Here is a 288,358-nt window from a genome sequence, read left to right on the forward strand (position 1 = left end):
TATATATAATATACTATGTATATAACATACATAAAAATGTAAATGTATATGCATATATATATATATATATATGTATATATAATCATGATAATCATGTTGATAAGGCAGTCCACGTGTGGGCAAGATGAAAAGATAAGTAACAAAACTGCAACAAAGTTCATGCTGTATTCACCAACGATTTATTTTTTCACAAGAAATAAACCGTTGGTGAATACAGCATGAACTTTGTTGCAGTTTTGTTACTTAAATATACACTGTATATATATACATATATATATATATATATATATGTATATATATATATATTCTTTATTCCTTATTTTAGACCTGTGCTTTATCCATCGTGAAGTATATACATGTTTTGTCTGATACTTCTGTAGAGCATGCCAAAATGATCCTAATCATTAAATTTGTTTTTCTTTCTCTGATTTTTACCCTTGTGCATCTCTAACCCTCTCTTATTTTGATCACTTTTGAACATTTTCAAGTCCGAGAATTTTTTTTTTTCATGCTTAGAGCTTACTAGCCTATTGTCAATGAAGTGTAAAAATGGGGAAATATTTGTAACCTACTTTAATTTACTTTTTTTTTGGGGGGGGGGGGTTCAGCTGGGCTGTCAAATTGGACAATCGAGTTTATTTGCAACTAAAACAAAAAGAGAAGAAAAAAATATTAGTTGATAACAACTACGAAAATCATTCAGGTAAAGAATATTTCTGAAATGATTTGTGATGCTTAATGTGTACTTGAATATTTACACTCAGCAAAAAACAAACAAAAGAAAGACAGAAATTTAACACTTTTTCGAGTTCATGATTTATTGCTTTTTCTCTCATTTCACTTGAATTTTGAAGTGACAGAAAATTCTTCATTTTCCTCCATCTTTAGCTTTCATTGTTATTTTGGGCTTCAAAGATATTACATTGTAATGAGACCACAGGTATGTCTTTGAAATTGAATTCATGCTTTTTAGTGTGATGAATTTGTCTTTTGTTCTAATATGTTTTATCATTAGAAAGCATTTACGTATGAATAACAACTTGTTCATGTTTATATAATACATTAACATTTAGCCAAAAATTTTATGCTTTTTTTTTCTGAGTGTACTTCCACCTACTTTTGTGATTTTTCAGCTGGGCTGTCACATGGGACAACCTAGTTTGTTTGCAAATAAAATACGAAAACAACATAAAGGAAAATGTACTATAGTAAGTAATAGGAACCAGGAAAGTCACTCAGATGAAAAATAATTTCTGAAAAGATCAAATCAAAACAAACTTACTAGGAAGTTAGGGGGCTGATTTCACTTCTTTCTGGTTGCTTTTGGCACAGTCACTACTACTTTCTTCTTTGCCTTCTGGGACCGGAAATTCCTTAGATTTACCTGTTCTTCATCACTAGACGAAAGGTGTGCCTGTGATGTGGAGATCTGCATGGGGGCCTCGCCTCCCTTCTTGCTCATTTTGCGTTTCATTGGCATGACGCTCGCGGAAAGTGTCGACATTTTCGTGTCTGGATCACAAAATTTCCGCATCGGTTCCGAACACTTGCATATATAGATCCGCATCGGCTCCGCCCTGTCCTAAAACATTCCTGGTGTCTTCCGCTTTCATTCGGGAAGCTTCCCCACACCGCAGGATTCTTTCCGGAGCGTGTGCGGAAGGAGCGGAAGGGTTCCGGACAAGCGGGACATCCTCAGGACATCGTCAGGACAAGTCGCCGAAGGTGTCAGGAAGTTCATTTCCGCGTCCAAATTTTGGTCTCGATCAAAATTTGGACGCGGAAATTTTTCTCTCTCCCGAAGGTGCGGAAACGCCCGGACATGTTTAGGACAGTGAGCGGACACGTTCAGGAACGTGCGGACAGGTTCCCGAAGGAGTGCGGAATACCAAATTTGCATTCCGGGGCTTGTCCGCGTCTTGTCCGCGCCCTAGTGGACGCCTGGTCTTACGTGCAATGCCATAGAGGGGTGTCGGTTTAAATGTCCACGATGTGTCTTACATTATTATAATCCTTGCCTAGAAAGTTATCACACGCTTTTCATTGTGTAAGATAGGCGAAACCTTATGAACTCGTCATAAACCATTAGCTGTCCCACTTTTTAATCTTAATACATTCTTCAAAAGTTCTATGAAATAATTATGTCTATGCAACTTTAATTCTAATTATTCCTTTAAGAATTTTTAAAAAGCACTTCTAGGCAAATTCAATCTCTATACCCCAAATTACAACCGTAAACCAGAATCGGGACAACAAGGATACCAAATTGCTCACATCGAACGTCAACTGGTAAAGACAACTTACGAGCTTTGTTCTTTAGATTAAAGATAAGTTCTGCCGATTTGATTAAACAGCTTTTCATGGCTTTGATAAAAGATCTAGTATACAGTGTCATAATGAAAAGTAATCCCAAGGTAAATGTAACCGCATGTAACTTCCAACAGCTTTTACCCGAATATAAACATTGGGTACTTGTGAACTCGACCTCTAGAAAAAAAAAAATAGAAATGTCGCTATGACGACTGGTATGCCCCCGCCATAATGCATGATTCTCCTAATATGTCTACAGTACATGTTGACAATGTGTGATTACATTTTCACAAAAAATGGCAAAATATTAAAATGACGCGTTTGTCACAATGTGTTGAATGTTCACCTTCCTTGACCTAGGTGTAATTGGATGAATAAGAGCGCATGTGTTTGGGGATTTTAGGACTTTACTTGACTTTGACCCCTTCATAAGTTTATGTATCGAGTCATTTTCAAGGTACGAAGAAAAAGTGCAATTTCTGTAATAAATAGTAAATTGTTACCGTTTTCATCTGGCCTTTGACCCTTGATCCTTGAACCTAAAATTCATAAGAAAATCATTGTCAGGCAGAACGTGCATAAATATGTACTAAGTTTCAAGATAACTTTAGCCACTTTCGAGATATGGGTGAAGAAGTAAAGTTCAGCACTTCATCACTTGATCTTTGACCTTTTTGAAAAAAAAAAAAACTTCCCAGAGAATCTCTATTGGGTTAAAAATGCATACACCAAGTTTTAAAAGAAAATAATCCTGCAGGCATTCCATGAATATGAGGGAAATAGTAAAATTATGAAGTGTTACCCTTGACCTTTCTCGTTGACCTTTGACCCCATGAAACCAAAAATTTCCTAGATAATCACTGCCAGTCAGTACATGCATATAATCTATGTTCCTTGAAGATACCTTCAACCATTTCCAAGATATGGAGAAAAAAAAAAAAGTGAAATTTAAACATTTTTACTTGACCTTGTTCACCAGAGAATCTTAATTGGGTAACATGTATACACTCAGTTTCAACAAAATATCTTTAGACATTGCATATATATGGGGGAAATAGTGAAATTGTGAGCATTTCACCTTTTGACCTTTGACCTTGAGCATGTGCACTCACAAGTTGATAAGCACAACTTCCCACCCTAATACACATACATGCCAAATTCACGAGGATACCTCAAAAGGTTTTTTAGGTACGCTGTCCACAAAATTCATTACGGAAAGACGGACGGAGAAAGGACGGAAGGACGGACGGACGGAAGGACGAACAACCCGAAAACTTAATGCCTCCGGCACCACTTCGTGGCGGAGGCATAAAAACTAACTGTTTTGGTTCTATTTGTATTGACATCGAGTCTGCACATAGGCATATCACAATATTAATGAACAGATGTTAAAGTAGACCGAATTGATCAGCAGTTTCAGCTGATATCACATTATTATCGGCATTTGAGAAAACATACAGCCTTAACAAGACTATGTGAACAGCATCGTCATCACTTATAGGGATTCCTTATCTTGGAAGAGTACATACCTTACCCTTTCTTGTGCCTACTTACAAATTCTCAAAATCATTTAAATTTACTCCCAGTAAAAGTTGAGAAAAGCTGTAACCTTACTGGACACCAATGTTACAAGGACAAATCTGATTTGGGCTTAGTTTAAAACAAAACTGGATTTTATACATATTGTAAACGATATTAATGATCTTGATATCGTTAATACCAATGATATTGACTTTGAACGTAAACTAAATATATCGACAAGATCAAATACTTTCCTATTATAAACGATAAAGGCACAGTAAGTTCTCTTCCTGCAATGAAGGTGTAGACTATTTTTTTATGCAAAGTAAAAAATGATCGACAGAACTATGTCCATATAAACGGAAAAAAAAACCATCCCTGCTCACCACCCAAAGTACATGCACGTTACAGATACTGTGAAAGTGAAGCATTGATACTATTATCAATGAACATTTGTTTTTAACGTCAACATTTGTTTTTAACAAAGAAAAATCTCCTTTGTATCTTGTCGTTCTGTGTTTATCTGTGTGCCCATTCTCTTCATGGCAAGAGAAGGGTGTTACGTTTTTCTACCACTTTGCGTTGAGCGCTGTCTGGCATGCATGGTACGGTGAGGCACACTTTAGGAGTGTTTGAAAACACCCACTGATTTCCTATATTCGTCTTAATTAAAAAAGTATTATTATTATTATTATCATTTATTTTAACTTGTGTGTCTTTTAATCTTTGCTTTTTTTACGTATCGGAATCAACTTGAATATGGCAAAGACTTTTCAAGGAAGACCTAAAAAGTATGAGCCACGTCTATAACATTACCATGCGGTCAGCAGCAGTCCCACTCCAAAGTATCCCTGAATCGAAATAGATCAGAAACAAAATCAACGTTTGTAACGAACGAGTCGATTTACCGTAGCAAGTATGATGTGTATACAAAGATTATTGAAACAAAACAAAGACCTCATTATTATCAACACTTTTCAAACTGTATTTGTGACCGCGCACCTCAAAACGAACATAAAGTCGCACACACTGATTTTGCGTAAGGACTGAAAATAAGTGAAATGGGTCAACCTAGCCGAACTTGACTTTTTCATATTTTCTGAAAGAGCGGGTCTTCCTTTACATTATGCTAAAATTTGGTATCATAAGCGGCAGGAAAGTGAGTTGTTGTTTTTTTTTAGCAGTTATCTCGAACATTTTTGTTATAAGAGTGTGATTAGGTGTGTCTTTAGAATCCCTTTTTCATTTCTGAAAAACCTTGTCCACACTCTTCACTTTCAACTCTAGTAACTTTTGAAAAGATAGTGCTACTGCTTTGAAAGTTATCATTAATTATAGACAGAATGTGTTAATGAGGCATGCTTAATTTCAGTTTAATCTGATAATCCCTTCATTGTTGTTACTCTGGTGGTTTACTTCCTGTTTTTTGTCCCATTCATCGCACAGCCAGCACGGTTTGGTAAAGATTAAGCGCTTGAATAGACGCTGTACTTCAGAGCCTCTTTTCTCAGTTCACACTTTTCCTGAGTTTGTGCTTTCTTTCCAATATTTAGATAGGTTAGGAGAGTCCATTTGATTTGAGTTATACATCATTTTACAGCTTAAAGTCTGCTCTTTCAGAATATGGTCTCAACTAAAAATTCATGTCTAGCGACTTTTTGTTTGTTTTGAGGTGCAGGGTCACATTTGTAAGACGAGTACCGTTTTGCTATTCGTTCATTCAACATGTTCAATTTGAAATGATACAGTCACGTGATAACGTATTTCATTCTGCCCTCGTTCATTCGAATTCATTTTGAGGCATCTAATTTAACATGTACTGCAGTCAATTTAGCCGACATATCTATGCTTGCATTTTTCTTTATTTTCTTTCATCATAATCACTGTTTATAGTAAGTATCATAACATTTCAGATTTTCATATTCATTCTCCATTCTTATCATCTTGGCAATAGTTCTTTCCATGTACTTAATTATTGCGTTTCCCGGTCCGAAGGTATGTGGCCACTATTGAACTGGCCGTTGAACGCTTTTTTTTTTCCGAGCAAGGGGCTACGTTGTAGCTCCATGTTCAGAGTTCGTCGGCAGGTTCTAGGTAGTCAAAGTTATAAGATCCTCAAATGCCTTGTTAATTCCTTCCCTGTCTTCTTGATATACGTGCCTGTATCTGACTTGTGTTGCCATGAATGTAAGAAGATGAAGTGAATTTGTAGTACTGGTACAATGCACGCCTATAATGACATACCATTGTATGAAAGAAAAGGTGCGTTACAGAACAACAAAGTCTAGAGTTTAGGGTCAAAGATATTATTCGTTTATTGCTTAACAGTGTGTGGATAAAACAAAAAGTAACGTGGAAATACACAAGTTTAAAGGCTCTCAACTTTTCAGCGCAGAAATAACATGACGTAAATTTGAATGAGTGTGTTTGGAATTTGGCTGCCCATCAGTGAAATGAAGTGATTAAGATACACTCTACCGTTTTCGGACAGGGGCGAATATGAATCAATTTATATAATATCTGTATATCTCCCTCTACAGCTTTTCTCTCTCTCTCTCTATATATATATATATATATAAATTGATTGACTGATTGATTGAATTTATAGCCACTTCATGGGATGGATTGCCTTGATCAGCAGAGTTGGTTTCAATACGGGTCCACATATAAACATAAAAACCAGTAAAATGCAAAAAAAAAAAATACATACATCTTGAATAAAAACAAATATCATGTATACACAACATTATAGAACGAAAGAAAACATATACAACAAACTTAAATTCAAATGTAAAATACATGTATCACAGCTATAACAACTAATTATGCCAGTTACACCTTAAAATTATTAAAAACAGGTTGATTCTATTACAATCCCTAACATAAATAAATAATACTATATTATGATACACAACACATCATTACATTGATATAGATTTACCAGTACATCAAACAACAATAAGTAAAAGTCACGCAAAGAGTACACTACAACAAAAAACAAACTTTCAGATAGCAAGATACTTGATTAAAGTAAATGAAATGTAAATGAAAATGAAATAAGATAATTATAAACAAAATTTCAGTTTAACAACGGAGCAGTTATAGAATACAAATGCAATAAATCAAACATAGTTATGAAGCAATAAAACATCATTAGACAAAGTATTTACGTATCTCTTAAATGCCTCAAAATACTACAGAGTTACCGATCTTTCAATCTTGTTCCACAGTTTAGTGCCTCAGAGTCTATATGCGAACCTATACGCGTACAATAATTGGTCTGGGGTTTAGAAAGCTTCAGTTGGGAATAGCTAGAAGGTGTATTGTAACTATAGTGTCACGAGGAATAAAGAGTTCACTGATGCACAGGGGAACCAATCTGCCTGACAGCTCTGAAAAGATAATGAGCTAATTGTTTGAACACTTAAACCATCGAGATGAAGAGAGTCATACAAGTCGTTCGTAGGAAATATAGAATCAACCTGCAAGACAATTCTTAGAGAACGGTTTTGGAGAACCTGCAATTTATCACAGGTACGCTTTCCTGTATTCCCCAGACTACATTAAAGTAAGTAAATCAGAGTGTGGCTGTATTATAGACTTATAAAATAACAACCGGACACGGAAATCAATCATATTGCGTACCCTCTTTAGAAGATATTTGGCGACTTTCTTTAAATATGAAGGTAATTAAAATGAGCGTTCCGTTGCAGATTCTCAGCTATCACTATACTCCCAGATATCTACATTTGTTCTCTGAAGTTCATAATTATCAATGAGCGCATTCATAATACTGGCATTTGATTCAATTTTCTTTAGACGTGATGGTGTACCAAGAAGTATAAGTTCACACTTCTTTTTGATCGTTACAAATAGTTTGTTTTCCGATAACCAGTGCGATACCGAAGCAAGATCTTCATTTAACCGTTTAACAATTTAATTGTGCTTCTTTGCAGACCAAAACAAAACAAAACAAAACAAAAACCCTGCAAGTGTCATCTGCGTAAAGTGACAATTCACCATGTTTAACAATAGAAGGCAAATCATTCACATGATTGTAAAGAAAAGAGGACGTGGTCCAATCATGGATCCCTGTGGTACACCACAGTTTATACTTTCTTTATCATTCTGAAACAAAACCATTCACACATGTACATTTCGTTCGTTTCGACGGATAATTTTCAAACCATCTTATAGCATTTTCATCAAAACCGTACATTTTCATTTTTTCAGTGAAGATACAATGGTTACAGTGTCAAAGATCTTTTCCAAATCAACCGTTACTACCCCGACTATGTTACCAGAGTCAATGGCATCAAACCAGTTTTCTGTTACATTTAACATTGCATCTTGGGTGGAATTATGTTTATCTGTGAGAATGCGGTTTTCAATCAGATAAGTCTGAATTTGGTCATAAGCGACTTTCTCAATGATCTTGGCAAAAATTAGGGTAACGGAAATGGGTCTATAATTGCCGGTATCATCTCTACTGCTCCCCTTGTGAACAGGTGTAACACGAGCATCCTTCCATTCATCAGAACAAGGTGTTGTACCCTTTTGTATTAATCGGTTTATTAAAAAAGTTAGCGGGGGAGCTATCAAGGATGCAACACAGTTCAGCAATTTGGCCGATATGTTGTCCGGACCCGTGGCTCTATCAGTGGGTAGTGATTTTCACAGGTCACGCAATTTGTTATCATCAACTGTTTTGTGGGCGAAATTCTACAACCTTCGCTGAAGAAGTACATTTCGTTCGCCGTTTAACAACTGAACTCTCTCTCATTTTTCCCTATGTTAACAAAATAACAATTAAACATATCAGCAAAACATTTACCACTAACAATTTCATCATTTACATTCATTGATTGAAGTCATTTGTGAGTCTGTCTTCTTTCCCGGTAACACATACCTCAAAGATTGCCAAATTTCTTTTGTACAATTTCCGGGTGTTTCAATCTTATTCATAATAAATTGACGTTTAACTTGACGTATTCTGGAAGTCATATTGTTTCTAACCTTCTTATAATTTTCATAATCTCAAGAAAGCTTCGATCATTTTCCCTTTCTTTTTAGATTGTCCCTATCACGAATCATAGCCGAGATGTCACTGAGTCTTGTCATCCATGGAGATTGTCTTTTTGTTTAACGCGCAATTATACGCATTGGTGCATGACGATCGATAACCTCGTTTAGCAATAATGAACCTGTTATACATCGCTCCTACATCGGTTGCTTCATACACAGAATCCCATATGATATCTCCGATTTCTTGTATGGATGTTTCTTCATCAAATTTCTTATAGCTGCGAACAAATGAAGGGTTTGTTTGCAAAAACCGATAAGTCCATTTTTGAAGATTTTGAAGTACGATCTCTGTCAAAAAGTACAAAATAATACCTTTTAAATGATATATTGGTCACTACATATAAAAGTATATTTTTGAAGTTATGGTCAAAAGAAGCAAAAAATTTCTTATTATTCTCTTTATTTTTCTTGAACTTTAATCGCAAATATCTCCATTTGGCAAATATGGACTTATCGGTTTTTGCAAACAAACTCTTCAAATTTACATTTATGTACTTGGAGTTTATCTGAAGTTTTACCTTTCACATGCAGACATAGCATATCAAAAAATGATTAGCCGTCATGGTCATAGCCAGCTCATATACACCGCTGGATACTAATTTAGATGATGCATTGGTTAATATTAAGTCAACTGCAGTTGATGAGGTTTCTGTTACTCTCGTTGGGCGTCATAATTGTTAATATTATTAACAATTTACAATCATATGCCTCCATGATATCAAATAGCATGATTAACACTGATTCAAAACATCCCAATTCAAATCTCCAATTACTAGGTTATGATTCATCCAATTTCTGCATTACACATTCAAAGGCTTTGGAAATTTCCAGTAACGAATTCGGGGGCCTAAACCAACAAGTCACCAACAATGGTTTTGTTTTAACAGTCTTATTTCTATAGCAAGTTAATTCAATCATTACATCTTCTGTTATATCACTTCTTACCACAAAGATACATTATCTTTTATATGAATAACCACGCCGCCTCCAAATCTATTCCTATCTCGTCTCATCAAAATATATCCAGGAACATCATTTCTCTGTCATCAATCTCTGCACAAATATGTGTCTCGCTAAGGGCAAAAATATTCAAGTCCAACCTATGAATTGTTTCTCTAATTTCATCTAGTCGGTATATGTTTCAACAACGACAGACAATTCAAATGGGCGATCTTTAACCCTTTCATTTTAGAAATATCAGGGTTAATCGCTGATGCCGATTGAGGGGAAGAAGTTGGCGTGAAATGCCCAGGCACATGATTAATTACCGTTCTTTACAGTTGCCATTACTGAAAACATCATCTTGTTTACAGTTATTTGGTAGCAGTCTTCAAACACACAAATCACATATCCCATCTTCATCTGATTTGGATTATCACATATATTTGCGCACTTCAGATGACTGCAGTCATTTCTGTACAGTTTACACATAAAATACCACCGTGATTATTTCTGACTGCTTTATTACAATATAAAGAAAGAAAATTACAACGGGGCATATACAAAATAAGAATTAATAACTCTACCAAATGCAGAAGGTATGATGATTAAACCATAAAAACAACACCTGCTGAGCAAATAGCCTCAGATCAAAAACAAAACATTAAAAAAAAAACACACAATTAAGTGTGAAGCAGACGGGGGGGGGGGGGGGGGGTGGAGTCAACTACTACAGGGATTCTAATTCTGCGACGTTCCTGATCACACGATTGATTGTTCTCCCATTCGTCGCGTTGACTATAGCCATGATCGTGCCGTTGCTTGACCAGGCAGTCACAACTTTTTTGCTTCTTAGTGTCTCTCTCAGGAGTTGCTGGTTTTGTTTGGTCAGTAAGTTGTTCCTGTATCACAATGCCGGTTCCTTTAATTTGCGTCGCAAAGAGATAACGGGTTGTCGCAGTCGATAGGAGACGAACTTCACGACAATTGGACGTGGGCGCCTCTTCGGGGAATGGTGGGCGGAAGTGTTGTTACCGGTGTTCTGCTGTGCAGATTCGCTCGTCGGATATTCGGTCCGGTGTGATCTGTCAATATCCGCCTTTGACAGTGTCATTCCAAGCCGGGTATTCGCGATTTCACATATTTATTACAGTGTCGTCAGTGCACTCATCGCGACTCTCGGGGATTCCCAAGATCTGTAGGCAGTTAAGTCGGCTGTATTGTTCCAGGTCGACGATGGAGTTTTGAAGATTTTGAATGGTGTCACATTCAACGTCAACTGTCGTGGCTCGGAGTTGGGCAATTGTTGACGCCTGGTCTTGTTGGGGTGCTTCAAGGTCGTGAATTCGCCCTTGTTGTTTGTCGAGACGGTCGCGTAGCTTCGTAGCTTGCATTGATGGATTTCAGCAGCTCTTTGTTCTCGAGACGAAGCTGTTAGAGAACATTTGAGGAGAGTTTCTGCACAGATTCGTCAGTGTACGGGGACGCCATGTTTGCAAAATCGAAGAGTTCAGAAAATGGATTATCAAACATCAAGGATTTATATCACAAGTAGATATATCACAGGGCCGTTTGGGAGATGCGTGCCAGCTCAGATCCAAGATGGAATCTCATGCGCCTTTTGTTACGTTGTAAGGTTGTATTATGGCGGTGATGTAACAACATCGACGCTTCTGTAACAACAGTACGTATACTATAAAATGTGCTCATTCATATCCATGTCCACGGAAGATAGTATTGATATAATCAAACATGTATCGTTGAGCTAGAAGACGGAAAGTTCGGCAGGGTATTAGTAATAAGTCCGGGAACGGTCCATACACTGATATAATACTATGTAGTGATTTGAAGGTGGGTAACAGAGTCCTGCTAAGAAGTCTCATATACTCAGAAGATGAAAAGCTGACTCCACCAGATTTCAATGTTCTCATAATCTTCGACTGATATAGTTCATGATGAAGATCACTAAAATTAAAAAACGAATGTCTACTCAAAAGGAAGAAATTTACCGATGTATTTTCATGATTAGCGCTGGACAGAAAATCCGTCTGGGGTCACCAATAGCGCCCTCAGTCTATATTTATAATTGTGACAATGAAGATAATTGATACTAGCTAGGTAGGAAGAGCTTTCGACATCACATCTTTTCAGCTCTATTGATTGTCTGTTATTTCATGGGAAAAAAATGAATAGAACATTCTTATGCAAAACAAAGCATATTATGGAGTAACGAGCATAACGAATTGAATGTGATGCCAGCAGTTAAACTTACGACTGCAGGACATATTAGGCAACATATTTGGCAATTACAAGACATGACAATGATAAAGGATAATTTCTGTAAATAATCAAACATAATGGGCATAAATCTTTTGCAGACATACTCACGTAAGGGAAAATGACAAACAGAAACGGAGAAACATGTTATAACAGTGCTTTACAGTAATATACCTGCTTGGTTAAATTATATCATATTTTATTTGAGTCATTGGTTCCTTCGTTTTCATCGTACGTGCAAATGCATGTATATGTACATACATACATTGTTGGTGTCATGCATATACATAAACATAAGTTGTTATTAAACAAAGTAGTGTTTCTTCATTGCCTTTAAAATGTACAGCAAAACGTATCAGCGATACAATGAATAACAGACAGAGGGCTACAGCTTAAGCGTAGCTTGATTTACATGCAGCCCTCGCATATAGGGGGGGGGGGTGTTTTCTAGGCTACCTATTACCTTATAGTGAGAGAGTAATATGCCATAATTATACACATTTAAATACGATTATTTTCCTCACACGCACGAACACACACACTGAGAAGAGAGTGATGCACATTCAGAAATATTTTGTTAATACCTGCAAAGAATTCCATTTGGGCAGCATGATGGATGCCTGGTTCCTTTCACCAAATAGCAAATGTAAACACCAAAAACTGGAAAATGGCGTCACTGTGATCCCTCGCAAAATTGTATGCGTACGTGTCGCTCTATAACCGGTCTGGAGAATATTCAGCGGAAGGGATATTATGCTATATTGAGATGTCCGAACTCAGTCTTTGTCCGGCAATTTTGCCTGCTTCCTGTTATCTTGTTTTATGTATGTCATGACCAGAAGTTATACCTGAAGAGAAATATCACACAATTGCAGTAATCTAGCTGCAGCCATAAAAATCATATTGAAATCGTTTAATGATCCTCCATCCCTCTGTATAATGTACACTAAAACACTACATGTTTGTATACATACATGCATACATACAAATCTGTCTGTGTAGTTTCGTGGTTCCTCATAAAATCAATAATTTCACTTCACTCATGATTTTGTTGTCTCTACGCCGAATAAAAATAGTCCCTTCACATTCATATGACAACCATTCCATGTCTATAGCCACCAAAAGGGCATATTTTGTAGAAGAAATCATCCTTGTAAACCACAGTTGAAAAATTGGGTTTTTAGAATTATAATCCTATCATCCAATTTGTCGAGTACTTTTTGTACGCAAAGTGATGGAATGTGACAAGACTATTCCTGCAGGCGTTAGAGGTGCACTAATTCCCTCCATACCGCAAGGAACTTGTTTGTTTGAAATGCCAATGATATTTTCTTTTCATGAGGTCATCCTGTGAGGGTTGGTGTACACAATCCTTGTGAATATTCTTGAATATTGCTGTTCGTTACTCATTCTTACTCGTTTGTCTGCGGGCTAGGTTTGCTTTACCCGCTGACACTTTTGTCGCTGTGCTGTAAAACACAATATTTTCGAGGCATGACATACTGTTATCAGTATGTCTACACTGCGGTATTAAAATGCACGTGAAAATTCTTTGTTTTACAAAAGTAATGATCCTCTTGTTCACATTTTATTGGAGACTCTTTTTTTGGAGAAAGTAATGGAATCACAAATTTTGAATGCATTATCTTGTTTTCAATCTAGAAAAGAATTATTGTGGAACTTATGTAGGTTCTTCGACATGCGTAGGCCCATTGCAAGTATCTGCAATCGACGTCGACTCGCAAAACAACAGAAGGGCTCTCAGACGCACAGCAATAACGATTTGTGGTGTCATACTATTAAAGCGATTTTAAGAAAACACTAGAGACGTACAATAAATCTTGAATAATTGAGAATGGTGGCGCGCCTAGCAGGTCGACTCCTTCATCTGCTCTCAATATCCCCCTATGTGCTTTGGACATTTCATTTGAAGTTTGTTCAAAATAGTAACACATGGGCGTCACCAGGGGGGGGGGGTGCGTTGGGTGCGAACGCACCCCCCTTCAGATCCTTAAAAAAAATAAATAAATAAAAAAAAAAAAAAATCAGTCTGCGAGCGACCTCAACGCCGGACGCTAAATAATTATTCTTTTCTATTTTTTTTTTTTTTATTTCGCACCAGGTACAAAAAAATAAAAAAATCGTGGGCAAAAACAATTCGCACCCCTGGTTCTGGCAGCACTGATTTTATACATATCTGCTAGTATTCTATACAGTGTATACTATTTATCGACCGTACTGTACATCCGTACGGTACGGAGCACGTACACGTTTGCATGTACGTGTGCTACTTACAAGTATGTAGGGTCTATGTACGTTACTTCTGACCAATCCATATTGCCAGCCCAAGAGCGAGCCTTAGCCTCATTAAAAAAAAAAAATAAAAAAAATGGAGGGGCAAGCATATCATTTTGCCCACCCCCCCCCCCCCTTCATAATTCCAGAGACGAGAAGATTTTCTTACCTTTTTTTTTTTGACAGAAAAAAAAAAGTTGCCCCATAAAAATATTGGAGGGGCAAGCATATTATAATTTTGCCCCCCCCCCCATAATTAATAATTCCCGAAATGAGAAGATTTTCTTGCTTTTGAAAGAAAACAAAAATGTTGCCCCATAAAAATATTGGCAGGCAAGCGCACCATTTGCCCCACCCCACATAATCATAATTCCCGCGATGAAAAGATTTTCTTGCTTTTTTGTTAGGAATCTGTCCAATTATTTCACCCACAAGCAGTAGCGTAACTACGGAGGGGGGGGGGTGCCCCCCCCCCCAATCCGCTGGTAAAAAAAAGAAAAAGAAAAAAAGACTTACCAAAATAGTAATTCAAGGGTTAGTAAACTGCTTTTGAATGAAAGGGTGACCAAGAAATAAGATATTTTTCTATGATTTCTTTTAACCATAATTTCTTTTAACCGCGCGCTTAGCAGGCTGCCGTCTTCTGAATCGCTCTCCTAAAACATTGGCCTTGGAACTATATTTCTGAAGAAAGACTTCATCATTTATGTATCAGTGTGTTTATTGAACCTCTGTGACCCTGCTGGACTTTATTGAGAAACATTCGTCTCCGATTTTTCATGGAACCAGGCATTATCTTCAACTTGGCTTTCCTGTACTTGAACTGAAGTCGGCCATTTACTCGGTTACATACATCCCTATACAAGTAAGTGTGTACCATTGACTTTCATGCTGTGCGAACAAGCTGAATAAGAATCCTTTGATAGAAGAATGAACTTGAGTGGACATAAAAGGAGTGGACAATGACCGTGACGATCGCACACAAACTATGCGATGCTCTGCTCATTTACCTTCTTGTGTGTCTACACTGCGTTGACTGTGGTGTTAAACAATATGGCTGCCCCCATACCCAGGATCAGAGCTTCCATAATATATCTGTGTCTCGCAAGGGATATCTGAAAGTTCCACTGCGATATTATTCAAACTCAGACGCTACTTTTAATCCTCCACTCATTTGTTGCGGTGATGTGCATCCCAACCCTGGTCCCTCCACTGGCGTAGCCAGGGGGGGGGGGCGATGGGGGCGGTCGCCCCCCCCCCCCCCCTAAGATTTGGACCGGGGATTTGGGAGGCGAAAAAAAAAAAATGCGTGTATACTGTATGCATGCACATGAAGCGGGTCTAATTTGCAACCTTTCATCAAATAAGATATTTTTTGGAATATTTCACTCAAAGTGTGCACCAGATCGTTGAATTTCAATTCAAAATATGCAAAATCTCTCGTGCCTCCTCTGTGCCTCTTTCCCTAGCTTAGTACACTTTTTAGATTTACTACAAAAAATATGAATAATTCTGAGTGCACAAGACTTATCACTTATATTCCGAAAACTCAAGGTTCCCTCATGTATAAGGGAATTTCCCCTTTTAATCGACCCTTTCCTCCCTCAGCCCCCCCCCCCCCAATCAGGTTTTTTTTTTTTTTTTTTTTTTTTGATTTCCCAAATGTTGATTGCATCAAATATGCGTATACGAGATATCTCAATTTCAGGCAAAAGCTCCATCGGAAGGGAAGGGTGGAGATAACACTCGCCCACGCCTTCTCCCTGCTCGCCCGCCCCCCCCCCCCCTTCCGCCATGCATAGAAGTAGACTGTGGCTATACCCAGATCGCTTTATTTCAATTCTAAAAACGCAAAAGCTCCGCGAGCGGGAGGGGGAATCCCCCTTCCCTAAGCTCTACCTCACTAGATTTTACATACACACAGATGGTGCACATTCGGAATAAGAGCTAAATTCCGTGATTTTAACACATCGATGAAAAAGTATTGCACCAAAAATTTGCACCAGATCGCTGAATTTCAGATCTGAAAACGCAAAATCACCTTCGTGTGGGAGGGGATATGCCCCTATCTACACCCTCGTGTGCATGCTTTTTTCTGTTTGATTGCTGAACTGCAGACAGCGTTCATGATATTCAGTGTAAGAATACAAGAAGATTGTTTAAATGATATACCATTTTATAGGCAAATTGTTCAATAATAATCTACACTAAAATATACTGCAACCTTAAACAAGTGGGACTGTTTCAACTCGTTAAAACACGCAAAAACATGTATCAAATTGCACCATTTGCAACATCAAAATGCAAAAAGTTCTCACCGTGGGAGGGGGACACTCCCCTCCCACACCCTCCCCTCCCCCTTCGCTCGCTCCGCTCGCTCGGGTTCAGTCGCGTTCATGATGTTCAGTGAAAAGAATTAACACAAGAAGTGTATCTAAATTGTACCATTTTATAGGCAAATTGTTCAATAATAATCTACATCAAAATATACTGCTACCTTAAACAAGTGGAACTGTTTCTCGTCGATAAAACGCGCAAAAACATGCATCAAATTGCACCATTTACAACATAAAAATGCTAAAAGTTCTTACCGTGGGAGGGGGGACACCCCCCTCCCACACCCTCCCCTCCCCTCTCTCGCTCCGCTCGCTCGGGTTCAGTCGCGTTCATGATATTCAGTGAAAAGAATTAACACAAGAAGTGTATTTAAATTGTACCATTTTACAGTCAAATAATTATTGTTCAATAATAATCTACATCAAAATTTACTGCTACCTTAAACAAGTGGGACTGTTTTTCGTCGATAAAACGTGCAAAAACATGCATCAAATTGCACCATTTACAACATCAAAATGCAAAAAGTTCTTACCGTGGGAGGGGGGACACCCCCTCCCACACCCTCCCCTCCCCCCTCGCTCGCTCCGCTCGCTCGGGTTCAGTCGCGTTCATGATATTCAGTGAACAGAATTAATATTGAGAAGTGTGTTTTTTATAGGCAAATTGTTCAATAATAATCTACACTAAAATATACTACTACCTTAAGCAAGTGGGACTGTTTCACGTCGATAAAACGAGCAAAAACATGCATCAAATTGCACCATTTACAACATCAAAATGCAAAAAGTTCTTACCGTGGGAGGGGGGGGGGACACACCCCTCCCACACCCTCCCCTCCCCCCTCGCTCGCTCCGCTCGCTCGGGTTCAGTCGCGTTCATGATATTCAGTGAAAAGAATTAATACAAGAAGTGTATTTTAAATTATACCATTTTATAGGCAAATTGTTCAATAATAATCTACACTAAAATATACTGCTACCTTAAACAAATGGGACTGTTTCACGTCGATAAAACGCGCAAAAACATGCATCAAATTGCACCATTTACAACATCAAAATGCAAAAAGGTCTTACCGTGGGAGGGCGGACACCCCCCTCCCATACCCTCCCCCCCCCCCTCGCTCGCTCCGCTCGCTCGGGCTCGGTCGCTTCGCTCAGTTGCCATTACTGAAAACATCATCTTGTTTACAGTTATTTGGTAGCAGTCTTCAAACACACAAATCACATATCCCATCTTCATCTGATTTGGATTATCAGATATATTTGCGCACTTCAGATGACTGCAGTCATTTCTGTACAGTTTACACATAAAATACCACCGTGATTATTTCTGACTGCTTTATTACAATATAAAGAAAGAAAATTACAACGGGGCATATACAAAATAAGAATTAATAACTCTACCAAATGCAGAAGGTATGATGATTAAACCAGGAAAACAACACCTGCTGAGCAAATAGCCTCAGATCAAAAACAAAACATTAAAAAAACACACAATTAAGTGTGAAGCAGACGGGGGGGGGGGGGGTGGAGTCAACTACTACAGGGATTCTAATTCTGCGACGTTCCTGATCACACGATTGATTGTTCTCCCATTCGTCGCGTTGACTATAGCCATGATCGTGCCGTTGCTTGACCAGGCAGTCACAACTTTTTTGCTTCTTAGTGTCTCTCTCAGGAATTGCTGGTTTTGTTTGGTCAGTAAGTTGTTCCTGTATCACAATGCCGGTTCCTTTAATTTGCGTCGCAAAGAGATAACGGGTTGTCGCAGTCGATAGGAGACGAACTTCACGACAATTGGACGTGGGCGCCTCTTCGGGGAATGGTGAGCGGAAGTGTTGTTTCTGCTGTGCAGAGTCGCTCGTCTGATATCCTGTTCGGAGTGATCTGTCAATATCCGCCTTTGACAGTGTCACTCCAACCCTGGTATTCGCGATTTCACATACAATGTCGTCAGTGCACTCATCGCGACTCACGGGGATTCCCAAGATCTGTAGGCAGTTACGTCGGCTGTATTGTTCCAGGTCGACGATGGAGTTTTGAAGATTTTGAATGGTGTCACATTCAACGTCAACTGTCTTTGGGCAATTGTTGACCCCTGTTTTTGTTGGGGGTGCTTTAAGGTCGTGAATTCGCCCTTGTTGTTTGTCGAGACGGTCGAGTAGCTTCGTAGCTTGCATTGAAGGACTTCAGCAGCTCTTTGTTCTCGAGACGAAGCTGTTGGAGAACATTTGAGGAGAGTTTCTGCACAGATTCGTCAGTGTACGGGGACGCCATGTTTGCAAAATCGAAGAGTTCAGGAAATGGATTATCAAACATCAAGGATTTATATCACAAATAGATATATCACAGGGCCGTTAGGGAGATGCGTGCAAGCTCAGATCCAAGATGGAATCTCATGCGCTTTTTGTTGGTATCACGCTGTAAGGTTGTATTATGGCGGTGACCTAACAACATCGAGGCGTCACAATCTATAACAACAGTACGTATATTATAAAATGTGCTCATTCATATCCATGTCCACGGAAGATAGTATTGATATAATCAAACATGTATTGTTGAGCTGCAAGACGGAAAGTTCGGCAGTATATTAGTCATAAGATTGCGGGCATTATATTGTTACGTAACGAGTTTGTCCGGAAACGGTCCATACACTGATATAATAGTATATTTGTTTGTGTAGTGATTTGTAGGCGGGTAACAGGGTCCATGCTGAGAAGTTTCTTATACTCAGAAGACGAAAAGCTGGCTCCACCAAATTCCAATGTTCTCATACCCTATGATTGATGTCATTCATGATGAAGATCTCCAAAATTAAAAAACGGATGCCCACTCAAAAGGAAGAAATTTACCGATGTATTTTCATGATTAGCGCTGACAGAAAATCCGTCTGGGGTCACCAATAGCACCCTCAATCTATATACAGCGTGTCCCAGAAAAGACGAAACCGAATTTCAATGCAATTCTTTGCGATCATAATCATATATTTGCTATATGAGATGTGCATGAATGGAGAAATACATTTCTCTTATTTTATTTGATGCACAACTTATTGTTCAAAATTCATGCATGACTGAGTTAGAACAGTAGACAGTAGTGCTACTAAATTTTCATTTGCACGAGCAAATGGCAACTTTGCATGAGTTCTTCAGACTTATTCAGCAATCTTTTGCAAAAAATAAAATCTTAGCCTTAATATCCATTCTTTTTCCTTTCATATGATATCCCATGCGTAAAAAAAAAAAAAAAAATGATCAACGCCTGCTCGAGAAACTTCATTTGAAAATATGCTTCCATTTTACCCAGATAGATAGATAGTAAATAAGGAGACAGTTTTTTGCGACACCTGCCCTACGTGGCAGATAACAATGGTCTTCATGCTTCAATGAATTTACACAAACATGAAGGGAGGGGGTAAAGGGATTGTTACAGACGGTTCGGTTGTAAATAGGGTCGTAAATTAGCACGTGATCATGAGCAAAATGAGCTTGCCTGACCGTGCAGCTAACTACAGAGCAAAGGGTGTTCATCAGCGGAATGTTTGGGAAGGTGGGGTGGGAGTAACGGACCGGAAAAAAAAAAACACCTTCCGAGCCCACCCCCCCCCCCCAAAAAAAAAGAAGACGACTTTCTGCTCTGCACTTGTACCTTTGAAATGTTAGAAGCGCAAGTTCAGTGATAAATAAAGTGATGTACCCTCTCTTTCTGCTTCACCTCCCCCTCTAAAAACTTCAAAACCCTGTCAGTGATGAAGGACTAACCGCGCGTGAGGGAAATATAGAGAGGACTGAAAACAGTGAAGTTTGAGGTACACAATCACCAAAATGTGTATCATTGTTGTAATGTTGATTTCCCACAGCCACTGGACTGCGTGCCGCCTGAGAATAATCACGACATCAGTCTTCAACTATTGGTTATGTCTCATAGCTTGTTCTAAATAAAACAATGACAACAAAGGGCTTTCCGTCTTATACAGCATTCTCTGTAAATACCTCCCTACCCCCCCCCCCCCCCGAACAACATTCACTGTAGCACTGCGGTTGTTTTGTGTGAGCTCAATGGTGCAGATGAGCCTATTGTCTAATGCTAAGTCGGGAGAGCTGAATGCTTGTTTCTCGACTATCGGTAGAATCGGTAGAATTGAAGCATGTTTTCATGCAAATTTTTCTCAAGCATGCTGTTCATATTTGACGGGTAAGGTCCCATATAAAAGAAGAAAATATGACCTTTGTTTTCCGAAACTTAACGTTAAAAGTCTGAAAAAAGAAATTTCCCCTCGCCATGTCTTTTGTTAGTCACATTAATATGACAGAAACATGCAAGTTATGCTGAGTCGAGGGGAAGGTACATTCCAATGTCTTTTGTTAAACATTTCAGCACTTTAGCAATGATTGACAGATGATGTCATCTCAAGAATATGAACATTGATTGGTTTGGAAGGATTTTTTTTGTATATGGGTGTTCCCAAGTAATCTGAAGAAAAATAGAAGATAAAATCATTAAAAATATATGGAATGTTTCTAGATATTCGTTTCACCCCAAAAGTGATGTTCAGGGTATCATAAATCAACACAAATCAACATGCATTTGGATTTCAGGGCCCCTTTAAGTTGTACATCAAATGAAAGAAGAAAAGATTGTCTTTCCATTCATGTATATCTCATATAGAAAATGTATGATTTAGATAGGAAAAAGTTGCACGCTGTATATATTTATAATTGTGACAATGAAGACAATTGATACTAGCTGGGTAGTAAGAGCTTTCGACATTACATCTTATCAGCTTTATTGTCTGTTATTTCATGTAAAAAAATGAATATAACATTCTTATGGAAAAACCAAACATATTGTGGAGTAACGAGCATAACAAATTGAATGTGGTGCCAGCATTTAAACTTACGACTGCAGGACATATTAGGCAACATATTTGGCAATTACAAGACACCCACGACAATGATGAAGGATAATTTCTGTAAATAATCAAATATTATGGGCATACATCTTTTGCGAACATAATATGAAAAACAGAAACGGATAAACATGTTATAACAGTGCTGTACAGTGTATTTTCCTGCTTGGTTAAATTAAATTTTTTGATTTGATTCATTGGTTTCTTCATTATCATCGTACATGCACATGCATGTATATGTACATATACATTGTTGGTGTCATGCATTTACATAAACATAAGTTAAAACAAAGTACTTTTTCTTCATTGCCTTTACAATGTACAGCAAAACGTATCAACGATACAATGAATAACAGACAGACAGAGGGCTACATTGAGTTGCATGCAGCCCTCATACATAGTATGGTTGGGGCACCACCTATCGGCAGGGCACCTTCCCATCGGCACCCTGCGTATCATGGCTGTTTGCGTATAGAACGAAAAGGTACGCGCGGGATTAAGTGTCATGAGCTATAAAAACAATAAAAACGAAGAAACGAAAATCAAACTCAAACAAACCAAGCTAAAAATTACACATCCGCTCAGTAACGACGCATGGCTGTGAAATTCACGTGTATTACCTATGCTGTGAAATTCACGTGTAAACCTATGGAGGTTAGGGCGTGCCGATCGCAAGGTTCCCTTTTTAGCTGCACGAAGAAAACGAAACGCACGCGCTAAAATTGCGCTATTTTAAAACGGAGATTAATAATCAACGAGACGGTCATGACATTCAAAACTGCAGTATTTATGGCATATTTGAGGTAAGAATTAGGCGGATTTGTGTTGTATTTTTTAGAATAAACAAGCTACAGATCCTTAGGGTGACGATACGTTGTACCCCCAACCCTACATATCGCAAAAATAGGAGGGATCACTTGCCCGGAGACAGGAAAGAAGGATAGAAGAAAATGATATATACAAATTGTATGTATATTATGTATTTGTATATTATGTATGTATATACTGCATAAACAAGTTGAGAAAGAGAGAGAAAGAGGTAAAGAGAGAGAGAGAGGGGGGGGGAGGGGGTGTTTGTACCTAAAATCTTAGTGAGTAATATGCCATAGCCATACACATTTCAATACGATTATTTTCCTCACACGCACAGAATGCACGCACGAACACACACACTGAGAATAGAGTGATGCACATTGAAAAATATTTTGTTAATACCTGCAAAGAAGACTTGAGCCCCATGATCACTGGCAGTTCCTTCCTCCTTTCACCAAAATAATGTCAACACCACAAAATGGAAAATGGCGTCACTGTGATCCCTTGCAAAATGGTGTATGCATACGTGTCACCCCTATACCGGTCGGGAGAATATTCCAGCGGAGGGATAGGCCTATTATGCGATATAGAGATGTCTGAACTCTTTGTCCGGCAATTTTGCCTTGGGAATCCCCATTGCGCTTCCTGCTATCTTGTTTTATAATGTCATGACCAGAGTAAGTTATACCTGAAGAGAAATATCACACGATTGCAGTAATCTGCAGTCATAAGAATTATATCAAAATCGTTTAATGATCCCCCATCCCTCTGTTAATATATGGAATACGCGCGCGCACACACACACACACATACACTATGTATACATACATACATAAAAATCTGTCTGTGTAATTTCGTGGTTTCCACATAAAATCAATAATTCGTCGGCGTTTTCACGAACCGACGCTATTTCGTTTTTGAGCGAAAATGCAATTCTGAGAAAATCGCGTTTAAAGATCTCACAAGTTTTAGACAACGTTTTCAATGACTTTTCCTGTCTTGTGTGTGAAAATTTTGACAGGGTGATGAGAGTGGAAGTTGTTCTTCCTATCCATAGTGTAATTTTAGTGTGAATCCTAGAAATTTACGATATTTCTGTCTTCAAACTCACTGCGTCGGTTCGTAAATCCATCGTTTCTTGCGCGCACCATAGGTTATGTACTTAAGCGCGGGTCTCGCGAACCGACGTAAGTTGTATTACGCCGGTTCGTGAGACCCGCGCTGTAGGGCCTGCACAATAGGTCACGTGCAATACGCGTGTATTTACGAACCGTCGCTATTTCATTTTCGTATGTGTTTACATATAAATACTATTAGGGCTATACCTGCTTATCAACAATAACCTTACTAATTGAAATTAATTGTCATATAATGATTGTTGTGATGATTACAATACATTTAGTGATAATTAAGATGATAATACAAGCCAGTTTCTCTTAATTGTTCTAAAAAGCGTGTTGTCATTGTTTTCATCTTCATTTAGTATTGTTATTAGAGCTGTCGTTGATCGTTCCAAAGATTTCTTTGCCCCCCTTTTTTGTGGATATATTATTTAACACTTTTGCATGTGGACATCTATCATTTGGTAATACATGTACTCGGTATACTGTGTTTCATACTTTTTACTTTTTACTGTGTTTTTTTATACTTTTTTAACTTACTTTTTTATTTTTTCACATTTTTAATTCAAATTCAGTTCACTTCTTTCATAATAATTATGAATGTTTGTTCTAAGATGAAGGATACCGCTAAAATTGGGGAAAAGACGTGCCAGTCAGTAATAATTACTTGCATTTACTCATCTTTCATACTCATGCACTCTGTTATTTGTGACTTTTACTTTGTCACAATTTTTATCGGTGTCATTATTGTCATTTGGCTCGCATGCGAATTCACTCATAATTCCTCATTTTCCATCTTTCTCTATCCTGCTCAACAGATTCTATGATAGCTGCACTTGATATGAAAACATAAAACTCATCCTGCATGCACTCTTCGAAACTGATAAACTCCTAGAAATACAAAAATATCAACGCTATCAGAATTTCAAGCTTCATTTTAAATATATGATAATGGTCATGTTTTATTATGCCTTTTGCAGCAATATATTGAAGAGGTACATTATGTAATCGAAGAAACATAGGTCCTCCATAAAATATAAAATTTGAATTATTCAGAGACGAGTAATGACAATGGGAAGGATAACAATTGTGGAAGAGCTCCATAAATCAATAAATATCTAATGGCAAATGGAGATGGAATCATGCAAGATTCAAGAATATGTGTAATTCAAGTTCATTATTATATCAGTTCTTGTGTGTTCACAAAAAGAGGAACACAGTTCGAACATGCACACCAAATCTTACATCGTACATTTACATCTATAGAGTGCGGACGGAACATATACAAGAGAAAGAATAACATTCTTAAATTAACATATCAAGCATAACTATGTATATGAACACACAAAGATGTTGCTGCATATGCATGAAGCTTGAGAGTGCTGCAACACCCATATGCTCAGATAAAAACTTGATGTACAGTGTATATCATACAACAGAGAAGATGTACTGCATGTACATGTAGTTACACTATTCACAGGATAGTAGAGAAAAAGCAAGAGAGAAGGAAATGGGTGTCTAAAATAGGTCGATGTAAGGAGTGCCAAGCCAATTAAGTCTCTAATAGAAGTCATACATATACATGTATAAGGAAACAAATTAATCACAACATAAATGATCGTGCTCCTGTTAACCAATAATTAGCATCTAAAAATGTGTGTAGAAAGCCCATAATATCAGCCTTTCGCCCCGTAGGCTTGTTACATATGAGAAAAGAAATTTTGGCCGACCCCCCCCCCCTCCCTGTGAATCCTTAATCCACCAGTACTATAAACACATTCTGAGAATGTGTCTTAGTACATGTACTAGCAAATTCACAAGAGGGGTGGTGAAATTCGGCCAAAATGTGTGTGGCTAAAATAATTAAAAAGAAAGGTCATCAGCAAAACTACGGGGTGGATGCAGACGAATTTTCATGTGATGACTAAAAAAAAATGCAGCTGAAGGAAAAAAAAAAAAAAAGGACGGTGGAGAGTGGCCAAGGTTAATTTGACTCCCCTCCCCCCCCCCCCCACCAAAAAACAAACAAGCAAACAAACACCACTGTTTTACAGCACCTTTAAAGGACTCTTAATTTTTTTGTTTTTTAAAAAGAAACGTCTCGAAGTAAAGAATTCCATATTGTAGGCGAAGTGTAGACCGATACAGTGTATAAAGTGTCCATCCCAAGCTATTAAAGAAAAAAAAAAACAGATTATGAATATCATTTAAAGCAAGAATGTCAGTGTGTTTAATCATCTTTAGTTGAGTAGCAAATGACATGTACATATTTAATAAGAGCAGTAAGCTTCGAAGCGCTGCCAAGCCCTTCTATATTTAATTATTCATGTGTAAAGGTAGTGCCAGGGCACTCCGGTGGTCTAGTGGTTATGACGCTGGTCTAGTAATCCAGAGGTCGTGGGTTCGAATCCCGCTTGGGCTGCCTGTGATTTTTTTTTTTTTTTTCACAGCAGCCTACAAACTGCACACTGCAGTTGTGTGTGTTACTACGGATGGAGACAAATTAATAATCTATTATTTTAATATACAATGTTTGACATCCTTTTTGCAATCACTTTCTTTAATTGTAAATTTAGAGACATAATGAATTATTATCAAAAGAAATCATATTTCTGTATTTTGTTGTGAGTTTGCATGGGAACATACACGTATCATAATTTACAGTTTTAGTTAAATAAAGAACATCTTATAACAGAACTGTCTGGTGATGGTTGAATAATTATGTCAATTTGTTATAAGTCCTATCAGTTACATGGAGTGCATGTTCCCATGTTTATAAGAATCATGCGTGACACATTCAGAGTGGGTTGAAGACAACAAAATAATAAATAAAAGAATAAAGGAGAATAGAAATTAATCTGATTACAGCATAATCTAATATTGCCAATGTGCACTTAGAAATCTATCAAGAATTATCACAAGGTTATGATTACCACACAAAACCTTCAAGATTTATTATCATGAAATACATACCAATGAACACTTTAAAAAAAATCTAACATTCCATATCCACATGAAGCTTTCCTTGATATAAATGTCTCTCTGTAGTGTTATTAAAGTGTAGCAAAATTGTAATTACGACATCACAGAATGGAATGCATTGTTTTCACCTTCAATCTTAGAATCTAGTTTCATGTTTCCACTTTACAATCACATTTCACTGTAGATATACCGTCCTTCTGTTGTCGCCCTTCATCCCAATTTCTCCCTTCTATCCTATCTGTAGATTGTCCTCTTTCCTAAGCCATTGTATTCACATTCCTTGATGATCACCACGATGCTGTACTTTTTTTTTTCTTCTCTGAAACAGTCCAGCTCTTCGCTACTGCATGGCATCAGTCATCTGAAAGAAAAGACAGAAATTAAGAACTTTTGATTAAAATCAAACATCATGATACAAGATACAACTTTCATTTTGAGAAAAAGAAATCAGCCAACTAAACTGTAGTTGTAATCATTTTGCTCTATTTATATTTAACATAAAACAAAATGGTATACAGGATCAAAGAATGTCAAAAAAATACTGCTGTTCGTCTTTGATGCATATTCAAATTGTCTCGCCTTTTACATAATTTTAATGATGCAAGATCTTATGTCTAGCACTTAGTAAGTCTCATGTAGAAATTAAATCATTATTCACATGAATAAATCGTCATGTCCTTGTAAACAAGGCATTGCTTTGAAAAAGCTGAATATTACTAACTGTATTTGGGAAACAGTCTACGACAATCAAACTTGGTTATTATCAGAGACTTTAACATCTTAATTAGACCTAGACTCTACATTACCATTGTATTCACATCCGTTGATGATGTACACGACCTTGTACTTTTCCGTTTCTTTTCTGAGACAGGCAAGTTCTTCGCTACAACATGGCACCAGTCATCTGAAAGAAAAAAAAAAAAGAAGAAATTAAGAACTTTTGATTAAAATCAAACATCATGGTACAAGATACAACTTTAATTTTGAGAAGAAAAAAAAATCAGCCAACAAAACTGAAGTTGAAATTATTTTGCTCTATTTATATTAAACATAAAACAAAATGGTAGGCCTATGCAGGATCAAAGAATGTCAAAAAATGCTGCTGTTCGTCTTTGATGCATATTCAAATTGTCTCGTCATTAACACATTTTACTGATGCAAGATATTATGTTTAGCACTTAGTAAGTCTCATGTAGAAATTGAATTATCATTCACATGAATATAAATCTACATGTACTTGTAAACAAGGCATTGCATTGAAATAGCTGAATATTGCTACATGTACCTGCATTTGGGAAACAGTATGACAATCAAACCTGTTTCTTATCAAAGACTGTAACATCTTAATTAGACCTAGACTCTACATTATCATTCAGCTTTTAAAGGTATTAACCATTCATATATAAAACACTGGCATTGTCATGTGCATCATACTTCTTTGATACTGCACATATTTTCATGAAGTCTGTGCAAGAATGCAAATGAAACACGTCTGCTGTTTGGTATTTATGAAAAAAAAGAAATCACTAACCCGGAAGTCCTTGGCCTTAGGAATAACACGTGGCGAGTTAGTAGGAATTGACGTTAAAATAGAATAATAGATCTACTAAATAGGCCTTTGCCTCATGAATGTCTGGTCCAATTATAGACTAAGTGAAGTCTAGACCTTTCACTTTTAAGTTACACAGAATTTATATTACAGTGCACTCCCGTTATAACGAAATGCTCGGGACCGGCAGTTTTCTTTCGTTATAACGAAATTTCATTATAACCGAACAAATACAATATATAACGAAAACAAGGAACCACGTATATTATGTTTGCTGAATACTCATCATACACTGCAAAGCTATGTGAAATGTGATGGGATAACTGTATTACAATAATAAACGCAAGTTCCACTCTGAAACTGTGTGTGACACAAGGAGCGAACACACAGTGGTGTGAAGCGTTCACCCGTGCAGAGACGCTATAAATGCTTGTTCCGCTACGTATTTTCGAAAGCAATTCGCATTTCGTTATAACGGAGCACATTTCTTTTGTTTTTCTTTGTCTGTAGCGCTCGGAAAAGACTTCGTTATAACGGAAATTTCGTTATAACCGTGTTTGTTATAAGCGAATTTTGTACCATAGACTTTAATGGTGATAATTTTGGTACCAGAAGATTTACTTCGTTATAACGAAATTTCGTTATAACGAAATTTCGTTATAACCGTGTTCGTTGTAACGGGAGTGCACTGTACTTAGATCTAGACTACATCTAGATCTAGACATCTAATACTATTAGATCTTGGCAACTTTTGTCTTTGTGACACGAAATTAACACGTCACGGATGATATTGCGGCGATATCCAACAGAATGACAGTACCACTATTACTGAATCAGTAAGTTGACATAGATAACTAACATCAACTTGTTAACGTACTTAGTACATTAGAGATGGCACCATATACAATAACCGGTGACAATGACACTGACAGATCTAACGACTACGTTTAGACTAACGTTAAAGAGTTAGACTCGCCATCTCAGTAAGTCGGCCAAAGACAAAGTCAATACAGGGCTAAGTCAGTGTTACTGTTATGTTAGGCCTAACAAACGTTAACGGTTACTCGGGTAGGTTAGGTTTACCAGGACTCAAGAGTCCTGGTTAAAGGTATACTATTTTAATCTAGCAATGGCCTTTCCAATGAAAATAAGGGTCATATAGATATCAAAAATGGGAAAGTTCGGTTAAAAATTGTATCCATATTTTTTAGATGAATTTTTCATTTTCCATATTCTGACACTTTACCCGATGCTACGCCCCGCCCCTAAAAATAGGCGATATCGGATTCTCTCGATCATGTGACCTGTGACCTCACAACCAGAAGACCGACGCTTGATCCCAGTCGGTCATCGCGTATGTTACGTATGTTTCGAGTGTTGACACTTTCTGTTTCTTGAGTTGTTTTCGGATATTTAGCGAAAATGCCACAGCGATGTGTTGTTGCAGGATGCAGCAACACCACAAAAAATGGTGTTAGTTTGCATCAATTCCCAAATGACGAAAACGTTCGCCGAATGTGGACTGCAAAAGTTCAATTGATAGAGCAAAGTGGAGTGTGCCATCGATCTGAGAGCAGTGTGATTTGCGTGCCCATTTGATGACTTTCAAGGAAGACGATTTCGTCGAAAGTGGGAAGCATTCCCACCAGTTTGGAATTAAAAAAAAAAAAAGCGAATGCTGAAGTCATCTGCGGTACCAAACATCCAGCTTGGAGCTGGACCTAGATTATCTGAGGAAAAAAACACCCAGGAGAGCAGCTGTGTAAAGCGAGAACGAATACGAATGAGGGTAAGTTAGCCAGGCCAGGCCGTGCCCGTGCAGTGTCGATACCGGAACTACCACTAGTATGTGTATAATCTCTTATTATATGTCACTGATCGCGGAGGCTGAGTGATTTACTACCGGTACGATTGTGATTGTACTGTATACAAATGTATTTGCTATTACTTAGCTCAACTATTCATTTGTGAAAATGACTCTTCATTTAGTTATGTCAGCTTTGTCAAGAACTCCAGCGGTGTTATTGGATAGCCGAACCATACAACCCGAACGCTTCGCGTTCAGGTCGGTGCGGCTATCCTTACCGTATGACTATGAGCAGACTTGACTGGGGATGCATGAAGGCGAGGGACGCGACTGCCGGCGCGGCCCCGCGCGCAGAGCTCTTGCATTCGCTTGCGCTCCTCCGTGCTACTAGCCTCAGCCATGCAACTGAGCCTCGTACAGTAGTCGGCTCAGGGCCTGCTATCTTCCCCTCTCACGTTGAATCCTGCTTTTTGTGTGAAGGTTGCAATTTGAATGTACTATGAATCAAAGCTTGAATTTTGCTCTGGTATTCAATTGTAATAATCTGTTCACCACTTGAATGGTTTAGTAGAGATGTCTGCAGTTACTTGTAATGTTACTATATTTGCCAGAATGTCCAAAATGCGAGGGTGTGGAATAATTTTGCATGCAACCGCACTTTCATAGACCTACTATAGTGCTAATACATGTAGGCCTACTAATATCCCACGTGTACACATTTGTACTGGGAATTATCTGCTTCATTGAAGGAATTCAATGAAGCAGTTCCGCTTCAGGCATCAGCATAAAATGTATCTTGATATTTCGCTTGGTCTAAATTCAGTGACACATGCAGGGGTGAAAGAATAGACAAAAAAAAAAACAAAGAAAAAGAGGGATTTTGCATGTTCTGCTTTGTATGTTTACCTACGTATGCGGTGTGTGTTTGTATGGGTACAGTAACTTTTTCCAAAACTAATGAACCAAAAGTGGTCATAAACATTTCAAGATTTTTAGGACAGTTGCAATAGTCACAGTGTTTACCATATGCCTCTAATACCGCACAAAACTGAACTGAAACCAGTAGGAAAGTGTAGCACTAATAAATTTTGCATTTGCGGTTACAAAGCTAGGTTACTAAGTAAATCCCGCTTCAAAAATGGGCTAAAGCTGGACTACAGTAAAAGGGATATCAGACATTTTGTATGATACTCGTGCACTGAAGTGTGAATGCAATTCAAAGGAAACCTACAGTTGATGAATTCCCAAAATTGATTTCATACCTTAGAGCCCCAAGAATTCATTTGCTGGAGGTAGTACCAACAACCATTTTCTCTTTGATTTGCCTCTCCAATTCATGTTTTGTGCTTGATATCCAGATACGAAAGTCGCTGAAAAGTTGGATGACATCATTTGCAGCACAACTCTTCTCAAAGATATCAAGAAGATGTCATGTGGGCAACAAACTTCCTCTCTGGAATCATTTCACAGTGTGATTGATCAGTTTGCACCCAAGATGAAGTCATGTATACAGATACCATGGCATGCTTTGCAGGCAAGTATATTTTTGTTTGCATTTTAATAGTTAATCTGTGCTCTTACCCTTCCCCTGCCCTTCCAGCACCCCCACCACCACCACAAAGAAGAAAGGAAAGAAATGTACTGACTTGACTTCCCAATCTTTGTTTTACAACAAATATTTGAGTCTTCAGGTGTCTAAACAAGTCTTTCCTTATTTCAAAGACAGTGTTTTAATGCACTTTACTATTTCTAGTGACACATTGTTCCTTCCTACAATGACAATGGCCTTGAGAATGAGATGTAGAATACCTAAATTCACAGGGTAAAATCCAAGTGCCCCTCCCCATCCATTAATATACTTAGCTATGCCATTTTGTCCTTTTATTTGAATGGTTGCTCCAATGTTATGTTACTACTGAACATCATTTTTTCTACATATAACCTTGTGTCCAATGGCTAAATTTCATCACCAAGTTCTTAATATTACTGTTGCAGGCTTCACCTTGCAGCATTGCATCACAACCCTAACAGTGACCGGCAACAAGCCACCACAGGTGAAGGAGAGCATCATTTCATCATCATCAAGCCCAAATACAAGCCTGGATCAGCGACTGCGAAGCCCATCAAAGAACCTCCCACCTACTGTAAGTTAAAGCTTTGATAAGCAAAATAGGATGCTGTCTAGGTTTGTCGTAGTAAGCCTACTTTGTACATAGAAAAATTATACAGTATATCACTTGGTAATGGTAGTTATAACAGTGCTTCCCCACTACAAAAAAGAAATAAAGAAATGCAGAAATAGGGAGAAATGTATCATTCAAAATAAAAGATATACTACATTTTAATGTAAAGAAAAACATCTGTGTGTTAATTTGTTTTATATCTTCCCCCTTTTTTTCTCTTCTATAGCATATGCTGAGGAACTCCTGACTGAAGTTTCAGAGTATGACAGTGAGGCATCTCCACATGCAAGACAGCCATCACCACCTCCATTGTCCAGTGAACACACTTACCCATCAAAAGAAGATGTCATTCAACAGCATCAGACCCAACTCAGTTCAGCCCATGAATGAAGTGAGGTCGAGTGCATAAGAGTTCTTAGGACACAAGGCTACAAAGAAAAAAATGCTGTCCAGTGGTAATTTATCATAGGAACAACCTTTAGAATAAATAAAAGGACAAAGTGGCTTAGATAGGATTTATTGATGGGTAGGGGATGGGGTGCACCATACAATTTTTTTTTTCCATTTTTGTCAGCCCACTGAAGGATAAGAGACTGAGGGATTGAAATGGTTTCTATCATCTACTTGTCTGTCATAACTTGTCTCCACCATGCTCAGTTTTGTCCAAACCTTTTTGGTACATGTACATAGTGCTTAGGGACAGTGGGATTTGGATGGAGTCAAAGGTCACACAGGTCAATGACTTTTAGCCTGCTTTAAATTTTTTTTTTTTTTTGTGCAAGTTTTTCTATGTGCCAGTAACTGGGTGAGACATCCTCATGAAATTTGTCATTATTGGAAGTAAAAATATGTCACTAAAACCAAAAGCCATCAGTACATCAAGTTTTAGAACCAAGGAAAGAGTTGATTGGATACTTGAATTTTGCAGTATATTTTGTAAAACAAATAAGCATTGTGTACATTTATGATGGAGGACTTACATGTATGTCAAAATATGTTTTTATTTATTTCATTGTATTTATTTACTTATCAATTTATTATTTGTTGTATTTTTGTTGTATTTTTCTTTTATGGGGGGAGGGGGGTGTTAAATACAATGTACCTTCAATAAAGTTACCCCATAAAGGGTCTCCAGAAAGACCCATGGGATGTTTTATTGCACCAAGCATTCTTGAAAGAAGAAAAATACAACGTAGGTGTCACAGAAGTATTTTGACAGTCTGGTTGTTAAGTATTGTTAGTAAGTACATGCATCACCACTTTTTGTATGCCTGATGGTATGGCCTGTATTGCCTGTCCATTAGCAAATTGTTGTGAAGATAACGCATTTATTGTTTGGTAAAATTCATGCATTCTTGCATAGATGGATCATATTGAAGTGTAGTTGTGTGTAAAGGTGAGATAACTTAGGTAGGTCAAAGGTCATGGATGTGGTATGCCTGAAAATACACATTTCTCAAGATAACCAAGTATTGTTCAAGATACAATTACAATACAATACAAAATACACAACACTCGTTGAATTAGCAACTGTAAGAGAGAGCTTTTTAGTTTCATCCATGTTTTAGATTTTGAAGTACGATTCAGCTCGTACAGTGGAACCCTGTTATAACAAGTATTGAGGGACTATGAAAATTAGAATTGTACCTTGTTTTATGAATTATCTCATTATAATACCTGGGTAGAAAAATAAATGTAAAAAGTTTGCTCTAATTTCTGTTGATATTTTAGCCATTCAAAAACTCATATTTGAACATTTGGTTAAATGTTCCTCACTAAAACGGTATTTGTATCCAGTATCATAAAACATTTCTACATGTATGTTGGTTGAATGTTGATATGAATCATCTCATAGAAGAATTCAAGCTTACTTCATCCATTGTGAGATGAATAAATGTAGAAGTACTACACAGCATTACATGGAAGGTGTTCTCTTGATAATTTTAGCCAAATTCTACACAAGTTGTTTGTGTATATGTGTGTGTGAGGGTGTGTGTGTGTGTGTGTGTGTTGTGTGTATGTGTGTGTGTGTTCTGAATTAGTAAGAAATTCACTATTTGGGTATTTTCATAATTACGGGGTCTAATTTATAAAATTGGAGTCCGTTACATCTGACAACCGCATGTTTTTGTTGCTTAGAGTACAGATACAGAGAGCTGAGAAAGATTGTAAAAGGATTCTGTAAATGATATTACATCCTCATGTTTAGAATCACTTTGAAATCTCTCTGTACTATTTGCATCTGTACTCGGCACCACAGAAACATGTGGGTGTCAAATGAATCAGGGCAAGAAACATTTCAAGGGAAGGAGATGGGTTGCTATGTAAAACCAAAAAAAAAAAAAAAAGATTTGTCACTCAAGAATACTTGTCACTGCATTGCATCACTTACATTTATTGTTTGATCATATCTAAATGTGTAACATGTGAGAAAGCCATTACATAACTATAAATAATGCTCCACAAATCTACATTTTCATGGTCAGCAACTTTCACCTCATTTTGAAAGAGCAGGGAACATACCGACACGGGGGAAAAAAGTACAATGTACAAGCATTTCATGAGAACACAAAACTTGTCATTTCCCCACTTCAAAATGTCATAGGAAAATAGGAAATGGATATGAATAGAAACAAACTACATAAGTGGCAAAAATATGATTTACAGCTTCATGACCTATCACTCTCATTAGGCATTTCCCTTCTCTATTTACAATTTATGCACGTTCAGTCTACCGGTATATGCTCTGCTTGAGTAGCATAAACATACTAGTATTGAATTATGATTACAACAGATTAGGACAAGATAAATACTATGTACAATAACCACATGCAGGAGATGTAAATCAAAGCTACAAGAAAAGAAACAAATGCGGCACTATATTTGAACACATTAAAATTTGTATCACTGCAATACTCTCAAACTCAATAGTTTGTTCTAAAGATAGATAGTAAGATACTAAGTAAAACAGAATACATGACAAGCATCCAGAGTCTTGTAGAAATGGTTTCTGAACTTGACTTCTGGATTCTACTCAGAGATGTAGCCATGGGTAATACAGTGCAACATACAAGAAAAATAATCCCAATTCCAGTCCCTCAAATGTCACACTTGAAGATCCAAGAAACAAATTTTATATGTCCTCGAATCCCCTGTACACCTCGGATGGATAAGAGTAGGGGATGGTTGTGACGGCACATGAAGGAAGGCGAACACGAACCCTCCTGCCCAGAAAACCCCAACACCACTGAGCCAGCTGGCTGTATGCAATGTGCCTTGATCGCCTGCAAAAAAAAAAAAAAAAAAGAGGAAATACAAGAAAGACAAGGGGGTTAGCAAGCATGTTAATACACTTGCATATTATGTCAATACTTGAATGCATAGGCATAAAATTGTTTTTCCCCCCTTTTGATTTGTTCATGAATACATTATTCTCTTTAAACATCACAGGATTTGATGTCATAGCATTGTACATGTAATTACCGAAAAGGCCTGAGGCTATAACATAGCTAGACAGAGAAGATCCCCCCCCCTCCAAAAAAAAAAGAAAAAAAAAACCAATAATAATAATAATAAAAATGAACAGGTCCTAAGGAGGACCATGGGACCATGAAAATTACTTTGTTATACTATGGTACAAAAACACAAATTTTCATATAAAGAGCTGGGACCTGCAAAATGTTTAGATACAAAACATGTAACACATTGTATTAGCACTTTGTTATTTTTTTTTTTCCAACTAAATGAAGTTCCACTGTACAACCTTATAACATGGTTTATGAATTATACTCTTACTTATCTGCAGTTATTTGCTATGAAAAATGTAACTAAAAGTGTTCATTGTTGTTTCGAACTACTTCCAATTTGGGGACATGTCAATAACATTTTTTATTTTACTGATGATACATAACTTTGTTATAGTGTAAACCATTCTCACAAATTTGATAAACTTCTAAAGTTCAATGGCGTGCATGTAGTAGCACATTTGCACTAGTATAGGTACTCACTCATTCTCAGTTACATCCTTCCGGTGGTGACCCTCATACTGCTGTACATACTGAAAATACGCTGTCTGCAGTACCCACTTGTCTAGACATACTGGCTGGTATCCTGGGTGCTCCGTGATGCAATTCAGGTCCTCCTCACCATCAGTGTAGTCATTCATCTTCCTCACCAGTACAGGAATTCTTTGCAGCATATGGACTCCCTCACTGACTGCATTGGGATACACCCACAACTGCATGAACACCTGTATTATCAAAATAGAAAGCATGAATATAAAGTGATGCTAAAAGAGGTTGTTTATATGTAGTTACTTCTGCAACAGTGAATTGTCTGCACACATTAATACATGAAATAGCCATGCGAGCATGCAGCATACATGTACTATTCACATCCAAAATTGCTGGGCTGCCATCTAGAAGTTGAGATGACCTCCGCAAGATGTTGTGTTATACACGCAAAATATCTACAAAATGAGTCTATCACTATACATATACCAGAGGCGTCTCCCATAAAAACACCCCATTGTTTGTGAACGTTGGCTTGCCACCCCATGGCAATGTTCACCTGCTATATGCACATGTACTGTACTAAGTTTGTGGTAATCATCCACTTTAGTGGAATGTATATTTTTTGGTTGCCTGGCTTATTTCAGTTGAGGGTTTATTCCCTTCAAGTTTACCCAAGAGCTAAGGCTAAATATAGCAACCAAATACAATGTATATCCCACTAAAGTGAATGATTGCCATAATCTCTATGCAGTAAGTAGCAGTTATTGGCACTATCATAAAATATAGAGCTTTGTCACTCCAATGCTGTGTATTTTCTGCTGTAGTGGCAATATTTATACATGATCTAGTGATTTGGAGACTCTACTTCATACTTTTACGAGAAGATAATCATAAAAGTTACTTAGGAAGAAATTACAGCTATAGCTATAGCGTAGCCGTAGGTCTATCACAAGTACATGTACCTGGTAGACCTCTACTAGTAATAGGCCTAGGCAACTGTTCTTCTTTGTGTCACCAGCAGCCCACTTCCGAAGCTTCTTTCACTTTTGTTCTGAATAATATCTCACTTTATACTATAAAGTATAATGTACAAAATAAGACTTTGGTAACTGATGTTAGGCCCTATGTTGTCCTTTTTCAAAACATAATTTCAAACTTTCAAAGTATATGTAACAAACGTTAGACTATGGATCAACAAATGAGCATAATACATTTGAAACTATGACTGGTAATGAGAAGTACAAGTTAACTTTAATTTACCAGTTTATTTCCCAGTCTCACTGTACTGCTCCTGCAGCAGCAGGCGCAGGTGCGTCGCCGTCAAGATCAGCGGCACGAGCTTCAGCATCTTCCCCGAGCCCGCCCGGAGGAGCGTCCACCGACTAGGCCTCAGCCTGACATGGGCCTCCACCTCTGCAAGCGGCTCAAACAAATAGATCTAGGGCCGCTGGCTCGTCTCCACTGTCGTCATCTGATTCCTCCATCTCAGATTCGGGTTCAGACCACCAAATCCGACTCAAGCCTCAGTGGCGCAGATCCATTGTCAAGAAGCAGCGTTTTCTCAAATTTTCAGAGCTACAAATTCAGTCCGAACGCAGACGCTAACACTTCACTGTAACACGTTAGCGAATCCAACAACGCCAGTCGCGCTAGTCAGTCGTATATTGATCAAACTATTGTGTACGCAAGACAATGCTCGTGTTAGCAAGTGCCCGAGTATTAGAGCGGAGAAATAAAACGCCTGTATTGACGTCTACGTATGCAACACATTTTCGCACTAACAGGTTCGGGAAGAATAAAATAACGTTGACTATAAATAAGATAAACTGGGTAAAATATGGGCCCAAATCAAATTACACCGTATTTGTATGTAGAGTAATGTTCAAATTCCTTAAACATGGGCTTTTCCCCTCAGTTTACAATTTCAATACTTCATAATCGTGCTTTCAAAAGAGGGCAAAATTATCGCTCACACGTATTTTTTTAACACGCAGTGCAAGGCTGATATGCGAGCTCCTTCGAAGGCGAGCTGGCTCGTATATTCTGGTTGTGACGTATACACACATCTGTCAATCACCCGCCGCTGAGCCGGATTTTTTTTAGGGGCGTTCCCGATAGACTTGGGTTTTGGCATTTTTTCGTGAAAATGAATCATATTTTTGAAAATCCAATGACGGATTCGAACTCAGACGTACACAATACGTGTAATTAGCCTTTGTTTACATTTTAAAATAGTATACCTTTAAATCAGTCGAGGGACATTTCTTAGCAGTCCTTCGATCCCAAGAATAAAAAGGGTGAAAGAACAAACGGAAAAAAGGAAAGAAGAAAGGACAAAAGATTATGTATGGCTGCTGTGGAAATCTACAGCGCTACTGTATCACTACCAATCACGCGTAAATATGTAAACGCCATTTGGTTGGGCCGCATTCACAAGTTTTAGGGAGAAAAGCCCCACCGCTTTGCTTCAAAGGTACTCCACTCGAACTAACGTTAGACATAATGTCACATATCTACACACAGTACGGTACTAGGGCTGAATTCACAAGTATACTATAACACTGCACTGTACAGGAAAGCCACCTAACCTGTAGAGTACTCGTAGTGTTTAGGTAGTATCACTAGACCACATACTGTCATAGATGACATCTAAACCAACGCTGCACACTGGCACTGCATGGTCCGACGGTCCCTGACCAGGAAAAATCACTGTTGGACACTGACCAGTAACTTTTTCAGGAATGGACCAGTAAAAATTGGGGGGGGGGGGTAATGGGTGGACTCTACCTACTATTACCACTAGTCTAGATGTAGATCTAGAGCTAGACTATATAGACTCTGTGTTAATTTGACTTGGTCTTATTTAGACTTCAGCTGATCTTAGTTTTAGTAACTGGTATTACAAGTAAAGTCATAACTTAGACTTAATAGACTTGAAAGTTAAAGTCTAACATGTCTACCTTTATTCTTTACTCTTCCTTTGAGTTTTACTTTAAGACTTTTTACTTTTTTTTTTTTAGTTTAGTAGGCCTACTTTGTCAATCTCATGATTTCATTTTCAACTCAAGTCAAGGCTTAGCCATGAGTGTCTTCGAGACTTTGACATCTTGCATGTCTTGCACACAGACATTACGACTACAGTACTCAGTAGTCTCAGAAGTAACGACATAAGTTGAAAAGAAACTATAAATAATAATATGATTTGGGATCTAATTTGAAATTGGATGGCGTTTACAGACTAGGCTTCGTAAGCATCACGCGATTGAATACATGGGACTACTCACTTACCGCAATTAATGGTTATGGTAGTCCAACTAAAACTGTTATTTTGAGCATGATTTTAATAGGATTATTTATAGCTTACCATTCACTTCACTTGTGGACAGTGGGCTGGCTTAGGCCGTCATTCATCTTTCAGAAGGTTTGGTTCTCACTCTGAGATCTGGATTAGGGCCAAAACCTAATTCTAGGCCAGTAAGTTGAACAAAGCTCAAAATAATGCAACCGCTACGGTTCGTAAAACCCGCATTGCTCTTTAACTTCACCCTAGCAATTCGGGTTTCACGAACCGGCGTATCTTTCCTGCGTCGGTTCGTGAAACCCCTTTTTCTCAATTTCTCGATATTTCGGGTACCGTCGTTTTTTTCTTTCTTTGATAAAATTAAGATTAAGAATAATTAATTTTGTGATCTAAAATTTGGGGATTTGGTAGAGTTTTGAAAGCACTATCATTTGATACCAATATCTCGATTTTGAAAATTTTGACCAAAATCGAAATAGCGTCGGTTCGTGCGTGATACGTCATGAAAACACCGACGAATTTCACTTCACTCATAATGATTTTGTTGTCTCTACGCCAAGAAAAATAGTCCTTACACATTCATATGACAACCATTCCATGTCTATAGCCACCAAAAGGGCATTATTATTTTTTTTTATAGAAGAAATTATCCTTGTAGACCACAGTTGAAAAATTGGGTATTTAGAATTATAATCCTATCATCTTTGCCGTCAGTTTCTGAAGCTAAAACGATACAACTACTCCAATTTGTTGAGTACTTTTTGTACGCAAAGTGATGGGATGCGACAAGACTATTCCTGCAGGCGTTATAGCTGCACTAATTCCCTCCATACCGTAAGGAACTTGTTTGTTTGAAATCCCAATGATATTTTCTTTTCAAGAGGTAATCCTGTGAGGGTTGGCGTACACAATCCTTGTGAATATTCTTGAATATTGCCGTTTGTTACTCATTCTTACTCGTTTGTCTGCGGGCTAGGTTTGCTTTACCCGCTGACACTTTTGTTGCTGTGCTGTAAAACACAATATTTTCGAGGCATGACATTTTCGGGAATTGCAGCGCCGACGGTCTTTTTCGTGGCAAGAAATTTTAGCGAGTTGCCTCTAACATTCCCAATAAATAATATGCCTAAATAACTGTTATTAGTATGTCTACACTGCGGTATTAAAATGCACGTGAGAATTCCTTGTTTTACAGTAATAATGATCCTCTTGTTCACATTTTATTGAAGACTTTTTTTTTTTATTGAGAAAGTAATGGAATCACAAATTTTGAATGCATTATCTTGTTTTCCAACAAGAAAAGAATTATTGTGGAACTTATGTAGGTTCTTCGACATGCGTAGGCCCGTTGCAAGTATCTGCAATTGACGTCGACTCGCAAAACAACAGAAGGGTTCACAGACGCACAACAATAACGATTTGTGGTGGCATACTATTAAAGCGATTTTAAGAAAACACTAAAAACGTACAATAAATCTTGAATCTTTTATCAACATGTACACATTTGGTTGACCTGTTAGTTATTCTTTAAGGCAAATATCATTTTTCGTGCCTTCTAGAGGATCTAAGTCAAGGATCTTTCAATTTGATGTCCTAGAAAATTTACAATTTGTGATTTTTTTTCCAAATATGTACATTATATTGTTCTACTGTGTTACGTCAGTATGCATATTGTTATAGAATCCAATCAGAGATTCAATAGAATTCAATTAAGTATTTGAAAGATTTTCCTCAAAATATCACTGAATATTTCACTAATCTGTCCGTATCAACTAAACCCACATTTATGTTTGAGCAAACCTCCTTTTAGGAAAATAACAATGAACCAACGGGATAATTTTAGTCGTAGATGAATTTTCATAGATCTGCTTCAGAAGAATATCTAAAGAATGATTTATATAGCCTCCGTTTGCAGGTTTATTGATAAAACAATATTATCTATATTTTTTCCCATTTATTCACCATCGCACTGGGTAATTGAACGAAGACAAAGTCATCTAAAGCTCCTTTATACACTGGCATGAGATTTCGTAGTTAGTATTAACGTTTTTGTAAATGACATAAGGAGTGTTGAGCTGTAAAATCAGATGTAAAATCACAAACCAAAAATAGTTAACCAGAATAATATCTCAGTACAATCCAACACGGCATTTGATGCCATTATCACTAGTAACATTTGCACTGTTGATTGCTCCGTCCAGTATCATTGGTTTGCTAAAATAAACGTAACGGAATCTTGAAATTTCATAGTGAGTCCCAATAAATGTCCAATTTCAATGACACACATTGTAGTCTGCGCAAAGCAGACTTTTTATTACAATAGGGATAAAACTATATAGTGACATTCTAATCTACGAGGACGTACAATTACAATTTTGGTAAGAAAGTTTCTACTGAGTTTTGCTGTTGCCTAAAGTTGTTTTAATTACACTAGCAAGAAAGGCAGCTAAAACGACCCATAAGTTGTGAGATATTTTAAACAATTACTGTTGCTCTGGTAATGGAAGGTCATTGCAATGTGATCGTATCACCGGATGTTTTTTATTTTTTTATTTTTCCGTGGCTCTGAATTCCGTACTCAGGGGATGAAATTTCGGTCATAAATAGTACCAGTTATTCATAAGGTCCTGAAAATTACGAATTTGGCAAAATTATGAAAATTATTTACTCCGATTTTTGGAAAACAGACTTCAAATATACCCCCCCCCCCTCTCTCTCTCTCAAAAAAAAAAAAAAAAAGTTGTCTTTTTGCGCGGTGTAAAATCACACTATAATTCTGGACACGATTTTTGCAATAATAATGATAATAATAATAATAATAATAATAATAATAATAATAATAATAATGATAATACAAATTTGTATAACGTAGCTACTAGGTGGTAGAAGGCTTCACGGTGCACCACGTATTCTTTCTGGAGTATGTGAGTGGCCCTGAAAAGGGCCTACCCAATCCCGACGTTTCGGTAAGCATGTTCTCGCCGTTCTCAAGGGAATGAGCAAGTGTTGTTGTTGTTCTTTTAGATTTGTGGAGCTCTCTGCCCGGTGGTCAATTTGCTCCAAAAAATATATTTACTCAAATATACCCTTAAATTCAATTATAACTAGAAATGTCGCTATGGCGACTGGTATGCCCCCGCCATAATGCATGATTCTCCTAATAGGTCTAGATAGTCCATGTGGACAATGTGTGATTACATTTTCACAAAATTGGCAAAATATTAAAATGACACAAATGTGTTGAATGTTCACCTTCCTTGACCTAGGTTTAATTGGATGAATAGGAGAGCATGTATTTGGGATTTAAAGATAATAAAAAGTTTTGGTACCTCAAAAGTGTCCTTGAATTTCCTTGTCTTAGTTTGTGTTTCAGGTTAAAGTACCTTTCATATAACTAACACTGTGAGACTTACTCGCCCCAAAGTGCTCTCATGTCTTTTAGTAATCATGCAATTAACTGCGACCAGCAGCCCCATGCGCATGTAGCAACCAGCAGTCCCATACGCATAGCGTAATCGGGCTTCACATTGTAGCATTCAGGATCATGACAGATGTAGTATCGCAGGGTAAATGTCAACTTAAAATCCCATAAATTCTTCAATTTGAAGACTTACCAATTAAGTTGAAGTATTGAAAACAGGCTTCGGGCAACGTTTGGTTCTGCCTATAGTCCCTTTCTGTTTGAATTGATGACTGAATGTGACTCGGTCGACAGGACCTTAGGAGAGCTACATACAGTACACTGAATACTACAGCCAGTCATGCGAACACATCACATGCGCACAAATTTCAAATCCATGAACGGATAAGATGTTTGTGTGCGCATGCGCTGGCCATAGTATTCAGTGTATGTAGCTCTCTCAAGGTCCTCTCGACCGAGTCACATTCAGTCATCAATTCGAACAGAAAGCAGGCCCGTAGCCAGGATTTTTCAAGGGGGGGTGCGGTCACTAAAAAAACGGACCTTCGGTACCAATACCAATGATGACACACACACACACACACACACACACACGCTATTTTATATATATATATTTTTTTTTTCTTAGGACGACCGAACTACAAAAGTTGTATAAGAATTTGCGCGCGAAGCGCGCCGCAAATTGTGAATTTTGACTGTTTTAATGACGTTTTAAAGTCTCGAGGAAATTTGTATTTTTGTCTGTTGCATGCAATCGCGTTACGGTATTTCATCTAGGAAATAGGAAAAACTCATTTTGCCAGGAAGTTGCAAAGTTTAATTGTGTTCGAGACTCTGCGCGCGTAGCGCGCCGCAAAATTGAGAATAGTGATTTTCCTGGTGTTGTTTTAACTTTTATTTTTTCTATTGTATACCCGCGTTAGCAGGCCTGAAGCCTGGTATGCGAGTTTGTCAAAAACGAAAATAAATAAGAAAATTTTTAAAACAAAATGAATTGTAAATGTGAACCATTTATATTTTGCCTCCTTGTGGTAGGATATTTCCAGCATTTCCGAACTTTCAAATAATCATTTTAGATTAATAATATTAAAGGTAGTAGATCCGATTCGCAAACATCTCCAATATCAGTCAAATGTCATATTAACCATCATGCTAAGAAGGTTTTCTTTGTGAAATTTGGAGGTCAGTGAAATTCAAAAATTAAACATCCGTTAGCCATTGGAAGAAGTTGAGTGCAAATTCAGACCTAAGGCTTAGTGCTCAGATGTTTTCCTATTTGATTTCATCTGTCTTACTGTGCACACTAAGATACATACTGGAATGGTTATTTCTTATCTATTAAATTATAGTAGGTTATTTGGTTACTAGCTGTCTCTGGGCATTTTCGAATTGGGCTGCAAACAGTGGCGTATTTAGGGAAAACGGCGCCCGGGGCAAGCACGAAAATTGCGCCCCTAATTTCTGAAAAAAAGTGTTCAACCCCTACCCCATCCCGGTAGGGACTTTAAACAAAGTCCGCATGATGCTTTTTCAAGGCACTTAAAAGGGATCTTTTTGAGGGTGATTTAAATGTAATGAATTTTGATAGATTTTGGCGAGTGAGCGCAGCGAGCGAGCCGAAAATTTTTGTATTTCAGCTTACAAAACATGGAATTTTGTCATTTTTTGCTTACCAAATCTTACAATTCTAATCAAGATAAAGTGACAGCCCTATAGATATCGATTTATACCAAAAGAACTGAGGACTTTAAAAAGTACTCTAAATTAGTGCGCGCGAGTGTGCTGAAATTTGTAAATGTCCTCGTCATCATCACGTATTGTTCTTATATTTTTTTTTATATAAATTTTGGCGAGCGAGCGCAGCGAGCGAGCCGAAAATTTTTGTATTTCAGCTTACAAAACATGGAATTCTTGTCATTTTTTGCTTATTGAATCTCGCAATTATAGTGACGACCTTATAGATAACGATTTATACCAACAAACTGAGGACTTGAAAAAATACTCTAAATTAGTACGAGCGAGTGAGCCGAAATTTGTATATTTCTGCGTCATCAATACGTTTTTTTTTCTTATCTTTTTTATTTTTTTTCTTGCGCCCCCCTTCCCCGTATGTTCGAAACCGTTGGCGTCCTCTTTTGATCCAATCGGCGATCGCTTCAGAACGAATGAAATTGCAGTCGCTGCTCCGTGTAACATTTTTCCTGCTAAATATAAAATGACATGAGTGAACACAATAGACATTATCATTTTGTCCGCGTCATCGTCACGTTTTGTTCTTATCTTCTTCTCTTTTTTTAAACAAATTTTGGCGAGCGAGCGCAGCGAGCGAGCAGAAAATTTTTGTATTTCAGCTTACAAATCATGAAACTCTTGTCATTTTTTGCTTATTAAATCTTACAATTCTAATCAAAATATAGTGACGGCCTTATAGATAACGATTTATACCAACAAACTGAGGACTTGAAAAAATACTCTAAATTAGTACGAGCGAGTGAGCCAAAATTTGTATATTTCCGCGTCATCATTACGTTTTGTTCTTATCTTGTTTGATTTGTTATTGTTTTTTTGCGCCCCCCCCCCCGTATGTTCGAAACCGTTGACGCCCTCTTTTGATCCAATGGGCGATCGCTTCAGAAGGAATGAAATTGCAGCCGCTGCTCCGTGAAACATTTTGCCTGCTAAATATAAAATGACATGTGTGAACACAATAGAGACTGCCATTTTGTCATCATCACGTTTTGTTCTTACCTTCTTTTTTATACAAATTTTGGCGAGCGAGCGCAGCGAGCGAGCCGAAAATTTTTGTATTTCAGCTCACAGAACATAGAATGTTTGTGTGAACACAATAAACATTGTCGTTTTGTCCGCGTCATCATCATGTTTTGTTTTTATCTTGTTTGATTTGGTTTTCTGCCCCCCCCCCCCCTTACCATTCTCCCTCCCCCTTCCGGGCGAGTTTTTTTTTTTTCTTCTTCTTCTTCTTTTTCTTTTCTTCTTCTTCTTCGTTTTTTTTCTTCTTCTTCTTCGTTTTTTTTTTCGTTTTTTTTGCGCCCCCAAGGAGTGGCGCCCGGGGCACGTGCCCCCCTTGCCCCCCCCCCCCTAGATACGCCACTGGCTGCAAAGAGATCCACTACCTTTAAGTTAGAAGAGAGATAAGTAAATAATGATAAAATAAACAAACAAAAAAAATGAGTTTCTTTTGTAATACTATCTGACAAACTTTTTACTTTACCATTTTACTTCATAGCTCAGCACTTTCCATTCTCTCTCATACCCTCTTACCCATTACATTTAAATGAAATACAACTAAAATGAGTTTGCGTGCCTGCATGATACTCTTTGGAAATTATAAGTGAAAATTTTTTTAGGTTTTGGCTCACTTTAAAATGAGAACCAGTAGAACTGTCACAACATGAGAAAATGTATAAGTAATAATCAACACTACATTTCCGAATTTGGCCTGCAAAGAAATCCGCTACCTGTAAGTTAGAAAAGAGATTAGTAAATAATGATAAAATAAAAAAGAAAGAAAAGAATGAGTTTCTACCGCTGTATCCAGAACAGAGCCTGAAACGGTGCAGGCTCAAGAAATCGTTTGTACTATAATACGTCTTGAAGTACTGTGTGATACTGTTGACTCAGACTTCTACAAAGCTGTAAGTGAGAATTGTAATCCAATCCGACTCATTTTGTCTCTCCTGATCGTTCGTAAGAAATGCTAATTCATGACCACCTTTTCACAATTTGATTGGAGCATGCATTCATAATGGAAAATAGTTGACATAATAATCTATCCCCAGGCATTATCATGCCAACATGTACTTATATACATGTACTATATCTTTGTGAGACGTAGATATAAAATGTCTCAGGTTTTCGATTATAGTTATAATTTCGAGGAAATTTCTTTAATTCTTATCATAATAAAAACATTATACGTAAACTTGAGGCTATTAGATTTTCATCCACTTACCTCTGTTCCTGTGAAAAAATGCAAGTGTCAACCTCAATGTAATCCACGAATCGCACGTACTCGGGCGGCCAGTGGAAAAAAAAAACACCGGTCACACGCGCCAAGGGCCATGGCATGCAGTGCCAATATAATAATAGCTCGCACAAATTGATACATAACATTTGTGTTTGTGTGCATGGGGACGATCCGATGGTTCATACAACAAAAGGGTTTCGTACAATTATTTTTAACATTGTTAAACGTACTCTTCCACATTTACGTAGCATAATAATGTGTCTTTATATTTATTTGGATTTTATCTTGAGAATTGCTAAAAACCATTATTATGAAAAAGTGGACCTTTCAGAATTTGGGGGGGTGCGTACGCACCCGACGCACCCCCCCTGGCTACGGGCCTGGAAAGGGACTATTGGCAGAACCAAACGTTGTTCGAAGCCTGTTTTCAATACTTCAACTTATTGGTAAGTCTTCAAATCGAAGAAATTTTTGGATTTTAAGTTGACATTTACCCGCGATACTAATTCTCTCATGATCCTGAATGCTACAATGCGAAGCCCCATTACGCTATGCGTATGGGGCTGCTGGTCGCAGTTAGCTATGCGTACAATGGGCTGCACGCTGCTGGTCGCAGTCAGTGGTTTCGTACAATATTTATCGACGCCGTACAGCGACGGCTCTGGTACGAAACCATTATTGCATGATTACTAAGACATGAGAGCACTTTGGGGCGAGTAATTCTCACAGACAACGTACTTTAACCTGAAACACAAACCAAGACAAGGAAATTCAGGGAAGCTTTTGAGGTACCAAAACTTTTTATTATCTTTAAGGACTTTAACTTGACTTTGACCCTGTAGTGGCTCGATTAGCCACTCATTACTTTGTGTGTAGCTACCCTGTGTTTTGGCCTGTTCAATTTTGTCACTGTTTCAGTATTAGTCCGGGAGCCAGCGGGGGTCAGCCTAGCTGAAAAGGTTACCAATTTTTATGTATATAGCAATTTAGTACATATGCCCCTGAGTATGGAAATGCACGTCTGGCTGGTCATCGGTGGTGGGTGTGGCCAGGAGGGCCAAAAAAAGGACCCCTCAAAATTAGGCTAGCCTAGCTGGAAAAGTAACCCCATGAAAACCACTGGAACTTGTTCGTTACACTTACGGGATAAATGAATGACCATTGCCAGACGTTTTAAGTGGTGGGGGGTAGCCGCCAGACGCTCTTAAAGGCCCAACTCCAGCTAGGCTAGCCTAGCTGAAAAAGTAACCTCATGAAAACCACTGGAACTTGTTCGTTACACTTACAGGATAAATGAATGACCATTGCCAGACGTTTTAAGTGGTGGGGGGTAGCCGCCAGACGCCCTTAAAGACCCAAATTTTTCCAGCTAGGCTAGCCTAGCTGAAAAAGTAACCTCATGAAACCCACTGGAACTTGTTCGTTACACTTACAGGATAAATGAATGACCATTGCCAGACGTTTTAAGTGGTGGGGGGTAGCCGCCAGACGCCCTTAAAGACCCAAATTTTTCCAGCTAGGCTAGCCTAGCTGAAAAAGTAACCTAATGTAACCCACTGGAACTTATTTGTTACACTTACAGGATAAATGAATGACCATTGCCAGACGTTTTAAGTGGTGGGGGGTAGCCGCCAGAAGCCCTTAAAGACCAAACTTTTTCCAGCTAGGCTTGCCTTGCTGAACAAGTAACCTTGTGAAACCCACTGGAACTTGTTCTTTATACTTACGGGATATGCATGACCGTTGCCAGACGTTTTAAATGGTGGTTGTGGGGGGGGGGGGGGAGCCGCCAGACGCCCTTAAAGACCCAATTTTTCCAGCTAGACTAAGCTATAGCCTATATATAGCTGGAAAAATAACCTCCTGAAACCCACTGGAACTTGTTCTTGTGATACACTCAAAGGATAATTGAATGATCGTTGCTAGACAATAGCCGCCAGACGCCCCAAAGACCAAACTCTTACCAGCTAGGCTAGCCTAGCTGAAAATTAGGAAAGTAACCCCATGAAACCCACTGGAACTTGTCCTTACACTTACAGAATAAATGCATGACCGTTGCCAGACGCTTTAAGTGGTGGGGCGTAGCCCCCAGACGCTCTCAAAGACACAATTTTACCAGCTATAAGGTTCACATATTTCAGAAATGATAGCAGTGTAATTCCATAACAATACCGCTAGCTTGCGAGTTCACCTGTCTATAATCTATGCATGCCTTATTCTTTTGTTCTGCTTCCTTGAGCCCCAACTCATGCATTCTTATGGTGACTCTCCCATGTCATCATCCTTGTTCATTGCAATTTGCTCTATTTTTTGAAAATATTCTTATTCCTCATCCCAATTATCACAAATTCTGAAACTCTGTCCTCAGTATAACTAATTCATAGTTGTACAAATGTAAACATCTGAGAATCACCCGGAGGTCTCCTTTAATGGGGGAGTTTCTTGAGCGCACATGGAAACATGCTTTGAAATATTAATAGGGCAAGTGTTGAGACAAAATACTGTAGAAATATGAGAATATACAGTGCTGTGGTTTTGGTAGAAGAAATAGGGTATCTGTATTTGTCCTCAGTGATAACCAAAAAACTTATTTGGAAAGAATAATAGACATCAAAAAAGAATTACCCAATCAAACATGTCGGGATTTTTCTCAAACATCAGTGTTCTCATTTTCTTTGCAGTGTAAAAAAAAAAAAAAAAAAAAAAAAAAAAACCAGGGCCGGGTACAGTATCCGGATGGAAATTGGTGGGATGGGCGTAAACCCGCGGGTATTATAACATACTGACGTAAAAAAAAAAAAAACAAGACCAAAAACTACTTTCTTTCTGTGCCCTGGGGAGAAATATTCATCAATTGCATTATGGAAATGTTGAAAATCACAACTTTTGATGAAATTGTGTCCTACAGTATCTCTTCTTATATGAAGGCTTTTTTTTATAATTAAGTTTCTTTCCTCTATGACCATGATAAAACAGACCCCTGATGATTAAAACAAAAGACAATCAAAACTTGGCAAATGAACTCTTTGGACATTAGCAAAAGGGAATACATTAACAGTTTTTGCAAACACTTTATACAATTGTCTAATACTCCATCAAGCTCATAAAAAAAATACAATTCTACTGCAACAAGAAATCCATTCAGTAAGACTCGTCCTCGGTGTACATAGCTTAAAATGCCAACTTTTAAAAAAATAATGCCCCAGCTCTTAAATTTACTTTGAAAAGGGGAAGTAAAGCTCAACACCTTTGGCCTATGACTTTCTAGGTACCATATCACCTTACGGTTGAGGAGATGGGTAAAGAAAAATTATTAACGAAATAAAACTTATAGGAACATGCTTCACATTACCTCACCGTGTTCTTCTCTTAAGAAAGAAACGAAATCTGATAATTGTTCAAGAGTGTTTTTGAACATAGTACACTGCAAAAGCAGAAAAAATCAGTGTTTTTAAGAAAAATAACTCACAACAACAAGGAATTCCTGTCGTGTCTAGTATTGCACGTTTTTGGTTTGGAGGGTTTTGGATGCTAATATTTCAAGACAAGTTTATGCTCCGGCACTTCAATGAGCTTAAATGTAAAGTAATGATCAACCTCTCTTGCCAATAAACTCAACATTTGCTGTTCTTCAGTAAAGCATATGACAGAAACATATGAGAAACATGTCTAAAATTCATATGAATAAGCTCAGTCACAGCAACAACAAAAACATTATGTTTTCTATAAACTAATACTGCATGTACTTTAATAGTTTCGAGGGATTAAGATGCAAAATGTTATGACAAAAGCCCCTACGTGGCTACCAGCAATTAAACATCCTTCAACTTCTTTAGCAAATGAGCTCATGTGTATCATCTTCTTGTTGAGAAGACGAAGATGAGTAATGATAAAATAACCAAACTATCAACTTTCCTTAACATATTTTACATGAAATCATTATTGCCTTCTCGTAACGAAATTGAAAAAAACTGAACATCTGAAATTGTTCAAAATCGCTTCTTGATAACGATGAAAGCAAAAGAAACTTAGTGTTTGTAACCACTATGACACGTGTCTACAGATCTGTCATGCTCATAAGAAACGTAACTCACAGAAATATAATTTTATACAGTAAGTACTTGGTTTGGAGGACATTTAGATGCCAACTTTTCAAGAATAATACACCAGCACTGACATTAACTGATGAAAAAAAAGGAATGCTCAGCTTCTTTATCCAATTAGCTCATATATAGGTAATTCCTTGTAGTTGAAAAAAAACCGAGTAGACATAAAAATATAGACTTCCCGTAACATGTATCACAGGTCATGATCTCCACATTTCCTCCTCTTAACTTAAAAGAAATAAATATATATTTAAATTTGTTTTAAATGACCTTTAAAGAATATGAAAAAAAAATTGTGTCTGCAAAGGCTTGACACGTGTCTAATACTGGGTCACGCTCATATTAAACGTAGCTCACAGGAACAAGGAATTCACGTGTGTATAAAATAATACTGCAGAGAGGGTGCAAAGTTGAACCCTTTATTGAGGGTGCGAAAATGTTCCCTTGGGTACATCTTTCCACCCACACAAAGTGGTGCTAGATTGCACCTCTTCGTGAGGGTGCATCTTTCCACCCACATTAAGTGGTGCTAAGTTGCACCTTTCTTGCACCCTTTACCTTTCGGCGCACCTTTGCACCCCGTGTAGCCTTTACATCTTGGTGCAACTTTACATCCTTTCGTGAGGGTGCAAAGAAACACCCAAAGTTCCAAGATTGTGCCTTGTTTTGAGGGTGCAATCTTGGAACTTTGGATGCTACTTTGTACCCGCAAGAAAGGGTGAAAGTTACACCCTCGGGAGCAACTTTGCCCCCTTGAAAAAGGCGCAACCTCGTACCTTTAGGTGCAACTCTATGCCCGAAGGATGCAAGAATGTACCCTCTCTTGAGGGTGCGACCTTGTGCCTTATTGGTATGATGTTGCACCTATGTGGTGCTTATTTGCTCCATGACTGCTGCAAAATTGCTCCTTCAAAGGAGCAAGTCAGTGTCACTGCCTGCTCCTTTACAGGGGCAATATTGCCCATCATCTCAAGATGCAACTTAGCATCACAAAATCGGGTACGATTTAGTTCCTTAACTACTCTAAACCTTGAATAGTGCGAACTGATGTAAGCCTATTTGCTCAGCATATAACTTATGTTGTTGTTGCACTCTGCAAAGTAAATAGGATTAGTGTAACTTGGATCTTGTGAATCATGAAATGTGTGCGCGTGCAGAATTTGTGAGTTGTGAAAATGTTAATGTAAAAGTTAACTTAGTTGTGTTTGAATAATATACTGAAACCAAAAATGTACCCAATTACCTTTTCAATAAGGTGAGCACTATATCTATCAAACAGTTAACCTTCTCGGCAAGAGTATACATCTGCATGTATAAGGAAGAGGTGAAAATATGATATGCAGTTGTCTGGATACGTTTTATTCAAAACGTTCTTGAATGCGTACTTATTCACATAATCTATAAGAATAACATATGCTTCTTACCAGTACTCAAAGCCTCTAAAACAAGAGCATGCTTCTTACACTTCTAAAGTATACACCATATCTTAAAAACAAAATGTAAGAGGATTTAAGAAGCTGTTTGTATGCATTCAAACGAATCCATATTTCTATCTAAAATCTAAAACGTGTCTTGTAAAAGGGGAATTCGTTTTATAATGACGATGCGAATTGTCTTAAAGTCCTTATCACGACATGTCTTGGAGTTCACGCTTATTGAAAACATGAGATTCTTGGCACGTAGATTACAACAATGGTTTAAAGAGTTAACTGCGAGATACGCATACCGTATACGGGCATTTCGATGAAAACAATTAAATACAACTTCGGTACTGTAAATAATATGAAAATCAAACTTGATACCAGCCCTTATCGACAACCAATACAGACTATGGAGGACTGCAGTTATAATTGTGTTCAGATATTGTTTTGGGTGATACACGCATGCCGACTGATTTAGGATCAATTCAAGTCCCTCGAGCTGAGATTCCGGAACTGCAATGAGCAAATCATCATGATGCATAACAAAGTGACTGAGATAATGCATGCACCAGTTTCTGTTTCGTTGTTCTATACACAGAAAGTTGTTTCGTTTTCCAATCCTGTGCAGGCACACAGAGATTTACAGAATTCAATCATCTTTGGCTATAACGCCATGGTCGCGTGCAAAATGAATGCAGCTTATCTAACTTAACCTGTAGTTACTGAATAGGGGACTACTGTATATTCAATTTATACATTATTAATCGGATGATAGAACCTGTCAAAGAGTAAATTGCGGATATGATATACCATTGTCAAATTCACTTTCTGTTCTATACATAGTATCAATGGAATGTTATGAACCACTTCAGCATTACCAATCATTATCATAATTATTTCCCTGAAACGGCTGCATTTGTATGAGCGGGAAGAGTTTGGCATCATTCATAGCAAGAGTCGTGACTACAAAACTAAATACATGTATTAAAATACAAGGTTTTAGGACACTTTGAATCATCCCCCCCCCCAAAAAAAAAAACAAACAAACAACAACTTAGTGAAATGTTGTACAATGTATGCCCTACTTCCATTAACCTATATGATCTTTGACCTTTGAATACATGGCCCGCATTTTTTCAACGAATAGGCATTTGGATGCAACGTAGGTATTATATAAAAGAAAAAATGTTTTAGGAAAATACATTTAACCACTTCAGAAATAATTATGGAACAAATAGCAAAATATTGACACGTTCACTTCTTCCGTAATGACATGACAGAAAACTTTCCTCACGGAATCGTTCTGCCGTAATTCATGAGCAAGTCATGGATATAATTATACTTAGTTCGATTAAAAGTATACATTGAGTCATTGCAAAAGCATCTAATGAAAAGTATGCTTCAGAACTACATCATTGTCATTTATTCTATAACACTAATAATATAGAGCTATTGGTCCGCCATATTGCCTAACAGGTCGTTGTCCTCCTACCACGTTTGTTTAGCAAATAAGGCACAGAATTTAATTTTGCACTTGTTGCCAAAGACTCTAATCTTCTTTACCGCTATTCTCAGACATGTATGCTGGTGCTGTATGAATTAGAAACGGAAGCTTACAAATTAATTTAATATTCACCATTTAACAAGGCAAAAGCGAAGTGATGTCTCGTCCACATATCGACTTTGTGATTACAGAGATTTTCAAATGGCATAGGCCTAGTTCATTGACTTTTTGACTGTTGACGTAGTCGGACGTCACCAATATTAACACTTGACAGCAATCATTAGATGATCTGAGGAGTGAATTTGGTGATCATATAGCTCAAAAGTGTGGAAAGTTATTGAAAGAACACCGGAATACTATGTCGACAGTGTTTATCAGGTGAGATACAAACATAGAACAAGTTCCAGTGGGTTTCAGGAGGTTACTTTTCCAGCCAGGGTTATAGTCTAGCTGGTAAAATTGGGTCTTTGAGGGCATCTGGCGGCTACACCCCCCCCCCTCCCCCACTTCTTAAAACGTCTGGCAACGGCCATGCATATATCCTGTAAGTGTAAATAACACGTTCCAGTGGGTTTCATTAGGTTATATTTTCAGCTATAGGCTAGCCTATATAGCTGGAAAAAGTTTGATCTTTAAGGGCGTCTGGCGGCTACCCCCCACCACTTAAAACGTCTGGCAATGGTCATGCATTTATCCTGTAAGTGTAACGAACAAGTTCCAGTGGGTTTCATTAGGTTACTTTTTCAGCTAGGCTAGCCTAGCTGGAAAATTTTGGGTCTTTAAGGGCGTCTGGCGGCTACCCCCCACCACTTAAAACGTCTGGCAATGGTCATTCATTTATCCTGTAAGTGTAACGAACAAGTTCCAGTGGGTTTCATGAGGTTACTTTTTCAGCTAGGCTAGCCTAGCTGGAAAAATTTGGGTCTTTAAGGGCGTCTGGCGGCTACCCCCCACCACTTAAAACGTCTGGCAATGGTCATTCATTTATCCTGTAAGTGTAACGAACAAGTTCCAGTGGTTTTCATGAGGTTACTTTTTCAGCTAGGCTAGCCTAGCTGGAGTTGGGCCTTTAAGAGCGTCTGGCGGCTACCCCCCACCACTTAAAACGTCTGGCAATGGTCATTCATTTATCCCGTAAGTGTAACGAACAAGTTCCAGTGGTTTTCATGGGGTTACTTTTCCAGCTAGGCTAGCCTAATTTTGAGGGGTCCTTTTTTTGGCCCTCCTGGCCACACCCACCACCGATGACCAGCCAGACGTGCATTTCCATACTTAGGGGCATATGTACTAAATTGCTATATACATAAAAATTGGTAACCTTTTCAGCTAGGCTGACCCCCGCTGGCTCCCGGACTATATTGAATGTTGGTAAGATTTCCCCAGCCTTATGAATACAGCTAGTGGAAATTTCCATGTACAGTTGCTTGACCTTTGCAATCTGGTTCAGACCGGTTCACTGTCATGTCGTGTCGCAATGATGTAGCACACGTTACGTAGATTTATTATTCATGATGTAGTGTTAATCCAATCACTGTAGATTTTTAGTGCGTATTAAGTGCGTAATTACTATCAAACGCTACTTTGGACCAATCGCGACCGTTATTCGCGCGTCACCTATCGCACGTGCGAGATGTCACGCGACCCTTCGCATCATCGAGACACTCCCGCTTCAACCGCCGTTGAGGAACGACCTCCGGATCTGTCCTGCGGTAGAGTCACCTTCCACCTTTTGTGTTTTATGGGCCCGCTGGCTGTTTAAAGTTTCTACCCGGCCGCTGTCCTCTCTGCGCACTGTACCAGAGATCCGGGGATGGAGCTTCGCAGTTTTGTTGCCTCCGACACAGAACTTTCAATAATTATTCGTCCTCCGACGTTGTCGTCGAGTTACTGCACAACTTTCATTGACATTGTCGTCGAGTGACCGCACACCAGACATCGCTCCCGCCATGGACGACCTACTGTCCGGCTGAGCATACATCTACCATCGTTCCAGGCGACTCACCGTCCTGTCGAACTCTGTTTTCTTCAGCCTCCTGCCGTCGCCCGACTTACCGCGCTGGTAGAGAGCTGACTTCCATCTCAACCTCCGATGGCTCTTCAGCCCCGTACGACGGAGTGTCGCATCAAGTCTCCGAACGATCCCCGCATCGAGCTTTTCATCGCATCGCGTCCGCTCAGCTCCGCAGGATCCCGTTCGTCGAGCCCCTTTTTCTGTAACCGTTCCAGTCTATCATTTTGGTCTCCTGCTACAGCGATTCGCTTACCTTATAGTAGAGCAGATAAGCCCTCAAAATCACGTGAATTGTGCAAAATTTGACTAAAGCATGAAACTTTCACCAGTGTTAGTACATACCATAAGATTTATTTTAAGATCGGGAGGTAAGTCTGATTTGACCTCTGATGACCTCCAGAGGTCAATGTACTTCAGATATCAGAAAATCGATGTTTTTAGACATTTGCGAATGATATATGTGGTTATGTTGCACTAAACATGCATTTATACCACACAGAAATCATTTCCAGATTCAACAGAGCACTGACAGCTTTTTACCTTTGACCTCTGATGACCTCCAGAGGTCAATGAACTTTAAATATCAAAATATCGATGTTTTTAGACATTTGTGAATGATATATGTGGTTATGATTCACTAAACATGTATCTATACTTCAGGGAAACCATTTTCTGATTTCACAGAGCATTGACAGATTTTAACTTTTGACCTCTGATGACCTTTGGAGGTCAATGACCTCAAAATCTGATCTGTGATGTCATTGGTTAATGGTAACCATTGTTAAGATGTACAAAACAAGCATATCTGTCTTACAATGAAATTGTCTTCATATTCTAAAGAGCAGACAGGTTTCTACCTTTGACCTCTGATGACCTTGAGAGGTCAACGACCTCAGAATATCAGAATATTGAAGTATGACATCATTGATGAAAGGTCAAACATGGTAAAGATGTACAAAACAAGCATATCTGTGTACAATGACATCGTCTTCATATTCCAAGGCACACAGACGAGTTTCTGCCTTTGACCTCTGATGATCTCGAGAGGTCAATGACCTCAAAGTATCAGAATAGTTTGGCATCACCAATGGTAAACATGATGATGTTCTAGAGAGCACTCGTAGGCCCTGCTTATTAACGAGCCATTACCGTTCACCTATGAAAATCACACAAGGTCAAATACCTCGAATGAAATATGAGGATGTTAATATTGATATTGCGATAGTTAATAGTTAATAATTGTTTATAATGTAGGGCTTACAAACCATGCATTTCTGTTACCAAAAAAAGTGGCTACTCATTCCGCAGAACTTTTCAGGTAATTATCTAAGTCGGGTTTGTGCACAGAGCAAGGGGTGTCGATCTGTTTTCACGTGGGGGGAACTTGGAAAATATGTAAAAGCATAAGTTCATGGTGCAAAGGAATGAAGCGGAGGGGGAGGGGGAGGATGTGGGTGGGGGATTGGATTTTTGCAGGTTTAGACCTGAAATCAGTGATTCAGTGTAGCTCTTGTTTAATGTGTGCGTCATCACTTATACCGAAGTTGATGGGGTGTGGGCGCATCTCACCTACCCTCCTCCCAAAGACGAAGTTTTTTTTTTTTTTTTTTTTTTTTTTTTTTTTTAAGAATCTGATGCATACGTTTTGGGGAATATTTGGAAAATTATGGATCACCAAGGTGTACCAAGTCTATATGGATGGGAACCCAGCAAGCGCAGTGTTGGCGAGGGTAGAGTATTCCACTCCCATTCGAGAGAGCTCTTGTATTTTGAGAAATGAGATTCAACGACCTGGCACACAGGCACTTTTGAAGGAATACCTCGAAATTTGTATCAAAAAGGTGTAGTAAGTCAGTCATCTATGGAGGGAGACCAATCGACAGAAGGATGTGGGTGGAGGTATCCCCCTCCCACATTATGGAGCTTTTGCATTCTTTTGTTTGCTATTCAATGATCTCGTGCCACTCTTGGTTGAACTACCATTTTGAAAAAAAAAGTCCATACCCAAATGTGTAGCCATAATCAATGCATGGAGGAGAGGTTGATACAGCGAGAGGAGGGTATTAAAAAGGGGCTGTCCCCCAGTCCTTCCCATGCGAGGGAGCCTTTGCAGTAAGAATAAAAATGTAAAAAAAAAAAAAAAAAAAATCTAGTATACACGTTTATGAATATTTGGGAAATTATCAGTAAAAGGAGTGTTCCAATAGAAACCGAGGAGGGATTGTTAATTGAAAGATACACTACCCCCTCCAACAAGAGGGATTTTCTTTAATATGTCGGAACTGAAATTAAAGATCTAGTACATACTTTGTGATGATATAGAACAAAAATGGGACAAAAGCACTGAGCGTATATGGAAGGGGACATAACGAAAGATAGTGTGGGGGAGGGGATATGCAAAGGAGATTCTGCCTTTTAATCTGATGCATACTATAGCTGAAATGTTCAGTGACAATTCATTTTCTGTCAAAAAAGTGAAGAAAAAAAATCTCCAACTCAGGAAATACTTGGAGGCAAAGTTCTATGTCCCCACCATTCCCTCTCCCATATTTTCTCGGGAGGCGGGGCAAATGCCTCTTGCCCTCCAAAATGAACAATCGTGCATATATAGGAAAGCCTTTTCATCTTTGGAATTCAAATTAAAATATCTCTTAAAAACATTTTTCATAGAATAAGGGAAATTATCATTCCCCAAAGTATGTTATATCTGTGGAAGGAACCAAGCAGGGGGAAGGAGTCTATTGAAAGGAGATATCCCCTCTCACAGAAGGGAGATTTTGCATTTCAGAATTAAATTTAACAATCCGATGCACACTTAAAGTGAAAAACTTGGGCAGTTTTCTGTCTAAAAAGCAAAAAGCAAAAAACAACAACAAAAACTAACAACAACAAAACATAGTCCACATCTCAGAATTTAATGGGGTGGGGGTCAACTATCCCTGCCACCACCCCACCCCTCCTCCAAACTGATGCCCCGGTATGTGCATGTGTTTTATTCCACTTGTTGAAAAGAAGAGAGAGTTTTAAGAAACAATATTGTTCAGTGGTCGCTATCCCAGTCAAGTAAATTGTTTATCGATAAGGTGATTTCCTTCACCTGTATACCTTAAGATGATGTAGGCCTGGTATTTGCCTTGCACGTTATTACATCTATTTCTTTTTTAGTATTCTCGTTTATATTTTGATGTGAAAGTTGTTTACTTTGCCACGATTTTATTTGTACATAGAAAAAATAATCCAAGACTGAAAAGGAAACTGATACAATATTTAATGATTGACATTATGCACATGTTGTGTATTTCTATAGCAATAAAAGTGAGCAATTCAAAAGGCGTGTAATCATTTCACATGAACATTAGCGATGATCCTCTTACCTCTGGAGGATATTGAAAGATATGCATCAAAATGTAAGAATATTGATGTCTGGTCTCATTTGTTTGTAAGGCCAGCTGCTTATGAAATAATAATTATATAAAAAGTATGCATTGTGTGTGTGTGTGTGTGTGTGTGTGTGTGTGTCCAAAATTGTATGCAGAGTATTCCACACAAAGTTCAATTTTGACTTCCATCTAGGACAATGAGCGGTTACTTTTTTCTCTACACTGTAATATCAAAATCTATTAAAAAACACGGTGGCGGCTGGGTCTAACACATTATCTTTCCATTTCGTGGAGATCCATGCGGGATGGTCAAAACAAACATAAAAAACAGATATCTCAGACCTAATTGTTATAACAAAGCATCATATCCTCATATACCCAACCCAACCCTCTATGCCCAGACAATGTAAACCACCCCATGGACTTACTTGGAGCTTTAGAATATCCTTTGTCAACAGAGAGAGACATCCAAACCCTTGCAGTGCCGACTAAGATCTGCCATGGAACTGATTGGTATTGGCTCTGCATCATTGACAGCAGATCTCGTTTCCTATGCTCTTTCTTCTTCTTCTTCTTCTTCTTCTTCTTCTTCTTCTTCATTATACTGTGTAGTCTTGTAATCTGCCATGGTGCCTTTTCTTAATTGGTTAAAGAAGGTATCCAAAGAGCTATATGAAGCAAAAAAACAACAGACAAATGCAAAAAACAAAAAGAGAGACATATGTATCTTTAATAACAGAGCTGAATATTGAGTATCTTTCTCCTGAAGTGTTTCAAAGAGATACAAGAGACAGTGGCCTAGAGTAGCGGCCACCTTTTTGGGAGTAGGCCTACTTTGTGTTCTTGCAAGTGATGCCTGACATTTTTGGTCATTGGCCCTTTTTGAAGAATGCAGCAATAGAGCCACAACTTCCTGCGGAGTGGATATTGTGGGGTTCTTGATGCAGAACATCATCGCTGAATTTGCCTGTGCTGTAGTTATACTTTCTTACAGGGATTGCCATTGTATAGTTTTGTTTTGTTTTGCTTTGTTTTGTTTTTCAAGTGTGGCTGTAACACTGCTTGTTTTGCATATGATGGTCATTGCAGCTAAAGAGTGCATATCTTCTCTGGATCGTTCCAAACTTCATGTTGTTTCACCTGGGTGAGTGGATCCCAGATGATGCATGCATATTCCAGGACAGTCCTGAGCGGCATGGAGTAGCAAAGCACCTGAACTTTATGATACTCGTATCTTCGTCTGGAGAGAGTCTTTGGTTGAAGTAAAACCTTTTTAAGCTGCTGTGGCGATTTGATTCCAGCTGAGCCTCCTATTGCAACTCCAAAATATTTTGCACAATCCGCTTTCTCCATGGTTTGCCATGAATGCTTATCTATTCCCTGGGTAGGTCTCGGATGGCAATAGCTAGTTGCAATACACAGGATTGCTTCACGTGGAATGCATGTTGGGCCTCACAGTATGTCGAAGTTTTCAAGATGGTTCATGATGTCGCAGCTGTGGGCTGTATACTCCAGGACCATGAGTCATTCATCGCAGTCATACTGTAACAACCCACAAGCTTTACACTGGCCAATACAAGCCCACCAGCTGGAAACTATGCAAATATTGCCCATGAGCTTGACACTTAGGCAAACCAGTCCCATAATGAGTCCGACAAATGGGGGAAAAGATCTATGAGACTTACACTGAATAGATTAAACACTCTGTATATCAGTCTCGTGGGCCTTGTTTTCCTCGAGTGTCGAGATAATGGCCATATTTGCCTATATTTGCTAGTCTACATAACTAACCCAAACATAACAGTTATATTTGAGGTCACTGCCATCACTCAAGAAACATTTCTGAAGTAATTGACCTCTCACATTTCAGAGACCTGTTAATATAAACCAATGCTCTGTGGAATATACATACATACTTTGATCAAAACGTCAATGCGTGATTTGTACATGATTAAGCATTTACGATTACACCAATGAAGCCAAACATCAATACAGGTAAGCCTACACATGTGACCTCAGTGACCTCTCATTGTCCTGAGAGGTCAAAGTTGGATATAATGCACAGGCTAATGACCAATGTTCCATGGAATGACAAGATTCTTCTATTATAGCATAAATGATTGTACATCGGGTATTACAAAGTTGACCATTGACTATACATAGAATATCAATATTCTGATATTTTGAGGTCATTGACCTGTCACCTTCCTCAGAGGTCAAAGGTAGAGACACGTGAGTAATTTCTCTTGCTCTGTGGAATAGGAAAACAATTCAATTGTAATACAAATGAATATAACATCTAAATCATGTTTGTCATCAACCAATTGCACCAAATATCAATGTTCTGACATTTTGAGGTCATTGGCCTCACCATAGGTCATCTGAGGTCATCAGAGGTCAAAGGTAGAAATCTGACTCGAAAGGCTCAGTGGAACATTGAGGCAATTCCTCTTACAAAAATTAGTTTCTGGTACATAATTATCGTGTTTCAGTTATGAGTGACGCATTAAAATATCAATTTTCTGACATTTTGAGGTCATTGACCTCTGGAGGTCATCAGAGGTCAAAGACAGAAACCTGTCAGGGCTCTGTGGAATATAAAGACAATTTCACTGTGACAAAAATTAAGTTTTAGTACATCATTACTGTGTTTTATCATTAACCAGTGATGCAAAATATCAATTTTCTGACATTTTGAGGTCATTGACCTCTGGAGGTCATCAGAGGTCAAAGGTAGAAACCTGTCAGGGCTCTGTGGAACATAAAGACAATTTCACTGTGACAAAAAATAAATTTTAGTACATCATTACTGTGTTTATCATTAACCAATGACGCAAAATATCAATTTTCTTAGATTTTGAGGTCATTGACCTCTAGAGGTCATCAGAGGTCAATTCAGACTTACCTCCCGATCTTAAAATTAATCTTATAGCATGTACTAACAATGGTGAAAGTTTCATGCTTTAGTCAAATTTTGCACAATTCTTCGGCTTATCTGCTCTACTATTAACCAGTCGGCACGCTTAAATCGCTTAGTTAAATGGACCGTGAACTGTGGACACTTAATCCGCCATACACTTGCCTTATTGCATGGACTTCGCACTGACTTTCATTTAGTTGGTATGTCACTATGTCCTCATTTTTATATTGATTGTACAACTGTACATTGTACTCTGTAGCGCTACATAATGCATTTTACATGTCGTAGATCTAACATTTAACATTCTACATGTGAAGAGTTTGTTTGCAAAAACCGATAAGTCCATATTTGCCAAATGGAGATATTTGCGATTAAAGGTCAAGGAAATTAAAGAGAATAATAAGAAAATTGTTGCTTCTTTTGACCATAACTTTAGAAATATTCCTTTATATGTAGTGATCAATATATCATTTAAAAGGTATTATTTTGTACTTTATGACAGAGATCGTACTTCAAAATCTTCAAAAATGGACTTATCGGTTTTTGCAAACAAACCCTTCATGTGGTATGTGTGAATTCCCACTTTTTGATTTTGAGTGTCTTTCTTACGATGTCAAAAATTACACTCTTCCGTCTTGTGCAATATTTTGAATTGAACCACTACCAGAATTATTTTTGTAATAAAAACAGAAAAGGGAATACTTGACTCATTTCAATCATTTGTGTGAACTGCTCTCCAGGTGGATCATAAAGTTAAAAAAGGGAGATTGATTGAGCACGCCTTTTGTTTGTGTGAATGAAGCTGTAATGTTATGTTAACCTTCTGACCTTCACTACAACACACACACACACACTCCATTACATAAAACCCTCATTTTTATAATCAATTTTTCCCACAACCCATTCATACGTTTATGCATTGAGTAATTTTCAAGGTATGGAGAAAAAGTGCAATTTCTGTATTGAATAGTAAATTGTTACCATTTTAATCTGGTCTTTGACCTTAAAATTCATAAGATAATCACTGTCAGGCAGAACATGCATAGATATGTAGTACGTTTCAAGATAACTTGAGCCACTTCCGAGATATGGAGGAAAAACTTAGTTCAGCACTTTCACTTGATCTTTGACCTTTTGACCTTTGAGGCAAAAACCAAAAAAAAAAAAAAAAAAAAAACTTTCCCGAGAATCTCTATTAGGTTATACATGCATACACCAAGTGTGAAAAAAATAATCATGCTGGCATTGCATAAACATGACGGAAATAGTAAAATTTTGAAGTGTTGCCCTTGACCTTTGACCCCTGACCTTTGACCCCATGAACCCTAAATTCTCTAGATAATCACTGCCACTCAGTACATGTATATATACTATGTTCCATGAAGATACCTTGAACAATTTCCAAGGTACAGAGAAAAAAGGTGAAGTTTTAATATTTTTACTTGACCTTTTGACCTTTGACCTTTGACCTCATGACCCAACCTTTCACCAGAGAATCTTAATTGGGTAATACATGTATACACTAAGTTTCAAGAAAATATCTTCAGGCATTCAATAGATATGGTGGAAATAGTGAAATTTTATGTATTTGACCTTGACCTTTTGACCTTTGACCTTGAGCATGTGCACTTAAAAGTTGATAGGCACAACTTCACCCCCTAATACACATACATGTCAAGTTTCATTAGGATACCTCAAAAGGTTTTGATAGTTACCCTGTCCACAAAATTCATTACAGACGGACGGAAGGATGGACGGACGGAAGGACGGACGGAAGGACGGACGGACGGGCAACCCGAAAACATAATGCCTCCTGCACCAGTGGCGTATCTAGGGAAAACGGCGCCCGGGGCAAGCGCGGAAATCTACGACCCTAATTTCTGAAAAAGTGTTCAACCCCAACCCCATCCCGGTAGGTACTTCATGCTTTTTTATATATGTTTTTTTCAAGCACTTAAAAGGGGTCTTTTGAGAGTGATTTAAATGTAATAAAGTGTGATAAATTTTGGGGAGCGAGCGCAGCGAACGAGCCGAAAAATTTTGTATTTCAGCTTACAAAACATGGAATCCTTGTCATTTTTTTGCTTACTAAATCTTACAATTCTAATCAAGATATAGTGACGGCCTTATAGATAACGATTTATACCAACAAACTAAGATACTCCAACTTAGTACGCGCGAGTGAGCCGAAATTTGTATATTTCCGCGTCATCATCACGTTTTGTTCTTATCTTCTTTTTTTTTCTGTGACAAATTTTGGCGCAGCGAGCCGAAATTTTTTTTGTGTGTATTTCAGCTCACAAAACATGGAATTCTCGTCATTTTTTGCTTATTAAATCTTACAATTCTAATCTATATAGTGACGGCCTAATAGATAACCTAACGATTTATACCAACAAACCGAGGACTTGAAAAAATACTCTAAATTACTACGCGCGAGTGAGTCGAAATTTATATATTTCCGCTTCATCATCACGTTTTGTTCTTATCTTCTTTTCTTTTCTGTTTTTTTTTTTTTTTTTATAAATTTGGGCGAGCGAGCGCAGCGAGCGAGCCGAAAAATTTTTGTATTTCAGCTTACAAAACCTGCAATTCTTGTCATTTTTTGTTTATTAAATCTTACAATTCTAATCAAGATATAGTGACGGTCTTATAGATACGATTTATACGAACAAAGTAAGGACTTGAAAAAATACTCCATCTTAGTACGCGTGAGTGAGCCGAAATTTGTATATTTCCGCGTCATCATCACATTTTGTTCTTATCTTTCTTTCTTTCTTTTTTTTGATAAATTCTGGCGAGCGAGCGCAGCGAGCGAGCCAAAAATTTTGTAATTAGCTTACAAAACATGGAATTCTTGTCGTTGTTTTGCTTATCAAATCTTACAATTATAATCATGATATAGTGACGGCCTTAGTAGATAACGATTTATACCAACAGAGGACTTGAAAAAATACTCTAAATTAGTACGAACGAGTGAGCCGAAATTTGTATATTTGCGCGTCATCATTACGTTTTGTTCTTATCTTGTTTGATATTTTTTCGCGCCCCCCCCCCCCATGTTCGAAACCGTTGGCGCTCTCCTTTGATCCAATCGACAATCGCTTCAGAACGAAAGAAATTGCAGCCGCTGCTCCGTGTAACATTTTGCCTGCTAAATATAAAATGACATGTGTGAACACAATATACATTGTCATTTTGTCCGTATCATCATCATGTTTTGTTTTTATCTTGTTTGATTTGGTTTTCTGCCGGCGAGGGTTTTCTCCTCTTCTCCTTCTTCTTCTTGTTCCTTTTCTTCCCTTTTTTTTTTCTTTGTTCTTCTTCTTCTTCGTTCTTTTTTTTCGTTTTTTTTTTCGTTTTTGGCGCCCCCAACGAGTGGCGCCCGGGGCACGTGCCCCCCTTGCCCCCCCCCCCCCCCCCCCGATATGCCACTGTCCCCCACCACTTCGTGGCGGAGTCATAAACACCTACACTACTTTTAATTGTTTCCAAAAAAAAAAAAACTAATCACATTTATTCTTAATATTTACAAGTGATATATTTACATAGGAAGAAAAGGGGACAGGTTTTTCGGAAAAGATGTCACCTGCCTACTGTTGTTGTTGTTATTGTTTTAGGTTTAATGAGGCCTCCATCCATTTCAAGTTTAATCGCTTATGATGGTGGTCTCCTGCATTCAATTATCTCTGTTGTTTACTGAAAAATACTGTATATTTTATTTCATGTTTCTGTGTATCAACATTGCTCAATGCAATCACCTATGTGAATCTATTTATGTACTGTTATCGATTCATTTCATTGCACTTGTTATTCTTTGTCTTTGTACTTTTTGAAGTTTGCATTCAAATTGCATTTGATTGAATGCAGAAATAAAAGCAAACAAACAAACAAACAAACAATCAGTCATAATATTGACTATTTTTGCCAGACTATATAATATATATATTTCCCTATAGATTAATTATCAATATTTCTTAACAAATTCAAATTCTTTCATAATATCCATATTTGTTTTATTTCCAACCATATTTCTATCTTAATTATAAAAATTTTATTGTTATCCTCGCTCAGTCAAAACGGCCACGTTGCCACCCTCGGTTCTGTCTTACCAACCCGGCGAAGTGCGTTTCGCAGGCTTCTCAGGCGTGCGCCCTAGGTAACTCGAGAAAGATGGTGGCGACCGTCATGCCTGAGCGTGTGGAGAACAATAATCCGATATAATCCAAATCCAAATATATTCATTTAATTTATCTTTTTTTTTTAAATATGTATATAGCGAACATTTGTGGGCAGAATCAAGGGTGCAAATGATGAAGATAGGTGCACTGGTGGTAGGCCTATACCTTCAACATATTCTAATGTATAATAAAACATCTACACTAATCTTCCAAATACTAATATACAGTAATACTTAACATACTGCGGCATATGATATAATATGCATGTGTGTATATGCCTATATACACACACATACCTACTCATGTATACATCTGAGATCATACAAATACACATTCACATGATATCAATAATTCACTGTTTTACAAATTTTACAAAATAAATTTTCTACTTTACACTTCATTATAAAAGTACTACATTATAATCTTTAAGGTTCGTCAAACTTATCCTTGACTCAAACGATTTGTCCTGTACACATATGTGATTATGGAATTTTGAATATTTCGATTTTGAGACGCTAAAAGTTTAATGATATCAGAGTCACGATTTGTGTTGGTTTCTGCCATTAACATGGCTCTTTCTATTGTATATTTCGGGCATTCTATTAGGAAATATTTAACTGTTTCAGGAGTGGGGCAATAGGGGCAGATTCCTGTGGGGTGTTTTGCTATTTTTGCTAAATCATAGTTAAGGCCGAGACAGCCCATTCTCAACCTGTGTATAATCATTTCATGTTGTCTGGAAAGATGACATGTGAATGGCTGAAAATTTACAGATAATTGGATGGTTTATAGAAAGGAGGTTGAGTTATTCCACTTACTTTGCCATTCTGTTTTATACTTGGTTACAAGGACTGACTTTATCTCTGACAAACTAAGGTCATTGTAGATTTCGATAGGTTTCGTCAAGGCTTCTTTAGCTCGGGAATCAGCGGCTTCATTGCCGTGAATTCCACAGTGTGACGGAATCCATTCGAGTGAGATGTCCGTGCCTTTATATTCTAGACGAGTGACAATTGTCCTCATTTCAGTGATGAAGTTGTCGTCGTACGGTTGTGATTTGATGGCTTTAAGTGAGCTCAGCGAATCGCTGAATATGACAGCTCCTGTGTGGAGGTCTAATTGCTCAAGCCAGTTTAGGGCGAGGATGATTGCAGATAGTTCTGCTCGATATGATGATGTGTGATCACGTAATCTTTTGCATTGGGAATAACGAAGTGATGGCACGTAAAAGGCGGCAGCTGAATTGCCTTCATTTGGCAATTTGGATCCATCAGTAAATATGTGAAGTTGATGTTTCCATTTGGAATTGATCAGTTCTAGGCTCCATTGTTTTTGAATTAAGGGGTTGTCGTCTTTGTTGAGCCACTCAGTTAGCTCTAAGGAGATTTTGATTTCGCTTAAGTGCCAGAAGGGAATTTCTGGGGGAGTGAGAGGTTCGAGTTTTGTTGTGATATTTGCGCTTTGAATTCTAAGTCCGAAAGGTTTACGTGATTTTTTTCTCTTTCATATACTCGTATTGCCAGCAGTTTTTTGTGCTTTGTGATACCGGATGGTTTGCGATTCTCGTCAAAGACGCATGGTATTTTGTAGTCAGCATCTTTCTTCTGATGCATAAGGGGAGTTCTCCCATTTCTACTTGAATGGATTCTAGAGATGTGGCGGGAGCTGCACCAGCACATACTCGAAGAGCCTGATATTGGATGGAATCCAGTGGGTTTTTTGAGCTTTCTGAGGCGGACTCATAAGCTTCACATCCATAGTCGAGAAGAGACCTGATCAGTGTTCTGTACACCATAAGAAGGGTTTTAGAAAAGTTACCCCATGTAGTTCCCGCCAGACTCTTTAAAATATTTATTTTGGGTTTACAACGATCAACAACATCATTTATGTGTGTATTCCATGTTAATTTTTGATCAAAAGTGAGACCTAAAAATTTCTGACTTTGTTGATATTTCACTACATTATCATTTATTTTTATCTCCGGTTTTTCAAGTTTAGTAGAATTTGTGAAAATTACTGGGGTTGTCTTTCTGTCGGATAATCTGAAGCCCCATTCGTTGAACCAAGAGTTCAATTTTCCAAGATATTCATTGATTTTTTTTGCCAATGAACTTTACATTTTTCCCTGATTTCCAGAGTACGCAGTCATCAGCGTACATTGACATATTTACAGCGGGATCAGTGGGTATATCATACATCATGAGGTTGAAAAGAAGGGGACTGAGTATACTTCCTTGTGGAAGACCATTACTGATGGTTTGTGGACTAGAATTTGTGTTTTGGATCCGCACTTGAATTGATCGGTTCGTCAGGAAGTTATGTAAAAAGCGAACCACGTTCCCTTTTAATCCTATACGTCTTAGTTTGAATATAAGTCCATCAATCCAAAGAGAATCAAATGCTTTTTCGATGTCGAGGAATACAGCTAATGTATGCTCCTTATTTCCTAGACTTTTTTGAATGCTGTTTTCTAAGTTGACTATGTTGTCTGTAGTACTACGTCCCTTCCTGAAGCCACTTTGGAGCGCTGGAATTAGATTGTGTTTGTCTGAGTACCACTGGAGACGAGATTTTATCATACGTTCCATGATTTTAATAAAGCAGGAAGTTAAGGCAATTGGACGATACGAGGAGACATTTTGGGGGTCTTTGTTTTGTTTTGCTATCGGGGTGAGTAAAGAGTGCTTGCAGGCTTTGGGGACGTGGCCAGTATTCCAGATTTGGTTTATGAGTGAAAGCATGGTTGTTCGTGCTGAAGGGGGCAATTTGCTGTAGACAAGATAGTTGATTTGATCCTGTCCTGGGGCGGATGTTTTTCCACAATCCAGAGATTTCGACATTTCGTTCATGGAGAAATCTTCATTAAGTACTGAAGGATATTTTTCTAGTTCGTCATGTCGGTTTCTCTCTAGAACGGTATCGTAGAGGGCGGTATTTGGTTTCTTTTTTCCGATATTTGCAAAAAATTGCGCGAAAACTTCAGCCTTCTCTTTATCTGTTATTACTTCAGTGTTATTTACAAATAACGCAGGTATATTCCTAGTAAATTAAAAAAAAAAAAAACATTATTCATTGTTTTTATGGTTTTCCATATTTCACTGGTAGGGGTAAAGCGGTTCAGTTTGGCGCAGTAGTTTTCCCAGTACTGACGTTTGGCTTGTCTAATAACTTTTTGAGCTTGTGCCTTCTTTATTTTATAATCATTTAGGTATTGCTGTGACATATATTTTGCTGCTCTGTTTTTTGCTTTATTTCTTTCTCTCACTTTTTCAGAGCATTGCTTGTTCCACCAGGGAACAGCTGGACGGTCTTTTTTTTTTTCTTTTGAGGAACTGATTTTGAGATAATTTTTGTCAAATGTGTAATAAAATTCTCATAAAAAGTTTCCGTGTCCTCGTGCTGAATGTCAGCGGACAACAAGGTTTCAGATAATTCTGCAAAAGTATTCCAATCTGCGTTTTTAAAGTGATAACGACTTAATCGGTCTTCTTGATTTACTTCAACACTGCAAGAGAAATTCTTAATTGTTATAGCTAATGGAAAATGGTCGCTGCTGAAGCGATCGGTAAGGACAGACCAGTTGCTTTTATTTGCTATGTTTGGGCTTGCCATTGTAAGGTCAAGGCATGACAATTTGCCGGAGTATGGATCTAGCCTCGTGCCTGCGCCGTCATTTGGCAGGACCAGGTGTTGGTCGTTGATAAATTCCTCGATGAGGTGACCATTGCGATTTGTGTGCTCGCTTCCCCACAGGGTGTTGTGACTGTTAAAGTCACCAAGAATTATGACATTTTTAGTATCATTTCGATTGCTTCTGATTGACTGCGAAAGTGCCTCAATTGTGTTTTGATCAATCTTTTGACAGGGGTTATAGAAATTTATTACAGTCAAGCGGGAAGAATTTATATGGAGAGTTATCGTTTGGATTTCGAGTTCCGCATGAGAGGTTGGCGAGTTGAAAGGGATAGTGTTATGCACGTAGATGGCACACCCGCCTCGGGGGCCACTCTTCCTATTTCGTGGGAAGCATATATAGTTTGGTATTTGCATAATGTTTTCTTCCGAAAACCAAGTTTCTGCATATGATGTGAAAAGGGTTCTTTTCACGTGACTGTACAAATTTCTTTAGCTCATCTCCGTGGTTCTGGAGGCCTTGTGCATTCCATTGAAGTATAGAAAGGAATGCCATAAGGACGTATATGTTATGTGCGAATATATGCATTGATACGGATGATATCAACTTTAGGGATGTTTAGTATTCGCTCTGCTGCTTCTGCTGTTGTGGCAATCAGTTCAGATATGGACATTTCTTGTCTGAGTGACTGTATCATGCAGATCAGGAATGCTAAAAGCGACTCGGTTGTAGCAGTCAAGACGAAATTTGGGTGGTTAGTCTCTCCGGCGTTATGGTTTCTTTTTGGATTTGGCTTCCCAACTTCCCAACTTCCCAACTCCCTGGTCGGATCAACTTTGCTAGTTTGGGTTGTTTCTGGAGTCGTCGCCATTCTTTCAATGTTTTGAGTTTGTTCTCTATGGCCTATTCTGTTCTTTATTGGGGGGTCTGCGCTTTTGTCTGCGGGAGCGGTCATGGTTTGTTGGGTTTCAGTGATTTTGGTTGGCTCTGCAGTGTTGTCTTTTCTTTCGTTGAAGACTTTTGTGGCCTGTGCATAACTTATTTTGTTTTCAACCCGGATGATTGAAATGCAGGGATACGCCGTTCCCGTCGGCAAGCAGGTAGAGGACCCGCCCGCCGACGCCGGCGAAGTCTTGGCCTTTCCCGTGGGCAGGCGCCTCTAGCAATGAGCAAGTGAGAGGAAAATCCGGCTTAGATACCCTCAGGAAGGATGAAAGGGACTCTGGCTTCCTGGAGGGAAAGTCTTTGGTTGAATGGGTCACAGTAGGTAGGCAGGTCAAGGTTGAGTGCACACAGTCACTTCCTGTGTGTGGGGGATGTCACGGTTGGCTGCACACATTGTGGTGGCTGTCTACTACAGGAAACTGTCATAGACTGTATTCAAAATTCTAAACTGTATTCAAAATTGTAACTGTATTCAAAATTCCATAATCACATTTGTGTACAGGACAAATCTTTTGAGCCAAGTATAAGTTCGATGAACCTAAAAGATTATAATGTAGTATTCATTAAAATGAAGTGTAAAGTAGAAATATTTATTTTGTAAAATTTGTAGTACAGTGAATTATTGATATATGTGAATGTGTATTTGTACGATTTCAGATATACGTATACATGAGTATGGATGTATGTATATATATATATATATATATATATATATATATACATATATATATATATATATATATATATATATAGGCATATACATACATGCATATTATATTATATGCCGCAGTATGTTAAGTATTATTGTATATTTGGAAGATTACTATAGATGTCTTATTATGCATTAGAATTTGTTAAAGGTATAGGCCTACCACCAGTGCACCTATTTTCATCATTTGCACTCTTGATCCTGCCCACAAATGTTCGCTACACACACACACACACACACACAAAGATGAATAAAATGAATATATTTGTATTTGGTTCATATCGGAAAACTATTCTCCACACGCTCGGCATGACGGTCGCCACCATCTTTCTTGAGTTACCTATGGCGCACGCCTGAGAAGCCTGCGAAACGCACTTCGCCGGGTTGGTAAGACAGACTTAAGGGTAGCAACGTGGCCGTTTTGACTGAGTGAGGATAACAATAAATTTGTGTAATTAAAAAAAAATTGTATGGTTGAAAAAAAAAATGTATATTATGATAGAATTTGAAATTGTTAATAAATACTTATAATTAGATTATAGGGAAAAAATAGATATTATATAGTCTGGCAAAAATAGTCAAAATTATGACTGATTGCAATCAAACCCAAAACAACAACAACAACATGTAAGTATCAATTAGGGCCACTATTGTGTGGGGGCTAATGGGTGTTAATTAGCCTGCTTGTCAAGTAGAGTTAGCCAGATATTGCTCAGGTGGAGGCCATTATCCTGTGGACAGTATTATGCACCTCGATTTCCAGAGCTTCTCTGACTCGTCGTTGATACCAGTTGGGGACTTGCGTGATGAGTCTGCTTTCATCCCATAGGATCCTGTGTTCACAGGTGTGGGCATGGTGAATGATAGCAGATTTGCTCTCCCTTGAGAACGGCGAGAACATGCTTGCCGAAACGTCGGGATTGGGTAGGCCCTTTTCAGGGCCACTCACATACTCCAGAAAGAATACGTGGTGCACCGTGAAGCCTTCTACCACCCAATTTTCTACCACCACGGAAGCCTTGAAAGATTTCAGCGTAGCTACTATGTACGAAATATACTCTACTGCGCTTTGATGTAACAGAGCTCCTGACATTAATGTAGACACACAAGAAATAAGTAACAAATTAATCAAAGGCTTCTGAAAAAAGGTAAGTGTTTAACAAAGATTTGAAGACAGCAAGTAATGGGGCCTTCCTCATTTTCTCAGGTAATTCATTCCAAAGTTTTTTTTCTCCCTCTCCCTCTCTTTCTCTTTCATTTTTACTATCTTTAAGATGTATATATGTATAAGTTATGTAAATATGTTTCAGGAGTCTCTATATATGTTATATTCTCAATCACTCTGTACGTAATTCTGAATATTACTCGTTGAATGGTGATCTACAAATTTTACAAGCTATGCTTTTAGTTGGGTCACCCCATTTCCGTTTTGTATAGTAACTCTATATTCTGTTAATTCATGTTGTTATATTACTGTAATATTATGTGTCAACATGTAATCGTCAATGCAATGCAATGTAAATGAAAAATGCAAATGCAATGTAAATGCAATGTAAATGCAATGTAAATGGAAATGGAAATGAAATGAATAAATTCAAATTCAATTCAATTCAAAATCCCCCAAGGTTACTTTTGTTTTTAAGTGAGGTTGCTTTAGAAGCAACTTATCCTGTGTACTTCGTAGATTAAGAGAATATGAATGTGATTTCACTGATATTACTTTTGATAAATAACAAGGTGCTTGACCATGCAGTACTTTATAAATAAGTAGCAAAATCTTAAATTACAATTTTCTGCCTTACTGGCAACCAATGTAACTTCATCAAAACAGGTGTAATATGAGAAAATTTGGACGAACTGGACACAAGTCTTGCACATGCATTCTGAACACGCTGAAGCTTGGTTATCTGTGAATCTGGTAAGCCAAACAATAGCCCATTACAATAATCATGCCTATACTGCTAATGAATGTGTGAACAAGAGTTTCAGCGTCTTCCTGGCTCAAATATCTACGAATGTGACGCAAGTTATGCAACATATAAAAAGCAGACTTGCATGTGGTCGATATATGGTTTTCCATGTTTAAACAAGAATCAAGCCATACACCCAGGTTTTTCACAAAGCTCGATGGTTTTACTTCCAAATCTCCAACTGATATCTTATTAATATCCAGCTTTACTACTTGTCTTGGTGTCCCAACAACAATAAACTCAGTCTTCCCATCATTATGTTTGGACATCCAACAATGCACTGGAATAATCGACCTCTTTTGCACCTTGTCCTTACACCAGAATCACAAATCTTTTAAAAAATCGACAACTTCATCAAAATCTGACGTAAAATGTGAATTTCTTCGCGTTTTTACATTTTTATGTCGCGTTTTTTGCGATTTTGGTCCTTTTAACGTTCTGTGAGGCTAAGGCAAAGTCTCACGCGTGCTGAATGTCATTAGAACGCCAAAATGTGCGTGTCCGGAATTACCATGCTGTCCGGTATAGTAATACCCTTTTAGATTATACAACGATGGCCAGCCTTAAAATAGAGCTACATTTACATATACAGCTCTATGAGCCTTAACCATCAATGGACCCCCAAACTGTCATTTTGCGCAGCGCCCTCTTTCATCTCACTCGCGTGTGCTAAGCAAAATTTTGTCAGCACCAGCTAACTGTTCCTTACCTTTACATTCCTCTCTGACAGGAAGAGCGTTCAACAACCCTTTTATTATTTATTTCATTTACATACTTTATGTACAGATATGTCCCAACAATTTCATTGTCGCGTTGGAATACAGCACGTTAACCATGTATTCCACAGAGAAATATTGGTATGGATTGTGCAGATTGTCATGATAACCTTGTTGATAGGGGTCATCCCATGAGACCGACACCCACGAGTCATACAGCCCACGAGTTCGACATTGAAAACAGGTCCATGAGTCATACAGCTCAAGAGTCATACAGCCCATGAGTTCGACACTAGGCAAGTAAAGCCCACGAGTTAGACACTTGGGCAAAAACAGTCCACGAATTCGACATATACAACACGGAGCTTTTAATATGTCGGCCTCGTGGGCTTTGCTTGTTTAGTGTCGAACTCATTTGCTGTATGACTCGTGAAATGTATAACTTGTGAGCTTTATAACTCATGAGCTGTATGACTCGTGGGATATGTGACTCGTGGGTGTCGGTCTCGTGACGTGTACGCTGTTGATATTGCGTGGTCAGGGAGAGAACATTCAGAATGAGCTGTATCCAAAGGTTTTGAAATTATATTTCTGGAGCCTATTATTAGGAGACAAGGTGGAGGGACATGACTGTTAAATTACTGTTCAGTTCCATTATTCTACTCGTTAAGGGCGCAAAAACATTTCTGGTGCCACTTCCGCGTTTAATAATCAGCTTACAAGCGAAAAAAAAATAGTCAGTGCAATTTTCTGGTGGCACTGCAATCGCCTAACAAAGATGGTTTCTTAAAAATGAATAAATTGATAAAGAGGGGGGGGGGGCGTGCCTCTTTCATCTTTTTTTCCTGTTTTATTTCTTTTATTTTTATCTATTTCTCTTTTTTTTAGTGACGGGCCTGGTACTAATCGGTTCCAAAAGTTGAATGCGTGTCGTATACATAATGGAAGACAAAATTAGCCATGAGAAAAAAAAAATGGTCATTATTATTTTTTTAAAATCCTAGTTCCCAGAAGCGATTTTTCTCATTAGGGCTATTGCACTTTTTTTTTTCTTTACCACTAACGGAGCAGGTTGAGCTTAGAAACAAAGTTAGCAAATAAGTCGAATAAGGAACACACTTCATTTTTTGTTTTTGTTTTTAACCTGTGAGTTTGCTTGTAGGAAAGTGTTTCCTTTTAGGAGGTAAAAGATTATTGTGTGTGTGTGTGTGTGTGTGTGTGTGTGTGTGTATCGCCTTATTTCTCGCTGATTGCCTGCTAATCGTCAGATGATAGACCTCTACCTAGTACTAAACACTGTCCGTATGTCGGTCTATCATCAGGCCAAGGGTCGTCAATCGTAAAGACCAGGCCTCATTATTTATGGAGCGGAGTAACTCCGCACCCTGCTTGCACAAAAAGGTCATAAAAGACATTCTTCAAAGTTATAAGCTTTCACTCTTTGATGTGAAGGATCAATGGCTATAAGCGGGTCAAAAGCCGTGGAAGAAGAGATAGAAAATACACTTATCATTGAGCTACAAGTCAGCAACAAAAACAAATCCAGGCAGATCAGTGACGTCAAACGGGGATTAGCAAACACAATCGGATGACCTGCATGCAGTTGACTTACTAAAAGGAAGCCCACGAACCGAATTCGAGGATAAATCTTGTCCAGCTCTCTTAATACCTGGGGAAAACCACAGGAGAGTACCGACGTCACTTCGCTGAAAGTAGCAACCAAGCAGCTTTAATTGATCTGAAGTTGAAGGACATTGAGCGATCCCACAGGGTCGGTAAAAGAGAGGATCTAGATAGCATCCTAGCAAGACAAATCCAAGTCATAGAGAAATCGAAAAACGCATTTCAAAGTATTGGAAACTGACGGGTCGGAAGATGATTCATTGTAGAAGACCAGTCCTTACTTGAAGAAATATTTCAGCTGAAGTAAAATGTGTTGTGGAACAATGAATGATAATAATATTGATTTGTCGTGTACTTATACATGTTGTACGAGAATATTAATGTTTTAAGATAAGGACGTCTTTGAGCTTTATTGTGTTTAAGAGCTGAAATAGGTGATCATAAAATGCAGGGATACATTTAAAATAATTTATGGAACATGATAGCTCTATACAGTCACTGACAGTGATACTATATACACTGTAAATGTTATTATAAGGAGGACATGCAGCGAGAAATTACACAATAATAGGTAACATGTGTTGGGATGCGACCCTGAAATAATAGGGTGAATAAAATTGATACAAGAATTAACGTACACACACACACACGCACACACAATAAAAACACATTTCCACATGAAACGTGTTTTAACAAGAATTAACGTACACAAGAATTAACGTACACACACTTTTTTTTTTTGTTTTTCAATGATGTTTTATTGATTTCATTCAAATTAATCATAAATCAACCCATTCTGGGTGTAACATGAACATAAGAACGGTACAAATGCCATTCAAAAGACAAATCCATTACCAACTTATACTGCCCATCATCTCCCTTCAAACATAACAACTCGATTATAAATCAAACCTACTGACCATTTCTTCACGAGAAAATATTGACCTGTACAAAAAAAAAAATGTATATATATATATATATATATATATATATATGTATCTTTGACTATGGTATACTTATACTGCCAATCATCTCTCTTCAACATAACAACTCGATTATAAATCGAGTATGTAAGGGTATATATATACAAGGGTATATACATAAAAAAGCAACAAAAATACGTTATACAAACTAGAATGAAATCATTTCATTGAAATCAAATCCCCATCCCCCACCAACCCCGATGCACTCAAACCTATCCCACACCCCCACCACAACCCCAAACACATACATCCACAACCACCACACACATACACCCCAAACACCAACACACATACACACCAACACCAAAAACGCACATACACACATACACCCCACACACAAAACACACCCGAAGCGATACCACCTTCCTTCCTAATAAAAACGACTTCCAAATTCAGAAACATTTTCCCATTTCAGCAAATGTAATCCCAACTTATTTCTTTTTATAGCAATTTCTTTTTCTTCATCCCGAAAACTTATTATTCTTTTACAAATTTCCTCCAAAGTAGGAATTTTTCCCTCCGACCTAGATCTAAAAATAATATATTTCAAAATAAAAATTATTGTATTATAAAATTTTACTTTTGGATCCCTTCCCGTAACACCAAAATGAACGTCTCTCCACTCTATATTTCGAAGATCTGCCATCTCAAACCTATCTATCACTTCCTGCCACAAATTCTTAACATACACACAATCCCAAAATAAATGTTTATATGTTTCTACCGATTGCTCACAAAAAGAACACCGGTTATTTGCAACAAAACCAAACTCAAAAAGATTTTCCTTTGTATAAACAACTCCATGTAATAATTTATACTGAGATTCCCTAAGTTTTGTTAGAAGTGTTGTCATTCTTGGTCTTAAAAATATATGTGTAATTTCCTTTTTCGAAAACAAATAATCATTTTGGCCATCTTTCATTCGTAAAACATACAATTGCTGTAAATTTGTAACAAAGAGTTCATACACCTTTCTAAATGAAACATCTTTCAATAAAATTACGTTCTCAAAAATTTTCAAAGAAATATTATATTCCTCTTTATCAACAGAATAAAAATCATATATATTTCCCTCAAATTTCTGGCTTCTTACAACAACCTCCCCTATTTCCCAAACTTTAACTATATTTTCACTATCTAATCCTAACCTGTGAAAATATACTGCTGATCTCATACGATCTTTTTCCATAATTTGCTTCACTAAATAAATATTCTTCCTATATAAATTTTCACAAAAAAATCATTTTCCCTTTACACAAATAATCCTTATTATTAAAAAAAATTGGATTAATCTTGCCTTCTTGATAATTCCGGTTATTCTCCATTTCTTGCCATGCCCTCAAAATTTCTAAATAAAACAATGGTACATTAAACTTTAGAAATCGTATATCATAATTGCACAAAAATATGAATCTTCCTCCCGCAGTCTTAAAAATATAATCAAAGAAAAGTTTCCATCCCATGAGCTTCTCACCATATAACAATCGCTTCAACCACATAATTCGTTGACTCTTAACAAACAATTCAAAATTTGTCATTCTAAGACCGCCCTCACTATAATCCTGATAACAAATAACCCTTTTAATTCGATCTTTACCATTCCATATAAATTCAAAACAAATTTTATTGATATCTGCCACTACCCACTTTGGAACCTCTATTGATGAAGATACATAATATAATTTAGACAGAGCATATGTTTTGAGCAAAAATATTTTTCCCATTACAGTCAAATCTCTTTGTCTCCACCATCCCAAAAGTCTTTTAATCTTACTCAGTATCTCTTTATAATTCATTTCTTCTCTGACCTTAATATCCAATGCAAAATACACTCCTAAAATCTTTATTTCAGTTACAACATTACCCATGGGTAATCTTTCATGTTCTCCCTTTTTCTTCCCTATACTCATTACCTTTGTTTTATCAATATTAACCTTCAAACCACATAATTCATAAAAATCCTTAAATATTTCCTGTATTCTGATAATTGATGACCTATGTCTAACAAATAAAGTCATATCATCAGCATATAAAACTTGTCGAACCTCAAAATTCTCAAACTGAATACCTCTAATCCCATTATCCCTTCTCACCGCCTGCGCCAGAATTTCCATTACCAATAAAAACAAATATGGTGATAATGGGTCGCCTTGCCTCACCCCTCGCTTTATATCAAAATAACCTGTCGAAACACCTCCGTTCATAACACAACTACTTATTCCATTATACATGATTTTCACCCAAGAACAAAACGACTCACCAAACCCAAATAATTCTAACACCTTAAATAAGAATTTGTGCGAAACTGAATCAAACGCTTTTTCAAAATCAACTGCTATCAAATATGCCTCTTCTTCGCAGTAATTATTACAATAGAAAATCATATCATCTATCAAACGCAAAGCCTCACCAATATACCTGTTTTCTATATAACCAACTTGATCCAGATGAACAATCTCATATAAAACTCCCTTTATTCGCTTTGCCATTATCTTAGAAAGCATCTTATAATCCGTGTTCAACAAAGTAATCGGTCTATAATTCTTTATAAATAATGGATCTTTGCCCTCTTTTTCAATCAATGTTATTACACCTTGTTTTTGAGACGTTGCTAAACAACCTTTCTCAAAAGCTTCATTGAAAACTTCAACCAATAAACTTCCTATTTGTGGCCAAAATGTAAGATAAAATTCAACTGTAAATCCATCATTCCCAGGTGATTTATTTAATTTCATACTTTTTAAACACTCCCAACATTCCTCCTTAGTAATTTTTCCTTCACAAAAATTCTTACTGTCATCACTTAATTGAGGAATGTCTTTACAAAATACACTTTCTCTGAAATCATCACACACTGATTCATCTTCTGAATACAGATTTCTATAAAAATTTCTAATCAATCGCATTATTACATCCTTCTCTTTAATCACATTTCCCTTATCATCGCACATTTCCCGTATAACCGTTTTCTGTTTATTCGACTTGAGCAACTGCTCAAAATACTCTTGATTCTGTTCACCCTCTTCATACCAGACCACTCTTGACCTAACTTTTAATCCATCCGTATACACATTATACAATTTCTTCAATTCCGTTTTTTTACTCTCTATATCCTTTAAAATTCCACCACTATCAGGAGACGACAGAAGATTTTTCTCCAAAATATCTATTTCATATTCCAATTGCTGTATACTTAATCTTCTCTCCTTTGATTTTTTCTTCGAAAATTTCATTGCAAAATTTCTCATTTTCATCTTTAAAAAATCCCAGAAAGAAGATTTAGTATCAAACTCCGTCAACCATTGTAATTCAATACTTTTTATTTCTTCATTCATTCCCTGTACAAATTCCTTATCAAAACACAAACTATTATTAAATTTCCAATAAGACGCACAAGAATTAACGTACACACACACACACACACACACGTACACGCACACACAATACACATAATAAAAACACATTTCCACATGAAACGTATTCTAACAATTCCAATACGGATAGTTTACTTATCAATCACGTGACTAATGCGGCGATGATCAAAATAGTATTACAATTTGAATCATGACATCCCGTCAGATGATCAGTGATGAATAATACAATATGGACTGGCTGTCGACGGGAATAGAATTATACATGATGTGTATTTATAATTATTAACCATGCAATATTGCATATATTGCCTTGAACATTGTTGCAACAATATTTGACAGTCCCTCTGTGTTATAGAGTCCCTTCCAGACGATGAGTTATGATATCTTAGGGAAAATGATTGTCTCATGATCGAGGGAAAGTCAAGTGTTATATTGCACCTATAGAAAAAGCAATTGTCAGCGTTAAAAAGAAAAAAAAGGTCATATAAATAATAATACTGTAAACTAAGATCAACGATAAAAACACACTTTCTTTCATGAATATTTATTCTGGTTTTAGAAGTACACATAAACGGCTGCAAAAGATGAAATATGCGAAACGAAATATTCAAGAAGATTTTATACATACTCACGGAATATGTCTACATTTTTGTTTACAGGAAATTCCCTTTTATTCCTCCTTGTGTTATGACATACTTATCAGTAATAATATTTGAAATCCAGTAAGACACTTTGTTCAAACGATAAAAAAAAAAATATATTTCTTCTGATGAACTCTCCATGTTATCAAGCTATTCAATAAAGTGTTATTATCCTGATTATGGTTTTACGCAGGTAGCGAGTATACGGGTGCACGTCACGAGACCGACAACCGCGAGTCATATTACAGCCCATCAGTCATAGAGCCCATGAGTAATTCATGAGCTCAAGATAATTAATTCGTGAGCTGTATATATATACAGCTCACGAGTCATATACTGAGTAGCCCATGAGTTCAACACTAAGCTAACAAGGCCCACGAAACCGACACATTAAGCCCCTTGTTGTATCTGTCGAAGTCGTGTGAAGCTTTTAGCTAGTGTCGAACTCATGGGCTGTATGACTCGTGAGCTTTGTGACTCATGGACCTGTTTTCAATGTCGAACTCGTGGGCTGTATGACTTGTGAGTGTCGGTCTCATGGGATGACCCCGCGAGTACTAAAGTAGTGTAATTCTTCTGAAAACGACCGGGATGCACTATACTGCTATTCGATGCCATGGTACATCAGTTAGTTGCATTAATGGTCCCAGTGATTATTTTCATATATTATTCATGCGATCTCAAACAAAGTTTCTCTCCCCTTCTCTCCACTTCTTTCTACATAAAAGATTACTATATTTTTCACCACAATGATCTTGTCAGACAACTTTGAAGATAACCTCTAGTAGTGGGAGAGTAAATACTACAATAACTACCCTTAGAGATACACAGACAGATCACTTTTGTGTCAATTTTGTCATGGTATTTGGTAATTGACCCATTATGCTGAAATATTCCCCAGCAACTTGACGGCATCTAAACTTAAAAGCCGATATAATATTTCAACGACTGGGGCTTTTGGCCGGCCTGTTTATACCGTTTATGTTGAAGTAGCATACTTTGATCATGAAGATGCAGAAGCATCACGATAAAAGCTGCATTCAGGCGAATTAGAAAACATTACATCTTGATCAATTGTGAATTTCTTCAACATATTGAGTGATATTCCCAAAATTCCCGTGCTATATTTAAACATTTTATGGAATCTGGAGAAGTGGCCACTCAGAATGTTTGCTTGCTTTTGCATACAGTCAAACCTGCCTTAGCGGCCACCTGTCTATAGCGACCACCTGTCTATAACAGCCACTGAAAAAAGCCCTGTTAAAGACCCTGTGTATAGCGGCCACCTGTCTTACGCGGCCTGCGGCCACAAATTTTGTTTCCCGCGGTAGATTTTAACCTGTCTGTAGCGGCAAAAAACCCAATGGAGCCGTAGCCGAGCCGATAATTCAGTGTGTTTTTCTGCTTTGTAGCCGTGCGGGCAACGTTCAGTGATCGTCACCGCTGCATTCATCCCTCATTAAGTCATAATAATACACTAGAGTTAAGCTTTCTTCACGACAATGCACATACTACAGTGCAACAATTTCATATACACCGGCATGGTTAAATGCATGAAACACACGGTGTGTGAATGTTCATGTAAGGATACAACGATGATACATATACATGTAAGCAATGCACGCAAAGCTGGGTTACCTGTCTATTGCGGTCACCTGTCTATAACGGCCACTATTTCCGTTTCCCTTCGGTGGCCGCTATAGACAGGTTTGACTGGTATTGTACGATGATTTACATGTATCAGTGCAAAGATCAGTGCACGCATGCTTATTTTTGGTTGATCCCATTTAGCCCACGCTTTATTTGTTTGTTTCTTTGATTCATTTTCTATCTGAGAAGATTCCTGGATAGCCCATACTCAACTGCACCTAATATATAGCCGATTTTCATATGGCCAAATTGGATGTGAGACGGCACCACTTCACCGGGTTGTATGTACCCTGCTCTTTGTGATGAATGAATGAAAAGGGAATCTGTTACGTTCATGAGTAGTTGTGACTCTCCCACACACGGGAATGCTATTTTATGTTCCCACATCCCAGGGACGGAGTGTTTTTCCTCTTTACAAGAAGAGACGGGATGATTACACACACAACATTACTCACATAGTCTCGGGTATCGAACCCGGGTCTTTTGGATCTGGAGACTGTACGCACTACATTCCGACTGAGCCAAATTACCGCTTTGTCACCGCTGCTTTCGCTGAGTTGTCTTGGCTGTATCAATATGCTGAATGTAGAATTATTATGCCCTCTGTCGTTCATAATCCTTTTAGGTTACGTATCATTCTTTACAGCATCAACAGCAACAAAGCACCATTTATAAATTTTGTGTGAAACATTCAAATTGTGGCATTTCATAAACATTTATCCAGCCTTTGGCTGCCCATAGTATTTCTTTCTGATGTATTTTCCGCAGATTCCTGCTGAAATCATTGCTTATCTGAACTGAACGAAAGGTACCTAAAGCATGTTCCATGAGAGGTTTCTCCCCAGCAGTTGCTCGAGTTCAAGATTGTATGGCTGATAAAATTCATACAATTTGCGAAGTACATCTTTATGTATGTGAGGGTGTGTTGTTCCTGGTCTGTCGTTCAAACACCACGTCGCAGGCCTGGAGGTACAGTGCGAACCCTTTTTCTTATCAAAATAAATAATTTCCTCGTTAAAATACTCCGGAAGCCCTAAAAATGATTCGATTCGTTGGAGGTGTGGGAGAGGGTTTGTGAAGAACTCGTCCCCGTTGATCACGCAGATCCTCCCAGTGGAGATATGTTTTAGCCATTTACGTAAGGCTTCGACGTAAATGCCTCTGGAAATAAGCAAGTTTTCGATTAAAGCAGTGCCGTCTGGCCTTATGATGCTCTCTTCAAAATTCTGGTTTATAAAATAGCTAGGGTTTTCCTGAGTAACGTTGTCAACGTCCGTTCCATGTTTTTGAAACAACGGTTCGTTGATGATCGAAGCGTTCACCCTAACACTCTCAGGATAAAGCGTGGCGACGTGTGTGTAATCTGAAATGGCGCGTTTCACAGGATCCCTTAGGACCAGTAGGAATTTTGTGTCATTAGCAAGACCATTTGCGATGGCCCCCGGGGCGTGGCGAGCCTCGAAGTACGAGTTGGACCTCTCTATAGTGACTTGCTGCTCCAGCGACATCGGCATCTCTTTCCTGTACCACTCGATACCCAAATGCTGGCGGCTACTCCAGTAGTGAATTTCCTTGGTCAGCGCCGCGGCGACAGACGGGTGGGTGTCCAGAAGAGAGAGCAGGGCGCCCCCACCGCACCTCTTTGCGCCGATAATGATCGCTTTTGGAAGGCGCCGTCTGAAATCTGGAGATGCATTCCGGTCCAGTCGTGGATCGCGTGTCACGTAGGTTATATCCGCCACGTAGCTGTCCTCAGTGTCGACCGACCATGGGATGGAGTAGTCGGTTCGTGGGTGGTGGACCCGTATAACTCTGAATCCTGCCCGATAGAGTTGTGTCGCAATGGTAGCCAGGAATGACAGCAGGAGGATCCAGCGAAACTTTCCTTTGAGGTGCATTCTCCTCTACCTCGTGCCTTAGATAAGAAGAGGATGAAAAACAGAATCCCTCTATTAAGTGGCTAAAAAGACAACGATTTCTGATTTCGTACCTCAAACACACTTCGTCCTAAGTAGACAGACAATGAAAATATGTTACGATCTTATTAAGATCTATTCGGTCACGTAAGAGCAAGGTGCACTAGGCGAGCTCGCCTGGTACCTCCTTAATTCGAGGGATGAAGTAGAATCTATTGGTGATTTACAGTAACGACCCGTAATCCGTATCACCATCGTTTGACCAGTTACACATTAGTATCACTAAGACCTAGTTTAGAACTGCTTTATCCTGAATGATTCATCCACTATAGAAAGAAAAGCCACCACAGATGACACGGAAGGGTGTATAAATGCGATTACAGAGGATGGTGCTTTTGCTATAGCGTATATTCACATAACTATTTTTTTTTTTTATAAGCAGAATTGAATTTGGTGCTTACACAATCGCTCCGTTTTCTGCAACCTCAGCGATACTTTCTGTTCCTTTTGACTTTATTCTACACTCTGTATATGTTCAATGAAATATTCATTGTCCAACTTCTCTATAGAAACACTGCTTTCTGTACAATGTGACAAAACTTTGAGCTACTTTTTCTTAACGAGGAGGAAATATCATGAAGGACAATAATGCCATGTAAGATCACAGTGTCCTTCTTTTGTCCTGTAGAGCAGAACAGATACGTTGCCATCGACAACATATAGAACGCTGTGAAATGAGAGAAAGAATCTATCTTGTTATTATCAAGTCTTCAGGACCTTCCTGAATACGGTATGCTTTATGAAGTTGTTTAAGTTTCCAAGTCATACCTTCTGCATACGATTATTTCTTTATTTGTCAGGAAAAAAAAAAAAAAAGGTTACAATAAAATAAAAAATAGTCGTTGATTTCGTTGATTATCAAATCCAGAACGTTACCTCGCCCACGCCCTCCCCTTCTGTCCTCTTTAATACTCTCTGGTAAATACTACCCATTCGATCACGTAGACATACATCTCTTTTACTTTCTTCGAGTCTCTTCCTAATACCTGCTAGGATTACTGTGTCCTAAGCTCATAATCTACGAGACCTGGATATTTAGTGGAATTATCCATGGTCGCACTGAATGTATAGAAGACTCCCACTTTTAAGTACAAAAAGTGTACTAGAACCACCCACACATACCAGCTAGTTCTAATGATCCACTTCTTTCATACGTCATTGACATGATTGATCTACAGTTATAACCAGATTTCGAATGTCAGGTGGAATAAATATTGCATGATTACCGAACATGATTATCTGAATTGTAAAATAGGGTGCGAGGAAAGGGGAGGGGGGTGAGGGAGGGCGGGAGGAGTTAACTTTCGATGGCAGAATAGCTGCATGCCAACATGCAGATTTGCTCCAGCGACAGTTGTATAAAATACGAGTACAAATTGAGTTATCAGCATCTTTCAATCTTTAATGAAGAATGTTATATTTTTAACTCGGACATTCATAACGATGTCTAACAAGAAGTAATATAAGAAAGATATTATTCAGAGGGGTGAAGATTCAGGTGTGAGTTTCTTCACTTTGTCTCCCTCTACAAATTAAATTTGTTAAGATCGCAACTGCTGATCTGTGAATTAACCAACATGTCGGAAAAGGAATCAGTGGGACTCGAACCTGTCATATACTGCTTTCCGGGCGGCTACACTACCACCAGACTGTCCCTGGTTGCCGGCAGTGACACGATGAACATGGAACAAATACCCAAGCTCCGAAATTCCGACATTGTTTTGCTACATCTGACTCACACCCGAACCTTCACCCCTCTGAATAATATCTTTTTTTTCATTTAATATACCTTGTCCGCCTTGGACTACTCAACAGAACAATGTCGGAATTTCGGAGCTTGGGTATTTGTTCCATGTTCATCGTGTCACTGCTGGCAACCATGCAGGGACAGCCTGGTGGTAGTGCCGCTGCCCGGAAAGCAGTAGATGACAGGTTCGAGTCCCACTGGTTCCTTTTCCGACATGTTTGTTTATTTACAGGTCAGCAGTATGCCTAATCACTGTTGCGATCTTAACAAATTTAATTTGTAGAGGGAGACAAAGTGAAGAAACTCACACCTGAAGAAATAATGTGTATGGAGTATTGTAATTCTGAACATGTCTGAAGCGCGCTATATAAAAATTAGCTTTAATCACCCATTATTATCATCCTTTGAATAATATACAATGTACGACGCTTTGATTCGTCCACAATTTTCTCTTTAGTAATATAACGCCACGCTACTGCACGATCCTCGGTAACCGTGTATCATCAGAGCAGTTTCCACACATTCTGAATCTCAGCATTTTATGTAGCGATAAGCGATTATTATGCAATGTTCTTCTACTCCATACGTAGTGACATTATATCTACGAACATGCTCTACTTGTCCAGAAGTTGACACGAATGGTTTCATTTACAAAGGTTGGATCCGATCCGTCTCATTCTACTCACAATCAACAGCACGGTCTTATTTACCACGTGAAGTCACCCCATTTGACTCATCGAGAATGTCTTCACAGAACACATACCACGCTACTGATAGCTGCCGAATTTTACAAACAGGTTATAAGTGGGAACTCTTGGTTATCATAAAAACAGCTAGTCCAAGATTGTCGATACTGAGGCGGATCAGATTTGGATCTGCTCGCCGAACAGAAATGCCTGGTTGTGGTCAAGGACATAGGCCAAACCATCATAGACTAGTTGTTGAACTCGGAAGCCTCAAGTCTCTCATAGGCCTATTGTCCGACATTAAAATGGTAAATGATTCTTTTCTTTCACGGAACAGCGTTCTTGTTCATGAAAATAATTTACGATTCAGATGTGGAGAATTAAGACAGTGTTTATTTTGATCAAGTTCCCAACTGGCCATGACAAATTTCAACTGAATGTCCCATTTTGAGAAGAAACCTGAAGAACAGATTTAATGAATGGGATGTATAGTACCCTGAATGAATGCCGTTGTTAATTTTCCTTTGTCCCAAACACACAAAAATACACAGTCGCTGTCACACTTGCTATGATATTTTCTACAAGGCTATAGACACTAGCGGTGGCCTCGTGGCCCGGGCCACCAGAAATAATCGATCCACCATTATCTATAAAGAAAAATGACAAATCTTGAGTGTGTACATAAAATGTGATCATTAGCTTGGCTCCATACGAGCTCAGCATTGTGCATCTACATTAGCATAAGCTTACGATACGATCCCGTTACGCTCTATCAAAAACCGACGTTGATTTGAGTGGAAATAAGACAATCCATAAACACCACCACCACCAACACCACCACCACCACCACCAACAACAACAACAACAACAACAACAACAATAACAACAACAACAACAACTAATAAATACAAAAATCACATGGAACCAAAAAGACGCTAACAAGCACATGTAAAAACATTTACATAAGGTATCTTACTGCGAGCTAATTATGTTTCCCAGGCTCTTCATACAGTCTGTGGACGCAAAAGACACATTGGGCACCCGACTCCGACTACGTCTTTAAGAGAAAGTGATTATCCCTATGAAAAAGAGTGGTTCTCTCCGGAACGTTGCCGAAGAGTGTATGAATGACAAGTTATTGTCTACTACCACCCTTACCCTCTTACTCCTCCAGTGGTTTAAAAAGAATAATCGCAACCATGGCGAAAAGCCTACAAGGCGATTTTATTTCCTTAGTCTTTGTGTATCGCTCGCTCTCTTTCTTTCCTTGTATCAGATGGTGGAATAGTGGAGACCCCAGATGTAACTCCTAAATAAGACCTCTCTCTATATGAGAATATGTAACGGTAGATGGATGGACAAACGCGCATTTGAATATGTTTAAATGGCAAAAAGTTTGCAACTCTGCAAGTTCCATATTTGCAATTTGCAAAATAAAGGACCATGAATTTTCGTAAAGATTCAGAACGGGAACGTTCTGGGAAGGATATAAAACTGTAGTGGTATCTGCATGATTGTATGTCCACTACTCTCTCTCCTTACCTCTCCATACTGTGTTTTCGTATCTTGTAAACTATACTTAACGATACACTTAGGCTTGTTTAAGCGCGGATTAAAGTTAAGTAGAAACGAGACTGGGCAATATATTTCATAAAAGAACCACTAACGATCCTTTGCGTAATGTACGTGGTTGCAACAAATAACTGATTGGATCACTGAAACCAGATCCAGCAATGAGATCGATTATCAACATAATTCAAATCACTTCACTTTAAAATTATGCAATGTAAAACAAGTAAATCTAAGAAAAGAGCAAAATATATATATATAGATTAAAAGATGTGTCTCCATGAGAGGTCTAACAACAATATATGTTAAAGGGATAGTTTACATTTGAAGATGAAACAAAAACCCAGCTTTAGTGCTTTAAAATAGTTCTAACATGTGAGGTAGGGATATAAACAACCAATGTAAAAATTTGAATCAGTATAATTAATGTTATTGTTAAGTATGCAAAATGTGAACAATAGTTATAATAAAAATGTATAGACTAAACAGTCTACAGTTATGGTTTATTTAGAAAAAATAGTGGTACACTGTATCTTTATATCTTAGGCTTTATTGCGAATTTTTTACATGGTAGGATGTTTTGTGATACAACTGATCTACACACTATGCATCAAATGTGATATCTCGAGCATTTTTTCAATCACTGCTCCCAATAGTAAACAGTACCTTTATATTGTTTAAGGGATGATACAGTATTGGTGGAGATGAGAATTGGGGTTTTAACTTTTTGCGAGATACCAAGAAAATACTTATGATATAGTACAGAGCATACCATTTTAAGAGGAATTCAAAGTTTATTTGGTTTGATGAAAATCGGGTTTGGAATGACTGAAACATCCAAAAAGAAAGTAAAACAAAGTGATCGTAATGAAGTGTGGGTCCCACACTTTATTAGAATCGCTCTTTTTTTGGATATATCAGCCATTTCAAAACCAATTTTCATCAAACAAACGTTGAATTTCTCATAGAATTGCATGCTCTTTCATATATGTCATAAGAGGTTTCTCATCATCTCACCAAAAAATGTTAGAAACCTGAAATTAGGTCTCAACCAAAACTGTACGATCCCTTTAAGAAGTTGTGAAATAGGAAGGGACCACAAAAGAAGAGCATGTACAGCTGCAGGTTCCAGGCACCTACCAACCTACAGTACAGTTGCCGATTAAGAAACTTCATCGAGTCAAAGGTCGGGAATCTCTGAAATCTAGTCTTGAACCGGACTGCGACAAGTCAGCGACCAGTGGAAATGATAAAGAGGAAAGCTCTGGGTAGGCACCGCATTTTCCTACAGAGAAGCATAAACCTCTAGTCAACGCCAACTGGTGCAAAACTGGTGTTCGCACTATTGACGACCGCCTCTGCCATTAAAGCTCTCCTACCTGCCTACACATACTGTGCACTCATGAAAATTAACGTATAAAGAGATACTGTATAACAAATGATGTTATGATTTTTTTTTTCCTTCTTAGTAATACAATACACGACTCATAGTAAACTCCTTACAAAGTGCAATCACTACTTTACTACATGGAAATGTGTGTGTGTGTGTTTGTTTTTTTTTTCAGGGTATGATAAACAATGAAACATCAAAACAAAATATTTGTATGGTTGGAAATTTGTAGTTATATGGAGCGTTTGTTGAACAAATACACCCTTTGATTAAATCAAAATAATCACCAGCGTTGACTACATAGCATGTACATCCTATGGTTGAGGTACATTATTACAAAACTGTTGTACTTTCAGCGGCCGCCAATATCCACTACAGTATATGGCAAAAGGGTGTGCATCTAGGTTAAATATGGGTTTTGTAAACTTTTCTAGTTGGTGTTGTTGTTGTTGTTGTTGTTTTTGTTTTGGGGTCTGGAATTTCAATTTAGCAGTTTAGCCAACTTTCATATACATGAATGCCAGAGTTTTCGTTTCTTACTACCCCCGCATCGGTTGCGAATGATAAGGGCGTTAAGGTGCCTCGAACACACCAGGCTATAGTGGCAATTTAACGCCCGTATCATCCGTGTCAGTCACAACCGACAACAATGATGGGGATTATTATTGTACTAGAAGTTATCTCAAGTCATTTTCACATTCTGGATAAATTTTGTGGCAAGACGGAGTACACCGTCTCGTACCTCTTATTCAAATTATTACGTTTATTTACGTCGATGTAGAAAAAAAAAAGAAAAAAAAGCAAACCAAGATAGTTGTATTTTCACTGAAAGTCTGAATAGTGCACTCTCGTTAAAACACAATTATAACGACACTTAGGCTACAACGAAGTAAAAATTCAGACTGCAACATTGTCCACTCTCTGCTTTTTGTTTACATGTTCGGTTATAACGAAATTTCGATATAACGAAAGAAAACGGCCGGTCCCAAGCGAGGACTGTAGGCCCTACTTAGTACATGTATACTCCACCATATCAATACTATATTACAGGCGACTGCAGTTATGATGAAGTCCTCGGGAACGGCAGTTTCCTTTCATTATATCGAAATTTTGATACGGCCGAAGTAAATTATGCGCTGTATACTTTAATGAAAATAATTTGGGGTCTTCATTTTTACTTCGTTGTAACGAAATTTTGTCATAACCGTGTTTGTTGTCACGGGGACGCCTTGTAGTTTATTTGTTGGTTTGTTTGTTGACTTCCTCTACAGCTTGCAAACTCTCGCACGCTTCTATCTGTACCCTTCTGCACAACGCTATCGCATTCATAAGATCTTGCTCATGGTAAAACAAACAGGGAGGGGAACCTGAGATAAGACACGCTTGACAGCAGATTGCCGTGTTTGAAAGCATTAAGTCATTTTCAATTCTTTAATCATTTCTAGGGTGAAAGATTGGAGATACACAGATATTCAGCGAGTGGTATATAACGGCCAATGCATGCAGAGTTATAGCCACATGCATTGTACCTTACACTCGCCATTGCATGCTGCATCAATACAGTATAATCATATTCACAATAATTTTTTCGCGTTAGTGCATCTTTGACGAGACAACTTCCAAAATGTTAACACTGAAGGAATATTACTCGTTTATCTTTCCACCAAAATCTGGCTCACACTCACATGGAATGGCAAATGCGAACGAATCTAGAATGATACACCATAGAATAGAGGTATATTTACAATAAATCTTTATGCTCTTAAAGTATAAAAAAATAATGTCGGAGATGAACTTTATGAAAGATGTTACAAATGTATAAATACACAACTATTAAAAATTCTTCCTGCACAAAAATTAACTCTGGCTGCTTTGCGAAAACAACCCCATATAAGCCACAATTCTTCCATCTGCATTCCTGCTGCTAACAACATGTACATTATGTGTAGTGCAATGCCAGTGACAAGGGTGTGCATGACGTCATAATAACAGTGTCCAATTTGACGATGTCAAAGCAGATATGAAAAGTTTATCCCTTTTCTAGTCATAATAATCTCGAAGTAATACCCTTCCATAATGTATACACGTACACACACGCGAGCCTAGCTTGTCTTAAAACATTTGACATTCATTTGCAATTACAAACATGTTAAGAAAGCAAAATATGGTAGTCTTTAACATTCCTGATTATTCGGACTCCCATCTTGAGAAATGAAAACACAACTTTTTCCATCTTGTTTGTCATGCAACAATTTCAAAAATCTGAAACAAAAAATCATGATATATTTTGCAAGAAAATGATGCTAATGTACCATTTATTTCAAGTTATACACAGTCGGGTTTTAAAGCGTGTGGTACATATACTACCAGCTTCGATTCTGTCTTTATTAATTTTTGGCAAGCCAACATACAATCAGGTAAATCATGAGCCGCTAAAATCTCTTGTTAGAAAACAGCAACAAGTGTTTGTGAACGCCAAGTAAAAACAAACAAACAAACAAGGACAACAAACAAGAAAAAAAAAAAAAACTTTCCTTCTAAGTCACATTTTTTCCCCCCATTCCGTGACTCGAAATATACTCAGCAATGACCTGCCAAACTCAGAAGTGATGCTGCATTTATTACGCACACATTGCAGTGGCACAGTACATGTACCTACAATCATGTAAAACCTGCATGATTGCTCTATTGTACGCATCAAACTTCACCTCCAACTCCAACTCTAATTTCCAGATTCTCTTCTCTTCGCTGGCTTGGATTACGCTTTTGTCGATAAAACAAGTCTTTATATTAGTCTAATTACTTGTCCTCTTCGGCGGTGTGACAAGTGCGACGGTCTGGAAAATGGACCAAAATTACACACTGTGTACCAGTGACAGCATAATTTGTGAAGACTCAATTGCACTCTGGCTTTGTTCAAAGATTCAGTTGGTACATGTATTAAGCAGACCTACCGCATGCCTGCATAAGCAATCCAATTGAATTTACTTCTTGTTTTTTCAGCTAGACTCGCATCACTAAACACACACTGCTTTATACTCAAGCTTGATTGTAAAACAGGAAAAACAGCCATTCGAACATATTCAAGTAAGTCCATTGTCAAGAGGAAAATAAAACATTTCCAGTGATAATTTGCTTGTTACAAAGCATGGAATATTCTTGAAGACATAATAAAAAATAACCCACATTTTCTTAGATTCTTCACGGTTTGTTTGCTTGCTTTTTGCATCTCTAATGGCAAATATCTCAAATTAACAAGAATGGAGTTAATTCCTTTTGCCATCATACTTTTGACTTGTACATTGCACGTGTGAATGACCTGTGTCTTCTTCATCATACCATCGAGTACCGTGGCACTACGAGTTTGTTCTTGAACAATCTTTCCACACTTTGATTTATTCTAACGATGTAGTTAAGAAATTTTATTCCAGCCAAAGAAAATTCAACAAAGGAAAGGGAACACATTAATTTTCGCATACCAAATGAAAAGATTGCATAGCAGTTGATATTTATGGCATTTCCACATCCTTGATGACTGTTTGTTCAATGCAAGAACCAGGATTGCCTTGATAGCACTATTGCCCCCAGCACTTCAGAATGGAGGCAATAAACATAACTATGACCTGGCAAATTCTTTGCTTTGATTCCTCTTCATCAAATTTCCATGACTACCAATATCATACAATACCTGATAACTAATAAGATATGCAAACTCAGTTTCCACCCAATTATTTCACTCTTAGAGAGTGGAGGGCGTGGCATGTTGGTGCCATCGTTCCAGATTCTAAATTCTTGACTATACATTTCTCTTGCAAAGTGACCTACGTAAGTCATCAAATTGCATCTACTGCAGCTGCGTGAATGACCCATAGTATCTAGTTGCTTAACTCCTGATTTGCATGTATACAGGAAAACCTGCCAGATTACATCCCGGATGTCTTGCATGAACATACACGTACTGTAGTTACCATATGATATACATGTATCACATGATAAATTACATTTGTTACTTTGTATCGCCAGAACTGTAATACTATGGAGCTCATTGGTGAATGAAAAACGAAGACGCCCCCTTAATTGGACAGGGGTTTTTTGAATGACAAACGGGCAGAAAATACAAGGAATAATTGACTCCCCCGCAATTTCCTTCATTTTGTGATCTGTGTGATCTTTACAGAAATCCTACTGTTAAGAGGATTTCAACATAACAGGAAACCTTGCATGACCCTATCACCAGTGCAAAGTGCACAAGGTACATTGTACCATTACATTTCTTTACTCAATTGGATGAAAAACAAACGTACGGTACATGTATTACATCTTCATCTATTTCTTTACTCTTTGAAACTGCTCTAAGCAATCTTACTGCATATTCATGTCAGGAAATAATCATTGTGTATCCGGATCATTGACATTCAAAAGAACAGAGAAATGCACACACTCTGAGGTATAACAGACACATAAACTAAAATTGTAGTACACGGCGAAAGCTGTTGAAGACAGCAGGGCCAATACTACATAAAATTTTGTAGTGAATCCTATTTTATTCTTATCATTACAATAAGGTGCCGTAAAAACGATCACCACGCTAAAAGATCAATTCATTCTGCCAATGGCATACACTTGCCAATGGAAAACTCCGGATACATACGATGAAACATCTGAAATTTTGCTGAAAAAAAAAAAGATGTAAATTTTCTATCATGCAAAAGTGACATAAAAACAAACAAATGAATTGCGCAAAAGCAAAATCTTTGCAAAGCTTGATTTCAAAATTGCACAAAAATGATGCGGGTACTTGCACTATCAAGCTCCAGTTTGAGCAAAGAGTTCACTATTAAATGTATGTGGTTATGCCATCAAAATGTAATACGACATTGCAATTACATGATTATTCAGTCAGATTCACCACTACTTCTCGTCTAATGCAGCCCGTGGCTACCCAACGGTAACATTTCGGCGGCTTTATGTGGTCATCAGAAACTGCGATTCAAAGTTGTGGACCGCGCACAACAACCGGAACTGCACAGAAATTGCAATCATGTGTATGAACAGCATGCATACAGCACAAGACAGACTAGCAAGTGGTTTCAAGCCAGCATAACGTGAAAAGGGGATAAAGAGTTGCCTAGCCCATCATTGCCCTGGAGTGATCTTGCTACAGAGAATTTATTACCTTCTTATCATCACTAAATTGGCATCTCTTGAGTTAAGGGAGAAAATTTAGCTGGACCTGGTGAAATTCATTCTGTCTGCAGAAAATAACAGATATCTAGAATTAGAAACAATCCTCCGATTTGAGAGATAAAAAGATCTTCTGAAATATGTTGCTAACCTAAGAATCAATGAAATTCACCAATTAAGAAGGCTTTGAAAATTCTGTAACTGAGACAACAGATATCATCCACAAAGGAACAGGGGAGATTTTTTTCTCTATACAATGATTAGCAGATATACTGTATCATAATGAAAAGATTTCTTTTTCAAAACCGATTACGCAACAGAGAGATTAAAAAAAAAAATTTCCTGTGTTGAGTCTTCCATTGTTGGATAGTGGTATACAAAATTGCAAGGAGTGACGCACACATAATATTGATCCACATACTATGTCCAAGTACACTGTAGTTCATGGCCTCAGCATAATATTGTGGTGTACAAATGGGATTACCAAACTAAAAATGGTTTACCATAACTGCGCAAAAGGACCCTCTTTATTTAGAGGGCACTATTACAGTTTGATTTCAGTAGAGACAGATTTTATCCCCCCAGGCATTTCCTCCAATGAATAAATCAGCAATCCTAGAAACACATTGTCCATAATTTCCCATCATATGAATAAATAATGATAACAAATATGGCCTGTTACACAAACTGATGAAATATTGCCATTTGCACCGAAAAGCTCAAGCATGCCAACTTCCAGAAACACAAGCTTACAATAAAACACTGATACTCTAGAAAGGGGGGGGGGGGGGTGGGTACGCAATCCTGAAGCATGATATATCACCTTAGTTTGTTACTGGTATATCCCAAACATCGAATAAAAAATCAAATTCCCCCTCTATCAGCATTAAAACAAAAAACAAACAAACACGCAAACAAACAAACAAACACTGACAAATAAAATTTTTTGCTCATTCTAGATGACCCTGTCATGCAGACACCAGTGTAAGGGCAAGTAAAATTCTATCAATACACACCAGAAAAGAAGAGGATGGATTACTGTACATATAGATGTACACATAGAAAGATAGACATACAAATTGAATGTTTTTAGAAAGACAGGTAGACAGACTGTAAGATTGATAGAATGATGGATTGATAGATAAAGAAAGAGGGAAGGTTTCGTTGGGTACAGGTTTTTAAAGCCACAAATCCATACCACATGTGCATTGAGCTACTGTAAGACTGTACAGTGTACTGACCAGAAACTTTGACCTTTGACCTTTGCTCCACAGAGTTGAATCGTACATTGTAAGAATAAGTTCTATTACATCTTTCTTGTTTGCACGTCTGGCAATAAAATATGTCTCTTACAGAATGTGGATAAAACTTTTGATCATCAGCAAAATATGCACATGTTTTTGTATACACTGAACATCGTTGTGGCATGGTGACATTTCTTATAATGACCAATCCTCAGTTCACATATTTCCTTCTCTTGAAGACCATTCTGAAAGATTGAATATAGCTGTTTCATTCACAGTCCTTTTTACACTTAACATGGATCTATGTACAGTGTAAGTATTGTCATGCATAAAGCACCATCTTATACAAATGCCAGATAAATATACCAATAATTTAAAACAGGAAAAGTGCATATGTATGTTATTCCATTTCCACTTCCATAGAAATGTTAAAAACAATAAAAACATGTGCAAGCATAAGTTCCGTAAAGGAGAATTTCACAACAGTTTAACGCTTGTCTGAAAAGAAAGAGTATAATTTCAGAAGAGATACAGTGAAAATTTCATCAAAATCATATAAATTTGATAGGGAAGTGTTTATATTGTGAAGCTTGGCTAATTTTTGCAAAACAGTTCTGAAACTATTGGTATAGGTATACATTTAAGTGAGCTGAGGATGTCACTACTTCACAATTTTCCACTGATGTGACAAAAAATAGATTTTTTCTGCTATGACAATGTGAAGCATAATGTTATTCCTGGCTGATTGACTATCATATAATAAGCCAGACACACAATTGAGACTGGGACATAATTGTGTTTGGAAAAAAAAAAAGAGTAGAACTGAAAATCACTAGAGTTTGTGGGCACACTACGCTTGTACCATGCAAAGTGTGAGATGCTGACATCATTAACTCACTCATCTGTATATTCATACTGACAGTTTAAGAACTGTTTTGTAAAAATCAGCAAAATTGTATAATCTTTAAGATTGAAATTTCACCATTATGATTACTTTTTCTTTTCAGACTAACTTTTTACTGGTCTGGACTACCCCTGTGAAATTATCACTAGCTCTAGAGCTACCGTGCTGACTGCTCTAACAATATAGAGCTCGCCAACTCCAGATTCCAGTCCAGCGATCTGAGGAGGTTCTCACAGTGTTCCCTGGAGGCACTGCCCAGCTGGAACATTTGTTCCGTCTTGAGATCCCTCACCGCCTTGGTGACGTCCCATTGGTTGCCGATGAGAGCGTTGCGGCACTCCTCCGACGTGACACCGTGCACCTCCTTCTGCACCAGCCGGACCTTCTCCGCAGCGGTGGCCGGCGTCTCCGAGGCCATCAGGTCCAGGTCGGACCCCTTCCTGCTGCAGGACTTGCAGGGACCGGACTTGGGAGTGGGGCGGTGGGGCGAGGAGGATGCAGATGATGGCACCCCAGATGAGTGTGTTGGTGCCGGTGTCATGGCACTGGGCCTTGGGGAGGAGGAACTCTCCGGTAAGATGGGCTTCAGGTTGGACAAATCAAACGTCTGCATGAGATCGCCGTTGCTGGTGCCCGCTTTGGGACCACTCTTGCTGAAGTAGTTGCCCTCCATGCCCCGACTGCTGCCGCCCGGCCCTGTCATGAAATAGTCCGGATTGGCGACTTGCGTGGGATTCCTCACAAATGGCTTCGAGTGGGATGTGTGATTTAACGGAGTGGTCTTACTGGCAGACATGGCGGAATTGGCGAGCAGGTCGGAGGAAGGATGGAGGGGTTGCGTTGCTGGCTTGGCCGGGAGAAGGAAATAATGCGTGTGACTCACTTGGACGCCATCCTTCATTATTGGCAGTATGACTGATCGCCCCGTCGATTGCTGCATAGAGAGTTTAGAGTCTGATGACTGCGAGTCTGGGGGAAGCACATCTTCGCCGAGGGCTTTCCTCGGTGGGAGAGGGGGCACTCCATCCCTCTTACTTCCATCGGAAAAGGGCGAGGTCTTTTTCCCTGCCCCACCCTGTAAACTGCTCATACTATTGCTGCTGCTATTCCCTGCCTTGTCCTTACGGGGAAAGCACATCATGAGGAAGTTGTCCTCCTGACTGGCGTTGGACTCCTGGGAACCCTGACGCTGCAGGTTCCTCCGCTGGCCCTCCAGAAGTCTGGCGGTGTCCCACTCAGAATATTGACTTTGATTGACCGATGACACAGTCTGTATCGCCGCGTACTTATCCCTGCTGCTCCCTTCCACTTTCTGGGCAATTTCCATGGCAACGCTTTTGCTACCATGCAGTCCGTTTGCTGCATTAGGTCTGTTAACAGAGCTTGCAGTCCTTGTGGGTTTCTTTGACTTTGGAGGAGGAATAGTAATGGTCCCATGGGCACCAGAAGGCGGGCTGGTGGGTTTTGCCTTCTCTGTTGCTTTAGGGGGCTCTTGTGGAGACGGCGGTTTTTGTTTCAAGGGGTCAAAACAATCAAGACTTGGTGATGACGAAAGGGGAACTTTGACTGGTTCCACAGGTTTAGCAGTAGGGTAGTTTGGCATGGGTCTTAAGTACATTCCAGAGATTGCACTCGGTAAGGGGCCAGCAGGAGTTGCGTGAGATGGTGCAGAGCTGGCTGGGTGTACAGGTCTGGTGGCGACCCCAGAAGAAGCGACAGCCACAGTTGGCTGCTCCTGCTCGTTTGGAACCTCATCATAAAACCTGCTTGGAAGAGCTTCAATTGCTGAAGGTTTGGCTTTACTCATGGGCATTTCTCTCTTGACCGGAGAATCGTCATGAAAATTGACCCATTTTCCCTTCAAGAGTCCTGCTGCCATAGCGTCATGCTCGGGAGGCTCTAGTTCATTTGGCACAGCATCGTAGAAATTCTTTGGCGGTTGTGGATTTTGAGATGCGGGATCATTTGCTGGCCTGCTGGATGAGGCGAAGGGGTTTGCCCTCGTCCTCGACACTGACGCACTGGTTCCCGACGCTTTCACCTTATTGACCGATGCATACAGATCTGAAGTCTCTAAAGATGAATGCATCATTTGCTGATTTCTTTGATAGCCATCCAAGATAGCTTGTTGGTTAGAATAAAAGGACTTGGCAGGCGGCTGGGGCTGATCAACAAATTGTCCCACTTTGGCTTTGGGCTGAACCGTCAGATCCTCGTAAGGAACGTCGTCATAGCGACTGAGTTCTGGAGCTGCTGCATTCGGCTGCACGTGGTTTGGTGCGATCGGTATGTCAATCAGAGAGGGGGTTTCAACTGAGTCCGAGTCAAAGCTACTGTCTGTGCTGTCCAGCAAATCATCCGAGAGGTCAATCAGGACGCCCGTTTGCGAGCCGGAGTCTTCCGACTTCGTTGATGAGGCTCCCTGAACGTAAAACACAGATTCTCCAGTCCTGATGGAGAAGTCTCCCGTTTCCTCCTCTGCAACAGCTGAACCTTGCTGTGCCGCCTTAGCGCGCAGCTGCCTCTTCAGAGATGAGTTGCGTGAGGAGCTTTCGCTGCTCTCTTTCCTGCTCTGAGAATCCTTGCTGCTTCCTGTCCATGGAGAAAAAAAAAAATACCCAAACATACATGCACGAGTTAAGTTCAACAGTAATGTTTGTCTTCTTCTTTTGAAGCATATATTCCTGTTCATTTTTACAGGAATTTGCATAACTCCATACTTTTTTTTATGCCTTTTGGACAAATTTTCTCAAATTACCAGTTATAGCTCTCTCTAAAATAACCTGGATATCAATGTTTCTCAGATTTCAATCAGAACTCTGCTCCCTCCAATAAGATAAGACCTTTACACAATACAAGTTCATAAAGGTTGGAATGTCATCCCAATAGCAGTTAAACCTACCCATCCTCTACAAAGAAAAAAAGAAAAGAAAAGAAAACCAAAACAAAACAGAAACAGAACTTAGCTACATCAAATTGAGTAGAGTAGCTCTCCTTATCCTGTAAGAGGACCAGCTGATATTGCTACAGCACATATTTCCCACGGCCTGAGTATATTTGAGTACTAGGGACTAGTCTTCCACGAGTTAAAACAACTGAAGCTTCTTGAGCAACTACATTGTAGCATCCACGGGGACAACCAGAATACAAGTCTCACATGGCAGGTCTGAAGTGGCTTGAAAATGATTTCACAACATCAGCATGGCACCTCCACCTTTCAGGTTTTAGAAGTCAAACACTCACAATACCAGCAATTCTGAAATGAATCTATGTCCAAATTGGGAAAGTTACTGGAATGTACTGTATATATCATGAAATAGCGAGTCTAATTTTTTGTGAAGTGGGACTTCCCAATAATTTTATGAGTGGTTAAATTCGTGATTACGAAGTACAATACTCAACAGAGAAATGTATGCGTGCATGTCACATCTATGTCGGGACCAGAGTTAATATTTTTGTGTGCTTTTAACCTTACGAATAGCACCTGAATCGCGAAATTCACAAAAATGAAAACCTCACAAAGTACTTGGCATGTATAGTATTTATCAGAGAGGGGTTATTGCTACTGATCTGCTACCGATCTCAACTGCCACTGCCATCGCAGTAATCCATCAAGATACAGAACCTAGTACATGCCCGATGATCAAGATACCTGCTACCATGAAACTTGATTGATGGTTCACTGCAATAAAAAAAAAAGACTTTAAATACTTGTCATCAAGGATTGAAATATTTTTTCTCTGCAATAATTCATCATTCCCAAACAGAGTTGTAGTACTTGCTGCACAAGTCCTTTTAATCTATACATGTACATCTCTCAGCTAGAAAAGATGGCAGTCTAATCAAATGTATTCTACATTTGATGTGAAGACCTACAAAGCTGATATGCTCCTGATAGATATATCGTCGCTGGGGCGACAAGACCTCGTATCTGAAATTTTGGTGAAAATGACTTTTTTGATTAATGGTCAGATATCAGTTTAATGATGTCCTGTCCAAATCCTAGCTGTCTTATCTCAAAAGTAAAGACACCATGGCATGTGAAAGGAAAGGTTCTCCTATTTGATGCAGTGCTTCGGCTGCCATGTTTTTTTTTTTTTTTTTGCTCTCCTGAACATTTGACATTTTGTAGATACGAGGTCTTGTCGCCCAGCGACGATATGTTAGATTGCAATCACGGGCAGAGTGAGGGAAGGAGATGCGACATCTAACTCACGCTTCATTCGGCTCGAAAGAATCAGCGACGGCTTTGAGCTTATGATGTCGTCTTCGTTGGTCCAAGCATCCTGAGGCTTCATTGGAATTAAGTAAGTCCTAAGCATTGCAAAGAGAGAGGAGAAAGAAGATACAGCATTTTTTTTTTTTCTAAATCTCTTTATTCATATCACTTTTAATGCTATATACATAATGTAAAAAGCCACAGTCTGTGTTCCCTTCCTGGTCACTACACTTTATATTGTGAATTCCTTTTCAAATTTTATAAATAATGATGGACACTTTGCTATCTAACTGCACATATTCAACATATCAGGGTATTCCATGATGAAGCACTGAACTGAGAAAAGAATAATATACTGTTGAAACATGCAAAAAGAGTATTAAAGTCTCGACACGCTTTGTTTCCTCACAAGCATGGTTTCCAATACCAAAGACTTTAATGGGAAAGTGGGAGGGTAGATGGTAATGGTAATGGTCTATTAAGAAAATAATTTGCAGCCATGGAGATGGTTGAATTGCAGAATTTTGTACGTTGTGACTTGACTCCCCAATCAGGAGAACTCTGAGAGGCAAAGATGGGAAAGGGTGTTGCATCTTCACTTTGAATACACAAATATCAAAGTGACACAGGATTGAGGAATTCAAGAAGCATGGAAAAGGTTTGCCCTTTCTTTACTTCAGCAGAAAAGATATACCCCCATTTCAGACGGTAGAAAAATCTCTCTTGTAATCATGATTGTAATTTCTATTTATAGAAGAATCGTGACTGTAATCTAGATGTTTCTTGCGTCTGAGAGCAAATTATTGTAATCCCAATTCTAGAATCGTGGTTTGCCAATCAAGGTCTGGAGGTGTTGTCAAATCTTGTTTTGCTTGATCAGTGGTGTACGCTTCCGGGTCTCAAAGGCCTGCCCTCCAAAACATGATTGAGCAGGAGCTCATAGCTCGAATGAGCTCGACTCTACATTTACTTCGACCCACAGACTGCGCAAAATGTAATGCAATCTGCCTGCACTACACTAGCTAGTATCAGATGTGCTTTGCGATTTTGATTGACATATCAGGAAGCTTGCGCCTCCAATATGCAAATCAAGATTACAATCCCTATTTATAACATGATTACAAGAAAGATTTTTGCCATGTCTCAAAGAGCTTTTTTAGTTTGTACACTGAGCATGTGAATATTCTGTATATACTCAAATCAAGATTAAAATCACGATTAATACAGAGGATTATAAGACAGATATTCACTGAACATGTGAACGTTCTGTAACTCACATCAAAATTGAAATCATGATTCATACTGAGGACATAAAAAAGATGTTTCCATCGTCCGAAAGAGCTCAAACTCTCTATTCCCTTTCCTAATACCCGTTGAGGACGGGCTGATTTTGCTACAACACGCATTTCCCATAGACACTTGCCCGAGCATACTCGGGACTCATCCTCAACGGGTTAATGATGATAAAGGTATGCAAAGAAAATGCTGACTAGGGATTATTATTTTGTTGTTGGTACATTGTACGTGGATATCATGGAACCATTTGTGTTCACTCCACTTTGGAAAATTTCCATTATTTTCTCTTTAATAATCCTCTGCCCTTCCACTCCCCCACCCCCCCCCAAAAAAAAAAAAAAAAAACCATGGCACACCATTTATGTGTCCTATAATGTTGATGATGATAAAAGTGAACCACAACAATTACAATAATAATCATCATCATCAGTATGATGACAAAAATAATAAAAATAGTAATCACTGTAGACATCCCACCCCCCTAAAAAGACGTGAAAAAGTAAAGGAATTTTGATGCACACACACAGCTAAAGCATTTTGGGACATAGTATTCGCACTATTACTACAGCAACCCCGATATAAGAAACTTTAGCCAACTGCTATTTTTAGGAAACCTGGAGCTCTGCCATCTGGCTTTGGCATAAAACTTTGGAAGCCCAAAAAAGACAATGGCTGTCCTGTCTAGTTTATAAATAAATAAATCTTGGGCATTCCATTGTTTATTTTGCATACTGTGACCAATATACTGTAAAAAGATAGCAAACTTCTCGCCTGTGTTTGAGCAATACTTTATATACAACTGAGTCAAAACGGCTCAAGTATTACTCAAGTATCTAAAGAGGGCTTTCTCTGGCATTACTCTAGCCTATAGGTGCCATATCAATGGACGGCAAAGTATTGATACATTGCCTCTGTCTACCAAATGGACAAGTAAACGTGGTAAGAAGGAAGTCAACTACAACTTTCCATATCATTTATTCAATGAGCAAGTCTGGTTTTTTTTTTTTTTTTTTTGTCCTCTGTAAGTGGTCATGATTGCTTAAGCATTATTCAAATATTATCAATGTCTGTGTCAAGAAAAATTTCCATTGTCTAAAAACATGACTGCAACTTGAAGCTTCACAATATTGCTTGCCTGACGTTTAGACAAACCAACTTAATCCTAACCAGGCCGAGCTTTTTAGGCTGTTCTGTAGCCGGAGGAGGGTTGATTCCCCCCCCCCCCCCCCCCCCCCCCCCCGTGATGCATGTATATGCATGCAATCATATACATATTTTGCTCTAAATCAGAAAATATAGCTACTACATAGAATCCTAATTTTTTGGTGATAATATTCTTTGTAGCATTACTAACAATAGACTTTGTTCACAAAATCATGTTTTTGAGCTATTTTTGGTCTGACAAGCATGTACGTGTATAAAAGGTCATGCAGCATTGTAACAGTATGCCTAATTTTTACGATAATGGTGTCATACAAGTAAGATGTGCGAGACTTGAAAGTAAAAAGTCAGAGAGCGGTGCGGTGAAAAAATATCACGCGGCAGAATAGTCATGGAAAATGTTGAAGGGGGTTGATTCAACACCCGGCTGATTTTATGGTTAAAGGAACTTTACCCCTGATAAAGTGTAGTTACCATGTTCCCATGTTCAGTAGAACACATTCAGTTAAGTCTGAGGAAAATCAGACAATCTGCTCATAATTGACAAATGTGTACAGTTTAGGTGCTGCAGTCACTAGATAAGGAGGTTAAAGAACAGTTTATGATGTCCTTGTAGTGAAACGATATAAACAAAACATGGACATTTCCACCATTGTTTTCATTTGTCTAGCATTATGAATGTACACTTGACTCACCTCCTTCAGAAGGCAGGGGATATAATATTACCTTACACATGCATGTACATTGTATGTAAAGGCAGTGTGTACAAACAGTGTACTTTTCATTACAATAAAATGTTGTATAGCTGCTTTTAATTCCTTTATATCGTTCCGTGTATTGTGGCATTAATTGTTGTGATAGCCTTCTTATTCAGTGATAACAGCACATGGATTTATTGAAAACTTTGAAAATTAACTACTTTTGGACAGAATTCCCGAGTGATTTTCCTCAAACTTCAGTGATGTGTGTTATTCTACTCTTTCTGTTTTTACTGAATCCGCATACTATATAGGATGTTTGGGGTTCAATCACAGGAGCACAATGCACCTGTTTGATACCATTTGCTGACCATTGATAGTCACCTGGGGCTAACCACAAGGGTTCAGCATCATTCGACCGTTTCCTCTGCTTGAGGTAATTTCCATCTAATACAAAGAAAGGTCCGCTTTCCATACAATACGCAGTACTGTACATTTCTCACTGCTCTGACAGAGCAACGTCTGTTCAACCTGAAGAATTTTGTAATGTTCAAATATATCATTCGTTGTATTTGACATTTTCATAATCCCTCAATTCAAGATCAGCAAATAACAACAGTAATGGACAAAGTGGCCAATCATATGGCAAAGATAGTTAACCAAAGGATGATATTAATACAGGATTCAGTGCAATACAAGATTTCTATCCTCATCACCACAGCTGCAAGACAAAGGTTTGCATTCTGCATGTCAAATAACTCATAACTTCCTGGTACTCTTTGTATATACTCTCTGTTTCAGAAGTTTCCACCAACGAGGAAGCAAGCGCATTTTTTTTTAAAATAAATAGGAAACAAAACTGATGCTGATCAGTTGAGAGTCATAAGACGATGACATGAGTACGTGGTAAATGGAAACTGCTCAATCACAATTTGGTGTCCTGTCAAAATATTTGACACAAATTTCACTTGTGCATGTCTGGGTTATCTGTATCAACTAAGGTAACACTTGTAATAATACACCAAAAGATGAAAAAAGAAAGTCAATATTGCACAGATCTCCTAGTCATCTGTTGATATAATTGCTACAATCTTTTTAAAGCACTTCTTGAAATGCTTACCGTTGACAAAATTTATTCACTTTGAGTTTCAGAAAATTGCAGGAAATCGATGCTGCGTAAGACTTGCTTTTATATAGGTATGCAAATATTGGTTTGGGCCCGGTATAAAATGTAATTTCACATCTCAGAACAATGTGTTTTGCTGTTGGGATTATGAAATCATTCAGGGATTTTCTTTTTCTTTTCTGTTTTTCCCCACAAAGATAGATTAAACTTTGATGTCCTGAATAGGCAATTAAAGTTTACCGTATGCTAGACGTGTCTTTATGAATACTAGTGTATATCACTCTGTCCACAATGTGGGCATGGTTCATATGCGCTTCAAGCCAATACCTCTGATACATGGCAAAATTCCTACAACATTCATGTTGTTAGCAATGGCTAAAGATGAATCCGACTTCAGAGCACTGTAACTTATGGCGACCATAACTGGGGGCTTCCAAAGAAGAACAAATTAAAGCACTTTCAATGGATAATGCAATGTTCCAGGTGCGTTGCTATGTCAGTTCATAAATTATCTTTTGTTCGGCATGCTTGAAGCCCCCCAGTTAGAAATTACCATAAAAACCAGCACCCAAACCGAATTGGTCTATATGGTCATCGCCCTAACCTTATAGTGTACATGATAGTGTACATGTTAATCTATTTTCCCCGGCTGTATTTAATAAAAACTGACAGAAGGCTGCCAGACCATACTCACTCGTCAATCATGTCGGGCCGGCCCCACGAGTTCCCGCCGACGTCGCCGTGCCCGGTGTGGATGAAGCTGTGCTTGAGGGGCTTGCTGATGTCGTCGCAAGTCAGTCCGCCAGACAGCGGCACCAGCAGCTTGCGCGGAAAGTGACCAATCTTGTGGGTGTGGATGTTCTGTCCCAACCACCAATTATCCTCCGGGCTGCAGCGACAAAGTGACGTCACACAAATTGCATCCAAATTTCTCGATTTTCATTGGCTTAACGCGCATCACATGATGTCAAAATGTTAGGTGGTCATTATAGCATGTTGTATAAACACTCGCTTCCTTGATCGCACGAGTTTGAGATATGACGGTGGAAATTTCAGGAAGGAGTGGGCAAGTTGCATTCCTTTCCTTCAGCAGGATGCTGAGATATTAATCAAAAGAACCTGTCAGCCACTGTCCCTGTCATAGACCATTTCCACCTAACTTAAAGGTCCTATTTACCTTTGGGAGCAGTGATTTAAAAAATGTTCAAGATATCACATTTGATGCATATGTGTAGGTCTGTCATATCACAAAACATCCTACCATATAAAATTTTTGCAATAAAGCTTGAAATATAAGGAGATATCAGTATTTTTCTCAATAAACCATAACTGTAGACAGTTTAGTATGGAAACATTTTTATTATAACTACATGTACTGTTCATATTTTGTGTATTTAACAATACTTAACAACGATTATACAAATTCAAATTTTTACAGTGCTTGTTTCAATCCCTAACTCACATTTTAGAACTATTTTAAAGCACTAATGTTGGGTTTTTGTTTCATCTGCAAATGGTAGATTATGCCTTTAAAAGGAATATTTGGACAGAAAGCCTTTATACATGTGCAGCACAGTCAGGATTAGCACTATATGGTGTGATTAGTGGACAGGGCGCTGCAAGTGGCAGAGAAAGGATGACTATTGAAAATATATACCTCAATTGTGTATTGAATACATGTAGCATAGTACTACGAAAGTCATGACAATAAGCCTGTTTATTGGATGGATAGATTTGTACCATGACATTCTCTTGCCCTGACATGAGGTATAAGTTAAAGGAAAGAGCAGATTGCCTACAATAGTGAAAATAATGCATACGGACAAATAAAAAACAACAACCAACAGAAACATCATGGTGAACGAGAGGTTTATGAAAAGTACGCTATGTAGCATATCTAATGAATGTGAGAGAAATAAGGCAAACTTTATGAGCATTACACTGATTACGCTACATTCTTCTTTTTTTTATATTTTCCCATTCCACTCAGAGCAACAAATGTGATAGACTTGACAGCATTCGTCTTCTCTGCTGATTGAACTCTCCAAAGAACTGCATTAAATGCAACAGGCTTCATGTTGTTGGCCGATTAAATGTCTGCCATTGGGTTTTGTGAACTGTTGAAGTGTTCCAAGATCATGTATCACGCTGTCTCCCAAATGAAGGCCATTGTTGCTGATAATAAAAACCACCAAGAAACTGTGACCTTTGGCACAGAGCTACAGGAAGCAGGCAATATAATGTCAAAATATTTGATCAGCCCTTCATGATTTATTTATTTCCTGTGACAAAATTTGTTGTTGTTCATTTTTTTTTTTTTTTTTTTTTTTTTTTGGGGGGGGGGGGCAAAAAGATTCTACAGGACCTCTGCAAGGCCATTTACAGGTAACTACATGTAATAGGTGGGTAGATCTACTGGTATTTAGAGAGATGGTTCAGCTTGAAGCTTCATTCCACAGTTAAATGGGAACTTTACCCATTGAGGACGGGCTGATTTTGCTACAACAAGCATTTCCCATAGACACCTGCCCGAGTACATGTATACTTGGGACTAGTGTCCGATGGGTTAATATCACTTACTTCCCATTGATGACAGTAATGATATTGCCCTCGTCAAAGTCCAGCTTGTCCGGCTCGTCAAGGTGAAGGCTCTGAATGGCTCTCATCTCTACTGGCTTCATCTGCCAAATCAGAAAATGTTCCAAGGAAATAGGGAAGTTGATTAACCCTTTCCCGACTACAGTATATCACAAAATCTCCATCTGTAGAGTACGCCACAGGAACCACTATGTTTGTGTACGTATTGAAGGGGCTTAGAGAAATAATCTACAATGACTGTATTCACTGTGCATGCACAACTGGAAATTTACTTAGTGGGAAAATGAAAGTTGCGTTTTTAAATAGGAAGGCACAAATGGAAGTTGAGCTTGTGTGTTTACATCACAAGATTGCTAATTTGTGTTTAAGTAATTACAACTTCAGAATATCAGTAATTTCTTTATTTTGATCAGGATTTGCTCAAAATTTCTAGTGTCTTGTTCCTCAATTTTCATCTGCTTTTATTAACACAAACTAATTTTCAGGGTATCCGTTCATGCTTTTACCAAAAGAGACCATATTCAATTAGCATCACTCTGACCGAGCGCTGTGGCATGCGCCTGTAATCCAGCTACTTTGGAGGCAAGGGTGGGGATATGGCTCAGTCGGTAGCGCGTATAACCTCACATTCAAGAGTATTGGGTTCGAGTCCCAAATCTCACTGTGCAATGTTGTGTGTAAGCATTCCGTCCCCTCTAGTAAGAGGCAAAAACACTCTGTCCCTCAGATAGGACATTAAATGGAGGACCTGTGTGTGTGTGTTAGCCACGTCTCACGCACGTTAAAGAACCCACTTCATCTATTCATCGCAAACAGCAGGGTGCTAACCTGTTGAAGTGGTCCCCATACCCACCCACACAAGAAAAGCAGGTGAATGATGCCGACCCCTCATGGTTTGCCCCAGGTGACTAGCAATAGTCAGCTAACGGTATTAACCAGGCACACTGTGCTATACAATTGAATGAAACTCTTAACCTACGACTTTGGTTTATTGAAATGTTTGGATCGGGTAGAAAGACTTACCCTGGTGACCTGTTCCCTAACGACCTCAAACGTTGGCCGCTCCTCGGGCGACGCCTGCCAACAAGACTCCATGATCTGGTAGATGCCTGGTGGGCAGTGGTCTGGACGCTGTAGCCTCTCGCCTACCTTGTCAATCTTTTGCAGGATCTGACAGTAGACATTAAAGCATTCAGAGCAATACTGTCAACACTACAAACATAATGGAACTTCAAAATGAGCACTCATAGTACAGTGGTCACTGCTTTCAGCCAGAATTTGTCCAGATAAAGGAGTTTATGGTTCTGACCAAGTGGTAGAAATAATGTGAAAAACTTTTTATGATCAAGTTTTGTTGCACTTTAAGCGGGGTTCCCGCTAAAGCAGTTCCCGATCAACGGGTGAGCACTGTACCCTAATTTGCACAGCAAAAGGAATCTTCAGAGACACTAAAAGGCATTCAATATGTACCAAGTAGCTCCCTAAGCATCAATACTTCATATATTTATTGGAAATTGTTCAAAAAAAGAACATTAGAGAAACATAGAGTGCACTACTTTACACATATTCATGACAATAGAGTACCAAAGTAATGATGTCACAGTCTTTTATTACGACTTGCGGTTGAAACCAGGTGTGCGCTAAAACAATAGGGCCGGGTGAGGTTATTTAGAACCCAAAAGTAATTCATAAATAGAAGACATAAAGGCTATCATAGAGACATCGTTAAGCCCACCTGTGCCCCATTGTAGCCCAGCCAGGGCTCCTCCCCATAGCTGAAGAGTTCCCAGAGGGTGACTCCAAACATCCAGACATCGCTGGCATGGGAAAACTGCTTGGTCTTCAGGCTCTCGGGAGCACACCTGTCATGGACGATGGGAAAAAGTAGCATGCACAAAAGTGGTAACATTATTCCCGAATGTTGAATTTAAAGACAAACTAAACATGATGGTAACATAAAACTTTACATCTTGGTAAATTTCAGATTGAAGCAGGTCTGCCAACATTCCCACATCCAAATCAGGGAGACCCACATCCAAATCAGGGAGATTCCACACAGCAATCAGGGAGATATCTGTGTGTTACATGCATTTCAATGGGCAATGATAATTCCCAAAACAGGGTGATTTTAATAATTCTCTTATTCAGACATGAACAGATTTTGACATTTTCAGGGAGATTCCTGCAGAATCAGGGAGACTTGGCAGCTCTGTTGAAGAGTGCAAGTAAGGTTCAAGATACATGATTCTAGTATTCAGCTACAATATCCGGCATCATGTTCACTCATCAATTAAGGTTGAGAAAATAAGAATTTTAACATCAAGCCATCACAAGTACTTTGTAGTACTGTATCTGTATGACTTTATAAATTGCTCTTCTTGAAAATCAGTTTTCTCTTGAAAATTCACCAAATACAATGTAGCATTGTGGGCCTTTTTGATTTGCACGCTCTCCCTTGACTCATTTGAAAGTTTGCATCAACCAAATGTATGCACTCAATCCCGCATGCACACAGTGGTAACAACATAGTTCGTATACGCCTACATGTACATAACAAAGTCTACAAATCGTACCTGAAAACAGGTGTTTTTGTTTTCGACACTTTATAATGTGACGTGATGTGATGTGATGAGGTGAATTCCTGTTCTAACATACATTTTTACCACAACTTTCAGGAAGAGTTTGTCTGATAACCTTGTATGATGTCTTACACTACACATACACGTGTACTTTGACAAACATCTGGCTCATTTTTCACATCATATTGAATTGCACTACACCACATGGACTTTGATGTTTCATATTTCTGTTTAGAGATACATACGTACTGGCAATAAATACTTCAAAGGATTGCCTTATCATAATGTCTAAAACAGATATTCTCAGAAATAGTGATCACAGTTGATCGGTGTCACACCACCACAAAAGTGCTATCAAGAACTTCAAGGGATGTATTAAACATGATGTCAGAAATGGGATTTCCCAGAATCTGTGCTTCATGCATTTGGTTGATGTTACACTGATGTACTTATCAGAAAGTAAAAAAGAGCTTCATTGAATGTGCAATGTGCATTGATCATGTTTAATGTCGACAACATATTTTCTCAGAAACAGTGATCAAGTTTAATTGACATGGAAGGAAGTAGGCCCTTATCATCTGGAACCTACAATGTATGCACAATGATCTGAATGCACTACTAGTATGTCGTGGAGCAATGTCACTGACATTTATTTTGCAATTCCACATCAAATTCCAGCCACATAATGACTAGAACATGACTGAACTATCAGAGTGGCGGCGTTTCATTAAAACTGGCTCTAAAATAAGAAAGCTCTAAATTTCACAGGGTCACTTGTGTTTTAATACAAGATGGTGGCATTAGCAGGAAACACAGGTCACAGCAAATTTGATGATATGATGATGTATTAAATGGACTTTCAAATCTCCCATTACAACCATGACTATAGGGCCCTGTTTCACAAAGCTGTTCGTAAAGTTACGAACGACTTATGAGGGACTGGAGATCAGTTCTTGTGCTGAATTATTGAAATTCTGGTAAGTATAACACATCACAATTGATCACCAGTTGCTCGTAAGTTGTTCGTATTAAACTTATGAAACACCCCCAAGGTACATGTAATCATTACTATTCTGTGGAAAAAAAAAAAAACAATGATTACATAGCTACAGTAATGATTGCAATTTAAACTTCTTTACAGTTACATGTACAATGTACATGTACATGTACATGTGGCTAAAACCAATTGCCATGATCTAATATGCTGTATGATCAAACTTTTGAACATTTCATTATGTTTGTTTCATACCAGATTTTGGCAGAACTTCTACTCCTGTTCTCTGTATTTGATTCCACTCTATATTTATTAATTGACTCCACTTTGGCAAAGAACCCAACTGCTCTTTAAAAAAAAATGAATTGTTGTGTGTGTGATAAGCATGAATTCTGTATTACCCAGTATTAAAGAATGCAGACCAATGCATACACATTATGTACCGTGAAAACTCCTGTACTGTATACGGTGCACTCGTTTATAAAGCGCACCCCGACTTTGGGACTTTTGGAAAAAAAAAAAAAGATTAGCGATAGTGATGACAATTTGCTGGAGTACGTACATCACAAGGTTACATGTACAGCCACATAACTACACTTCCTGGAATCCAGTATGAAGTGACACAAGAGTACAACAACAATAGGCAAATGAATGTTATTTCCTCCTATTAAACCCTTGTGGCCACCAAATGACAGAACCTTGATACCCGATTTCACTCCAACTTTTTCTTTAATCCAATCACTACCAATTTGCATGATCCCGGTCCCATCATCACAACTGAAACTGAATGGATGTAATCCCAGTTTCCCTAGGATTGGGATATCTCCTGTGCAAGCACTTTAAAGGGATGGTATAGTATCGCTTGAGATGGGGCTTCAGTTTTTAAACTTATTTTTGTGAGATAATGAGAAACCCCTTTACGAAATATAAAAGTGCGAAAGAGCATGATTCTGAGAATTAAAAATTAATTTGATGGAAATTGGTTTTGAAATGGCTGAGACATCCAAATCAAGCAATCCTAATAAAAGGTGGGACCCATCTTTTATCATGATCGCTTTATTTCAATTTGTTTTTGGATATCTCAGCCGCTATCAAAACCGATCTTCATCAAACAAACTTTGAATTCACCAAAGAATTGTACATGTATGCTCTTTCACTTTATTTCATAAAAAGTGTTTTCTATTATTCTTGCAAAAAATTAAAAACTGAATCCTCATCTCAACCAATACTATACCATCCATTCAATTTCTCAATCATACCAAACCCTGGGACTATTCCTAGCCAAGGCAGGTTGAAATTTAAAAGGGCCAAAGAGGCATGATTCCATGCCTGAAAATTTCACTAAGTTTTGCAGAAATCTTTCAAGAGACATCATCTACAATTAGCAAGCAATTCCACAAGACACTCCCATCTAGTATTGCCACTTTTAATGAAGAGTGTCACCTGTGAACTGAAGCCCGACTGTGTGGTCCATTAAGTCACAACATCGCCTCCCTACAGTAAGGGTAATTAAAGTCTACAGTCCTGTTCACACGAACACCCGTTAATCGCACATGTATACCGGTACACACCCAAACGAAACGAAAGTTTTTGACAATCCATTTTTGCGAAGCAATGCAGAAACCATTTCAATTCTTGCGTGTGAACACACACAAACACAAATAATTGACTTTTGGAATACTCGTCATGATGTGAAAATTGGTCCAGCTTGATATTTTCTGGAACTCTCATGATAATTTAGTTGTGGTGGCGTATGTGAACGGCAAGAGAAGAAACTCATCATCATTTTTTTTTTCCCCGAAATTTCATAATGCAACCTGCCACACTGGGTTCACACACTCGGGTGCCCGGGGTCATGGTTCAGACATTGTTTATGCGCAGTAAGGAGATTCAAAGCAATTCATTTGTTATTTTGCAGCTGAGTAATTTCCTGTGGTTTTTTTTTGCCACATATGTTAACAGTGGTAAATAAGATATATTTTCACATTGCAATGCTAAAACCAATAACTCCTGTGGATGAATGTGGCTTAAAGGGATAGTACAGTATGGGTGGAGATGAGAATTGGGCTTTTAAGTTTTTGCGAGATACCAAGAAAACACTTATGATATAGTACAGAGGATACCATTTTAAGAGGAATTCTAAGTTTATTTGATGAAAATCGGGTTTGGAATGACTAAAACATCCAAAAACAAAGTAAAACAAAGCGATCGTAATAAAGCGTGGGTCCCACACTTTATTAGAATCGCTCTTTTTTGGATATCTCAGCCATTTCAAAACCAATTTTAATCAAATAAATGTTGAATTCCTCAAAGAATTACATGCTGTTTCATATTTCATAAAAGATTTCTCATTATCTCACCAAAAAATGTTAGAAACCTGAAATTTGGTCTCAACTAAAACTATACAATCCCTTTAAAGGTCCAGTTTACCTTTGGGAGCAGTGATTTCAAAAATGTTCAAGATATCACATTTGATGCATATGTGTGGGTCTGTTGTATCATAAAACATCCTACCATATGAAATATTTGCAATAAAACCTAAAATATAAGGAGATATCAGGGTTTTTCTCAGTAAACCGTAACTGTATACGGTTTAGTCTGGAAACATTTTTATTATAACTATTGTTCACATTTGTGTATTTAGCAACACTTAACATCGATTATACGGATTCAAATTTTGACAGTGGTTGTTTCTATCCCTAACTCACATTTTAGCACTATTTTAAAGCACTAAAGCTTTCATCTGCAAATGGTAAATTATGCCTTTAAGCTTGGTTTAAAGTGTTCTGTTAGTTCAATTCTACCCCTGAACAAGAGTCCCATTAAATTGTATAAAATCAAAGACTTCTCAGTCACTCTGTTGTATCCATCCTCCATGTACGTACCCTTCTCAAGCATGAGCTGATATTATCAAAAAACCAAAGATATCGTTGACCAAGCCTTTAGATCTGCCATGCGAATGGTATAAAAGAAGACGCTAATTAGGCCAAAAATGGTGTTCTGCAGATGCGCAACACAGCTGTTTCCATTGTCCAACCAGGGAGGCTGCTTCGTCTTTATAGCGTTCGCGTCACAGATCTAAAGCTTGCTATTGACTCCACTTGCAGAACACACAACACCCCGGCAAGTCATTGCTTTTTGTTTTCTTCTTTTTTGATAGATAATTACAAGGGGGCCATTCCTCTTACCAGATAGCTGCTAAATTTTGCAAGTGGTTTTCAATGGTGTGAGTGGCTATCGACCCTGCATTAACCCGTGGAAGACTAATCCCGAGTATATTAGGGCAGGTGTCTATACATGGGAAATGCGTGTTAAATGTTATGTCCCTAGAAAATCAGCCCAACAAACAAGCCTGTATGCTGATACATGTATCTGAGCGAGAGCACATCACAGTAACAGTATACTGGTGGATGGGATCTTCGGGAAGTCTAATGTTCAAGACATGATACATACATTGTACATACGTAGATAGGGTAAAATGGGTTTTAACCTGTTCCCTACTGAATTCTGAAATCCTCATAGACATAATACACAGGCCACCAGGTTCCCGTAAGGAATGGTTAATGCTTCCTTTGCTCATAAGTTTGCTTTGTTTATTCACAAATGCTCTACTGTAGCAGACAGATTGACACCAATGCAAAACAGGAACATTTATTTGCCTTGTTTGATGATAATATTTCTTTTATATTAAGTAGTTAATTATGCATCATAAACAATGAACATTTTGTACTGTACAAGTGTGCATAACACCTCATAGCCCTGTGTTAAATTTGGGAAAGTCTTTAAAGGACAAGTTCACTTTCACAGACATGTGAGTTGAGTGAATGCAGCAATATTAGTAGAACACATCAGTGAATATTTGGGGAAAATCCGACAATCTGTTCAGAAGTTATGAATTTTTTTAAAGTGTCTGCGCAATCACTGCTGGATGAGAAGACTACTACAGTAGTGTATGATGTCAGATGTGTACAACGATATAAGGAAAATAAAAAGAGAATTTCACAAAACTTCACTTTTTGAATAAAGTGCACATTTCTTCAATTTGTTATTGACATACAACCCTGTATGTCAAGGGACCTAATATTACGTATTCCCTCTGCCTTCTGAAAGAGAGAAGTGGAGTGACCATTTGTTATGCGAGAAAATGGAAAATTGTTGAATTTTCTGTATACTTTCTTTATATTGTTGTACACATGTGATATCACAAGCTATAGTAGTCTTCTCATCCAGCCGTGACTGAGCAGAAACTTTAAAAATTCATAACTTTTGAATGGATTGTCCAATTTTCCTCAAACTCTCACTGATGTGTTCTACTAATATTGCTGCATTCACTCAACCCACATGTCTATGAGGGTGAACTTGTCTTTTAATATCAATGGAGATTTCTTTGTCAATTCTGTATGATTGTAGAATGGATAACTGCAAACATGGATAATTAATGCACACAGGCAACATGTACAGTGTACGATACCTTTACCAACTTGGCACTCCACTGGTGATAATCTGTTATAAAATAATAGCTCTGGGCAAAATGCTCAGAGCAGATTTTTGATTGCCATATAGCATGCTACAAGTGTGCAGTGTATGTCATTGAACATGACACTATCAAATGTCATTTAGAAGGGCCAGCTGTACTGTGCTTTTAATAATCATTTTCCTGAAACAGGCTCATTAAAGAAGAATGCTACACGTACTTGTGCTGACCAATGTACTGTCATTTAAATTTATAATTTTACAAATTTAAACTGCACTCGAAATATAACCACCAGCCACTTTATATGGTCATCTGATACATTATACAAGCTTATTATGCACATAGTACAGTTACACTTTGCATAGATCTACCATTCTGATACTTGAGATTATCCAACTTAAATTCTGAGAATTCCCGAGAAGTGGGCACAATTTGCCGCATGAAGCATGATTCTGCCACCTACACGTAAACATGTGTAATTAATAATTTCTGAGCATTAATTTCACTTCCACTATACAATTTGAACTTCCATTTACTGAACTACAAATCCTGACTTTGCCACTGAAAATCAGGCAAATGAATATCATTGTTAGTTTGTTCTTCTCATGGCAAGCTGTGAGGTGGTGTGAGCCATCATACACAAACAAATTGCACACAAAGTATTTCATTATTTTAAGCTACCATAGTACATTTAACATTTATTATTCTAAATCTGAACCCGCTGAGGACGGGCTGATTTTGCTACAACACGCATTTCCCATCTAGACACCTGCCCGAGTATACTCGAGACTTAACCTCAACAGGTTAAGTATGACATCCATTGGCATAATAGCAGGAGCATGCTGTGGTTATGAAATTAAACGCAGTTCTATAAAATTTCAAAGTTTTGTGTCTTTTCCCACGATCATTTTTTTTTTGCAGTTGTCATTTTTATTTGGGAGGGGGGAGCCAGGTGGTGCTCAAGCCACACAATATGCATACAATGTAGCATGCCTAATATATTGTAGGCAAGAAAAGGACACGGGTGGCTGGCCAAATGGAAGACATCTGTGAAAACCATCAATAGATCCGGCTGAGGAGCGCAGTCTACGCATAATGCGGATGACCCCTCGTAACGCATAATGGAGGCTTAGCACACTTCCTGCACTCTATATGCCGCTATTAAACTTTGAGCATGCCGTAGATTTCAAACAAAAATGGAGATTATTATTAGTACAGCATTGTACATTTTAGTAGGCCTACATTGTGGCTCATGTTCATTTCATCATGTAATAAAGCATGCAAATGACGGCATTGAGCTCTTGATGCATTATGTTTGCTTTAAGGACAAGTTCACCTTCATAGACATGTGGGTTGAGTGAATGCAGCAGTATTAGTAGAACACATCAGTGAGAGTTTGAGCAAAATCGGACAATCCGTTAAAAAGTTATGAATTTTTGAAGTTTCTGCTCCGTCACGGCTGGATGAAAAGACTACTATAGCTTGTGATGTCACATGAGTACAACGATATAAAGAAAGAATAAAGAAAATTCAACATATTTCTATTTTTCTCGCATGCAACGTAACAAAAGAACACTCGACTTCTCTCTTTCAGAAGGCAGGGGGAATAATATTACCCTTAACATACGTCAGTAGCAAGTCGAAGAAATGTGCACTTCATTCAAAAAGTAAAGTTTTATGAAATTCTCTTTTTATTTTCCTTATATACAATAGTTGTACGCATGTGACATCATACACTGTAGTAGTCTTTTCTTCCAGCAGTGACTGGGCAGATACTTAAAATATTCGTAACTTTTGAACAGATTGTCCAATTTTCCTCAAACTTTCACTGATGTGTTCTACTAATATTGCTGCATTGTCTCAATCCTTATGTATATGAAGGTGGATTTGTCCTTTAATGACAAATTTGATGTACAATTTTTTTACACTGAAAAAGTTTGTACACATAATTATGATGATTTCAGTGCTTCTCAAACTGTGGGCTGCGAAGCTCTCTCAGGTGGACAATGTCGGCCAAATATGAGTTAAGAAGATTCACATTTAACTAGGCCTCGAAAAAAAAAATGCAGGAGCCAAAGTGGGCCTCGGGTTAGAAAAGGTTGTGAAACACTGATTTAAAGCATGCTGGCAGTGCTGTTGGAGTAGAATCACATAATAATGTACACTTTCTCTGCATTTCCATATATATTGAAGTTTTCATTTAATGACATAGTGTCCATTTCGTGTGATTAATTTTTCGCATTGAGCAGCTCAAAAACATATTCGCTGGTTCTTGAATTCACGCTGCACGGTTATCAACCAATTCAAAATGTGTGGAGAAAATTGTGAAGATATTTTTGTGTGTTTTAGAATTCATGCTGGCCAAAAATCAATGCATCGCAAACATTTGGCATGTGTGTTTACAGAATATCACGGAGTTCCTTTAATGTTCAAATTGACATGAAATATGATGTATGCAAGCAGATTAAACACCTGATAAATAGAATGGAAGAACATTCATCATGTCCGACATGGTTTGATTAATCATCCACATCACAAGTCAAACTAGAAATGTCGCTACTGGACTGGTTATACCCCCGCCAAACAACATTTCATAAGCTTTGGTCAAAACAACATTTCATAAGCTTTGGTCAAAAAACTGAGGAAGTAGCTAAATCTGCAAGATCTTTCCTTGATCTTCTGCCATTAATATGCCGTTACCATGGCAACGTACTTTCGGGTACTGTCGAAAAATGCGTCTTGCACATCTACAACCAAAGGCACACATCTGTGCCAAGTTTTATGGGAATCGGTTGAAAACTGAGGAAGTAGTTCGCGACGCAAGATTTGCAACGGACCGACCGCCCGCCTGACCACCCGACCGCCCGACCGCCCGACCGTCCGCTGATTCCTATATACCCCCTTCAAACTTCGTTTTGCGGGGGTATAAATATATTGATGAAATTTTGTCTGGTCAACTTTGCGACATGAAAGTGATGAAATGTGCTGGTCACCTTTGCAACATGAAAGTGCTAATGACTAGTCATTATAATTCTTTGGTAATGACCAGTCATAGGCAAAACTATGTGCAATGCAAAATTAATGCCTGGTTACATGTATGTACGCTCTCAAGCAATCATACAACATTGTACGATGTGGACCTTGCCTTCAAACATCATCTCATAGTGTACAAATGTAATCAGGACTTTGCATAAAAACTTCCCTAATTATTAAAGCTGGGTCTGATTTTGATGGAATTTCTAACATTTTGTTCATGAATGTTATCCTTAAAAACCTTAATAACACCCTGAGCATTGAGTAGAGTGGCACTTTAGAATGATGTTTCTTTTCTTTAAATAATGACTTTAGATAAATAATATGTTAATGCCACATGAGCATTGAGCAGAGTGGCACTTAGAATGACATTTCTTTTCTTAATAATGTTCAAAATGATGCTAGCGCTATCCGGGGCATTGAGCGAATCAGCTCTTATAGAATGACGACATTGATGTTTGTGTATTACTGATGTTCACTACTGATCTCTTTGAAATGTACAAAGAGATGCAATCAAAAGAAATGACAAATATTATATGCAACACTATGCTTGCAAACAAATTATGATAATGGAATGAAATCAAGTGTTTCCACCAAATGTTTAATGCTCTTTCCAGTTGACTGCATGCCCCATTTGATACCTCTTGTTTGATCCGCCCTGACACGTGCTGCCCGTTACCACAAAATCAAACTGATCTTTGCTGATTTGTTGTAAAAGCATGGAAACCTCAAGAGGCATGATACAATGACATTCTGATTATAAACAGAGATAACGGCAAAAAGTCATGAAGCATCACATTTTATGAAAAAGCAGCTGCGCACCCAATTTTCCTTTCTTTCTTCCAGAGTCTGGGTCTTACCTTCTTCAGAAATAGTGGGACAATACACACAGAACACACCCCATACAATATGAAGCCATGTAACCATACTGCACACAAGTATCATGTTTTACACCACAAGACTGTATGATGTGATAAACCCATAATACCCTTTATAACAACAACATGCAGCCATATTGGGCGCAAGTTTGCAGCAAATCACAAAATGAAACACTCTGCACTTTGACAGGCATTAAAGGGATCGTACAGTTTTGGTTGAGACATAATTTCAGGTTTCTAATATTTTTTGGTGAGATAATGAGAAACCTCTTATGAAATATGTAAGAAAATGTAATTCTGTTAGGAATTCAACGTTTATTTGATGAAAATTGGTTTTGAAATGGCTGAGATATCCAAAAATGAGCGATTCTAATAAAGTGTGGGACCCACACTATATTACAATCGCTTTGTTTTACTTTGTTTTAGTATGTTTCAGTCATTCCAAACCCGATTTTCATCAAATAAACTTTGAACTCCTCTTAAAATGGTATGCTCTGTACTATTTCATAAGTGATTTCTTGGTTTCTCACAAAAAGTTAAAAGCCCAATTCTCATCTCCACCAATACTGTACCATCCCTTTAGTAATAATTGCATGCTACCTACATCCTGATCACCAGTTTTAATATGAAAACTGGTAGATCTTCCTCTGTTTAAACAGATCAGTCTTATGACAGAAAAGACAGCTTTATCATAGATGAAGAAGTTGAAAATGATAAAAATGTTGAATTATGATAATATCCTTGTCCTTGCTTTTGAAATTTGATGCACTGTGACTTTTTTTTCTAATAAATGTTGGCCTGTAATTGCGTATCATCCATGTTGATTTTATGCATACATTGCACATACAAGTGTACATTGTACAATGTAGTTTACATTGTTGTACAAAGGTGTTGATGGTACAAATGTCTACAAGATATCTTCACATGTTCTATACACCACATAAAAAAAGTGTCCTTTTTTCCACCTTACTAAAGCAAAACATTGTTTTTATCATCATTTGTTATTATGTTTAAATTGTATTTTTTTTTTCACAATTCATTGACGATACACTTAAAGTAGAGTCTTATCTTGAAATATTCAGTGGTTGTACATGCTTTATGAGTGGAAAAAGATGAAAATGCTGTAACTGCGAGAAAAACAAATTTATCAAGTAGTCCATCAAAACTGATGAGCCTTTCTGATTAGAGAAATGACATCATTAAAGTTTAATGAATACATATATCAAAATACTCGCTCACTGAAAGAGAAGGAAAGAGGGAGAGGGAGAGAGAGGGGAGGAGGAGGAGGGGGAGGGGGAGGGGAGGAGGAGGAGGGGGAGGGGGAGGGGAGGGGGAGGGAAGGGGGAGGGAGGGATGGGGAAGAGGGGATGAAAGATATAGCGAGGGAGTTGTTTCTAGGGCTTATTGAAAGATAAAATAACTATGACGAATTTGACAAATTGACATACCATGCATAGGGAACCTGGTTGTGCTCAGTCATGATGTAGTAGCTAGCCGATGATGGAAGGGCTCTCATTAATCCAAAATCTCCAATCTTGACCTATTTTATAGTTAGGGGGGAAAGATGGAATTTTATTAACATTTGAGAACACAAGAAAGCAGACTTCCCTACGAATGCAGGAATTTCAGCCACAGTAATGAGGGATCATGTTACAGTAAGACTGCTCAATAGAATCAGATCCTTTGGTATAAATAGCATTGAACGTGTAACACTTATTAATAGCATTGAAAAGAAATGCAAACATACTGTTATCTGCCACTTGAATGTCCCCCCTCCCCCCTTATTCAAGGCTTCTATAATAGTGCATGCCTGAATAAATTTGTGCTTTATAATTTAAGCTATTTGTTCAATTACACACTTGACCATCTCTTATATCATGCCCATATAATTTGGTATTTAAACCTTGAATCACTGAATATGACATACAAATCACTGTCAGGATATTAAAGATGAAGTAGAGATGACCCATTTTGAAAAATTTGTTCAGACATTGAAATCTGATGATACAAGTCAAAATAAAAGGCAATAAACATGAGCTTGATTCCAACTATCATCACAAAGTTTCACTGAGTTTTCAAAAATCACTTTGACCTACCTTGTACAGTAGTTCCTTGCACCCAAAGGGAGCAATCACAATTAGTTTCATACATTTTTTTTTTCCACACACAAACCTGCAAAATGTTATCTTGCAAAGCTGTGGATACCAAGGAAATGCCTATTCCAAATATCATTCTATAAATAAAAGTGATGACACATTCCAAAGTTCATTAGTTATCAGAATTTGGAGGAATCTGCATTTTGATACTGATGCCGCAAACCATATATTCTATATCCACACTTCACTGTTCAGCCAGAAGTATGACTGAAATGGCTATTTTGAGGTACAGGTATTTGTGTGATGCCAAGTTGTACAATTTCCTGACATCAAACAATTATCTATTAAACATCTAATGGAATTCAGCATGCATCAATTAGTCTAAATTTGCTGTAATGCACCTGGGGTAATCTATTTAAAGAGATGCAACATACCCTTTAAAGGTGTGATTTCACGGAACACGCGAACGATTTGCGAAGGACGCGAATGGCAGGCAAAATCCGGCATTCGTATTTTAGTCTGCAATAGATCGCCAAATGAATGTGAGGGTTCCGGAAGCATCGTCAACTGTTCGTGAATGTCGTTTTTGCTTCGGCCAGAATTTTAAAAAAATTTGAAGTTTTTTGCGAACCTTTTCCGCACACTTGGTCGTGGTTTGCTCGTGATTTGTTCTCGAAAGTGTCTTTAAAGCCTCGTCATATGCGTAAGACCTTCGCAAGACAAGCGCGATGTTCGCAAAATCTTTGTGAAACCCCAAACAGACCCCGAAACTTGTCTCGCATATGTTTCGCGAAATCTGCGAAGTTTTCGCGATCATTTTTACGACGTAACCGCAAACCGTTCACGTACCTTTTGAGACATTCTCATGAACGTTTAGCGCATGTTTGGGGGATGTATGACCTACGTTTTCTCCAAATCAAAATCATAGCATACATCTAAACATCAAGCAATTATTAACAAATATTCAGTAAGACAAAAGAAATTAAAGACTAGCAAAGAGAAAGAAATGTTTGATGTCCAAAAAAAATCGCAGAATACACTTAAAATTAATCTAAAGTATGCCAAAATTACATTTGGAACTAGAGATTATGTGATGGAGAAACTGAAAAAAAAATCAAATGCTTTGTATACTAGTGGAGATAGATCCTAAGAAAAAAACTCTAGGCACACACACAATGGAGAAATGAGAGAAAAAGAAAGGAGAAATACAGGAAAGAAAGAAAAAAAAAACTTCAGCTCAAGACAGCTCCCACCTCTCCTTAGGTTCATTTTCTCCCATGATTAGTGAAAAATTTGCGTTGTTCGTATTTCCGTCGCGCCTTCTTCGTGTACGCAACATGCTGTACTTTAGCAATGATACACACGACATTCGCACATACGTCGTGAGAACTTCGCACAAACTGCGCAAGAATGGTTTTCGGCTTCATTGTCGGAACACAATTCGGAGAAAAACTTTTCCGAATGTTGGATTTTGTCATTCGCGTCCTTCGCACATTGTTCGCGTGCTCCGTGAAATCACATCTTAAAGGACTCTTTATTCTATCCATCAAGTTAACTTGAATGAAGGGGGAAAACAAACAAGCTACCAAACAGAAGACATTGTAAAAGCCTGAATTTAAAAAAAAAAAAAATATGTAACTTGAAAATCAAAATCAAACTACGCAGATTATTGAAACTTCAAAGCTTCACATGCTTCAAGAAAAACTGATATCAGTCACAACATACTACACACAGAAGCACTGTGAGACACTGAGTTTATTCCTTCCACTAATATGCACAATTCATGTGACTGATATTAATGTACATTGTATGAGAAAATATAAAAGATAGAAATTGTAAGTTTCTATTCATAGCTTTCTATTGGTACTCAATACAAGATGAAAACTCAATGAAATTCACTGTTCAGTGTGTACATTTCCACTAGAAATACATGGTATGTAGTAAAAATAACAAGAATAGGGAAGTCATGTGACATGTGACTCACTCATCTCATTACACTTGGGAGGTGTTTGTTTTTAAAAGTAATTTGAGCTTACGAAATGAGGAAACTTTATTAGCTCTGCTACTAAATGTTATCTTCACATAAAATCTTATGCAGAAACAGGAAGACTTGTAACAGGCCTAATGAGTGTAAGGCAACATCCGTCTTTTTTTTTGTCACGTGTGCGTGTTGCGTCATACCACAACCGCCACACGTCATGTGCAGGCATTATACCCCCCTCTCCCCAAGCAACAAAGGCACTGCCGATGACACTGCAGAATGGGAAAAGATGGGGTCAGCGTTGAGGTTAAAGACTCTGAAATCCTTTTAAATCTGGCTGCAAGACCTACTTTCGAGATGTCGGCCTAAAAGGACTGAACTGCATCTGACACTTTGTAATACATCAGTCAATGGACTGGGGTTTCCCCAGTTCCCCCATGAGTCACCCACCTGTTGACTGGTGTCAATGCTAGTGTCAATCCCATCATTCATAGCACCCCACACTACAATGAATGTACACAAGTGTGAACTGCCCCCCTGCCACTTGAGCTATTTTTATGCTTACCTTTCTACCTCTCAATGCTACAGCCATACTCCAGTCACTATATAATCACTGCTTCCTTTTCTTTCTTTCCTACTTTCTTTTTCCCTTCTTTCCTGCCTTTCTTTTCTATTGTTTTTTTTTTTTTCATTTTTACAACAGTCTCACTTTTTGTAATGATCTGTAAAGTCATGTGTATTGAGGGAGGGGTCTAGTGGACATTCATCTTTGAAAAATACAATGTAGACTGCAGTGAATTTCAAACTTCCTCTTTTTACTTTGTGCTGGCCAGCAGGCTTAATTCAAGAAAATGTCAAAACTTTTCTGACTGAGCTGAGTGATGATGGTCAATTGCACTAAAAATTACAGAACTTCTCAAATCTACATGATTATCAAGAGAAACTATATGAAAACGTATTGCCATACTAATGAATAAACTAATATGTAATGATCTATTTTGACACTACAGGGAAACATGTCTCGAGTATGGCAGATCACAGATCTTCACATTTTACAAAGTTTCATAGTGCATGTACATTACATAAACTATAAAGGATTCTGGACCACACAGCTGACATTCATCAAATTGGACACACTGTGTCTTATTATTATTAAAACACATCACAATGGTCAAAATTCAAGGCTTACAATTGTATTCTATGTGTTGCATGCACTGACACTGCATACATGCAGTGTCACAGTCATTACAAACACATTGTGCTGTCATAAGAGGGCTGAAACCTGCTCCTACAAAAAGCAACATTTATTATTTTAAAAAAAAATCCAAACACAGGTCTTTTTTTTTTCAGTTCAATTTCAAATTACTTAAATTGTATTTCTCAATGTTCATATTTTCCCATGTGAACCCCAATGGCAAATCAACTCACAATATTCATAATTCAAATTCAAATGAAGGTCTGGAGGTGTTTTTGGATCACAATTCTGGGAAATTATGGTGAGGTTTCCTTGCGGATATTGGTTGACCTCGGTTAAATGCTTTTCTTGTTGTAGATGGCAGATCTACAATGTACGTACTGTACTGTGACTTTTCATGTACTCCCTCACTCAAACCCCTCACTCTTTAAAATACAGGAAGGCCATTTTGATATCATATGATTGGGATTAGGCAGGTCATGTACATTGTGTCCATATTCACTTACAGTTTGATAGTCCGGGACTTAATTGTACGTGCCAAGAAAGCCACAGGAGCAAATGTGCTGATTGGCAGGTAATGCCTAGCAACGAAGGTTACAAAGTAACCTTGTGCTACATGAGAAAGTTAGGGGAGAATATCATATAACTATTGGGATATATATATCAAAAAAGGGGAAAAAAAGATGTGCAACAAAAATCCTGGCAACAGACCACTGACTCTTTTGGAAACTGCTGCGAATATTATGCAAATTATGGCAGTAAAACCTTTAAGGAGAGAAAGCAGCATTCTTTTATTGCAGAGGAAGTATGCAAACAGGGATACATGTAGTAACCTGCAATGTACAACACCATGGTAAGGAGAAAAAGCAGCATTCTATACAGCGTGGTCCTCATTGCAAATAGGGGCAGTTATCTACCTCATGGACCTACTACACATGGACATTAATCGTATCGTTAATTAATTCATGCACCTACGCGTATACATCTCAAAAGCGCCACAAAGACATTTTTAACATGCTGCACTGCTTTGATCCCTATGATCGTCACCGCCAGTAAGCCGGGAGAAGAACGAGACGGAGATTCGAGAAATCTAAAACTATTATGCGCAGAAGAAAATAACTCACAAAAATCAAGTAAAGTGAATGTGCAGCTGTGGATGTTAGCAAATCATGCCTCAAACAATTTCGCTTGGGAGAAGCAGGCAGTTTTTAAAAGAAAGCTAACATTTTGGCAGAATGATTGTCATTTGTGATCTCAGCCCTTCACTTTTCTCCAGCTTATTCCAGAGCAAAAAGGGACTGTAATGGTAGAGAACAGGTATATCTTGCAACTAGGCAAGGTCTTATGCGTGTGCGAAAATGTGCGAATCAGCAATTATCCATCTTTTGACACAAAATTTGCCATGTTCTCAGGTTTTGCTGCTCCTCATCATCTGTATCTATTCAAAGACAATTTCCATCTGAAAAAGGCACATCAGCGACACACCGCAATGAGGGAAATGGTTCTTTTGTTAATGACAATGCACGATTGCACAATCGCCATTATCCAAGCACCTGAATGTACTCATAATCAGGTGGTGGTGGTGATGATGGGATCAAAGGAAGACCTCCGTTCACAGTCCCTATTATGTAGTAGGTCCATGCCTACCTTCAGGGAGAAAAAGTAACATTCTGTACAATTTGGTATTAGTTTAGTACACACACAAAAACACAAAGCCCTGGACATTCCCAACCAACAATATTCTACCAGCCAACATTCTCTACAGTACAGTACGATTGTGCTTTGGTGTACTGTAAAACATGATATATTATATTCGCGGCATGAAATTTTTGCGAATTGGAGCCGACAGCCTCTTTTGTGGCATGAAATTTTCGCGAATTGCCACTGGTGTGCAACGCATACAGTGTAGATAAGAACTTTCGCATGCATTTTATTTTCGCAAATCTTGGTGCTCGCGAAATTCGCAAAATTAAATATATGCAAACATTCCTCGTTTCACAGTACCCTTTGCATGGAAGCCAGAAGAATGTTCCTCGCGGCCAGGTCGCGGTGGATGAAGCGCTTGAATTCCAGGTAGCTCATGCCCGCTGCGATCTGCACGGCGTAGTCGCTCAGGGTGGAGACGAGGAACTTGCTGGCGTCCTCTCGTAACCTGTCCACGACAGCTCCCAGGGGGGCTAGCTCCGTCACCTGGGAGACGACATGGCAACAGAATGTTTTAATACTCCATCGCATGATACTAACTTGCCAAATAGACATTATTACCATTTGCAGATGAAACAAAAATCCAGCTTTACTGCTTTAAAATAGTTCTACAATGTATGTGAGTTTACAGGGATACAAACAGCCAATGTAAAAATGTTTATCAGAAGAAACAATGTTAAGCACTCTTAAATACAAAATGTAAACAATAGTTTTATCAAATTGTTTCTAGAATAAACCTGTCTACGGTTATGGTTCATTGATAAAAAATAGTGACATTTCCCTTGCATATTCCAGGCTTTTTATTGCACAATTTTTATATTGTAGGATGTTTTGTGATAAAACTGATGTCTGCACATATGCATCAAATGTGATTTGATAACCCGAACATACAATGTATTTTACAGTATACATTTGTATAAATCACTGCTCCCAATGGTGAACAAATTATCTTTAGATGGCAGTATCCATTTTATACTGGTCACGGCCACATTTTCTTTCACGATCCTTACACCTGTAACTAACAGCTCTCGATCAAAACTCTGCAATACAGAGTAGTTTTTTTCTATGTTTTCATGATACTAGTAATCACATATTTTTTGTTATTTTTTCAAAGAACCTGTCAAAGTGACCCAGGTGAACAAATCCTGAGTCTCCTGCAATTTCAATATAGCCAAAGGAAAAAAAAATCCCAGAATTATGCAATGAACTCTACATGTATGCCTGGGTTCTTTTTCTTGTTCTTTTTAACTTGCCATAGTCAGGATATTTGATAGTGGGATGGCAGAAAACCAGAGTTTATAATAGTGGTGAGAAATACCAAAACCCAGTACAATATATGTATAGTTATTTTGGCATTAAATGATTGCTTGAATTCTGAACATCATACTTTAGAATTTTAACACTATAATGATTGTAATAATACCAAACTACCAAGAACTCATCCCCATACTGCTAGTGGAAATGCTTTTTATCGTACTTTATAAATGTAGCAGTCATACCAAGCTGCACAAGTCTTATCACAGAATGTAAAAAGTCTTGTAGTCTACTAATATTCATGATTTATGATGCATAGGTGTACAATGTAGTTCAACAGCTGCCACGGTTCACAGCCTGTCACATTGAATATCAAGATCAGTGTTCTAATACCTTGACCCACAACAGCTATACTTTGTGGGTGCTGATCCAGAAAGGCCGCAGCAGTAATGCAATGAGACCTATTGATGTGGTGCACAAAGTACTCTGTATAGTGATTTCTTTCTTTTCTTGTCTCATTTTGTGTATGGGTACACCTCTCTTTATCCTGATTTAGACTTGGTTCCTTTTGTTACTCAATAATTCATTCCTGCAAACTCTTGTCATTCTCCTATTGTGTCTGATAAAGCTGAACTTTAACATTGTATTTTCCTGAGGTTGAAAGAGAAACTAGACTAGAAATGTCACTATGGCGACTGATGCCTCCGCCATAATGCATGATTCCCCCAATAGGTGTATGGTACAATGTCTTCACAATGTGTTATGACAGTTTCACAAAACTGACAAAATATTGAAATGACAGGTTTGTCAGAAATATCTTGAATGTTCACTTTCCTTGAACTAGGTTTGCTATAATTGTCTAAGAATGCAGGTACCTGTATTTGGGGAATTGAGAACTTTTACTTGACTTCTGACCTACCCTTTTATAAGTTTATGCATTGAGTAATTTTCAAGGTATGAAGAAAGAGTGTAATTACAGTATAAAATATATACATATTTGCATTTAAACCTGACCTTTGACCCTTAACCTTTGACCTTCTGGCTGGAAATTTCTCAGAGAATCTCCATTAGGGAATACATGTATATATCAAGTTTTAGTTTTAAAAATAATAATGTAAGCATTGCATATACTAGTATATGAGGGAAATAGTAACATTTTGAGGAGTTGACCTTGACCTTTGACCCCCTGACTAGTGACCCATGACCCCTACATTCCCTAGAAAATCCCTGCCAGTCAGTACATGTGTATGTACCAAGTTCCATGAAGATACATTGAACCATTTGCAAGAAAAGTGAAATTGTAACATATTTATCTAACCTTTGACCTTTTGACCTTTGACCTTATGACATGAAACTCTCTCTGGAGAATCTTTATGCAGTAGTACATGTCTACAATAAGTTTCAAGATAATACCTTCGGGCATTGCATGGATATGGGGAAATAGCAATGTTTTTAGCATTTGACCTTGACCTTATGACCTTTGACCTCTTGCCAATGTCACTAAAATCTACTCAACTAATTGCCCCATCATACATCATCCTTGGACCAAGTTTGGTGAAAGCTGCTTCATCCAGTTTAGAGTTATCACGTAAACAGATAAATTTTAGGATTTGACGTTGATCTTTGACCTTTGACCTCTGTCCAATTTCACTCAAAACCTAATCAAGTAATTGTCCCATCATACATCATCCTCAGACAAATTTTGGTGAAATTTGCTGAATCCAGTCTTGAGTTATCGCGTAAACAGATACAATTTAATGATTTGACCTTGACCTTTGACCTTTGGCCGATTCCACCCAAAATCTAATCAATTAATTGCCCCATCATACTTTATACTTGGACCAAGTTTGGTAAAATTCCAGTCAATATTACTCAAGTTATCGCGTAAACGAATGCGGACGGACGTACGGACGGACGGACAACCCGAAAACATAATGCCTCCGGCACCACTTCGTGGCGGAGGCATAAAAAAAAAGGATTACAGGCTGGAACCAAACAGATTTTTTTTTTTTTTTCTGTGCCTTCTCTTGGGTCGGAAATACTTTTCCCCAAGAAGATTTCACATGAAACACCCACATGAAATACAGATATTTACATATTGTAAAAGCAAAGTAGCAATAATCTGCAGAGGAGATACATACGTAACCATAAGCAATGATAACTATGCCAATCTTATAAAATTGTTCTCCATTAACAGAAAATCCTTAACCAGTATCAAAGACATGTTCACAACCAAGGAAGACTATTTTATGACATCAGCTTGGAACACATATTTTTTTTTTTTTTTTTTTTATTCAGAATGTTTGTTCTGGATACTCCCACACAATCCTTGTGTATGCTCACATGAAGTAATCTGAAACTTCCAGAATTGTTGAACCTGTATGTGATTGACTAATAAAAATACAGTGTTATGTACCAACCAATATAGGGACAATTAACAGTCTGGAAGAGGGGATATGACCTATACTAAAACTCAGTGTCCTGATTCACTTGGACTCTCTTTCTTTCCCCTTTGTAGATTGTTATTCTACGCCATGCAAAGAAAAGAATTAGCTGTGATATTTCAGTCAAACAGAATGGTCTATTTTATCAAAATCAGACATAAAAGAAGAAATCATTATTGGTATATATTGTATGGAATTTAAAGTTTTCTGTATTTTGCATGAATCAGCTATGCACAGCAGAACAAGAATGAAAATACACAGCAAATTTTGCAACACTTCATTTTTCTAGCTCATAATGAAAGAGTATTAAAAGTGACCTGCCCGTACAGTTCGTACCTCTTGCAGAAAGAAATGCTTCTATCCTTGACATACATTGTATGTCAGCAACAAGTCAAAGAAATGTATACTTTTCATTCATTTTTAATGAATCTTTGAAAATTCTCCTTTTATATTGTTGTTTAGCGGTGATGTCACAAACCATTGCAGTCTTCTCATGCAGCTATGCTGGCACCGGAATCTTAAAAATTCAAAACTTCTAAATATAGAAGCTGTATTGTTCGAATTTCTTCAAACTTTTCTGATGTGTTCTCAAATATTGCTGCATTCACTCAATCCACATGTTGAATACATTCTTGGGGAAATTTCCCCTTTATTCAGGGATGGTATAGTATTGGTGGAGATGAGGATTGGGCTTATAACTTTTTGCGAGATACCAAGGAAACCACTTATAAAATAGCATGGAACATACCAATCTCACTAAGAGGACTTCACAGTTTATTTGATGGAAATGGGTTTTGGAATGGCTGAAACATCCAAAAACAAAGTAAAACAAAGCGATCATAATAAGAGGTGGGTCCCATCTTTTATTTAGATTGCCCTTTTTGGATAGCTTAGTCATTTCAAAACCGATCTTCATCAAATAAACATTTAATTCCTCTTGAAATTACATGTTTCATCTTTTACAAGGGGTTTCTCATCATCTAACAAAAAAAAAACAAAAAAACAAAAACAAAAAAAAACAGAAACCTGAAATTAGGTCTCAACCAAAACTGTACGATCCCTTTAAAGGGTGTGTACAGTTCTGGTTGAGGTGAGGATTTGTAGCTTTTAATGTTTTGCGAGATATTCAGAAACCACTCTATGAGATGTCAAAGAGCATGCAATTCTAAGGGGTATCAAAAGTTTATTTGATGAAAATCGGTTTTGAAGTGGCCGAGATATCCAAAAACAAGGTGATACAAAGAGATCCTAATAAAAGCGTGGCCTGTCGCCTTTTATTATTATCATCATTTTTTGGGGATATCTCAGCCATTTAAAAACCAATTTTTATCAAATAAACGTTGAATCCTTCTTAAAATTACATGCTCCTTCACTAAAGAGGTTTCTCATTATCTCACTTAGATAGGAATGTTTAAAACATGAATCCCCACCTCAACCAGTACTGTACAGCCCCTTTAAGGTAAAGAAAAAAAAAGCATTGACTCTATATGACTTCCTGAGGTGAAACACACTCCTTCCTTCTGCCGGATCCAACAGTCAAGTGGACAGGGAGGAAACCACAAACTTCCTACAACTAGGCTACCCAGCCCTATCCCCCGTACCAGCTCCAGCCCTATCCCCCGTACCAGCTCCAGCCCTTGACGATATTCTGTTTCACTTTTGGCATTTGTGAATGCCAGCCAGCACGCACATCAAAAGTCATGCTCTCTTTGTCTACACGTATCTTATCTTTTACTCCATAAACCAGGCAAACACATGATTCATTAACAGTAGCTGGATGGATCATGGCAATTACACACTCAACATATTATGCTCTCTGTCTCGCTGCGGTTTTACCCTGTTTACACAATCACACGTTCCTCTTTGCATTGTAAATGTTGACAATAACTGCATCTAAATGTACTTGTAGAGTGTCTTTAAATATATTAGTAAAGAGAGGAGTATCTATTGAAGTAGCAGAAGTCTGTTTTGATAGAAATAACACGGAAAGAGGAAACGACGGTGACAAATGTGATCCGTGTGTGTCTGTGAAAGTGGAAATGCCATGTGGGCGGGAAGCTGAACACTGAAACAAATGTGCATTATATTCAAACCATTTCCAAGACATGCTTGATTTGTATTTGATTGACACTACTTTAATAAACACTGCACTCACTGGTTCAGGTCAATAAACTATATGAATGAAGTGCATGTGTGCTGAATTACTGTACATGGCATATTTCAATCTTTTCTTTTGTTTATTTGCTTTTAAAGAGAAACTTGATGTCATAATTCCAGACATCAAACATGATGCAAATACTGTAGACAAGAAGTTTTGTGAGCATTTTAATTTTGCCATTCTTGGCTCTCGCGAAATACACGACACAAATACACGACACAAAATGCATGCAAATATTCCTTGTTTAACAGTATAATACCTGATGTGACATCACTGCTTGCAATATCATAACTTCCAGCCTTACTACATAAGTCATGTGACTGCTTTATGACCAATCAGGGACCAACATTAATGTAGACCACTTAAAATAATATTGCATACAGTGGTGACACAACATTTGCTGCTGCAATAATTGCTCCAGTTTTAGTTTCTCCAAGGACTAAGGGTTAGGGTTATGGTTGTATTGGGTTTAAGGTTTAGTTTGATGTGAGGATTATGATTAGGGCTTGGGTTATGTTTGTGGTTAGAAATGATGTTTGGCTTCTAGTGCACAGCTATTTCATGGCAGCAATTGTCACAGGAGCAAATGTCATGTAACTATATACAGTTACTTACTTTGAACAGGTGAGTAATGGTTATATTAAAGGACAAGTTATTGCTCAGTCACTGCTGGATGAGAAGACTACTGAAGCTTGTGATGTCACATGTGTACAACGATACAAAAAAAAAAAATGTCACATACGTGTAATAAAAGAACAGTTGGCTTGCCTCTTTCAGAAGGCAGGGGGAATAATATTATCCTTAACATACACCAGTGACAAGTTGAGGAAATATGTACTTTTCTCATAAAGTGAAATTTTGTGGAATTCACTTTACTCATTTATTTTCCCTTATATTGTCCTACACGTGTGACAGCATACACTTTAGTTGTCTTCTCATCCAGCAGTGACCGCGCAGTTAATTTAAAAATTCATAACTTTTGAATGGATTGTCCAATTTTCCCCAAACTCTTTACTGATGTGTCCTACTACAAAAATAGTACTGTTGCATTCACTCAATCCACATGTATACATGAAGGTAAACTTGTCCTTTAAAGCAGAGACTCACCATCATGAGAGGGGTGGAGAGGACCACCCCAAAGAGGCGGACAAGGTGAGGGTGGTCCAGGAGGTGCATGGCATTCACCTCATTGACAAAGTCCTCAAAGAATCCCGGCTGGTTCACCATGTCGCTGCGCAGGCATTTTACCGCGACCTCCACCTGTAGTGTGCCATGAAGAGACACGAGGGAGAAATGAGACGCCATGATGCAGATGTCTTTAATACAATTCCCATTTCATGTGATAAACATGCTTGAGTCAAGAGACACTGAGGCATGATTAAAGGGACTGTACAGTTCTGGTTGAGGTGAGGATTTAGCTTTTAACGTTTTGCGAGATATTCAGAAACCACTCTAAGGCCCGAATTCACGATGGTGGTACAAATGGAACCATGGTTTAAACCATGGACAAAAACCATGGAGCGCCAAGTGTCGCATTGAATATTTCATTACGAAATTGGTCATTTCGTCGACAAAATGACGGTTTCATTAATGAAATTATCATTTCGTGGAAGAAATGTTCATTTAGTTACAAAATGTTGTCATTTCGTTACAAAATAATCATTTAATCGACGAAATGACTGATTTCGTAACGAAATGTTCCCTGCGACACTTGGCGCTCCATGGTTTTTGTCCACGGTTTAAACCATGGTTTCATTTGTACCACCTTCGTGAATTCGGGCCTATGAGATGTCAAAGAGCATGCAATTCTAAGGAGTATCAAAAGTTTATTTGATGAAAATCGGTTTTGAAATGGCTGAGTTATCCAAAAACAAGGTGAAACAAAGAGATCCTAATACAATGTAAGAGTTGTTGTTCTTTTGGATTGTGGAGCTCTCTGCTGGGTGGGCAATTTGCTCCAAAAAATATAATTTATTCAGATATGCCTTAAATTAATTATAAAAACCTAGAATACTTTAGATTATTTACAAAAAAACCTAATTACATTTATTTTTATATTTACAATGATGTATATACATCGGAAGGAAAGGGGACAGGGTTCCGGAAATGATGTCATCTGCCTACTCCTGCATCGAGAGAAATGCAGGGTAAGAGGCGTGGCCTGTTGCCTTTTATTGTTATCACTTTTTTGGATATCTCGGCCATTTGAAAACCAATTTTCCTCAAATAAACGTTAAATCCTTCTTAAAATTACATGCTCTTTTCATATTTCATAAGAGGTTTCTCATTATCTCACTTAGGAATGTTAAAAACCTGAATCCCCACCTCAACCAGTACTGTACAGTCCCTTTTAATAATGCAGGCCTACTTGTATTCAGGCAAACAGAAAATGCATCAAGTATGCAGAAATACATGTACTTGTATACGTAATACTGTCTCAAAGAAGACAAAGTCATAGAAATAGAAACAAAAAATGTTAACAAATTAAAAGGTGAAACAGAAATCTGACTCTGGCTCTTTTTATTGATTCCTGATATAAAGACAAAGGTTTCAAAATCCATCTCTTTATGTTGAAGTAGAAGAAAATGCATCGTAACCGAAATATAGACAGGTAATGACACACTTTCACTGCCATCTTTTACTGTTTTTCTACATGGTTCAGAATAAGACTTGTGACACATGATTCTGCGGCTGTATCGACACTTGATGAACTTTGCAGAATGGGCGACTAGGAAATCTTACCTTCGTGCCGCGCGGCGTTTTCCAATCGCCTTTCCTGACGACGCCAAACGAGCCGTCGCCGAGCTTCTCGTGGAGGGTGAGTTCCGCCTCGCTGATCAGACATGTCAGCGACTGCACCGTCTGTTTTGTCCCCTTGGCAGCGACACCACTGCCGCTGCTGGCCGTGCCCCCCAGCTCACCCTGGGACGCTACTGAATTCATGCTTCTGCCACGATTCAGCGTTCCATCTGCCTTCCCACGATTAAGAACCTGCAGCAGAAGATGAAATTTGAAGAAGAAAAAAATCTCATGAGCATCAATTGTATTTAGATAGCATAATTATATTGTTTACACATGAATGCAAGTTTGGTAATATGGGGGGGGGGGGGTGGTGGACAGACACACATCATATGTACAGAATAGGTAATCACATACACAGGTTTCCACAAAAAAGATAATTTCTTCCTGGAATACTAACTGTACATCGTATCATTTCTTTCACAGCTCTACCGTCAGCTAGGAAAAGCTGTACCAATGAACGATGCCAATATGACGCAAAGCAAATTTTCTTGGGACTTGCAAGGATAATGTACTACAAACATGTCTTGACTGAATCAACATTGTATAGGGTCTATCAGCACTCAATGACAACAAAGTTGGACTGTTATTCTGGACACAACAATAAATCAAAAGATTGTCTATATGCATGGGGAACAACTGGGAGAATATGAAAAACAACAACAACAACAACAACAAACAATTGTAATGTACATGTGGCTGGTGGTCTGGCTACCTGCCTTTGCACCTCCCCCCTCTCCCCTCCCCCCCCCCCCCAAAAAAAAAAAAATAAATAAAAATGAACATTGCAACTGCAAAACGAAGTTGATGCAAATGAACTTTTATGACATGATCATACCTCCTTGCATTGCTTAATAGATATAAAAACAGCATCAATAGAATAATTTGGGAAAAATGGGAAACCATTTAATACCAGTTCATCAACCTGTTGACTGAACATATTCATTTATTCCATTTGAGGGTGAATAACTGCACTCAGAGGCTAAAAAATACATGTAGATTTGGGGAATAAAGGGAGAACAATCACACACACATACACACACACACACACACACACACAAAGATGTTGAAAGGGAAAATAATGTACTTTATCCATACCCCTTAATATAACTGAGTACAGTGGCTGAGTGCAAATGTGTAATGCATGTTATGAACTACAAGATCTGGGCCCTGTTTTATCAAAAGATAAAATCGATTTTAAATTTCCTTACCACACAGTCTGCCAGTTGAAATCAACTTTACAATCAATATTAAGTCTTCATAAAAACAGGGCCCTATTATATGCATCAAAAGCACAATAACATCATGACATATATTTTGTACTTAAATGTATTCTGCATTCTATTTACCAATCATCACTAAGGATCTCTGAACATTCGAGCGTCAACCTGGGTATCACACCATAGTTACCTTTACATTTCAATACTTTATTTACAATTTGTAAAAAACGAAACCAAAACCAAAACACTAGCCAAACTAGAATAAATCACAGAAGACAGTAGGCCATTGTTAAAAGTTCACTGACTGATCTTTACAAAGCAGACTTTGGACTATGTCAGTGAACTACATGGGATACCACAAAGCACATTCAATCAATAGATTGCATTATTGGCAGGTGCCTCATTCTAATCATGTCTAGATGACATCTAGATAGTTTCACAAAACTGAAAGCAAAATTACTTCCTAGATGGTGGAAAAACCCTCCAACAGTATACAAAGCAGTTGCCGACATTTGTAGCAAATGTACTGCATGGAATATTCCAATTGATGCATCTGAACACTAGATAATAATAACAGTAATAATAATAATAATAATGATAACAGTGATAATAATAATAACAATAATAATAGTAGTAGTAGTAATAATAATAATAATAATAATAATAGTAACGATAATAATAACGTTAGATTTCAAGATCCCTGGGTATATACCATAGTATCTGATAAGATGCTGCAAAAAATATGAGGGAAAAAAAACACACCAAAAAACACTTGAATCAGAATAGTCCATGCTGTATACTGTATTGTTACTTACACGATTTGCTGTACATAAACTTTAAGACACCAAAGGTTGCTAATTATCACATTACGGTCCAGTCAAGCTCCTTGCTTATTAATATTCGCACAATTCCCTTCTTGATGATCAATGCACTCCAAGGTTTCATGGACTGTATCCAGGTAGAGTAATATTGTAATTTCAGATGACGGCCTAACATCTGGTCCTACATCAAACACACACAAAAGTGCCCCGACATCTCACTGCACACCTCCATATGTCGAGGACTGGGGCAAGATGGAAAAAGTGACTGTTTGGTTTCCGACTCAAGATGGGGTGCAAGCACTCCACTCCATACTTTCAACCTTAGTGACTGGACATCGGCCAAGACATGTTATGCAACGATGTACATAGGAGAGAAAATTGCAGTGTGTGTACAACTATATCTCATCGCTATATGTATTATCTGCAACTGGTGGAAGTCTCATTCCAGTGGTGACCTGTCTTCATTTGACAAATGAAATCAAAGAAGCATGGTAAATACAAAACACCCTACTGTGGATTTCATTCATTTGAATACGAATGCAATTTTAACCCGCTGAGGACGAGTCCTCGGTATACATACTCGGGCAGGTGTCTATGGGAAATATGTGTTATAGCAAAAATCAGTCCGTCCTCAATGTGTTAAGGAAAAAAAAAATCGAAAAAATGTGATAACGAAACCACAGTATGCTACACAGCATACCTTCCACTGCCCACATCAATACCACCCCTACTGCCAACACAACCACAAGCTCCAAGAGTGGGTGCATTCTTTTCTCTTCCTTCCTCCCTTTCCAATAAACCACAACAAAAATTAAAAGGAGCGAATGAATGAAATCAGTCCAGTTCATTGATTTTGTTGGCATTATACACTGGTCTTGTATAACACACATAATCTGTTCATTCAACATAAGTTGGTAAATGGCAAATCTGTCACAGCAGCCCTTGCCAGGTGATTGTAGGATACAAAGTGTATTGCATTATGCAATACATCAAAAAACAAACAAAAAGTCACCAGACATGGATTTCTAGTTTAGGGTAGATTTAAAAGAGCAGACTCTAAGCTTTAAAATGATGTATGACTCAATTTGAATGGACTCTCCTACAAAACCTACAAAATCTAAATATTGGAAAGAAATCACATACTATTGAAAAGTGTGAACTGGGAAAAGAGGCTCTGAAGAACAGGGTCTATTCAAGCACTTTTAACTTTTACCAAGCCGTGCTACCTGTGCGATCAGTGCCTTAAGTTATAGGACAAAAAACAGGATGTAAACCACCATAGCAACAACAATGAAGGGATTATTAGATTAAGCTGAAATTTAGCATGCTCTATCAACACATTCTGTCCATGATTAATGTCAACTTTCAAAGCAGTAGCATTACCGTTTCAAAAGTTAAAGAGTTGAAAGTGAAGAGTGTACGAAGGATTTTCAAGAAATACAAGGAAAAGTAGAAATTACGAGGTGCGTAATATATGTCCCCGCCGGAAGTAGCATTTTGTAGCAAAATGTGCAATATAGGTAAAAAATCAAGGTCATAGGTCAAAGAAGTCAAAGGTCAAAATTCTGTGTAAAAGTTTTGAAGCCCTCACCTAGTGCCATCACATAAAGCAAACGGAATCGAAATCGGGTTAGAAATGGCGAAGGAGTAGCATTTTGTAGCCAATGTACAATACAGGTCAAAAATCAAGGTCAAAGGTCAAAGAAGGCAAAGGTCAAAATTCTGTGTAAAGTTTTGAAGCCCTCACCTAGTGCCATCACATAAAGCAAACGGAATCGAAATCGGGTTAGAAATGGCGAAGGAGTAGCATTTTGTAGCCAATGTACAATACAGGTCAAAAATCAAGGTCAAAGGTCAAAGAAGGCAAAGGTCAAAATTCTGTATAAAAGTTTTGAAGCCCTCACCTAGTGCCATCACATAAAGCAAACGGAATCGAAATCGGGTTAGAAATGGCGAAGGAGTAGCATTTTGTAGCAAAATGTACAATATAGGTAAAAAATCAAGGACAAAGGTCAAAGAAGTCAAAGGTCAAAATTCTGTGTAGAAGCTTTGAAGCCCTCACCTAGTGCCATCACATAAAGCAAACAGAATCGAAATCGGGTTAGAAATGGCGAAGGAGTAGCATTTTGTAGCAAAATGTACAATATAGGTCAAAGGTCAAGGTCAAAGGTCACAACTGAAATTCTGTGTAGAAGTTTCAAAGGTCCCATGTAGTGCTATCATATAAAGCAAACAGAATCAAAATTGGCTCATAAATGACAGAGAAGTAGTAAATTTAACATTTTGATCACACACGGACGCACACACGGACGGACGCACGGACGGACGCACGGACGGAAGACCTCACGGTGATATGCTTGTGTGTCTACCCCTTTGTTCTCCCTTTTGTTATAATAGACACACAAGCAAAAATTTTAGCCACACAAGCCTGACGGAATAAAGGCCATCTATTGTGCACTATTGTTCTCCTAGCCACACAAGCATACTCTCGTTAGCACGGACGGACGCACGGACGGACGCACAGACACACACATGTACGGAGCCCGTTTCATAGTCCCCTGCTCGAACTCGTGCGGCGGGGACAAAAAAGGGGTCTCTATTAAAGACGTATAAACTATCTGACCACACTTCTCTACCAAAAAAAGGTTGTAGAAAACTGCTGAAAACCCACTTTCCCATTCATGTTATGATTCCAAACTCAAGAATAATGTACAAGAGCAGCTCTTTCAGAAAATATGGAAAACCCCAAACTGACTTGGTTTACCCCGTTTTCACCTTTTGTGAGTCCTCACATAAAATCAAGGGGTGCAACTTTTCGTATCCGGCAATTACCCCCAGAGGGCAATTACCCCCCACCCCCCAGGCTAAATACTGGTTAGTGGTAAGGTTAGAGTAAAGATTAGGGTTAGGGTTAGGTTTAAGGTTAGGAGTTGGGGTTAGGGTTAGAATTAGGTTCAGGATTAGGATTAGGATTTGGGCCAGGGGAACGGTCCAGGGGGCGATTTTTTTTTCCGTAACCCTAACGCGTCGAAATTGCCAATTATGGCACTTGAGCACAGACTATCAGTGTACTAGTTGGTAATGGTTGCGATACTTGTGTTGCTTTCTTGTATACAGTACCATGGTCGTCTGCTAACCACAGAATCAGATTAGAATGTGAGAATGGCACGCCGCCTTGTGAACTGTCGTAACAATGGCTTTGTGTGTGTGTGTGTGTGTGTGTGTGTGTGTGTGTGTGTGTGTGTGTGTGCGTGTTTCCACTTCGCCATCGGCATCGCGTTCTGCTTTGCCGTCTGCTTACACTACCTGGTATTCCTGTGGTTTTGTTCGCCGTCTGCTGACACTTTTCCTTTGTCTCGCAAGAAATATCATTTATAAAGCGCTTATAACAATGTTTCTAAGCGCTGAGCGTTTCGATGAAAACATTAGACAAGAGACCCGCGGGTCACGCGCTCACCTGAGTTTCGCAATTTCACCTTCCATGCATTCTTGCACACTCTTACCTGAGAACATTGGAAACTTAGGTCTGCATATGGATCCCCCTCAACTCCCGGGGGGGGGGGGGGGGGGGGGTGGGCAGCCCTGGATTTGCAATGAACAAACTTGGAACTAAAGTCATCAATGTACAAACTCATGGTATTAACATTGCTTTATCATTTCTGGTTCTAGAGCAGATTTTGAATATTCCTTAATGTGGGGGGGGGGGGTGGGACCCCTAGGGGCCCCTCAAGAGGGACATGGCGCCCATTTGAAGGAATTGAGATTCTATAACCATAGGGATGCATCATGCTACCTGCTAAGTTTGGTCAAATTCATCATGAGGTTTTCAAGAAGAAGATGAACATGTACAATTCAGGCTCCATTACAACTGTACGACTTCTCCCCATCCCTCTCCTGGGTCCCAAGGGGGGGGGGGGGGCACCCCTGATTTTGCCAACCCCATGAACAAACTTGAGACTACAGTCATCAATGTACTAACTCATAGTATCATCTAAGCCCTATCACTTCTGGTTCTAGAGAAGATTTTTAAAGGTTCCTTGATTTTAGGGGTTTGGGCCCCTTGGGGACCCCCCAGGTGGGCCATGGTGCCCATTTGAACAAATTGAGATACTATCCCCCTAGGGATGCTAACTACCAAGTTTGGTGAAAATCAGACATGGCGATCTCAAGGTAAAGATGAAAATGCACAATTTAGGCCCCATTTGGACCCCTTCCCACCCCCCTCCCCTGAGTCCCAAGGGGGGCACCCCTGATTCCCCCATGAACAAACTTGAAACTACAGTCATCAATGTACTTACTCATAGTATCAATTAAGCCCTATCACTTCTGGTTCTAGAGAAGAAGATTTTTAAAGATTCCTTAATTTTAGTGTGTTTGGGCCCCCCTGGGGCCCCCCAGGTGGGCCATGGTGCCCATTTGAAGAAATTGAGATCCTATCCCCCTAGCGATGCTACCTGCCAAGTTTGGTGAAAATCGGTCACGGGGTTCTCAAGAAGAAGATGAAAATGTAAAAAGTTTACGCACGACGGACGACGCACGACGGACGACGCACGACGGACGACGCACGACGCACGACGCACGACGGACGCCGGACGAAGAGCGATCGCAATAGCTCACTTGAGCCTTCGGCTCAGGTGAGCTAAAAAGAGAAATTCAGTCATGGAGTACAAATTGTTGTTAAGATGCAAACTTAGAGTTTTCATCAATATCTTGCAAAAGTAAATTGGAAATTAAGCTTGAAATGAATTATGATATAAGTATTATATAGGCCTATATAGGCTTACAACTGCAGCAATTGCTATTGTTAACATTGATCATGTTTATTAAGCCACGCAGAATCAGATTCGAAGTGGGCATTAGGTCTGATTGGGTAACACGAATACACTACTTGGTTAATTTGGGTTTATACTTCTCCAACCTCACGATGATTGTGCTTTAAAAAAAAATGATTCAGAAAGGCGTAGTAGGCTCCTTTTTAGTTCAGGTTCATGCTAGATCAAGATATATGATTAAATTCTCATGCACTAACATCCAAGACGAAGATGGGGGAGAGTAATCGTCGATTTCGATCAATAAAATCTTTATATTATATTAATTCAATCAGCTTTATAAAGGCATTTTGAAACAGCATTTATAAAGCAAACAGCAACTCATTTTCATTTAAAATTCTAATATCACGTACGGTTTAAATTGATCTCAATATGAATATATAGGTCTATATTTTTTGATGTTCACTTTATCATTGCCAACCCTATAGTTCTCCTCATCAAATACCTCGTTACCTCTATCAAAACGACCATCAGTGAAGGAAACCCAAACCCAAAGAGAAATGTGGATTGAGTGAAAGCAGCAACATTAGTAAAACACATCAGTGACAGTTAAAGGAAAATCGCATATTGTAAAAGATGCAAAAGTTATGCATTTTTAACGCTTTGATGTTGGTACAACTGGATAAGGGGATACTTGAGTTCATGATATCATGTGTGGACAACAACATAAAGAAAATATAAAGAAAATCATAAAAACATGTTTTCACTTTTCTTGCGTAATGAGAGAACATTTGACTATAAAAACCGCTTTCAGAAAGTAGGGGGAATGATTACTGCCTTTAAAGGCATAGTTTACCATTTGCAGATGAAACAAAAACCCAGCATTCGTGCTTTAAACTAGTTCTAAAATGCGAGTTAGGGATAGAAACAACCACTGTAAAAAACTGAATCCGTATAATCGATGTTAAGTATTGTTAAATACACAAAATGTGAACAATAGTTATAATAAGAATACTTCCAGATTAAACTGTCTACAGTTACGGTTTATTGAGAAAAATACTGATATCTCCTTACATTTTAGGCTTGATTGCAAAAATTTTATATGGTATGTCATTTTGTGATACAACAGACCTACACATATTCATCAAATGTGATATCTTGAACATTTTTGAAATCACTGCTCCCAAAGGTAAACTGGACCTTTAACATAACTTATGTCAGTATCAATTAAGTTAATGGAATGTGTAATTTTCATGAAAAATGATTTCTTTGTGGAATTCTCTTCATGTTTTCTTTACATTGTTGTCCACACATGACGTCATGGACTCTAGTAGTCTCCTTATCCAGTGATTACAACACCAAAACTATAAAAATGAATCATTTTTGCATCGATTGTAGGATTTTCCTCAAACTTTCACTAATGTTGCTGCGTTCACTCAATCCATATTGCTCTTTTGGGTTATCACTACCATCATTGCTTCAATCAGATTATAAAACTGAGGGATCGATCACAGAAAAGAGTTCTGTGGGATCGACCATAAACATCATAAAAAAAAAAAGGACCAGAGTGTATCAAAACATGTTAAACCGATGTAAAGTTTTGGTATCAGTTTTGCATCCATTGATGAAAAGGACTATAAAATTGGTCCGGAGATTTTTGTATCAATTTATTTGTATATTATGTTTCCATTGATGAAGAATAACATATTCTTTAAAACAAAAAACAAAAATTACTATCATTTCACAACTGGATATCATCTTATCATCATCACCATGATTGCTACTCGTATTACCATCGTATACATAATTCAATATTACCACAAGCAATCTATCCTCCACCATATTGCACTATCAATACTTTTTTTTTTCATGTCACCAATCCATCAACAACTTCACGAAATCTCTTGCATATTTTCAGCTTCATCATTATCATCAGTCTAAATAAGCATTGCGAGTATCAATATATTCCTACTCGATCCCTCCCTTCAATGCCCACATGGCCTAGCACCCTTATTGTAAGTCGATTCAATGAAATGACGAAGATAAATGATTGAGTATTAAAACACTGATTTGTATGTTTGTAAGAACACTAGCCCCATTTACACTTGTTAGCTGGTTACCGAGCACGCTCCAAAACTCGAGTTCTTGTTATACTCGTAACTTTTTATGAAACTTCATGATCGATATATTATAGAAACAATCACCTGGCATTAACTGGTATCAGATTCCCAGGTGGGTTCATGAGTTTATGAGTAATACACATTTGTGGAAACGACTCGAAACTATCGTTTTATAATGTGTTGTTATTTGGCACAAATTAATTTCATTTATTCTAATGGTGAAGGATAACCAAAAGAAAATTAATCTACCCGATATTAGCCAAATTTAGGGTCTTTTCATTAAGTTGGAACATCAAGCATCTGTTCAGAGTCACAGACGCTACTTACGCGTTTTTCTAATATGCATTTATAGGAAACTGAATCACTATACGTTCAAACGATAATAGCCATCATATTATGGTGTCCTATATAGCTCCATACCAAGCCTGGACAAAAGTACGGAATCTATCAGCAATGTTGCAATGTGTGTGTGTGTGTGTGTGTGTTTTCTTTGCACAGAAAACTCGAGGGCGGGCGCCTGAAAGTGCAATGATTGCACCTTCCATGCACTTTGTGTGTGTGTCTTTGTGTGTATGTGCGAGTGCGTGCAATGTGTGTTGTGTGTTTGTGTGTTTATGTGTTTGTGTGGGTGTGGTATAGGTGTGCAGTATATCGTTACTTGCAAAGTTTCGTGTATGCTAACGTAAAAAACGTAATCAAGAGTTATTCTGAAAGAAAATGAAAGCGAGGTCACAGCTGGTCGTTGTTCACGTCTGAAAAGGTAAACATTCTGGTCATAATCATAAAAGTGTCAGAAATTGTGCACTCTATTGTTAAAAAATGTTTGTTATTCAAACTTCAGCGTGTTTTATGAACACATATTCATATATTTCAAGATTGAGCCTGCTGTGACCTAGTTTAGTAACCATGTCATAAAGCATTACAAATTTTCCCCCTTAAACGTGATACAACAGTGCTAGCAACTATATATGAATAGGGGGTAGACGTAGATATAAGGCTTAGGACATTTGCAGGAGTAGGGTAGGTTAGATTTTTATCATGATTGTACCTTGAGGTGCTCACAAGCGCTTTATTAGATCTTAAACTGATATACTGATAAACCAACTGGCCACGACTTCAAAATGACGTCAAAATCCGTATCCGGGCAATTACCCCCAGAGGGCAATTACCCCCCGGCCAAATACTGGTTAGTGGTAAGGTTAGAGTAAAGATTAGGGTTAGGGTTAGGTTTAGGGTTAGGAGCTTGGAATAGGGTTAGGGTTAGGTTCAAGATTAGGATTAGGATTAGAGCCAGGGAAAGGGTGCGGGGTAATTGCCCAGGGGGTAATTGCCCTAGACCCGTCAAAATCACGTCCATTTCCCTTGTTCTTGAAGAAAAGGCGTCTTTCAGATGTATTCCTTGTTTTCTTTTCCAATATACGTTAAAAAGTCATGAATTGACGTGTAAACGACGTGCTCATGACGTTCTGACGTACATCTTGTCTTTAGAATTGTGATTTACACGTCATTAAGACGACTCTTATATGACCACCAATGACGTCTTTTGGACAACTTCCATAGAGCAAAAATACGACATATTGACGTCAGTTTGAAACGTTTATATGACGTCCAGTATCTTTGTTTATTTTCGTCTAAAAGACTTTTTTGACGTCAGTCTCGTCTTTAAATTAGTAATTTACACGTCTTTATGACGTCTTCGTATAACAACCCAGACGTCTAAAAGACGTCACAAATATGTCGTCTTTTAGACGTCATCCATTTGAGCAGAAATACGACTTTATGGCGTCAGTTTAAGACGTCTAAATGATGTCTGCTTTCTTTGCTTATTTACGTTAAACAAACGACAGTTATTGCGCCTTTCTGAAGTCTAAATAATGACGTCATTTTTATATCTTCCATTTGAACAAAAATTCGTCTTATTGTTGACAGTTTCGACGTCTTTCTGACGACAGTAATGACGTGAAAATGTCATCATTCTGACGACTGCTATAACTCTATAAAACTCTATAATTAGTAGGCCTAATTATATGACGTCATAATGACGTCGAAAAACTTACATAAACATAATGTTAATATGTCGCTAATATAATGTCATAAATAAGTCGCAAAACAACGTAAATTTAACGTCATAATACGTCATTAATATGACGTGATAAATATGTTGCAAAACAAACTGATATAACTCTACAAAACTATAATTTGTAGGCCTAATTATATGACGTCATAAAGACGTCGAAAACCTTACGTAAACATAACGTTAATATGTCGCTAATATAACGTCATAAATACGTCGCAAAACAACGTAAATTTAACGTCATAATACGTCATTAATATGACGTGATAAATACGTTGCAAAACAAACTGATATAACTACAAAACTATAATTCGTAGGCCTAATTATATGACGTCATAAAGACGTCGCAAAACTGACGTGAACATAACGTTCATATGTCGTTAATATAACGTCATAAATACGTCGCAAAACAACGTAAGTTTAACGGTATAATACGTCATTAATATGACGTGATAAATACGTTGCAAAGCAAACCGATATAACTCTATAAAACTCTATTCATAGGCCTAATAAAATGACATCATAAAGACGTCGCAAAATTGACGTGAACATAACGTTGATATGTCGCTAATGCAACTTTATAGATATGTCGCAAAACAACGTAAATTTAACGTTATGATACGTCATTGATATGACGTGATAAACACGTTGCAAAGCAAACTGATATAACTATAAAACTATAATTCGTAGTCTTAATTATATGACGTCACAAAGACGTCGCAAAACTGACGTGAACATAACGTTCATATGTCGCTAATATAACGTTATAAATACGTCCCAAAACAATGTAGCCTAAATTTCACGTTATAATACGTCATTAATATGACGTGATAAATACGTTGCAAAGCAACGTAAATTTTACTTCACTTATGCGTCGTAAATATGACGTGAATAATACGTCACAAGATTGACTTGAATTTTACGTCTTTAGTTCGTCGCTAATATGACGTCATAAGTACATCGCAAAACTGAAGAAAATTTCACGTTAATACGTCGCGCATATGACGTCATAAATGTGTTGTAAAACAAAGTATATATTACGGTATTAAGACGTCATTTAGATAACGTTATGAATACGTTGCAAACCAACGTAGATTGCATCATTAATACGTGTGTATGACGTAAAAATTACGTCGCAAAATTGACCTAAAATGTTACATGTCGCCAATATTAGGTAATAAATATGTCGGAAAACTGACGTAACACATCAGGAGGTCCATAACATGACGTGATAAATTCGTTTCAAAGAGACGTTGAAATCACGTCATTTTCTGGTCATTTTCAGACTTGCGACAACTTTGACCATGTAGTTGCGACCAAATTGAGACGTCTTTTTGACCTCCGTCTGCTAGCTGGGATGTTCATAAAGTTTGTTCCATCCCTTTCTGCCAATTCAACCGCTCATATGACTACTTTAGTATTAGTGCTATATGTTTTTCCTAACCAATTTCTGTGCATTTTCTGCACGCATCCTAATGCATCCAGGCTGTAGAAATCGACAACTTTTGCTGATCCAAGATACAACGTCAAACGTTGAAATAGATGAATTTACAGGTCTATGTTTGAAACCTAAAGTAAGGGGAAGTCCAAACTAAAGACAACTTCTTTAAAAAAAAAAAAAAAACAAAAACAAAAAACCTTCGCAAATAAGAAAATAATATTGGTTAAAGTTTGAGGAAAACTTTCTTAAGAAAGGTATCATTCTAATTTTCAACAAATTATAATCGATCAAGAAAATCAGGCAATCTATGACGTTTCCAGCGACTTCCTATACAAGAGAATAGAAAAGAAAGTATATGTATGCAAAATTTCATATTCTAACGTAAAGGCATCATTTACCTTTTGTATATGAAACAAAAACCCAGCATTGGTGCTTCAAAATAGTTCTTAAATGTGCGTTAGGGATAGAAACAACCTTGAACCATTATCATCGATGTTATGTATTTTTAGATGTACAAAATGTGTACAATAGTTATAATAAAAAATGTTTCCAGATTAAACCGTCTACAGTTATGGTTTAGTGAGAAAAATAGTGATATCTCCTTATATTTCATGCTTCATTGAAAACGTTTTATATGGTGGGATGTTTTGTGATACAACGAAATGACCAGCACATAATATGCATCAAAAGTGATATCTTGAACATTTTTAAATCACTGTTCTCAACGGTAAACAGGACCTTTAAAATACATGTTTGTATTCCATTTTAAATTCACCCTCTATAGTAATCACTCCAAATATTTTACAAATAACCTCTTTGACATCAGTTCTATTACTTCATCAAAACATCATGGAAAATACATTTCAAATAAATTTCTCAATGATATCTTTACAAATGCCTACGAAGGAGAAAATTATCAAAATACTCTTCATAAATTAAGTGACGAGCACATCAAAACACCACTTTTCTGCGGGGGAGGGGGCAGAATGAATTTTTGAACACTGTGTAGGTCATTAATTCCTAGTGGAGTCAACATCTTGGTTTCGAACCAATGTTGGCTCAACCTTATACATGCACATAATTATGTCGTGCCACGCTGGACTAACCATTCATGTAAACGTCACATGGATGTTGGCACAATGTTTCACTGAATACTGTCATTGCTTTTAACATCTTTAAACCGTAGATTTTTGATGTTATACAAATGCGATCCTATACGCTAACCCTTCACAGACAGTGTTAACGCCATCCTAACAGTTGACTAGCAAATTACTATATTATACAGTACCTTAGCTGTTGTAAAACAAAAACAAAAGAACAATCGTATGGATGTAATTTATACGGTTTTGTCAAAAAACATAGACTTATATTTTTGTACGTTCACACACGTATACACATACTCGCACACACACGCACGTAAATAGCCTTCGAGATTTTTATATAAATCACTTATTTAGACGTAAAGATGTACAGTGAAACCCCTTTATAGCGAGTTCGCTTATAACGAGGAACCGCTTTTAACGAGGTAATCACGTCGGTCCCATTTTTCTTTGAGTGTAAACCTATGGTAAAACGGATCGGTTACAACGAGTTCGGTGATAATGAGATTCCGGTTATAACGAGGACATCTTCGGTGCGTCATGATAAAGAAACACATAAGCAATTTGATCGGATACATCGAGGTTCCATTTCTTGACCTGCCGCTTTCAAACACGCGACAGACGAAACATTGAAAACCGAATTCACGCTATCCTGTTCTCTTTCTCGTTCTGCAGAGTCATTCTGACCACATAGAGCGCGCGTGTATCACGATTTTATATGTGCATAAACACGTGAGCTTTATTGTAGCGATCCTCATGCCGTCTCTCTATCAATGAATGATCTGAGGCTGGAAGAGGAATGTGCTAGGCTCAGTCGTCCCGCCGTTATCCCTCTTTTATCCTCCATTATCAATGACAAAAGTTAATGCTGAGTACCGTTCTTTGCATGTTTTCTTATAAACCATGCGACAAGACACACGGATACCGCCCGATGTTCTTCAGTCTTTGAACATAATTACATGTATTTAATTTTTTTTTTTTCGAGACACGCGTAGGGGCGGCCTACTTGATATTAGCTCAAACCAGTCCGTAATGTGAAAAAAGAAAAATACTCATTCAAAAATGTTTTATTCAGTGAAACAAACTGGTGACAGAACATGGAGAAATATGTTTTTGGAATGCATGTGCAGCTTTAATATCATAATCCTTTCCATATCAGTTCCGACTTGTATATGGTATGTATACAATGGTATATGGCCTTTTTTACGATCAGTGGTGTAACTTTTGTACTCAGAGGGTCAAAATTTCAAACAAAATATTTTTTCATTATTCTGTTTGATTCCTGTTGGAAAGTATTCAAATTTTTGAAAAAATAACATTTCAGACCTTAATGCTGAAGAGTTATTGGTGTAATTTAAGGAAAACCCTGGCACCTGGAGTAAATTTAAGCAAAATTTTGTTTTCATGAATTGCACCATAATGACAAAACTCTGTAGTCAAACTTCACCATGTAAAGTTTATATGGTTAACAGCAATATATAGTTTGTGAATCAAAACTATTTGGGGGTTGAATATAAAGTGAATTAAAAAAAAAAAATACATGAGATTTATAAATTTTTGGTAAAAATACCAATTGACATGCAATCTTTAAGATTTTAACTATTTAATGGAGGGCAAGCCAGGTCAAACTCTATACTATAACAAGTCTTTAAGAAGGGCTACCTTCCTATGTAGGTTAAATGAAATTCCAATCATTTCTTTAAATCTTGGATTTTTCACACATGGATGTTTCGGAGGTGACAGTTAACATAATAGAATGTTTCGGAGGTGACATTAATATTAACACTCAGTCTTTTTGAGAATAAGTGACAATAACACAAAACTTCTTCTTTTTATCAATGTTTTTAATAATTATAACTCGAGAACAAGAAATTAACTCCTGTTTCAAGCAGATAAACCACACAGAACAAGTGGTTTTTTTTACACTTCATTAATTAGCATGGGCACCGGTAGTTTGCCTTCCATTTGGACGAAGGTTGTAAGCTAAATATTGTAATCTGAAGAAACGTGGCATTCCATTTTCTACCTTAAATTGAGATGAGGGTGTGAGATCATTTTAGTAATGTTTCTTTGCTCTCAGAACATTTTATTCCACAACACCAGGGAAGAATCACTTCGTTTCGGAGGTGACATTCAATGTTAACATTGTGTTGAAATATTCATTTACAGTAAGAATATGACGGACATATTTAAAGCTAGATATTGTAATCTGAAGAAACATGGCATTCCATTTTCTACCTTAAATTGAAATGAGTGTGTAAGATCATTTTAGTAATGTTTCTTTGCTCTCAGAACATTTTTTTCCACAACACCAGGGAAGAATAACTTTGTTTCGGAGGTGACATTCAATGTTAACATTGTGTTCAAGTATTCATATAGTATGTCCCCCCCCCCCCAAAAAAAAAAAAAAAAAAAAAAATTACAATTAGACTTTTGCATTGATAGCACCCAATATGATTAAATCAGCTAAAATCTACTTTGGGGTCTTAAATTATAACATCTTAGCTCTATTTTGCAGAAAGCCCCAGTCAATTTGGTTAAGTGGTCTCAGAGAAATGTGGATTGTTATCAAGGATGTCAGGAGTCTGATTCTTCCAAGTTCAGCACTTGGATGCTCTTGGAACTGCATATTAATGTGTAAACACAATATACAGAACTTGGAGGGAAGGGATTCCTGACATGCTCTACAAAAATCCTCATTTGTCTTTGACCTCTGAAGCAAATTGAATGGGGTTTTCTGTAAGGTGTGGGCAATGAGTTATAGTTTCAATCCCTCAAATTGTATTATAGATTGATTCACTATCTTTAAAGTTATCGTTGCGGAGGGTACCATTGTAATCTTTTGGTGGGGACATAGGTTATGAATGCCAAAAGCAAAAATTCTTATTTGACTTGTATGTTTTTGTTTGCACATAGTATTATAAATAGATTAATTCAAGGATGTTCACGAATTCTTCATCATTCTTGATAGCCACCATACAAATGTTATAATACTGGTGAAAGGTGTTTGGTTCATCTGGGATAAATTTTCTATATACCAGATTCATTTAAACTGTTGACATTACTAAAATATATTTTATGTATCTTTCTGAATTGCTTGAAAATTACCAGCAAATCATATATATTAGTCACTTTTGAGAGTAAAAAGTATAAGATAAGAAAAAATCATTTTATTGTTTGGAGGTGACACAACACAGAGACAACCCAACTTCTCAGGTGTTAACTAATACAATTGTGAACATTCATGTCTTTCCTCATGGCTTTAATTTTCAAATATAAGCTCTTTCTTTCAGTTCTTACTTGTTATTTTGTTTAGTTATTCTCTTTCATGATAGTGGATACCAGCTCATATTTTGTTTTGGATTGTAATTCATACTAATCTTTAGCAAGTTTTTACAGTTTGGTTAAGACAACAGTTTGTGTTTCCCAGCTGAAGAGAGCAGCATAATGCTTTTGTGTGAACTTATGGGGAAAATTTTTTTTAGTTCAGTAATTTTACCCATCAACTTCACAGAAGGTCCCGGACACAAACTGGTCTCAAATTACCCTATAAGGGACCAAAAAAGGACAAGTTCACCTCAATAGACATGAGGGTTGAGTAAATACAGCAATATTAGTAAAACACATCAGTGAGAGTTTAAGGAAAATAAGGCAATCCGTTCCAGAGTTATGAATTTTTGAAGTTTCTGCTCAGTCAAAGCTGAATGAGAAGACTTCTATAGCTTGTGGTGTCACACATGTACAAGGATATAGAGAAAGTATCAAGAAAATTCAACATATTTTCACTTTCCTTGCATAACAAAAGAACACTTGACTTCTCTCTTTTGGAAGGCAGGGTGAATAATATTGCCCTAACATACACCAGTAGCAAGTTGAAGAAATGTGCACTTTTTTCAAAAAGTAAAGTTTTGTGAAATTCACTTATATTTTCTTTATATCATTGTATGCATGTGACATCATACACAGTCGTAGTCGTCTCATCCAGCAGTGATTGCATAGATATTTAAAAAAAAACCATAACTTTTGAATGGATTGTCCAATTTCCCAAACTTTCAATGATGTGTTCTACTAATGTTGTTGCATTCACTCAATCCACATGTATATGAAGGTGGACTTGTCCTTCAAGAAACCATTTTCTTTTCCTTGAAATTCCAGTACTTAAAGCCAAATTCTAAGATAAAACATAATAACAAAACAAGGTAAACACGTCATCAAAATTATATTGAGATAGAACCACAAATCTTGTTTTTGGATCTTTCCCTTTCCAGTCCTGGGGACTTGTTCCTCTGTTCACTTTAGTTGTCAGATAACTTCAATAATCTTAAAAAATACAATGTCATAAACAGTTGGTTCAACTTGGAAAATGTAATAATTATTGTCACATAAAAAAAAAAAATCACATAATTTTGTTTATGATTACCATGTTGTACATGGAAAAACAACAACTAAGAATTCAAGAACAAGTTGTGCACCAGCTATAGGCATGTGGACTTTTTGTGGAGTTTGATTATTTTATGATTTTTTTAAGATTGTGGACTAGGGCATGCATGAACTGCCACATGTATCACTTTGGTATCAAGGGAATTCTGGTGAGCTATGTATACAAAAGTCACTTCTGTTGTGATGATTTTGTAGATATTAAATGTAGTAGAAAATGTTAATAGACAGTGAAAAGGAACTGAAGTCTTGCCTTTCACTATCACATAACAATATGGTGTTAACAAACAATGTCACCTCCGAAACACAAGAAAAAGCAACCTACATGGAAAGCTGTGATTGGTAAATCTTCAGAACTAAATTGCTTAAATTGGAAATCAAGCTTCTAAGATGAAAGCATCTGTATGTTTACTTAATTAAAGCAGGAGAATTGATCTTGATTACAATATTATATATACAACAGATGGGTGTATTTTGTGCATTCTCTTTGTTAAAAAAGTGAAAAAATGTAAATTTGCCCTAAAACGTACAGTATAGTAATAAAAATAAGAGTGAGAGTGTGTTAGTTGATTTCTCCACTTTGAGACTCATACCCCTTTCCCGCTGAAGAAAATCTTCCCCGGGGGCACCTGGGGGCACCCGGGGAACCCCGCAGTGTGAAAGGTCACTCGGTTGAAACCTAGGGGAAGCCTAGGTGAAACACCGATGAAATTTTGGGCAATTTTTACCCGAGAAGCGTCCTGGGTAAACACCGATAGTTCAACGGGAAATCACCCGGTGGTTCACCGAGAGCGCCCAGCGTGAAAGGTTGTCTCGGTGAAACACCGGGGAAAATATGCAGATTATGTCAAAGGTCATGTCTTGTTTCTGGTCATGCACACGTTTTCAGCTAGCTAGCGCGCACTCGACCTCCCAAATCCACACGTACAGGGTACTAGTAATTCGTGTTTGTAAACATACACACGACACTACATAGTATGTCGTTTCATGTGCAATGTGGCGTTCACAGAGCGACAGCATTGTTTTCCATCGTGCTGTGCATTGTATTGTTTAATTAGCACGCGCTGTATACAAAGCTGATATAGGTTTACAATGTACTTGATCGCTTTGATGCTTCCCCTTCTTCGTCTTCCTCTAGTGTCTAGCTCTTAACTCTTCCAGTAAAGTCTGATAGTGATACAGTCCGCCTCTTGCTTGATTTTTTCGTATTTTGTGCTTTTCTCGTCAAGTGCTGGGTTTACAGTGTGCAGGAGAAATCCGTTGACGTTTTGTACTGCTGAAATTTGAGGGAATTTTGCAAATGGCTGGAACGTGGACCAAAGACGAAGAGAGATTGTAACTTCAATTACGTAGCGAGGCAGCAGTGAACGAAGAACTGAGCAGGACGTCGGCTGACGCTGGGCCCGCGTACGAGTCCCTCCTCCGAAAACTTGCTGAACATGGGATCGAAAAAACCAAATCGCAGATGCACAACAAACTCAAGTACATAAGATCACCCACGTTGCGAGCAGAAAACCCGTCTAGGGGAAAGTTTCACCGAGAGCAGTGTGAAACGACGGCACTGAAACTTTCACCGAGAGGTTCCCCGGTGAATTCACCGGGAAACCTCTCGGTGGTTCACCGAGACGGGCAGCGGGAAAGGGGTATTATGTTACTAAAATAAATGAAACCATTGGTGTACATGATATGGTTTCTCTTCAATAGAAATGAGCAAAAACTCTTGTTAACAGTGTTTTGTCACCTCCGAAACAGTAATTCTGAGTTTTTATTAGATCTTTTATTAATCTCTAGAAAATTCTCACTTCCTGTTGCCATATTACTATTTTCATCCAAAAGAGATTCCTGTCAATTGGACAGAATCAAACAAAATTGCTTTGTCTTCAAGAAATTATCAAATATAATACGCTTGTTGTTTCGGAGGTGACAAGTGTTAACGGAAAATTGTAAATTGCTCCGAAATGAAAACAACAGGCTATATTTCTACTACCTTCCTTCAGAGATAATGTGAGGGGATATGTTACATTTTCGTAAATGTAATGTATAACTGATGTCAAGAATAAAAAAATCAAATACATAAATCTGTTGTCTCGGAGGTGACAGAAAAGTTAACAGAAAAGTTGCATAAATTTATAAACACTCACCAAAAAATGATAAGCTATTTGAATCAAATAATCTTTGGATCGAAGTTAAGTCAGACTGATTACTATTCTGTTTTGATGGAAATTAGCAAAGTTGAATTTTATAATTGTGAGCTAGAGCTAACTCAAAAGAGGGGTTAATTGTTAACGGAAAATGTCACCTCCGAAACATAAAGTTTGGACAATTTCAGTCTTTAAAGAAGACAAAGCAGAACCTGGTAAACATAATAGTTCTTAAGTTTGGATACCTGTCTATCACCACAACAACAAAAATAATGAAAAGGAATAAACAATTTAATATGCTAGGTCTGACAAAAAAACCATGTCAGAGTGCATACACCAAACGTGTTGGATTTCAAGCATGTAAGTGCATGCCACATGTGAAAGAAAAAGAGAGGAAAGTTCATTAAGGTACCCAAGGTAGACACTGTGGGTGGTAAGTTTATGAGAAAAAATAATGCATATCTGTCAGTGTATAAGAAAGTTAGATACACCAATTAGTGCCAAAACCGTGTTTTACACCACTGATTGTAAAAATGGCCATATATAACCATTGATGTGTACACTACGTAAGAGATTACAGGAGAAATAATTAATTAAATCATCGTGATGTTCATTATTATTTCACACTGTATTTTGCAAATGAATAATTTCATTCTATCAGAATGGTCCGTTATAATGAGGAAGATATAGGCGTAAAAAGGATCACGAATTCAACCGTGTCGTGCACCTTTCAAGAACGCATGTACAAAATGCGAAGAGATTCTGGGGAGAAAAATACAAAACGCATTTTCAATCCCTGCTGGTGCAAACATCATGGAATACAGCCTAAATAATTAATGTAATCATCGCGATCCCGCTGGGCGCACACAGCGTGAAATAAGCTGAATAATGCATGTTACTCTACTTGCACCCATGTTCAGAAAAAAAAGTAACAAACGTTTTTAGTACAATGTGATTTTGTTCCTGTAAATTTTATACTGTGTTTCACAAACGATATTTTCATTCTTTTAGAATGGTTCAATACTCGAGGAAGAGATAGGTCTAGAAAGGATTACAAATTCAACCCTGCCGTGCACTTTTCAAGAACGCATGCACAACACTCGCGAAGAGATTTTTCGGAAGAAAAACAAAGAACGCATTTTCAACCCTTCTTCTTTTTTTTTTTAATTCTTTTGGTATCAACTCAGAAATGATTCCTTTTATTCTTTCTCAATAATAATGATCCATTTACTTGTGTAATAACAACGCAAAGACTGCTCATAAGTTTGATGGATTGGTATGTGATTCCATGCTTATGTTTTTCTTTGTTTTCAGTGCGTACGGTTATAGCGAGGAACCGGTTATAACGAGACAATATCGGCGGTCCCACGGACCTCGTTATAACGGGGTTTCACTGTATTAATTTATATTGTTTAAAAGTTTTATATAGTTATTATAAATCTGATACTCACACTTGTGTATGTTAACGCACACCACACCCAACACAACGTTGATTTATACAGATTAGTATTTCTTTTTCTGACAATGACATTGACATTGTATTGCTGTATATCTCTTGTGTGTTTATCATGTCTATGTATCCATGTTAAACGTGTGCTCTGTGTATCGATGTAACTTGTATGCATGCTAACAAAACAAATTTCCAGAAACAGACAATAAAATCGAATTGAATTGAATTGAAATGAAATTTCTTTTACCTCACGGCCTATGTACACATCATTATATCAAGCAGCACTATCATCCTACTCTCCCCCCCCCCCCAAAAAAAAAAAGAAAAAAAAATCATTCGTGGCTTGTCAACGGACACCACCTGACGCTCACTCCACTTTTGAGGCTGCCGCGTATAAGGCAGCCCATAACTGAACACAAGTGATCGCCGCTGTCAGTGAAAGTGACCAGTGATTTATAACTTTGATTGAAAAAGGCACCCTCCCGTGTACCAGGGAGGTGAGAGAATTTTAGTTTTACCTCCCTGCTAATATACCAGCAAGGTGAGTCACCTCCCTGCTTATGTTGTACACGATATACCGAGTGCTGAGTTTTGTAAAATGATATACTTGCTGAACGGCCTGCTCATGCATTGTGAAACATCTTCGAATAAAGCTCCAATTTACCATGTACGACCTGTTTCCTCACTTCTCATTTTCCTCTGGAACTTCGATTAATGGGAACGTGTTACTGTTGAGTGTATACTTGCAGTGCCAACAGAATAATACACCAAAAAACTTTTTTAAAATGATATTCTTTATTAGAATTTCATCGATATCAGGCTCATGTTTACAATGAAATTAATTTGAACAAAAAAAAAGCAGCTGAATTCTTATCTGTTGTGCTTCTAAATCATATTTTTCTTAACACACAGTACAATATAGGCCTAGGCCTATAAACAAATCATACCATGCGTAGCGTATTACTTGACATATCATTAGCATGAATATCTCAGAAAAGGCTTTCTGATTACTTAGTAACTTCAAGCCAATCCATATCTGCCTTACGCACACACTTGTGCTGCTGAATCGAATCACCTTCTTTTTTAAACACACACACACACACACACACACACACACCAGGGAGGTGAGACAAAAAGGAGTGGGCACTCTGCCCTCAGGGTTTTCCCTATCACTCAACACAGGATTACAAGGGATCAGTGCCCCAACGAACAAGTAAACGACCTCTTACGTAACGAGGTCAGTCTGATCGTTATCACTGCTCTTTGATGTTCGATCCTCGGGGCCGCGGTGATTTGGCCCTCTATCGTTAGGAGTATGGACAGGCCAGTTGACTTGTGTGTGTTCACAAGGACTTGTATGAGGGTTTTACATTCTTTATGCAGGCTCACACAGCATATACTCTTGGGACCTGCTAGTCTAAGAATTCAGCTCTCGATAGATACAAAAATTTTGAAAATCGACCAAGAAGAAGTTGAGTTTTGACAATGTAACTGTTTAACAATAGCCATTGTTTTGTTCTTGTCTTAATCAAATTACGACGCAATGTCAAGTGTAAATCCTGACTAGCGCTGACGAAATTCACCTGTAGATCAGCAGATGTTGGGGTTTTTCTTTAGTCTGATGTATCACTTCATTGTTCGCTCGTGTTGGTTCTCTTGTCATATTTTTTTGGGAAACCTGCGTACATCCGGCAAGACATGTTTTTTCTGGTCCCACTAACATATTTTTGTGAGCAATTTTAGTTCTTCAGGGGGTGAAAACACTATTTGAATGTTTGTTTGTTGTATACTGGGGATATATTGAGGCAGGAGGGCTCGAATCTACAACAGAGTGGTCATGATGGAGACTACTATAGGACCTAATCTTGGTGAAATAACTTGCCTCCTTGCCTGGTGTATGGTGAAAACATGTGAGAGTTCAGTGAGAGCTGAACTATCTCACATGTCCTGTATCACTGTATGCCTGATAAGATATTCACCATGGCGCTTTTTTGTCTGTCTCACTGTTTTTGTTTTATTAGGTGATCCGAGTATCCTCTCGGATCACCTTCTGTATCTGTACTGATTCTTTGTTCTTCTTCTTCTTTTTCTTCTTCTTTCTCCGCAAAAGTTGTGTAGAGGTAATCTCGGAAAGTCCTCTTCCTATCAATGTCAAAATTATACCATACATGTATCATGTCCCAAAGACGATCCTCCTAATAAAATCATAGTGATTAGTCGACCGTGACGTCACTATGACGTCATTATATGAAAACACATTTTCATTCATATCTCATTAATGGAATAGAATTTTGCAATGAAATCTACGTCACATACATTTCAAATTATGCGCATTTTACTCATTTTCTCAAAATTCATATTTTCTCTTAAAACGTGCGCGTACGCGCGCGTTGAAATATTTGTATGCTCAAATCGAGCTCAATTTTTTTTTGCACACGTTTCAGACCATTTGGAGCATTTTTTGAAAAATTGAAAAAATTGGACGGACGCGTACGCGCGCGCACATATTCGCACACACAGCTCATATGCAATGGAAATTTCCCGGTTTTTTACACTAATCGGATGCCTGAAATGTCAAGGAATATTTCTACCAAGTTTCAAGTCAATCCGACTCAATATGACGTCATACGGGCCCGTCAAAGTTGAAATTTCGCGCGCGCGTCAATGGCGATATACAGTGCAACGATGCCAAAAAAACGCCAATTTTAAATCCGATTTTAATCGTCAGGATGGACGGTAACCTCCCATTTTCTTTACATATTCTGAAAGCTGATGAGTTGGACATGTTATTTCATGGGTTGGCGATGCTGGCAAAATGATTAAAAGATATCAAATTTCTTTATAAAGTAAAAAAAGTAAATTTTCAAAATGACGTCAACAAATTTCAAGTTCACTCGAGCGTATCTCACTTATCCTTTGCCAATTTACACCCAGATTTCAGTATGTTGTAGCTTAATATATGATCTTTCATTAATATAATTACAACATTTTGATTGGATGACGGCATCACCTCGTAAAAATGGATTGAAAGTAATATTGTCAAATTTGATCAGTTTACGTGTTATCTCTATGGGAGAGCAGTTTTTCTGGCAGTGAAAATTGACATGACTCTCTTTTTTGAGCACTAGCTCACTTATGCTTCGGTGAATTTCTCCCAGATTTTAGTATGTTGTAGCTGAGACTTTGGGCTATCGTTAGTGTGCCCTCCATTTTTTCATACGATGTCGGCATCACGTCGAAAAACTGGGTTGAAAATGGCACGAGGCTTCGATGCAGCGTCATTTTGCTTAATACACAGGGCCTATGGAGAATGAAATAGGTCATTGCGTAGCGCATCCGACTCGTAATCCTAAGGTCCCTGGTTCGAGGCTCACCCCTGCCAATTTTTTTTTAAACACTTTTGTTCTTTTTTTCTTTAGTTAATCTTAATCTCCCTTTCCTTACTTTATCTTTTTCTGATTTTTTTATGCTTCTCCTTCAAATTTCTATAAAATAACATAATTTTTTCTTTATTTTTCTTTCTTTGTACTACTTTCTGTGCAATAGATGAACAACAACAATGGCTATCAATCCCATATTTTGCACATGTTTAGAACATGTCACGTACATTATTTCATAAAATAACAACTATTTGATCGGACACCATCTTGGGTATGTAAATTAGGGTCAAAGGTCATAAATGTTTCATCCTGTATCTTGGTGAATACATGTCCTCCCTTTCCCATATTTTGCACACGCAAAGACCATGTTACAAGAATCATTTCATAAAATAATAACTTTTTGCTTAGACGCCATCTTGGGTGTGCAAAGTGAGGTCAAAGGTCAAATATACTTCATTCTGTATTTCCGTTAGTGTATACGGAATTCAGTACCAAAGATGGCAGGTCTCACTCCCTTTTCTATTAAAATGAGAATACAAACATCACACGGCCAATGTCCCGTCAACACAGATGAAACCTGCATGGTCATGAATATTGGGATCAGGACTGAAATCATTGATTTTCGAAGAGATCGGATCACCTAATTTGTCAGTGTTGACAAATTCCGGTTCTAGTTCTTATTTGAAAGCTGAATGGGTATCTTTATGATGGTTGTTGCTGTTGTGGTTGGTATTTTCTGTGCTAGCTTGGTATTAAAATTATTATCATCATCAGACATCATTATAGGGCCTGTGTTCCACTACTCAGCTGTTCATGTTTCCTTCATATTCTTACAATCAGTATATTATTATTGGTGCTGCTAATCATAATTTGTTTCCATTTCATGTAAAAGTTATTTCACCATATAACATGCAAAGTACATTGTTCCCAAGAAATCTTATAGTACATGGACATGTAAATGCATATATAAGTTATAATACTTTAAATACTAGCTGCAAAATTCAAAATGTGACCATGCAACCAGTTCACTGCACATCACAATGCACCAGTGTTGTTTGCAGGCACAGCAATGGGTAATGCACCAGTATACACCACCCACCAGTACCACGTGGAGTAATCTAGGTTCTGGCCAGGGATGGGTGAGACCCACCAGCCTGTTGACAAGGATTGCGCATGTGCACTGTGCGGCCAAGCGGCAGTAATCTAGTTAGTGGAGTGGTCTCTTGGGGAGTGCGGCTCCGAGGATGGTTCAAAAGACACTAATCCAGTGCCCACTCCTTTTCCTCTCACCTCCCTGCACACACACATACGCACACACACACATACGCACACACACACACACACACACACACACCTACACACAACCCGTTGTTATGTTTGAAGGGCGTGCCATTCACATTCGAATCTGATTCTGTGTTAGCAGACGACCATGCCACTGGTATATGTGTACATACTGTATAGCAGTACAGTCCATCATGCATTTGTAAAACATGAAGTCCAAGCGTATGCGTACAAAACCAGCCAGTACACTGATAGTCTTTGCTCAAGTGACACAATTGGCAATTTCGACGCGTTAGGGTTACGGAAAAAAAAATCGCGTCCAGGGGAAGGGTCCGGGGGAAATTGCCCAGGGGGTAATTGCCCTAGACCCCAACTTTTTGTTCGTTCTGTGATGCACAGCCACATACCTTTGTATAGTCATGGTGTTGGTTTCAAAAGTTGAAGATACTTGAGAGTAGAGCTGAGTTGACTTTTAAAAGTCAGGAACGGCGCAGTGTTTTCAAAAGTGTGGGGGCCCACTTCCGGGTTTCATGAGCTAACAAAGTGATGACACCTTAGGTATTCCTTTGTATGGTGCACAAAAAGTGTGGGGGCCCGAGCCCCCACGGCCCCCACGGCTGCGCCGGCCCTGAAAGTCACAATAATTCTGTATCGTCTACATTTTGCTGGAAGCTTTGCAAAAGCTAAATGGCAATTCCCAGAACCAACAGGTAGGACATGTGAAAAATAGTGTATATAGAGCGAAAGAGCGAGAGGAGGAGAGGTCAGTTTGTTTTGATTTGGGCATTTTTTTAAAGCTTCTTGCGCATCTTTTGCAATGTAGAATGTATTGAAAAATACCTTAAAAAAAAAAATTAAAAAAATCATGACACATAAAACTACCGTAGCATTTCCCGTTTTCCCAAGCCCAAGAATACTTGGAACTAGTCTTCAACAGGTTGAGAGATTCACGTATACACCCATCATCAAATGCCATACTGCTCTGGTAGTGGTATGTGTACATGAGGATATAAACAAAGTGATGTGCACAATCCCCAGTCTATTGCACTGTCCAGTAGGGCCTTCATGCAGGATTTCACATCCCCTTGCTTCTATTCAAAGTTCCTCTTGATTAACAGGATGGGCGTTATTTTTGGGTTTCAAGATGGCCAAGATAGGAATTTCTGAAGAGGAGGGGGGGGGGGGGGGTAGCTGGTCTGGGCAGGGTACCATGGCACCATGATGTGAACATTTGCAGCCTGAACGTACAAATGTGTGTGAATTATTAAGTGGACAAGACGGGTGGGCGGCAACCACTCCGCACTATACCCAAAAACGAAAACGTCAACTCATCCATCATGTTCATAATCATTATGCGCTCCTACATGTAATGTCCTCATCAAACCTCTTTTACAGGCCAAAAAAAAAAAAAAATGAAATTCTTAAAATTATCATTATACTGCGTTGCTTGTGTCTTCTCCCTAATTATGCAGTGCGAATACAGGCAGATTTTATGATTATTTTCTCCAGCGATTTTCAAAATTTACACGGGGGTTGGAATGTGTATTATAAACATGGCCAGCCACACTGTACTATACTGTATAGTGCACCCGACTTCAGGTTGTGTGTAATGTGAAATACATTCTGTGCATAATTCAGGGAGTCATTTGCGGAGAGAATGTGCCAGGTTGTGAGCCTCCTTCTCCGCAGTGCTGCCTTCATCCCGAATGCCTCAGGAAAGACACGTCTAGACTGTCGTATTCACTTGAGAATGAGCGATGCTCTCGATGCATCACTGCCTACAGTAATATGTGCTTGCCTGTTAACAGTAACACGTCATATTGAACTGGCAAACTGCCCATTGTACATCAATATCACATACATGTAATAGAAAAGCACCGTCCCATGGGGGGGGGGGGGGCCACTGTCGAGGTTATTACTATCTGCCCCCCCCCCCTTCTAATTTTGTTTCCTTTATGACTATTTTTACAGCTATTGAATATGATTTCAACTAACATTTCATCCTTAAAATGATAATCACCAGTATGGTATATCTTTATATGGATGTTTCACCTACATTCTTTCTGAGGGGTGTAATAAAACATCATCTTGCATGTTTTGGTGCTGGTAGTGCATGACTATAACAAACTCTTTCAAAACCACCAACCTAAAATTCCATGACAAGATTTCATTGGCAATGAGTGTGAGGATGAACAAAAAATGTGTAGCAGATACCATACTCAACTGAAAAATGTATGACACTGGCACCACAGGCCCTACATAATTTGATTGTGTGCATACATACAGTGTACTGTGGCTGTATACCAAGTGTACTGTACTTCATGGGCTTACAAACATACACAATTTTCTACTTTGCAAGGTATCAGATTTCTCTTTGAGTTAAAACAAAGAAAAAAAAAACTACTTAATACAAAGGAAAAAAGAAAATCTTAAATTTCCATCTTCCTTAATTCATATGGCACACACATATCAATACAAAAATTTGCTCAACATTTCCTTTACTCCTGTTTGGCAGCAAAGGTGTAAAAAAAATATCCCCTCAATGTTTCTTTATTGCAGAGGAGTATGCACAGATATTAGGGGGGGGGGGGAGGGAGGGGAAGGAGGTTAGAGGTCATAGTGTGACCTTGAAGAGAATGCCCTTTCACCCTCTCCCATGAATAGTGATTGTTGACAGGTGTGTGGAATTCAGCCTCAGGTCTTTATTCAGGACATACTCCCGTGCTCACAAGTTATTTGACGACATTTTAGACCTTGGAGAAGCATAATCTCAAAACTTCATTGCCATTGCACATTGAAGTCTTATTTTCAAGTATGATTAGGCTTCAAGGGATTGTCATACTTGTAATTGAGTCAATTGAATTCAATTTCTACTCTCCAGGCCTTCAAAGGGATAATAACAACAAAGGCAAAAGGGTTTTCCTGAAGAAAATTGGAAGGAGATCACATTCTATTTTTTTTTTTTTTTTTTTTAAACGAAAGCACTACTTTACAATAAACACTGTATCCTAGAATATGACACAGAGCTCACATAGCTTGTTTTACAATATTATTAAGCTTTTTGTAGACCTGTATGGAATGGTTCAGAACTGTGTATATTTCAGATAATTTTAGCTTTCCCGCACAGAATTAACTGCAGAAGAAGTCTGCAATCTTTTCAAATTCTTCAAAACTACTTGACAGTGGAATGACACTGTGGAGTTTTAGTACTACAAACTGTACACTGAATACTGGCATCATTTAGTACTCCTACACTGAACCTCCCCCCCCCCAAAAAAAAAAAAAGAAAAAAAGAAAAAAAGATGTTCCAAAAGACATAATTAGGTAGGCCTAAAACTGTATACCAGTATTTTGACAATTGACCCCTTCTGATATAATGTTACATATTGAAAGAAACACAAGAAGTTGAATTCTCACAACAATCCTTCTTTGACTGTAACTTGAGCAACATTTTTGGATAGCCGAAATGATCTGCCAATGGCTTTATACCCCACGGGGAGTAATGTCATTATACCCACAAATGAGGGCACCTGGGGTACAGCTCATTTCTTTGGGAAGATTTCCCTCCACACACTGTATACAACGCTTGAATGACAGCTGGGAGAAAATCTATTTGGTGGTATCTGTATGTAGCTCACCTATTCAGCATCGGATTACAGGATCTACATGTAATTAACCCACTGAAACATGTTTTCTTTGCACGAATAGTTTCAACTCTGATACTATCAAAATTCAGAAGAGATGATTTCAAAACAAACAACAAGAACAAATTTAAGACACAAAATGAGGGCTCCCAACTAGCAACCTGATGCTTTGCTATAAAGGCATAATTTACCATTTGCAGAAACAAAAACCCAGCATTAGTGCTGTAAAATAGTTCTAAAATGTGAGTTAGGGATCGAGAAACAACCACTGTAAAAATATGAATCGGTAAAATTGATGTTAAAGTATGGTGAACAAGAAAAAAAGTCGGTATTCATACATTGTAAACAAAGTGATTTATATATTTCTGCAAAGCTTAAGTCTCTAGGAATATGAATAGTTAACTTTCAGAAGGTGAAAATGTCTTTAGAACGATTGAGAGATGGTGTTTTGAGACCCTTTTTAGACCACCTGAACCCGATCTGATGGCGAAATTTTGGTGACCAAAATTATGACGTCATGACATGGACGAATCAGCCCTGCGCTCGCTGATGTGATACACTAGCTAACTTTGCACCTAAGCTACGCTCTGTATCACACCGCCCGTGCCGTGGTTCGCATTCAAAGCGTGAATTCCGCATGATGACCTGAGTGCACCGAGGTATCTGTACGTGTCTTGTTTACTCTATCAAGCAAAAGTGACTTATAATTTCACTTACTGAATCCGTCTTCCTTCGAATTACCATGAAGTATACCTTTTTAAATTTCTACTTGCGCTTTCGCGCCTCAGTCTCTACTCTTAAAGGGAAGATAAACCCCAAGAGCAATGTGGATTGAGTGAAAGCAGCAACAATTCACAATAGTAGAACACATCAGTGAAAGTTTGAAGAAAATCGGACAATTGATGCAAAAGTCATGAATTTTTAAAGTTTTGGTGTTGGAACCGCTGGACGAGGAGACTACTAGAGGTTATGACGTATGAGTGGACAACAATACCAAGAAAATATAAAGAAAATTCTACAAAAATCCATTTTTTATGAAAATTACAAATTCCATCAACTTGATATTGACATATGTTAGGGGTAGCAATTATTCCCCCTGCTTTCTGAAAGAGGCTGGTCCATTGCTCTTTCATAATTCTAGAAAAGTGAATTTTTGTTGAATTTCCTTTATATTTTCTCTGTATTGTTGTCCACTCATACGTCATATCCTGTAGTAGTCTCCTCATCCAGCGGTTTCAAAACCAAAACTTTAAAAATTCATAACTTTTGCATCGATTGTCCGATTTTCCTCAAACTTTTACTGATGTGTTCTACTAATGTTGCTGCTTTCACTCAATCCACATTGCTTTTTGGGTTTACCTTCCCTTTAAACGGCTTATAGTAACCGTTTAATAGGCCTAGTTAGTACAGTAGTAGAGCCTAACGTTACGGTAGAACAAGAACTCTGACCTAGCTAACGTAAGGATCTACGTAGTGGAGTAGCCTATGTAGGGTTGGACCTACTACTCATCGACCGCCTAATGTTTATTTGCTTGATAAGAATATTTAACACTGAAATTCACGTAAAAAACTTGACCTACGTGATTGAGAAAATCCAGCTCTATCAAATGCCGTTGTTCCTTTTTCGATTCAAAGTTTCAGTGCAAAAATATCGTCGACGAACTAGCGTGGCCTCGTTTCAGCTCCCCGCGGTAAATCGCGTTATCAGGATCGACCGCTGTTTTTTGCATTGACAAATGCACGCAAACCGAGTTGTATTGAACACCGTGTTGTAGAAAACGTCAACGAAGCTTTTTAGGAACTTCCATAGACATTACATTGTGCTGTCATTACGATTCGGTGAAAATATTCATTCGAAATTTTGTCCTTGATTAAAACCATTAATGAACAGTGAATTATCACGTTTTCCCACACCATCCTCATCTACATTCAAAGCCGATCCATTTTTATGTGCTTTGCGCGCAGACGAAGTGCGTACTAAGTGTTCAGTGCGCGAATTACACTGTATACGCGGTCGGTTTAAAAGAATGTGAGATGTGGTCGATATGTAGTGGGGCTACCATACACACCAAACTAGCTCTCCGGCGGGGACTCGGCGGTTCGCTACTGACGTTGCTTCAGACTATATTATTAGTATTATTATGGCTATTATTTATTTATTTATTTATTTATTTATTCATTCATTCATCTCTTCTTCTTTTTTTAAATAATGGTACATTTTACCCTTCTGTTTCTGCCGATAAAGCAGATGCGACTAAAGACAGGCAAGGTACAGTATTGTATTGCATCCGCTCACAAAGAACTACGTGCTTTATGAATGGCGGACTCAATGTAGAGCCAGCTAGCGCTGCACACTCGATCGTAAAGGGTACGTTCGTCCACGTCATGACGTCATATTTTAGGGCCCCGAAAAAGACGGCCGTTCTGGAGCGAAAATCGGTGAAGTAAATCAGTCAGTTTTAACTCGCGATTTTTCAGTGGTACGAATATATTTTAAAAAGTCACATAAAAAATCTGTTTTAACAGACATTTCCCTCTGCTTTGACACCTTCTTTTGTATGATTTTCTTGATTTTAATGTCTCGTTCACCATCCTTCAAGTATTGCTAAATATAGAAAATGTGAACAATAGCTATAATAAAAATGTTTCCAGACTAAACCATCTACAGTTACGGTTTATTGAGAAAAATAGATATAATCTCCTTATATTTTAGGCTTTATCGCGAAAATTTTATATGATCTACAAATACAATTGTATCATATCTTGAAATTTTTTTAATCACTGACCCCATTTACACATGAGCTGGCTTTATCGAGTCGGCCTCACGCCGGCGTCTAGCTGCCTCCAAAAAATGTCGAAAGTGTGTTTACACATAGCAGAAAGGTCGGCTGGACGCCACCTTGAAGTCGGCTTGAACTACCCCCCGTTTACACATACAGCGGCTTGGCTGGTCTGCGTGGCGAGGCTTTCAAGAGTCTCTTCATGTTATTTCTTTTCGCGCGGTCATCGTGTTCGATCTCAAATCATGTGATTTTCATTATGCGATTTCGCCATTAATATAGCACTTTAGCGCTTTTCACTTACATGTATCTGTTCTCCTTTAACGGACATGTCTGTTTCTCTTCTTTCTTTTTTTTTTGCGTTTGTGTAGAGTCTAACTTGTAAGGTTTGTATTGTTTATTTCTTATGAGCTCCTTTATAGCTATAAAGACAACGTGTCACACGTTGTCTTTATACAAGTTCGATGAAGGAGCTCATAAGAAGAAAACAATACAAACCTTACAAGTTAGACTCTACTTAAACGCAAAAAAAAAAGAAAGAAAAGAAACAGAATGACTGAATAAGCAGAAAACTCAACAGCGTAGTTCAGGACTCCAGTGAGGCAAAATTAATCACAAAACAGAAACACTTATTTGATTATTTGTACGAGTAGTTGGTCATTCGGCGTTCAGATTTCTGACGAGCAATACCGAGGTCAACAAATTCACGAACGATGACGTATCCGCACTATTGCACGAGCCTGTGATGATCACGTGACTCTGGAAAACCGGCGCCAGTCCGCTTTGTGTTTACACATATGGCCCATTCTCAGTAAAAGCGTTCAAATACGGAATTTTGGTGTCGCCCACATTCTATGACAGTTTGCGGTTCCCTGAAACCTATTAGATACTATTCAAATGTTTATAATATATCACGAGGACTTTATTTGTTAAAAATAAACAAGATCAAATGCGGTTGTCTGCCTTTTTGTATAAAATTTTGCTGTTAAACTTCGTTAAGACCCCCAAAACGCAGTGTCGCCGGCTATTTCAGAATTATGTTTTATTGCTCCTCTCCGTCCACAAACACACTTTCCAAATATTATTTTCATGGACGATGAGCATATCATATGTGCTAATCACAATACTCAAAAAGTTCCAAAATTTTTATTGACTTCTTTTTTATAGCCTTTTGAAACCTGTCGCCAAATTCACCGCCAGATACGTTACCAGTTTCTTTCGTGTTACAGCATTGCGAAAATAACAAGACTATGCAATGACCCTGTGTATATGAAACCCTGAGGATATACTTCATACATTGCAAGTACTTAGATTTTTTGTGCAACAGCTCTTTTTTGAGAATACGGTACAATGTTTCAAATATCGGTTTTCTACACTTTTATTTGGACAGATACGTGACATACTTTTCACGCCACCCACTGCGACAGATATTGCAATGTCAGACAAATTGTATATTATACATTACTCCTTGGAATGACGCATCGATTCAACATTAAAGTTTAGTACAAGTGAGAAATATTTGGTAGATATCGCTCTCATAATAATATGATCGACCATATACGTTACCACAGATACGTTACCCCAGATACGTGACCGAATTTTGATGATTGGTCTTGTGCTTTCTGGGGATCAAATCTGGTAAAAATTCATCCCTACACATTACATGCTTCATTTTGTTGGACCTCAGGATTATATTCTTACACCAAAAGGACAGAGAGGTGAAAAGATCAACACTTCCACATGATTTTTCTTGCTGCGTCAGTGTCTCACAACTTAATGCCAAGTTTTCCGACAGATACGTTACCACATAATCAAAATGCTGAAAAGAAATTGTAAATGTTTTTACAAACAAATCGTTGTGTGCTCATAAACTCCAAAGTTCTATTCTATAAAACCCAGTCACTTTCATATTCTATGGAACAACTTTGAACGTTTATTTTACAGGACGAAGCTAAGATTCAGCATATCAGTTTTTTGCTTTTCAGATTTAACAGATACGTTTCGTATAATTCAGGGCACCCACGGTGGCAAATAATGTTATGTAAAACAAAGTGTTCATAAAACAATTCTGCATAGAATGACGCTTCCATAAAAAATTAAAGTTATGTTCAAATGAAGAATATTCAGTAGAAATTGCTTTGTAACTTCACCGACAGATTCATTTACGGTACGCCAGATACGTTACCAAACTTTGAAAGAGGAAAAAGTAGTTTATGAAACGCTTCCGAGAAAAGTTTCAGTGTTCTGCTGCATATTTATTCTAGTGTTTTTCAACATATGAAGAACTACTCAAGATTCATTGATAAGGGTCATTCCATGGGGTTGGGTCTTCTCTAGATTTTCATGTTGTGTAGGGAATAAAAGTCATATTCTGACAAATTTATCAAATAATTGTCTGTGGTTTGCAGTTATTCTTGAAGAGAAATGTGTGAAGAATTATTTGATGAAAAAAAAAAACAAGCCTGTGTACAAATGTATTTTGTCTATGACTGTTTCACTAATGATGTCCCATGGTTTTTTGTGGTTTATGTTGTGACATAAATATATGCCATTTTCATGGCAATGTAAAACAGGAATATACAACCTTTCAGCATTATGCCTATCATAATTAAGAGAGGCAAGGTGACTTCTACAAATACTATAAGGCACATAAACATTTGTAACAAAATAAGAACACCAGAGCATCTTCAAGCAACCTCATACCTATGTTACAAACGATGTCCATGGCAATTTTTGTTGTAACATAGGTATAGCATGGTTTTACATACACTTCCAATCATAATATGATCAGAAACTTTATTTCTATAATGAGATTTATATTTCAGAAGTATTCTTATCCAAAAATTAGCATCAAAATCCTCCAAATAAACGAGAAAATACAGAACATATCACAGTACTTCAGTGCGATGTCCGGCCTCTTCGTGTAACGTAGGTAAGGAAAGACGCGTCTCGCGATAAAAAGAAGAGCTACTAACTTCAGCAATCGTATTCATGTCACTGGCAGTCCTCCCCCAATGGCAGAAAAACTACTCACAGCCAATATATACCTACCTGGACAGCGCAAGATCTGTTTTTCTGCCGTTGTCCATGTAACGTAGGTACAGGAGTTTTAATGTTTCTGAAGTCAATTGGTAAGCTTTTACGCTATTTTACGAAAATAATAACATTTGTCATATTCTGTAACTCTATTAGAGGAAAAAAAACGACATCTAAACCTCTGAACTGGCCAAAAATACTGTGGACGATGATACTGTAGTCCCACATACTGAGATATTTGTTACAGGTTCATGTTCATAATTTTGATCGCCAAATTTTCCGTCCATGCCGGTCTCTGCAAAAGGAGCATATAATTCCTCTCTTAGAAAACCATACAAAAGTATATCAGTGTATCTTCACTGCAATATAAATTTGTTTTACCTCCCGATTATTGTGATTTTTTGGACCCTTTTGTCATAAGGTATCTACCAAGGTAGACGTGCTAAAGTTAGTATGCATCACTATATACTAGTTGGAAAACGTAGATGTCCAGACTGCATCTGAACTAGAGAAATAGAGTTTGCCTTATTTTGCTGGTGATATTGAGAGAACTAGGAGCTGTGATATTCTTTCTCTTTAACAGATTTACTTCGAAAATGTCAATGTTTTCCTTCCAAGATTTCACTGACCTGTTAGATGCTCTGATGAAGTTGTTAACATTTCACAAGGATTCACCATTTCTATTCCATGCTCACCCACTGTGAAGTCTCAAAGCTAAAATGCCAGTGTCCTATTCAGTTTGGGTGGGTAGTGGGTAGGAAAGGCTTCAATGAAATTATGAACCCCAATCAAAATTGGACTATTATTGCTCTACACTATCATTCAAAAAGAGGGCGACAATTTTGATGGGGGATGAATGTAAAATAGGGCCTAGTATTATTTTGGGAGTCTATTAAGGACCATAACCGTAACCGTAACCCTGACCCTAGCCTAACCTTACATGTAGCTAGGACACTGGGGGCAGCGACCTGCCCTTCCTAGCTTACATCAAAACAAGTTTTTAGCATAGAGTATGAAAATGATATTTTCCTATGTTTTACATGCTATATTATTATTATTATTAATATTTACATCATTTTAAGCATAACCCATTTTTTTTTTCCAATTTTGGTGGGAGGTACACATGGAACTCTAGCTAATGGGTATGCCAAGAGGTAGAAATGTAAGCAAAATTGTTGAAATTATTTAATTCCATTCATAAACACACACATACATCAACAGGAATATACAGTCGACCCCGACAAAAATTTTCTTTTAAATTTTTTTATTCTATTTCTCTTTACACCTTACAGTGTATGTTCAGTTTGTCGATGAATCTGCTATGGCTCCTCCTCTGCCACCGCTACGTTTTAAACTACATGAAAGAGTGACAAGGACACATCCACAGCACTCCACAAACAGAGAGGAAGCCGACAAAGCAACACCCAAGAAGAGCGAATGTAACAAACTAGACAAGAAGAAAACTGCACAGAGGGAAAATGGACAGAAGAAAAACAAAAATCGAGGGCTAAATGGACATTGGACAAAAGAGCAGAAATTAATTTCGAACAAAGAACATGGAGAAGACAAGAAGACTTGTCTGATTTCTCTTTATTAGTTGTCTTAGTTAGTTGACAACTAGTTGATGATGTTAGTGTATATAAGGTCAAATTGTGTAAAGCTTCACTTTCTTCTTCTTCTTCTGATTAAATCTGCCTTCTTTCATACCAGAGTTACAAAGAATTGAAGTCTGTGTAACATAGGTATTGTTCCACAGGTGTGCAGTAGATATAATTCCAAAGAACTGTTACAATAGTGTTATTTGTGGGAACATACATAAAGTCAATATGTGTAGGTTTTAGCATCTCACACCACACTAAAGGAAATCAGTTGATATGTCGTAGTGTACCTATGTTACAAAGACATACTGTCCGTGTAACATAGGTAGTACACTGTGGGCGAGGTTGTTGACTGAAAACCCCTGATTATAACAATAAAATCATGTTTTCACTTGAATACCCATACAAATCACTTGCTTCAATTGTGGTGCTTTTAAGAATATTGTCATTGTGTCACTCTTGATGAAAAAGTTAAACCTTTGATTGAAATTGTTAATGGTTTGTAGAAAAAAACATGTTAATAAAAGTGGCTTGCAGTTGACATCAGAACATACAATCTTACTAATAATGATCTCATGCGCCTGTTAAATAACATGTTGATGTGTTATGGACGGAAAAAACATGGATGTGTTCATTGTTATCATTTTAGAACACAAAATTATGAAGGATGTCAACAAATGAAGTCCGTGTAACATAGGTATTTTGCCATACCTGTTTACCCATGCTGACTGAAAGTGTGCGAAGTAATAAACAGATTTCTAGTGGAATAAGTTGAAGAATGGGAGTAACAAATCAGGGGGAAAAAGGAAATTTCAATTTACCCAACTTGAATTTTCAACTTGTATGTCACAATTTCAGTCCCAACCCCATGGAATTACCCATAAGTTGAACAATTATTTATTCATTTTCATTAAAAGGGATGAGCCAAATACGTTACCATAGGTCAAACAACTGTTTAGCATATCGAGTTCATAGAGACTGTACCTACTTCCTTCTAAATGCCTGCAAAATATATTTTTTAAACCTTGTTTGCATTATCCATCAAAACTTAATGAATATTTATAGTCAGATGGATAAATACATTCAGACGTAAGATGAGAATATTCTGTGAATGAAGAAATCAGCTTTCACATTTACAATATGTAGGGCTCTTTTCCACTACATTTGATAGTTTAAATATTACGTACAATGTTTAAAATGGTTAATTTGGGCTTACATCATTCATTTTTACATCAATTCATGAGGTAAATAATTAAACAGGTGATATTTATTAATTCATACACAACTAAAATTATTACTTATATTTTACCAGATACGTACTAATACCAAAGGTGATTCGATGTTTTTTAATAGTTATTTTCCTAGGAAAGCAATTCATATTTGTTTCCTGTGAAATTCCAAATTGGATCGTTCCCTTTGCATGATTTGTGGGATTCGAAACTTTATTTGTAAGCGAAATTTGCTAAAAATACAAAGTGAATCTTAAGGTTATATTTCATTTCAGCAAAAAGCATATTTCAACCTACCACACAGAAATAATTTCTACCAATTAGCAAGGGATGACAACATCTTTACCTCTTGAAAAACCCCAATACTTGTGTATCTTTAGGGGGGACAGATGTCTTTTCCTAAACAGAAATTGGATCAAAACAATAAATTCAATTCAGAGTTAGGAGTCCATTACAACATGTAAATTTGCGGTAATGTATCTGATTGGTGATCAAAAATCATATATGATGCTCTATTTCAATTCATTTTTACTCAATGAATGGCCATCATTTAGAATGTTCCACTTTTTGTTTCGTATTTGACTGGTTTTGAAGTTTCCGAAAACACATCTTTGAATGTATTACTTTGTGGTTGATTTTTCAGTTTTACTCACATGGAATTGAACACTTAATCTGAGAATGGCCCATATGTGAAGGCGGCGTGAGGCCGCCTTGAAGCCGACCTCAAACCACCTCCAGAGGTGGACCGAAACTGGGGCGGCCTCAAACCGCCATCAGTCCACTTGTGTGTTTACACAAGTACATTCGAGGCGGCGCGAGGCCGGCCTCACGCTGGCGTCAGTCATATGTGTACATGGGGTCACTGTTCCCAAAGGTAAAGAAGACTTTTAACTTGCATGACAGGCAAACTATAAAAGGAATCATGGAACATGGAAATATCAAATTTTACAATTATAATGAAAAATGCTTACCAAAATATGCAGTTAAAAAAAACAACAACAACAACTAGAAATGTCGCTACAGCGACTGGTATGCCTCTGCCATAATGCATGATTCTCCTATTAATAGGTCTATAGTACATGTAAATGTGGACAATGTGTGATTACATTTTCACAAAATTGGCAAAACATTAAAATTACATGTTTGTCACAAATGTCATCTTCCTTGACCTAGGTTTAATTGGATGAATAGGAGAGCATGTATTCGGGGATTTAAGGACTTAAATACTTTGACCCTTTCATAAGTTTATGCATTGAGTAATTTTCAAGGTACATACGGGTATGGGCAATTCCACGGTAACTGACGTTACGCGTAAGGATTTTCATTAAATTGTTTATGTTGTAGGTTTGTGAATGAAAGCACCCGGGGCTTGTAATTAGCATTGATGAATGAGTTCATGAGAATGAAGAAATAGGTGGAAAGTTTTTCTCTCAAACTGCATTCCTTATCACATAGCAAATGAAAATGTGTCGGTAACTGACGTTACGGAAAAAGGACATGGGAAATCATGGTGTAGCTTTAAATGGAAATATCTCATGTCCCTGACTTCTAAACTCTATAGGGCTTTTTACACTTGTAAATTTTTGCTTAGCCCCGGACTATCGGTGGGGCTAAGGGGGGGCCTTAGCCCCACCGATAGTACGGGACTATCCTTAGCCCACTTTCTGTTTACACTCGTTTTTGCCAAAGTGGGCTAGCCCCACCGATAGTACGGTACTATCTGGCCCTGCAAAATAGCAGGGGTTAGCACCGCAATTGCGGTGCCAAGCAAGTGAGTGTAAACAGAACGAAAAAATAATCCTGGGCTAAGCGACGGAGACGAAGTGCGACCCTCACTGACCAATCAGAAACGAGGTAATCAAGTGCTGCCGGTGCGTGCGTGTACGTGTACAGTACACAGCGTAATTATGAATATTCATGTGGTTTGGAAAGTCCGGGGCTAAGAAAGACGAGTGTAAAAAGGTCAGTTTTCTCCTTAGCCCCGGACAAGAGATAGTACGGGACTAATTGGCGAGTGTAAAAAGCTGAAAGAATTGGTACGGGACTAACGATAGTCCTGGGTCAGAGAAAGTCCGGGGTTAAGAAACACAAGTGTAAAAAGCCCTTATGTGTTTTATATGGGTCATTCCATGGGGTTGGGCCTTCTCTAGATTTTCATGTTGTGTAGGGGATAAAAGTCATGTTCTGAAAAATTTATCAAATAATTGTCCGTGGTTTGCAGTTATTCTTGGAGAGAAATGTGTGAAGAATTATTTGATGAAAAAAAAACAAGCCTGTGTACAAATGTATTTTGTCTATGACTGTTTCACTAATGATGTCCCATGGTTTTTTGTGGTTTATGTTGTGACATAAATACATGCCATTTTCATGGCAATGTAAAACAGGAATATACAACCTTTCAGCATTATGCCTATCATAATTAAGAGAGGCAAGGTGACTTCTACAAAGACTATAAGGCACATAAACATTTGTAACAAAATAAGAACACCAGAGCATCTTCAAGCAACCTCATACCTATGTTACACACGATGTCCATGGCAATTTTTGTTGTAACATAGGTATAGCATGGTTTTACATACACTTCCAATCATAATATGATTAGAAACTTTATTTCTATAATGAGATTTATATTTCAGGAGTATTCTTATCCAAAAATTAGCATCAAAATCCTCCAAATAAACGAGAAAATATGGAACATATCACTGTACTTCAGTGCGATGTCCGGCCTCTTCGTGTAACGTAGGTAAGGAAAGACGCGTCTCGCGATAAAAAGAAGAGCTACTAACTTCAGCAATCGTATTCATGTCACTGGCAGTCCTCCCCCAATGGCAGAAAAACTACTCACAGCCAATATACACCTACCTGGACAGCGCAAGATCTGTTTTTCTGCCGTTGTCCATGTAACGTAGGTACAGGAGTTTTAATGTTTCTGATGTCAATTGGTAAGCTTTTACGCTATTTTACGAAAATAATAACATTTGTAATATTCTGTAACTCTATTAGAGGAAAAAAAACGACATCTAAACCTCTGAACTGGCCAAAAATACTGTGGATGATGATACTGTAGTCCCACATACTGAGATATTTGTTACAAGTTCATGTTCATAATTTTGATTGCCAAATTTTCCGTCCATGCCGGTCTCTGCAAAAGGAGCATATATTCCTCTCTTAGAAAACCATACAAAAGTATATCAGTGTATCTTCACTGCAATATAAAATTGTTTTACCTCCTGATTATTGTGAATTTTTGGACCCTTTTGTCATTAGGTATCTACCAAGGTAGACGTGCTAGAGTTAGTATTAATCACTTTATACTAGTTGGAAAACGAAGATGTCCAGACTGCATCTGAACTAGAGAAATAGAGTTTGCCTTATTTTGCTGGTGATATTGAGGGAACTAGGAGCTGTGAAATTCTTTCTCTTTAACAGATTTACTTCGAAAATGTCAATTGATGTTTTCCATCCAAGATTTCATTGACCTGTTAGATGCTCTGATGAAGTTGTTAACATTTCACAAGGATTCACCATTTCCATTCCATGTTCACCCACGTGTGAAGTCTCAAAGCTAAAATGCCAGTGTCCTATTCAGTTTGGGTGGGTAGTGGGTAGATAAGGCTTCAATAAAATTATGAACCCCAATCAAAACTGGACTATTATTGCTCTACACTATCATTCAAAAAGAGGGCGACAATTTCGATGGGGGATGAGTATAAAATAGGGCCTAGTATTATTTTGGGAGTCTATTGAAAGGACCATAACCGTAACCGTAACCCTGACCCTAGCCCTAACCTTAGCTAGGACACTGGGGGCAGCGACCTGCCCTTCCTACAGTGTAGCTTGCATCTGAAAACAAGTTTTTAGCATAGAGTATGAAAATGATATTTTCCTATGTTTTACATGCTATATTATTATTATCAATATTTACATCATTTTAAGCATAACCCATTTTTTTTTTCAATTTTGGTGGGAGGTACACATGGAACTCTAGCTAATGGGTATGCCAAGAGGGAGAAATGTAAGCAAAATTGTTAAAATTATTTAATTCCATTCATAAACACACAGATACATCAACAGGAATATATAGTCAACCCCGACCAAAATTTTCTTTTAATTTTGTTTATTCTATTTCTCTTTACACCTTTTGTTCAGTTTGTTGATGAATCTGCCATGGCTCCTCCTCTACCACCGCTATGTGTTAAACTACTAGTACATGAAAGAGTGAAAAGGACACATCCACAGCACTCCACAAACAGAGAGGAAGCCGACAAAGCAACACCCAAGAAGAGCGAATGTAACAAACTAGATAAGAAGAAAACTGCACAGAGGGAAAATGGACAGAAGAAAAACAAAAATCGAGGGCTAAATGGACATTGGACAAAAGAGCAGAAATTAATTTCAAACAAAGAACATGGAGAAGACAAGAAGACTTGTCTGATTTCTCTTTATTAGTTTTCTTAGTTAGTTGACAACTAGTTGATGATGTTGTTAGTGTATATTAGGTCACATTGTGTAAAGCTTCACTTTCTTCTTCTTCTTCTGATTAAGTCTGCCTTCTTTCATATCAGTTACAAAGAATTGAAGTCTGTGTAACATAGGTATTGTTCCACAGGTGTGCAGTAGATATAATTCCAAAGAACTGTTACAATAGTGTTATTTGTGGGAACATACATAAAGTCTATATGTGTAGGTTTTAACATCTCACACCACAATAAAGGAAATCAGTTGATATGTCGTAGTGTACCTATGTTACAAAGACATACTGTCCATGTAACATAGGTAGTACACCGTGGGCGAGGTTGTTGTCTGAAAACCCCTGATTATAACAATAAAATCTTGTTTTCACTTGAATACCCACACAAATCACTTGCTTCAGTTGTGGTGCTTTTAAGAATATTGTCATTGTGTCACTCTTGATGAAAAAGTTAAACCTTTGATTGAAATTGTTAATGGTTTGTAGAAAAAAACATGTTAATAAAAGTGGCTTGCAGTTGACATCAGAACATACAATCTTACTAATAATGATCTCATGCGCCTGTTAAATAACATGTTGATGCGCTATGGACGGAAAAAATGTGGATGTGTTCATTGTTATCATTTCAGAACACAAAATGATGAAGGATGTCAACAAATGAAGTCCTTGTAACATAGGTATTTTGCCATACCTGTTTACCCATGCTGACTGAAAGTGTGTGAAGTAATAAACAGATTTCTAGTGGAATATGTTGAAGAATGGGAGTAACAAATCAGGGGGAAAAAGGAAATTTCAATTTACCCAACTTGAATTTTCAACTTGTATGTCACAATTTCTGTCCCAACCCCATGGAATTACCCATATGGCAATATACAGTTTGTACCTAGGTTCTTAGGAACAGTTGTGCAAAATAATGTGCACTTTAGATATTTCCTTTTAGCACCATGCCAATTTCAGTGAAGGCATGACGGTAACTGACGTTACGTAACTGACGTTACGCTTACATCTGCCATAGGGTTTACACATGGAAAATCATGATTAGGAATAGTTTTGTGATATTTTATAATTCTGACCTTTCAGAGTGATTTGTTTGATATGGAACCATACCTTGGTTCATCAATTACAAATACCCAAATGAAATGAAACATTAGTCTATTTTCTTTGTGTTTAATGAAAACTTAAAGGGAAACATGTCAGTAACTGACGTTACGTAACTGACGTTACACATACTTTTGCTATGGGGTTTACAAAGAACTAATTTATTCAACAGGTTATTATACTGCTGCAGTATACCAGTAACAATCCCAGGCATTTACTTAGCAACAAATTAAAACAAAATCTAAAGACACAAATGGGATGGGGCCCTTAGAGGGCAAGCTCCCCCCCCCCCCCATGCCATAGCACAGTTGAGCAAAAATAATGTAAATGCACCAGAGGATATTTCTTGACATTTGTCTTAATATTGAATGCTCATTCAACAGTTATGATTACACAGAGCCATTTAGATTCAGCAGTTCCAAGTATGAATATTGACATAACTAAGGGTTTTGTTGTTGTTGTTGTTGTTTTTTTTTTTTTTTTTTTTTTTTTTTTTAATGAACAGGAAAGTTTCTATCTACATTAGAGTACCCCACCCATAATGCCCTGCAGTACTACGTTCTTTCAGGTCATGGGGAAAAAACACATACAAATAAAAATATTCATAAGGCCTATATATGTATGAAATCTACTGTGATATATTCTTTCTTCTTTTCTTTATTTTCCTCCTTCTCCCTCAAGGCATTGTTAGGGCCACAAATGAAAAAATGATCTCAATTATCAATAATGATTTAAATGAATAGTGTTACACTTTTAATATTTTTTTCTGTGAAGAAGAATCATGCTATTTTGGTCAAAAGGGCATTATTTGTTTATTCCTTGCTTGAAGGAATGTAATTGTTTTTCTTTTCCTTTTCACTGGTATATCAAGGCTTGCAAATACATCCCAGATACCAAGAAATAGAAATTTGCAACGAAAGAATTCTAAGATCAATATAAACGAATCTTCCTGTTCATAATTATCATGTATTACAAAAATGTCCCTGCATGAATGAAATAAAGTAATCAACAAATATGAACAATTTTTTATTTTACCCTAGAATCACCTCTCACTTTGAGAAACATCAGTGTTAGTTTCAAACAGTAATGACAGTACATGCCTTATGTCAGGCCTGCTTATGTACCATTTCAAGATGTGCCATGCCGGATTAACTAAACCACACATTTAAGTGCAAGCGAAGAAATATATATCCTGCATTTACCTTTAGGTACTGTAGAAACTTCAATAAGCTTCCAGAAAAAAAGAAAAATGCTAGCAAAAGTAGTCATTAGTAAAGATTATAAAACTGTTGGTATACAGCTGTACACAAGCTTTTTAATAGAAAAAGGTGGTTACCATGCAACCACATCATTGATTAGGCCTACAAATTTGGTAGCTTTATCATCCCGTAGGATTGTGAATGTACTGTATAGTAATTTGAGTGCATTATATATTGCATGTGGTAAACCTAAACTTCCAGATGATTTAACTTTAAACTTGTGCTGAACAGAAAATCAAAAGCTCAACCCCCTCCACCAAAAAAATAAAAAAAATATGATAAATGAATAAATAAGATAAAATGAATCCCCCCAAAATGTATCCATGGACATATAGTGTACCATGGTGATGACATCATTCCCTATCAAAGTTCCCAGATGTATTGAAATGGTCTAAAGTAAAAAAAAAAATGCCTAAGTTATAATTACTGTCATGGTAACTGACGTTACATACTGGTATATGACGTTTTGGTAACTGACGTTACACATTTTGATGTGTTCATTTGACTCTGCAGTATGCCAAGTATCCTTATTTTCTGGTATTGAAAGGAAGGCATATGGGCATACATTAGAAATCCTAAGTTACATCATACAGCTCACTTTCTTTGATGAATAAAGTTAAAAATTCCTTGTTTTTGGTAACTGACGTTACATTCATCATTGTCAAACTAATTAAAAGTTTTCATAAAATTCTTTAAAGCAACCAGCTTTTTCTTTCTATCATGTGGTAAAAGGCTTGTCTGGTAACTGCATACATATAAAAGATTGTTGTTTAGAGTACTAGTAAAGTGGCTACAAAGGGTAAAGTATGTGACAATACACTCTTTCTTACCATTGAGTTATAGGCATATTTTGGCAGCCATTTTGAAAATCAAAATGGCCACTTTTATTGAAAAACATAATGATTCTTAAAACTTCAAGTCAAGTATTGTCTGAAAATGTATGGTGTTTGAAACAAATATCATTTTGAATTTTCGGCATCTGTGTCCTACATACCGTGGAATTGCCCGTATGGAGAAAAAGTGCAATTTCTGTATTGAATAGTAAATTGTTACCATTTTCATCTGGCCTTTCACCCTAAAATTCATAAGAGAATCACTGTCAGGCAGAACATGTATAAATATGTACTATTTAGTTTCAAGATAACTTGAGCCACTTCCGAGATATGGAGGAAGTAAGTCCAGCACTTTCACTTGATCTTTGACCTTTTGACCTTTGACCTTTTTTTTGAAAAAAAAAACCAAACTATTGGTTTACATGCATACACTAAGTTTAAAAAAGAAATAATCCTGCTGGTATTGCATAAATAATTTAGTAACATTTTGAAGTGTTGCCCTTGACCTTTGACCCCTGACCTTTGACCCCATGAACCCCAAATTCCCAGGATAATCAGTGCCAGTCAGTACATGCATACATGTTCCATGAAGATACTTGAACAATTTCCAAGATACAGAGAAAATACAGAAATTTTAAGCATTTGACTTTGACCTTTTGACCTTTAACCTTGAGCATGTGCACCCAAAAGTTGATAGGCACAACTTCACCCCCTAATACACGGTATACATGCCAAGTTTCATTATGATACCTCAAAAAGGTTTTTCGTTACGCTGTCCACAAAATTCATTACAGACGGACGGACAGAAGGACGGACAACCCGAAAACATAATGCCTCCGGCACCACTTCGTGGCGGAGAGATAAAAAAACCGAGAGGCCCTAAGATGTGGTACAAATTGTACCCCTTCCTCCCCTCATACTTTTTGAGAGGGGCAGAGGGGCCCTACTCCATTCCTCAATGAGCCCCTTTCCTCACTAATTAAAAAAAAAAGAATGTGCATCCCACCTGTTGATCTCTATGGTTAGAATGTCAAAGTATCAGATACTACTATTAAGCAAATACTGCAAATAAGAACAAGCTTGTGCAAACACATCCAAAACAATAGCTTGAAAAAAAAAATAATATTTGCAATTATGCACTTCAAAGATTAATACCATGGTAATTCTAAATTCTACATTTTAAAAACAAACAAAAACAACTCAATATCAGGTATCATGCAAAAATTGGTCCATATCTGTTTCTTCTTTTCCTTTCCAAACCCCTTGCAAGTTTTGCCCCTCACAGTGCACATGCATGGCATGCAAAAACAAAAATAATCTCTGTTTCCACCCTATGGCTCAAAAAGCTATCCACATGAGGGCTAGAAATGGATGACCGACTCATGCTCTAGACATTGTTTCGGCATGCACAACTTGGAGATTTGAAGTGTTTGGCTTGTATGCAAAGTGATTTGTTCTTGCTGATGTTTGAACGGTGGCAAAATAACTTCTAAAAACCTTTCAGGGCGTACAGGAGACATGACCAAAAAATGAACACTTTAGATTCAACACCCATAAAATGAAATCACATTTCACTTCTTGAAGATCAAAATCAAAACGCTTCTACATAATTAAAATTGATCAAATTTAATAAAGGACAAAAGGCAGAGTTTAAAATAACAACACAACATTCTTAAACTATAGTGCATAAAGGTGTGAATTCTGCTAACCTACATCATGTTTTGCATGTGACCACAACTCAGTATTTATATTGCCATTGGATAGTGTTGATTGATCAACTGAAACCAGGAAAATGAAACATTACACCATCCCATTCAAGTTGCAATGTTATCAAAGGCTATGGAAAGACACTCGCTCAGCTCATGTGTGACCCAAATATGATCTAACAAAAACTCATCTAGGGAGAAACAAAAATGAGAATTGTCACCAGCTCTTCAATGACCAGCAATACAATGTCACTCCCATTGCTGTTTTTATGTAAACTGTACACTAGTTATTAAAATTGGTGTCAGAATTTTCAGCTTCTATTAAACCTGTGCCCTCCAAAATAAAGTGGGTTATGCTACATCTATTTCATATACTGACATTATATAGTTGTAGATTACAATACAAACTGGTAAATGCAAACACTGCCAATCATGGAAATGACTTCATAACTATCATAATGTACAAAAGTGTGTTGCTTTTAATGTGTACATGTAGCTTTCATTTTTGAAAAAAAAAAAACAAAAAAAAAACTTCTGAATACAAACTGGGCAAAATGCATCTATGATTTTAAAAGCTCAGCTATTTCATACTACATAGACTTGACTTTTGATGCAAATTCCTGAATGAATATTGTACACTGTGCATGGTATGGAATGATGTAGGGAACAAACTGCTGTATAGACCTAATTAGTCAGGTCGCTTTATAGTGAAATTACCGTTACACGGCGGATAAAAGCATCAAATTTGGCACACGGATTCTTTGTGGACTATCAAACAATATTAGAGTAGGAGCTCTCCGGGAATTTTTGAGAAAAACACTAAAACGATCAAATTTCAAAATGGCCGACACCTAAACTGGCAAACCCCTTACTTTTCATGTCATATGGGTGATAACGATGACAATATATTACATGTTTTTTTTATAGTTTGGTTTAGAACTTTAATTTGAACGTTACGGTAGGAGCATTGTTTATATTATAGCGTAATGTAAAATCTCTTAATTGCTGGGGGAGGGGGTAGGGCAAAAGTGGCGGGACTCCCCCCCTCCCCTTAAAAAAAATGGTTGTTCGCTTGTTCTTTTGCGTGTTTTTTTTTTTTCCGTTTTGCTCTATACACGGCGGATAAAAGCATCAAATTTGGCACATGGATTCCTTGAGGACTAGTAATCAATAGTAGAGTAGGAGCCCTCCTGGAATTTTTAAGGAAAACACACACATAAAAAGATCAAATTCCAAAATGGCCGACAATGACTTTTCATGTCATTATAATATGGGTGATTTGTAAACAATACAGAAAGTTCACATTTCGGGCATAAACCAGGCTCATGATGTTGAACATTCATATGAACTTTTCCCCTCCCTCAAATTGCAGATCATTTTTGAGGCTGCCATCTTAACATTCAAAATGGCTGCTTTTCAGCTAATATCTCTGGTTACAAACAACTGTTAGGCATATCAATGTTTCTGGTGGCGTACAGTGTACATTCTTTCTAACACACACACACATGATTATATACATTCTGTAATAATGGATTATTCACATTGGCTGCCCCTCTTGAAATTCAAGATGGATTTCGACCCATATTTTTTGGTAATGTAAGATCTTCAAACTGCAAACTCAAGCATGCTGGAGCACTCGTGTCCAAGTCAGTCATTTCAATGAATAGTATCATTATTGCATACGCGGGACTATTTCCTGTAGACTGCCGTGTTGAAATGCAAAATGGTTGCCATGGGAAACATTCCTTTAAGAGCATTGCATGCACTTAATTGGGTAAAATTTGTGAATGGGAAATCATGTGATTCTGGTGTTCAAACAAATGACTTTCAAAAGTATCTCAATAACTGTGTCTGAGTGACTAAATGCTCCCATTTAGATGATTTGGTGGCAGAGTTTAAATAAACAATATTAGCCGTATAATTCAAAAACTCATGGGATAGTCATTTAGTTAATGTCTTCTATAGGCTCATTCCTTGCATGTGTTTTTGAAGTCACAGCACTTGTATAAGGCTGTACATAGGGGAGAATTGGTTCTAAATTCTTCCAGAAACAATGAATGTTGCATTTCTTGCCATCGAACATGATAATGAATTCTGTGGCTACCGTTGGTGTAGAATGCTCAAAGCATTTAATTGCACAGTTTATGTATATCCTCTGGAAATAACTACATAATGTTTCCCTGATATGTAGCACAGGCACAGATTAGGTTGTGAAAGTTTACGAGGTTTGTTCCCCTGGATGTGTTGTATCGAGACTCTACGAGGGCAAAGTGGGAGATTGTCCTGGTTGAAGTCATCCACGGCCAACTTTGTAGAAGGCATGATGGGCTGTGTCATTGGACATTCTGCATGATTCAAGGCTTAGATAATTCTTGGTCCATCTGCTCTTTGAGACATCCTCAAATTTTCAACTTCAGCTGGCACCACAAAAGGCATGACCAAGCAGACCTTTGTTTTTCCGCGACAAACTGTACAACGTAATCTCTTAACAATGTCAATTGTACTTTTATCATTTCCTTTTCCAGTGATGGAGCAGACAACATGCGATGCAGTAAGCAAAGCAAAGATCCATCAGGAGAATGAAAAAATACTATAAATGTCAGTGTCTATACATGATAATCATCAATAGGCCTACAAGTATCTCTGATTTTCTCTGTTGCTCCTGAAGAAGCATCTAATACATGCAATGAATAATTAATGAGGATATCTGCTTCCTCGTTGTGAAGGGTGACAGCTCCCATGGCATCTTTGGTGAACCCTTTGTTTCTTTTCTTTTCATGATGTGGTATGTGTCAGATGGAATTGAATGCTCAGTATTTCAACTTTCAGGCTGATTATTTGGCTCAATTTTGTGGGTTTCTAAGGAATGGGTATGAAAAATGATTTTTTGTTAGTGAGAATGGGAGAAGGCCATAAAATCAGAAGATGAAGAATGATTGTGTAATTACTTAGAACTTATACCTTCCGATAATTGTATCGTCCAGCAATGACTGGATAATGGCAGGTCTATCAGACTGTTGAACCAGTAGAAGTGTTATGAGAAGTTAGTGATCCTCTTAAGCTTAATCACTTTGGATCCAATCTCACGCGGTGTATAATATTGCAAGAGCTGAATGTCTGGCCTTTCTCATACTATCCCGGATAGATTTTTTTTTTTATTCTTTCAGATACAAATTCTTAGTACAGAACATGAAAACTTCCCTTTTTATCTCTTTCTATTGATATCCCCTTGAATGTTTTCGATACCTGATTGCCAAGCACCACATTCATCAGCTTTTGCAGCTACAATTTTGTAGATTAATCTCGTGTGATGGTTTTCTAAATTGTTGAGGAGTTCTGATGCATCCAAAGCGCCACAGAACTGGGCTGTTATTGCTCCTTTGTAGTTTTAGAATCATTGGTGGTACAGCAGTGAATATCTTGGAAGTCTTGATAACTGAGGATGACCCACACAAGGGTAATCAGGAAAAAGCCTATTAAGTCCTTATTCATTCTGTGTTATTCCAGAAATACATCCAGCAATTATGAGCTCCCTGATGAGTTGTTTCAGTTTGTGGACAACAAACAGGCTTGTGAATGGGATGCCTGGTATATAGGGTGACCATAATATGGCATTTTTTTGCCATTGCGAGACATTTCCTTGTTTGTCTTCATTCTCTCTAGGCAATATCAAGTTTTTGGAGATCACATTCAATCGTAGCAATGCTTGCTTTTGTACAAGTATTTGATAACTGGGATTAAATATAATTATCGACGAGGTTCCATGATGCCAAATAATGTGTTGCCTGAGAGGCAAAAACAAATCAAGTGTGTATAAAAGCGCATAGCTGTGTAGCGCGCAGTACGCTAACCGCATAGGCCTACACCCACCTAGCTATTATGGGATGTAATGCATACACGCTTGCCCACACCGGTCATGGTATGGGGTATGGAAGTGGTATGCCCCCCCCCCCCCAAAAAAAAAAAAAAAAAAACACTTGGAATCTCGTCCTTACATTTTGAATTTATGGCGCCCATTTTGAATGGAGAGATGGATATCATTCTGCGTGACCTGGAAATGAATTTGATTTAACTAGGATAATTTTGTCAAATTCATCTTAGGCGCTTACCACATATGTTTTTCTATGGCCACCATCTTGAATTTCAAGATGGTGGCTTATTTAATGATCCACAATTAGGAAACAGCTGCACTGGAATGTTGGAAACCACAAGCATGTGCATTCTTGAAAATTTGATGATCTAATAATAATTGCAACCTGAGATATGGGTAAAAATGCTATGACGGCCATTTTGAATTTCAAGATGGCAGCCTACAAATTGTATCAAACAATCCACAATATCAGAAAAAGATATATCAGAGTGACTGACATCACAACCTTGCATTTTGCACCAAATTTGAAGCTTCTACAATGCTCACCGTATGAGAAATGGGTCAAAATACTCTTTGCTATGGCGGCCATTTTGAAATTCAAGATGGCATTCTACAAATCGTATCAAAACAATCCACAATATCAGAAAAAGATATATCAGAGTGTCTGATATCACAACCATGTATTTTACACCAAATTCGAAGCTTTTACAATGCTCACTTTATGAGATACGGGTCAAAATACAGTTTGCTATGGTGGCCATTTTGAAATTCAAAATGGCGGCTGAAGACATGGTCAGAAAAAATGGAACCAAAGTTTTTGGATTCAGCACCCCCAAACTGATCAAGTTAGCCACAAAAAAAAATCAATTTTGGCACAAAAATCTCACGGGATTACATAGTAGCCTCTACTAAATGCATAATATGTGCACCTTTATCATAATCCTTTCCATGTTAGTTCCGACTTCCAGTTGTTTTGCTGGTTGGGAAACATTGATGTGTACACTACGTAAGAGATTACAGGAGAAATAATTAAGGTGATAAGCGCAATCAGGGTATGCAATCATGACTTTCTCACTTTAAAAAATTGTAACTTCTAAAAAAATGCACCAACTGACTTAAAAATTCACATGCAGCATGCCAAGACATCAGTAATCACATGTGGTAAGACAATAGCTAATTTCTTCTCATTTACTGTTAATTATTAAAGATTAATTACCAAAAAGTCCCCAAAAACCCACGTAATGCGTCAAAAAAAGCGTTTTACAACTTACGTAAAATCAAGATTTGAGGTCCATATTTTAAGTCTACCCCTATGTGTTTGGTATCAAATTAATGGATTTTTTCCTGGCATTGCTTGCATGCAATAAAACACAGTGGTTCTTTCAGCTGGAGAAAGTTATAAGGTCTGAAGTCCCATCCTGGTAGGAGTGTAATGCTGGCTTATTTTTGTGACATTGTGACCTTTTAACACATGCTGTACAGCTATACATGGAGAAACAGCTTATTTTTCTGCTTTTCCTGAAAGTACTGAAGACACACTACAATATGGTGCGCTGTTTGCCAATAAATGTTCAGCCAGTTTTGAGTTTTTAGCCATTTTCAAATGCTGAGTAAAATAAGTGCAGCCGTTTTTCAGTATTTTCAGTGAGGTATATCCTAATTTGACTACACTGTACTTTAAAGAATCTTTTCCACTTATTGAATATCCTTGTTTTTTTAACCATGAATTGTACATATGTAGAAATCTATTGTGTGAAAATTTTAGCAAATTTGAGCAATAGGAACTTATTTTTTTATATTTTTACAAATTGCTGAGCATAAAAAAGTGCGATACACACCCATGTTATACTGCATGAAGGTCATATGATAAGTGTTCAGTGTTCATATTTCAATGCTTGTTCAATTTCTAAAGATATCATAAGGGCAATTCCACGGTAACTCGCGTTACAAATAATGGGTACATTTATGGGATAATGTGCCAATATCTTTGTAATTGGAAGGATCCACAAGTTACTTTTTTCATCATTGGTTAAGTAGACATACACCAACTGAATGAATCCAAAAAGAAAAATAAAGGACAAACATGGTGGGATTCTTGAATCATTTAATTTTGGTAACTCGCGTTACACAAAAAGGACATGGTCAATTCTATAAAGGCCTCTTTTTGGAAAGTCTCCTCATACTAGACAATCTTGATAAAAGTGTTCCTACCTTGAATTGATAGTGGGTTAGGACTCATGAATTAACACTATCAAAGTTGAGTAACAGTGACCTGGTAAAATGTAGGGAGCCCAAGTTATATCGGTAACTCGCGTTACGGTAACTCGCGTTACATTATGTCCACTAACACAGGGTGACACAAATTGATAACATACAACTGTTCTGATGGCACTGAATCTTGTGTTGAATATTTTGAGAGATGCTTAGTAGATAGTAAAATGAATAAATGTTAAATATTTTACTAATCAACCCAATTGATAGAGAAGAATGTGTTTAAGACTAAAAAGAGCTTCACTCCTCATAGAGACCCTGAATATGATTTAGGTGTATAAGTACATAATTTTCAGAGTGTAAAAATGAAAGATGTTGAAATTTTTTAAAAACAAAACATAAAGTATCAAACCCTATCGACAAGTTTACAAAAAAAGCCTACAATCTTTCAAAAATTAAAGTCCTGTCTTTTTGAGGAGTGAAAACTCAAATTTCTTTGCAACTGATTGACAAGTAGACCAGTTCGTAATTCCACTTTGCGCATTCGGAGCAGAAAAAGTTCATTTGTACCAACTGGCATTTTGGTTTGTAAATTCACTGATAGAAAGCATCTGTGATGCGATGATTATTCATGTGATCCTTATCAAAATGATGCTTGCCAGCACATCCACCTGACAGCAAGAATGGTATTTTGCAATATAAAAGGAAATAAGCTGTTACTGCATTCAATACAAAACAATGAAATGGATACTTGCTAAATTATAAACTGATGGGAGTGTTCTGATCCCCTGATCCAAATGGAAGTTCATTCTTTTTTTGAACATGAATTCCATAAATTGTCATGTCGGGCAAGCTTTATGCATTATGCCGCTTTGAAAAAGAGTGAAGTGCCGAACCAACTGAGAAAAAAGAAAGGTCATTTGTACCAATGTGTACATGAGCTACAGTGTAATTACGAACTGGCTAATTACCCTAGCACTAGTAGTAGCCATGATAAAAAAGTCATGGCGTACATACCCGAGCAGTATTCGAACTTAGACCTCCTGATCTCCAGACAGGCATCATCTCGGAACTAGAACACCGAACTTCTGCCCGACAGGAAGTGTTTGTTCTAATCCTTATATCATGCAGCGGGTGTTGCGTAATTATTCAAATTCATGAAATTCTTTCGTTGAGATGTTATTATTGCAACTAATTGACAAATTGCCCTACATCAACATAAACAAACACTGAATTGATCAGTGTTTTATTAGTAGCCATGATAAAAAATCATGGGCACACATACTTGAGCAGGCCGGATTCGAACCCACAACCTCCTGATCTCCGGACAGGCGTCATCTTCACTAGACCACCGAATAAGGATTAGAACCAACACTTGCTGCTTTATAGCATTCTGTATTAAAAATTCTGTAATACTAATGCAGGAATTTCAGAAGATAAATTTTAGGTTAACCTCGTTCACTGCTGGATGTACAGTTGAACCTCTTGTATCCGGACAAGTCGGGACCGGGGCTCGTCCGGATAAGGGATTTGGCCGGATACGGGAGACTCAATGCTTTATACATGTACATATACATACACATGTACTGATGTAGCCCATTGTAGTACCACATGTAGTAATGTGTATACTGCAACCTTTTCATTGTTACATTTGGGGATGTTTCGGGATGTTGAAATGTCTGAAGGTAAGCAATTTGGAAGGAAATTTGATGCAATGTATGTTAATCATATTGGAAGTAATATGTAATTCATGTGTGTTTGGGTAGGAGTTCTCAAGGAGCTGGGAATCCCCCTTTCTTCCCGTAATTATTTAAAAAAATCACGGCGAGATTGCGTCCCGATAATAGAGAGATCCGGATAAAGGGAGGCCGGATAATAGAGGTTCAACTGTACATGTACACATGCAGTGAAAGCCTGGCTAGACTCCTCAATGTGGCATGTGATCAGTGGCCTTGATGCTAGTATTATACAATCACAGTTTATTAGGCTACCCTCCTTTGTTTCAGTCCAGCATAGTGTGTATAACACTGGATTTGATTGTTTTCACCACAATATAGCTCAATTAAGTGTTAAAATTTGCTTACGTTGGTGGAAACTTGCGTTTATAGTCGGTAACTCGCGTTACATACTGGTAACTCGCGTTACATGGTAACTCGCGTTACACTTTTCATTGACATTTTTTAATGTGATGACAGTGTTTAGTCAAGTCAACATCCTGTGTACAGTATCAGGGTGTGATGAATTTAGAAAATTATGATTCCCAACAAATTACCTCCACTGCTTCCTTCAGAATGAAAAATATTTCTTGTTTCGGTAACTCGCGTTACATGGCTCAAGGGCTGAACTTTCAGGTGGTGATAAAAATTTTTTGAAGGTGGCATAGAAATTTTCTCATGGGAGACTGAAGTAGAACCAATTTGCTTCTTTAAAATGAATTAACTGAAGTGCTAGCAGAATTTTTCTATTAAAAAAATGTATATCAAGTTAAGCATGCATTTTAGCAATTTGGATGACTGAAAAATTGTCTTGAACATTTGTAGCTGTTTCTCGGGAAATATTTGACCGATGGATATAATTCTTTGAGTTTCTTCAACTTCAATATATGGGTAATACATAATGAGTAATTCTTTTGCAATATAATAAACTTGAAATTTTAGTGCCATGTCCACATTCCCATGGAATTGCCCATAAGCAAAAACATAGTATTTTGGCTTAATATGTCATTGTTTGAGTGTCACAGCTTGGATATCAACTCAAGTCATCATAAATCTCACATTCATCTTTCTATCTGTGTGTACAAATATGAGAATTGATCCAAACACTGTGCGCACATTCAAGGTCAAACTGTACAGATAATTTTTTGATGAAAAATATAATATCTTCCAAAGTACCAGCCCTAATTTCATAAAAATTTGTAATAATGGCCACTATATGTCTGTTACCTATTCCTGAAAGTTTTGCCTCTTCACTCTTTGGCAAAAGTGAAATATGATAAAATAGGTAAAAGTGGTTTTATTTGAATTCAAAATAATGCCTACAAAATTGATCATCCATTTCGAGAAGTGAAAATATGAAATTCATTCATATTTTGTGATATGTCATGGCTATGTGCTGGTGGTGAATAAAAGGGATATTTATCAGGAATATCTAACAGCAATATCAGATGAAAAAAACATTCTCCATTTTTTTAATGAATTTTTCCAATATATTAGTCATTTCAATGTAATTCGACACCCCTAATTTAAATGCTAATTTAAGCGCAGTTTCATGCAAAATTTTGACTCTTTCTTGACATGAAATGAAAATTTGAACACTCAGCTACAACAAACAACAAAAAAAGCATTTTCACCAAGTTTATTCATTTTTGCCCTGTTACACAATTGCATACCCTGATTGTGCTATTGACCTAAATGAAATCATCGTAATGTTCATTATTATTTCACACTGTATTTTACAAATGAATAATTTCATTCTTTTAGAATGGTCCGTTATAATGAGGAAGAGATAGGCGTAAAAAGGATCACGAATTCAACCATGTCGTGTATTACCTTTTAAGAACGCATAATGCGAAGAGATTTTGGGGAGAAAAATACAAATCGCATTTTCAACCCCTGCTGGTGCAAACATCATGGAATACAGCCTAAATAATTAATGTAATCATCGCGATCCTGCTGGGCGCACACAGGGTGAAATAAGCTGAATAATGCATGTTACTCTGCTTGCACCCATGTTCAGAAAAAAAAGTAACAAACGTTTTTAATACAATTTGATTTTGTTTATTAAAATTTTATACTGTGTTTCACAAACGATATTTTTATTCTTTTAGAATGGTTCAATACTCGAGGAACAGATTGGTCTAAAAAGGATTACAAATTCAACCCTGCCGTGCACTTTTCAAAGAGATTTTTCGGAAGAAAACAAAGAACGCGTTTTCAACCCCTTCTTTCATTTTTTTTATTCTTTTGGTATCAACTCACAAATGATTCCTTTTTATTCTTTCTCAATAATAATGATCCATTAACTTGTGTAATAACAACGCAAAGTCTGCTCATAAGTTGGATTGATTGGTATTTGATTCCATGCTTATGTTTTTCTATGTTTTTAGTGCATACGATTATAACGAGGAACCGATTATAACGAGACAATATCAGCGGTCTCACGGACCTCGTTATAACGGGGTTTCACTGTAAAAGATAAAGCTCACCCATAATCTCAGAAGGGAAATTTTCTGTTCTGCACAGGAAGAAAGCAGTAGCTGAATGTAGTCTAACATCCTCACCAGTGGTTTCTAAAATGTCTGTCTTTACAATGTGGCTGTTTCTGGTTTAAGTGATAGTTGCTTATTCGATGACCATCCAATTTCATGGAATTTAGAGCTTATTAGATTTATGACGGGAGTCCAATGTTTCCATAAGAAGACAGTACAATGCACCCCCGTTATAACAAACGTCGTCGGGACCGGCAGGTTTTTTTCCGTTAAATCGAAATTTCGTTGTAACCGAACAGTAAAGTGTAGAAAGATAGATGATAGTTTTGGGACCTGATTTCTTACTTCGTTCTAAGGGAACAAAATATTACCGCGTTCGTTATAACAGGAGTGCACTGTATCCACAAATAAATTTTACTGCACTGCAAAATAATTTCAGTGTAAAGTGAGTCTCAGAGTCTCAGGGCATGGGAGTAGCAGGGGCGGATCCAGGAATTCCGCAAGGGGGAAGGGGCGCCTTTACAAAATTAAAGGGGGCGCATGCCCTCCCCCTCCATTTTTTTCTTTTTTTAAATTATTTTTGTTTTAACCCAAAAAAAAAAAAAATAGAAAGGGGCCCGTCCGTTGCGCCCCCACCTGCATGGATCCGCCACGGAGTAGGAAAAATTTTTATTTCAAAAACTATTTTCTGTCTATTCAAACTGTATACATACATGATCGGTATATAATATGTGTATATTACATTTTGATCAGTAACTAATTCCACCAACTCCATGTTTCAAATACTTTGATGTTGATCATGGTCTCAACTTTGGGTTTATGTTTTCAGTTCCATGAAAATTAAATCAATTCACAACAGATCTTAACTTATATGTTGTCATATTCCCTTAGTTACGCAAATGCGGTATGTATCTATCATGAATATAAAGAAACATTGAAATTCAGCATTTTCACCCCAAAATTCAAACTAGAAATGTCGCTTTGGCGACTGGTATGCCTCCGCCATAATGCATGATTTTCCCAATAGGTCTAGATAGTACATGTGGACAATGTGTGATTACATTTTCACAAAATTGGCAAAATATTGGAATGACAAGTTTGTCACAAATGTGTTGAATGTTTACCTTCCTTGATGTAGGTTTAATTGGATGAATAGGAGAGCATGTATCTAGGGATTTAAGAACTTTAACTTGACTTTGACCCATTCATACATTTAGGCATTGAGTAATTTTCAAGGTACAGGTGTGGAGAAAAAGTGCAATTTCTGAATTGAATAGTGAATTGTTACCATTTTCATCTGGCCCTTGACCCTAAAATTCATAAGATAATTACTTTCAGGTAGAACATGCATAATATGTACTAAGTTTCAAGGTAACTTGAGCCACTTCCGAGATAATGGAGGAAAAAGTTAGTTCAGCACTTTCACTTGATCTTTGACCTTTTGACCTTTGAGGCAAAAAAAAGAAGGAAAAAAAAAACTTTCCAGAGAATTTCTATTAGGTTACACACGCATACACCAAGTGTAAAAAAATAACCCTGCTGGCATTGCATAAATATGAGGGTAATAGTAAAATTTTGAAGTCTTGCACTTGACCTTTGACCCCTGACCTTTGACCCCATGAACCCTACATTCTCTAGATAATCACTTCAAGTCAGTACATGTATGGGCAAGTCCAAGATATCGCGCACCTTACGTATGGGACATTCAGAGATTTCAAACCTCTGAAAAGTAATGAAGGAGCACTTTGATTTTATTGTTTATCATCAGGAGGACTGGTATCCCTGAGAAGAATATTGTGTTTAAGTTTGATGTCATTTGACCTTGGGTTAATGGTTTTATTAAGAAAAATATGCCAACTTACGTATGGGACCAGAGAAAAACCGGATTTTTCAAAATAAAGTTTGAACTGAAAATTCTCTGAAAGTACCTTACTGATCAAGTTCTGTTTGGAAGTGAAGAAAGGTACAATACTGAAGTATCTTTCAGCAAAGTTTCACTGCAAAAGAATAGAGCATATTTTCATGAAGTTGGTTTAATTAACGAAAGTACACCTTACGTATGGGACATGGCTCAACTTACGTATGGGACATTTGTCTTTAGTGCACAAATGCATTCATGGGAATGACTTTAAATTTCCCCATAGTGTCATATTCAGTTCCACAAATCATGCTACAACATGTAACAAATGAAATAGACTTCTAAGTGGGTACTTTCCTGGTTCAGGTACCTAGCAAAAGCTAAAATAAAACAAATAAAAGTAATTACCAATTTACAATTAAATGTCTTAGTTTGGATTCCGTCATGCGATAACACTGTCCTCATGATGTCTACACATACAGATATAGTATACTGACACTCTGTTTCTAGCCCATTTGTAATTACTCTAGTCAATATTTTTTCATCAAATGAAAAAAAAAATGAGCGAATTCTAGCTTGTGACCTTGATATAGCATACATGTACATGTACAATAACTAGTTTGTAGTCTTGATAATTTCAACTTTAGAATTAAATGTCATGTACAATGTAATTTGCAAATACAGTTTGAAGTGGGTACTTTCAGTACTAGGCTTACCTTGCAAGTTGTCTAAGTTTTTATAAAGCTTTATAATTGTTTGAAATGCAGCACAAAACACAATAAGAACAAGAGTACTTCATTTTGCTCTGTAATTATCATGTTTTGCCATGTGAATTTTAGCTGAACTGCAAAATCAATCAAATTTTAAAGACCTAATAAAATGGTTTAGGCATTTTTTTCTCAATGATGTAATAATATTAAATGTTAAATTCTAAGTAATTCTATGGTTGTGCGGGTTTTTTTACTGTTCTGAATTTTGTTCTATATTTGTTAACATAATGGATGCAATTTCCTCGGTTTTGGAAAACTTGCTATACTTTCACCGCATGCGGCGCACTATCACTTCTAAATTGTGATGACGTCTAAGAACGGAGTCGTTCACGACCAGTCTAGCCGTAGCCAGCGAGCTGGCAAGGCTATGCTAGCGCAGCGCAGCGACAGCCGGCGCGCGGCCGGCGGCTGCACTGGCTAGCGCTGGCGGGGGAGCGAGCTAGCGAGCGCATAGCAGGTGCTGCGCTGCATTGTCATTGGCTAAGCCTTTAGACAAAAGAATATTTAATGAACTGTATCGGATTTAATACTGCCAATAATACAGATTACAACTGTGGTACGCTTGGATATCCATTATTTTCGGCAAACTCGTGAAATAGGCCCCACCACTGCGTGTCTGTACTAATAGTAATACTACGGCGACTCGCCTGTTTCAGCCCCACCGTGTGGCGTTCATCTCGGTAGGTAAGCACGGCGGTGGGGCTGCCTTCCACAGTGAATACTCGTGAATGCGGCGAAAATGACTTCATAATATGGCCCTCGGCTCGACTAATTTAACGGCCAATTTAACCATAAATACAACCCTACCTAACCCTAAACCCTAGGAGGACCTACCCTTGCTTGCTATAAACGCACGGGTACGGTGCACGCGTGACTGCGGTGGGGCCTATTTCACGATAGCCCCACCACCACTGCGTGTCTGTACTAATACTACGGCGACTCGCCTGCTTTATAGGCCTAGACCTACTCGTGAATCCAGCCCCACCGTGGCATTCATCGGTCACGGCGTTTGGGCTTCCTTCCACAGTATGATTTTTAGCATAAAACAAAAACTACTCGACCAAAATTGACGATCATTCTTGGTATCGTTTTTCTTAGAAAATGACGCATCTAAATTACTGATCATATTGCAGAAACTGACTATGGGAAACTGGTTAACGTGTTAGGCTTTTTTTTTTTTTTTTTTTTTTTTTTTTTTTTTTTTTTTTTTTTTAGCCACGACCCACCCTGTAACAACATATCCCCCTAACCGTTAATCGTTAGAGTGTAGCCTCTGTACTACTACCAAAGATTCTGCTAATTACTAGTCTACTACACCTAGTGGCGTAGTGGTAATAGTACACTACTAGTAGTAGTACTAGTAGACTACTACTACACTACTAGTAGACTATTATAACTACTAGAACTCTAGTAGGCTGCTAGTAGACTGCTACTAGATCTACTACTAGACTACTACTGGTAGTTTAACTTGTAAGCGCCGGCCGACGGGCCAGGCCACGGCCGGGACGCTCCCGCTTGCTTGCTGCGGCCGGAGTAGCCGCTCACTTTGTGAGCGAGCTGGGCCTGTTCTTCTAATCTACTTACTAGACAGTTGCAACTTACAATGTCAGTCATGTAGAATACAGTGTATCCTTTCCAACGTTAAACTACATGGGGGCATACCAGACATACCACTCTGTATTTCCCAGGCGATCGTTTCCGTGAGGTCTATTCTCGGGCTTGGTGCCATGTTCATACGCTCTTGCACTGGCAGCGGGGGAGATGCAGCTGGTTCATATCAGTAAGGTGCAGCCCCACGATAACGTTCTGGTTCATCGGCTGCCTCTCCCTCCCCATCTTCCCCTTCGACTTCATGTGCCTCCTCTTCCTCTCCGCTGTCGTCAGAGCTGCAGTCTTCATCATCATCATCAATGTCGAAGTTTACCCATATAGGGAAAGACATTATGCTCGAGGTACCAGGTATCTGTGCAAGCTAACTTAGTGATAATGTACGTGGTAATGCGTACATGTCGACAGTCAGTGTGTCGACCGGGAGCGCACATCCCGCGGGGCCCGGGCCTGGCCGGGCTAGCTATCGTGTACGCGCGTGTACCAAGCTAGTAATCTGAGTGCTTGTGCTGAGCGGCGTCTGCTAACTGAGCACAACTCCGTGCTTATACGTCATCAATCGGTTCAGGGGTGTTGGTCACGTGACTATCTTTTTCGCAAAAGCTGCAACGGGGTCCTCCAAAAATGTGATATTTGGGGGAGTTTCTAGAAGCGATGAAAACCGGAACGACACTGACAACATATTTACATTGATAATCATGACATATATTTTACATTTCTTTTGCATATTAAAAAATTTTGCAAGCATTTTATTAGGTCTTTAATGAAAGTTTTAGATTTTAAGGAGATAGAAGAATGTATGTACCAATGCTGTTTTTTTTTTTTTTTCAAATTGCTTGGCTTCGTGTCTATGAAACCAAAGACGACAAAATTTGTGTTACTTTGTACATACATACATGCTTGTGTAGTGATCACAGGCAAGATTATCATTTGCACATTCAAATCTAGATTTGAAACACTTAAGTAACTCACTGATCTGCAAATTACAATTTTGAATAAATTCAAATAACCTCATTTGATCATACACTACCAGATTGCAATGTATGTTGATAATTGTGTAGATGTGGGGTACAAAGTAAGTATGAGTTGATGAAGGTGTCTCAGAGCACATCTGTCTCTTCAAACACAAAATAGAAAAGAAAATTGAATTCCCTATTTGTTTGTGTAATTTGTGTTTTTAGCACTCCAACCACAGAACCAGTATTGATATTGTGGTTTATAGCAAATGTAAACTATAGTCTTCATTTTACAGGATTTTCAAAAATCATGTTCATGACCTTGATAAGTCATGACATATTCTGAGGGTGATCAGTTGAAGTATTAACAATCATATCAAAATAAAAAGTATTCTCATAGGGTTTTTCCTTTGCTATCAACTCTAGTAATGACAAAGTTACCCGCTCACACCTTAAGTGATTTTTCTTTTCAGTAAGACCTATAATGTTGTCATTGATGCGCGCCATAAGCACAGTTGTTTTGATTTTGCTTTTGAGGCTGTACAACCTGTGGTACATGCTGAACAGTGTACTGCACCTAAAATGACACTCAGAGAATCCCATTCTTGGACAAAGTCATTTTGTAGAGAGGTAAAGTTGAAAATGATAACTGAATTAAGAAAATGTCCAATATCAAAATGTTAACAGGGAATGTTAATTTAAGACCAGCTGCACAGCCTGTAATGAAAATAAGAAAATACAAGTATAAATGAATATTCTTTATTTTCCTTTCTTAATCATAGAATGACTCAATAATGCTGTTCTTACACTCTCCCTGAGGTCAACTGAGTAGGAGAGGCAGATATATAGACATATCCTTCAGAGTAGGTGCAAAGATAACCATTAACCAAACAAATGTAAGGACATATAGCATCCATGTCAAAAGGCGGTTTTCCCATTCACTTTGCATGTAATGTCCCATACGTAAGGCATTTGTCCCATACGTAAGCAAACTTTAATTATTTATAAGATGAAGGACTAATTAAATTTCCTCATTTAGTTTTGCTAATCTGGAGTTGAAATGAATAAATTAGAACTTCCTAAAGTATGATTGGTCAATGTTACAAATCTTCAGAAAAAACTTAAAAAAACATACTCAAATCCTTACGTATGGGACACTATGTTCTGGGAAAGTGCATAATTTGCATAATTAATGTGCTGACCTTGTCTTACCAATTGCAGATTATACTAACTCATACAGGGGTCATGTCCAGAAAGGAACTAGGTCAAGGACAAATTCAACTGATTTTAGATAAATATTTTTAATTTGTCCCATACGTAAGGTTTGTTTTTAATTTATGCAAATTAAGGCCATATTTCTTGCATAAATTTGTATAATTCAATATTTTCTTTGCTGGAAATATATAATTTAACTCTTTGGCTACAACGTGATATCAATAACTTTTTGATAAAATCAAGATGAATTTTGAGCATCTGAGGGGACATTATCTTGGACTTGCCCGTATATACTATGTTCCATGAAGATACCTTGAACAATTTTCCAAGGTACGGAGAAAAAAAAGAAGTTTTAATATTTTTACTTGACCTTTTGACCTTTGACCTTTGACCTCATGACTCAAACTTTCACCAGAGAATCTTAATTGGGTAATACATGTATACACTAAGTTTCAAGAAAATCTCTTCAGGCATTCAATAGATATGGTGGAAATAGTGAAATTTTATGAATTTGACCCTGACCTTTTGACCTTTGACCTTTGACCTCATGACCCAAACTTTCACCAGAGAATCTTAATTGGGTAAAACATGTATACACTAAGTTTCAAGAAAATATCTTCAGGCATTCAATAGATATGGTGGAAATAGTGAAATTTTATGTATTTGACCTTGACCTTTTGACCTTTGACCTTGAGCATGTGCACCTAAAAGTTGATAGGCACAACTTCACCCCCTAATACACATACATGCCAAGTTTCATTAGGATACCTCAACAGGTTTCAATAGTTACCTTGTCCACAAAATTCATTACGGACGGACGGAAGGACGGACGGACGGACGGACGGACGGAAGGACGGACGGACGGACGGACGGAAGGACGGACGGACGGACGGACGGACAACCCGAAAACATAATGCCTCCGGCACCACTTCGTGGCGGAGGCATAAAAATTCCAAAGGGCTCCTACTCTAATATTAATGAGAAGGTCCTAGAGGATCACCACTCCAATTTTGGTGCTTTTATCCGCCCTGTAACGGTAAGCTCAAATTTTGACATTAAGCGACCTGACTATAATGAACTGATAAGGCAAAACTCTGCGGCAGTATTCCAGTTGGCAGTTAGCCTCTGTTCATGCAATGAGAATACAGTGCAAGCTGTTACAATGGTCTGCAACCTACTTGTATTTGCCTCTGTGGTGCCAACACTATGCTCATTTTTTTTCTTCTACACATTGTGTGTATAGGCCCTTAAAGGGATTTTTACACTTGCAAATTTTTGCTTAGTCCCGTACCAACGGTGGGGCTAAGGGGGGGGGGGGGGGGGGCCCTAGCCCCACCGTTGGTACCGGACTTTCCTTAGCCCACTTTCTGTTTACACTTGTTTTTGCGAAAGTGGGCTAGCCCCAACGATAATCCCGTACTATCTGGCCCTGCAAAATAGCAGGGTTAGCACCGCAATTGCGGTGCCAAGCAAGCGAGTATAAACAGAACGAAAAAATAATCCTGGGCTAAGAAAATTACAAAATGTATCACGATGCTACGCGGTGTCCTTTTTTGTTACATTTGGTGGACACCTGGTCCGTGTAGCATAGTGACACATTGTGTAATTTTCTTGTAAAAGTAAAACTGTGGAAAGGAAAGTTAAGATATTTAGCTATCTGACTAATCTAGTAATTATGCATATTATATCAAATTTTGGTGAAGCTAATTGCATTAATTTGTCTTTTAGGACCAGTTTTTAACTATCACGATGCTACATGGACACGTCACGATGCTACAGGACACCGTTACATTTTTTAAAGATAACTTCATCAAAATTGAGTCTGAATGGCACAAAATTTTCAGGAAAATGTATGGTCTCAATACAAACTATGTAAAGCCTATAAACAATATATGTATAGCATAATAAGCCAGTTCGGGGTTCCACTTTGAGCATGAGCAGAAAAAGGTCATTTGTACCAGCAGAGCATGTTAGTTTTTAACCCGTTGAGGACGAGTCCCGAGTATACTCGGGCAGGTGTTTATGGGAAATGCGTGTTGTAGCAAAATCAGTCTGTCCTCAACGGGTTAAATTCACTGAGATAAGCACCTGTGATGCAATGATTATTCAAGTAATCCTTGTATTAAAGTGGTGCTTGCCATCACATCCATCTGGCAGCAAAAGCAGTATTTGGCAATATCAATAGAAGAAGATTGTCATTACATTCAATGCAAAATAAATGGATGTTTTCCGAAGTGTCAATTGATGGATCATTCTGATCACCTGGTTTACGCGAGTACATCCTTTGTTTGAACATAACTGATGTATTCCACAAATTGTTATGTTGGGGAAGCTAATGCATTCTGTTGCTTGAAGACTAGTGGAGTGCCTAATCAACTGAGAAAGGAGAAAGGTCATTTGTACCCATCTGTACATGAGCTAACCCCGAACTGGCTTATTAGTATTGAGTTATGCTAAAATGTAACACTTTGTGCCCCAACTTCACAGAATTACCCATGTACAATATTTAAGACTACATCAATGGGGGTATGGCCAACACTCCAACTTCGTGAGTCCAACACTCAAGCAAAGTACACAGGATCTACAATTGTACAAAATGTACATCGGTAGGCATTTCTCTGTTCATCTGCAGTCAGACACCCTTCTAACCAAGTACAATTTATAGCCAGGATCAAAGGGAAAAAAAATGGGGGAAAAAATACAAAACATGTAGGAACACGCCCCCTTTAAATAGAATATCAAATAGGATGCACCACTCTCCTCAATGGGCTTCTTCGAGGGTGTGTGTAGCTATCGGATACACACAGTGACGCATGACATCTGCGTTTCACATTTGAAAATAGTCCATATCCTCTCAAAAAACCACAAAATGCCAAAAGAGAGTCACATGGCTATCAAACTGTTATAGACTGTACACACAGATATTAGGCCCAACATTACAAATGTAGGGCAGATTACTAGGAAATTGGCAGTTTGGGTTCCCTGAGAGTGCAGCTTTTAAAGGTTATAAAACCATTTTGCAAATGTCACAAAATTTTGCATGGTTGAAGAAATATGTCTCCCAACACCTTGTATGAAATCTTACAGTAAGATACCTCAGAGTTTTTAAACAAGGAATGAAAAACTAAACCCCATTTCACTTGTGAATAGGACCCTACATGTTACTGTATGCTCCCCTTTTGCATCAGGAATAATGGTTAGAATTGTTTGGGGGTGTGAATGTTAAAGGGATGGTACAGTGTTGGTGGAGATGAGAATTGGGCTTTTAATTTTTTGCGAGATATCAAGAAAACACTTGTAATATATAGTACAAAGGATACCGTTTTAAAGAGGAATTCAAAGTTTATTTGACGAAAATCGGGTTTGGAATGACTGAAACATCCAAAAGCAAAGTAAAACAAAGCGATCTAATAAAAGAATCGCTCTTTTTGGATATCTCAGCCATTTCAAAACCAATTTTCACCAAATAAACATTGAATTCCTCATGGAATTACATGCTCTTTCATATTTCATAAGAGGTTTCTCATTATCTCACCAAAAAATTTTAGAAACCTGAAATTAGGTCTCAACCAAAACTGTACGATCCCTTTAAATTCACTGGAAATCTATAGTATTATTCCCTGTCCATCATGAAGAAGTTTTATCATGCTGAGGAAAGGTCTGAATTACAGTGTACTTACCTCTAAAATATACACTGTACATGTATATCAGCTGAATATGAAAGGAATCTTTAATTTTCAGGTTTGCAAAAGGGACACACAAAATTTGAAGTTTTTTTAATGAAAAATTTACTGCATGTGACTCAAGTTCCCTGTATACAATGCAGCATCAAAGAGGCTATTAAAGTGGTCTTTCTTCATTGAATCAAGGCAGCAAGCATGACAATAGATTTAGCAATTAATGCTAGATGTCAATGAAAAAGTTCTTATCACTTCTCCCGTCTCAACAAAAATAAATTGTAATATTCTGTACAGTAATATTCTTCTCTTCACTTTTAATGTATTATATGTACATGTTGTGTACTTGTAATTAATCACCAAGGATGCTTCCGGACCATTACACTGTATCCTACAAAATTTGTAGGTCAAGGGTAATGACTGACACATTAAAATGTTTGGGAAGCTGAAGGTTTTTTAAAGTATCATGTCTCAAAATCAAATGAGCGAAAGCGTAATCAAAAGACAACACTGTCACGCAGGGGCTCCAAGAAAGATTGGCTAGTGATGCTACAGTACCAGTATTCATTACACGGTTACGTTTAATTTGTTCTAATATTGGCTTTCACATGAACTTTACTATTGATACAAATTGTAAATTCACTTTTCATTGTAACGTGACTTTGTATTTTTGAAAAATTGCACTTACACAAATGTTCCATCCCTTCAATATGTACTGTGTACCTTGGAAATGTGAGCACATCCAACATACGAGTACAGTACACTATTCTCTGTTGTAAAATTTTATTTCAATTCAATTCATCAATTTCGATATTACCAGTAAAACTGTCTTGCAGGAAGTTCGCTTCCTTTAATGTCCTACACATTAAACATTTACATCAGATTCTACATGTACAAATCACAGAACAAGCATGATAAACTTTCCAATTTTGACATTTAAAACAGCGTACAATCAGTTGCATTGCTCAGTAAGTACAAAGACAAAAGACAATTGATGGGTGTGTAGAAAAAGTTTAACTTTAAAAAGAAAAAAAAAATGATATTATACCTACACGATATGATAGGGGTAATAATGCTTTTGTTCTGACAGCAAATACAAGTATCCCTTTCCTCAAGAACTTTACAGCTTACATTTGTCACAAGCCTGTAGATGTTTTAATGTTCATTTAGTCCATACCATAAGGACAATATGTAACCGTCATTACAAAGCACAGTACATAAATTAGATGTCTACAATGTTTCCATGTACAGAATCATACTTCCATCCACATCTTAACCTGTTGAGGACGGGCTGATTTTGCTGCAATACACATTTCCCATGGACACTTGCCTGAGTATACATGTACTCGGGGACTCGTCCTCAACGGGTTAATTAATGAAGGAATTTCATGTCACAAAACGCTTGAGAGGCAGCAAAAAGGGCATGACAATCTTTACTCAGGACTACTGTACATGTTGTTCTCTATGAGACAGTTGCTGTCTCATACAGTGGTTCTGTCAGGGGGAAATAATGAAACTTCCTTGTGACTCGAAGGTTGACATGAAGTACAAGACAAAGTAGCCTGCAAGTACAGTGGAGCTCTCAAAGAGTGACACAAAGGCATATATCCAGTATCACATTAAAGACCCATTTAGCGTAACTTTATCACTGATCTCTGATTAAGTATGCACACAGCCGAAGACTTTCAACTGAAGTCGACCGTTACTGATGAGTGTATGCTTTGATGCACATACAGCTTGTACAATGTAATTCACTGACCAGTGCTATTTGTGGTTTTTGAATGTACCCCACGGGGCAGTGAATGAATTGGGCCACCTACGAAATCTGCACGCTACTGGGTCTTTAACCCGTTGAGGACGGGCTGATTTTGCAAGAACATGCATTTCCCATCTAATAGATGAATGAAAAAGAAAAATGCTTTACCCAGTTCTGTCACTCCCACAATAAAGCACATTTATTGTTTGTGTCTTCTACTAAAAAAAAAAAAAAAAAAAAAAAAAAAAATCAACACAATATTTTTTACTTTCGAAAATTTGTACATTTACAGTATTGGCTTCATTAATTCCCTATAAACCACATGTCCCATGTACACGTACATTTTGTATTACATATGAAAATATACAAATAACTGCAGTTAACCATCTGATGCATGACGTGCACAATATTTCATAATGCATTGTGTACGGGTCACTGCACTGCACACTGTAGGATGCAGAAACTCACACCGCACAGTGTAAAATTGGACAAGTTGTGCATTTGGCACTAGAGATAAAAGCCAGCGGTACGACAAATGGAGATTTCTGATGCGTTTCCCCCTACAGGAAATGAATTCACAGCTGGCTTTGCCATGGCTCAGTACATTGAGATGACCTCACCACAAAGGGAGAGAGAGGGAGAGAGATTGAGATATAGTGAGGAAGAGATAGAGATACTATGTTATAAAAAACAAAAACAAAAAACAAATCAAAGCAGAAGGCAGCACATTTTCTATCACAGGATCAGCTCCTTGTGCAACATGCAATGTTTTGCAATGTTCTGCACAAATCAGCATGGGGGGGGGGGGGGGTAGTGGGGAGAAGGTACAGTCTTTGTAAGAGGGAGAGGGGAGGGGGTAACATGATTTGAATGCAGATCACTAGATAGAAAAATGAGGGAAAGTATAATGTATCATACTGCTATGCAAGCATTTTCTTTGAAGGCGCACTCTGATCGATACATGATACAGGATGTACAATGTGTACATTGTACACACTACAGAAAAGTTCATCATTATTGACATTTATCACCATGATGCTTCCAAAGTACGAATACGTACAAGTGTTTATCAATGATTCTTCATTTCACAGCTCTACAATATTAACTGTACATGTACTTCACTTGAATAAAAAACCAGACATTTTCACCTTCACTCAAGTTTAACTTTAAGGTTTCAGTTCTCATCAATATCATAGTCAGGATTGTTTTGATAGTTCTTCATTTATATTTCTTTGACTGCGATTAATACGTTCGAGGTAATGGGAAATATTTCCCTTCTTAGGATTCTATTATCATAAATAGTTGTTTCCAAAAGAAATGTAGACTGTACATTGCATTGCATCCACAAATGTGTTCTTTCATTGGGGACTAAACAGTTACACTTTAAAAAATAGTACTCCCCTCAACGGCAGCCAGTTCAACTTTCCCAATATGGCACTTCTGGTAGCATTTTTTAAAAAGTGCAAATCATGGAGGGAGGTCACGATGATACGGTTTGAAATTATAATGCACACCATGCCTAGTGCCAATACTGCCAATCTTTCACATTTTTATGTTTGGCAGCTCTGCTACTACATCATTCAATTTTCAATCATTTCAATCATAATACCCATGGCTCCATAGATCAGATATTAATTGAATGTGTGCAGTCCTTCTTTTTTTTTCCCTAACTGACAGACACACATACTACATATAGCAAAGATACAATTGTTTTAAAGTTGTAACTTCAAAATGGTCATGTCTTGCTGAGCTATTTTTGAGGCATTTCATATAATTACCACATTTCATTTACATCTCATGCATGCATTCATAGGAGTTTTACACCAGTTGGTATTACCCTTGCAGTGCCCAATGCCCTTGGCCACATGCTGAGCTATTTTTAAGGCATGACTATACCCAACCCCCCACCCCCCACCCCCCACCCCCCCCCCCCCCCCCCACCGTTTGGTCATATACTCCATATACTATGGCATAAGCTTAGAATAGATTTGGAAGTCAAATTACAAGATTGTAATGTACATGTACACTGTGTGCTCATTACAACAGCTTCATGTGAATTGCGACATGATACAGGAGGGATTACCTTGTACACTAGGATTTTGTGATCCCTACGATACTGACAGTGAGCTTTAGGACATCCATGTGTTGGTAAACAAACGTGCACTTCTGTGCACTGATTCATCATCCATTGAGGATGGGCTGATTTTGCTATAGCAAGCATTTCCCATAGACACATGCCCGAGTACATACAATACTTGGTGTACTCAGGACTACTGTAGTCTTCAAAGGGTTTAGGGTACACACTGTACAGTGTGTGTATATTTTGCAGCAATATGATGATCTACCCATATCGCACCTCTGATATTCAAAATGTAAAACTATCATTACATGTGCAGCACATGCAATACTTGTTACCTGTACATGTTGCATCAGTACAGCTGTATATGAATATCACCTATTAAAACCTGCATTGAATGGTTTTTCCATACAATAAACAAGTGTGCATCTCATTAGGGAGGTGGATCCCACCTCCCCTGATCTCAAAATGGACTACAATGTACATAACATTAGAACATCACAACCCATATAAAATTGCAGTCTCCTTTAAAGAATCAAGAATGAAACCACAGTGTCTAGGAATTCCTGTTGAGCTCTAGTTGTAATACAGAAAAGATGCCAGCATGTGTCAAATGGTAGGTCTAATGTCACGGTGATCACCATTTGGTATAATGTGGACAGCTTCAAGATGAATGCAGTGCACCCATTTGGCACCGCTTAATACAGAAGGGGAATAGCATGTATTCAAAATGTTCAATGAACCACTGGAAAGCCCTTCGTGACACATAAAAGGAACGCAGTACACCACATCTTCATTGCATTACACCATTTCTTCACATGAGATCATAATTGCTCCTGTAGACTGCACTCAGCAGTGGTGCGAACATGCTCACTTTACCCCAACTCGAGGAGGACATACGCCAGAGTTATTCTGTAAAATCAGTAATGTTTGCACATTGTATTTTATTTTCATAAATTTCGCAAGAGCCAAGATTTGCAATTAATTAAATGTTAACCCGTTTAGGACAAGTCCCGAGCATACTTGGGCACGTGTCATAGCAAAATCAGTCCGTCCTCAACAAGCAAAGCACTGTATAGCTACAATGAATGCCAGTGGCAATTCGCGAAAACTTCATACCGCAAAAAGAGGCTGTCTGCTCTATTTCACGAAAATTTCACGCCACAAACATTTCTTGCTTTACAGTGGTCATATGGTTGACAACCTCTCTTCCAACCAGTGGCTCTTACAAAATAGAGGGCGGTGATACACATGTGCACCTGTACAGTGCACTCTCATTTCTACTCCTTTGGACCACTTTAATTTCCTTCTACCAAAATTCCAATCAGCATTTGAAAAAAAGCATTTAAAAATAGATGTACTGCTTGAACTTTGAAGTAATGTACTTTAATACTTTGCTACAAGAAGACTTCCGTTATGCCCCCTATTCAGCATTTTTCAGATGTTCTCTGTATCAGAGAAGTCTAGAATTTAAGAATGGAACATGTCACATACACCACACATTCAACAAGTAGTTGATTCATAGCTTGTAGGCCCATTCCTTAATTTGTAAGTTAATGATCACATAGGATCTACATTTTCACTTGAGTGGAAAGATCATATTCACTGATATATTTACTCTTATCACAAAATAAGATCACACACTGTAACCATGGTGTAAAAAAAACAAACAAACAAAATAAAAACATGTGACAACTTGTAGATCTAAAGATCAAAGAAGTAGTCTTTACTTACCCTACCAAGAAGACCCTGTGACCGTCGTTTTCTCCTCTTTACCGCTTCCAGGAGTCTCCTGGCCGCGGGCCGACCCATCCCGATCTCCTCCAAATCCTCCGTCTTCACATAGTGAAAGTGCTCTAGCCGGGAGACCTGGAGGTCGTCGTGGATACGGGTGAGGAACTTCTGCAGCTGGGTCTCCTCGAGGAGCTCCTCAAGCCACTGGACTCCCTCCTCTTCCACCATGGTTGATGGAGACAGTAGGGTGCCCTCCTGGGGTCCTGCACTAACAACTCTCCTGGTCCAGCTTTGTTTTAACTCTTTGACTATCTGTCACAGCATGTGCGGTATCACTCCCTGCAGAATAACTATCAAAGTTGACAAAATATTACAACCTACACACTTGTAGTGGAAAATTACACAAAATCAAAGCATTACTGAAATAAAAAAAGATGTGTGTACTATTAAAGATACAGGGCTATTCTGAAAAGAGGTAACATGGATACCCCCTCCCATTTTTTTTTTTTTTTTTTACTGTTTGCAGGGCAACAGACTCTTACTACACAATCACTGCAAGACTCATGCCATTTGCACAATTCCAAATGCTTCACTCTGAGAAATTAATTCTCATGCTGAACCCCCAAAATAAAAAGTCAAGAAAAAAAAAAAGAAAAGAAAAAAGAATGCCTCCAAGATCCTCGATATCTGAACATTTGATACTGCCAAGCCCAGATTTCAAGATTTTTCCTCATGCGCACCCACTCTGAAATCCTGACAGTATTGATCAAATTGTACTCAACGTAGGTAGGCTGATTGTCAAAGCTCCCTACACTGTTGGGGCGGGGGGGGGGGGGGGGGGGGGATCCCCTTCTGTATCACCCCTTGCACAGTACTAGTATCTCCCTCCAAAGCTCCACACCCTTTAAATATACTGGTAGTCACTGTTGGCAGTTCTGCACTCATAAAATGTCTACATTATGATATTCATGAATACTCATTGTGTCTGTTTACTAAATATTCATTTAAACAAATCAGTCCAGGAAACCTGTTCATAACCTTGGGGGATTCCCCATCTTGAGGATGGTTGCTGTTCACAAGCCAGCCTAGCCCCACTCTAGCTCTTGGAGTGTTTGTCTTGTCCTACAGCTGACAAAATGAGCAACCATCATTTTAGTACTTGTATACCATAGCTATATTTGGTCATGATTTTTTGTGTGTTTGTGATTTTCAAACAATTCTAAAAACATCAGTTTCTACTGTAACATTGTACATGGTATTATTGATTATGGATAAATGAAATGTTCACTGAAGCATGTCAATAACACATAGAAAATCTTGAACATTGATCAATATATCATGATGTTCAACCCGAAAACAAATGCAAAGTTTTCACCTCCATTTTCATTTGCTCTTGCTACATCCATTTAACTCTATTTATCTGAAATTGAATTAAATGAGCATGCACAGATTGAGCAAAGTTAATTAGACTCTAAATGATGTATATGTAATCTTCTAACAAGATGGTCAGGATATAAAAAATTCAGTCCTTAAAAAAAAAAAAATCAGAATTAGGGTAAAAATCCCAGTATTCAGTCATTTAAGCTTTTCTGCAATATTTTTCAAACTAAAATATACAGCTGTATCACATCTACAGCAGTACGGTATGTGAAATATATCAAATTTCTTTAACCTCAATTTTCAGTTTGTTAGATATCACACAGAATTTCACAAAATCCCAAAATATATCACCTTGAAAATTCCCCAGAATACGGTCACCGCGACCAGTATTCGGTCACGCAATATGCGCGTTCAAAGTCAATGTGTGTTCAAGGCAGCTGCAAAACACGCTGTGCACAACCTTGTTGGCGCACAATTGCATCGGCGACGTTGCGGCGCCCGTTGGTGACCGAATACTGGGGAATCGGCACTTGCATTCAACCCTTGTACATTGAGACACTGCATCGGCACGTACAGAACTTTTTTTCTTTGCGTTTTTGAGGATACCATCACACTCCAAGCTTGCGATAAGCAAAAAATCCCGCAAGAGAACGGTGTATTTCTTGATTTTTAGCCCTTTTTCGGCGACCCGTATTCTTAAAACTGGGCTCAATTTGCGCACGCTTACGCTTTTGGAAAGTCACGCCGATTCTGCACTTTTGACGGTGAAATTTGGGATTTTGGATGGATTTCTGGAGGGGGCTAAGGCCAAGGAGTTTCCTGTTGTGAATAAGTGTGCAAGTACAATTGTATGTGAATTGATGTGATTTGCACGTGTTGTGACAGTAAGGACCTAACTGTTAGAACTTATTACTGGCTGGTGATTAGTGATAAGTGACCGAATACAGGTAAGTGACCAAATACTGGTACTCTTTAATACCCTAGATCGATACCAAAATGACTGAGATTTGACCACTAAAAAATTTGATGGTCATGTCAATTTTATCGTGGAATTGCCCTTCTTGATCTTCTTTTTCTAAAGTTCTTCTTCTTCTCCTTCCGCAGTTCTGGTTCATAGTCGCAAGTTTGCAAAATGACTGCTTTTTTGTGACACATGCATTTTCACTTTTCATAGAAGAGACTTTTCATAGTGCTGGCTGCACTTTCAACAATATCATTCTCAAGTTAGTAACACTGACAGCTGAAGTTCTTGCAGATTGTGTGTGTTTACCGTAGTAAATTTATTACCAATTAATTTTTACTGGGTCATACTTGATTACTAACGTTAGTAAATTACCGATCTACCACATAAAGTGTATGGGCCCTAAACCTGGTGCGATTATTAAACATTCCATAGAATTCAGTCATACTGCGTAAATTAACCATTTCCACCGAAAACTTACTTTCAGTGTTTTACTTGCTCATTCACTGAAGCTCAGACAACTCAATTCTTTCTTCCCGGTAGCTCCATTTGCGCGAGACATCAAAAGGCTCTCGAAATTCTCCTACGTGCTACGATGTAGTCTACGGCTACGCGGAGCGCTGCACTTGTGCTGGCTGTGTTGCTGTTGGAAGACTGTGTACGCAGAAGTAGGCCCCTTGCTTATGCAGTGTAGAACTTTGCCATTGAATTCTTCACTGTAACAAGACTCAACAGACCATATTGGATGAATGATCGTCACCTCCGCACTGCAACCGATTGACGATTATATTGCAAATGAAGAATTATTATGATTCCAACTTTTCACACACTTTTCCGGTACTTGACACTGGGTGATCCTCGACTCCCTTATGCCTGCATCCGCCGACATACGAAATATACAAGCCAAAATCATCGAGAAATCCTTCGATGTATTACCGGAGAAGCCATTCACTCTTGCGCATGATATACCTCCAGTCGACCCATCACGTCCAGCCCAATTTTAGAACAAGTTGCAGACACACATCAACCGCGATCCGCGCGAGGAGCCCGAAAAGTGCGGGGGAAAACGGTGGGAAAACCATTCGCGGTGAACAACCCAGCGGGTGAAAACAATCTCGAGTTCTGTGGTATACGTGTTCACATTCTAGCCAAACGACAGTCTGATACAAGCCTAGTATGGTAGCTTTATTGAATCCATAAGAAAATAGCTTTTATGACAGGTGTCAATCACTCTTGCCGATCAATGAAGATGCGTTTTTGAAGTTCAGGGTGTTTTAATTTCTTTCTGTTCTCTTTTTGTTTATGACAGTCTGGGGAATTGACTTTAAATGATATCAAAGATATCAAAATACATTCAGCAGGGGCGGTGCAGCCGTGGGGGCCGTGGGGGGCCCGGGCCCCACACTTTTTGTGCACCATACAAAGGAATACATAAGGTGCCATCACTTCGGGCCCCCACACTTTTTTCAACCCGGAAGTACGTAAGAGGCACTAAAATGGGAGGGGAGAGAATGAGCTGAGGATCCTTTTTTTTTTTTTTTTTTTTTTTTTTTGCTTGTCAGATGAAGAAACCCGGATAAGTGGACGGGTAGAGATGAGCTGAGGACCTTTGTTTTTTTTTTTTTTTGTTTTGTTTTGTTTTGTTTTTGTTTTATTTTTGCTTGTTAGCTGAAGAAACCCGGAAGTGGACGAGGGGAGATGAGCTGAGGATCATTTTTTTTTTTTTTTTTCTTGTTACCTCATGAAACCCGGAAATGGGCCCCCACACTTTTGAAAACAGTGCGCCGGCCCTGATTCATTGTGCCTTTTTAAAAGTCAAACAAGGCACTTTTTTTTTCTTTCTTTTTCCCTTTTCATGGGCGGGGAGGACAGAATGGGTACAAATTGTGGTCCAGTCAACCTTTTTCAACATCTATCATGTACTACGGTGCATGTTGATGTGTGCATGCGTTTGTGTGTCTGCTGTTAGTCTGTTTTCCCTCGGTGTGTCGAGGATTGGTCCATCAGTAAAGCTGTAGCTCTTACAATATTGAATGGCGCCCTCTTGAGGGAAGTTTACTATAGGGAAATCGATGTACTAGTATTCACCTGCTCCGAGGTCTACACTGTAGATGTTTTTTTTTTTTTTTTATCTTCCCTAACGATCGTTCTCTATCTCCTATTCTCCCTCGCTTTTTTTCTTTTCTTTATCTCTCCCTCTCTCTCTCTCTCTCTCTCTCTCTTCTGTCTGATTTAAAGGGAACCAAAACCCAAAGAGCACTGTAGATTGAGTGAGTTCAGCAACATTAGTAGAGCACATCAGTGAACCCTAACAAAAAAGTCCTGTGGTACTCCCTGTGGTACTTGTCGGTACCACACAATGTACCACACACTTGTAATGTTACCACAGGAACTGTGTGGTACTGTACCACAGGCTTGTAGGGTACTCCCTGTAGTACTTGTCAGTACCACACAATGTACCACATAAATAAATGTTACCACAGGAACTGTGTGGTACTGTTTTACAGGCTCATGTGGTACTCCCTGTGGTACTGGTTGGTACCACACAATGTACCACACAAATATATGTTAACACAGAAACTGTGTGGTACTGTGTCACAAGCTCGTGTGGTACTCTGGGATGTACCACAGGGCAGTACCACAGGACATTACCACAGGAAAGTACCACAGGACAGTACCACAAGACAGTATACACACAAATTGTCCTGTGGTATTTTGGGACGTACCATAGGAGAGTACAACAGGAAAGTACCACAGGATAGTACCACAGGACAGTACCACACGACTTATTCTGCGGAATTTTGGGACAGTACCACAGGGCATTACCACAGGACAGTACCACAGGAAAGTACCACAGGATAGTACCACAGGACAGTACCACAGGAATTGTCCTGTGGTATTTTGGGACGTACCACAGGACAGTACCACAGGATAATACCACAGGACAGTACCTCACGACTTGTCCTGTGGTATTTTGGGACGTACCACAGGACAGTACCACAGGACAGTACCACAAGACAGTATACACACAAATTGTCCTGTGGTATTTTGGGACGTACCACAGGGTAGTACCACAGGAAAGTACCACAGGATAGTACCACAGGACAGTACCACATGACTTGTCCTGTGGAATTTTGGGACATACCACAGGACAGTACCACAGGGCAGTACCACAGGAAAGTATCACAGGATAGTACCACAGGACAGTACCACAGGACAGTACCACAGGAATTGTCCTGTGGTATTTTGGGACGTACCACAGGACAGTACCACAGGATAGTACCACAGGACAGTACCTCACGACTTGTCCTGTGGTATTTTGGAACATACCACAGGACAGTACCACAGGGCAGTACCACAGGACAATACCACAGGGCAGTACCACAGGATAGTACCACAGGAAAGTACCACAGGATAGTACCACAGGACAGTACCACATGACTTGTCCTGTGGTATTTTGGGACGTACCACAGGGCAGTACCACAGGACAGTACCGCAGAATAGTACCACAGGACAGTACCACAGGACAATACCACAGGAATTGTCCTGTGGTATTTTGGGACGTACCACAGGACAGTACCACAGGATAGTACCACAGGACAGTACCACACGACTTGTCCTCTGGTATTTTGGGACGTACCACAGGACAATACCACAGGGCAGTACCACAGGACAGTACCACAGGAAAGTACCACAGGATAGTACCACAGGACAGTACCACATGACTTGTCCTGTGGTATTTTGGGACGTACCACAGGACAGTACCACACGAATTGTGCTGTGGAATTTTGGGACGTACCACAGGACAGTACGACAGGAATTCCTGTGGTAATGTTCGATGTATACCACAGGAGAGTACCACAGGAACTGTCCAAAATCCCACAGGAAGATCATAATATGGTGCTATTCCACACAGAAGTACCACACAGCAAATTAAATGCGTAAATACCACAGAAAAAATGCTACAGGATATTCTTTTTTTAAAACATTTTATACCAGAAGACTATCACATCAGGAGAATATCAAACAGCAGTACCACACAGGAGTACCACACAGGAAAATTGTTAGGCAGAATCAACTGAAATTTATTTAAAAAAATATAAACAAAAAAACACATATTAATATTCCTCAATTAATTGATAGATGAATTATGCTGTGAATTATAGCAATTGATTTGCCATTACTTATCCTGTCCTATACTCCTACAGTATTACCTATTTAGTGAAAGTGCTGATGTAAAGCATGAGAAATTTCATAAGGACTTCTGTGGTACTCCTGTGGTACTCCTGTGGTACTCCTGTGGTACAAATTTTTACATAGCTCATGAATATTCATAAAAAGCAACCTAGATTTTAGAAAATACATATATGACTTAAAAAGTCAAAGTATTAATGATGGGACTTACTTTGAACTTTATGAAAGATTGTCTAATTATGTTATGTTATTCCAAATATCATAGATATTGTTATGAAAGTGTAATTTCATATCTTGATAATAAAGTATAATCGAGTTAGTAACCATGCCTTAATGCTTTACGGATAGACGGCCATATATATATGTACTGATACGGTCGATGGCTACCTAGATATAGAATATAGATCTATTATAGGACTAGAATGGCACTTGGCCATTAGACTCTCGTTTGAGGTTATATGTTAGGAGTAGGACAGGTTATTAAGTACGGCCAAGTTTGTCCTGAAATCCATCACTCACCTATCAGGAATATTCCTTGATATGTGGCTAAAATTCTCCCAGATTTTTTTTTTTCGATCTATCCTGTGTGGTACTCTCCTGTGGTAGCATGGAAATGCTGTGTGGTACTGCCCTGTGGTAATGCTGTGTGGTAATTATCGACCTGTGGTACTGTCCTGTGGTACTGTCCCAAAATACCACAGGACAGTTCCTGTGGTACTGTTCTGTGGTACTAGTCCTGTGGTACTGCCCTGTGGTACGTCCCAAAATACCACAGGATTTCCTGTGGTACTGTCCTGTGATACTGCTCTGTGGTACCGGTCCTGTGGTACTTTCCTGTGGTACTGCCCTGTGGTACGTCCCAAAATACCACAGGAATTCCTGTGGTACTGTCCTGTGGTATGTCCCAAAATACCACAGGACAATTCCTGTGGTACTGTCCTGTGGTACTTTCCTGTGGTACTGTCCTGTGGTACTGTCCTGTGGTACCGTCCTGTGGTAATTACCACAGGAGTACCACAGGACTTTTTCGTAAGGGAAAGTTTGAGGAAAATCGGACAATCGATGCAAAAGTTATGAATTTTTTAAGTTTTGGTGTTGGAACCGCTGGATGAGCAGACTGCTAGAGGTTGTGACGTGTGAGTGGACAACAATATAAAGAAAATATAAAGAGAATTCCACAAAAACTCACTTTTCTAGTATAATGAAAGACCACTTGACTAACCGCTTTCAGAAAGCAGAGGGAACAATATTGTTACCCTTAACATATGTCAGTATCAAGTTGATGGAATGTGTAATTTTCATGAAAAATGAATTTTTGTTGAATTCCCTTTATACTTTCTTGATATTTTTGTCCACTTATATGTCATAACCTCTAGTAGTCTCCTCATCCATCGGTTCCAACACCAAAACTTTAAAAATTCATAATCTTTGCATCGATTGTCCGATTTTCCTCAAACTTTCACTGATGTGCTCTACTTAATGTTGCTGCACTCACTCAATCTACATTGCTCTTTGGGTTTTGGTTCCCTTTAAGGGTGTGTACAGTTCTGGTCGAGGTGAGGATTTAGCTTTTAACGTTTTGCGAGATATTCAGAAACCACTCTATGAGATGTCAAAGAGCATGCAATTCTAAAGGGTATCAAAAGTATATTTGATGAAAATCGGTTTTTGAAATGGCCGAGATATCCAAAAACAAGGTGAAACAAAGAGATCCTAATAAAGTTGTGGCCTGTCGCCTTTTATTATCATCACCTTTTTGGATATCTCAGCCATTTCAAAACCAATTTTCATCAAATAAACGTTGAATGATCCTTCTTGAAATTACATGCTCTTTCAAATTTCATAAGAGGTTTCTCATTATCTCACTTAGAAATGTTCAAAACATGAACCCCTTACCTCAACCAGTACTGTACAGTCCCTTTAAGACACAAGATGACCTCCATGAGTATGACATTTTACAGTGCCCTCCCATTATATGAATCATCAGGACAAGTGGTTTTCTTTCATTATAGGCCTACAGTGCACTCCAATCATAACGAACACGGTCATAACAAAATTCCAGTTACAATGAAGTAAATATTCAGGCTGCAACATTATCCACTCTATGTATTTTTGTTGTTTGTTTGGTTATAACAAAATTTCAATATAGCGAAAGAAAACTGCAAAAACTGCAAAAGTTATGAATTTCTAAAATTTTTGTGTTGGAACCGCTGGATGAGGAGACTACTACAGCTTGTGAGTCATATGCGTACAACTGTATAAAGAAAATGTTAAGAAAATTCAACATATTTTCACTTTTTTTTTGCATAATAAAAGAGCACTTGACCTGCCTCTTTCTAAAGGCAGGGGGAATAATATTACCCATAACATTTGTCGGTAACGAGTCAGGGGAATGTGTACTTTTTTCAAAAGATTAAATTTTGTGAAATTCTCTTCATGTTTTCCTTATATTGTTGTACCACCGAGTTTTAGTTCGGTGTGTTGTACGCATGTGACATCTAAGTTAGCACTAGTCTTCTCATCCAGGGATTACGGCACAAAAACTTCAAAAATTCATAACTTTTGAACCGATTGTCCGATTTTCCTCAAACTTTCAATGATGTGTTCTACTAATATTGCTACATTCTCTCAATCCTTATGTTTATGAAGGTGAACTTGTCCTTTAAAAGAAAGATTCCATTACTTTACTCTGATTCATTTGATTGAAACATGTTTCTTTTGATTGCAGGTTTGATGGAAATACATGTATGCTGAAGTTTGTGATGGAATTTGAAAAAAAAAAAAGAGGAAAGAAATAGAAACAAACACTGGACACAAATGATACATTAATCATTTTAATGCACCATAATCATATCTTTCATTATGACAAAAATATACTTATGATATGCCACACCCCACAAGTGTACTGAATCATATATCTCATCAAAACCATGAGCACAACAAATTCTATGAACACTCTTCTTGCAAATTGAATTTTGCATCTGTATTTACATAGAGTGCCATTATCATTGCTAAAATCAGATTCCATAAAAATAAGTGAGGCTTTATCATGAATTAGATTCCTACAAGAACAAAATCAAAAAATTTAAGATTAGACACGATACCTGAATTGAACTCTTTGACACAACAGCAAATGTGGTAAAGATATAAAAGATGTTCATATACAGTATATCACCATAGTCATGGAATTAGCTTGTAAATATTGTACATGACAGAAACACTGTACATATCTATTCCATTATTTCATGGTCCTTTGTGGTATAATACAACGTACATAATATTTCCATTATGAATACTTTTGAGGTTTCTTTTTTTATGATATTAATTTTGGAACATTATTATATGCAGGTCTGCCAACACGCCCCAAATCCAAATAAGGGAGATTCCACACAGCAATCTGGGCGATATTTGTGTGTTGCATGCATTTCAATGGGAGAAAATGATTCCCAAATCAGTGAGATTTTAATATTCTCTTATTTAGACATCAACAGATTTTGACACTTTCAGGGAGACCCCTGCCAAATCAGGGAGAGTTGGCAGCTCTGTGATATGTAATGCTTTGCAATCTGTGACTAAAGGCCAAGCCAATAAAACAAAGTAAGTTAGGTAGTAGAAGGCTTGGCGGTGCACCATGTATTTTTTCTCGGGTATTTGTTTGGCCCTAGAAAGAATACAACAGTATGTGATGCACCATTAAGCCTTCTACCACCCAATGTTCTACCTCCATTGAAGCCTTCAAAGATTTCAAAACAAACTAAAATAAGCTGTAGAACCCCTCCCCCTCAAATGAAAAAAACAAACAAACAAACAAACAAACAAACAAAGAAACTAAAAAACAAAGAAAAAAAAATGAATAAAAAAACATGACAGACCAAAGCTGGAGTAAGTTTCAAAATGGGATGACATCACACACATTCTTTTCCATTACCGTAGCAGAACATAGGAACATATAAAACTAAAAGAAATGTAAAGCATTATAACTTCATTATAGCCATTGATAAGATCTCAGTAGGCCCATATAATTTTAATGACATCTGAAGAGGATGGGTCTAACAGGGTTGAAGCCACACTCAAGATTTACCTCATCAAATAATCAACTCATACTGGTCAGGGTATCAGCAAAAATGAAAAATATCAATGGATTAAAAAAGATGTACAGTTGTACGTATTTTCTATTAGGGGTGCTATATTCAGCTATCCACATAAACAGAACATACAGATTCAAAGCCAACTGCATGAAAAAAGAGCATATTATAGTAGAGATTATTAAACTGAGTTCAGAAGGAATTATGTGCACTGCATGTAGTTCAGTCTTTTTTAACTCAAGTGGAGATGACTCCCAGTATAAAGAAGTTCTAGGGACTGACAGTTTTGTTCCGTTATATCGAAATCTCCTTATAGCCAAACAGTAAAGTATAATTATAAAAATATATAAATTATCATTTTGGGACATAAATTTTTACTTCCTTGTAACAAGAATTTCTGTAAGACCATATTATTTATAATGAGAGTACACAGCAGCTTGAACATAGACATGGTTTTCATTTATCTCCACTTTGGATCTCTTCATATTTGATGCTTGCATACAGCTAGTGGGAAGTTTGGGGGATACCTCAGGGAGAGTTGTTGAATTTCATTTAATATCTCAACAAATGTTTTGAGGAAGACATTACGTAATACAACAAACAAAGATTGGCAATATGATCATGAGCTTGTTCAGTGTCGGCCTAGGACTGAACGTCACCAGAATCAGTCCTTCGTACACTACTGCTAATGATGAGCCGGTTGAGATAGTTGTTGTTGTTGAAAGACACTGGCTTAATGAGTGCATTAAGGGAATTTTGAGGGCGGGCTTTCCTGGTATACACCAACAAATGCCAAATGTGCCAACTCTGAATCTCAACAATAAAAATGGTAGAGAGATTTGAAAAATAGGGATATTCATCAATCTCCCACATTTAGCAATACACAAATTCTTCTCAATGAAAAATAGGACTGTTCTATCAAATAAGAACAGTATGCAGGGCTGATAGCGACAGCACAAATTTACATTCTTTGTGGCAATGTCACCAGAGACTGAAAGTAATCTGAAATAAAAAGTATGCTTCCATGCTTTGTTTGTTACAAACTAATCTAAGATAAACAAATCAGGAGTTTAGTAGTACTTTGTGGAGATTTCATATCAAATTTTGAGCCTTTTTGAAAGGAATCATGATGGGGGATACACCAAGTCAAGTATTGACTGAACAAACAATAACTATTCTGACTCAGGACAGCATGCTGTAAGCATGTCATGGTAAATACAGAAATGAAGTCTTGCGAAAAAAAAAAGGAACAGCAACATACAAACATATCTGGAAAGCAAACACGTTATTGCTCAAGAACTATGCTGCATTGTTGGTTGCCATGACAACTACAGCTACCAGTCTAGAGCCGGGATGTGGTCCTGCAGTGGTTCAAGCCATCTTCCAGTGCCCGGAGGACTCTCTTCACATTTTCCTGGTTAGCGTTGTAGCCCATCAGCCCAATCCGCCAAACCTGGTGAAAATCAGAACGGTTTCCCTGGTTTACACATCTAGCCCTTTAAAAACTGGACAATACAATGATACCTGCAGGATACCAGCATTGATAATAATGATCATGCCAGATATGGCAGTACGTCTTATTGGAAGAACAATATCATTAATACCATCATTTTTATCAGGATTCTTTGCACAATTACAACAATGTCAATTGGCTAAACTCTGTCTGCTTTCATATTCTTGAAAAGTAAATTCACACCTTGTAATTTTATGTCTCGAAATGTGAAGGAATTTGATCCAAGAGAAAAAAACAGGAAAATGTTAAAACCGTGCTCACCTTTTTACACTGCATATATTTGATGGAAAGGACTAATTCTCAACAGCAAGAATAACATAGAAAATTAGAGACATTTGCTGCAGTATGTCTGAGATTAGATACGTCAAGGGATCTTACCTTTCCAGCACTGGGACCAAGACCACCTGATATTTCTATCTTGTATCTAAGGAAATAAAAATAAACACAACAGCAAATAAACAAAACAAAAAAAAAAACCAACAACTTGATATCAATTAGAATTGGACAGGGAAGAAATCAAATTCTGATCTATTTCAAACTCATTTCCTCTCTTAATTGAAGATAAAGAAAATGACAAAAGTTTATATTCATGTCAGTAAGTTCATAGTGAAAAGATGACTGTCAAACTGGCTGAACACCAAATGGAACAACATGTACCAAACTCCAAAAGAATTACCATGGAAAATTAAGAAAACACACCAACATTTACAGTAAGAAGAGAAAATGAAGCCAAAAGAAAAAAAAAAAGTTTGAATGCAAAAACAGATAAATGCCACTTCAAACTTTTCTTCTTAGTAAGGTCATTAATTCAGAAATATATGTATTAAATCTTTTCAATGATACTGCACTCGTCATTTACAGGGAAATATTCTTGAAGATGTGTATCATTGAAATTATCACATACATGCTAACTATTTTCACTGTTTTTTAACTGCTTAATCTCAAATATGTAAAGTTGACACATATCAAATTTTGCATTCCAACTCTTCAAATAATGTCTCTACTTTTTAACCCGTTGAAGACCAGTCCCAAGTATACTCGGGCAGGTGTCTATGGGAAATTCATGTTGTAGCAATATCAGCCTGTCCTCAATGGGCTAAAGTAGGCTGATTTGGCAGGGATGAACCCAGAAGCACCAATCCCTGTTTGAGCAAACTCACTTTTGCATGACAAAGGAGACGAGTTTCTTCCAGTCGACACCAGGTGGGACCATGACAGCACTCACTGTAGGTAGGCGGCTCGCCTATGAAGGCACAGAAAAAAAAGTAAGATATCATTGCAGCCTCTCACAGGTTAGACAAAGAAAAACGAAGCGAAGCAAAGAGTGACTAGCTAAAATTTCACTGTAATTGATAACTGCTCTCTCAAAAGCTTGAATTTGGTGTCATATCAAATGTTTGATAATTGGAATGAGCACTCGTAGCAAAATGCAAACAAACAATTTTCTTTCTTTCCTTTATCCCTTTCCTGTTTTATGCTGTGTGAGGAATTTCTTGAATATCTTTTGAGCACTCGGGCAGAGTGGCAAGGGGCTTTAAATAATACAAATACCCTGTATTATTATACACATTTATTACCATTAGCAATTAATCAAACAAATACCGTACACACATAAAAACATATACAAAACAAAACCAGAGCCTGAAAGTGAATTTATGGAAACGGTTTGATGGATTTTTCTCTGTGTTTTTAATGAAAGGAACCTGGCTTCAAGCCCCACCATGATTGCTCCTGGCCTCATTGACCCCTTCCCCCTCCCCCATCCCCCCCCCCCCCCATTCCTTCATGGTTGTATATAGTTGAAATATGTACTCAAGTATGGGTACATTGTATACGGCATCAATGTGGCTGAAGCTAGCATGTGTGAGCAGTGAAATGGCAGTTTGGATGGAATGATCCCCAGAGTGTTGTGAGGGTGTATACTCTAGGCGTAAATTTAATTCCATATGTTGTACTTTGAGCATCACAATGTGGCAGCTATGCATTCTAAAGACAGGAACCAGTATCATTTTCATACATTGTATGCATGAAATAATGCAAAAAACTAGCTTTTACAAGAAAATCTGTATGAAAAGTACTCTGTGGGTCCACTCAGGGTAGAACTAAACTGTGTATCATATGAACATGTTTTTAATAGTAGGGAATGTTAATACTTGTCAATAATGACCAATTTTCATGGATGGACCTTACCTCATTCTCCACGAAGAGTTTAAGTCCAAGCTTGTTCAGACCAGCGTACAGAGACTTGGCCGCAGCAAGGTGGCGAGCCCAGAAATTCTCAATACCCTATTTTGCAAAACAAGTGTTAGAAAAACATACACACACATACATAATAGTTTACAGACTAACTGCAAAGTACATAGTGTTCCATAATACATGCAACATTGAGACATAATATGTACTCTTATTTTCGAATGTCTGTGGTCTTTGCAATTAAATATAATTTTCAACCAGTCTCTCTACTCCCTCTTCTCCTGTTTGCTTGTCCATATAAACATTTGTATATTTTGTAAAAGCAAAACAAAACAAGACAAAACAAAATAAAACAGCCTGTGTATAAGATATCACTCCATTAGATTCATATTCTTCATCATAGAATATTTTAATGAGCTACATTGTAAGTATGCTCAATACTTATAAATGAGAGCATACAAGTGTAGGTTATTGCAAAGTTTAATATTTTCTCTTTTGAAATGAGACCTTGACCAGGAAGGTTGTGACGCACAATGAAGTAAATACAGGTCTGTTGTCATGGGAACAGTAGTAAATTACCTCTTCTGCAAGCATTGCTAATCCTTCTCTGAGCTGATACAGGCTGTTGACTGGACATGTGTGATGATATCTATGGGAAAAAAAACAACACATGATTTCTTGAAGTAAGCATTGTATTCAAACCCATACATCATGATTTCATGAAGGATTAAATGACAATTCAGGATCAGAAATAACTTGATTTTAAAGGAAAGAAGAAAACCATTTTTAATAGGAGCACAATGAAAATTTGGAATTTGCCTGTAACACATCAAAAGGGTCTGTTAAGAAATTTACCTGGCTGACATGATTTGCCAGGATGAAGTTGTTTTGGAGTGTTTTGAGATCAAAAGTGTAAAACAACTTTGAGGGTAGTACACGTTTAGCATTTTGAGAAGTTAGAACGATATGTGAAGATCAATAGTGCCCTTGCAATTGTATTTTCCAACAAGCTGCATCTGGTTCATTCTAGCACAGTTCTGCTGTGGCCTGATATGCTGACAATCAATTAATACAAAACAATAATAATCAAAATTGAAAATTACAGAGCAAGCATAATCATGTACAGCTTTGAGATCGTGGACTTTCGGCCAACCCTGCACAACTGCCCACTGCATGGAAATATTAATCATTTACACCAAAATAGACTTTTTCACCTAGTACTGCAGCACGATTTTATCATAATGCTATTAATATTGGTTGGATAAGGTTTAAATATTCAGGTTTGCATGGTCAGGTGTGTACACTGTATGTGTGAAAAGAGTTTGCAGTGTGACTATTTAGTGATGATCCTGAGAAGGACCATTTCACATGGTGACAACGCAAACTCTTCTCACACATGGTAAAGGGTTATTATTGCCTGCATGGCTTCACGAAGGGTTGAATACAGATTGCATTCTAGCCTTAGGGGATACTACCGATGTAAAACAAGCCATGTCTTTACCTCCTTGGTGAGCCATCGCAGCCCCAGTAGTTGGCAAGGTGTGAAAGGTCAAGATAAAAGGATGGCACTCGTGTCTTCTTGCTACTGTACTTCTCCCTAGTTCATGAAAAACATAGATATTATTTCAGCTTTTGCAGTTAATCTCGGAGAGTAAAGGCTCTTGTAATCCTGAAAACCATCCTGCCAAATCAATAACCAATGCATCAGTCTGGAACATCCCTCTTAACTATTTAATAGATTTTTGAAGTACACCTGTATTTCTAAATATTAATGAAAATATGTCAAAGAAAAAAAAACTTGCCTAAAACATGAGTTTCTGTGTATTTGTGAAAACTCATATGGACACAGAATGCTCTTTGTATAGGATCACAATTTACTTGTAAATGAAAATATTTGTCATTCATGATGGACTTCTTAAACTGCCTCATGGAACATCATCAATTTCACTTGATTGCTATTTAGTGTAGCTCATCAGAGATACACTGTATTTGTTTTTCGCTGGATTACAGAATTACATCACAATCACACATAGAAATAGTAATGCTTACAAAAAATATACATAAATTATAATCATATTATCATTCTTTACTGACAGACTGCAAATTATACCTCACTGCGATACAGTAATGCTTGGTTCTACAGTGTACATACACAGACATGTGAGAGTTGTGATGCCTAAATCAGGGCTACACACAATCTTTTTCTGCGGTGGCTCATTCGGACCACTAAAATTGTTAAACATGAAGTTCCGGTGGCCCGAAACAAACGGAAACCTAGCAAACCATTTTGAATCTTAGTTGCTTATCTTAATTGAGAGATCTGGTAGCCAGACATCAATTTTTAGTGGGCCCGGGCCACTATAATATGTTGAGCCTTGCCTTAACACACCAAGGGTACCTGGTATAAGGTAAGCCAAGTCTTACCAGGCCTTCTGGTTGAATGAGATGGGGGCGGTCCCAGGGGGTGCTCCCAACACCTTCTGACTGCCACTGTAGATCACATCAATACCTGCGGGGAACCAGTAACACATCACCAATAGTCTCAGTTGTTATAGAGTACCAAAGTGTAATGTCAGTCATTCATTATCAAGGAAACTGGTTCTAAACAACCACACCTGGTCCATGCGGTTATGCATGCACCTGGTTCCAACCCATTCCAACACAAAAGAGTGTGACGTCATCACTTCGGTACTCATTATATAAAGTGAAGACTAAAAGCATAGCCTACAGTAGAATGACATCAACAAGAAATGAAGATGCCTGCAACCAGATTCCACTGCAGATTTTGTAGAGCAGGTTGGTGATACAGTCTTGATATTGCAAAACACTGAGATTAACATGAAAATGGTGCATTACAATTGTATGTCAGAAAATGAAAACAGGGCAATTGACTGAAGTGAAAACTGAGCCATTAATTGAAGAGTAAATCCAGTGAGCAATTTATAATGAATGGGTAACCACACAAAGTTCTATCCCTTGGCTTAACCCATTGAGGACGAATCCCGAGTATACTTGGGCAAGCGTCTATGGGAAATGCGTGTTGTAGCAAAATCAGTCTGTCCTCAACGGGATGATAGAGATTGGCTCAACAGAGACTGCTGACATATGGATTTTATTTAATTCTGTACACAAACGGAACAAAACACACAAGAATCACGATGGATCATGTGAACAGGTACTGGATAACTTTGGAAGCAGACAGACTATTAAAGTACCACATACTCTAATAACAACTTACCCCATTCATCTGTGTACATTGGAACACCTCCAAGGGATGCCACTGTGTCCACAAGAAGTAGTGAGTTATACCTGCCAAGAAGTAATGACATTGAGTAAGAAAAATAAATGTATGAACAATCCCAAATTTGGACACATTCACCTGAAATCCATGCTAAAACAATGTGGTACCATTGGACAGGTAATTGAACTTTGCCCAGGCAGCAAACATGAATTCATTTTCAGAAGATAGGTTACAAATTAATTTGGAGAAAAAAACAAAAACACTTCCATGCACATCCTAGATCTGCGCACCTCAACCTTCTTTAACCAAAGGCCCACTTTGGCTCCTATGTTTTTTTGAGGCCCAGTTATATGTGAAGACCAAATGCATAATAAAATCCTTTTAATTCATATTTTGGGAAGGTATTGCAGCCCACCTGTGAGAGCTTGGAGGCCTGAAGCAGACAAGCACTATGTGATAACACACATAAACCCCCCCCCCCAAAAAAAAAAAAAAAGAAAAAAAGTGGGGGTTGGGGAGCTAGAGAATGAATGCGAATGCATCTTCCTGATGGCACTTTGCATTTGCTGTTACCCATTCTCCCAAATGAATTGGACTGCAGTCTGTATCACATGAATGGAAAGTTGATTGCTGTTACTGTTAGCGAACAGCCTCAAAAGTGTGTCACACTGTATCTGATGTTTTCCCCAAAGCGAGTGAAAGTACATGTATGTGTCCTTCTCATATGGCTGGTCACAAGGGGTGGACCAAGAGCAGTTGTGATCATTCACATGTTTTCTGGAGTGAGGACATGGGGCATACCACCCAGCACCCTGCTCTTCACGAGGAGTGGAGCCAAATATTTTACATACATGTACATGAGTTTTTACTCTCTCGCATCATGGGACCTCCAATTTTACATCCTATCTGAGGGAGAGAGTTTTGCTTTGTTCAACTTATTAGAATGGACAGCTTGCTGATAACACACATAGACTCCCTGGGACTTGTGAACCCAAGTCATCTGCTTGCAAGGCAGACACACTGCTGACTTAGCCATCTCATCACCAAGTGAAAGTTTCAGATGTTGAAAACAAGCTGTCCTTCGTAGACACACAATCTAGTCACTCAAATATGGCCCGCTCACTATGGGTATCACTATTCCCATGACCACCTTTAACATTGTTATAAATGCAGGTCAGGTTGAAATTTTTAGGTAGTTGCAAACAAGCAATAAATGCAGGATATGTACCTGTGGCATAACTGCCCTATGCCCTCCATTGGCTGCAAAACTCCAGACGACGACTCGCCTTGTGTCATGATAAACACGCTTGGGCGATGGGTCTTCAAACTCTGGTGGGAAGAATTAGAAATAAAACAAACAAACCTAAAACCACATGTCAAAATGCTTGATGTTTGAATACTGAACATCCACTCTGTGCTCAAAGGAATCATGTGCCATGTTTAAAATCATTAGATAAACATGGACTTTGATACATGCAAGTAACTATCTGTGCTACAGTCAAGCTGATTGCAACAAGAGGCCCGGGGGTCTCGCGCTCACCTGAGTATCGCAAGTTCACCTTCCACACAGTTACTAACTGAATCTGAACTGCACACAGCACTATCGTAGCTTATCACTTACAATTTGAGAGAAGATTTGAAAAGAGTCCTAATTTGGGGAATTTGTCTCCATTTTGTCTCCACTTCAGGCATTGTGTTCCAGTACCCTCCCCCCCCCCCCCAACACCCTGTGTGGATGAATGCCAATATTTAAAAAAAAAAAAAAACAAAGAGAGAAAAACAAAGAAAAACAAAAGAAGAAATCTATCACTCAAGCAATAATACGTTACCTGCCCAGTTTGTGAAAATTTGACCATGCATTCTCAATAACATAAAGATGTACTTTTTAATAATGCCCCCAATTTAGAACCCCCGCTTGGGCTTCAAAGAGGGTACCATTGATTCCTCCAGGAGTTCTTCGACTTTAATAGCATACGATGTATACTGGTGTAAAGGTAAAATACATTAAAGACTGCTAAAGAAAGACAATTTTGATTTACCTCTTCAATCTGGCTGAGGGAGAATGAAACTCCTGTCGGGTTCTGTAGTATCCTGACTTCAGCTCCTGTGAAAGAATAAGAAAAGATTGAATACAAGTTATACTTTTTGAGGTAATATCATTTCTGGTGAGCTTTCATGTTAACTGACAAATCATTGTAATCCTCAAAATTTGCTGAAGAGGAGTTTAAAATTGTAAAGAGGAGGAAACTATCCTAGTTTGGCCATCTATTCTGTCACAACACTCTGTCTGAGACAATCATGCAAGGAACACTGGAAGATGGCAGATGCAGAGGAAGACAGCTCAAATGCTGGATGGACAACTTAAAGAATGGACACAACTGGACAGCCCCACACTGATGCACAGCACAGAGGACAGAGCCAGTTGGCGGCGACTGATCTTCACAGAGCTCTTGGAACATCTCCTCTGTGACTTCTGGGTCACGAGATGAATGATGATGATGATGAGTCTACAAGGGAAACGTGATCTATGACCCTTTGGCTATATTGAAAGATGTTGCAATTTTCTATTGTTGCAATACACTAGCACATCCAGCCAGCTTGCCTGTAAGCTATGGGTCACTTTGTGACAACTTTATTCTCATGATTCTAGAATGATTTGAATCTCTGTGTGGTGAAAACTCTAGCATACATCAGTGAGAAAATGTTGGGTGTGGATAATTTAACCTGGAGTGGAAAGTAGAGCACAAACACAGACTTGATACAAGAAGGCAGATTAAGCACAATCCGAAGATCACAACAGAAAAAAAAAAAACCTTCAAATCACATTTTATTTTAATGCATTCAATCAATCATTCCAATAGGAGTTACATGTAATTCACATTTATATAAGTCTTGAACTACAACTTCACTTTCTTCCCAGATGATTTGACCACTGCCATCTACAAATAGTTGAGAACAAAAAAAAAAAAAACAAACCCTACCCCCAACCCCCCCCCCCCCCCAACAATCTAAAGTAATAGACATAAAAAACAATGAAAGACCAAACATGAATGTCCCCTCACCAATCCTCTTGCCCAGGTCAGCCTGCCTCTCTCCCCAGATCCCGTTACACGCCACCAGGATGACATCCCCCGGGTCGATGACGTTCATCATGGCTGCTTCCATCCCGCAGTGCCCCGTGCCGCTCACGGCGAACGTCAGGCTGTTCTTGGTCTGGAAGGCGTACCGGAGGCCCAGTTTAATGTCATCCATGATCTGAAGGAGGAAAGAAAATTGTCAAATTCAGAGGCATTCAATGACTTCACTTAAGTAAAAGAGAACAATGGAAAAAGGAGAATGGAAAGAAGAACAATGGAAAGAAGAACAATGGAAAAAAGTAGAATTTAAAGGGAATTCAAGCATAGGTCCGACAAAATTGCTTTTGTTTTCACTCTGTTAGTATTTAGTATCTTCGTGTTTGGCACACAAAAATATCTCTTTAATGGAAAGAATCAAGATGCTATTTAAAATGAAGTTGATTCAGAACTGAGAAATTTGTTTAATGTTCTCTTTTCAACTTTTATGTTGGGTCCAATAATTCAAAAGTTGTAATTTACATTTTAATACACATGTAGGTCCTACAAACATCAGTTAGGCCTACATGAAAAATAATTTCAATATTTCCCATTCTTAGCTCTGTTCCACAAATTTCATTCCTAGCTCTGTAAGAATAATAATAAATCAGTTCATACCTTGAGCATCTCCGGATGCATGTGACCCAGCACCGGGAGAGCTCCGGCGGCGAGAACCCGTGGTGATACGTTGGCTGGCCCTGGTCCCATCAACAGTTTCGCCGGGACGTTCATTGGTAGAATGAGCTCATCTGGAGCACTGACAGTTAAATTTCTCCTGAGGGTGTTCATTTTTACGGCTATGAGTCGAGGAGTAGCTACAGAACCTACAAAACATTAACAAAGAGTTGCTAATGCTCGAATTATCAACGATTAAATTACCACTGCCACGGTTTCACGACGTGACATCAGGGATGTTTCGTCTCTATTGCGTACGTTGGTTTTGCTGCGCCACTGCATGTACCCGCATGTAAACAAGTGAAGCTACCAATCCGATTCGGCCCACGCACGTTCATAACGTCCATTATCCTCCGTTGATCCAAACGTACGTGATGCGTTCGGCCTTTCTCGACCACACTCCGCGACTAGGCCAACTCGCCCCTGCCCTCCGGACATTAGGTGAGCACAGCTATACATGTACAAATTGTGCATGATGGCGCCTTTTACTCCAGATACCAAAACTGGGCTTATAGAGGGGTTGGTATTCAAATCATTGGATCTTTATCCTCATCACAATATTTTGCTGCTGTCAAGCTACTTTCTGCAATTAAATTCATCAGTACATCCCGTTCCTCTCTTCTTCTTCTTCTTCTTCTTCTTCTCTCCCTCTCTCTCTCTCTCTTTTGGTTGGGGGGGGGGGGTCGGGGATTGGTGAATGGTCGCTGCCATTATTATCATAATAATAATTATCATTATTATCATCATTATTGTTATTATTATCATAATTAATGTTATTATTGTCATCATCCTCATAGTTATTATTGTTATTATTATTATCATTATTATTCCTATATACAATGAAAGCAGATGCTGATCTTTGCATTAAAAAAAAAAAACACACAGAAACACACACAAATGTGATATAGGCGTGTCAATCTTAAAGGGTGTGTACAGTTCTGGTCGGGGTGAGGATTTAGCTTTTAACGTTTTGCGAGATATTCAGAAACCACTCTATGAGATGTCAAAGAGCATGCAATTCTAAGGGGTATCAAAAGTTTATTTGATGAAAATCGGTTTTGAAATGGCTGAGATATCCAAAAACAAGGTGAAACAAAGAGATCCTAATAAAGGTGGGGCATGTCGCCTTTTATTATTATCACTTTTGGGGATATCTCAGCCATTTGAAAACCAATTTTCATTAAATAAACGTTGAATCCTTCTTAAAATCACATGCTCTTGCATATTTCATAAGAGGTTTCTCCTTATTTCACTTAGGAATGTTCAAAACATGAATCCCCACCTCAACCACTACTGTACAGTCCCTTTAAAGAGGGCTACCCAAAAATGAAATAAACTCTAAAAGAATTAGCCCGAGAAACAAATTTCTGTACAGAACGTTAAAAAAGTGACACAATTTTTTAAGAAATAAGGAATTACTAGTATATGACATTTCAAAATTGTAAATTTTTTCGGTGAATATTTCTTGATCAGTCCTTATAAATACACTGCATTCAAATACTAGTAAGCGAGTTGATGATGTCATGCCGTCACAATTTTTCATATATGTTACAATTATGACATTCGTTAAAATATCATTTCTAGCTAATGCAGGTAAAAACATGTTCCCCTGCCATGATAATATTAGAGTTAACATTTGTTCTTTTTTTCTTTTTTCTTTTTTTTTTGGTGTAATGCAAGTTATTTAATTATACAACTGAAACATGACATTGTTGTCATTTATGTGAAAGCAAGACATCATCAAATTGCTAATTTGAATATTTTCGGACTGGTCAAGAAGTGTTTTCCTTAAAAAAAAATGATAAAATTTGAAATTTTAGAATGTCATGACTTCCTTATTTCTTATCCGATTTTGATCATTTTTGCTCTGTTCTGCAGGGAGTTTGTTTTTCTCTCAGTGAAACTGATGGAATTATGGAGACGAGCTATCTAAATGAGCAATTTCATTGTATAATAGTGTTATGAGAGTATGCCACTCATAGTAATTAACCTCAACCAAATCGGACTATTAAAGGGATCGTTTTTGTTGAGACCTAATTTCATGTTTCTAACATCTTTTTTTTTGGTGAGATAATGAGAAACCTCTTATGAAATATGAAAGAGTATGTAATTCTATGATGAATTCAACGTTTATTTCATGGAAATTGGTTTTGAAATGGCCGAGATATCCAAAAAAGAGCGATTCTAATAAAGTGTGGGACCCACACTTTATTAGGGTTGCTTTGTTTTACTCTGTTTTTGGATGTTTCAGTCATTCCAAACCCGATTTTCATCAAATCAACTTTGAATTCCTCTTTAAATGGTATGCTCTGTACTATATCATAAGTGTTTTCTTGGTATCTTGCAAAAAGTTAAAAGCCCAATTCTCATCTCCACCAATACTGTGCCATCCCTAGTCTACAGTCTACAGAAAGAGATCGAGTGGACTTCGCCCAACGGGGTACACGTGGTTAACGTAGCCAGGACCCAGGGACGGAGATTTTGACAGTCCATCTTGTCCGAGCAATTAACTGGCTGTTGCGATTACATTAATCAATGTATCTACTGTATTTGCAACGACAATATTGTTATAAACCATTTTCATTCACGTGTTGTAAATATATCTCAATTCAGGGCAATAAGTCAAGTGATTATTGAACTGAAAAAGCATTCAGTTTCGCCTATTTTATAAACTCTATAAGCAAAGAAGCCTTTGAGCTATAGGGCGGTTCAGCAACAGCGCCCCGTGACATAAGACTTTATAATGATTATGTTTTCATACATGATGTAAAAATCAATGATGCACAGAAATTATAAAGATATTAGCCTTATCATCATAACAGTGTAGGGCCCACTAGCATAGTAATATGCCTATTCAATTGCTTCTGGTACATGGCCGGCGGAACCGGGGGGCCAGGGGGGCTCGCCCCCCCCCCTCAATTTTTTTTTTGCACCATACAAAGGAATACATAAGGTGTTATCACTTTGCCCCCTCCCCCCCCCCCACTTTTTTTAAACCGGAAGTATACGTAAGTGACACTATTAAAGAAATAGATTGAGATCTTGAAGCGTGAGCGCGGTAAGGTTATGTTTTTGAACTGAAGACCCTTTTTTTTTATTGTGCTTGTCAGCTGAAGAAACCCGGAAGTGGAAGGGGAGAGAGAGGAGCTGAAGACCCCCCTTTTGTTTGCTTGTTAGCTCATGAAACCCGGAAGTGCCCCTCCACTTTTGAAAACGCTCCGCCGGCCCTGTGGTATAAAATGTATAAACGTGATGATATGTGTAATATATATATATATATATATATATATATATATATATATATATATATATATATATATAATGTGTTTGTGTGTGTGTGTATAAACTACAATGATTACTTGTAACATTATTGTTCCCTCGAAATATTCTAAAACCTTTTTGTATAATATTGAAACACGATGATCATGTTCTCGTGGTACGCAGGTTTGTATCTTATACCTGCTGATATACTGCTATATACGACACGTATATCAAAATGCATAGGTCGAAGACAATAAAACCGTGCATGCAATACGGTCGATGGTGATTACGCACATGAACAATATAGATAATGTTATATGAAGATTTTCTATTGCCTCCTCTTTGAACTTTAAGGATAAATAGCTACATACGCCCCCACATTTCTAAAACATTAGTGAGAGATCACAATCTGCTGTACGAGACATTGCCAAAAATTTACACATCATTGCAATTTAGTGACCTGATGATTTAAGTGATTCCTACTTTAACATAGCCTTGAAAATGGATTAGCCTGTTGAAACTATTAAATGCCAACAATTAGGTAATGGTGTCGTAAAGAAAAATGTACATGGATTCCTTAGCTATTAGTATCATTCACACTTACTTCTTGATACTGCTGTTGAAATGAACTTGGAAGGAATGACTCTGGATGTTGATCCGAAGGAATTGTTTGTTGGTCTGAACTCGAGAAGATTTCTTCCAGGACTCTTCCGTGTGTATATGAGTGACTGGAGCAGGAACCTTGGACGAGACATCGCAGGTTCTAAGACCTTTTTCAGAGGTTATATCCTCGAAAAAAGTGGTTTATATAGTCTCTGCAGAACTTTATGTACAAAATGTTGTGGAAGTAAAGCAGCGTGTTAAATATATATTGCAATTACGGTCGTGCTGTATGTGAGCTGCACCGTACGGGTGCGATAGTCACGAAATTGTACGTGCTCTCTTTATGCATTATAGCCGCCTTACATGAATGGTTAAAAGAGGTCGAGCTACCGGATTATTAAAGGGTGCGTGGAACTACGTTTTACTGTACATGTATACTATTAACTGGTGAAGGAAAACGTACGGAGTAGTTTGTTACGTAATGATCAATTCGTCGATATAAACGCATGGATATATCGGTAGTCAATAGACCAATCAATTACGTCACCCACATGAGGTCGAAATCTCTGATTGTTTGCCTGTGATTGTCCCAGGGAGGCGTATAGGCCTATACCTGCCTTTGGTAAGGAATCTCTCTATTTATGTCAATCTGTGTCTTTCCACATATTAAATGCAACCTTCTGCTCTCGCCCCCTCCACCTCCCTCCCCTCTCCTCCTTCACAGGACCTCTCTCTCTCTGATAATTGGTAAGTGTGTGCGTGTGTGTATGTGTGGGTGTGTTCTTTTCCCTAATTCCTCGCAATTTCCTAACCCAAGCCTCTGATATAAGCAATTATACACGAATAATATACTTAATAAAAACTATACTGTTCATCATACTTAGTCTACATCAAGACAAGTTCCTTTCATAATGAAGAGTATACATTCTAGGATTTTTTTTCTTTTCTTTCAGTTGTAAATGTACAAATTGTGAAATCACAAATGTCATGAAAAGTAATAACTAGAATGTCGTTACTTTAAAATCAAAGATAAAAATGCATTTAGAACAAGGATAACTTACACAATATAAAGTTCACGTATTGCTAAGATGCATGATGCATTCCACTTGTGTGTGATAAGTTATTGTTATAGACGCATCTTTTTATTACATTGCATTTAATCTGCCCTTGTGGCTTTATCAAGAGCAAGATATGCCCACTCAGTTGGTGTCAGAATATTATTTCCTCTACATCGGGGCTTTAACACAGAGGCTGCTTGTTCCAAAGAGGAAACGGACATGAAGTCAACACACATTATAACGGTCGCTCGGGGTTATCTAAACAATGTCACCGACTCTTCGATAGCCGTATATTTCACGGTATGCTGGAGCTATTATGTGTAGATTTAGGTTCAGATTGACTCATGTGTGCTTAGATTATCGTGTCCCATAAGTTGTCACAAAACCGCGAGGCACATTTTTATTTTTACCGGGAATTAAGATTCGGATCTGTCGTGACATTGATATACAAAATGTCAAAAAAGGTACTGTTAGAAGTAGGCCTTATACATTGAAGCGAAGGAAAATATTGTCATGTCATGATAATTTTATATTAAACCGATATAGCGAAAGAAAGGAAATAAAAGAAAAGAAAGAAAGAAAGAAAAAAGGAAATATATATAATAATGTATAATGGTTATATAAAATAATAATACATAAGATATGAAATTGTTTCGCCTCTATGTATCTGCAAAGTGGTCCTCGATGATTAAATGTCATGCCTCGTCATGACTGATTCTGATGTCATTTGCACATTTTACTCACCAACACTGACTAACCCACACGCACACACACACACACACACACCAAAAGTTACCTCCACCCCCGAAAAACGGATGATCTGTAACAAAATGAAACCTGTCAAGTATAGGTAATACGATGAGCTGATCATGTTATGGTGTCCTACAAGAATTTTGGTAGAAGCAGACATAGTGTATGTATTTTGAGAAAAGATCTAAACGAGATTTCAGGAATACAGACTTTATTGGTATACTGGTACTTTAATGGTGTACCGTCTCCAATAATGTTAAAGGCATGATTTGCAGATAAAACAAAAAGCCAGCATTAGTGCTACAAAATAGTTCTAAAATGTGAGTTAGGGATAAAAACAACCAATGTAAAAATTTGAATCAGTTTAAGTAATGTTAAGTATTATTAAATATACAAAATGTGAACAATAGTTATAATAAAGAGTTTCGAGACTAAACCGTCTACAATTATGGTTTGGGAAAAATATATCTCCTTATATTTTAGGCTTTATTGCGAAATTTTCACATGGTAGGATGTTTTGTGATACAATTGACCCACACATATGCATCAATGTGATATGTTGAGCATTTTTGAAATCACTGCTCCCAATGGTAAACAGTACCTTTCTTTTAACTTTTTTTTTTCATTACTAACTTGTTACACTGTCCTCAAAGCTGTAATGAATACATGTATTGGAATTGGAAAATACGTTGCCACGCAACGAAGGTGCATCGATCACTCCCCCCCCCCCCCCCCCATGAAGAGTATACCATAATGGGCCTGTATAATCTCAAAGTAAAACAAAATAACAGACAAAGAAGTGTAACCAGTAGAGTTTATTCATGTTAGCAACCTAACTTTGACTTTTGACCCTATAAATGATGACGTCATTATAGATCACCAAAAAGATTCGATCATCATACACCCAAGCACAGAATTTCAACAAAATCCGCAAATCAAAATTAGTTGTTCTGTCAGAAAAGGGCTGTCTTCTCGTCAAACATCATTACGTGTGGTTATTGTGACGGTCCCTGCCCCAAACATTGAACATGTCACGTAAAAACAAAAACAAAACAAAAAACAGTGCTATTGTATTTTCGTGTGTAAACTGTATTCTTAAAACAAGTTGCAGAAATAATTTCAAATTGAACGATTGACAAAATATGTAGCTATACACTGCATTCGAACACCCACCAAAATGATCTTAAAAAGGCAGAACACTGGGAGCAGCATTACAACAAACAATATAGGGGTCTTTATTTCACAATGATGCAGGTCTGTACGATTTTTTTTTTTAATCCATCAAGAAATATGGGATGGTAGATCACACAAAAGATAGTATACACATCGTGGTGGCCTTCAACGCAATAAAAGGCGGAACGTTGAGCGAAGAATAAATCATTAAACCAAAACTGCGTCGTACTCCCCCCATCAAGATTTGACGATGATGCCCCTCTGTACAAAACTTAGACATTTTTAAGTCCGTCACGAAATGTCGCCAGTACTAAGCTGCAGACAAGGAAACTGCAAATAATTAATCATCATTGTGTACAAAGATGGAACAAACGACAGACACCTACATTTTTCTGAATACGTGACATACATTAATTGATTTATAAGCGAATCACAAATATGCCATAGTGTAATTAGCAGAAGAAACCCAAAGTTTACGTCAGCTGATTACATATGGCCTGGAAACATCACAACATCACAATCAGGTGCAATAGTGCTACCCTGCTTCTAATATCATTTATATGTACAGTGCCCTCTCTCATTACTGCAATACATTATACACGGAATACAATATATCTGCATAAATGTTGAATTCAAATCTTTTTTTTTTCCTTTTTTTTTTTAGTTTCTGTATACTAAATTTGCTCTGAGATTTGAGTTTAAATACACCCGTTTGCTTAACCAATTTGTGGAACATTTTCATCCACGGTACTTTGGTTTTATATATTAGTACTTTACTGTTTGACCAAATCGATAATAAACAAGCATCGCTAGGGAAAGTGCGATAAAGGACAACGTTATAAAAGGCTCCAATACAATATCATATCTGCATATCAACTGCATTTAAACGTCTGTTCACGTTTATGTACTTATAAGTAGTCACTGTGGGTTTTAATACACCTGTTTCCAAAACTACTTTTTCTAAATCCATTCCATCCATGACTTTACTTTCCACTTTACGATATTGGACTAATTCAAGGAAATGTGCGGCGAGAGATGGCTGAAAATTATTTGCTTGTAAAATTTCAAGGAAACAGCGCATTCTATCCTTTTTACACCATTCTGTAGTAATACAAATACTATTTTCTTCTGCGACTGTTGCATAACAGAATGATATGACGACGTAGTTGGATATCATATAGGGTAGAAGAGAAAAGAGGAGAGCAGAATGGCGATAATATATTATGTCTAATTGTATAAGCTTGTATGGGGGTCTTTACCAAGGACAAATTTAACCACGTAGCAACGATGCCAAAACAAGTATACTCGCATGGTATTAAAATGGAGGTTATTATTATATGTCAACTCAAGCTCTTATTCATGCTGTGACAGCAGCTTTTAAATGACTGTCAACTGAACGAAGAATACAACACTATTATTGTGTAAAATAGGGAGTACAAATTGTTACACAATTTAGCTCCACCTTCGTCACCCATGTGACCTAAAAAAGTCCCTTCTCCATTGTTCTTGCCAATTACACATACCTCAACCTATAGAGAACTGATTGATTATGATGCTCATTCTCACTATTATGCTGCAACGCAAATTATTAAACGCGTAACCCATATCATTCATTCAATCAGCCTGTTCATTGCAGACATTCAAGAAAAACAAAATAGTACATTACACCCACTGCACTAGGTATGTAGTTAAATACCATTATGTTTGTTTGTTTTTCGTTTGTTTATATGTTTCTTCAAATCGGCTGTTTAACGTCATCTTATGCATGTTCGTTTTGTGTTTGGCTGTGTGTACTTTGAAGTGTACATTGCAATGTTCTTTGCAGGGTGCCCTCGTAACGTAGACCATTTTGGCTCTATTTAAAATGAGACTACCCTGTTTTTGAATAAAATAAATGAATGAATAAGCATAAATAAACCCCTCACGATATCATTCAGTGTCATTTTCGAATTATGAGGACTGGTGTTGTGTGGTCATAGAGTCCCTTCAACTTTTAATCAGTGCACTGGCCATGCATGAAGTTTATAGGAGAGACAAAACCCGAAACTCAAATACCGGTAGGCTACTGATCTCACAAATCTTGTCCAGTTTCGCTCGCCACATAGTATAAAACTCGATGCCTATACAATCGTAAGATTACCAAGCAGTACTGAATTACGTTTCGGTTTCATTACACATCATGATACTTAACAAAAAACGTTTTTGTAGTTTATAAGTCACATAGAATAGATAACGTCAAACATTAATTAATACACGTACTCACAGCTGCTATTCTACTATTTTTGTACATAGTTGAACAATAAGTGCAGATTAAAAAAAGTTTGAAAAAAGCAGCTTTCACAAGACAAATGAAAGAGAGTTTGCAAAGTACACTGTCAGATTTATGCTAACATAATTATTCTGTTAATGAGTGTCCACGATATTAAAACAAAACAAAAAAGTGTAAGGAGAGGTAGGCTAACACAATCCGCCAAGAAGTCCTCAAAAGACGTGTTAGTATCTGAATATACAAAAAGTTATTATAACGTCTATTATGGACTTTTTGACATGGTGTTCTGTAAATTATCGCATCATTATTATTTGCATGTGGAAGGCCTGTCAATATGGAACTAGAGATAGATAAATATAAGTAGATGCCGTGAGATTCAGTGCCATCTTACACTGTACATAAACCACTTTGGTACAACTCATCACTCAGTACACAATATTATAAAAAATAAAAATGTAATCTACACTACATTGCTAAACTCTCACTTGACAAAAGGAAAAAAGTATAGCTAGAGTGTAACGAGTTCTTTGAAAGTGTAAAACTATACTACAGTATCTGTCATTCACCCAGTCATCAGTTCAATGTCATTACATCTGGATTTACTTATAACTCTCGAGGAAAGAGTTTTTGCTCAAAACTTGGATGCCAAGTAAGACATATCCAGAGCGGTTCGAATACGTCAGTAACTCTCACTTTCAAGAATTGTAACTGCAGCATAAATTGATTTTTTGTTGATATTTCAAATATTACACAGTAGTCTAGGTCCATGTCTGTGAGTAATCTCAGAGGTTTGGAGTCTGATCTGCTTACAAGGCGTATTTACGTGTACATTGTAGCGATAAAAATACCACCATGTTTGGGAAAGTTCGGTAGATCGCTTTACTAATGGCAATAATGACTAAGGGATTTTTTGAAAACCTTATAAAACGAACCTACAGCGTACTCACGTTCAGCGGTGCTACTATCCCAATCGTTGGTCTGTCAAGTTGACATACTCTTAATGTTTGATTATGCTCAACAAGACTATGTCAAGGAGCTTAGAAAGCAAAACGATGCGCTGTCCAAAATCATAGCGAAACTCTGTATCTCAAATATTTGGCGTATTCAAAAACCTAAAGGTATACCCTTGTCTCAAGTTTTGAAAGTGAACCTGTTCTCATTCATTTCAAGCATCAGTGGACGACTTTGGTGACTTCCTTGCAAGTGACGTATAGCCGCTACCGGAAGAGGCGGTGCCGTCACGTGATGTGTTGGACAAGCGATGGGTGCCAGTCATTTGACTGCTGGTGCTCTCTTTCAACCTCTGCTGTACGATGGTGGAAATGGTGTAGAGGTAGGGGTTCAGGAAAGAGTTGATGGGGAGGATGAAAATGATGGTCCAGACGTACATCTCGACCGGGACGACGGCCGCGCCGGTCTGGGAGACGATGCCCATGATGATAATGGGCATCCAACAGCAGAAGTCGGTGCCGACAATGATGGCCATCTTTGCCGCCATTTTGATTTCGTCTCGCCGCTCCGTTTTGCGACCGGACGATGACGATGCCTTGCGCGCCGACACAAATATTGCCACGTAACAGACTAGGATGACCAGGAAACAGACTATGTTTAGCACGATGAATATGGCAGTAGAGTACGCCCATCCAGAACGCCCAGTTGGAACAAATGATAGGACCTCGGTAAGCCCATCGTCCGATACCGTCCAAACTCCTTGGAAACCCGTCGCCGGGGTAACCAGTGGCAGCCCAATACAGACATCAGAGTAGCCCATAGAAACCGCTAATTCTACTGCTAACTATTATGGAACGATGCTCAGGGCCACGGCTGTAATCCAAGTGACGGCGACAGCGACCCGTGTCGACGTAGAGCGGAAATGGAATGCGCCAAATGGAAACACAATGCAGATGAAGCGATCCAGGCTGATCAGGACGAGCAGAAAGACGGATGCCTCGCTTGAAGTCATGGCAACGAAGCCGGCAAGTTTGCAGGCAAAACTCTCACGCCAGTCGGACGAATGCAAGAAATAATCTTTCCCGTAGTATGCGTCGGCACCACCGATGAAAATCATATACACACCCATTAGCAGGTCAGAGATAGCTAATTGAGAGATTAAGATCACTTGGGCCTTGTGCTTCCGATCGGTATTTCTCTCGGAGACGCGCCAAGCCAGAACCAAGAGATTTCCCGCCAACGCGCCGAGACCGAGAATCCAGAGGCACGTGCGCAGGAGAGTGTTGCGAAGCATCCCTTCACAAGTCGCGAAGGGATTAGGTGGCGTGCTGCACGTATCTGCCGGTTTGAATAGACAGCAGAGTGATGGCTCGTCGGCCGTTCTGTAAATGAAGAAAACATAACATGAGTCTTCATGAACCTGCTTCATCATCATTTTAAAACTTTTCTACCAAACTGTGTCAAAACATACATCTTAAACAAACGAATCGAATGTTGCGGATTTTGGAAGAAGTGTTGGGGGGGGGGGAGGGAGTACACTCTGAAACAAGTTTGATTATCAATTCCGTGGTGAATCAACAGGTTTTATAAGTAAGGCTACTATCCACTTCGTTTTTACAAAAGATCAGAGGAAAGAAGTTGAGAAAATAAATTGATTGCAAAAAGACGCTATATATGGTACGATGTTGTGATACAGCAAAAACAGCTTTACTTAATAGCATAATACCTGTCACAGGCACTCAGTTCGGTTTCTTTTGAGCTTTCTGACCACTGACAGTGTAAGAGGATGTGTATATTTTCATTCGTATAAATATGTTTCCATTAAACGCATAAGAATGTTTGAATATTTTTTTTTTTTGCATATCTTTTCTCATTATCATGTGTTTTCACACCTTACGTAGATAACTATTATATTTGTTGCTTCCCAAGGCCCGGGGAATGAAAAGTGAAGAGATGCACCATCCAAATCTGATTCTATAAGATGTTGAGGATAATATTACGACTTATTTAGACCAAAGCGACAACTACGACAATGCTGAATTAGTGGGAGATACAAAGATTGATTTAAAAAGCACTGAAATTTCACTTACAATTGAAGAAGGTTTGGACACCATCTGCCATCTTCTCTTCGAATGTCATCAGCTTCACATCAGAAATAATTCTTGAGAAAATAATGATGAAAGGAGGGAAAAGAAACAGATAAAGGGGCAAACAATATACATAAGTGAAAACACTTCTACACAATACATTTCTTGACACCACCTTGTCCGCCATGAGAGATTCAGGGCAGGATGTGCTGTAGAATATCTTTTTATTATTATTATTATTATTTTTGGTCTCGACAAGATTGCTCCTTAACGGATGTAGAACAAGAGAATTCATACCGTTGTGCGAAATTTCTCCATCATGTCACAACACTGGTCTGTGAATACAAGTGACTTTACCATGTTGTTACAGTGTTTTTTTTTTACGTTTTGCTTACGTCACTCTGTTTTTAAAAACAATGCAGGACATTGAGTAGTATTCGCACACACACACACACACACACACACACACACACACACACATATATATATATATATATATATATATATATATATATATATATATTCCATTTCAAATATGTGCGTATACTCACAATGTTTCCAGATTCATCAGTCCTAGAAAGGCGTAGTCAGTTATGAGAACCAATGGGTTTCCGTAGAGATCGCTTCAAACGAAAACAAATATGTGGGAAAACAACATACTTAACATTTTGCAGTTTACAAGGAAAGGCAAATTTATATTATTAGGTTACGACGATTGGTTGAATTGGTCGAAATGATTTATTTTTTTCAGGTCGCAGTTTATGACTGATTGAAATAGTATCATTATATTGATCAACGTTCAGATGGTAATCTTTAACCAAAAGGATACTCTAACATCGAGGATAAGTACTACATAGAATTATCTATTCTAATTAAACTCACGACATAATTCACATCGATTTTTATAACATCAACATGTATCCCTCTCTATCTCCATTTTACAAATTATGATATTCCATTCATATATAGATTCCATATGCACATATCATATTATAACCGAGATATAAGTTTTCAGAGCCTGGATCATTAGTATAGACAACAGATAGATAGAATGGTTTATACATAAGGCCAGACAAACTCACAGAAGTTACGTTCAGATGGTGATCTTTAACCTCAAGGATAAGCTAACTTCGAGTATAAGCACTACATATGGGGCGCCAAGTGTCGCATAGTCGATTTCGTGACGAAGCCAGTCATTTTGTCACTAAATCGACGGTGCAACACCTGGCGCCCCATAGAGCTTATTCTCAAAGTTAGCATATTCTCAACGTCAAGAATCACCGTCTGAACGTAACTAATGGGGCACTGTTCAGAGAAGAACATGAGGACCGTGACTGAGAGAAAGATGAAGAGAGAGAGAGTGTGTGTGTGTGTGTGCGTGTGTATGTGTGTGTGTGTAAGGGATTGAAAGGGAAAGAGCGAAAATAGCGAGAGAGAGGGAGAGAGAGAAGAATCGAACGAGAAATTGAGAGAATGTGACAGTGAAGAGAGAGAGGACGGCAGAGAGGGAGAGAGGGGCAACCTTGTTTACTCACAGGTAGTTTAGGCTCTTCAGATGTATGAAAGTTGAATTTCGAATAGATGCAATTTTATTCAGCCCCAAATGTCTGCATTACAGACATACAACAGATATGAAATAAAGAAATTAAAATGAGAGGGTGAGTGATGATGGACACTTGATATAATAACACACTAATTCACATCATAATCATCATAAGAATTAAAAAAAAAATAGTATCACAGGATGAAATTATTCTATAAAGAAAGCGCAGGAAAAAAAAATTACGATGAGCAGCTGCGCTTTCCCTCCCGTAGGTATTTAGTGCAAGGTAAGACATATGACAGGTTTTCACTAAGTCTGGATGAGTGCATACTACTAGATCATGGTCCTGGGGCCCGTTTCATAAAACTTGTCATTAGTGACAAGTTGTCATAGATGTGACAAGCTACTGAAATCCTTGTATCTGATTGGTTGAGAGCAAATTTGTCATAGAAATGTGGTAGTTATCACTGATAACAAGTTTTATGAAACGGGCCCCTGTCATCTATCTATGGTGAGTCGGTGTGTACCTGGGGAATATTTTTGCAATGGTTTTGCAAATTTTCGGACAGTGCACACGACATGAATTATACACACACGGCAAGTTCGTCTATTCGTAACCCCCAACCCCCCCCCCCCCAACATGAAATCAACGAATATAGAGTAACCTGACGCAAATACTTACAAAGATTCCAGTCGTTGCAATCCTTCAAACATTCCCGAACTCAATGAAGAGATCAGATTTGACTCCAGACTCCTGTCCAGGATGGAACATTAATTACATCGTCATGATGACAACATGTTATAAATAAACTCTTACAAAGTAATGGACCCTCTCTGCTTGACATCTTTTCAGTTTCTTGTTTTGTTAATATTATTGATATCATAATTTTTACGGCAATGTCAAAGCAATAATCTATTCAATTAAATGTTTAGTTATTATACCGCTCATCGATAGCAATATATTAAGATGTCATTCTTTATACGTTTCTGACAAGAGGAGATTTGCAATTTTGGAATGATCAAAGAGTCGTCAATCGTAGTCAACAGTTACTCCTAAAACAACCATGCATGCATGGGAATTTTCATCTTCCTACATAGACTATGGTCTGGACACTAGGCCTACTGTAATTCATTAGGACCACTTGCTATAAAACAAAAAAAAAAAAAGAAACAACTAAAAATCAAGCATATCAATAAACCTCTTTTCATAGAAATACATACAGCTATTCCATATCTAAACCTACGTTTTTTTGTTTGTTTTTTTGGCCTTGTCTTTGAGTCCGAAGTTTTAGATGCATTGTATTTCTTAAAATGTACTACTTACAAATATGTCAAATTGCCCGAGTGTTCGAAAGCTCCGACTTCAATCGAATCGATCCGATTGGACTCTAATCCTCTAGGGAGTCAAAAGTGAAATGATACAACAAGACCAAGTAGCGTACAATACATCTGTAAATTAATGCGGAAATGATAGATAAAAATCTACCACTACAAACGAGTATATTTTGAACTATTTTATTTTTTACTTCAAATTTCAGCAGAAAAAATGTAAAAACAAACGAAAATGTATCAACACATGTGACAAAACATGTTATAGATATTTGCTGCGATAGGAAAAGAAATCAAAATGGACTTGCCACTGTAGTAAAGTTACAGATCTCAAAGCAGTAACAAAAAATTATTAAAATAAAGCTATAAAAATTACCATGAAAGTACAATGTAATTAATAGGTTCATAATGGATAAATAACATTTACGATAGTTCCATCTTTTGTGCAAACTTAATGTCAAAACAATTAGTATACTCATATACATTGTAAGGGAATCGATACAGGATCGGAATGATAATAGTAATAAGAGCAAAAGAAGTGATGTAGATAACTGCAAACCGGGCAGCTGCAGCCAAGATACTGACATTGTTTGTAGGCTTTGAAGTCCAGCAAAACCGCCTCTCCTCAGACTGGTAAGAGCATTGTGATGCATAAGCCTAAAACAGTGAGGAAGAAAACACACATGGGAAAATAAACGAACCTAATAATTACAAAATGGATTAAAGGTCTTACACAACGGTGGGGTGAGTTTGGGCTTGCTCCTTCTGACATGGTGATAGTTATTAACTGGCATAATTGCAGAAATCCACTTTCAAACCCCAAAGTTGTAAAAGGATGCTGTTAGACTTATGACAATTTTCCTGGAACCTTTACGCTCACCAAGCTTAAATTGCACTGATTTTTTTATGTTCTTAAGCTGAACATTTTTAAGGAATTTCTGCCAGCACAAAAAGGCTAAGACAATCTTTCTTCTCCTAAAGAATACTTATATATATATATATATATTTATATATATATATATATATATATATATATATATATATATATATATATATATATATTTATTTATATTTATATAATACACATAATAGTATTATATATATATACATATATATCGTATGATAAATGCATATGCATTTATTTTATGCACATACACAGACACAGATACAGACGCACACGCACACACACACACACACACACACATATATATATATATATAGAGAGAGAGAGAGAGAGAGGTATGTATATATCTATATCTAAATATATATATATATATACATATATATGTATATATATATATATAGATATATATATATATATATTGAGAGAGATAGAGAGAGAGAGAGAGAGAGGGACGGAGAGAGCACACTTACAGCATATAGATGGCATCCAGACCCTCGAAAGCACCAGGTTCGATGACTTCGATATTGTTCTTATATAGGAACCTTAAAATTGAATGAACGTATTAACAAAATATTATTCTTGCATGCATATCCTATACATATTTTTGTATGCATACAAATGAGATTAAACAGAAATCAATTTCAAATTCTAATAGGGACCTACATTTAAGTAATTACTTACGTTCAATTGCATAACTTTTCTTTCGTAAGACAGTGAATCTCATATTTTATTGAAACCAAAATTATGTTGAATTTTGATGCAGAAAATTCGTCAAATGAGCAAGGACATACATTAATGAGCACATAGGTTCATAATTATTTCGTTTTTACAGGTCGCTCTCATAAAAAATTGTGGATTATGGTTTATGATGGTACAGAGTTGGGAATGCATACATTCTGTGTTATCTCGAATATCGGTGTTAGAGCTATTCTTGCAAAGTAGGACGCACCCACACACTTTTTAAAATGTTTTTATTCGAATTCTGTTTGATGTTTGATTGCTTTCACAATGGAATGAATCCAAACATTCACCTTAATCAACATGATCAGACTGAAAAACTGCACACACACACATATACATAAAAGCAAACATTTCTTTCTCTACATAATACACTAGATACTGGCATCATGCTAAACTCTACTTCTTAAAGTTATTTGATGATAACAAGTCTTGAATCTACTCACATATACTCCATGCTACGAAGCCCGTGGAAAATACCGGCTTGTAAATGTTGGATATTATTTCCTGTGAGATCCCTGAGAAAGAGAGAGAGAGAAAAAAAAAACCAGCGATAAGCAAGAAAATGGGTTATTGATAAGTAAAATAATGACATTCATTTGAATTACATGTGGAGTAATATTAATTTTATGCCTGATCCTTTCTATATTATGATTATACATAATCTTCTCTTTTTTATTCAAATCCAGAAATGATTATGATAATAATAATAATAGTGAGACTCTTATAAAGCGCACATTTCTACCTAAAAAAGATACTCAAGGCGCTATAGAACAGAGTACATATTGTGTCACGTTACAACAGTATCACAGAAACTAAGACAATAAACCAACAAACAATAGGCCTATATACGTACACATACTATACATACAGGTATACAATATTGTTAATTTAAATTGAAAATATATGTCTTGAGATTCTTTTTGAAACCATCAATGGAAGATGCTTCTCTAAGAGATTTTGGTAGGCCATTCCATAGTTTTGGGCCCATATATGAAAAAGCCCGATCCCCCCAATTATGCTTGATTCGAGGTACCTGTAATTTTAGCGAGTTTGATGAACGGAGATTACGTGAGATTACGGAGATTATCAAGCATGCTCTAAACAGGATTTTTTTTTCTTTATAATATTTGATCAACTTTTATAAGAATTATATAGAACACAACGTAAAAACCGATTTTTTTTTTCACGCAATACATACACAACGCAATAGAAAAAAAAAATGGCACACAACCCTATCACGGGAATTTTACTGCCTACGAATTTATCATTACTTTCCTCATAACTGACACAGAGTCTAAATAACATTACAGTTTGGCTGTCTAAATTGACCCAAATTACGAGTTTAAGTTCGACGTCTTTCTTCCCTTTCTGTGAAGGGGGAGGGGGCAGGGGCGGATCCAGGAATTCCGCAAAGGAAAAGCGCCCATTTTTCTTTTTATTTCTTTGTTTTAACAAAAGATAAAGAGGGGCGCGCGCCCGGTGCGCCCCCCTCTGGATCCGCCACCGGAGGGGTGGTATAAGCATTCGGATACTTACAAATATATCAGACGGTGGAGATCATCAAACGTTCCCGCTTTTATCCACGTAAATGGAAATGATCGAATTGTTCTGGAAAATTGATGAGATAGAGGAAATCTTTTAGAATGTGCTGTAACCTAGAGTATGCGTTAGATATTTCAAAGCATCACAGTAGAAGTTGGTAAATAATGGGTTTCATGGTCATAATACACGGCAGAATATTCCATAAGCAAGCAATGAAGTAATTAGCCATAATATACATGCATTTTAGAAATGGCAAAGACAGACATTCCTGATTTTTAAAAGGGTATCGGGTTGGAATCATGCAATATACATATAGGTTTTCAAAGATACAGTTCAGTTCATTCAAGTCATTTCAATTTAATGATTCATTCAATATTGCAGAAGAACGGAGAGTACCGATATATCACATATGCAACATAATTATATTACCCCCATCCCCACCCTCCCCCCCCCCCCAAAAAAAAAAAAAAAAATGGTATGATGTAAATATACTATGCTATTAGGATACACGATTGACACAAACTTATATATGACTGGATAATTTTTTGAACGAATCATGAGTGCGGGCAAAGGACATACCTTTTACTGTTTAAAAGGTGGATCTGCTGGCATGCAACATTAAGATTTCTTGCATTATCATTGAGTTGAGTTATTAACAACATACATGTGAATATGATAACATGATAACATGAAATTCCATAGGGTAAGATACAATAACATGAACATTTTTTTTAATGATTTTGTACAAGGTTCTTACAGCTATGCAAGCATATATTTTACATACTTATATTCATCTTACATTAGAATACATGTGGTATAATAGATTTAGTTTCGTTGTGATACATTTATCACTGAAAAAGGCAAAGAGTATGAATAAGTATGTAATGTAGAAATACGCATAGACAAAGGTTCTGAAAAAAATAGAAAAACAGAAGATAATGTTGCTAAAGGGGGAGCCAAAAGTTATCACAAGTGCTAGTCGAGAATGGTTCTCCCATTATAGCTACATGTATATTTAAGCTGCTTATTGCAAGGTCTACTCTTTTAAGTAACTGTACTATAAAAGTACATTAAACTAAACACTGAATATTCTTTTCTTCACTAAACTTCATTTAACAAGTGCTTTTTTAGGTTTCTTCGAAATGAAGATCTTGTTCTTGTTCTTGATCTTGATCATTACATCACAGGTGCTTATCTTAGTGAATATTTAAAAACCAACATACTCTCTTGGTATAAATGACCTTTTCTCCCCGCTCATTCCCAAAGTGGAACACTAGTAGAACATTTTATCACTTGCGGAAATAGTATTACTTCTTAACGCGTGATATGCTTCCATTATTGGCACTTTGTCCACCTCGAAAAGTTTCTTAGGTGTTGCGCTTATTTTGAGAGAGAGAAAAAAAATACATCCAGAAGATCACTCTTTGTTTTAAAGACGTAATTATCAAAACGTCTTTTAAGAGACAACTGTTTTCTTACATGATTTTAAGATCCGTGTAGAGAGACATGTTGACGTGGGTAACTGAGGATAGGTCTGTTTCCATGGAAACGTTCAGCTTTTGCGTGTCGGGCTTCTGAATCCATCTGCAAGCCCACGTAGTATGTATAAAAAGAAACATAAAAACATAATGGTACGGCATTAAGCATTTCAATGTCATGTTGTCGTAAATGGCAAATCAGAATCAATTAATTTTCTATTAAGAAGTTTGATATACTTGTAGATTTAATGTTTCGGTGTCATTTTTTTTTTTTGTCTTTGTTATGCTGTGACGAGTTGGACAGCTCTATGCGCAAAAATAAATGCACACAAATTGAATAGTTTATCCTTGTAACACACACACACGCAAACACACAGAAACATTAATCATAATTAATATACCGGATTGTATATACACACATATATATATATATATATATATATATATATATATATACTTATTATTATTATTATTATCATCATTATTACTATTATTATTATTATTATTATTATTATTATTATTATTATACGATATCTATATAATATCATGTATATAATGTATGTAATATAATGAAATATTATACCTATATAAGAAAATATAATGATAAGTTTCCGACCTTTTCTTTCTTATGATTCAGTCACATTTTGCCCATGTACTTTTTCAACTAGTATGTTTATTGAGTCATGTAAACAAATGACGTGTATCTAAATTTCATTTGGAAATGTACTAGTTACATTGTACTTAATTTGCTTATATGAAATTGTCATATTGTATGTTTTGGCCGGAAATGAAATAAAAATGAAATGAAATGAAATGAAATAAGTTGTAACGTGCATAAAATGTATCTCGGAAAATGCAACCTCCTGCGTCTTTGACAAAACCTACCAGTAATGTCACTGCATGCAGCTAGTACTCACAATTTCTTTGTGTCAGGTGGGATGCGCGTCGCTTGGGCCTTGCTCCACTCCACGTATTTACATCTCACCGAGAAATAATGGCATTCACAATCCAGGGGGCAGGACTGTACATCTGTGCAATGAACGTGTGGAGATCATTAATATTACTTAACGTACGTGTATATAGATTTATGTATATGTATATGTGTGTTTTATAATCATATACATATGTATATATCTTTATGTATATCTAAATATACATGTATACATTGTGTATAGATAGATATTAACTAGATATTGGGGAGCACAAGGATTACAGTCACAATTCATGAGGAAGAACTCAGAGGTGTACGTAGAAAATAATATACTCATCATACTAGCATTTCATTCATTCATTTCATTTCATTTTTATTTCATTTCCGGCCAAAACATACAATATGACAATTTCATATAAGCAAATTAAGTACAATGTAACTATTACATTTCCAAATGAAATTTAGATACACGTCATTTGTTTACATGACTCAATAAACATACTAGTTGAAAAAGTACATGGGCAAAATGTGACTGAATCATAAGAAAGAAAAGGTCGGAAATGGAGGGGACTGCTAAAAAGCCAAGCTTGTAGAATGAGGTCCCCTCGTGAGTCGTGAAAATTATAGTAATAATGCAACAAGACAATTTGACATAGTCTTCGGGAAACAGAGAATAAAACAAGTACGCACACAAAACGCACACACAGACAAAAACAAAGCTGCTCTCCTACATACGCGTGGAAAGAATAAATAGGAGGTCAAAGGCCAGAGGGGGACAGGAAGACAGAGGAAGAGAGAGAAAAGGACAAAGGAGGAAGAGTTCAAGGGTCAACGCCAGGGCACATGAGACTTTGGTCTTACCAAGAAGTGGACTATCTATAAGTAATATATGAAGAGTTTGTTTGCAAAAACCGATAAGTCCATATTTGCCAAATGGAGATATTTGCGATTAAAGATCAAGAAAAATAAAGAGAATAATAGAAAATTTTTGCTTCTTTTGACCATAACTTCAAAAATATACCTTTATATGTAGTGACCAATATATCATTTAAAAGGTATTATTTTGTACTTTATGACAGAGATCGTACTTCAAAATCTTCAAAAATGGACTTATCGGTTTTTGCAAACAAACCCTTCATATATAACAGTTATGAAATAGATTAAACAAAGTAAAGACTTTAACAGCAAAGTAATCAGTTAGCAACTTTCGAAATGCAAATCCCCAGTGATATAAGAATTGATAAACATTTTCTTTAATTTCAAAGTAAAAGTGTTAAAACTTAGAGATTCTTTTATGCTGCTGTCAAGGGAGTTCCAAAATTTAGGTCCAGCGGAGGAGAATATAGACTTTGCAAAAATCGTCCTAGAGAGTGGTAAATGGAATTCATTGATTTGTCTCGTGGGGTATGAATGTACAGTTTTATTTTGAATAAACATGAAATCAAACGCAAAAGGAAGGGAATTATTTATCAATTTGTACATAAACTGACCTAAATTCAAACAATACAAATCCTTAATTTTTAAAATATTATTTTGATAAAACAAATCGTTTGTATGACATCTCCACGACTCTCTACAAATAATACGAAGAGCTTTTTTCTGCAATAATAATATTCTTTCTAGATATGAGGAGTAAGTGTTGCCCCAGGCGAGAATGCCATAGTTCAGATAGGGTAAAATTAAAGATGAATATAACATTAATAAGACATTTTGGGGAAAATAAAATTTAACTTTATTGATTACGCCGACATTTCTAGAAATTGTACGGCAAATTGAATCAATATGCAAATTCCAAGTGAGCTTATTATCAAGGATCAAACCTAAAAATCGAATTGAAGAAACTTCTTCTACAACTACATTATCCAAATAAATGTTCTGAGATAACTTTTCCAAAGAATTACTAAAAAGCATACATTTAGTTTTCTGAAAATTAATTGATAATTTGTTGGCTCTAGTCCAGTAAAGTAACTTTTTTATCTCAATATTCATAGTATCAATCAATAACACAGGATCAGAACTAGAAAAGAACACATTTGTATCATCAGCAAATAATAGAAAGGAAAGAATACTTGATGAATGTTCAATATCATTGATGTAAAGAACAAATAAAAGTGGACCAAGTAAACTCCCTTGCGGTACACCACAAGTGATATCATGCATAACAGATTTATGACCATTAATATAAACAAATTGTTTGCGATTAGTAAGGTAGCTCCTGAACCACTCCAAGGCCATGCCCCGAATACCATAATGGGATAATTTGTAAAGGAGTATTTTGTGGTCAATGGTATCGAAGGCCTTGGAGAAGTCCAGGAACACACCTATAGTATGATGAAATTTATCGATGGCTTTGGAGCCTTTATCTAAGAAAGTAAGGACTACATGAGATGTGTTGTGTTCTTGCCGGAAACCAAACTGATTATTAGAAATAATGTTATGCTTATTAAGAAAATCCAAAAGTCTAAAATGCACAACTTTTTCCAGTAATTTAGAGATAGTGGATAACAAAGATATTGGTCTATAATTACTGATGTCTTCCCTATCCCCTTTCTTAAAAATAGGAATAACCTTAGATACTTTCATAGCCTCGGGGACAACGCCATTACTTAAAGACAAATTAAACACATGAACCAAAGGGTCAACAACAAACTCTATGATATTTTTTAAAAGAACATTATCAATATTATCATAACCAACACTTTTTTTACTCTTTAAATTCCGAACTATATCAATTAGTTCGTTCCGGTGAGTGGGAGCAAAAAAACAGGAGCTGGGATTAGGCGTTTGTAAAAAATCAACAAATAACTTTTGAGATTTAGGAATCTTTTTAGCAAAATTATTTCCTATCTGTGAAAAATATTGATTAAAAACATCAGCTCTAAACCTTGAATCAACAATTGTAAGATCATTATGTTTGATTGTAGTAATACGGGATGTTTCTTTGTTTCTATTAATGGCCGAATCAATAACTTTCCAAGTATTTTGGATATCATGTTTAAAATAATGTATCTGATCACTGAAATATTTTCGTTTTGCACAACGCAAAATTTGAGGAAGAACATTCTTATATGAAATATATTTATGACGAGATTCCTCAGTACGTTTGATTTTATCAGCGTAATACAAATTATTTTTTCGGTTGATTGACCGCAACAAGGACTTGGATATCCACGGGAGTCTAGGGAATCTTTTATAATTACTATTATTTGTCTTAACTAAAGGAACATACTTATCTAAAAGTAAATTCAATTTTCTCATGAATAAATCATAAGCATAATTTGGGTCCTCAGCATCATATACCTCAGACCAATCTACTGCATTAAAACCATCTTGCAACCTAGCTATATTATCTGGTGTAACTTTTCGAAAATACACTACAGAAGAATTCAAATTACGTTTGCGATTAACTGGAATATGAGTAAATAAGGGGTAATGGTCGGACAAATCTGATAAAACAATGCCAGAAAAGGGTAATGGGTTAATATTTCAGAATATATGAAGAGTTTGTTTGCAAAAACCGATAAGTCCATTTTTGAAGATTTTGAAATACGGTCTCTGTCATAAAGTACAAAATAATACCTTTTAAATGATACATTGGTCACTATATATAAAGGTATATTTTTGAAGTTATGGTCAAAAGAAGCAAAAATTTTCTTATTATTCTCCTTATTTTTCTTGACCTTTAATCGCAAATATCTCCATTTGACAAATATGGACTTATCGGTTTTTGCAAACAAACTCTTCATATTATCAATAAGTGTTGCTGAATGATTAGTTACTCTAGTTGGCTTTGTTATAAGGGGTAAAAAAGATGAGGACATCATAATATCTAATAAATTCTGAGCAGAATTTAATGTCTGAAACTTAGATAAATCTACGTTAAAATCTCCCATAATATAACAATCTTTATTGTTAAAAATTGGATTTTGCAATAACGATTGCAGATAAGTAAAGAAATCTTGAACCTCAGAATTCGGAGGTCGGTACATGACTAATACAAGTATATTCCTAGAACCAGGCACGTTAATTTCAATAAAGAGTGATAAAGGCATAATAGCTTAGATATTGAAATACACGATTGTGTATGCATATCCTTATAATACATACGTAACATGTTTAGAAATAATACTCTGTAATGCATTGCTACTTCTCCAAGTAAATTTAGTGGTCGGGACAAGAATCCAAACTTTGGCCACTCGCCAAAGGAAAACGAATCATTTAGTAGATGAATATTGAAAATATACCCGCAGTTTTGCAGCGCCGCCTACTGAGCTTAGTATATTATATCTTGAATTTCTTTTCGCGTTAGACAGTGTTTGATTTCAAGAGTTTGACATAATTATAATATCCTTTTGTTGCAAAAGAAAGCTGTCCACATATGTACAGGGTCTGGTTTCCTAGAACATGCAGACCCATTGTTCTTGAAATTAAGATGTTTAAAAGTAGATGATATACATTTCCTACAGACCGCCCTCTTCATGTTTCGTTCTAAGCAAGACCTATTACCTGTCTCTTTTTCGACAATGTTTCAACTTAACAGTGCAGTTCACTCATATCCCACGAGACAAGCATCAGATATACATTTAGTGAACCCTGGTACTGCACTTAACCTAGCCTATAAATCAGTCAGACATAGCGGTCCTGATGTCTGGAATGCGCTACCTCAGCATGTTAGCAATTTACAAAAAATAGTTACTTTCAAAAGGTCGATCAAACATATTCTATTATCAGCTTCACGCTGAACTCCTGGATACTATTAACTATTAAACTTGCTGTGGTCATATATTTCCCCTGTAATCGACATTTGAATGGGATTTATGAGAAATTTAATCAATTTAATCAGTATAATTTGCTTATAATGACTTGACACTTTAAACTTTTTCTTGCTCTCTCTTGTCAATGTCCGACAGGACAAATAGGCACCACACATGCATTTCTTCTTTCCCCCTCATGTTCCCATGCTCTCTTTGTAAATACCCCCCCCCCCAACTCCTATCAAGTATCATTTAAACTATTTGCAAGCATATAGATTGTGTTCACGGGGGTTGCAAGGATTTTCAAGCCTTAAGCTTATTTTGCAATTCCTTTGCGTGTTCCTTACCTTGAATAATGTAGCTCTCTTAGTGGAGTTGTATACTATCATGTAACTACTTCTTATCAATGTATACTTATTGTATATATTCTGTCTTGGCTATATGAGATGTACTTGCATACATTTGTATGCATTCCTATTTTGTGAACACGCATGAAATCTTGAATAAATGAATAAATAAAAAGACAGGGGGGGGGATTCCCCAGACAATAGGGGCAGTATGATAAGTTGAGAGGAACAAACTCTGTATTGAAATGACAGCGAGGTAATCTAAAAGCTTCGGAAGAATTGGCTACCTTGCAGTGTTGCTATCTTTTTAGTGTTGCTCGCTAATGCGTTTGATATGGGTTAATGAAGTGGGAATATTCCTATGTGTGTGGATGTGTGATTGTGTTTGTGTTTTTTTTCTTTATAACTATAATGAATTCAATATATCGTTGCGTAAATCATGTCATCCGTCGCTTTATGCATGATGCCATTAACTTTAATTCTATCACTCTTGTAAGACTCCATCAATGAAAAGGAATGCCTCGCTTGTTAATTTGTGTCTTTTTTTTTCCCCACTGACAAGATGCTAACTTGTTGCAGCTGGCACAAATGAATTACTCAGAGAGCCTAATTTCCGCAATCAAGCATTTCGGACAGTGACATGTTATCATCTATTCGTTGAATGTGCACTTTTGGTGGTCGAAGAGAATTTATGCATGAAGCACACGTATCATGCGCAACTAACACCTCCCCAACCCAACTGTCAATGTTGGTATGACACTATTCGTATTGGCATTAAATAATATGGAATTGTGCTGACTATACAAGATGGCGTCAGATGTGGTCGAATAGAATTTTGTAACATCTCACAAAACATGTTTATTTTTTTTTTTCTGTAGGGCAGTCAGCTGTTTCTATGATCATTGCAAGCTCGATCTCGAATGCCAATTCTCAAATGCAGTATCGTTTTACACTAATGTTTAAAACGTCAGTGCATCACTGCATCGGTGTGTTCTGGGTATGCCCTTATTGATTTGGTCTACCTGCATAAAAACAAGAAAGCGTCGCCCACAGTGACTTCATGTGATATGTTCTGACATGTAAGAGTATCTCATGTTTAAAAAGGAGACATAAGTCGAATGATGCTTGCCTGGTTAATACATATAAAAATATCAATTTCAATTCACTTCACTTAAATTCAAATACAATTTTATATCAATTATCAAACACAAATTAATTCAATACAAAATATAAGAACATGGATTTGAAAACGGAAGCATAGATAAAACCAGATACTAGTAGGACAAGACAAGAAGGAGAATGGGAGGTTTTTAAGCAGGCCCGTAACTAGGAGGAGGTTCAGGGGGTTCGAACGAGCCCCCCCCCCCCCCCCCGCTAGCGAGCAGGATCCAAAATATACCCCTTCCAGAGTGAGACCCTATCCCGCTTTGTTGCTTAACTCCCTCAGAAAGGTCCACTATTTCCAATTTTGAACCCCCCATTAAAAAATCCTACCAATTTTGACCCCCTAGAAATCCTAGTTACGGGCCTGTTAAGATAGACTAATTCAGAGAGAAATTAGATGTAGGGTGGGGGATGGAGGGGGGGGGGGGGGGGGTAGTGGAAGAGGAGAACTGAGGAAAATGACGAAAAAGACAATTCCTGGTTTATACGATGTCGTTTACCTGCCCAACATCGTCAACTTATATCGTAATGGGCGTTGGCATCTTTGAAGCTTACAGCGTAAATAAAATTTGGGCTGTGTTAAATTAGATTGTTTTCGCTATCACCTGATCACGTGGCTTCAATATAGCATGTCCCTGGTCATTGAGAACCCTGTCTATTATCCGGTCTAACTCCCAGCTGACCAACACCGTATCATCCACTCTGGGTCGGGATATTAGATGGGGGAAGAGGAAGGGGGGGGGGGGGGGGAGAGAAAGGCTTTTCCGTTCGTGTTACTCCGAAATGACCCGGCCGAAATGAGTGACCACGCCTGTAATTAACTGATGCTTGATGTCCACAGCGGCGACGTTATGACAGTTGATCCGATGCACGATTGGACAATGCTTGCCGTTTTAACCGTCCTCGAGACGAGTCAAATTAATTAAATGGTCCTTAGGTTATTTGTATGGCTTTCATGTCTAAAATCAGCGTTCCATAACAGAGCTATATTGGCGATGCACACACTACGCTATGTGTTGATAGTTGTCTCTTTAACAGCATAAATGCAGATATCATGATATTAGCGTATCATTACTTTGAAATTTATGAGTTGCCATTAGCCTACAAACGGCTAATTCGTTGAAGTGTGAACCCGACCGTAAATTGTCATGAACTTTGCCCATAGCGACGCGGATTGTGATGTCACGCGCGACGTGATGAAATGGAATGAGCCAAATTTGATTGACTTCACGCCCTCTCTCAAAGGGTAGTAAGTAGAGCATATCATGGAGGGTGACTTTTAATCTGTTTTGATTTGAAAAGTGCGATATAAGCTCCAATCATATCCGAATATGAAAATGCACATATTGCATTATATGATTATGTTATATCATTTTGTTTTTAAACAGAAATATTAGATTGCTAATGCGAATCCTCTTCCAATCGAAATCATTATCACATCTAGTGAAAATCTCTGAAAAGTAATTCTAGACACGTTTTAACCTACTGACCTATAGTTCCCAATTCTAGATGACTGTCCCTTAGTATTCTGCATAAGTATTATCACCATGCAAATATTAGATTATTTACTTTAAACAGTAATCGTAATATACATGGATTTATAGTGGGAATACTTTGTAACACTTGCATAAGCAAATATTTACTTTTATACTCTCTACAAGCAAAGCACCCCTATTTTTTCTCGTTCAACAAAAATGAAAATATCTGAATATTTGTCTGAACTTACTTCAGTTTTGATGAGATAAGGAAGGTAAAAGCTAGATTATTATTATAATGTATGTATTGTATTATTGTATACAGGGCTTCCTTGAAAAGCAGGTCTGCTGGCTGTCAGCAGAACTGAACGGAATGTTCCTGTTAAAAGATTTTGTGAATAAAAATAAAAAAAATAAAAATAAAATAATTCACCTTGAATTTTGAACATATGGAATTCGCAAGTAAATGGATTACGTAACTTATTTGAAGAGCAAATCAATGGTTTAGAAGGTTTTGATAATCTGATAGCTTAAATATTAACACACACACAAAAAACAAACAAACAAACAAACAAACCCTGAAATCAAGCACGCTGATCAGAAGAATCTCTGGGTGGCAACCTCGAAAGTCGTGGTTTTTCTAATGTTTTTCTTTTCATTTCATTTTGAGTTTGATATTAAAGGTTTTCAGTTAAGAAATTGTGAGATGATCACCTGATTTTTTTTTCTTACATGTTTCTTGTGTTAACCGTAAGAGTATGGTGAGATGTCGAGATCATCTCATCTGCATAATAAATGGAACCTGGAGTGGGTACTCCCCTGTAACGAAATTGTCACATGTCGGTGTAGAATATCATTAAGAATCAAGGGATCAAGGAAAGAAAACAAATGACAGAACTCACAGCACACGCTTCTCTCCTTCAGCCATCTTATTCTACATTCACCTTCATCGTCATGACGTCACAAAGACACCCTAATGACAAGCTCGAAAGAAAAGGACTGCCCCCCCCCCCCGCCTGTTATAAGGTACGAATGCAGTGCAAAATGCGCCGTGTCTTCCTCATATTGAAAAAAAAAAAATCACAACGAAGATGCATCACGGACACTACTACAGCTTGTGAGTCATATGCGTACAACAGTATAAAGAAAATGTAAAAAAAAAATCAACATATTTTCACTTTTTGCGCATAATAAAAGAGCACTTGACTTGCCTCTTTCTAAAGGCAGGGAAAATAATATTACCCATAACATTTGTCGGTAACGAGTCGGGGGAATGTGTACTTTTTTCAAAAGATGAAATTTTGTGAAATTCTCTTTATATTAATTTTTCCTTATATTATTGTGCGCATGTGACTTCTAAGTTATTCACACACCGCAGTAGTCTTCTCATCCAGCGGTTACTGCACAAAAACTTCAAAAATTCATAAATTTTGAACGGATTGTCCGATTTTCCTCAAACTTTCAATGATGTGTTCTACTAACATTGCTACATTCTCTCAATCCTTATGTTTATGAAGGTGAACTTGTCCTTTAAACGGACGTGGCGGGCATTTGAGACATAATATAGGGCCTATACAACGTGAAAAGAAGTAACTTGGACGATATGGTAAGAATTTGCAAGTTGAAGATATGGCAGGAAAGAAAAGCGTGTCCCTGATCTATCACTTAGGCCCCTACTTTGATACGAACTTACCACACGCTACCTCGTCCGATCCGGATGAGCAGTCGGTGTGACCATCACAGATATTCTTAGGTTCTACACAGGAGAGTGGGTCGTCTGGGCAAACGCGCGGTGTTCCTCTACACACAGCGGAAAAATCGATCCCTGATGCAGGTGTAGAAAGGGAAAGGAGAAGAGTCAGTATTTTTACCTGGTTTTAGATTTTCTCACAGTTAGAGTGAAGTTAGCCTAAAATCAACAACCATGCCGTCAACAGCTAGAGTCGCCAGGGCTATAGTATGGATATATATACAGAGAGCGCTCATTTTTTCCCCCTAAAATGGCTCAGTGGCTACTATACCAATTGTCTCTAACAGATGACCATACAAATTATCCAAAAACCTGTCGCCTAATCCACTGGAGCAACAGAATGACATTTTTTTTTTAATCCTCATAAACAAGAAGTGCGGTCAACGTTTCGAATGGGCGTAAATATTGAATTGGTTTCGGAGATGGTTGAGAGGCAAGCTCTCACAGAACAACCGGCGGTAGATTTGATATAACGACTATCAGAATATACATTAGACACTCAATGCCGCATCTACAATTAATCTCGTCACCGTTTACTTCCTGGTTTCGCGGAATTGCGTGATCTACCTTAGATCGTAACTCTGGTCTTCTCTGATCTTCATATCGCCGGGTTCAACAGGTGCATGATTGTTCGTCTTTAGTACGGCATATACTTCCCTTTTTTATCTACTGTCTGGACTTTATAGACCATGAAAAGCGACATCTAGATTTACGTGAGTTGAGCTCGTGTTAGATACTCTTGTATAACGTGTATAATGATACCAACTCTTACAGCAAGAACGGTGGTTTGATCTTATCTAGGAAGTTCTCTTGAGCGTAAATGCTGTTTTTACAACAGAACCAACCGCAGTTATTTTTTATTCAGGCAGTGTTAGGTAAAAATCTGTGAATCTGTTTGAAAAATTACATTGCTGGAAAGACATTTTGTCCGACGGAGATATAAAGTACTGCTGAAGGTTTGAAATCAGAGCCTCTTGCTTGACAGTCAAATTTTTCTTATTTTATCACAGTACTTCCTGTTGCATCGTAGGCCCTACTTTTCGATTTGGATTTTCAGAAGTATCAATTAGGATGATTTTCAGAACGTAAGACTGTTGGCGCTTCATCATTGAGAAACCGTGCATGGCCGAAGCATTCACACATCTACAGCAAGCAGACACTGTTGCTGCTGCTGTGCCCTCACTGACTTTATGCCATTTCACTAAGAACAGTTCGCAGTTGTTTGTTAACATGTGCCCTAGTTTTTTTTTTTTTGTGTGTGTGTTTTTTTCACTTTCAATTTCAAAGTTTGCTGTCGGGAAGTAAACTGTTTGAAGACATCTTGGGGTGCCGGAACGTCTTGGGGCTAGCTCACTTTTATTTTTGTTTCTGGTTTTAGTTTTTGATGTGTTTCAAAATTAGTGCAAGAATGAACGTTTCCTACAAACATAAACGGTCAATAGCGCATATTCAACATCAGTAAAAGTCGTCGTATATTTGCTTCATACTTTACGATACGCCCGGATGAAACCGTTCATCTTGTCATAGCTCTATCTAATAGTAATTTCTTATGCCTATTTGCTTTCCCATCCATGACAGATGCAAATAACGCTAGTGTACAATCATCATTTCTTGAGTACCCTCCAATTTATAATTGCAGTGGCCAAAAGCAAACTCATCGCTCCCCCATTCGTGATATAATAACTATAATTATATTATCTGTCGGACAAACGTTTTCTGACGGCACCCAAACGTGGGAGAGCAGTTCGCAAAAGTAACAGATTTATAGACGTACATTTTACCACAGGAAATTAGTATGGTAGTGGCTGTAATGGTTAGAGACGGTATCATTTTACGCACTGAACGTTGGAGATTCGCTTGGTCTCATCCAAGCACATCTTCAATAGCTGAAATTATACAAATCAAGTTATTCCTAACCAATGTACTTTTTCGTGTAGTTACTCTTACCCCCTCCCTCTCTGTCTGTGGTAATAAGAGAGTATTCTGAGAAGCTGAGTCATCTTGTATCTTTTTCTGTAATTTTTTTCTATTTGATTTGTTTTATTTCTGCATTCACTCAAATACAATTTAAATACAAATTTCAAAAAGTACAAAGACAAAGAATAGCAAGTGCAGTGAAATAAATCGATAACAGTACACAAATAGATACATATAGGTGATTGCATTGAGCAGTGTACATACACAAAAACATAAAATAAAATATACAATATTTTTCAGCAAATAACAGAGATCATTGAATGCAGGAGACCACCATCGTAAGCGATAAGCGATTAAGCTTGAAATGGATGGAGGCCTCATAAGTCTCAGCAATATTCAACGTGTCATGAAATAAGAGGAAAGATTTGTGTCTGGATGTTCCTGTTGAATCACTTCTGCCTTCAATTCGTGGCTAGAAATCTTCATTGAACACAAATAAGATCAAATGGCAAGATTGGTGATCTATTCATCATCTTTTACTCTCAACCATCGACGGCAAAATCCCTTCACTATAGCAGGGACTCTAACTGTTTATAACCACTGACCACCACATCGCATAAAATAACGTAGTGAACTCGAAAAGGCTAACATCGGACATCTTACAGTGACTAATTACACTGGCGCTCATCGGTTCAATTTGCATAATCGGAACGCCGCTAATGGGTATATTTCAACTATCTTGGGAGTTGCAGTGGCATCCGAGTCAGCTTGTCATAACAGAGAAATGATTAATCTTAGGCTGCATGGTAATACACGATGAATACCTATGATCATAAACATTCCTGAATCTTCGGCTAACTTGACCAAATTAAGAGGACGCGGTAAGAATATAGGGCAGAGATCAAATGGAAAAAAAAAATCTTAAAGGGGATGTCTAGTAACTGATCAGTGGGAATCAATGGGAATGCTGTGAGATGATTGTTCCAATCCTTGTGGGATTCATTTAAGAGTACATTATGTACCTATTGTTGTGTGAAAATGATTTGCTTCAGAATGGTCTCATATTCAAGTGATGTGCAGTTTAATGTTTCCAGGTTAGCATGCCTGTACACTGACAGGGTGATTAAACTGCACATTACCTGAATATGAGACCATTCTGAAGCAAATAATTTTCACACAACAATAGATATATAATGTACTCTTAAATGAATCCCACAAGGATTGGAACAATCATCCCCCAGCATTCCCACTGATTCCCACTGATCAGTTACTAGCCATCCCCTTTAATCAAAAGTTAGAACAAGGTACCTGTATTTGTAGATTAAGGCGTCTTTTTCTTAATTCTTTCATCTCATCTAGGTTGGATAGCACAACGCAGCGATTTGACTTGTTACTGTCGGTCAAAGATGTCTCTCAATCTTGATAATATAGTGACAGTCCAAATTCTATGATACATGTATTCCGTAATTACTATAACTGTTATATTTCACAATACAGATCTCGGAATTCCTTACCACAGAAAAACTCGTCGTCACCATGGAAACAATGCACTTTCCCATCACACAGCTGTTGTTCCGGAATGCATCCGGAGCCATCTCCATAGCACGTATAGCCGCCGCATTCAGATGTAATGTTCTCTACACAGAGGTCGATGATAAGATACACGCCAGGTAACAAAATGTTACGATAGCATTTATGTAAGCATCAAAAGATGGCGTACGTACATCACTCTTCACTGAAACATGTTACGCATTATGCTATTTATACATAATCTACTACAATGTATACTAACATTATTTGTTATCTTTGCTCTTTTGAGTTATCCTTCACATGCCACTCTCGTTATTATGACCCTTGGCAAATTATGCAATCTCGTCAATCCTGACTTCCACTAATTGGTTTCACATTGATGATTAGCTTATCCCACTGCTCTCGTTTGCTTCCTTCCTACGAAACGAAAAGTAATTAAGTGCAAGCATTTATCATTATTTTGAAGAAAGCTGGAATATCCCCAACTCAGCTGATATCAAGACCAATTTATTGTGCGTTTCGTCAATTAGTTTGCCTGTGAAAATCCATTCCACACGCTATTGAGCTATATACAAATCACCTTACTATGGCGTGCCCAAGTAAGATAAATCCCTCAAAAGTAACCAAATTATCCATTTTCCCCCTGGGGACAAACTGAGGGCCTATCCATCACGGAGAGGGAAAAGGTATGGTGTCTAACGAAAGGACATTCATTATTAGGCTTTGGGCTGTAATGAATGCAATTGGTAGTTTACCCCATTCCACCTGAAAGATAAGATTCCTGCCCCCCCCCCCCACCCCCATTCGTTTTGTGAGGTCGGCTCCGTCACTGTGTAACCGGTGATTTTCGTAATTTCGATCTACAAGAATGACCTCTTGCGCCGAAGGGGATCAATGGTAAATGACCGATTAGATTACTCTCGGGTAAAATTGAGAGTGATTGAAACCAAAAAAGTGCTAATCTCAATGCTTCTTATATCCCCTCCTTCTCTCCCCCCCCCCCCCCTTTCCTGGCTTATTCCAAGAACCCACTTTTTTTTTTTTTTTTTACACACGCACACACACGTGCATGCACAAGGGGTACACACACAGGGGCCTATAATGGCTATTCAGACGCAGCTACAGCTGCAGCTCCTCTATCGTCTATTGGTGATGTAAATGATTCATTTTTTTTTTTTTTACATTTTAGTTCGGTAAGGAATACAAGCAAAATAATCACACAAAATACACAGAAATACAGGTATATGTATAGATATACCATTCTTTTTTTACGAGGTATGATAAATGAAAATGAATGTTGTACAAAATGAAAGGGAGATTCGACAAACATGATGAAGCAAGGTCTATGGCATCATGTATATATATATATATATATATATATATATATATATAGATGTCGCATGAAACCGGCAGAGTTGTGAAGCTTTCGACCGTGGTCTTCCTCTGCTTTAATATCTGTTTGTGAAATTTACGAAATATATGTTTTTAAGCATAACAAATCTGAAGTCATAAACACAATATATTAAATGTAAGTTGAGCATGAGTTAATAGTTACATGACATTCATGCGACATCTTCTGTTATCTACATTGTCTCAACTATAATTTCACTTAAGATGACAGAGGCGTGCGGTAGGAATATCAGCATCATCACACTATATATATATATATGTATATATATATATATATATATATATATATATATATATGAAGAGTTTTTTCGCAAAAACCGATAAGTCCACTTTTGAAGATTTTGAAGTACGGTATGTGTCATAAAGTACAAAATAATACCCTTTAAATGATATATTGGTCACTACATATAAAGGTATATTTTTTTAAGTTATGGTCAAAAGAAGGAAAAATTTTGTTATTATTCTTTTTATTTTTCTTGACTTTAATCGCAAATATCTCCATTTGGCATGGACTTATCGGTTTTCGCGAACAAACTCTTCATATATTCTTCATCAGGCGCCTTAAAGGGGATGGCTAGTAACTGATCAGTGGGAATCAGTGGGAATGCTGGAGGATGATTGTTCCAATCCTTGTGGGATTCATTTAAGAGTACATTATGTATCTACTGTTGTGTGAAAACTATTTGCTTCAGAATGGTCTCATATTCAAGTAATGTGCAGTTTAATGTTTCCAGGTTAGCGTGCCTGGTCAGTGACGGGGCGTTAATCTGCACATTACTTGAATATGAGACCGTTCTGAAGCAAATTATTTTCACACAACAGTAGATATATGAAGAGTTTGTTCGCAAAAACCGATAAGTCCATTTTTGAAGATTTTGAAGTACGGTCTCTGTCATAAAGTACCAAATAATACCTTTTAAATGATATATTGGTCACTACATATAAAGGTACATTTTTTAAGTTATTGTCAAAAGAAGCAAAAAATTTCTTATTATTCCCTTTATTTTTCTTGACCTTTAATCGCAAATATCTCCATTTGACAAATATGGACTTATCGGTTTTTGCAAACAAACTCTTCATATAATGTATTCTTAAAGGTAGGGAATCCCATTTGCATGCCTTAAATGAAGAGTTGTGTAAACACAGTGGTATGTTGAAGAGAGTATCATTTTAGAAACTCCCATAAAGTATTGAAAGTGGAAGGTAACATTTAGTACATTTTTATTGACCGTTAGATTTTGAATTGAATGTTTTCGGGGCTCACCGTAAATTCCAGTACATTACTAGGCTACCTTTGCAGACCCATGCACTGCATGTGTGTCCATCATGTATATTTTGTGAATTAACGTGAATGAATGTGAAAAAACATTTCTATATAATTCTTGCCACACACTCTATATGTTATTACATCAGCTCTTATACTTTTAGATTTGTGTTTATAGATAAAAAATACAGAAGACTGCAACAAAAAGGCTTAAGTGTGGCTGACACACAGAACTACTGGGTAGTTGAGTTTTGTGCATTATTCAAATTGTAGATAACTGTTGACTTCCAAATTTCTAAGCAGTGGCCTAAACAAGTCCCCTGAGGTTCATATTTAATGTTTTGCTGCATTTTGGGAGTTCTGTAAAAGGTGTCCCCTACCTTTAAATGAATGCCACAAGGATTGGAAAAATCATCCCTCAGCATTCCCACTGATTCCCACTGATCGGTTACTAGCCATCCCCTTTAATATCCTGTTCACATTCTACAAGGCTAGAGCTCATTATTAGACAACCTACCTACACAGGGGTGCTGTTCGTTATTCCGAAGGTTCGCTATTCCGAAGGTTCGTTATTCCGAAGGGTAGTTAATCCGAAACACGCAAATTTCCTATACCTAGAGATTCGTTAATCCGAAAATGAAAAAGGGTTCGTTAATCCGAAAATTTGTGGCGTTATTCCGAAGGTTCGTTACTCGGAAGATTGGTTAATCGGAAAATGAAATTCGGAACAATGAACCTTCGGAATAACGAATCTTAGGAATAAAGAGCCTTCGTAATAACGAACCTTCGGAATAACGAGCTGTAACCCTACACAGTACTGACGTGATCATGAGAATCTGTTTACACAGTGTATCATCTCATGAAACACGGGATGGTATAGTATTATTTTAGGTGAGGAATCAACTTTTAACTTTTTGCGAGATACTTAGAAACCACTTCATGAAATGTTAAAGAGCATACAATCCAAAGAGGAAGTTTATTTGATGGAAATTGGTTTTGAAATGGCTGACATATCTAAAAACAAAGTAACACAAAGTTATCCTAATAGAAGTGGGTCCCACCTTTTATAAGGATAGCTTCGTTTTGGATATCTCAGTCATTTCGAAACCAGTTTTCATGAAATAAACTTTCAATTACTCTTAAAATTGTATGATCTTTCATATTCCAAGTTGAGGTTTCAGAATATCTCAAAAAATCATCATAAAAACGTTAGAAAGCAGAAGTCCCAGCTCAACCGAAACTGTACCTTCCCTTTATCAGTCAAACATAAAATTTGAATTGAACTGAATTGAATTGAATTGAATTGAATTGAATTGAATTGAATTGAATTGAATTGAATTGAATTGAATTGAACTGAACTGAACTGAATTGAATTGAATTGAATTGATTCGAATTGAATTGAACTGAATTGAATTGAATTGAATTCTGTTACCAACCTGCTCGCGGAGTCACGAAGAGGACGCCGAGGAACATGAGGAGGTGTAGACATGCCATTCTTGATTTGGCAAAATATCTGAAAAGACAAGGGAAGATCCATAAGTTTATTAATTCATAGATCATACAGGTGTAACACGCTTGTAAACATATATATTCACTGTCATCAATCATAACCACCCTTTTTCTTCTCGAGTCACTCCTAAAAAGAGCGTTCCCGTCGCGGTCCCTAGCTGTCAGTTAGCTTACAATGTAAACATACACCTAATCTGCCTACCTGCCAATCCTTCAGTTACTGTACCTTATCTGTTACGACCTACTCTATAGCCTCAGCGTCATCCCAACCACAGGAAATATGATACTGAAATCTTATTGGAACACAGAAGGACCCTATATCGCATTCACACACAACAGTGATACATGAATCGGCCCATTATTTACATTTTTGTAGACAAACATAATAGACCTAACAAGGTCCATTACTTTCTCGTTGCTATCTTCATATGGTCATAATTATTATACACGCACACACACATTTTGCCACCACACACACGTGACTCTTACGCACACAAGCGCACACACACAAAACAAACAGGCACACACCCACACACCCACACACATACCCACAAACACACACAGACGAACATTCGTAACAAAGCACATGGTGATTATTTAAAAGTGGCAGTATTTGCACACCTTTTCAGTCTGCAACCTTGTTGAGGTGCGTGGCTGTGAAGAACGGCACCAAAACAAGTTGTCTGGATCTTCCGTAAGCCTAAAAAAAAAACAAAAAAAAAAAACAAAAACAAAAAAAAAAAAACGCACCAAAAACCAAACACCAAAATCATGCTCAATCTATAGAAATGTATGCAATTCTGCTCATCTGAGCTTACTTTTCTACTAACAGGAACTTACATGGAGCGGAATTCTAATGTTACAGCGGAATTATAGTTAGAATCATCTCAACTGATAACTGACTGACATGATATAAAAGTGATTTTTGATGGACAAAGTGAATTGTACAGTATCCCTAAAACAAAAGTAAAAAGACGGGAATACACGATCACAAGGCTTTCCGACATACATCACTTAGCATTAAAGAGATAGTACAGTATTGGTGGAGATAAGAACTGCAGGGCTTTTAACTTTTTGCGGGATACCAAAAAAAGAAACACATGATATAGTACAGAGCATACCATTTTAAGAGGAATTCAAAGTTTATTTGATGAAAATCGGGTTTGGAATGACTGAAACATCCCAAAACGATATAAAACAAAGCGATCGCTCTTTTTGGGATATCTCGGCCATTTCAAAACCAATTTCCATCAAATAAACGTTGAATTCCTCATAGAATTACATGGTCTTTCATACTTGAGAGGTTTCTCATTACTTCACCAACAAATGTTAGAAACCTGAAATTAGGTCTCAATCAAAACTGTACGATCCCTTTAATATTGATGGCCCTTTAGATCTCGACACGGAGTTACGACAGATTTAACTCATTGCTCTCACAAACCCTGCCCCCTATGTGTGTAGGTAAACTCAAGACTTCAGACATAAACATCATAGCAGGAAAACGAAGGACATTGCGTGCCCGGGAAAGCTATGTTGGTTATCGGTGTGCAAAGTGTGTGCGAAGTGGATATTTGACCCGCCCCAATGTCAAAGATGACCTTGGCCGATTACGGGGAGGTGATCGCCTCACCTCCCTGCCGATACCCTTGCGCTACGCCAAAATGATATGATCATTCAAGACTGGCAGAGCGAGATTTTTGCAAATAACCAATGTCTAATTTACAGGATTTTTAAAGACAACCTTACTTTAGAGCCTTATCATAGATAACTTAATGATAAAGATCGAACGAATTTCTGTAAATTCAGACGTGGCAATCATCATTTACCCTGTACCAAGGGTCGTTATGAAGGTATTCCTAGACAGAATAGATTATGTAATCTTTGTAACCTGGGTAAGATTGGTGACGAATTTCACTATTTATTTCAGTGTTTTTATTTTACGCTAGACAGAAGCAAATATATTCCCTCTCAGTTTGCCAAACGTCCAAATGCTGTAAAAATGAATAGTTTATTCAATACCTCAAATGCCAAATTACTGTCAAAACTTGCCAAGTTTGCTTAGGTTATTAATAAATTATGTCAAAGTTTTTTTAGATAAGTTCATATGTATGTATATATATATATATATATATATATATATATATATATATTTCTTTCTTTTCAAGTCGTTTAACAGACTTATTATCATTACTATTATTCAAGTTATATCTGTTCTGATTTGCAAGTGTGATGAAAAAGCAAATTGATAGTTACAGGATTTAATATAATTTCATCTTTCCGATACTTTTCGCCATCTTGTTATAACTGTTAGCTTGTTACATTACATTTATTCATATTCTTTTTTTTTTTCATGTATTTATGCTTGTATGTAGGTTTATATATAGAATGTATGTTCTCATACTCCGAAAGGGGTCGACAGAATAACGTTCAAGTTTAAAGTTCAAAGTTCACCTCCTTGCCGATACCCTTGCGCCTATAGTGTGATCGTTGGAACTCGGCGGGTATATACTCCAGTATGTCTGGAGTGTATGTCCTCAAACAAAACGTTGAAGGCCGAATGTTAAATGTGATTCAAGAGTAGGGGAATGGTACTGGTAGAGAAGTGTTACATTGATACGACAGCATCGGCATGACGTTGAATATAAACAACCCCGGATTCTCTGTCGTTTTTATTCATTCATTCATTCATTTTTGCTATATATTTACTCACTTATTTATTTATTTATTTATTTATCTATCTATCTATCTTTTTATTCATCTATTTGTTTATTTATCTATTTATATTTATATTTGTTTATTTTTTGCTTACTGTTCTGTTTTGTACATACATGAAAGCATGCGATAGATGCTCCGGCTCGTTCTATAGTTTGTGTGCCTTTATAGTTTCACTTTCAATAGAGCTGCCATGCAGCTTGTGCGAATTACGCAACACAACGAAATCGACGAATTAATGTATTAGGACCTATAGTACTCGAGAGCTCTAATTTTCTTCCCTCTTTGCACGGTACGGTTCTGTTGGAAGGTAAATGACTGCATTGTTGAGGATGTTTATAGACCCTTCAAAGTTCTCCGTACAATTATGTTTATATTGACTGGCCTGCAGAGAATGGGACGATACGTATAACGTACTGCATCCACATCGCTTGCGAACGAATCACTCTGGTCTGTATTAACTCGTGATAATAGCTTCATAGTTGTCAGACTATAGATTAACTATTTGTCAGTAAATCTGATCATGGCTAAATACAGTGATACACATAGTCGAATGGACCCAATAGTAGTGCGTTCAATCATGGAGCTACACCTTGTACTTTTCACATACCAAGTTCAACAAAGTATGGTTCATATTATATTGTATGCTTTTTTTTTTAACACGCTTCTCTGTGGGACGACCATGCAGCAGGACCAACAACCGTATATGACTAATATATTGTTTACAGCTTCTTTCAGCACAATGAGGCCTGGGTAGTTAGACAGGTAGGGAACATGCATTGCTGATCGAGGTGTCACACAACGTAAAGTGGTTGATGAGTTTCGGCGTGTTGTTTGGATTTATTTATCCGTATTTAATGCAGCTCATAAACGCAGGTATTGTATTTCATATAGGCGTCTGTATACATCTCCCTGAATGAAGTGTACTAAGAAATATCTTCTCCCTCCACCCCCGTCTCTCTATTTTGTGCTCCCCTGTTTATCTGTTTATTTATCTATCTGACTTTCTTCTTTGAATGAAACTGTATTGGTGGTTCGCGTTGCTGCTTTCTTTAATATTTTCCTTGTCTTGTCATGTTTCAGTACAAGAACGCCCTGTATACAGTAGTTCAAGTGTGATCAATAACTCATGATCTGCAGGTCTGATGCTGAACTGTCATACTCATAAGTGCGTGTGTGTGTGTGTGGGGGGGGGGGGTGCGCTTCTGGCTGGGTAAGTCAGAGGGGACAAGCTCTCCCTTCTCTCCTCCCCCCTCCCCCGCTAAGATGGCAATAACGGGGACGAAACACCTGAAAGTTATTTTTTTTTTCGTTTTTGTGTGTGTTTTGGTTAGTCTTTCTAAGATACTAATGAAAAAAAAAATAAACTGTGTGCGTGGTGGTGGGGGGAGGGGTAAAGGGGTGAGTGTCTCCCCTCCCCCCCCCCCAATTCTACTCTGCTCCTGTTGTCGGTAGTTTATATGCCCTATAAATACAAGATTTTAGAAGGCATAATAGTCGCCAACGGAAACAACCTGAAGATTATAAACGTCTAGTCCAAACATTTACAAACAGCGCTATATAAATGTGGTGTGAGTGAAGGACAGGGTTTTCCACGGGTGGACCTAATGCATATTAATGGTTCCGTTAATTTTTGGGGGGACTAGCTCTTCTGCCACTCTTCCACTATCAATCAGCAACGTTTCGCTTGAAGATGACGAGTAAATTCAGGCACTCATTTAATTCAAACTTCTACCCTACTCTAAAACCGTGTCTTTCCCTCCCCCTTTGCTTTTTTTTTTTTTTTGGTGTTTTTCTTCCTGCAGTGTTACGATATAACTTCCAAACCATGTTCGAATGTGATAAACGGAGTAAGACAAGGTCAAACAAGCACAAAAAGTAGAATAGAATAGTAGGACCTACAATCGGGGGAAACTATGCCATTAAATGGCCTTGCCATTCAAAAGTCTAACACGATTTCTATGAAACAGCTGGTGGTATATTATGTATAATAGGCGTATAGGTTTTATGCAAATTAGATTAGAGTATGCCGTCATATTCCTACAAAAACAACATGAACAACTAAAAAATATCAATGAAAACTCTACAACCATTGCAACACGCCTAGATATGATACAAGCACACACATCTCAGAAATACGCATTGTATTTAGACGGCTGAAATCAAATGTAACTAAATTTACCTGTCAATCTGTCAAGTCTCGCCGGTGGACGCCCCGGGGAAGAATACCTCTAATCGATCAGTCGCAAAACAACATGCAAGAGTGTTTAACACCATAAAGAGTAATGATGTGAAACTGAGTTTAGTTCATACGGTCGCACGATGATTTAGGCATGCTATCTGACTATAGTAATGTCGACTGCTCGAAATTGATCAGAGGTGGTATACTGAAGTAATCCGCTATACAAATGAAAGACTCCCATCAAATTTATCACGTTAGCGTAAGGTGAGAACGTGGTGGCATTGCAATAACGACCGAATTGAAGATATCAATTACAAAAAGGCCGGGGGAATGGCGTTCCAGCCCCGCTGCGTTTCCAGTGGGCAAGGTTGTCATAGGCCGCCGAGTGCCCCTGTTGCGCTGAGCCAAAAAGTGATGAGTTTTTCTGCGAGCTTCACGCCAGTTCCAACCATCCGTCATTTGCTGACCCGTAACGGAGTTATACACCCAATCGAGTATTCATGCCTCCATTCGTAGTCTGTGGACTGTCAGACCCGAGTATTAATCTCCTATCAATATTTCTCATATTCCTCAAAAGAGATGGCAGAGCTCTGGCTCTTACTGTATATAGTAAAGGGGAAACCGAGTCAAAATGTCAGTTAGCCTGCTAAAAATAAAAAGGAGTAAAATCTTACGAGTCCAACGGTAAAAATTCGACTGAAATCGGATGAAACTAAGGAAGTTATGACATTTTGAAGTTTTGCTAATTTTAGCAAAACAGTTCTTGTAGAGTGGATATGAATGTGCAAATAAGTGAGCTAACCATAATATGTCATAACCTAGCAATATTTCCTTAGATTGTGAACAAAAAAAAAAATGACGAAAATTCAATGTTTCTGTCATTGAGGTCTGAAACATGATGTTCTTCGTGGTTAAATAAATTCAGAATAGTGATCAGTTAAAGGGAACGTAAACCCCAAGAACAATGTGGATTGAGTGAAAGCAGTAATATTAGTAGAACACATCAGTGAAAGTTTGAGGAAAATCGGGCAATCGATTCAAAAGTTATGAATTTTTAAAGTTTTGGTGTTGGAACTGCTGGGAAAGGAGACTACTAGAGGTTATGACGTATGAGTGGACTACAGTATAAAGAAAATATAAAGGGAAATCAGTAAGAATTCAATTTTCATGAAAATTATTCATTCCCTCAACTTGATACTGACATATGTGAGGGGTAACACTTATTCCCCCTGCTTTCTGAAAGTGGTTACTCAAGAGCTCTTTCATTTTGGTAGAAAAAGGAATTTTTGTGAAATTCCTTTTATATTTTCTTTATATTGTTGTCCTCTAATACGTCATAACCTCTAGTAGTCTCCTCATCCAGCGGTTCCAACACCAAAACGTTAAAAATTCATAACTTTTGCATCGATAGTCCGATTTTTCTCAAATTTTCACTGATGTGTTCTACTAATGCTAATGCTTTTACTCAATCCACATTGCTCTTTGGGTTTGCCTTCCCTTTAATATACAAGGATTTGAGCCTCGGGCATAATTGCTTTTGAATGAAAAACTGGAAATTTCAAAAATAAATTTTATGCAGCCCTTCAAACTATATGGCAAGTTATGAGGGGAAGACATGATCACTTTGCCATTTTGCATACACATATTGACCGTTCAAGAACTGTTTCATGAAAAATGAGCAAACTTCAAAATGTCATAACTTCCTTACTTTTCACCCGATTTAAATAAAAATTTTACCGTTAAACTCGTAATATTTCACTCCTTCTTATCAGACTAACTTATATTTGCACCGGATTTCCCCTTTTAGGTGTATTCACCGACGAAAACGTCCCGACAGGACATTCTCGTTGGCCTTATGCTAAAAGGCCCTTAACACATAGGATTTGTATAGTGTTAAGGGCCTTTTGGCATGAAGCCGACGCATGTTATTTTCTGGGTTAACGCTCTGGATATTTAAAATATAAACTAATATTCTGTGGTGACAGGAATTGCGTCCTTGTGCGGTTCAAATTACTCAATATATATATATATATATATATATATATATATATATATATATATATATATATATATATATACTATATATATATATATCTTATTCGTATAAACCAAACAAAGTGTTTTTTAAAATTCATCAAAAAATAGGATTTCACGGATATTTGGTGCTTGGTTCATCTAACAAAGAAACAATTTACATGGCGTCAGATATCATTTGGCCTGTTTTCAAGCTCAGATTATTGGTTTATTTCACCATCTTTACAACATTGTGGTGTTCAGAATGCTGATATACCTAGATGATAAAATTCGCTATCGATACAGAATTTGCACTTGATGTAAACTGACCCATAAGTGTAATCGTTTGGCGTCTGTTTTTATTTTTGCATGGTTCTGAATAGCCGATTTTGAATTAAGTCAATCAAAACAAAACTAGTCCTCATGTATATCATTTCTTTTTTGAAACTTGTTAAACATTTATGATTTTTTTCACATTTCTTAATGAAATATGATTGTACTTTCAAAATAGGATAGCCAAGGTTTGTATTATTATTGTCAGTCATCGGATATACACATGGTTGTCAGGTGTCAATGTTGAAAAGACGATTCATTATGTTCTAATATTATTTCTTTTTCTTTTTCTCGTTCAATATTGCTTTCTGCATCCCCCTCCCCTCCCCTACCTCCTGTCGTCGGTTGCATTTTGGTTCGAAAGCTTGAGGAACCTTAACAGATCTTACAGAAAATAATATTTTTCCACTTATTTACTAAAGAATCAGAGAATTAAAGGCCGATCTTCTATGATTATTGATATGATTCAACCGAGCTCATACCTGAAAATCGATAACTATACGACTAAATAGAAACTTGGAATAAGAGAGCGTGTTATACAATTTAAACAAACATATTTATGTTTTTGTTTTTGTCTGTTTTTTTTTTTCTTTTTGGCTTTTCCATAACTGAATCGTCTGATATCCATGCCTTGCATTTCCAGACTCTTCCATCAGAACAGGCGCATGTTCGTTTACTTACCTACTGTCGTCAAAGACATGGACTGGCCTTGGACATGTTGGAGTAGAATAAACAGCTGCGGAGAAATAGCACACGCATACACATGAACACACACACACGTAAAAAAGCAAACACACAAACAAAACGAACACACATATTATAATTATCATTTACGTTATTTTAAAAGTAAAGAGTAAAGAAAGAAGGACAGAGAGAGAGAGAGAAAGAGGGAGAGGGAGGGGAGATAGAAGAGGAGCGTGAGAAAGTCTCACAGTTGGGCTGACCAATGACCTCTTCGTGCTCACCAAAGCTTGACCAGTGCATTACAATCTTCTTTCATTTGCCATTTCGACAAACTTATCCTGAAACTCAATGTCCGTCCTCCTGGATAGACATTTTCCCAGTTAAAGAAATATGTTGCCTCTATAAGCATCACAAAAACTATACCGTCGAACTAAATTGTAATCAAATTACATGTACATGTACTTGTCGATTTTGTAATGCTTATTACCGTGAGTAACATTATGATGGTCCCCATTTGATTAGAGAAAGGACACAACAACAACAACAACAACAACAACAACAACAACAACAGCAGCAGCAGCATCAACTTCAAAGCGAAACATTTCGCAATGTCGAGAGTTCGAGATACCCCTGAACTGCCTATAGGGGCCTAAAGAAGATCTATCGCAATTTACAGGTCAGTTAAATAGACCTGCTACTATTGACTACTTAAATACTGCAACACGTCCTGAACAAAAAAAAAAAAAATGTTAAGACAGGATCGCAGAAAACAGGCAATCCTGTCGGTGAATGGTTATAGAAAGGGTCAAGGGCATAGGTCCGGTCTAGATGCCAGTGCACAGTAACATGTTCCGGAGGCTGTCAATTAGTGAGCGAATCCGGACATCATTCTGAACAATGTTATATAGAAAGCATCGTTTTGGGTATTTTTTTTATCTTCCGTGTTTCGTGTACGCAGCAGTAGGCCATAGTAGACTCAAAGTTAACATTTAGGTAAAATCAATGTATTTTAGGTCAATGAACCTCTCTCGCCCAATATGGGGCACTTCAAACTTAAAGAAAAGCTATCTCTAGTTTGTTTTCCTGCATGCCTGTTCCGTCCCTGCTTTCGTTCTTGTTCTTGTCCTTGTCATAGAGCTTTCTTTCTGTTTGTTTCGCCTGACGTCATGATATCAACATTGTCATACATGATGTCCTTGACGATCTTGAGATGCCCTCATCTCCTTTTAGAGTAATTCACAAAATTTACGAGCTATGCTTCTCTTGTGAGTTCCTCTTTTCCATATGTAGAGTTACAAAATGGGATGGTATTGCTTACTTGTTTATTCATCTAAAAACCAAAGTTAATATCATTATGATATTGTATCCATATTTTGTTGAAACTTATGTGATTCAAAGTTCCTTAAGATATTATGTAATAATGTAAGCGTAATGTATATTGCTTTGTATTACCTTGTATAGAAATAAAGTCATTTGAATTGAATTGAATTGAACAGAAAAAGGACGAGGAAAAGAATTCCCACCCACAGAGCACAGATTCAAGGTGGTTACTGACCGACAAGAAACAACAAAAAGAAGCATTGTACGACTTATTTTTAGGTGGAATGCATGTTAACCTCAATCAACTCAGTAATGTTAACTCTTGAATATTCCATCTGTTATTGATGTAAGGTAGAAATTGATTAAGCTCACTAAAAGCATAAAAATATTGTTTGACGCGTTATTTTGTACTTGTGTTCCGATACTTTATATTAACACTGTCAAAACATTGCTAAAGTAATGTCGGTATGCCTGCCAGTTTGACTGTTTAGATAGTAATATTAATTAACGAATGAATGCATCAATCTAGAATATAAAATAGTGATATGGATCCAAATCATATGATTGTCTGAGAACTAAAACTTGACCAGTCTTTTATCTCGCCTATATTATGCTCCAACTTTCACCCGGCATTAGTATACTGATGACCAACACTGACAACCCGCCTTCTGCGCACCATTACACAAATAATGAAAATGTATGAGTGCAATGGACTGAATATTTCATGAGGTGGAAGATGAAATGATCCATTCATCGAGGCGCAGCCGAGTAGAAAGGATCAAACATTTCATCTTTCACAGAATGAAATATTCTGTCCATTCATGCCATTGCACTCATAAACATGCACCGGTTGTCGTGGTTGTGTATTGCATTGTATTGAATTGTAAGAGTTGGTGCCGGTCGTAGGAATCGTGCGAAAATGGCTGGCGCCGAATTTAAATCATGTTCCCAATTTATAAAATATATAACCACCTTTACTTGGTCTTGCGTAAGTAAAATTAAGCCACCCTTTAACTTTTGAAAGCTAAAACGGGCTTGGTTTATCATCGTGTGTACTATTGTTCCATCGTTACTGGCAGTATCTTGAGAATAATTCTTGCTGACGCTCTGTGTGGTGTAATCATTTTGTATGCAACTCATTCCTGAGTAAAAAAAAGTGCTATAGATAAAGAAAATAATCGCTGATATCGCTGCTATCTATGCATGTATTTCAAAGTCTGGAAAGACGGCAATAAAAACGAAATGATACGGTAGACGACAAATGAGTTAGGATGGTGTGATCGGAGGATATTTATTCATACAATCTATTTAGCACCATCTCACAATCTACGGACAAATCAAAAATACATCTTCACCGAATCATAATGGTATGAGTGAAACATACAAAAAATAAATAAACATTGATGATGGTATCTCATTCTACATGAGATCTATATCATTCACACATCGTGGCAAATCGCTGTTAGGACGAACCGACCAGTGTACAGAGTTTAAATACCACAACAGTTTTACCAGTTTTTACCCTAATCTATTTTTTTTTAAAATCAAATATTCATGGGTGTCAACCACTAAAACTTAACACCAGTAACACCAACTCAACTGATATGTTTGAAGTTTCAAAGCATTATTGCTGAAATATTGAAATAGACCACTTGGAGTTAGGACACACACACACACACAAACACACACATGCACGCATACACACGGAAATACATGTATCTATTTCGCACAGAAATTTGAAAATGAAATTTTACATGGGGTACTTTCTCACCGTAGGTATTGTCCGTTCTTTTGAGCGCTTCTTATTTTACGTTCTCTTCAAGAGTAGATGAATTTTGACTATTTTTGAGAGTAATTTAATATTTCTTTCTTTTTAATGGAATGACTATTTGGAACAGGTAACATTGGGAAGCCGAAAAAAAAAAACGCTCTTTGATCTTCTTTGTTTCTCCCTGCTTTATTTTTGTGTTTACAATCCTTCAAAAACCTGGCTAAAAAAAAAAAAAAAAAAAAAATTAATTATAGATGTGATGTACAAAATCGACTTCTAAATGTTTATGTCTGATACAATGATTACTTGAAGCGATGAGAAAGGTAACGCCTAGTAAATTTTGATGAGAACGGTTATGTAAATCTGCAACCAAACCGCAAACAGCTATTTAAATATTAAAAAGGCATTGTTCATATATATCTTTTTTACCGTTTGATAGACAGCATTGGATTGGTCGTGACGTCAAATTTGTTCGCCTTCACTGTCACAGATGAGACTACAGTATCTTTATTCGTATACTATGTTCACCTTCATCAAGGACAGTGACCTCATTAAGTGCAGCATATTATGTCTTTCCACTCCACTCCACAAATCGTCTGCAATGCAGAGAATCCGGCCATGACAATCCGCGCATTACCTCGTTGAGCGTTGAGCGGAGGTTGTTACTCAGCAATTTACTTATCGAATGGAATGCGAATGTGTAGATTGGCGCATGCGCTTTGTCTTCAGATTTTAACATTTCAATCGTATAGAATTACACTTGACTATATTTGACTGTTGTTTACTTCATAGGCGGTACAACACTTAGACACGCGTACTAAAAGTCGCTGAAAGATTTTCTCTCAGCCAACAGCCGAATACATGGAATAAGAGGTGGTGAATGCGTCTTCGATTGGCCAATCACAGCGACTGTCGTTTGCCGGGTCAGGCAGACGATTGGGAGGGGCGACCAAAGATGGGGGCCTTTAAGTACAACCATTTAACACATTCATATTACGTCACGGATATCGTATTCATTATTGTATTGCGGTCTTTTAACAAATGACGCTAAAATAACTTGGCTAGAAGGTTAAACGCGAACGCATGTGAGTGGCCCTCTGATTTGGAATCAGCTATCGAAAGGTAATAGAGGACAACTAAGTACCTCAAGGGGGGGGGGGGGAGTTAACTGAATTTCCTTTACGATTATTTTTTTTTCTATTTGCGAGAAGGCTTTTTCTTATTCAATTCCTTACATCTTCAGTCAAAATCTACTCAGATGATTATACCTCCGATAATTTGATTTTTACAATTAGGGAACAATGGTTATGCACTCCCATTAGGTCGGCCCACATACAAGCAGGAACATGCAGCATTCATGTTTCGTCAAACCCGTATCTGTCTACATGTATTTCTAAAACTCTGCAGTCGAAGCAAGCACTAAAGCCACTGTAATGGCGTGTGATCGCAACGCCAGAGGCTTTTATGCATTTCAGCCAATAGGACGTGGAGAACGGGACGGGGGATTATGAAATAATAGCAGTTACCAATTGTCGAAATGCCATTTTGTGGATTAAAGAGATGTAATTGCGTTATTTTGCTCGAGATGTCCGGAGTACAGTTTCTATTGCAAACCTGCTGCACATACCACACATGTCACAACATAAAATGCTTAATGTTGACGACAACGTGTCGATCAAAATGAACCAAACGTTCATGTAGATTACATTTTTTTTTTTCTTTACACTAATCAAAGACAATCCACATGACTTTAGGTCTGCTGTTAATAATGGTGGAAGGGGACACACGTTTAGTTGGTTGACTATTAGGACAGTGTGTACAACCAACACTTCTCCTAACAAAAAAGAATAGAATGGAATTTCTTTTCCACCAAATTCCTGCAGCTAAGATGATACTCTGCCCTCACCACTCAACATCACACGGAATTCTAAGTACTGTTAAAAAAGATGGGGTTACTTAAAATGTTCATGTATGAAAGTATTTTCAAGATAATGACTATAAAAAAAAAAGAAAGAAGACAAGAACGTGAGAGAACAAGGAGTAGGAACGATTGCACCGGTGCACTAGATATTTACGGATTCATGTTATAGTCATATCAAACATTTCGCAGGTTAACCGTCAAGAATATCACAGGGTGGGGTAAGGGTGTAGGAAAGTGACAGACGTATAGATTATGAAAAGACTAAATTTTACATTCTGAACTCCTGTAGACAGTTGGTGATTTGGAGAAAGAAAATACACATCTATATTGTTGAAATATATATATAATTATCTGCATATACCACACTCTACTGGATTTGAATTTGATAATTTCACACGTACATCTTGATCCACAAAATATCAACGACCCGGACTTTATCACAACCAAAAAGTCTGTCGATACATCGAATGACAGGTCCAATCCCAGCCTGTTTTTAAAGTATAAAATACATCAGTTTCACTCTGCACAAATGGACGAAATGTCTATTAAGGCTTTGTAAACGTGCTACTAGATCTACGTCCTCAAGATGCTATATCATGTTAAAAACAAACCACATTATACCTTTGAATAATTATTCAGACACAAACACGATCTACAAAAAAAAAAAATACAACTATGTGTTTTTAATCTAAAATCTTTTTCATGAAGACCTGTTATCTAACTGGCAAGAACATTAGAACATAGTTCCCGTTACAGGTCTTCGAGAATTGTTCCCCATTTCAAGTTCCTTTTGTTTATGTTAACCCTACTGGAAAGAACACAGTGTCCCACAGTGTGTTCACGCTGTGTTCACATAGTCGACTATGTGAAAACGATCGAATTTAACAGTGTGGAGACGATTTCACACTGTGGTGTGGTTTTTCACAGGGCATTCCATATCAATGTTCCGTTTCATGCTGTGAATTGATGATTCACAATGATTGTGTTCACACTGTTAAAATGCTCGAATTTAACAGTGTGGAGAGATTTCACACTGTGTTCACTATGTGTTCACACCTTGTTTCACATTGTGTTTCACATTGTGGTACACTGTGTTCTTTCCAGCCAGGAATACCGCTATGATCACAAATAGGAGCCAGGAATTTCATCAACGTCTCCCGACTTCCTCTTTTTATCTCTACCTCAACCTCTTGGCATCATCTCCTCGGTCTTTCTGTCAAGGAACTTCACCGAGTCACTGAAAATGTATTGGGGAAAAACATCTACTGGTTGCAATATTTCAACACATGGGACCAACAGTCAGTTTACGGCATCACACATATGGCTCTCATATAATTACAACGTTTCATTCACATACTTATTTATCAGTCGAGAACTGTAATTTCTCCTCAATCACATACACATTGTATTTACTGAAAAACATCGTCGTGATGAGGGATAAAAGGACGTTGATATTCTTTAACAAATACCAGTAATAAATAAAGAGTGAAAAAAAAGTAAAGCTAAATTTAAACATTAGTCCCACGATTTGTCTCCTACCTCACAGCGTTTTCATACAGAAAGACAGCTATAAGACAGACATACCGGTTGGATTCAAATAGTATGTCATAATTACACGATCAGCAGAAATCGTTACAAACCAATTTGCACTGATGCCACAACACCGTCTCAATGCTAACATTCCTGACCCGTTTTAGAAAACTGAAACAATCCCTTTCTTCCCCTCTTCCCCTCTTTTTTGTCTTTAATAGAGTAGAGAAATAGATAGCGACAGAATGTCAAAAATAGATCGGTAGACGGACAGGTACATATGAAATCAGTAAGATTAATACACAGAGTGACAGATAGACGGATGGATTGAGAAAAAGAAAATGACAAAAGATATTGCTATGAATACCCTCACCCAGACATTACGGGTGCACGTCACGAGTTCGACACCCACGAGTCATACAGCCCACGAGTCATACAGCCCACGAGTTATAGAGTCAACCAAGCAAACAGTGCCCACAAAACCGACAAGCCCAGTGTTGGAATGCCGAGCTCGTGGGCTGTTTTTACATAGTGTCGAACTCATGGGCTGTATGACTTGTGGGCTGTATGACTCATGGACTTTTTTTTTTCAATGTCGAACTCGTAGGCTAATTTAGAAACCATCTGTTGTCATTTATCAGTAGACCTTCAAACAGGAACCAGAATAGATACCGCATATATTGAAAAACAACATAAAATCAACCCAAAACCACTTCAATACCCACGCAAATTGCTTGTATGTGTGACGTATATCACAACATTTTCTTCTACATGCACAAAGCCATGGGAGTCGTTTGAAATACTAATGGAGTGGTTACGTGATCATGCCAACTGTGGTACAGAGCATTCATACAGTGAAATATGCATGAAATCGCGAGCAAACTGAGTTGGTGAATTTTCTATTCACTTGTTGTTTTTTCCCGCATAGACACTTGAAAGAAGTGGGGAAAAAGTCCCTATATTGCCCATTTGTGTATGGGCATTGTAGATCTTCAGAAGATGTGGAATAAGTAATTATTTCGTAGACACATCAATCAGGATCATTTTTAAGCAAGCAAACAAGTCTAGTGCTTAGATGCCGTTATGCCGGGTTGAATTCTTTCGTGTTATGAGCAGAAACCTAAAATGTTCCTAAATCTTTTCATTAAACAGGAGTACTTGCTTTACCTCGTTCTTGCAACAAAACACATTATCCTTGAGCACATCATTATGCTGAAAGATGATGAATAATGAAAGGACAATTCTTCGGTACGTCGACATCCGCATACCTAAACTGATATGAACTTTTCTCAGAATATTACCCGGTTAGAGACTACCCTTTTCTTGATATTCTACACGAATTTCATGAGCCATCTTGCAAACCTTATGATTCTATCATCTGAAACCGGAAAACCACCATCGTGGTCCGTATTAATGCAAGTACACAATTAATTGGCCCTGATAAGTCGTGTATCTTCTTACGACACTCAATTTTGGATATACGCAGCTAAAATACAATTATCAGATATAACCGACGAAGATAATATATAACTTTGATATATTTATGTATAACAGCAATATGAATTCTATATAGATTGATAAATAGACAGATAGATAGATAGATTAATAGATATACATATACTGTGTTGTATTAATATAAAATCATCGTATAAATTGGTTATGTATATAACACTAAAAGGGGAAGATCGTAGGTAGTCACAATATCACACTATACGAGTAGTTTACATCTTCATAAATAAGAACATGAAAATCATTATGGCTTGCCCTCATACAGCGGATGTTTAGCATCATTATGATACTCAAACAAAATGCACTATACATCAAAGCTAGTCGCGTGGAATATCTGAATGCTTTTATTTTTTTTTCTATGCGTTCTGTTTGTGAAAGTTCATAATTTCATAGACTGGGCTAGATGGCCTAAATTGAAATCCACTATAAAATAAACCCACTTTTGATAGACAGATGGTAGGAAGTAACTGCAATTTGTCGTATTTATCGAAAATGATTATACCATCAATCACGCCAAACACAAGCATTTATCTTCTTTAGAGCTTGTAATTTCAACCATCATTTAACAAACAAAATCAGAAAACTGCTATAAGATTAGTCACGTCTCCAGCGATCTATGGATCCAACTTATTGCATTCATACGCGTTGAGGTTACTACGAACCAAGTATCACAATACTTATTGCTATCACCAATGATAGAAAAAAATTGAATAAAACAATTCTGAATACACCTAACGATGTGTTCTACACACCACGAGTATTCCTCCGCGACACTTTGAATAGTTGCACTGACAAATGAGCCGTACAATGACAAACACTAGAAAGTACTCCTTTTTCGTTTTCCCATTACAATTTGAGACATCTGTCACTTCAACCAACAATACCAATTATTAGTCTTTTGTGACAGTCGCTTTCTCTCAATATAATCATGTCTGACGCCTTTGCTTTAAAGAACACAAAACGTATCGGAAAGGTTTGGGTTTTTCCCCTCACCCTTCATGATATCAATGTCACAGTTCTAGCCGCTTTATCATGACAAACAGCAAGATGGACCAATGATCCATTATCTTTTCGATTTCTTTCTTTCTTTTACGGGGTAAAGGGCAAGGGAGGGGGATTCTTTGAGGAAAAAGGAAAAAAAAATGTCTTGTGCATCAATACCGTGAACACATGCAAGAACGCTGTGCTGTACTGTACCGTGTTGCAACAGTGACAACTGTATGGTATTCAACCACGCCGTCGATCTACCAGCCGATGTGGGGGGGGGGGGGGGTTTAATATAGAGTCAATGTGCAGATCTTTACTTCTCCATATATATCTTTCAAGAGGAAATACAAGAAATTAATGATACTGTTCTGGACGAAAACTCAAGTGTTCACCAGTGTACTCGGTATACACATTGTGTACATTAGTAGACATCGTCAGCGACGAATATTACGTCAGTTGAGATGACACCTCAATCCAGGTTTTCAAAACGATTCACCACTGCGAAGTCATAAGGACGACACCGTACTATCCTTTACAAGGAACCCGTGTATAACGTAGAGGTCGCTTTTTTCAAATCTCAATTTTCCACTCTGATTCCGCGGGGCAATGACTGCCCGGCACTTCTTTGCCTACACGTCGGTCTCCTTGGCCGAGTGGCCGTTCGTCCTGCTCGGGCTGGTAGTCGAGTTGATGGGCGGCCACGATGAATCTGAATTCAGTTCCCGGATGAGCACTTCGTGCTTTGTGACCTTTGCACCCTTGCGACACTTCCGGCATGTGGCGTAGTTCTTGACCGCTCGAGTGTCAGCGAGGAAATTCTGAAATTTTCGGGAAAAGTCGAATATTTGAATACTGGGATGGAACAAGGTACATTGTTGTTATTTGCGTTCACCTCATATCTACTACAATGCATCAATAGTGTGGGTGTCTGAGCTGCATGAAATCTACCAATTAGACCTGTTGAATACTCTTTGAATTGATTTATAGAGCTATGGGCAAGGCATTTACACAATTATTTTTGATGGACAAAGTGTTGAAACGAAAATTGAAATAGAATATAATGTGCAGAATATCTTGCTTTTGATGGTCCCTTTAAAAAACATGATGTTAACACATGGCAGATATACAAATGAAATAATTATGCCAAATCAGCAACGTTCACATCAAAATATAGTTAAAAGTACTTGAAGAGAACTTATTGAATTGGCTGCGATAGCAGTTGATACGGGTTAATAGTGAGGTGACTCGTCCTTGTGTTTGAACACATAATGACGGTATATGTATATCTTACAGAGACGTCACTATAAATGATCTTTTGTAAAGTGTAAGACTTCCCAGAAAGGAATATCCTTCCTCCCAAAGTAATATCAGTTACCTCAAGAAGTATTGCCGCTAGGAAGTGAGCCAGGACCAAGGCGAGTATGATGCCACGGAACAGCAAGTCCAGCGGTACCAGCTGATTTGGTAAGACCAAAGAAAGTCAAAAAGATATTAGAGAAATTAGGAAGGAGGGGGTATGGAGACCGACAGAGAGAGAGAGAGAGAGAGAGAGAGAGAACTTGATTGCATGTTTCAGCTTGTTGTGCTGTGTTTGGATCGATCGATCGATCAATTACTTGATTACTTGATTGATCGATCGATCGACTGGCAGATTGATTGATTGAAATAATTATTGCTTATTGATAATAATGACATTGCAGCCAACGGCCAAATTGTGACATTTTTTTTTTTACATCATATAAATAGAAATAATCACACCAGCACAATTCCACGAATCTTTATAAATGTCCATTTTTTCTTCTACGGCAGATTTGTAAAAGGGCAGAAAAACCCAAGCTGGACTACTAAAGAGATAACGTCAATATTTCAGGAATGACTGGCCACAATAGAAAACAAGTTACTTTTTACTCTTTCTTTTATATCAATTTCTCATTGTCATCTCCTGTGTCTTATCTAAAGGAGAATTGAAAAAAAAAATACGTGAATTGAGTGATTGCAGGAATATTAGTAAAACACATCGACAAAGTTTGAACGAAATCGGCCGATCCGTCGAAAAGTAATCGATGCTTAAAGTTTCTGTGCCACCACTGCTGCATGAGACTACAACGACATTTTGTGACGTCACGCATGGGCATTGGTAAAAGAAGGAAATATAAAAGGATTCCACAAAATGTCATTTCTCTATTAAACGTAAACAATTCCTCTACTTCTTAGTGACATGAATATTGAAAAAAAAATATTGCTCTTGCTTTCTGAGAAAGGAATATCAAATGCTCTTTCATAATGCTGGAAAGTGAAAATATCTCAAATTTTCTATCTTTGTAATTTCTTTTTATCATTGCCCATGCGCGACGTCACACAAAGTTTTCTCCGAGTCATCCAGCAATGGTGGCAGCAATGGTGGCAGCGAAACCCAAAGAATGCATGATTATTATATCAAATGTACTGTCTGATTTTCCTAACACTTC

At 37.7% G+C, this 288,358-nt stretch overlaps 3 protein-coding genes, 1 long non-coding RNA gene and 1 pseudogene across 4 annotated transcripts in view; 1 reads left to right on the top strand and 4 right to left on the bottom strand.

Moving 5' to 3' along the window:
- The first annotated feature begins 29,856 nt into the window (after positions 1–29,856).
- LOC140238969 (uncharacterized) lies at positions 29,857–32,009 on the top strand. Its single transcript, XR_011901941.1, has 3 exons — positions 29,857–29,926; positions 31,303–31,478; positions 31,940–32,009. It is a non-coding gene; the product is annotated as an uncharacterized lncRNA (long non-coding RNA).
- Positions 32,010–97,253: 65,244 nt separating this feature from the next.
- Positions 97,254–212,784, bottom strand: LOC140239262 (uncharacterized). The gene is made up of 12 exons (XM_072319139.1): positions 212,656–212,784; positions 209,834–210,183; positions 135,949–136,197; positions 134,314–134,466; positions 127,651–127,836; positions 121,823–121,914; positions 110,152–110,278; positions 109,440–109,586; positions 108,399–108,499; positions 106,513–106,707; positions 101,535–101,632; positions 97,254–99,910 (listed from the first exon to the last, which is right to left on the bottom strand). Exons 2-12 carry the CDS (start codon positions 210,059–210,061, stop codon positions 97,476–97,478), a joined length of 4,011 nt encoding a protein of 1,336 aa, XP_072175240.1. The 5' UTR covers positions 210,062–210,183; positions 212,656–212,784; the 3' UTR covers positions 97,254–97,475.
- A 6,432-nt stretch (positions 212,785–219,216) lies between these two features.
- Positions 219,217–231,425, bottom strand: LOC140238487 (alanine--glyoxylate aminotransferase-like). Its single transcript, XM_072318391.1, has 12 exons — positions 231,132–231,425; positions 230,463–230,655; positions 229,440–229,504; positions 228,629–228,729; positions 227,398–227,468; positions 226,584–226,668; positions 225,661–225,756; positions 224,739–224,808; positions 224,157–224,252; positions 223,127–223,209; positions 222,345–222,390; positions 219,217–221,906 (listed from the first exon to the last, which is right to left on the bottom strand). Exons 1-12 carry the CDS (start codon positions 231,300–231,302, stop codon positions 221,796–221,798), a joined length of 1,188 nt encoding a protein of 395 aa, XP_072174492.1. The 5' UTR covers positions 231,303–231,425; the 3' UTR covers positions 219,217–221,795.
- A 10,042-nt stretch (positions 231,426–241,467) lies between these two features.
- On the bottom strand, positions 241,468–268,913 carry LOC140238708 (uncharacterized; annotated as a pseudogene).
- A 17,606-nt stretch (positions 268,914–286,519) lies between these two features.
- The window catches only part of LOC140238425 (polyamine-transporting ATPase 13A3-like), a 56,631-nt gene continuing 54,792 nt past the window's right edge, over positions 286,520–288,358 (bottom strand). Inside the window, exons 29-30 of the mRNA XM_072318334.1 lie at positions 287,266–287,346; positions 286,520–286,708 (exon numbers count right to left, since the gene is read on the bottom strand). Coding sequence (XP_072174435.1) covers positions 286,520–286,708; positions 287,266–287,346 — 270 coding nt within the window. The remainder of the gene's footprint in view (positions 286,709–287,265; positions 287,347–288,358) is intronic.

The sequence above is a fragment of the Diadema setosum genome, chromosome 15 (assembly GCF_964275005.1).
Source record: "Diadema setosum chromosome 15, eeDiaSeto1, whole genome shotgun sequence".
NCBI lineage: Eukaryota > Metazoa > Echinodermata > Echinoidea > Diadematoida > Diadematidae > Diadema > Diadema setosum.

Excerpts from the sequence above, each read along its gene's own strand:
- LOC140238487 (XM_072318391.1), bottom strand. The coding sequence starts at position 231,302 with ATGAACACCCTCAGGAGAAATTTAACTGTCAGTGCTCCAGATGAGCTC. Across the intron at positions 229,505-230,462 it reads TGACCTGGGCAAGAGGATTG|GAGCTGAAGTCAGGATACTA; the intron begins GTGAGGGGACAT and ends ATTCTTTCACAG. Across the intron at positions 224,253-224,738 it reads TAGCAATGCTTGCAGAAGAG|GGTATTGAGAATTTCTGGGC; the intron begins GTAATTTACTAC and ends TTTGCAAAATAG.
- LOC140239262 (XM_072319139.1), bottom strand. The coding sequence starts at position 210,061 with ATGGTGGAAGAGGAGGGAGTCCAGTGGCTTGAGGAGCTCCTCGAGGAG. Across the intron at positions 121,915-127,650 it reads TTCTGGCTTCCATGCAAAGG|GTCAAGATTGGAGATTTTGG; the intron begins GTACTGTGAAAC and ends ACTATAAAATAG. Across the intron at positions 99,911-101,534 it reads TCTTTCGAGCCGAATGAAGC|GAAGCAGCAAGGATTCTCAG; the intron begins GTGAGTTAGATG and ends CTCCATGGACAG.